The sequence below is a fragment of the Heterocephalus glaber genome, unplaced genomic scaffold (assembly GCF_053883595.1).
Source record: "Heterocephalus glaber isolate CG9 unplaced genomic scaffold, H.glaber_assembly_v1.0 deba00001456, whole genome shotgun sequence".
Lineage (NCBI taxonomy): Eukaryota > Metazoa > Chordata > Mammalia > Rodentia > Bathyergidae > Heterocephalus > Heterocephalus glaber.
In genome coordinates, this window is record NW_028258304.1 from 2200249 (window position 1) to 2488606 (window position 288358).

A 288358-nucleotide genomic window follows, 5' to 3' on the forward strand; every position below is an offset into this window, starting at 1 on the left:
ACACGTGTAAATACCGAATAGTTTCTCTGGTGTGAGAAACTGAAAGTGTAAATAAGGACTAAATGTATAATAGGTAATGTGAAACAGGAAGAAAAGGGGCAAAGGGGAAGGAAGTGGGAGGGCTAGAGGAAAGGATAGAAGGGAATGGGATTAATATGAGAAAATGGAAAAATAGGAACAAAATCTTTGTAAATAGGGAGGACTGGAGGGGTTGAAGGGAGGGCTGGGCAAGGGTGAAAAATAAGAACCAAGAGAGACTATGTAAAGGTGCAAATTTCCAAAGATGAATGTCATTATATTGTATACCTAAAATGTACCATTGATTAGAATGAATAATCGATAATGTAAAATAGGAAGAAAAGGTCCAAAGGGGTAGGGGTAGTGGGAAGGGCAGGGGAAAGGAAAGAAGGGAAGGGAAAAATGATGAGAAATGCAAAAAATGGAAATAAAGTCTTTGTAAATAGGGAAGGGTGGAGGGCATGAAGGGAGGGCTAGGAATGGGGAAAAAATAAGAACCAAGATGCATTATGTAAAGGTACAATTCCCAATGAGAAATGTAATTGTGTTGTATGCCTACAATGTACCAATAAAAGAATTTAATAAAAAATTTTTTTAAAATATGTGTTTACATCTCCTATTATAGGAAGAGGCAAAATGCCAGAAATTTGTGAAGTAGGCCTGGTTTTGGATGGACAGAATGACCTAAATAAATACAGTCCAAGTGTCAAAGAATGCTATTATTTTGTCACTTATAATGGCATACTGACACAGAATTTGTTTTACTCCGTATGTCAGAAGTCATTGCAAGATTTTAGTCCAAAAGGATCCCCCTTTCTTATTTCTTCTCTCGGCAGGTCCCATTTTCTAACCACTGGACACTTTGCTAGTAGCTTTCCCATCAGTTAGAAGCCCCTACAATGAAGCTCTCCACTTATTACTTTCTCTCCAGAAGTAAAACCTCTAGTCTCCTTAGCTGCTATAGTCTCCTTAGTTGGGTGTATTCTCATAAAACCATTTGATTGGGCAGTTAAATTTGGAAAAACACAAGAGAAAGGAATGGTCTGGTAGGACGACAGAGAGATAATGAACACTAGACTAAAGTACCTACACCATAGGAGAGTAAGGTCCACTCCTGCTTAAAACAAAAAGTACCTCTCCTCTTTTTGTTTTCAACAAGCTGTTTTTCAAAATACTGTAACTTTAGACTTGCCACACTGAAATAAATTTCTCAAAAACATGTGAGGCTGTGGTGGTTTTGTGACTTTGGTTTCATAAAAGCTTCCAACAAAAGGAATTTAAATTATTGGGAGATTCAAGAAATTTTTTGAAGATTAATTCACTCATTCAGTGAATGAATATTTATTGAGAATCAGCCACCTTCCAGTCTTTGTACTTAGTATGTAAACTTCTAACAAGGGAAGGTAGACATAAAAGCCAACAATTTTGGAAGTGCATATGTAGTTGTAATTGTGGTACGGGAATAATAGTTATAAATTTAGGTGAAAGAAAAGACTGTATACTTTTCCAAAATCTAATTAAATTTGGCTTGAGAAGCAACTTGGCCCGGTAGATAAAGTTCACTCAGTGATCATTGCTATCCTTGGACTGAAGTCATCCAGGTAATTGGAGTAGGACCTTTTTCCTCAGACTGCATGGCTCCCACTGACCCTCACTGCCTTCAGGACCATCCTCTCCCTCCTTTCAAGTTTGAGCATGGTGACCCTCAACTGAAGGACCCAAATTTGCAGGTTTAGTGTCTGGCCTCCACAGCATTTTGGCAACAGTCTGTTTGCCACCAAAGGGAATTTGGTGCCATGTGGTTGGGCTCACAGAAACAGCAACTTTCTCTAAGCCTAATCTGCATGGTTCCAACACCCATCCTGTCTTCCACTTCCACCTAAGTGCTCCCTGGTCCTTCCCTCATCCTTTCGTGGATCCTTCCACTAAACACTTCAGGATACTTGCAAAGCCAAGGGAAACCAGTGAGAGGTGCTGTGAGATGGAAAGGCATGCATACCTGCCCTTTGGGGTCAGACAAAACACCCTGCAATGGGGTCTAAGGAAATGCTACAAGTACCACACAGCCTGCAGGCTGCTGTCAGAGTTTATAGATAACTCTGACCATGCTAGAGGAATCAAAGGAGGCTACTCAGAGGAAGTGAGGTTTAGCCTGTCTCCTGAAGGGAGAGGAGTTAACTGGGAAAAGTTTAAACTTGGTGACGTAGGGTGTGTGTGTGTGTGTGTGTGTGTGTGTGTGTATGTTTGCTTGGTTTCTGAGAAATTGAAATGTGGTAAAGGTGGGAAGTTAATAGAATTAGAAAGGTTACATTTTGATTATGAGTATAGCTAGGTAAATAAGGCTACCTCAACTGGATCTCATAGTCTAGATATTTCTTACCTTCTCAAGACTTCTAGAGACAACCTCAAGGGAATAAGTTGTAGTTCTTTTTGCCCATCTAAATTCTACAAGAGCCAGGGAATTCAGAAATCTCCCAAATTTTGAATTGTTTAGCATGTTCTCCAGGAGTAAATCATTAAAAGCGTTCCAGATTCTTCTTTGTTCTAACTATGAAGTTTTTATATCATTCACCACTACTTTACATGTGTGAACATGTTTGGTGTTAAAATTCCTGTGTGTGATGCTCAGCACAGGTAGAACCCCTACCAAGGAAGGACATATTCACCATTCCTCATTCTTTTAGTCATTCACTTCTCTACTCAAATCCTTTGTCACTTCTTTTGGCTATCATGTCTTTTCATAGTTTTTAAGATTTATCCCTTCCTTCTCCTCTACCCTCCTCCTCTCCTCTCTTCCTCCTTCTCTATCTCCTCTTCCAAGTTTTAAAACAAGAAATGGCAGAGTCAGATTTCATTCACAATCAAGTGGAAAAGTTATAGTACCTAACCTTCACAAATTTGAGCCTTCACAAATAATGCAAACAAATTCACATTTCCAAGCTTTCTTTATTTTCATTTCTAATTGTGCCAATTCCCTTGTCATTTAAAAAAAAACAGCCATCCCAGCTGTTTCCAGAAACTTCTATTTAGCTTACTCCATCTACTATCTAGCAAACTACAGAGAGGCTGGAGTATAATGTGAGCAGTGTTATCTTATCCAATTCATGAGGACTGCGCTCTGTCCTTTGCATGAATCTGTTTGCTAGTTTTTCTTTTGAATTGCGACACTGACTCCTGATGCTGTTCTCTATAAGAAATGGGGGAAATTCTTTCTTTTTCTTGTAGGTAGTACTTGAAACAGCAATCTCATCAACTGAGCTGCAAAGGGGAATCTGAAAGGAGCAGGAGAACTCTGAGATCTGGAGAGTGAACAGGACCATGTCTTTGATTCTCCTTTGTCCTGGTGGTGATGGTGTCCTCCTCTGGATAGATGGCCCTATAAGACAGAAGTAATGACTTTTGGCTGTTCATGACAGGTGTGATGAGAAAAACAAACATCTACTGAGTTCATTCTGTGCCCAACCTTGGGTCTGGAGTTTGGAAGGTCAGGTTTCAATTCTTCCTCTGACATTTTCTGGCTGTGTGACCCTAAACAACTTATTTAGTCTCTCTGTCTCAGTTCTCACATCTGTAAATGAGAATAACATTAGTAGCATCTCCACCTCACAGAGCTAATGTAAGGATCGCATGAGGTTAAGTATTCAGAAGTTCTTTTAAAGTGGTACCCAGAGAAGAAAATTTGGTTCTCTCATTCAGTGTGATCTAACAGCAATACAGAGGACCTGTCCCATCCAGGGGAATTCCAACATCCTGCCCAACTGAAGAAGCAGGTCACTTGGCTGACTTCTGTCTGGAAGTAAGCAGGAAGCATGTGGTAGCTGGCCACCAGATCTCTGGTGAAATTTTTCATCAGACCTAGGGCACAATTTCAGGATATTGGTGAAGACTGTGTAGTGGGCAGGAATTAAATTGAGCTACTTCTATGAGATTTTCAAACAGACATCATCATGTTTATACAAACACTCACAGGAAAAAAATTGAAAAACTAGAAATCAAATTATCTAAGAGTTAAAATAAAATGACAGAACAAAGTCTCTTTTGAACCAGTGTAAATGCCCAAGGATTATGATTATTGTCAAGTGCGACTGCTATACATATTAAAAGGGAGAAAAAAGCTATGAGAATCACATGAATAACGTTCAACTATATTTAGGGTGTTTTTTATTAAAACAAGATAAAATGTAAATAGTCTCTCAAGATTCGGGGCAACATATAAAACCTTTCTCCCTAAAATTAAATTTAGAAATCTTGTGAATGCCTACTTTCTTTGATTTCTGGTAAGCAGAGAGAGAAGGTGAGAAATGGGCAGAGACTAAAGAAAAGGATGAAAGCAAAAATCCATAGGAGAGGTAGGCACACAGGAGGTGGCAGGGAGAGGGGAATAAAACAGCAAAGGGACAACAGAAACAAGAAGAGGCCAGCATGGAGTTGAAGAAACCACACTTGTTACTTGATGTATGGATCTTCTAATAAGTTATTACAGATTACTTTTCTGGTAATTTCTCAGTTTCTTCCACTCTATGCATTACTTATCTATCTTGTTTGGGAAATAAAGGTTTTTTCCACTGGAACATGGGAACTGTTGTGATATGTGAATGAATGGCTAATGTTTGGGGGATTTCTTTGTGTGATCTTAGTTATATCTTTTTTTTCTTTCAGTGCTGAGGATGGACCCCAAGGGCTTGTGCATACTAGGCAAGCATTCTACCACTGAACTACATCTCCATCCCCCTTTGTTACATCTTACAATCTGTTGGCTTACTTCTTCTCTATGTCTCCAGTGGTTGCCAATAGAAACTTGGGATAAAAAGAAGCAGGGAGGTCCTACTGCGACACACAGCAAGTCCACTGCTTTATGCCAGATCCTCAGAGAGTCAACTGTGAATAGCATTCTTAGAAGGGCTGAGTGAGTGTATGAGTCAGTGTTCTTTAGAGAAACAGAATCATTAGGATATATTGAGATATATAGGAAGAGACTTACAAGGAGTTGGTTCACACCACTGTGGAGCCTGAGAAGTGCCAGATCTGCCACCTGTGAATGGGAGGCAGTGGCATAGTTTCAGTCTAAACCTGAGGGTCTGAGAACCAGGGGAGCCAATGCTATAAATCCCAGTCTGAGTCCAAAGACCCAAATACTTGGGGATCGTGATGTAAACCACTGTTCAAGTTGAAAGGCCCAAGATCCAGGAGCAAAATGTCCACGGCCAACTCAAAAAGAGTTGATGTCTCAACTCAAAAAGAAACAAAGACACCCTTCTTCTACCTTCTTGCTCTACCCAAGCTCTCAGTGTACTGGATGATGCCCACAAACATTGGAAAGAGTGGATCTTTTTTACTCAGTCTTCCAATTCAAATGCTAACCTCTTCTGGAAATACACACACACATACACAGACCCACACACTGAAATAACATTTTACAAGCTATCTAGCCATCCCTTATCCAGTCAAGTTGACACATAAAATTAACCATCACATAGATTTGTCTCTGATGATGTTAGAAACATATTAGTGTTGCCAGAGTAGAGAATGACAAAATGGCTCTAAATTAGTGGCCTTAACTTTCCCCTTCCTATACCATTCATGCGCACACCACACTCCTTCCAATGGGCTCCCTCATCACAGGTAGTCATTTTCAATCTTAGAGTGCTGGAAGGGCATAGAACAGTCTGAGGCCCAGGTCTGATGTGGAGTGCCAGGGCCCCTTCCCAAGACTTCTATTTCCACCTGCTTTGACAGTTGATATTACAGTAATTACTCGAGCACAAACCAACATCAGACAGAAAAATCTCCATCCTGACAAACTGTATTTTGCCAGTCTTATTCATGCACCAGCTTGGCTCCACCTTCCCGAATTGGCCAAGCACTATAATGTTATTCTTTGAGGTAATAACAGTTGCAAGTCACAGCAGTGATGACAGCCATGATGCACTAAGTTTTGTGCTGTGTCATTCTCTGACTTACACTCTTTAACTCACACCATCTTTTAATCTTCATAATGATTTTATGAGCTGGGTATGATAGCCCCTATATTACAGGTGTCATGGTTTGTATATTTAGATGTCTCTCCAAAGCTTTATGCACTCATAGGGGATTTGGGGAGGTGGTTCAATCATGGGCGCATGATACTAATCAGTTGATTGGTCCATTGGTGAGTTTATAGCTGGGTGTGATGTTGAGAGGTGAGACCTTATTGGAGGAAATGGGTCAATGGGGAAGGGTATACTTCCTCCCTTCTCATTTGATTTCTTTGTGCTTCCTGACTGCCATACCATAAACAAGCCTCCTCTGCCATGCCCCTCTGTCTTGTTGCTCAGCCTTGGAGCCAGCCAATTATGGACTGAAACCTCTACAACTACGAGCCAAAATAAACCTTTCCTCTTTTAAATTGTGTGTATCAAGTATTGTGTCTTAGCAATAAAATTGCAACTAAAATAGATTTTGGTGCCAGGAATGGGGTCATTGCTTTGATGCTACCTGACCATGTGATTAGGAAGCCTTGTGAGAAAAGTCTGGAAAGGATTTTGGCAACTCTTAGAGACAGACTAAATATATTTTGCATAGAGATGCACATGAGTCTTTTGGGGGCCAGGGTGGACTATTATGGTTTATATTTAGATGTCTCCCCAAAGCCTCATATGCTCATAGGTGGAAATTGGTGGGAGGTAGTTGGATCATGGGGTCATGGTACTCAGCAGAGGATTGGCCCATTGATAAGTTTATACTTGGGTGTGATGTGAGGAGTTGAGGCCTTGTCAAGTGAGGAGGTGGGTCACTGGAGGCACAGCCTGGAAGGATATATCGCTCACCCTCCTCACTTGATCATTCTATGCTTCCTGACTGCCATACCATAAGCAAGCTTCCTCTGCCATGCCCCTCTGCCATGCTGCTCTGCCTTGGAGTCAGGTGGCTATAGACTGAAACCTCTATATACTGTGAGCCAAAATAAACCTTTCCTCTTTTAAGTTGTGGCTGTCAATGTAACTAGGACAACAGGTAAGAAAACTGAGTCAGGAATATTCAGAAAGTTGTCCTTATTCTGGCTATTTTTGTGAGAGCTATGATTTGAATCCAGACACCAGAAAAGTACACACAGTTTGCCTTATGCTCATTTCTTATAGTCTTAGGCAGTCTTTCGTCATAGTACCACCTTGACTCTTACGATTTATAGACTGCTACACCTAAAAAAAACGGTACCCCTCTGTGGGTCTAGTTTTTGAAGAAGTGGGGATTTGAAAAAGTATTGAAAGGAAAGAAAAATTCCAATGTTTGGGAGGTTAGGTGGAAGGAAAAATAGGGGAAATATGTCCATGATTATGTGGGTGCTTCAGCGTATAATGAAGTTTATTCCAAAAGGCCCAAGGTCACTTGGTCATACTGATCAAGGAACTCGTAATGGCCCCATTTCCTGGGAAATGAATGGACAATTCAGAGGCCTAGTCAGTTGCTGCTACTTCTTAATCTTGAAGCTATAAATCTAGAAAAAAGAACACTAAACAAGGGAAGCTCTTTAAGACTCCTTCAGCAATCTAGTCTGATTGATTTTTATTCACGGAAGATGCCAAAAACATTCCTGACTTACTACAATTTGGTTTTTTGTAAGAAATCAAAAAGAGGAAAAACTCAAATGTTTTTGCTGTCTCTCATTTTAACATTTCTAATCCAAAGTAAACAGGGGACCTCTGTCCTTTGTGTTGGACAGTAGCAGACACAGAGCCCTTGTTCCCAGAGCAAGCAGTATAGGCCCATCACAGTCCCAGTTCACACTGAGGCCCTATGTCCATGCAGTAAATGGGCTTGGATGGCCTCTCATTCTTGCCATGCTGGGGCAGCACAAGCAGTGGATATTCAAGCTTCATCTCGCCTGATCTGTTCTAATCCACACCTCTGCAAAAGAAGAGAAACCCTCTCTACTGTCAGTCCCTGTGACACTAACCTACTTAACTGCTCTCATTACCTTTCTCCTTGAAAGAAAAAGTAGTTTATTATTACAAAAGTGAAATACATTCATTATTGAAAATTTAAATAAGGAAAAGCAAACAGAAGAATAGACAAAGAATAAGTCAATTTTATCGCCCATACATAAATGGAGAAACATTCTAGAATAGCTATAACCTTCTATTTATATCTCTTTGCATATATAGTAACAAATTTACTGGGGGATGGTTTTTAGATCATACAGTATATTCTTGAGGGGTGGATTTTTGAATAATCACCAAAAGTGATTTCAATTGGATTAAAGAATTCAATATAAAAGTTCTAGAATAAATACAGATGAATATATATTTCACATGTTGCATAGACTTCAGAGAGTCTATTAATACCTATAATGATATGCGATTTAATAGAGACATGGATGTAGATAGAGATATCCACAGGAGAAAGGAAGACATAGTTTTCATCAGATTTTCCACCCAAGATGTACATGACCCACACAACTGGTAATTTACATTAATTTGGTTTGAGGAAAAATAGCAATGTTGGAAATAGCCTACCACGTAGCTGGTAGGAATATTAACTGGAAACACTTTTCTATAAGGCAGTTTGGTACTGCGAATGTGTGTGAGTGTGTGTGTTAAAATAGCAATAAAACATAGCATGAAGTTAAAATCATGAAAAATGTGAAGTTAGGGACAGAGATAAACAAGAAAATCATTAATATAGACTGTAAAGGGAGTGAGCGGGATCAAGAATATAAAAGTAATTGCCAGTGTGATAAAAATATTATGTCAAATCAGTGGGGGAAAGAAAGGATAAAGGGAATGAGTATCAAAAACCTTAAAAATTTTTACCACCAAATCAAATTATTTAGAAAACCGTATATAACAGTGCTGAAATTGGCATCCTTGTTTGGTTCCTACCTCTAGTAAGAATGCTTCTAATATTTGAATTTGAGGAATGTTATCAATGTTATCATCAATGAGCTATCTTCTATCTCATTAACTAAGAACTTTTCCAACAGCTCTATAGACAATTTTAAGTTTTATCCTTGATTTTATAATGTAATTTATGTATATTCATAAAGCAATTCATAAAGTCAATTTGGCAATATATTTTCCTAGAAAATTTGTTCATTCAAATAAGATTTCAAATTAAAGAAAAAAGATTTCAAATTCATTAATTTGAGTTATATATACCATTTTCTTATAATTAAAATACATTTTCCACATGAGTTCTATTTTTCTTCTTATTCCCAATGCTGTATATTTTTCATTTTCTCTCCACTCTTCATGATTAGTCTTGCTTTGGTTTTATTGTTCTTTTCAAAGATACCCTTGCATTTATTTTCTAATTTTTGCCTTTTCTACTTCACTCATTTTTGCTTTGTGACCTCGTATTTCTTTCTCCCTTAGGTTTATTTTATTCCTTTTTTCTATTTCAGTTAAATTGTTAACTTCATTTAGTTTTATTGTTACTTAATAATAAAAGAAAAATTGTGTTCATAAAATTTTCTTTACAAATGGTCTTTTATTTTTATTCTCATCATTACTTTGTAGCATAGTTTTAATTTTCTCTTTGATCCAAGAGTTATTTAAGAAATTCTTTTGTAAGTGGTTGTATATCTAAGTTGTTCTTTTGTTATTAAATTCTAATTTAATTGCATTATTATCAATGATTATAGCCAATTTTTTTCTTCTTAGAATTTATTAAGGTTTTATGGGAAGGATGGCATATGATCATTTCTTTAAAATCTTTTAAGAATCCTGGAATGCACTTACATTTATAGAATAGAAAATTTTTATTTATATATATTAAATTATTATATTGATTAAATTGTTTATATTCATCATATCATCACTTGATTTTTAACCTTCTGAGGTGCCACAGAACAAGATGTTCAAGTTTCGCAAAATGTGAAACATTAGCTATTCCTGCAAAATAAATCACTTTTAGTGGTTTTAAATCATATTTTATTATTCCTTATAATCTGGGGGCTGGTAGGGTTCACTCTTACAGCCAAATGTGATGAGGGCAGGGTTGAGGAATGAGGGGTTATCTCTGCTCCAAGAGGGCCCTCATCCTTTAGTAGACTAGATTGGACTGGTACTATCTAGAGTTTATAAATATCTGCATGCATCATTCTGTTTACCAGTGTCCTGTTGGACAAAGCAAGTCACATGGCCAAACCCAGGCTCCACATAAGAGTAACCTACACAAGGGCATGGGTAGTGAGAAGTATGCTTCACTGGGAGCTATTAATGTGACAGTCTACAAATATAAAGAGATTGTCATTTGTCCTCATAGTTCTAACTGTTGACCAAAATAATCCTGTTTAAATATTGTTTCTTTTTTGCTGGACATTTTAATTTTCTTATAATTATATTACCTCTCCAGATTTCTTTTGGTTTGTATTTACTGGGTGACTGCTTTTTGCTTTTTGTATCACTATTAAGCATGTTTCTTGAAAACTCCTGGACAGATTTTGTATTTTTAAAAGGATTTAACCCAGGAGTCCCCAATGCCCAGGCCACGGACCAGTACAGGTCCATTAGGAACCAGGCTGCACAGCAAGAAGTAAGTGGCAAAAGAGTGAGTGAACCTTTGTCTGTATTTACAGCTGTTCCTCATCACTTGCATTACCACCTGGGCTCCACCTCCTGTCAGATCAGCAGCAGCATTGGATTCTCATAAGAGCATGGACCCTACTGTGAACTGTGCATACAAGGAATCTAGCTTACATGATTCTTATGAGAATCTAATGCCTGATGATCTAAAGTAGAGCTAAGGTAGTCTAGTGCTGGGGACCAAATACAGATTCACATTTAGCAGAGAGATTTGACTGCACAGAGACCATAATAAATCAATTGCTTACAAACTTCTATCAAAACCCTATCACTGATTAACAAATGACAATTCAGTTGTTAAGAGTTGATTAAGAATTGATGTACTTCAGTGTACTATTGCACCTAGTGGCAGGCTTTCAGTCAGAATCCAATACTTATTTTAGTCCACTTGTGACCTGCCCATTATTTAATTTATCACTGTTCATACTCACCTCTTCCCTGAAATGCACATTTGTCTCAGTCACAGTTTTTGAAAGCCCACAAGCTAACCCTAGCCAAAGTAAGTAAAAAGTAAACATCACTGGAAAGCTTCTTTGAAAAGGGGAAAGATCCAATAATGAGAAAACAGAAAACCCTAAGACTGCCAACAAAAATACCTAAAGAATCTTAATTAATTATGGATTCATTGCAACAAGTGATTCACATTCTCAAAGCCCACTTTATATAGTATATGGCAAGCAGCTATCCAACAAAACAAATCTTCAAAACTGCTTTGCCACATGGTTACCATATACCCTACCTTTAAAGACAAGCCTTGGGGTTTTTAAAAAGAACATAATGTGAACATGAACAACAGAAGTTGTTATGGCTTGTGTCTAGATGTTCCCCGCAAGCTTCATGTGGTCATAGGTGGGCCTTCTCAAAGATGGCTGGATCTAGAGTATGCGATGCTGGGGATTAAGGGTATGTGATTACTAAACTAGTCCATTCATTTATTTGGCATAGTTCTAGGTAGGGTTAAGGGTGCCCTACTCAGGGTGTGAGTGCTACTCACCCTAAGGAGAAGGATGTAATATAAGCGACAGGGCTGGGGATTTTGCTCAGTGGTGCCACCACCTGCCTCGCAAGCACAAGGTTCTGAGTTCGATCCCTGGTACCAAAAAAAAAGGGACAGTAAGAGGGTCATTGCTTGTGACTTGTCACTTGCTGCTTGCTGTTTTGGTTGCCTTCTGCCTGCTATGAACTATTTCTCCTCTGCAATGCCCCTTTGCTGTGCCACCCTGCCTTGGAGCCAGCTGATTATGGACTGAAACCTCTACAATCTGTGAGCCAAAATAAACATTTCCTCCTTTAACTTTGGGTGTTGAGTATTTTATCTCAGCAATGAGAAAAGTAATTAAGACAGAAGGCCACCACTTCATCAAATGTGTCTGCACTGAGAGCATCATTCTTAATGACTAACCACATTGCTAAAGCTAAGAAGCCCTTCTGACTGCTGCTAAGGATATTTGTTGTAAATGTTTAAAAGAAGCTGCAATTCAAAAAGTGGTACATGCACCGATAATTAACTCACTGAGAAAGAAATTAGAAAAACAATACCATTCACAATGGCACCAAGAAAAATTAAATACTTAGAAATTAAACTATAAAAAACTATAGAACTCTGATAAAGGAGATTGAAGAGGACATAGTATAATGGACAGATAGCCCCTGTTCCTGAATAAGCAGAATGAATATTGTCAAAATAGTCCTACCTCCAAAATTGATATACAGATTTAATGCAATCTCAATCAAAATACCATCAGCATTCCTCACCGAACTAGAGAAAACAATCCTAAAATTTATATGGAATCAAAAGAGAGCCAGAATAGCAAAAGCATTCCTAAGTAACAAAACCAAAGCAGGAGGCATCACAATCCTGGATTTTGAGTTATATTATAGTGATAAAAACAGTATAGGACTGGAACAAAAACATACATGTGGATCAATGGAACAGAAGAGAGGATGCTGAAACAATCCTAGGTACATTCAGCTATCTAGTTTAAAAAAAAAAAAACATAAAAGGGCCAAAAACATACACTGGAGAGAAGATAGCCTCTTTAATAAATGGTGCTGGCAAAACTCACTATCCACATGCAGATTGAATCTAGATCCATATCTAGACCCATATCTCTCACCATGTACTAAAATAAAACAAAAAATGGGTCAAAGATCTAAATGTTAAAACAGAAACAATCTGCTGAAAGATAAGACAAGTATGATTCTTAAAGACACAGGCATAGGCAAGGACTTTCCCAATTACACAGAAATAACATCAACAATCCCAACAAATGGGATTATATCAAATTAAAGTGTTTGCATAGCAAAGGAAACAGCCAACAGAAATCTACAAAATGGGGAAAAAATTTGCCAGATATTTTTCAGACAGAGGACCAATAACCAGGCTATATAAAGAACAAAAAATGTTAGAGCCCCCTCTCAAATAAAAGACCTAATCAAAAAGCGGGCAAGTGAAATAAACAGACATTTCTCAGAAGAAGAAGTTCAAATGGCCAATAAATACATGAAAAAATTCCAACAAGTCTGTCCATTAGAGAACTGTAAAACACCGAGATTCCATCTCACTCCAGAAAGAATGGCTATCATCAAGAAATCAAATAACAAGTGTTGAGGAGGCTGTGGGGAGAAAAAGAACCCTTCTATATTGTTGATGGAAATATAAATTAGTATAACACTATAGAAATCAGTATGGAGATTCTTCAAAAAACTACAACTTGAAATTCCATTGTACCCAGCTATTCTTCCTGAAAGAGTTAAAGACATCATATTACAGTGATACATTGCATACACATGTTTATAGCACAATAATTCATAATGGCTAAATCTTGGAAGTGGCCTATATGTACATTAATAGATGAGTGGATAAAGAAAATGTGGTATTTGTATTCAGTGAAATACTATTCTGCCACAAAGAAGAATAAACTTGAGTCACTTGTAGGAAAATTGATGCACTTTGAGAACATAATGCTAAGTGAAATAAATCAGTCACATAAGCTTAAATATTACATGGTTTCTCTTATATGAAAAACCCAAAATATAAATAAAAAGCAAAATAAAAGAGAGATAATTGGAAATAGGGAGATAGATTTTTTTTTCAGCAGGGAAAAGGACCAAGAGATGGAGGGAAAGGGTATGAAAAAAATTAATATGTGTTACATACATGAACCAACTCCCGATGTGGAATGTAATCATTATGCACTACAAACATGCAATAATAAACACGTAAGAATTAAAACTAAAGAAATTAAAATTTTAAAAGTAGCACATGTTCCTCTTTTGGCTGGCACTGCAACTAAATGAATTAATGAAATAGCAGAGGATATTAAGGCACAATTGTTAAAGAGGATTAATGAGTCATGATGGTACAAAATTGATAACAAGGCAATAATGCTTCTTTCTATATATTTTTCAGGAGGATGCACACAAGGTTACATTATGTGTGCTTTGATAGCCAACCAACACCACAGGTGCAGAAACTTGTCAAGATTTTGAATGATTACGTATCAGGAAAACTTAATTGGCTGTTTTGTGTCGGTATTTGCATGGACAAAGCAACTACCAAGACTGAGTGGCTTTTTGATTTCACTATTTGGGTAAAAGAGACCACCTCTGAGTGTGTTTATGCACTATGTCAGCCATAGAGAAATGCTGAAAAATATCATTGAACTTAACATTTTGCAGGATGTAATTAAAATTATGAATCCAATTAAAGTATATGCCCTTAACTCATGTCTGTTCATGCAGCTCCGTGAGGAGTTGGATGCAGAGCACACAGCTTATCTTATACACAGAAGTGAAATGGCTTTCTAAAGATAGATCACTGGCCACTTTCTGAGTTAGAGAAATCTCTATCCAGAGATTTCTTTTAGAAAAACAGTCACCACTGGCAACACAATTCAGTGACACAGAATGGTTCACAAAACTTGCTTACTTGTGTAACATATTGAACCTGCTCAACGAACTCAATCTGTCACTTTAAAGGAGAGTGACAATTGTGTTCAAGTTGACAGATAAAGTGGCTATTTTGGGGGTGATGAGTGAACATGGGAAATTTGACACGTTTCAAACATTAGCAGAGATTTTGAAAGAAACTGAGCCAGGGCTTTCTTTCTCCCAGCTGAGACATGATTACCAATCTCAACTTTCAAAAGAGTTTGAGCATCACAAAAGACCCCCACGCTGGGAAGGAACAGACTTGTGATCCATTTGTGAATAATCCAGGTGAATTGACTTTGCCCATGCTAGAAGAGGATCAACTGCTTCAGATCACTAGTAATGGTGGGCTTTAAAGTATGTTGGGAACAACTTCAAGTCCCCAAATGCTCTGGACTAAAGTCAAGGTAGAATATCCTGAGATTGCCATGGAAATACCGAAAAGCCTATCTTTGTAAATCAGGGTTTTCTGCAGTGACAGCAACCAAAATGAGATTACAGAGTTGACTAGACATAAGCAACACGTTTCATCTGTCACTGTCTCCTGTCACCCCATAGGGTACTGTCTGGTGGCAGGAAAACAATATCAGGGCTCCCACTGATTCTGTACTACAGTGAGTTGTACAATTATTTCACTATCCATTACAATGTAATAATAATAGAACAAAGCACACAATAAATACAATGTACTTGAATCATCTTGAAACCACACACACACACACACACACACACACATATCTGTGGAAAAAGAAACCAGTCCCTAATGCCAAAAAGATGGAGACTGCTTGTTTAACCTATTCATGTTTAATGGAATACAGACATATTTGTGCTTACTTCTACCATCTGATCATGTAAATGCTTCCTTCCATTTACATTTTAGAATTGTCCTTATTCTGTCTTCCTACTACATCTTGCCCATTCCCCACACACATCTTTTATCATTTAGAAATTTGGATATATTCTACTTTTATATTACTTTTTTACTTTAAATTCATAAGTGAACTTCTGTATCTATCAAATAAAAGAATTTCACAGTAGTTACCAATTCTCCTCACTGAAAGATGAGAAAATACTCATGTTCCCCTTCCCCCATCCCTTGTTGTCCTTCCAGTCCCTATGACAATAATCTGAGTCATTATTACTATTTAACCACAACTCCTAATCCACGTATCTATGTTTTAAGAATTATCCTTGTTATCTTCGACATTAAGGACCTTTCATTATACCACATGAAGAAGAGGGTGAAGGGAAGCAGGGCTAGGGCTGCTTCAGCAGAAGTTCCATGTTAGGGTGCTGGCTGGGTGTCTCTCAGATTCTCCTGATCTTCTCTCTGTGGTTACAAGATGGATGTCAAAACTACACATACTTCATCCTTAGACAACTAATTTCAAGGAAAGAAGAAAAGTAGCCAACTTCACTGATTCTCTTCATCAAGAAGCAAATTCCTACCCAAAAAGCCTAACAAGAGACTATCCATAACATTTCATTGGACAGGCTTAGTCATGTGCCCACCCTAGGCCAATCAACAGCAATGGTCAGGGCAGGGGATTGCTTTGCCTCACCTGTGGACCCAATCAAGTAATACATTCTGATGGCGGGAAGGAAAGGTAAATATCTTACAACAGTAAGTGCTACAACATACTAAGAATCTAGAATTAGCTTCAACACTAATGTTTACTGCTTTCATTGTTGACTGACTTTTAAAATACTATTTCTTTTATCTTCACGAGTTTATTTGTTTGGCTGAGGTATTTTCTGAGGGTTTTATTTAGTTGGGATGGTACATGAATTATTTACATTTTTATCGTTTTTTATTGAAATATTTTTGTAAGAAACAGAATTTTGTGTCAAAATCATTTCTGTCAAAATTTCATGGGTATTTCTTTGTTGCCTTTGGCATTCATGTGGCAAATGTCCATATGATTTTTGGGGGGGTATCCTGATTATCTGACTGAGGGCTCCACAAAGTAGAAGGTGCTTTGTTGAATCTCTGGGACCTAACTCAATGCCTGGAGCAGAAGAGACGTGCAGTGGCCCCATGTGGGTTAAACCAATGAAAGGAAGCAATGAAGAGCCAGTTGTCTGTGAAGACTCCCAAGAGAGCAGTTTCACCTTCATGATGAAAGCTGTGTGGTATGAAAACATAAAGCTGGCTGGGTACTGTGCAGATGCCCTCACCATTGCCTCCTTGGCAATGTTTTCTTGATGCCAAGCACCAAATGTGAGCCTCCCCTCTCTCATGGCACCCCTGTTCTGTGTACACCTCTGTACCTGGCCACTTCTCAGATGCTTTAAGGGAATGGAGATGTGCCACATCTCACTTTTCTGAGGCTTATTTTTGCCTGGGGTCTTTGTCACAACCAGCTCAGGAACATCACCAGGTTTCCGTGGACTCCCTCCCTCCCCACAGAGCCTTTTCTTGTCTATGAGGTGAATTGGGAGCTGTCAAACCTTTCTCTCAGACTGGGCTCGTCTGCATTAAGTCTTTCAGAAATCCCTTGAAATGTCTAATATGTGGGTGGAATCCTTTCTCAGTTTTGAACAATAGCACAGATTTCCCTCTATCATTATTTTCCTTTGGCTCTTCAATGGAAGTTTGGAAGGGAGGCAAGATGGCAAGTTCAGTGAGGGATGCCTGTCCCAGAATGGAAGTCTGTCCTGACACTGGCATGGTCTCTTAGACAAAATCCTAACTTGGGGACATATGGGATGTACACCAATCTCCTCCATCACTAACCCTTCATGTTAGAGATAGACAAACAGCTTCTCACAAAATCCTGACTTTGTCTTTCTCTGTCTCCTATTCATTCTCTCCCTTCCTCCCTCCCCTCTCCCTCCCCTTTGCCCTCACCTTTCTCTCTCTCCACTTCTCTCTTCTCTGAGCTTAAGAAAAATTTCTTGACATTATCACTGAAAACTAAATTATTAAACCCCCTTTACAACGCTGTATAGTTCTTTTATTTCTCTTTCCTTGATTCTATGTTCCTTTTCTGATCTCTTTCGCTTTTGTTGAACATAACTACCCTATTTCTATCAACTTCCTTAGTTTTACTTGCCCAAGGATTTCTGGGTACTTGATATAGGAATTCCCCACAGGAACTCCTAAGAATTCTGGGGGCAGTCTTTGCAGTGTTCAGAAGAGTATAGCAGTGTGCTGGAGGTTGCTAGGGGACAGTTACAAAGACAGTGAAAACGGAATGTAATATGTGGTCTTTCTTCCCCCAAGAATGCTCAATGCAATGGTTTGGCATTGGCTATGCTGAATCCTCTAGGTACCTCTACTGCACCCTGGTCACTAGGAAGTTTATGGGCTATATAAGATAAAATCTTTCACTGGTGCAGCCATTTGGTGACCTGGAGTCCTAGAGATCCTGACAAGGACATGAAATTGCTTGGACTACCACAGAACTGCCAGCCTCCAAGGTTCAAAACCAAGCTCTATAGCCATTGTGATATTGACAACACCAATGTACATTCTCCAGGAGATCTGAGAGCTGGGGATGAAGTTGTGAAACAGAATGTTAGACCAGTCTTTGACAAACACTAGCAACGAAAGCGCCAGATACCTGAGGAAACACAAACATCTCTGTTGCTTCTCACCCTGTCAATTTTGCTGGTGGTGCAAACTGTGTAAAAATGAGCTCAGCATAAGGTTTCCTACTTTTACCTTGACTAGAGATAAGGAATACACTATGGTAATAGTTGAGGCCTCCAAGGGAGTCAATACTTGGACAGTACCTCACTTTGGATTAGATTTCTTTTCCCAAATCCCTTATTATATTAAAATCTCCTCACTCTGCCTAAACACAGTTCTACAGGGTCTTTTATCAAGCTCCCCACCCCACCCCGTCTCTCTTTCTCCCTTTAACATACACAGATGACACCTGACCTTTGCCCTACTACTGTGCCAAGTGTTTCCCCTCTGGCTCAAGAGAAGGTCCTGTGTCACCTGCAGCTGGCTCCAGTGCTGGGTCTGAGGCTCCTCCACAGGAACTGTAATTCCTTCAGTGCTGGGGCCTGTGGCTGTGCTTCCTCCCTAAGCACATGGGCTGTTTACTCACTGATATCTTGGGTAACTGCTGAGCTAAACTGTGAGCCACTCAAGGAGAGCTCTGGGCTTGTGACTCCACGATCCCTTGCACAAGTGAATCAGGAAGGAGGGGGAGGCTGATTACAGTGAAGAAGGGGCCCCTGTAAACATACCCTCTATAATAAGCAGGGAGAAGAAAGGAAAGGGAAAACTGACAAGATTTTCTGGCCTCTGCCTAGGACATAACATGGTTCTCTTGTTTGCACGGGAGGACAGGCTGTGATTAGCCTGTTACAAAAGGGATCACCTGAGCTCCAGGGTGGCTGAAGCCTGTGTGTGCTAAGGCAGTCGAGGTGTTTTCCTACAGAGAAGGCTCCACACGAAGCTTCAGTGGCCTCATGAAACAAGTACTGTGTCTGTAGGAGAAGGAACAGACCTGAGTCTCCACATAGCTTCAAGGGGCTATGCTGAAATTTCACTCAGCTCAGAGAGCAACATAGTTGGTGTTGCTAAAATACAAATATGTCACATTACCCTTTAGGATAACTGATTGCTTTGCTCTAAGTGGTTCTCTGTACTTTTAAATCTCATTCCTCTCACCCTAAGGCTGAGATATGAATTCATAGCTCTTGATTTACCTGTGAAATTCTTTCCCCGTGCACACATATGCATGTGCCTGAGTAAAGAAACATATAAAAATGATAAGGATATAGCAGGAAACTGAAAGGAGGGAAAAGAATGTCCACTGAGGGAGACTTAATAGTTTCCTTGGTTGATATCAAGTGCTGTACTAAGCATACAATAAAATTCTTGGATTTAATTCTCATATCAACCCAATGAGCTATTATACTTATTTAAAATTTGGAAACTGAGGCAGCATACTAGAGAAGGCAACATATGAGTCTTCAAAACAGTTTGTTTTGCTCTCAAAATTAGTCTGTGTCACTTGTTGGCTGAGTAACCGCAGGTAAGTTAACAAATTATTTCTATACTAATTGCCATGTAAAAGGGTGATGAGATCTAGCTTGTAAGGCTGTTGCGGGGATTAAATGAAATACGTAAAATGATTTACGATATTCCTAGTTCTGTGAATAAATGTTCAAAAATTGTTTCTCAAAAAAATTGTTTCTCATCAGTTTACCAAAAACAGATGTGTAAATTTAATTTTTCTTTTAAAAAATCCAATCCAATCTTTGATTGCCTGTTTGACAGTAATGAAACGGAAGGTTATAAAACCGCAGATATGGACCAGCTCCAGAAAATCTTGGAGGGAAATTATTGACTTTCAAGTGTTAGGATGTACTTTGATTCAGGAAGTTTTTAGTTTGCAAGATGGTAAATTATCACTTGATTAAAAAGATTCTTCCTGTCCTTCTGGGGACAAGGTCACTAGCTTGATTCTGCCGCTATTTCCCCCACCTTTGACTGTGCGTGGGCAGAGATGGAGAAGCAGAAACCAGGGGCCCTCCCTCTCATATAGCTGGGAGCTTGACATGCCTCTCCAGGAGGAAGCCAGAAGACAGGTGGGAGATCTCCTAATTCCTTGCCTCCTATAGTCTAGGGAGGAGACAGAGAAGCCACAGGAACAGGGCAAGACCAAGCTGGAGGAAGTGGACCCAGAGGACCAAGAAAAAGATGTGCTCCAGAATTTAGCATGAAACCCTCAGGGCCAACACAGATTAATAAGGGTTGAAGAACAAAAGGATCCTCTGACAAATGTTCGAAGGAAATGCTCCCTCAGTGCAAATGTACACCCTTTCAGAATCCCCTTTCTAGACTGGTACTTCCTACCTAAATGCTGAGACCGCCTGGTACTTCCTTTCAGAATCTAGGACCCTCTGCTCCTATGAAATAAACTGGCAAAAGTCAACCCTGAGACTCTGAGCCTCAGTCAAGGAAGAAGCAAGAGATTTCGCATCTCAACAGCCCCCTTCTCTAATGACTGCAGGTCAACCCGGGAGCCACTAGCCAGGGGAGGCAGAAATAGAGTCAGTCCGTGGGCTCTTTGGTCACTAACTCACTGTCCGCTATGGAAGGTCCGCAAGGCATCATGGGTCGTCCATTCTCCACCCAGAATGTCTTCCTTTAGTTATTCCACCTCCCAAATTCCAGCTCGAAGCCACAAATCCTGCACGAGCCACCTAGGTGGTTTCTGCCACACACCACACTTGACCGCATGCTACCAGGCTCTTGGCCTCAGCTCCCTGCGGCAGGGCGGGGGTGGTGCATAACCCGGTTCACCTACACAGGGACACAACTGCACTATCAGCTCCAGGTCAGAAGTACGAAGTCTCTCTGATCTTCACAAGGTGCCTAATTTGCCTGGGCGGCAGGTGCCCTCAGAATTGATGAGAATGGGGATGCAGGCGGGAAATCTAGTTTAACAAATTCTGCTTTTGATTATGGGGAGCACTTTCCTCGAGCCAAGTGTTGGCAGGAGGCCAGCGAAGCTCACAGGTCCCATTCCGCACCGCGTCTCCAGTCCCCAGCCTGGGAGAGGGCCCAGGAGCGGTTCTCCGCGCAGGTGACAGGGGCCTGGGCGGCTCCGCTCCGCCGCCTAGAGCCTAGAAGCTGCCACTGCTCCCCGGGACGCTCGGGCTGTGCGGCGGGCGGCCACGCGTCTCGCAGGGGCCCGCAGGCGCGAGGGGCTGGCGGCTGGGGGTGGGGTCTGAAGTCCGCCGCTTCCTGCCTTTTCCCGGGCCAGGGTGACTGGCTCCCGCCGCCCGGCTCAGGGACTCCCAAGTCGCCCCGCCCCGCCGCCCGTGCCCTGCTGGGTGCGTGGAGAGTCCCCGCCCCCAGCCCCCAGTCCCCACCCTGTGTGCCCTTAGGGGGCCACCCCCCTGGGGAGGGAGGGTGGTCAGCCGAGCCCTGGCAGCCGGGTGGCGGAGAGGTGAGGGTACCTCCTTCCTATTTCCGCCGGCCGGCAGCGCTGCGGGGTGAGTGCCAGGCGCTCGGCGCTCGGCGCTCGGTCCTGCCTCCCTCCGCCCGCCCGCGCCGGGGGCCGGCCCTGCCTCGCCAGCGCCTTTTTCCCCCGCACCGGGGCGCCGCTTCGCCACTCGGGCGGGCACCTCAGGGAGGGCAGAAGGCTGGAGCGCCTGCTGCCCGCCCGTAAGATGGTCACCTCCGCTGGACAGCTCGCCCTGCTCGCGCTGGGTATGTACGCTACCTGCTGCGCGCCCTGCCCTCCGCGACACCCCGCTTCCCACGTTCCCTCCTTTTCTCTTTTCTGGGGCGTTTCTGAGCCCGCCGAGGAGAGTGGAAGGAGGCTAATGCTTTTAATGGGTTGGAGCCTGAGCGGCAGTGGGGAGCCGCTGAGAATGACAAAGAGGGGAGCCCTAGGCTTTCCCCGGGAAGGGGCCGCCTGGCTGGGCGGCTCGTGAGAACGCCGAGCAGGGAGGGAAGCAGTGTGTGAACAGGCTTGAACTTTAATCCGCCGTGGCAGTGTCTGTTCGCACACATGCCCACACCTACCTGCCTGCCTCCGAGGAGCCGGTCTCCGCCGGCGTCGGTGGTGGGCAGACGCTGAGCTGCCTTGGAGCGGTGGCCGAGGTCAGACTCCCTGGCTGCCCCTTGCCTGCTTCTCCCCTACCCCTGAGCCCCAGACGAATAGAAGTTCAGGATACGCCCAAGCGCCTTCAGTCTTCTAACTTTAAGAGCGCATGAGCTTTGGGGTAGGTTTTGGATTTTTGTGCGGATTAATTGTTCTTTTAATTAACTTCCCTGGGAGAAGTGGTTTCAGTGTCAGCTAAGGGCAGGAGTGAAATCCTAGACAGAGCGTTGGAGTTTCCTTTGAGTTTGTTCTTGGAAATGAACAGGGGTTGGGGGAGGGGAGGTTAAACCCCTGCAGTACCGGGGTCAGGTCTGGGTAGCAGGTGAAGTTTACAGGTCTTTCTGTAAGAGGTCAGGGGCGCAATGCCACGCGCTGCCTGGCCGGCTCGTGCCCCTAGTGATACCGGCTCTCTCTGGAGAGGGCTGATTAACAGCCAGCCCATGGGTCCCGGTTACTGCTGCAGCCTTCAATGAAGTGAATTATTCCGGCCTTTTCCCCCGAGTTTAACACTGTAAAGCAAGTTGCGTTGCTCGCTACAGGGTCGTTAGAGTTTCAGGAACGCTTTAGAATCCCTCCCCGCCCCCCAAATGCCTAGTGCTGCAGCCTCACCCAGTTCCGTGTACAGTTGCACCCGGTTCAAGGACCTGCCTGCAATCCGGCCCTTGCCACGCTGATTAAGAACCTCAGCAGGAGAGGAGGCATCTTCTAGGGGAAATGTAGGGCAATGGAGGAAGGAGATGCTCGTAGCTACACCCTTGCCTGAAACTCACCAGCAGGAGAAATGATTATGGGCAGTTTTCTCTCTTCCTATTAAGAACTGGTGTGTGTGTGTGGTGACTGTTGTTTTCATTTCAAAAAATTTAAGAAACAATGAAACATTACAGATACAGCGAAAGACTCCTGGATACCATTTCCTGACCTAATTTTTCCAAATAATAGTAATAGCAATATTTAACACTATGTGAGCACTCACTCTGTCAGACAGACGTCTTTATTAACTCATTAAGTTTTTATATCCACCTGATAAAGAAGGGTTATCCTTTGCATTTTGTAGAAGGGGAAGTAAAGCTTACAGGGCCCACAGTGGGTAGGTGGACCAGGATTATCAGTGAATGGAAGAAATGTGGATAACCTGTGGTTGGTATAGTCCTGTCTCAGGTTTAGGCCTTTGCTTTAATATGTAGAATACTATGGAACTTGCTGTTAAGTTGGGTTTCCATCGAACCTCTGGATCTCATGATGTTTTTCCGTGAAAATTAGAGACAGAAAATTAGAGACAAGCAACCAAATTTAAGGAAGTCTTTGAAAGTTGTATTCCCCAACCTCCATCATAGCATACTCACTCATCAAGACTGAATCCATTCATCATGAAATTTTCCTTTTTTGCCTGAGTGTTCTCTTCAGCTTGATCTTTGTTTCTTAAGAAAAAGATGTACAAACATAAAAGATTGATCAATATGTAAAAGCTGGCATGTACAGTCCCAAAAATATGAACAGTTGAAAATGTCTATTTTTTTGTTGTTTTGAAAATTTCTATTTTTTTTAAAAGGCAGGAGTAATTTACACCAGTAAGGACTCCTTTTTATTTATATTTCTTTAAAAGAGGCATCAGAGCTGTTAGTTCTGTGCGTTTACTAGAACTGCTGTCTTCCACATGCATCTTTAATTTGCCATGTTTCCTCCAAAGCTGCTTTCCTCTCTAATTTTTCTTAAATTAGTTGAAGGCAGTTCCAGGCAAACCTGCCAGTCTTTCATCACTTAGATCTAGGAGACCTTCCTGGGGATAGTCTGAGAGGGAATTGGCCATTAGGAGTCTGAGTTGCTGCTTAATTACTTGGAATCTGAGTGCTGATTAATGCTTTGAGTGACAGAGTGTGGAGATTGTTGCCCAAATGGCAACATTAGAAACATAACCCAGACTCCTGTGGTGGCTGCTACCATCCCATGCCTGGTTTCCATCACTAGTAGGCAGACCTCACAGGGGCTTGGCACTCGGATTTTACCTCTTCCTCTGTGTCCAGGGAACAAGAGGTGTAGTCTTGGGCAAATTACTTAGCTTTTCAATGTCTTGTTTTTTCTTTTTCATCTTAAAATGATGATAGTAAGGTTATTGAATATATTTAATATATGTAGAATGGTGCCTGGAATATAGTAAAGGCTTAACCTTAATGGCATCATCATTGCTATTGTTACTCGAAGCCCTGTAGAATTCCAGACCCACTGCTGGTTAGGTGAATTCAGTGACTGGGAGAAGTTGTCCATTTTAATATTTTTCACCTTCCTGCTCCTCAACCTTCCTAAGCCAAAAAAATACCACTCAACCAAAAAATCTACCTAAGTGACTTCTGGTGAATATCATTTGGCAAATGACAAACTCAGTTGAGTTTAGGAGTTCTCTTGGATATGGATGTCATGAGTTCTTTAATTTTTTATGCAAAGCATTTATATCTCTTCTTTAAAACTCAATGATCAATTGTTTGTTGAAGTTAGCACTAAGTTCCAGTTTTTCATCTGTAATTGGGAATAATAAAACTGTACCCACCTTACAGGTTGTTAGAAAATCAAATGAGTTGGTAAACATGGAAGCTATGTATAAACCATAAAAATAACAGCTACACACAAAAATGAAATTTATGATACAGAAAGGGTTTTATAAGAAACATTATTCTTGTCAAGTTCCCACAAGTAAGGCCTGAATGTGGACCTGAAAGAAGGATGTCATTAGATGTGAAGGATGGATAGAGGTAGAGTAGGTCACCTTCCTTTGGGGACTGAGGGATCAGTAGGGACTGAAGCAAAATGTGTGATTTTTCCATTCCTTGGAAATGTCATCTTTCAGAGTAGACAGAGGTTTGCCTAGGACTCATGTTTTCCATAATGGGCAGTCATAATTAGGGAGTATTCACCCAGAAGTGGGCTGTAGAGGTGTACTATATGGAAGCCTTTAAGGCTGAGTTTCCCCTATTTGCTTTTCCAAAATTTTGTTTCCCCAGGATCAAGTGTTCTTTCTGTAAATAATGTCCCTTGCAAAGGGGGCTCTTTTTTTAATGAATAAATGATGCTTTGTGTTACTATGGTAACAACAACAAAAAAAAGAGATGGCTTTTCCACTGGACCTGTCTCCAAGGACCTTTTCAAAGTGTGTTTTGAACAAGGTCCTAGTCTGTGCTGCCCACTTAAAAGGACGGGCATCGGGTTAACCAACACTGACTTATACACATTTAATTAGACATTTTGTGCTTGTTCTCATGCTCAAAACTTCTGTAGTATCTTCTACAGCAGTGTCCTTAAGTCAGAATCTCCTGGGGGCTGGTGTACAAAGGTTTCTGGGCCCCCACCCAGAGTTTCTGCTTCAGTAGATGGGAGGGTTTGCTTGCCTAGCAAGTTCCTGGTATGGCACGTGCAACTGGTAGGGAAGAGGCACGAGGAACACTTCAAGAACCACTGCTTTTCAGTCAGCCGCTGTTGGGGAACCTTCTGGCTTATCCAGTTGCCATGTATCTAAAGTACACTCTGACATTTGTAAATGCTGCTGTGGATTTGTGAGCCATTATTAAAGACAACTTGGAAGGCCTGTCTTGATCAGGGCAGAATTAAAACCCTTACTAAGATCTCTTAATTGTAAGTGTTCTTGTGCTTTATCCATGGAAGATACACTGCTCCTGTGTTATTAAGCTTACCAATGCTAATAATGTCACTCTTCCTTCCTTTTCTTTCTTCCTTTCTTTCTTCCTTTCTTTCTTCCTTTCTTTCTTTCTCTTGATTGCTAAAAATTAACTGTTATTTTGCTGCCATTTCAAATTTTTTGACGGCTGAATTTTATAGTATGAACTTAACTCTATGCTAAAGGACTAATATATTTAGGATTGCTTCTAAACAGAGGAGGACTGGGGGCTTTACTATGGCTTTGGGTTTGGGATAGCTTTTCATGTCCTCTATCAAATAGCAAGTACAAAAATCTTTCATAGAATCATGAAAGCCAGAAATCTAGACTACTAGCACCATCTCTTAGTAGGTTCTCAAGAACAAGGCACTTTCCCCTTAGACCAAATCTAAAAATCTGGGTCAATGGGCTGGGGATTTAGTTCAGTGGTTCTGCCGCCTGCCTCATAAGCACAAGGACCCAGGTTCGATCCCGGGCACCAAAACAAAATCTGGATGAATTCTTTTGAAGCATTATGAATTTTTTGGACTATGACTTAAATAGTTGTTACCTGAGCTTTAAAAAAGAGTTGGAAGTTTATCAAAATGGAGTTTTCGCTAGTGGTTTGTTTTAAGTCAAAAGAATCAGAATTTTTTTTTTACGTGGAGTGTCTTCTGTAATCAAGTGCATTCTATGCTCTTTTGTATTTAATGCATTTAATGTTTTGTCGTCTTCTTCAAAAGGCTTTTTGTTTTCTTCACCTGAGTGTTTGCACTCTTCAACTAGTTATAGATGTTTCAGGTTTCCTCAAGAAGGGCTTGGACACAACTCCTTTGTGTACAACTAGCCTGCTATTGCTAGGCCTTTTAAAATTTTGATCCTTGACCGTGTTCACATTTCTGGCTGGGAAGCTTGGGAGCAGAGCCCTGCCTCCTCCATGTTTTGACTTGGAGGATATTGGTTGGTGCTTGACTTCTTTTTTGTGTTAGTCTGAGGGCTCCTTCCTTGGTCTTTGTCTGTGCCTTGGGCACCTCTGAGCATGACCTCATGGACTGTCTAGTGCAGGAGACTCCAACAGACTCCAGGGACAAACACTGGGCTCTGTTGTTAACATTAATCCTGAACAACTCTCTATTATAATCAAGGGTGGTTGCCTACAAATTCTTACATCATCAGTGCAACTAGTCTTCAGAATGCTGTTTTCTTGTTTTAAAAAAATAAATTATAATTTAATATTTTTATGATTGCAAAATCATATTTTTTCTCTAGAACATTTGTATATGTGTGAGAGTGTCTGTGTGTTACTAGGGATTGAACCTAGAGCTACAGCACCTGCCCTTTTTCATTTTTTATGTTGAGACAGGGTCTTACTAAATCACTGTTTCCCAGGCCAAACTCGAACTTGTCATTCTCCTGCCCTAGCTTCCCAAAGTGCTGGGATTATAGATATGAGCCACTATCCTGGTTAAACATTTGGAAATTTAAGGAAAGCATGAATGAGTGTTATAATGACCTATAATTCTACTACTGCAAAACATGATTAACATTTTGTTTTAGAATCTAATAGATAGATGTATAGGTAGATTTTCTTTAAAAGTATATATAAATTCCAGGAGGCTGTTTTTGTAACTTAACAATCTTTTGTAATAAATAACTTTGTATTGTTTATTAACATAATCTATTAGCTGAGAAATATTCCTTTGGCTATATGTACTACAATTGAACCAATTTTGAAGGACTTTAGCCATATAGATTTTTCCCTATGATTACTTTTAGGAATTATCCACACATTGCTGTTTGGAATATTAACTGATATATTTCTTGGAAGTCAGTGTGGTAATTAGCTATGTTTTAAGTAGCCTAACTTCTGAGACATCAGTTTTATTTTTGGTGTATCCTGTGGAAATGTTTGTCATCATATGCATAGGAAAATGTAAAAAATGCTGATTGTTGCCAGAACCACACTGCTGTAATTAATGAAATTCCATAGTTTTTTGTTTATATCAAAGCAATGATTTACTATGCAGCTATTTAAGAAAATAAAGGTTTTCACAGTATATTAAATGTTTAAAAGTAGGTTCCAGCACTGTATGTGTAGTATAGTGCTTTAGTTTGAGCTGGCTATTTTTTTATAATAAGCATATATTACATTTATACTGCCTGAAGTCAAGGAAGATAAATAATAAAGCAGATATTCTTGTACATAAAAGTTGGGCAAATTTATGATTATTTAAGATAAATTCTCAGAAATTGACCTTTTCTCTCACTAGCAGTTAACAAATACCTGCTTTCTTGAATCTTCCATAACATCATAAGTTAAACTTAACATTCACCAGTTGATTAGAGAAAAAGATCACAACCAAAATTTTCATATTTGGTATTTGTTAGACTGAATAAATTTGTTAGCCATTTGTTATATTGTTACTATGCGTTTTAACTTTTCTGAATTGTCTTCTTATTTACTTAGGGCTTTATAACAACGTCTTACATAGAAAGCATCTTAATCTTTTATCAGTCATCTATTACAAGTGTTTCTCCCCATTGTTTGTCTTTTATGTTTTGTTTATGGCATTTTGATATACTTAAGATTTTAATTTTTACTTAGCAGAAAATATAAATCTTTCCCTGAGTTCTTATTTTGCTTAAGTATTTTTAAAAACTTCTTTATCCTAAGACAAAGCAAATATTTCCTTTTTCCCTTCTAGTTATTTAGTGGTCTCCTACATTATGTTGAAATAGTCTATCCATAACTTATGATAGGGTATAGTATAAGGTAGAACTCATATTTTATTTTTCAAAAACAGCCAGTTAGTAGTTTCAATTGTCATGTATAGACTAATCTATACTTCCCCCTGTGGTTTGAAATGTACTTTTACCATAAGCTAAATTATTGCAGGTATCTGAATCTAATTGTGGAACTTTAGTTTCATTCCATTACTTTGTATTCTTACTCTTATTTTCAATCTGTTTATTCATTCTATTTATTTAGCACCTTTTTCCTATCCTGGGACACTTCTGGTACTAGAGAATCAGCCAAGAAGACAAAAATCTTTGCTCCTGTGTTCTAGTGGATAAAACATTTCCTCTACCGTCTATTCTGATTAGTTATTGCTGGTATATAAAAGCTTTTTCTTTTCATATTGATGTTTTAATGGGTTTTGTTAATTCTGAGATTCTCTCAGTTGATTTTCTTAGGTTTTCTTATTAGATGATCATGTAATCTTTGTCTCTCAGTATTCCTAGTTCCTACTAGAACTTTAAGAACAACATTTTTAATTTTTTTAATGGTTTTCTAAGACATAGTCTCACTGTGTACTTCAGGTTGGCCTCAAACTCACAATCCTCCTGCCTCAGCCTCAGTACTGATGTATAGGTACATGCTACCACTCTGATTAGAACAGAATTTTTTAAAAAAGCAATAGCTATTCTGGTGGAGATTTTTTCTCGTGGATTTACTGATAATGTTTGTGCATTTAACAGTTTAGTATGAGGTTGACTTTTTGGGTTTTTGTGTGTATTTACACATATTTTACGGTGCTAGTAAAATATACTTATCTTTGTAATTTATTAACATTTTATTTTGTTAATTTTTTTTAAAGAAGAAGGAAATGATATGATTTTTTTTCCCAAATGTTTTAAGGACATTTATTGACTTAATTATATTAAGGCCATGTTTAAATTCTTGAATAAACCCTTCTTGTTTGTAATGGTATTATTTTCTGTATATATTGCTAGATTTGATCCACCATGAAGTGTTTTGGGGCTTGTTTTCTTTTTTAGGTTTTGATATTAACATTATTCAGCTTTATAAAATAAATCTTAAGGTATTCCATCTTTTCTCTGCTATGGTAATTGAAATATAGAAAACCAACAGTTCTGTGAAGGCTTGAAAGAAATGGCTTATGAAGCTTCTAAGCCTGGTTCTTTTTAAATGGTCAGTTCAAGTTTTCTGTTTCTTAAATATAAGTTTTCCTCACAATCTGTTCACCTCAGATCTCTTAAAATTTTAGCATAGATTTATAAGTCACTTTAATTTAAAATTCTTCTTTTGAGTCTGTAGCCCCAGTTAGTGTGACTTTAACAAAGTAAAACCAAAGTCAGCACCAAGACCCCCAAAATAAATTATACTTAAAGTTCTTCTTGATGGCATTTGGGGAAAGGAAACTTCTTTTAAATCATCACACAAAATTCAAGGAAGAGTTTCATAATTAATATTGTTCCCCTAAGCCCAGAGGAACAACTTTAGCTTGTTTACCTAACGCATTTACTGACATTGTTACAGTAATGCCATTTCTATCGCCAATTTGAAGGGTACGTGGCATTGTGATGTCTAGCAAAGGCTGCTAAATCACATCCTGATGCTTTCTTAAGCTTGAAAAGGCACAGAAACCTCCCCAAACACTATTGTATCCATTGACGCTACTATAACACAGCCAGTGCTTGTGTGAAAGAATTTTTTGTTTGTTCACTTGGCTTTTGTTTATTTCTTTTGTGTTTAAGATCAGGTAAAAATATTATACTTCTAGGTAAAAATATTATATTGTTAACGAGAGACTATCTTCAGCTTGGGTTGGGGGCTTTAATCTGAGTTTGAATAAGGTCAGTAAACAATTATCCTGGGTGTGCGAAGGATAGATGTGTCTTCACTATTCTTTCGTCATCTCTTGCCAGGTCTGAAGTGTTCTCTGTGTAATTACTGTACCTCCAAGAATCACAGGAGATTAACTGGCTAAATGGTACACGTAATGTGGTGACACAAAAACAGCCAGAGCTGATAAATGAGAGGTTTGCAATTATATACTTCGCTCCCTTCTCTCTGCCAGGCCTTGGCAACGAACAAGGAAAACATAAATTTAAGAGACTTTGCTCAGATAAGAAAAAGAGCTTCCGAACTGTGGCTTTTACCATGACAGTGGCCCTGAGAAAATAACATATGAATTATGATGGAATATGACTTGTTCACCTTATTTGTTACTGAGCTCAGTTGGAAAGTCAAGGCTTGAGGCCTCTTTATCTCTCGATGGTTTCTGGATTATAAATTTTGCATTGGAGGAACGCATCAGCAGGCGGGTTTGCATGCTATACATACTCCCCCTGCAGATTTAAACAATGACAGATGTTTTTTGCACATAGCAGATTTGGGTGTTATAATTAGGGTTTCAGGAGATGAATCATAGGTCCCTGAACTGGAATGAAAGCAAGCCTGGGGCCTGAGCATTTTTTAGGGATATGAGGTCAACTCTTGATCACACAAATGGGGAATCCTTCTGGATTTGGACTCTCCCTGAACCTTATCAACCACTCCTATGCCCTGTAACGAAAATCCCCAAAACAAACACACCCTTTGTACGGGTCACAGTGTCAGCCACTTCGTGTCAACAGAACTTGTGCACCCTCTGGTTGCCACCTTCTCAGGGTGGCTGTCCGGGACCCACTCCTTTTCTACCAGCCTTGGGTTAAGTCTTGCTCATTCTTTACCCAGAAGGATAGAAACCAGAATCTACAAATAAGAAAATCTAAAACACCCCCAAATCTAACTCATGAGAGATGCTTTCTTACCAAGTTTAGCTACTAGTATCATACCAGTCTTCTTTCTGAGCATGAATACATATATTTGTATGTTCACTTTTCACTTTTTCTCCTCGAAAAATGACATCAGGTAGATTCTTATTGGGTTCATATCTGCTTTTTACTTACAGTCAGTCATAAGACAATATTTCTGGGGAAAACATATCTATAAACCTATTTTATGGCTCTAATATATTCTATTTTATAGATCATTTAGTTATCCATTCCTTATTGATGGAGATAGAGATTGTTTTAAAATTTAAAAATTCAACCTGAAATTAAAATTCTTGAAGCTAAATCATTACCAGCACATTTTAATTATTTCCTATGAATAAATTCCCAGAAATGGATTAAGGTCAAAAGATTCACACTTTTTCTTCTTAGCGTGTTTTGACAACCAGCCTTCCAGAAAAGCTATACAAATTTATATTTCTATCACTTATGTGTGAATGCCTGTTTATCAGCAAAATTACAGTATTATTTTCTAGACTAGATAAAGTGGTATCAAATTATTTTAATTTGCATTTTATTGGTTTTTAGTAAGATTGATAGCATTTTTATGCTTACGTATTTGAATTTATTATTTTTTAAGTTATCTGTGTCCTTAGACCATGTTTTGGATAGATTAGTTATTATTGATTTGTAAGCAGTTTTTTAAAAATATGCATTAAAATGTTTTGTCTTTTTGCCTAGATTTATACACGTTGTGTTTGAGCTTACAGGAGTGTGTTTGTGGTTTTGTTTTTGACTTTTAAAAGCTTAAAATCTGTTCATAATTCCTTGATGATCTCTACTCTTGTATAATACATCCTTTGGGAGTAGGAAGGGATTTTCTATGGTTCTTTGATCTCTAATTTTCTCTTGTACTTGTATACTGTTACTTTTCAGGCCTATATTTTAATTCTTTGGAAATGTATTTTATTGTAAGATTTTGAGATAAAGATCTAATTTGTCTTCTAGTCAAATAATGATCTGGTTACTCTAATAGCATCTGTTGCATAGTTTCTTCTACATGCACTGATTTCAAATCCCACTTGTCACTTGATGTATTCTTAGTATTTAGGTCTGTTGGTAAAGTTTCTGTTCTATTCCACTGACCCGAGGCTCACAATTGTAACGAACCACTCTTATGGACTAGGACATATCATTCCCCTAGGAAATTGGGGCAGAAAATATTGAGAACCAGGAAGAACTGTGTATTACAGTGGCAACTTATGACTTCTCACTCCATGATGAGATTTTGCTTCTCCTCATCACCACATAGGTAGTATTGGGGGTAGGGATTACTTACTGTGTTTCCCTGGTGAGAAAGGATGATTTACTACATTCCCTAGCTTGGTTGGAGGCTAATGGGCATTGGGTCTCACTGTACTGAAACACCTGGTGAACTGGATTATGTTCCCTCCAAGTCTTTCTGGAACATTGTGCTGTACAGGAATTGGAGGTCATAAGGCAAGCCTGCAGTCCTCCATGTGACATTCTGGTGAAGTGAGACTGTATTTTCATGTCGCCTTCTCCAATGTGGAGCATGGCAAGGCATGCTTGGAACCCCAGACCAAACCTGATACATCTCTTAGAACATGAATTAAGGAGACAATCAAAAAGGAACTTAATTAACTCATCCTAGTATTATTTTCTATATTGAAACAAACTCAGTTGTATTAGTGAATAAAATGTAAGATTGAAATATCAAAATTAATTTTTAGGATAAAGCATAAGATTTCAAATAAATTGTGATCCTCCCCTCATTGTGGGGGAAGAATCCAGAGGAAGAGGTACAAGTTCCCTCTCTTTACCACTTTAGAAGTTTGATGGGAAGTGAAAGTGGGTGCACATCTGTAATCCCAGTACTCAGGAGGCTGAGGCACGAGGATCACCCTGAGTTCGAGGCTAGCCTGAGCTACATAGTGAGTTCAAGGCCAGCCTGAACTACATAGCAAGACCCTGTCTCAAAGAAAAAGAAAAAAGAAAGTTTGATGGGAAAGTTTGAGAAGTACTATTGTATGTAGATGATTAATTTTTAGATACTTAAAATAGAGCAGAACAGTGACTAAATTACTATCATTTTTTATTTATTTAATATTTAAGTTGTTCTTCTCTTTCTTGTTTCCTAAAATGGAAGCTTAGATGATTGAGATTTAGATCTTCTTTTGTGAGATATTCATCAGTGCTATCAATTTCCCTCTAAGCACTGCTTTTGCTGGCACCCCATAATTTTAATAAATCATATTTTCATTTTAATTTAATTCAAACTATTTAACTTTTCCTAAGATTCCTTGTTTGACCCATATGTTGTTGAGAAATATCTTGCTTAATCTCCAGTATTTGAGAATTTTTTCCAGTTACCTTTCTGTAATTGATCTTCTAGTTCAATTCTGTTGTGGTCCATGAGCATATATTTTATGATTTCTATTCCTTTAAATTTGTTAAGGTACATTTTATGGTTTAGAATGTGTTCTAGCTTAATGAATGTTCTACATAAGCTTGAGAAGGTGTATTCTGCTGTTATTGGGTGACGTTGCCTCTAGATGTCCATTATATATATAGTTGATTGATAGTGCTGTTGAGTTCAACTATATCTTTACTGATTTCTGCTTGCCAGATCTGATTATCTCTGATATAAGGGTATTGAAATCTCCACCTATAATAGTGAATTAATCTATTTCCCTTTGCAGTTCTATTAATTTTGTTTCGTGGATTTTGACACTGATGTTAGGCATATATGCACACCATCCACACTAAAGATCATGTAACTCTGTCATTCTTTAATGATTCAAAAGCTGTTTCATGATCTTTCTGTGTCTGAAGGTCATCACTAGTAAACCCTTTATCCACACATGGTACCTCTAGTTGATGTAAAATTGTCATTATTACCTGTGAATCTAAAATTCCAATTGGTCAAGTTTTCTTCCTTTGTTCAACAGAACTCCTCACTATTTTATCTTTACTTGTGGAAACAAAAAGAATAAAAGGCATTACTCCAATTTCCTGGACTAATCGTCTATTAGGATGAAGATAGTGGAACCTTCTATTGAGGCCATGATTTCAAATAAGTTCTTTTTGAACCCTCTACGCATTGTAGAAGGTTTTGGCTAACGGATTGGTTACGCACCAGTGAACCACTTAAAAGTTAAGGGATTTACACTTAGGAAAACAGTATCAGCTCACTATGTAATATGAGCTTATTTTTGTGTGTGAAGGGCTTCTTTCCCATACCATGCAACCAGGGGGAAAATAAACAAAATGGTCCTTTCAACTAAATTGGATTTTTTGGATTTCAGATAAAAGGCAAGGCATTTTTCTTTTAACAGTGAGAATAGGGCATGTGAAAAATCACAGCTATCACCCCACATAGGATATATCTAAGTGATGAAAAAGTAGTGTGATTTCTGTGAACCAAGCCTAATGCAAAGTTTGGTTCTTAATTTATCCAACATAACTACTGTACTTTATTCACTTAATGTTGTATTGTAGAGCCAGTGGGACAAATAACAAAAATTAGATCTATCAGCATGAAGTAAGGGATGCTATGTATTTATTTAGGCTATTTATTTTAGATTGTTTTCTTCAGTAGATGTATACTGTTGATACAGCTACTCTACTGGGTTTGGTGATATTAATGGAAGGAGAACCATGATCTAACCCTTACCCCAAGCCCAAATATCTCACAGATGGTGGCAGAAGTGGACATATACCTTAAGGACATGAGATACACAATGGTCACCTTGGGCTCAAAAAGAGTGCTCTGTAATGAGGAAAAGTAATTTCTTGAGAAGATAATGCTCAACAGTTAAAAGGGTGCTGGCACAAATTCTTTAAGGGCTTTACATGTTCCACAAACTCTTTTAACCTAGCTGTTCTGTGAGATTTGAGTATCTCCATTTAATAGATTAGGAAACTGAAGCACAAAAATGTTAGGTAACTTGCCCAAACTGCCATAGCTAGCAAGTGGCAGAACTGGGATTTCAATCTGAAACCCTTGGCTGCTCACCATTCTGATTCTGTTTTTCAGTCATGGAAGGCTGTGGATGCTGGGGTGCATGGTGCATGGTGTGAGAGCACTATGTGGAGCAGATGTTAGGCCAAATGTAATCAGACTTTCACACAGCCCCTCTCCTGTATGTTTATCATTATTGAGAATAATTTCCATATAGGTCACTGTCATGTTTTCCAAAAAGAAAAACTGTACATTTCTCAATGCTTTGAAATACATAAAGAAACAAGTATGACAGAGGGCTTTTTATCCCCCTTCCTTCAGTCAAGAGTTCAAATGTTCAGATGGCAGGTAATTACATGAGGCATGCTATTTGACATTTTACTGAGGTCAGGGAACTCATAATAAATTTGTTAATGGGAGCCTGTTTGCATTTCTACTGCACATTGTTATAAAAGTGTTTGTTTTAAAGGGTGATCTCTTCTACTGGTTCATCACCCAGTGAGTGATATGCCTAAAAGTCACAGAGCCTGTGACCTGTGGCCAATATGGCCCTTTCTTTGGGAACCTGGCCTCACCTCCTCTTCCTCCCTCTTCTATGTCTCCAGTCAACATTTCCCCTAAATCATAGCAAAAGACTGGAGTCTGTAACACTGTTAGAGTAACATTTTTTGTTCTTCACAGTCCAATTAAAGATAGGCCCTCCAGTAGCATATTTGACATAGCTGTCTTACTTTCAGACCTTTCACCCTCAACTTTACCGATGACGTGCCCACAAAAAGCACAGGCATTTCTATTGACTTGGTAGCACAGCACCTGAGGACAAGAAAGAGCATTAGCTCTTTATAGGAACTTCATTCAGCTGGCAGCATTTTTAACAGGATTGTAACTCTGACTAGGCACTTTGATATCTGGGTGGAGTCTGTATTCCCAAGTGCTAGAGAAGGGCCAGTTTACAGGCATTTTCCAAATGCTTCTTAAAGGCATTCTTTTAGGTAAAGATAAGGTAGTTGTGCACACTGGCAAACTATGTATTACACACGAAACAGCTAATGGGGTGGACCTCTTCACAATGAATGATCATCTGGGGGAAAAATCGGTTTTAAAAATCAGCATCTTATTTAAAGGATCTTACTGACTGATCCTTTTCTAGAATAACTTCCCCTTCATTTATTTGTAACTTCAAATAATTCACATATCTTCTTTGTGTAAAGTGGGTCGCATCCACAGCAGAAGCTAAAAAAAATTTTTTGACTCATTGGTGACTGCACAGAGCTCATTCTGTTGGTTCAGAGGGGAAAATAGATGTTTTCAGGACCCAGACACTCAACTGTCTCCTGAGATTTAAACACCTAGACAGCAGCTCCTTATAAGAAGGCTATTGCTTTCAGAGCAAAGGGCCTCCCTCCTTATAGTATTTTCCATGGGTGTTTTCAACATTGCACTATAGGCTGCCTTGATCATCATTTGGGTCACCTAATCTTTTAGTGACCCACTACCAAGCATTTCTTTCTTGTCTCATTGATATATTTTAGTTTTAACATTCAGTGGGAAGTGGAAAGAATTGTTTAACCTTTGAGAACAAAGCAGTGCCTTTTGATCAAAATTTTTTTCATCTTTTCAACATGTGCCTTTGAACCCAAGGATCCCAAATTGCATGAAGTTGGAGAATGATAACCAGAGGACTTGGGTGAAATAAGCTTTGCTTATTTCAATAAAGAAAATCATCTTGCTTAATCAGAGATGTGCTTCTCCTACAATCAGGAAGCAATGCTTTCTGGCTGTTTTGGTTCCTCTATGGGCAAAACTGCCTGAAATAGGGGGAGAACAGAGCCAGCTGTCTGAGAGAGACAAACAGTTTATCTGAGTTCCAGCCTTGAGAAATGAACCTCAGGCATAGAGGGGGGTGGGTATCCCAGAAAAATAGGATGCAATATACAACTTCTCTCAAACAAGGCAGGCACCAGCTGCCCTGTGAGTGGGGATAGGGTTCAGGCTGGAGGTAGGGGTAAGTGGTCCTCTTCCCCAAGGCCCCTGAGGCAGGTTTTAGCTTAGTGCCTCATGTTTTCTGGGGCTGTGATGACATCCAAGTCCTCTGGAAGCAGAGCAGAAGTGGACAAACAGCCTCCCTGTTTGGCCTTGAAGATAAAGTCATTAACTTTTATGAAAAAGCATGTTTAGGCTCCCAATAAGATAATGAGAAATGTTTTCTCAATTTTAGCTTCTTGAACAAATGGCTCAGCCATTGTTTTCACCTGGGCTGTTTGTCACCTGCTGAGCTATTTTCAGAGGCTTCACAGGAACTTTCTGAAAATCTGGGGCTTTGTTTATATAAAAACGTTTTGCTTTGAGGAGGTGGGTAAGACCATATGAATAGTGACTGATATACATGCTTTCTCCCTTACATTGGGAAAAAAGAATCCACTTTCACTTGGTAGTCATACCAACAGGTGTCCCTGGTGACCTCTGGCTCCATTGGCAGTAATAATTCTGTGTATGTGAGGCGGGTATGTGTGTTCCCTCCAGTCTGGAGGTTTCATTTCCTACTTGGTAGACTATTTCACCTTTCCTCTTGTACCTATTCTCCATTTCTGTGGTAACGGTCATGGCCAAAATGTTTTAATGGATGACAAGTAATTTACCCACAGAATCTCTCTTTCCTTTCTTCTTTTCTTCCTTTCCTTCACCAGTTCTCCCTCCTATCACATTACTGACACATGATTTTTTTGAACAGAAGGGATAAATAGTTCAATCTTCTAGGCCAAATATCACATGGCTGTTGTGAAGGAATTGGTGGCTTCGTCTGAGTTCAGTAGGAAGTAGTGCTGTGATCAATTAGTAATGTCAGCTGTGGATTCAGTATGGAGGTGGAGATATGCTTGTGTACATGCAGTATATTTGTATTCCTGCTTGAGATGATGGGCCATTTTTCTGAAGAATAAGAAAAGGATAGTTTTCCAGAAATTGAATGTGTCCCTACTTACATTGCACATGTTTCATGCCTTTTATTATTATTTTTAAAGAGGACTTGGGTTTCTTTTAATGTGGCCCATAAATCTAATACCACAACCATGTAGAAAAATAGTACTGGGCCCTGTCAGACAGGATGGGCATCCCAGCAAGGCAAGGCGCCTGTGAGAGTGTGTACTGGTATGTCCTGTCATCCTACAAGACATTCTAGGCACATTTGTTTCCCCTCAAAGTAAGAAGCAGAGAAGTCTAGCTAATGGCGGGTCACGTTGGCTGATCTTGGGCCCTTGTTGAGTCATGAGCAGGAGCATTATGGCTGCTGCCTAGTCAGAAAGAACACTGACTTCTACCTGTTTTAGAAGGAAGGAACAGCAGCCATCCCAGCATCATTATACCTGCCTTGGTGGGGGTGACTAGCTGTTAAACTCTATGCTCAGGTGGAAGCACATGAAGGACAGTGGAGACCTGGCCATGCCCTCTTGGGCTCTAGAGGCCACAGCAGAGGGCCAGCACTCAATGCAAGGACTCTTGGAGCCAGTCATCCCTGGTGTATGCATTCTGCTCTGATTAGCAGTCCACACTTAGCCTGTTACATTGACCCTTATAGATCTGTCCTTTCTGAGCCCATGAGGCTGTTGGGCCAGCTGCGGGGGTAGTGCTGGAGTAAATGGTGAGGAGGATGAGATACCAGGTGAGCTTCCTCAATGCTGTGAGCTTGGCCATCTTCATCTGTAGGCTAATGTATCCTGAGGATTTTACATGTGTCTCTTAAGCCTAGAGTTACCTTAGATGGAGATTCCTAGACATGTCTGGGGACAAAACCTGGCAATATTGGCAGCATCCTGACATGTCTCAGGGATAGTGGGAAAACCCTGGAAGGAATTTTTTGTTGTTGTTTTTTGTTTTGTTTTGTTTTGCCACTAGGGATTGAACCCAGTATCTAAGCTTTACCACTAAGCTGCATCCCCAGCCCTTTTAAAAATTTTTTATTTTGAGATAGAATCTCACTCCATTGCCCAAGCTGCCCTTGAACTTGTGATTCTCCTGCCTCGGCTTCCCATGTGTGCCCACCATCCAGCTTGGAGGGGCACTCTTGATAAAAGCTCTTTTGAGATATTGTAAACCTCAGGACCAAGATAAGGTTTATTGTGTAGTTACTCTCATGGAAGTTGAACCTGCTAATGGGCATCACTAAGCCTGTGTTCTTATTCAGTTGTTTCCTTTTTTAATTTTTTGAGAGAGACAGGATCCTCCCTACAAGACAGGAAAGGTTCTGAAGACAGACATTTGAACCAACCTTGAACTTGAACTTGACCAGAAGGGTGAGAAGGCCAGATGCTGCAGGTGGAGGCAGAGGGAAGCATGAGGCCCAGATGCCCCACCCACATCAGTCCTTCAGTGAGTCCTGTCTGCTCTGCTTCTGTTATATTCCACCGGCCACCTCTCATGTCCTGCTGGCTCCCATCCTCATCCTTCGCCTAGATTTCTGCAGTGGTCTCACTCTGTTCTTCAGTTTCCACTCTTTCCCCTTTAAGGCCTGTTCTGTCCCCAGCACCCTGAGTGATTCTTCTAACACCTACACCAGATGCTACCTTTCTTCGGCTCAAAGCCTTCCACGGACTGCCCATTGTGGAATAAAATCTAGACTCGTAGTAGTTCACAGAGGAGGCTTCTGTTCAGGCATCTCCCCAGCCTCGTTACCACCACTATCCTGCCCTGGCCATACCAGTGTCTCCCTCTTTCTTGGAAAGGCTAAATTCACTCCTGTTCCAGCATATTTGCACTTACTGCTTCTTCTGTCTTGGATGCTCTTCCAGCAGATATTTTCAGGACATGCTCTCTAGTTTTATTCAGGCCTCTGTCAGATGTCACTGCTCAGAAAGGACATCCATGATGACTATTTGTGGGCATTCATACACACACATACAAACACACACAATGAAAAAACGTTTCTGTATCATTTCCTCAAGAATTTCTATGATAGAAAAGTTCTAATGGTGTCTTTGTTTTTCCAAACTGAAAGTATCTGGATTTCACAGGGTCCTTTTAAAGTTCTCTGGTTTAAGTAGGAGCTCAAGGGTTGTCCTTGGTTCACACCCCTAGATATCTCTGTAGAACTGCCCAGCAGGTTTGGCTTGAAAACCAGCTGAATTCATTCCAAAAGTATGAGTTGAGAGCTCTGTATGTCAGGTGCTGTTCTGGACACTGAGAATGTAGTGAAGCACAAGACACTCCCCTCTGCCACATACCCTCCACCTTGATTCCCAAGGAGGCAGAAAGTAAACAAAGAAATGCAGACTAGAATGTTGGGTTGTGGCTGTGCTACAGAAAACAAAAACGAAGCAGGGGAGGGGTGAGCCACTTGCTTGTGGGCTTGTCCTAGGTTTTCACACAAGGATGATGCTGGACACTTAAAAGCACCCTTTCCTTTTGCTTTCCTGCCTGAAGTACAAGAAGGTTCACTGGAAGAGGGTGGAAGAGGCCTCTATAGCCACAGCTTTGTTTTACGAGAAAAGCAGTGTCTGACACCTACTCAGGAAGCTTCTCTCAGATGTAGCTGGAGGGTCAAGAAGTTGGATTAACCCCTCTTCTGGTAATTCCTGTGTTCTGCTGCTTCACTCACAGTGTGCTGACAACCAATAGAAAATTGTGTTGATAGCTTCAGCTGAGGAATGGGGCATGCTTAAGATATGCTGGCTGTTTTGTGTGAGAAACCACATGAGAAAGGTCAGTTGCCCTGAAACCAGTGTACAAGATTTTCTTGGTTATGTTCAAGGCCACTCAGATTGCTGACTATGCCTTTCAACCTCTCTACTGGCAGCCTTCTCTGGAAGACCCCTCATGCATGGCTGCGCCCCCACCCACCTTCTCCTTGACCCCTTTCCACAGGGATTGTGGTTTTGCCTCTGCTACCTCTCATCTCATATGCTCTCAGTTTGAGAGTAAAGCTCAGGGTACAAGGTGGCCCAGGGAGATCAGCCGCTGACCAAGACCACCCACTGCTTCTCCCTGAGAGCCATAGACACCTGTTGAGCACAGCCCTCCTATACAGCCCACAATAGAGGAGGAATGACAGTGCTCTTGCCCCACAAAATGTCCAGCAAGGTAGAATTTAGAGCGATGGCAAAAGCTAGCTTGTGTGGCATCTTCACACTCAGCCCAGCCAATGGGGCAGTGAGTGGATATGCTGAGAGCCATTGTGCTCTCTGAGAGGCTTTCATTCGGCAGCTGCACAATGCCACCTCTACATTTCCAGAAAAGCACAACCCAGCTGAGTGGATAATTCAGAATGTGGACAAAAATAATTCACTTCACATGTTGTAGTTGTCATCAGCTGTTATTACTTGGTTTTTTAAAATAAGCTATCTTTTACAGCAATTTCAGGTTAAAGAAAAACTAAGCAAAAGCCACAGTGTACCCAAAGACTCCTTTATTCCACTCCCACAGTTTCACTATCTTGCATTGGTTGGTATGTGTACTACAATTCACGAGTGAATATTGATATATCATTAACTAAATTTAATATTATTTAAATAAAATTAAATATAAACAAAATCCCCTAGTTTACATGAGGGTTCACTTTTGGAAGTATACATCACCTGGGTCTGGACAGATGTATAATGACCATTATAATCCACCATACAGAGTAGATTCACTGCCCTGAAAATCCTCTGGGTTCCTCCTATATGTCCCACCCTTTTCCCCCTCCTAAATGCCAATCACTGATCTTTTTTAGTGATCTTTTTGATTGCTTCCAAATTTTGGCAGTTCTGGATAAAGCTGCTAAAAATATTCATGTGCAGTTTGGGCAGGTTTTGTGAGGTTTTTTGTTTTATGTGGATGTTACCTTTCAACTCTTTTGAATAAATACCAAGGAGCCCAATTGCCTGATCATGTGGTAAGAATGTGTTTAGTTTCATAAGAAACTGCCAAACTGTCTTTTAAAATGGCTGTAACACTTCATCAGCTGGTTTTGAGTCCTAATCCATCTTCACTGAGATAGGACTGGATTTAAGGTAATACTTCAGAATGCTCTGAATATGGATAATCCACCACTCTTTTTTTCTCTACACTCTTATCTGAAGCTTTGACACAGAGCACTGCCCTCTTCATTCTTCCTGTGGTCCTGTTCTCACTAGAACTGACTTGTCCTGGCAGAAGTGTCCTCTTTTCCAGCTCCTTCTTTCTTTTGCTTCTCATCTCTGCCCTTTCCCAACAAAAGCCAAAATGATAAACAGGGAAAATGTCAAGAGCAAAGTTGATGGGGAGCTCCCACCGCATCTTCCCATAGTGGAGATATTGCATCTGCCTGTACGTACTGTATGATTCCAACTACAGTTTTGTTTTCTTTTAAAATTTCTTAAACTGATAGCACCAAAGACATATGACACTCTCCACCTCAGAACTGTGTGGACCACATACCTTGCTCCTTACTGGTTTGTCTTCAGAGCCAACAAATGAGACTCTTCCCACATGTCCAAGTACATTTGCAGTATCCACAATTTTGCTACATGTGCCCACAAACCTATGGCCCAGGAGAATAGGTCAGGGCCCTAAAGTCAGGCTGTGGACCAGGAGAAAGTCAGATGCCTCACCCTATGTGCACTCTCTTAGGCTCCTGCATCTCCTCAGATCCCTGACTCCAAAACTCTGGGGATGGACTTTGTGGCTTATCAGTCTTGTTACTTTATAGGTAGACTTTCATGCTAAACTCAGATGCTTTGAGTTAATGTAAAAAGACAGGCAGGCACAGATGAATGAAATAAAGATAGAAGGAGGAACTTGGTGGGGGGTGGATATCCCAGGTAGTGAGACAGGGTGGATCACTGGTCTCACTGCAAGCTTCTCAGACCATTGCAAGGCTCTGATGAGTGGCCCTGGCAGCCCCTGTCACGGCCAGCTGGTTCCTTTTCCTCTGAGCTTTGGGTACTTCTCTGTGGCAGTTGGAGGCTGACTGGCCTGTACTGAAGGGTGTTTCCCTGTTGGGACCCAGAATATCTTAAAAGGGAGCACTGTTATCATTTTAAGCAGGACAAAGTCCTGTGCATTACAGAAATGTAGCCTCCCTGACCCCACCAGTTAAATACCAGGAGTAACCCCCATTATTGTGACAATCAAAACACGACCTGCACGGGTTTCCAGATGTCTTCTTCCCTTTTGGGCCTTTCAGTAGCTGGCATTTGCACTTGTCACCCAGGCCTTTATCACCTATCTCTCCTCTTTACTCTCCCACCCACTTCTGCCCCTCACTTCAGGGACCCAGGAAGAAGACTGAAACTTTCGACCAGTCTGCAGTGTAATGTAGGGTGAAATGTATGGGGCTGTAGGAACTTAAAGGTGTTTCCCTGCTTAACTGGTAAAAACCTGTAGTCTGATATTGTTTCCTCCTCTGTTTGACCTTGTTTCTCAACCAGCCACCCTCATCTAATCAAACGATGGTGGAGAGTGGTGACAAGCCTTGATGCAGTGCTGTCCCCTCCCCCAGTTGCCCTATTCCCGGGGCTGATGCTGCATTGATCAGAGATTCTGCCAAGTCACCTGGTATTTATATTGGCCCAAACCCCAAGCTTTGCAATGCCTTCTGCAGGGTAGTTCTGGGGTGTCCTGAGTGTTATGGAGCAGTGGGAAGGATGAGTTCGTCATTCACACCAGGAAATGGGGCAGAGTTCAAGGATTGCTTGCTTGTAGCTCCTCCCTGCTCATACCCTAATTCCAAGGCACTGCCTATGAGCGATGTCTGTCTAGCCTGGCTTGACTGGGGCTATCAAGAGGCTAACTCTGCTGCTCTGAGGTTCACACCAGCAGAAACACTGCTCCCCTGAGCCTGAGAATGGCAACTCTGGAGCCATCGCAAGGCAGCAAAGCTGAAACAGGGCTAGTGGGTCCACACTTACGGCATGGGGGGCTTGTAAGATCCCCCTAGACTGGCAAAAAGCTGGTACTCAGTTCCTCTCCTTCCTGGCAGCCAGATGTTCTCTGTTTAGCCCATTCATGTTCCCAGGGGCCTGGATCCTGGTGATGGAGCTTATAGCCCCTGCCACTCCATTCACAGCCTGGTCTCTTGCCTGTTCCCCTACCTCAGCTCAGCCCAGCATCTTTGCAATCTCAGAGCTCACCTGGTAGAGCCTGTTTGTGATTCAGTAGCTGAAGAACTCCAGCCAGCCTGAGAAGGCTCCCCCAAACCTGACCTGTTGCTTTCCAGTTCCAGGAAGCTGGATAGGGAGCCAGCATAGGAGCAGGCCCTGAGGAAAAGGAAGTTTGACTCAGCACCCAGCCCTGGCCCAGTTCTTTGATAAACCTTAACTCTGCAGAAGAGATCGTTTCTCTCCTGGTGAAAAAAAAAAAAACTGGTGTGGTGTAGATCTGTGCCCTCACCCCAAAAAAGTGTGGAAAGAAAAGTTCCAGTGTAGGTCTGTGCAGATGAGCATGAGCACAGGGCCCTTCTTATCTCCAAGAGATGTGTGGTGCCTCCCATCCTGGTAACTGATTGGTAGCCAAAGACAAGTTGCCCTGGATACTGTTTGCTCTGTTTTATGGGAGGGGGCCCCTCCACCAACAGATCCCTGGAGGGTGGTGTTTTGTCAGGCATTGAAGTAGGTGTCGGTGGTGGGGCAGGTAGAAGATGTCTGTGACAAGGTAAGGTGCTGCATCGTACTTGCTGGGGCTTAGGGGCAGAGCTGTCTCAATAGGGCAGGCCAGTCTACTGTGAGGGTCTCTGTAGATTCCTTATTAGTCATTTATTTTTGTGGCTACCCTTCTGTACATCAGGAAGAGCATATGTCACCTCCTTTTGTAGTCAGGTCACTTCTCTACTGGCCCTGCATATGTCAGTCTTGGGCATTCACTAGGGCCTCGACTCTTAAACAGCACAAAGTGTCTTGCAGATATTCTCATTTGGCCCTTGAAGTGGGGACAGAAAGACAGTCATCAGTTCTCCTAAATCAGAGATGGTGGGAAATGTGGTCTGGGTCGAGAGACAGAGGAACAGGGAATCCTGAGTAGACCATGTGGGTGATCCAGGTAGGATCTACTCTTAAGTCTCCATGCTGATGAATATTAGGGGATTGACAGGTGAGCCTCCCTGATGGAATGGGGGAGACATCATGGAGAAGATGGGGTGTAGCTGGGGAAGGCTGAGTAGAATGAGGTTTGGCAGGAGAGAATGAGATCGTGTATTTAGGAGACCTAGAACAGACACATTTGGTTGGAAGAAAGGGCTTATTGGAGAGCCTCACAGGAGCACCTTTCCATGTGTTTGCTTCAGTTGCATCTCCTCATCTAGAGAGTGAACTCTTTTTGGCATGTCCTGACTCTGCTTTAAGAGGCCCTGGGCACAGAACACCCCCTGAGCTGAGTGAGCTGCCCCTGCAAAGCCACTGAATGAGCTCTGCACCCCTTTCCCTCCCTCTGTCTTCTTCTTCTTGGGATATGGTCTGGCTTTGGGGCTACCCAGTGCAGGGCTTTTGGGTCTCTCATTAAAATTTCAGGAGCTGCCAACCAACAAAATGGCCAAGAATAGGAAGATAATATGTTTCATGGGTTATCTCATTGGTTGACCACACAACTCAGGATCACCTGAGCAGACCAGTTCAGCAGACCTAACTTCAGACAAGGACCGCACTTCCTTCAATCCTCCATGGAATTTCTGCATTCTAATGAGACTAGTTAGCATTAGTCAAATAGAAGACATATTTTAACTTGCCACCAAACTGAATAATGAAGTAGCCAAGATATTCATAATAGAGTTCAATGTAATGGCTTTTAAGAATTAGAAAGATGGGCCAGAGATTTAGCTCAGTGATTCCCCACCTGCCTCGCAAGCTAAGGACCCGAGTTCAATCCCCGGTACCAAAAAAAAAAAAAAAAAAAAAAAAACGAATTAGAAAGATTATTTTTCATAGGAAGAGTACACTCTATAGCCGTGGTGGCAAACCTATGACATTCGTGCTGCAGGCAGCTGTTATCATTGAAAGCTCTAAAAGGTTTGCCATCACCACTCTATTGGCTGTGAGAGAAGGGACTTTTGGTTCCTCTGCAGTACCTGGAACAGTGTCTTCCACATAGTAGGAACTCAGAAATGAATAAATGAATGAATGTCAGGGTTCAAGTGTGCTCCATTTCCACTGAAGTCAGAAGGACTAAGAGAGCTGAAGGAAGAGAGGAACTGCTGAGGATTCATTGTTTCCCTTTTATCACTCAGCCCTCCAACTCTTTTTCCAAGCTGCTGACCTCTTAGAGAAATTTAGTTTCATCTAACTGGAAGCCTAACAAGGTACTGGGCATTGTGCCAGGTATGAGGATAGAGAATGAGGGGCGGTTCCTGGCCACACTAAAGGGAGAGACTGATAAGACGAGAAAACTTCCAAAGCACAATGCAGAATAAAATGAGGGCTGCTCAGAAAAAGGAATATGACTTTTTTCCATTTTGTTTTGTTTTGTTTTGTTTGGGGGGGGGGTGTATTTGTGTGTTGTATTACTAAGAATTGAACTCAGGGCCATTGAACTGAGCTATATCCCCAGCCCTTTTTCTATTTTGAAACAGTCTTATGAGTCACTAAGTTGCCCAGACTGGGCTAGAACTTGCGATCTTCCTGTCTCAACCTCCCAGAGTCCTGGGATTACAGGCATGCACCACAACACCCAGTTTGTTTCTAATATTTGGGTGAGACTTTGAGAGACAAGTTTAATTCCTATGGGTAGAGAAGGGGGTGTGCCAACTTGAGGGATAAACATTTTAAAAACAGTTTTTTTGATACATAATTACACATATTTATGGGGTACAATGTGATATTTTGGTATATATATACATTGTGTAATGATCATATCAGAGTAATTAGCATTAACTATTACCTTATGCATTTGAGAGCAGCATAACATTAATAGCTATCAATAACAGCTGCCATTTGTTGCATGTTTATTATGTGCCACTCAATACAACACATTTCTCATGTGTCTCCTTGTTTATTCTATATAACAATCTTGTACAGGGGATGGATACTTCTTTATGTCCTTTTACCATGAAAGTAACCTAGGGCTGGGCAGCTAAATGAAGGTCACCAGCCTCAAGGTCTTGGGTCGGGATCTGAGTGGCAGGAGCCCAAGGCTGGGAGCCCAGTGACAACAGGCAGTGGGAGTTCCAGTGCCTGGCAGGAAGGGGCCAGAGTTTAGATGGAAAAAGGTCTGGGACCAGGTTATGCACTTGAAATCTCTGCCCAGGACTCTGGACTGGGTGCTGACTCTGGACTGGGTGCTGTCTCTGGACTGGCTTGTGAGCAGTGTGGAGGGCATGAACAGTTTGGCGGGAAAGAGTGATATGGCCCAGAAAGCTTACTCTGGCAGCGGGAGCAAAGGTTTAAAAAAAAAAGTAGACGTGGAGGGTATTGGCAGAACCAGTTTGGCAACTATTGCGCTAGCCCAGGAAGAGATGGTGAGGCCAGGCTTGGGGCAGGGCTGTAGGGATTCGGGATTCAGGGGATGGACACGTTCAGGCTGGGTATGTGGGAAGGTTTGACTGGGATTGGGGTAAAAGACTGGGGCTGATAAGGGTGACAATAGTTATCAGGTCTTCAGCCCTGCCCAGAACGCAGAGCGCAGTGGGAGGAGATGAGTTTATTTTTGAAACTGGGACTAGAGGTACAGGCCTTGGGAGCATAATGAGGATGAAGATGGTGTTTGAGATGTGGGATCAGTGTGATGCCTTTGATGAGTAGCACTGGTAGCTTCAGCAATGCACAACTTTGTCTGCCTGTGCTATTGTATGAAAACTCCACTTTTCTTTAATAGTGTGGATATTGATGCTGTCCCGTGTGGCTTGCCCATTTTGAGGGCAAGTCACAGATCTCAGATTTATTTCTTTTTTTAAAATTTGTTCACGGTAGGTAGGTGCTCAATAAATATAATTTCAAGGTCAGTACCCTGCAACATCAGTGGCCTAAAAATCAAGTGACCCTGGGATCTCAATTGAAGCCCTTTGGTTGAAGTCCTATTGGTGAGACCCAGAGGAAAGGCAGGGATGGGACACCATGATCACTTTTTCCTCATCATCAGCTTCCTGGAAGTTACAAGATGAAGCACCATCAATTGCCATGGTTCATTTCCTTTCATCTAACCTTTACCATAATTTTGTGAGGAGCTGTTGTCCTTATTTTACAGATGGGCACCAAGCTTCACCAAGGTTAGATCACGTAGATCACATCAGACTTCACTGCTTATGGCCCTCAAGGATCATTAGGAAGGACAACTGAGGATTCCAAGCTCATTGACCCTTGGGATAGATTAGTAAGGCAATATTATGACTGTAGTGAAAATATAGAAATAGAAAGTACTCTGGTTAAGGATCTTATTCACTTTCTGGTAATTGATATGAATGCCATGCTAAATTGGAAGACACAATTGTCATAAACCAAGAACACTGTCATTGAGACAGTGCACATGACAACCATCATTTTGTCTGATCCTCAGTTGAAGGCAGGGGATCCATTAATACAAAGGGTTGAAATGAGGCCAGGATATACCCAGGTAGACAACTAAGGAAGATGGACAGCGCTGTGTCTTCATAGATGCCTAGAATTTAGGGACTTGGCAGACCTTCTGGCCTAACTCTGCCATGTAAAGATAAAGGACCTGAGATTGAAAGAGGTGAGATGAGTTGCTAAAGGTAACAGCAATTACAGATGACTCTAGATTCTGGGCTCCCCCGACAGCCTGCATCCCCCACACTGCTGTGTGTATCTGGCTATATCTAAGTAAGAAAGGGAGGAGGTGGTCTTTTCTGGCACACTGTGTTCTTTGGCTGTACTTCGCAGGAGTGCACACAAGCAAAAGGGAACCAACTGGCCCTGTAACATGAGCTATACTGTCTATTGCTTATAAATTGGGTGACCCTGGGTAGGTTACTTAATACCCTGTGCCTCCACTTTCTTTCCTTGAAAATGGGAGCATAATACAGATTGAGCTGTGCCTAATCCAAAATTCTGAAGTCCAATATGCTCCAAAATCTGAGACTTCTTGAGCACCAACATGAGGCCACAAGTGGAAAATTCTACACCTCATATGGCATGGTATAGTCATAATGCAGGCACACTAAAACTGTGTAACATTACCTTCCACTTGCATAATAAGTACACATGAAACATAAATGAATTTCATGTTTAGATGTGAATCCCATTCCCAAGATGTCTCATTATGTGTATGCAAATATTCCACAATGCAAAAAAACCAAATCAGACACTTCTGTTCCTGGACATTTTAGATAGGGGATACTCAATCTGTAGTACCTACTTTGTACTTTGAGTGTTAAGAGAGATCATCCAGGACACATAGTAAGCACTCACACAAATGTTGCAGCTACTATTATTAATCATGACATCAGTCACAAGAATAATCCCATAACTCACCCATATGAGGTGGAACTCAGGAGACCCAGCAGGCTCCCTCCATTGCCCTTCCCCAGGCACAAAAATCCCTTCCTGTTAGCTTGTGTGCTGGCTTGTAAATGGCTGTGTTTGAGTGTAGGCATCAGTCCCTCACTGATTGGGGGGTTTTGTAACTAACAGTGGCTCCCACCCTGCATCGTTGGTATCTTTGCTCTGTGTGTCGGTATCTGCCATCCAAAACACCACGCTAGCCTTTCACTGTAATTTCTCCATCAGACTCTCTTCTTGGATTGCAGAAACCAATCTGGGAGGCTGAGATGGTGACAGAGGCTTTGGTCCCATGGGTCCATCTGCCCAAGGTGATTCATTTCCATGTCACATATTTCTAAACTCTCTTTACCATCCTGAGTTCTCCTAAGCCATCTAGCAAGTTCTTCCACAAATTCCTCTGCAGGTTCACCTGCTGTCCTCTGGAGTGTACTGGCATTGCTGGGAGCAGTGAACTGGTACCTCTTCCCAGGAGAGAAAGCACAGCTTTCCGATGGGAATGCCACATTGCTGCTTCTGCTATGTATGGATAGACTCTGATGCCCTGTCCCACCAGTTCCCCTCCTAGTCCATGTCTGAACTGCCTTTCCCTTTTCTTCGTGTTTAATTCTCACCCTAAAGATACCTTCACCTAGCTATCAACCTCTTAGATTTAAAAATATTAATTGTACAACGGCAATTTTTGCTAGGGAGGGAAAATTCTGCAATGTTCAGATAATTTAAGTGTAGGAATATATTTTCTAAGGGAAGATACCATGATCCTATGCTGCCGGCCCCTGTGTTCTCTGTGACCCATTTACACATATTTTTGTGCCTATCTGGGTCCCCCTGCACACCTTGTGCTAGGGTGTAAGATCCTATCCTCTAGGTACCACCCACTGCTTCCCAAGCTCCTGGCTCTGTTCCTTTTGAACTCCAGCATGGTAGGACAGGGAAAGAAAACCTGGCATCTGCTGAATACTCCCTTCTGCCTTACTCTCTGGCCCAACTCCTCCACCACCTGTGGCACATCAGTCTTCACCCAAAGACTTTCCTCACCACCTCCTGGGAACCCAGAGCTTCCTGCATCTCCCTCCAACTTCCCCACATCTCCCCAGCACCAGAACCTCACTCTTCATCCTGGAATCCTGGCTTAAGGGTGCAAACACAGATAAGACATGAAGTTGGATGGTCTAGAGAGTGATGGTAAACCTGTTAGAGCATTCAGGGCTAACAGACAGACAGCTGTGGCACATGTGCGATAGGTTCACCACCACTAGTCTAGAGGGAACCACTGACTCATCCATTGGGATAGGCAAGAGTCTGGGAGCAAATACTGGCTGTAGCAGAGGCCAGAGCAAGACACAGTCACCTCTGGGTTGGCCCTGGGCCTGAGGGCGATCCTCCCAGGTCTCAGTACTGCAACTGAGTGCCCACAGAAGAAGAATTTGCCAAGTGTTGGATAATTGAGGACAGAGTGTCCCACACTGAAGGCACAGCCTGAGTCCCTGTGCAGAATTGTTTCATGCAGGAGAAAGGCTGAAATGCCCTGGTCTGAAGGATAGAGGTGCCCAGTAGCTCTCAGCAGCACTCCCCACTGGCATGTCCGTTTATGGATTCAAAGTGATTCTACTTCTGTGAACTCCCAGGTGAATAGGCTGCCCTCTCTTTTTGCATTGTTTCTGTTGGGAACTTTTGTCTGAGCTGCAAACAGCTAAATTAAAATCATGGCAACCCTTGTCTTGCCTTAAAGGCAGGCCTCAATTCTGACTGTTTAGGGGGTGGGGATTGGGTTTCATAAGGTTTTTCTTCCGTTATGTGTAGTTTTCTCCATAACACTACACCTTTTCTTTTTTCCTTTTGAAGTCCACAGTCTTGGAATTTCCCTTTTTGGAGCTATCTGACAAAATGGGATGTTGGCAGGAGCAGCCTAAAAGGGATTCCTGTCCCAGAGGGTGACTCTCCAGCTGTGTGGCCCTTGAGCCTGCCTTCCCGCCTCCAGGACCCATGGAGGGCAGCTTTGAAACTCAGATAGGAGGAACTTGTGGCTGTGTCTACCAAGCCTGTCCCTGAGCCACCTCTGCATGCGGCAGCTGGCCTGGGGCTGGGCTCTTGCATTCTTTCCTTTGTTTCTCAGGAGCTTCAGAGCCTGCCAGGGCCATGTGTTCCTGGAGGGCACCACACACGAAAACTTTCCAAGCATGGCCATGGCAGAGATCTGAGCACCAGGGCTTAATGGGCAGCCCCTAGAAGTCCTTGCTCATATGGGACATAGGAGGCAGTGAGAAAATCCCAAAAGATAATGGTTGTGGCCTGTGGAAGAGAAGGCTGAACCTCAACCACTGGGTCTGCTGAGTCTGTTGTTGGAGCTCCTTTGGGGGATCCTAACTACCACTGCTTCCTGATGGGCTATGGTATGGGATTAAACACTGAAACACCCTCTTAGGCACAGCATTTGCACAGGCTTTGATCTGAGTTTGCCTGCAGGAGAATGGACAAATTTCCTAATCTCTCTAAATCTCAATTTCCTCATCTGCACAATTGAGTATTCCCACCAGCTGGACAGAAAGGCAGGGAGGTGCCTGTGTTGTTATGAGGACAAAGTAAGGTAACACATACAGAACCTAGTGCTAGGCCTGAACTAATATGTGCCCACCTGAGAATAGAGAAGACCTTCCACCCCCTTCCCAGCCCCTTCCTGATCCAGGGCTCCTGTAGGGAGCTCACTCTGTAGTAAAGAGAAAACAGAGGCCTCATGTCCCATCACAGGGCCCCCCTCAGCTGAAGTTGTGCACAAATCAGGATTGCAGAGAGAGGCTAGGGCATCAAGAAGCTGTTTTCCATGGCAGTGTGAGGGTATGGAAAGGAATTACTCTTTTGTGCTACTCAAATCATGAATAAAAATGCAGCATCTTTCATCTGTGGAACACAGTGATTTTGCAAACTTTACTTCCTGAAACACCTTTGTGAGCTTGGCAGCTTGTAGCTTACAGGTGAGGAACAGAAGGGACAAAGCAACTTGCCCAAGACAGAGGGAAGTGTCTCAAGCACATGCCCTTGACTTCCTGGAGAGTTGTTGTTTGTGCTCCAGAGGCCGTGTGGGGCCCAGGAATTGTGATGTGTTGACTTGACTGATGGGGTGTAGGGCAGGAAGGAGGTGTGAAGATCATTCATTAATTTAGGCACAGTTTATAACAGGCCAGTCACGCTCCCCCTTACAGGTATGCAAAGCATCTCCCATATCACCCATTGACATGATTGGAGGACACTGGTTGGCTTGAATCCAGAGTGGTTTGTGGCAGTGCCAGCAAAGTCAGAATGTGACTATTCCCCAGCTTCAACTGTATGACCACTGAGATTTTTCCTGGCTGCAGCAGGAATGTCTCACTTGAACACTTAGTGTGTACATTAGACTCACCCTTTGAAATGTGCCCGAGCAATCGTAAGAGGCTTGCTCCCAAAATTAGCATCTGTGGGGCCGCAAATGGCACAGAGAAGATGTATGTGATTTTATATACACTTTCCAATCTCCTTGCCCTGACCCCAACTGTAGCCCAAGTATCTTGTGCAGGATTCTGAAGGCGTATCAGGGAATCCATGCTAGGCCCCAGTTAGAGGGGTCAGAGGTTCTTGTGATGCTTCTCATGTCAAAGGCCAGAAGCAAAATTGTGAGTGCTTTATCTGTGATTGCTTTATCTGTTCTAAATGTGTTTGCCTCCCACCCTCAGTGAAAGGGGGGAAAAAGCTCTGTAGCCTGCCTGGCAGGCGTTGCATGGGTCCTGTACAGTGAGAAGCAGCCAACAGGACTTCTGTTTTCTGTGCTGACTTGATGCATCTGCCTTTGGGGCTAACCTGCCTGAGGCCCATCCCTTCTGCATGGCCACTGTGCCATTTCCCTGCATTTCACTTTTGAGAAGTTAATTTGTGCTGATTGCAGAACTCAAGAAAGCTTCCTTCTTCATTGGAATTTTGCTGTTCTGTTTCCAAAAACTTCTGGTTCTATACCATGAGGGCACACAAGGTTATCTGTTGGCCAGAGTGGTTTTGTGGGTCACACACAGCCCCAGAGGCCACACTTATCCTGAACATGAGGTTTAATGCCCTGTGGTTGCAGTCTTGAAATTCTTATGGTTTTATCTTAGGATCTGTGTCTTGTAAGTCCAATGAGACAGTGAATGTGCACTGGAGGCTTAGAGCCTTGGTTCCCAAAGTGCTGCCTACCAAAGCTCCTGTTTCCCTGGTGGGTCGTTGTCCCTGCCATGCTCTGCATCTGGTAGAACCTGGACACTAAAAATGTTGGGATTAGGAACATCTACCCTATGCCATCTCAGGTTAAAACATGGTTGACAGCTGTCACCACCCTAGCCAGGCAGCTCCACAGCATGTCAGTGGGCAATCAGAGAGGGACAGGCCTCCCCACTTCCCCTGACCCAGGTACCTACTATATCCTGGCAAGGAAAGTTCTGTCCCCTTGGTGGTTACACATCCACCTTGGCTAGGGGAAGCCAATCCCTGGAAAGAAGAGACAGCTGGGCCACAGCACATCAGACCAGCTGCTGCTGGAGAGAAAGCCTGGCAGCCAGTGTGTCCCTTGTTCATTTTGTCACTGGGGCCCTGTGTGCCTATGAGGGGCTGCACTCACCTTGCTTTCCTGCAAGGAGTGTAGTGACATACTCAGCACACAAAATCACCTTGACGTGGATCACAGTGTGAATGAACTTAATGTCACTACAGTGTACACTGAAAAGTGGTTAAAATGGCAAATATGTTAGGCATGTTTTCCCACTATAAAAACAAATTTTTGAAACTATAAAGCACCATGATAGGTGGAAAGACTGGCAGGAAGGAAAACATTGATATTTTAGTGTCTTCTGTGAGCATTTTTTTCCTGCAAAGGAGTCCTATGTTTTTATTTTGCCTTGAGCCCCATAAATGAGGTACCCAGGCCTATCTTTTGACCACTTTGTAAAACTACCAAGTCTTTGCCTTTCAGAGGCCCTGCCCTTCAATCCTCTGAGGATGCCATTTGCTGAGTCGATGCTTAATTTTTCCCTCTGCTTCCCCCCACAGGTATTGTGTTGGCTGTGTGCCAAGCCCTGGAAAACAGCACATCGCCCCTGAGCGGTGAGTACAGCTGGGGATGTGAATGGGGAGTGGTGTGTGGATCTTGGCTGCTGTAAGGCCTGAGCTCTCTCCTGAAGAGCTCTCTCCATGGGCCTCCTGCCCACATGCACCTGCCTGTGCCTGAGAGGAAGCCCTCTCCTCTCCATTCTCTCTTCACAGGCAGGTGGGCGCTCATGGAGAGGTCTTAACTGTAGGCCTGAGAGCAGCTGTGCTCACTCCCTAGCATGGGCAGGTGTGCTGCAGAACAGGGCTTGCGGGACCTGAAAGCTCAGAACCATCTACACTTTTCCTGCTCACAGAATGATCAGATTACTGAATGCCCTTCTCTGCTTCTGCCTGGTGATCTCTGCTTAGTGATGTTCTGGTTCATGTTTGGATATTTGTGATAACAGTTTCCTTTTTTATTTAAAAAAATTCTAGATCAGCAGTTTGGAGACACGGGAAAGTGTAGGAAGCAAACCCCTCAGCATCATAGCACTGCAGGGAAGTGATCACTGTTACACTTGCACCTAATTTGTTGCCTTTGTTCATGTACATTCATGTTTTAATATGATTAATCCTGGTGAAGAAACTCTTTTAAAATTGAGGTTGTACATTTTCCCATGTTGCTGGAAAGTCCTGAAATCAATCCTTTTAAACTGTCGCAGTGTTCTGTTAAAATGGGTGTTTGGGATTTAAATAACCGTTCCTCAGGGGATATTTATGGTGTCCCCAGTTTCTAAAGTTATGATGCCACCTCTTCCTGCCTGGAAGATTTTCCTTCCTTTGGTTTCTTTCTCAGGATATATATCAAAGAGCAGGAATAATCCATTTATGACCCTTGTACACACTGCCCAATAACTTTCTAGAGAGACTGTGTTGGTTTATCTCAGCCATGTGTGAGTAGGCCAGTCTCTACTCCCTTGTTGATATAAAGTGTGTTTCACTGGCTTCTGTTCCCATCTGCTGCTGCTATTTCTCCCTAGCAACTTCACTGAAGTCCCCATGGAAAGGGGCAGGTTTCCATGTGTTCATAAATTCTCTCACCAACCACACAGTTTCCCTGGTACTTTGCTCTTCACTCTTTCCTACCTTTCCCTCCAAAGTCAGCAGAGGTGATACTACCACTGCTGATGGGTACACCTGCTGCTGTACCCCCAAGGTCCTCCCTTGATCTGTCATCCTTGATGCATTTGAACCCTAAAGGTGCCCAAGCCACTTGGTGATCCATGATGACCCGGAAGAAAACATCTCTCTTCTCTGTGCCATGTTTTGTTGAGGCTAGATGTGGAGGGGGGAGGATCCTAGAATCAGTCCCACAGGGATACCAAGTAATGACTGTACTGTATTCTCTTGGAACTAGATTCTATTTTGTATTTATATTCTAACACTTTAGGTGCTAGGATCATACAGAGAAACAGGCCTTCTCTTCTTTGCCCTCCAGGAGCCCGTTTCACAGATGCACAGACAGCATGAGAACCCATGAGTGTCATAATGATATGGACAACCTTGACTAACTATTAAGTGTGGGATTTAGAAAATAATTGCTACAGGAGGGAAACCAGTAGTCTGGAGCTTGGGACAGAACATTTTTTTATCTGCTTGGTTGTCAATCTGTAAAGCACAAAGAGAAACATTAGCTGGAGGCAGGAGGAAAGTGGCAGCATCCAAAGCCTAGAATATCTGTCACACCCTCCCAAGGAAGAAGTTATGACCTGGCTTCAAAAGGCACCTTTTTAATGCCCCTTACAAGGGACAGAATGCACTCTGGCTACGTTGTTGGGTGGCTGCTTGCTTAACCCTCAGAAATGTTGCACAGTTCCCAGGCCGCCCATCTGGTTCTCATATTTTCATGAGACTCACTCTAATGACCAAAGGGGTGTGGTGAGGACCTTGGTCAGGTGCCTGGGAGCCAGGATTTAGGCCTTCCTCCACTATCTGTCTGGCATGATCTGCAAACTCAGGGTAGCTCCTTAGACTCCTGAACTTCTGCCTCTTCTTGCTCATATCTAATGATGTCCACCTGGAATTCGGGTGTTTGGGGGGCTTGCTTAATTTAGTATCTGGAAACTTTTCAGAGTGATGAAAGAACATGGAAAATTCAGTTGGGTTATTCATGAAGACTGTTACCATCACTAGCTTGTTTGGGGAGATAGGCAGATCTCAGTGGGAACTCTGGGCTTAAAGATGTTGAGAGGGTAAGTTTGGTCTGGGATACACAGACAGAGGACAGATCAGATTATAGGAAAGTCTTTGAGGATTTTACTTGTTTTGAAACATTTAGAACATGGATCAGCCAGAAAGAAAACGATCTGCTTATTGCTCGCTTCATCTTAACAAAAGCTTTGCAGAACTACAAACTCCTTCTCCATTTTATTGTCTAGAGCTTACCCATGTGGAACTGCAGTCATTCTAAAATTAGAAAGCTCACATGTTTGACCCAGGTATGTGGTTTACCTGCTCCAAATATGTGTCTATAGCACAAGAGACTTGGAATGTATTAGTTTGGGATAAACCACATACACCTGTGTATATTTGCCTTCGAACTGCTTGGAGAAGCATCAGGACAGAATGAGAAATTCTTCCTTGCCTCTGCAGGTGTATCCTTGTCATCTACTTCCTCATTCCACCTTCTACTTTTTGAAAAAGAAATTGTGCTGGGTCAGTTGCTTTTTTAGCAAGGATTGCTCAGGGTAGACCAGTAGGCAGAACACAGATTATGGGAAGAAGGATTGTAATTCTGACTCACTGGCTGAGAGACCTTAAAAGGGCCCTTAAATCTTCCTGAATCTCAGTTCCTCCTCAACAAAATGAAGGAAGGGGATTAAGTCAGTGTCTTTTCAAGCTGAGTTACAAAATCACATTAGTGGGGCGTGACCAACAAAAAACAATTGAATTGCCTAGGAGAGAGATTGATATTCAGAGTGCATTATGTAGAAGAAGGGCAGATACTATTTCATGACATTCCTATTTCAGTTATTAATAGATTTCAGTTATTAATAGATTCATATACTATAATTCTGCATCACATTATTTGCTTGAATGATAGCCATGTTGGATACTCCTTAATTTCTAGATTCAATTTCTTTGTAAGAATTTATACACTCACAAAGTAAGTTATATAAATCTTTATGACCTGTATGTTTTCCACCCACACAACTACAGTCATCTATAGTTGTTCACCCGATTTGACAGTAGCTCTTTTAATGTACTCATCTTCATCAAGTCTTTCCAAAAACACTTATAGAAACAGAAGCTCTTTCCTTATGCATAGATATTTCATTAATTTATGTAATAAGTAATTAGATTACATAACTACAAGAATGAACACAACTGACATAAACAGGTTTGGAAACAAACACAGATGACCTCTTAGTAAATATACAACCTAACTGGTAAGAACAGAAACAGGCTGGTAAACTAGAGTACTCATCTAACTGAACTTTTACATGCCGAGGGCATTGATCTGGACATTTTAGCAAAGGAATGAAGAGTATGGGATTAGGTGAATTAAGGGCTTGGATTAAGTAGAGCTCAGTTAAGAGAGCATCAACCATCTTTGAAAGAAGCAAAGCAAAACTTAGGGATTTTGAAAACTGTAGGCCTATAGAAACTTTGCTACTCTCCCACTTTTTAGTTTTCAACATTTATTTTGCACTCATTTATTGAGTACTGCCTCAGGCCAGGCATTGTGTTTGGCCATGGAGATATTCAGGAGAATTAAATATGAGCCCTGCCACCAGAGAGCATTTAGTTAGGCAGATAATGTTGATAACTTTGACATCTTGCGGATAAATCATAAATGCAGACAAAACTGCCATTTACCATGATAGAGTTCTTTGAAGAAAACAGCACTTGTTCCATATTCAGACTTATTATTTTTAATCTAAGTTCCAAACTGTACATGTTTATTCTCCTTGTTAAATTGCATCTTGCTTAGCGTGTGCTGTGCTAGTTTCCCATCTCATTGGTCCCTCTTGCAGGCTGTGACTATTGTCTGAAAAGATGACAAAGGGAACATCTCTACCAGGCATCTGTGTTCCAAGAACAAGAACCTGAGCACACATCCACCTAGCTAAAAGGGGGCTGCTTGAAAGGAGCCAGCCCTCAAAGAGTCCAGACCAGACTGAGCACCCAGCCCTGTGGAGTATAGGAGCCAGGGTGACTGTGGGGGCCTCCAGCTGCTATGGCTTGTAGCCACTCTCTGCATCTTCCAAGATCATTCTAATACCAACACATTCCATTTCTGTGTCTCTTTGCTCGGTCTTAAGGGAAAGAATCTAATTGGTTTGTCATCCTTGGCCAAGTTCCAGCAGCTGCAGCAGGGACAGAGGAGAAGGCTGCAAGGAGATGAGGAGCCAGAGAGCAGCTTAGGCCTTGGATATGACAGAGTTTCTCATTAGACCAGGAGGGGGCAATGATCAGCATCCTCAGTCCTGACTGATCTTTTGGAATCATTCATGTTGGCTAACAAATATTTAGTGAGCATTTACTATGTGCCAGGCCCTCATCAAAACAACAGCCTTGTTCTCAAGGACCTTATAGTCCCCTCGGACCTTACAGTCCCCTGGCATTTTTGAATGGCAATCCTGAATGCCAGTGTAACATGAGATGGCTACATGTTTTGCTAATGGGTGTGGTTACTGGCATAACCTCTCTGAAAAAATAGCTCAGCATTAATGGTGAATTTAATTGCTTGGTATTAGTAAGCAAGAACTTAAGCATAGTGGGTGCTCTATTACCCAACAATTGCATTTTTAGGGATCTATTTTTTTAAATAAGAGGTGTTAGATTATTATCCATTATAATGAAAAGGAGACTATTTAAATGTCAACAAGAAGGAATTAGTTATGAACAGGCAGACAGCCCTTTAATGCTGATAAAGAATGTTTAATGAGGTGGGAAAATGCACGTGATGTACACATAGAAAAAGTATATAAAGCTGAATGATAACTCAGATTCATATATATACACACAGGTACAAAAATGAAGAATAAATACTGTTAAAATTAATTATCTCTAGTTAATGAGAATACGGGTAATTTTCATGTCTTTTGTGCTTTCCTGTTTTTTCTCATTGTCTAAAGAGAAAGAAAAAGTAGTGGCTGCTTTGCTGCCCTGCAGGTCTGCAGGCTGGCAAGCACTGAGTGCAGGCTGCCTCAGCCTTGTTGCCCGGCAGCTGCAGCTGTCCACAAGACTCCCACCTATGCTTCGGTTTCCAAGCAGGGGACCTGCCATGCTGGTCTTGCACAAGGGCCACCCTATTCTCTGCAGCTTGACACCCAGGCCTCATTCCCCAGCACCGCAGCACTCCCAGAGGCCTCATTGCCTGGCTAGACTGACTCCAACAATTGACAGTTTCCCTTATAGTTCTGGGGATGCTCATCTGATCTCTTCTTTAGTAGCTCTGTGGTTCCTAAATCTTGGTCCACTGTACGAAAATTTTAAACAGAGATAATTTCCAACTTAGGATGGTTCAGATCACAATTTTCCAACTTTATGATGATGTAAAAGTACACTCATAGCATCTTGTTTTTTACTTTCAGTGTTCAATCAATCATATGAGACATTCAGCACTTTATTATAAAGGAGACTTTGTGTGAGATGGTTTTGTTCAGGTGTAGGCTAATGTAGCACATTTAAAGCAGGTTAGGCTAAGCTATGATGTTCAGTGAGCTAGTGTATTAAATGTATTTTCAGTTTTCAGTGTCTTCAGTTTATGATTTATTGAGAGGTAACCCCATTGTAAGTGAAGGAGCATCTGTACTTGATAACCCTGGATTTTAGCAGAGAGGTTAGGCCTTTCTGAGCTCCTAGCCCCTAAGGTCAGTTTCTCGACTGTGAGGATTCTGAACTAGTCTGTTTGCTGCTGCTCCTGCCATTACTACTCTTTTCATTGACACCAGTGATGCACATGTTATAAAGCAAGACTATATCTTTATGGTGTTTTTATCAACTGGAGTTGAGCCCTAAGGCAGTGGTTCTAGCACTTCACTGTGCATGAAAGTCATCCTACTAACTGATAAAAAGCAGATTTCTGGACTACATGCTGATAGGGCCCAGGAATCTGCATTTTTAGCCCTAACCACATTTTGCTACAGCTTGGGAAAAAGGCTGAGCAGTATATGTCCTGGTAGGCTGGGATGCTGTCACCTTCAGGTGACACTTTTTTCCCCATCCTTTGGGCTCCTCTCAGCTGGCTCATGGGATGTTTCAGGACTGACTTTCTCACACTCAGTAAGGAGCTTGGTAGAGAGAAATTCAGCACCTTGGAACTTAGCCAGCATCTTTCTCATTGGCCTTGCTGAGATGACATGAAAAGCACAGAGGCTCTGGGGAAAGGCATTGCTTTGTTTTCTGGGAGCCCCAGCTTCTGAGATTGGGATTAGTCTGGAGCATCCGGTTGGGTGCTAACAGAGACTCCAGCTATTACAGACCAGCAGGGCTGAGATGTCCTCCTAGCAGCTCTGCAACTGTGGGTGCATGGATTCATCCTTTCTTGCATAGATCTCCCTTCTTAGTGCCGTTTTAAAAGTCATGGCCAAATTCCCTCATCAGAATGTATAATGGAAGGTGGTTTGAAACTTCTTACCATTTTATACCCAGGTTGCATTGACTATAATATCTCGAATATACAAACATAGGAAAGGGGTAAGATGAAATAGGATGGAGAGCCTCAGTTCTACATACACACAGGTACCGTGTATCCTACAGCTCAGGAGCATCTTTTCCTTTCCATTTGTCACTTAGCATTTGTGGGAAATCCCTTTTTATTGGCTTTTTCTCATCTCAACTATGGGTGGTGTGGAATTTAATGAACATCTTTCCCTTCCTTGCATGGTAGATCTTCTCAAAAATGGAAAATTAAAGCTGGGTGTTGTGGCACAAACTTGTAATCCCAGCACTTAGAAGCTTGTAGCAGGAGGATGTTCGCAAGTTTGGGACCAACTTGGGCTATATAGTGAGGTCAAATCCAGCCTGAACTACAAAGGGAGACTCTGTCTCAAACAAATAAATAAGTTAAAAAAGACAACCCTTCAAAAGTGGAAGATTCAGATTTTGCTATGAAATCTGCCACATATATATCTTGCTGATGCTCTATAAAAAGCTATAGCATGCCTCTGTAAAATTTTGGTGGGCTGGGATATAGCTAGCTCAGTGGCACTGCGCCAGCCTGGCAAGCACAAGGTCCTAAGTTCGGTCCCTGGTACTAAAAAGAAATAAAAATAAAATAATAAAATAAAATTTTGGCATCTTCTTGTATTTTATCACAATAGAATTCATTTAACATGAACTAAGCACTTACTATGTGCTGGAAACTGTTTTACATATAGTAATTTTAAGTCCTACAACTACTCAAGAAGGTACATACTGATATTAGTCCTTTTTACCATGCAAAACTAAGGCCCAGAGAAGTTAAGTAACTTGCCCAAGATGACATAATTAGAATGGCAGAGATGGGATTGAACCCCAGGTAACTGGCTGCAGAGTTCTAAGCACTTCATTACTATGCTTTAAAAAGGCATAGACAGAGACACATACATATCGCTGCATACCACAGACTGTATTTAAGGGGAGATTTACAACACTTTACATTAAATAATCATGTGATTCCTTTTCTACCCCTTCTCCAAGTCAGATGGAAACAACTTCCATGGATTTTTAATCTCCCATTTCATTAAAAATTAGATATACATCTTAAAGCAAAGTGTATGTGTATAATTACATGTGTGTGCGTGCACCTGTGTGCATGTGTGAAATGCCTGTGTGTACATGTGTGTTTATAAGCTCTTTTAAATTTTCATTTTCTGTCACAAAATGATGGAATCTTCCTTTTTGTGTTTATCCTTTCATTCAACAAAAACTCAGTTTCCATGATGACTTCATTCTGAGGCATCAGGATTCCTCCTCCTCTAAGTGTTTTGCACAGATCTAACTACAGACCGGCGGTTAGCACTAACAGTCTCCTCATTGAAACACGGGGGCAAACTTACAGGACTCCAAGTCACAGAGTGAGTAGGGCCTCAAACACAGTCCCCCTCTTTAGCTTTAATGTGCACAGTATCCTCATGGGCCAGGTGCCTCCAGTGGACATGTAATAGAGGTGGTTTCTAGGTCAGAGCTTATGCTTCTCTGCATTCCCACTTCTCATTAGCAAATGAGTGAATTACACCTTTTTCACTGTTTAACTTTGGCTTGATGAAAACATGCCCGAACATGAAAATCACAAGTATTTAAAAACATGGTGGTAGACTCTGAAACTGGACAGCATGGGTTCAAATTTTAATCATGCCCCTGGGGAAGTGTGACCTTTGGCAAATTACTAAACAACCATGTCCCTCTGTTTTCCCATCTATAAAATGGAGAGAATAGAACCTACCTCATCATGTCTTGAGAATTAAATGTCAAGAGCTTAGAGGGCCAGGCATGTAGTAAGTCCTATGTAAGTATTTGTTTATAAATATTTTGATTTAGATTTATGAAAATAAAGAGTGAGACAGCAATAACATACATGTAAGAGATAGTATGTGAAAAACCAAGACATCCTAAACCAGTTGGTAGGGACAATATTAGAGTTTCAAGTCATAAAAGACCTTGACCCAGTAAATCACACAGGTCAAGGCTGAGAACATCTCCTTGCCACTAAAGAGGGATCAAAAGCAGCCCCACTCTGCATGTTGGCAAGTGGCTATTCTGGTAGAGGCCAAAAATTGAGCTTTATTATGAGAATTACAGTACTCAACAAAAAAGGATCACAGTCTGCCTCTTTGGTGGCAGTCCCACAAGATGTGGGATGTTAGCTCCTAATCTGACCAATAAGATTTGGGAGGAACATAGAAGATTGGAAAGGAGCCCCTAGGATGCTGGGTGGAAAGGCTGGAGGCCAGAGAAGCCAGGCAAAGGAAGTGGAAGAAAAAGACAGAAGTAGGGTTTTCAGCTTCCTACAAAGGTGCTGGGCACATGTCACCTGTGCCCTGAGACCAAAAATAACAGAACTGCCTGGTTTAGCAAGTCACATTCCCAAGCCCTCTCCACTACCATTTGAAATACAAACAGGTCTCTCTCATTTGTGTGAAGGCTCAGAAAGAGGTTGAGGATCATGGTGGAGACTATTAGTAGCAATTTATGTGGGAAATTTCAAACTTATTTCCCTCTCCATGCTAATGCTGTAAGACTCCAAGTGGGAGTGCAAGGTAGAAAGGAAGAAAGAAAAACACTTAGATCACTAAATGGAGAGAGTATATGTAATTGAGGAACTAGAGCTACTGGGATTGAATTTTTAACCATCCAGGGGACAATTATATCTTTTCAAAAAAGAAAGTACTTTGGTACCTTAGGGAAGAAGGATATTATTATACCAAAGCACTTTTTGGCCCAATTTGACTTTTTTAAAAGTATTTTTAAAACCAAATGTGAGGCTTACTGCAGAGGGCTATGCTGCACAACAGAGATTTATTCGGGACAGTCCTTGCCCTCAGTATCTTTTAAGTGGCAGGCCTGAGTGGAACTGTAAACCACTACCTGAATTAAATGACTGCATCTAGAGTTATGAGCAAATCAGTGGTAGGAGGGGCTAGGTGCGGGCTGTCCTGTGCCTGAGGACAGTACTATTTCTTTTGGTCCAGGGAAGATGCCCAGATATTTTTGTTGTTGTTGTTTGGGGGTTTTATTGTTATTGTTGTTGTTGTTTTTATTTGAGACAAGGCCTTGCTACATAATCCAGGCTGGTTTTGAACTATGTAGCCCTGGCTGGCCTCAAACTTGCAATCCAGCCAGGGATTTAGCTCAGTGGTTCCACCGCCTGCCTCAAAAGCTCAAGGTCCCAAGTTCAATCCCCAGTACCAAAAAAAAAAAAGAAACTTGCAATCCTCCTGCCTTAGCCTCCCAAATGCCAGGATTAAAGGAGTGTGCCACCACACCTGATGCGTGTTATGTTTTTAACTGAAATAGTTCCTGACGCTTGGGCCACTTCCGTGTGTATTCTGCTTGAAAAGAGTAAGTCTCTAGATGCCTTCAGTAGTTTGTATAGAAGTGCAAGGCCCAATAAGGCAGTCACATGTGGTTGTGGCACTTGGCAAGTGATTAATCCAAAGTAAGATGTGTTAACAATATACAATATGTACCAAATTTTAAAGCTTTAAGATGTTAAAAATTAATTTCCTATGAATAAATGTTTATGTTGGTCATTTATTGAAGTGACACTATTTTGACCATATTTGGTTGAATAAGATGTATTATTCAAATCAACTTCACCCCAGAATTCTAATTCACAGGATGTGGGGTTGAGGTCCAGGCATCAGTGTGTTTTAAATCACCCCAAGGGTTCCACTGTGCAGCCAGAGTTGAAAATCACAGGTGCAGGGAGAAAGAGTGAAGACTTGGCTGACCCTGACACAGGACAGACTGAATCTCAGTTTGCCTGTCAAGGCCAGCAAAGATTCAATAAATGTGTAAGGACCTGCTAATTACAGTATTGAAAAAAATATCAGCCTCGAGACCCTGGAAGGTGTGCACTTTTGTACAGAATGGATTGGTGCAAGCTCATCTACATACACCAGGATTTCCCTGCCCTCCACAAAGTCAGAAGGAAGGGCAGCATCCTAGACACTGTTGCACCTGCCACCTCTTTGTATAGTAAGTGAGTGGCCCTTTCTCTCCTGCCCTCCACTTATCTTTTGATAAAGGGGGGAAGCCCTCTATCCTTGTCTTGATTTTCTTCTCCCTAACCTGTTCCAAACCCTTAGGGTAAGGCTCATGTTCTGCCATCCTGTTCCCATTCCCTTTTGAGCCTGACAGCTATGCCTCATACCTCTGGTCACCTGCAACCCATCCTCCAAATGTTACTCTAGTCCCATGCCAGGACAGGCAATGAGAACCCCAGCCCTATGGAGCCCCATGCCTACTTGCTGATAGCTCTACATGCATATGGAATCTGTATTTTCAGGAAATTTGTGGCCAGGTCAGGTGTGCAGTAGATAAGATCAGTTCACAGAAGCTGTACTAGCACTCTTGCTTCTTCTCTATAATAATCTGTGACCTGTGAATTCTGATATCTAACCAACTGATTTGTGAACAAGCTCTTGGAATGCTACTGTTTTGTATGCTGGAAATTGCCCCCAAAAGTCAGTTTTCTGTGCTTATAAAAATACCGTATCAGCTTTCTTCCATTGACATAGCTAAGAGTTAATTTTGGAATGAGCTATTTTTAATTATTTTTCTTCTCATGTCTTAACAACTTTCAATGCAGAACAACACTCAAGTACTGACAGTAAATAAATGCAGCACCATATATGAAAATACAATTTGTACATTTGATACGAAAATGTTGGAAAGAGTCCCTGTGCCTGCACAGCTGTAATACAGATCCTTCAAAATGATTCTTACTGGCCAGGGTGATAGGGCCAAGGTTCTTAGCAGTGGAGGTCTTATGTCAAGCTTCAGATTAGAGGCCACCACAGCCCTTCCAAAAGCTAGTGGCTACTCTCTCTCATCCTGCCCATCTGCCTCCTTTCCACCACTGGTTCTTATTAAAAAGCTTGCAGGGCTTGAATGCCATGTACCCAAAGGAGAACATACCCAAGGAGCTCAGCCTCTTGTAGACAGGGACCAAGGAGGGCAGCTTTTCCTACTTTCAGTGCTTCGCACATAACAGATGCAGTAAGTGCTTTTCAATGTTTTGAGCATAGTGTTAGGTCTAGTTTAAACATTCCAGTGCATTGAATTGAACAGAATTACTTCTTATTTTTTAAATGAGCATCCTAAAGTAAGATCTCTGCTTTGTTGCAACTGAGATAGGATCATTGATCATGCATGCAAGCTTCTGGTTTAGGTAGCAAACTCACAGCAATTTGTCTCTTATCAAAATCAACTACAAAACCAATTGCAATAGGAACACACTATGAAAGGAAAACCCAAGCTATCTTTTGCTCTGCCAGATCTTCCCATGCAGCCCCCACTTCCCTCTCCAGCTGTAGCTCACACCTCTCTCCTCCCTAGTCTCTGCTCCTGACAACACTGATGATGGTCTGGTCCCAACACTTTCCTCTAGTTGCAGGAACTTCAAGGTCCACCCATGTAGGTGTATTGACAGCTTTGTAGCATTGCTTAGACCACACAAACCAGAATGCCTTTTAGAAATATTAAGAGTGTCCAATAGGATGCAAGTAAGAAAATGATCAGTACTTCTCCTATAAATCATGAATAACCAATTAATATACCAGATGTGTGGGAAATGGGGAATTACTGTTCCAGTTATGCAAGAGGAAAAGGTCCTAGTCTGCTGCTGCACAGAATTGTGCTTATAGTTAACAATACTACATTATACACTTAAAAAATTTAAATGTCAAGAAATCCTCAAAATAATAAGAGTAGTAACAATGAAAAATATATTGGAGATAGCCTTAAAATAGTTTTAAAATATAGACTGCATAGACTACATATGAATAATTTTTAAAAGATGTGTTCAGAATCTATTTGAAGAAGACCATGGATCTTTCCTTATAAGGTAATTTTTTTTACTACTAAAAAGACCTATCCCTCCATCAGAAAGCTCAATGTTCCAAAATTGTTCTTCCCATTATTACTTTGAAATCTAATCCAGTTCTAGTTTTTCTTTCTACAGGACAGAGATGAATAAGGGGGAACTTAACTAAATGATTCTAAAGTTCACTTTTAAGAATAAAATACAAGAAAATGTTGACTAAACACGTGGAAGGATGTGTACTATCAATTTTATAGACACTATAAAGCTGAAATAAGTAAAACACTGTGACACTGGCACAAGAAAGGATACATGCAGGAGCCAATTCAAAAAGAAACCAAATTGCATATAACAAGTTGACATTTCATGTCCATAGACAAAGAATGGATTTTGTCACAAGTAATTCTGAGATGTTAGGCTAAGACTTTAAGAAGAAACAAATTTTGATCTAAAGTAAGTTCTAGCTGATTGAAATATTTTAAAATAGAAGCACAAAGTTCTCTAAGAAAATATAAATGAGCTCTCTTGTTGCCTTTGCCACCTTGTGCGCGCCATGTTGTTTCTCCTGTGTGAGCCCTGTTTGTCATGGCTGTCTTAGAGCCAGCTGATTGTGGACTGAAGCCTCTATGAACTAGATATGCTTCACTGGTGTGAAATTAAAGAAACTTCAGTTTCTGTGGCTTGTGACATTTGCTGGTGATTTTAAAAAAGAGCCAGGGTCGCACTGGTGAAGACCAGAGCTGCCAGGAGCCATCCGCGCTATACCACCCCCTTCCGGCCTCCCAGCCAGGGATGCACTGGTGATGAGTGGAGCCACGTGGCACCTGAAGCAGCACTCTCCCATACCACCCCCCCCACTGCCTCTGGCCTGCTGGTTGCGACTGTACCTGGATCCACACCCCAGAAGCACAGGGGGTCATAAAGGCCATTGTCCTGAGCTCCAGGAGAAAGAGCAGAAGTGAACAACAGAAAGAGGACTTCTCTCATACTCCTTGATGAAAATTGAAGCACACTGGAAAAGTGAAGAGGATCTCTGCAATAAAGACACACCACACCACTGTATTTGATATCTTCTGCTATGATGTGAATGTTTTTCCCTCAAGAAAAGGTGTTTAGAGTGCCAAGGAGGAGCCTTTCATGCCATTGTACCAGTGCTGAGGAGGTAAGCCCCCCCCCCACTGCCAAGGAGGAGCAGTCTGGGCCGCCATACCATGGCCCCCAGTGCCGAGGAAGTGAGCCCCACCACCACCACCACCACCACCACAGAGGAAGTGAGCCACAGGGGCACCAGCAGCACAACCCTCCCCCAAGGAAATGAGAAGACACATAAACAAGTCTCAAAACCAGACTTTCAGATCACCTAAATCAACCACAAAGGAAAACAAGATGGAACAATCTGATACTCAATTCCCTGAACTGGCAATGAAAGAAGATCTGGAAAAACTGAAATCAGAAATAATTTCTCAGATAAAAGCAGAGATCATGCCAATAGTGCAAGACATGATTAATAAATCTAGAGAGGACACAGATAAAAAAAAATAGAGGACCTGAGACAAATGATGGAATCCCAACATAGGAAACAAATGGAATCCATAAAAGAGATGCAAACATATTTGAAGGAGATTAAAAACTCCACTGAAAGTTTACACAGCAGAATGAGCCAATGTGAGGACAGAATTTCAGATATAGAAGGTAAGATTGCAATTAGTGACCAGGAAAAGAAAAATTTCTTTAAAATACTAAGGGACCATGAGAAATCAATCCAGCAGCTGCTAGACAATGAAGAAAAGAATAACATAAGACTGATCAGAGTAAATGAAGAAACAGGAGACATTGCAGATGACATAAAAAAAAATCTGTTCACAGAAGTGACAACAGAAAACCTCCCAAGCAGGGGAAAAGAACTGGACATACAGATAAGTGAGGCATATAGGACTACAATTAGCCTTGATCAAAAAAAATCTACACATAGGCATATAATTGTTAAGATTCCAGAAAGCCAACAGAAGAACAAAATTCTACAAGCAGTTAGAGAAAAGAAACAAATCACATACAAAGGAAAGCCCATCAGAATCACAGCAGACTTCTCAACACAAACCCTCAAGGCAAGAAGAGCAGGGAGTGATATATTTCAAGCCCTAAAAAAAAACAGCCTCCCACCCAGATTGATGTACCCTGCAAAACTATCTTTCAAAACTGATGGAGAAATAAGATACTTTCATGACAAAGAGCACCTGAGGAACTTAATGAATACCAAACCAGTATTCCAAAAAATTTTAAACAATATCCTAGGAAAAGACAATGAGGATCACAACCCAGGAATCCCAGCAGAATGAATCCATCAGGCACGACAGGAAATTAAACATAAAGAGGGAGACTCCAACAAAAAGAAAAAGTCATGACAAGGATAAGTCAATACATATGAGTTATAACTATCAATGTTAATGGTCTTAATTCACCAATTGAAAGAAATAGACTGACAGAATCAAAAAGAAACTCATAGACTGAAAGTTAAAGGGTGGAAAACAATACTCCATGCAACAGGAACCCAAAAAAGCAGGAGTGGCTATCCTCTTTGCAGATCAAGTGGATTTCAAACCAACACTGATTAAGAGAGACAAAGAAGGACACCACATCCTTGTAAAGGGAACAATCCAAGAGGAAGAGATGACAATCATAAACATATATGCACCAAACACTAGTGTGCCCAACTATATAAAACAAATACTAACAGACATAAAAAATCATATAAGCACTTATACAATAGCAGTGGGGGACCTGAATACCCCACTGTCACAAATAGTTAGATCAACTACACAAAAAATAAGCAACAAAATACTAGAACTCAAACACTTGAACAAATGAACTTAACAGATGTTTACAGAGTGGTCCACCCACAAAATCAGAATACACATTCTTTTCAGCTTCACACGGGTCATTCTCCAAAACAGACCCCATGCTCACTCATACAACATGTTTAAGTAAGGGAAAAGGAATTGAAGTTATCCCCTGTAAATTATCAGACCAGAGTGTGATGAAATTGGAGATCAATAGCAAAAGAAACCGCAAGAATTTCATAAACACATGGAAATAGAACAACACATTTCTGAATAACCAATGGGTCACAGAGGAAATTAAAGAAGAAATCAGACAGTCCCTACAATTAAATGACAATGTCAGTACAACATATCAGAATCTATGGGACACAATGAAAGCAGTCTTACGATGGAAATTCATAGCAGTGAATACTCATATTAGGAAAAGAGAGGGAGCCGAATTAAACAACCTGATGCTGAACCTCAAGCTTCTAGAAAAAGAACAGGACAAACCCAAAGCTCATGCAAAGGAGGAAATTGTAAAGATCAGAGAAGAAATTAATCCAGTGGAGAATAAGAGAACAATACAAAAAATCAACGAATCGAACAGTTGGTTCTTCGAAAGAATAAACAAAATTGACAAACCCTTAGGCAACCTTACCAGAAAAAGGAAAGAAAAGGCCCAAATCTATGCAATTAGGAAAGAAAAGGGTGAAATTACAATGGACCCAACAGAAATCCAGAGGATCATCAATATCTACTTCGAGAACCTATATGCCAATAAGATGGAAAACAGAAGAAATAAGATGGGAAACAGAAGAAATGGACAGATTCCTAGATACGTATAAATTACCAAAGTTGAATGAAGAAAACCTAAATATTCTGAACAACCCAATATCAATCAATGAAATTGAAAATGTAATTAAAAACTTACCAACAAGAAAAGCCCAGGTCCTGATGGCTTCACTGCTGAATTCTACAAGACATTTAGAGAGGAACTACTGCCACTACTGTTTAAACTCTTCAATGAAATTGAAAGGGAAGCAATGCTCCTGAATTCATTTCTGGAAGCAAGCATCACCTTGATCTCCAAAGCAGAGAAAGACCCAACCAAAAAAGAGAACTATAGGCCAATCTCACTAATGAACATAGATGCAAAAATCCTTAATAAGATACTGGCAAATAGAATGCAGAAGATCATCAAGAAGATCATACACCCTGACCAAGTGGGATTCATCCCAGCGATGTAGGGATGGTTCAACATACACAAATCAATCAGTGTAATACACTATATCAATAGAGCCCAGGACAAAAACCACATTATCATCTCAATAGATGCAGAAAAATCATTTGACAAAATCCAACACACATTTATGATAAAAACTCTCCAACAAATTGGAATAGATGGTCTCTACCTCAATCTCTTAAAAGCTACCTATGAAAAACGAACAGCCAATAGCATACTAAATGGTCAAAAACTGAAATCCTTCACACTAAAACCAGGAACAAGACAAGGATGTTCACTATCATGACTCCTGTTCAGTATAGTTTTGGAAACATTAGCTACAGCAATTAGACAAGAGAAAGAAATAAAAGGAATAAAGATAGGAAATGAAGTCAAATTGTCATTATTTGCAGGTGACATGATACTCTATATAGAAGACCCAAGAACTCCATCAAAAATCGTCTAGACTTAATAACCAAATTCAGTACAGTAGCTGGATACAAGTTCAACACACAAAAATCAGTACACTGAGACAGAAATAGGGCAAACAATTCCTTTCACAATAGCATCCAAAACACTGAAATACCTAGGAATCAACCTAACAGAAGAAATCAAAGACCTCTTCTCTGAAAACTACAGTATTCTGACCAGAGAGATTGAAGATATCAGAAAATGGAAAGACATCCCTTGCTCCTGGGTAGGAAGAAACAACATAGTTAAAATGGCCATACTTCCAAAACTGCTGTATAGATTCCGTACAATCCCAATTGAAATTCCAACAGCATACTTCATGGACCTTGAGAAAACAATCCAAAAATTCATTTGGAACAAGAAGAGACCTAGAATATTAAAAGCAATTCTAGGCAACACAGACATGACAGAGGATATCACAATCCCCAAGTTGAAACTTGAAGCTACTGTGATAAAAACAGCATGGGCTCAGTGATTTCGCCACCTGCTGCACCAGCGCAAGGACCCCAGTTCAATCCCCAGTACCAAAAACAAAACAAAACAGCATGGTACTGGCAAAGAAACAGACCTGAGGACCAGTGGAACAGATTAGAAGATGCAAAAACAACTCCAGATGTACTCAGCCACCTCATCTTCGACAAAGGAGCCAAACACCCTCAATGGAGGAAAGAGAGCCTCTTTAATAAATGGTGCTAGAAAAATTGGGTTTCAATTTGCCAAAGATTAAAACTAGACCTGTATCTCTCACCATGCACTAAACTAAAGTTAAAAAGGATTAAAGATCTAAATATTAAAACAGAAATGCTGGTTGGCTGGAACAGAGGTTAGGTAGAACTCCTGAAGATATTGGTGTAGGAAAAGATTTTATGAACAAAACCTCAGTTGTCTTGTGAACTAGCACAAACAACCAACAAGTGGAATCTCTTCTTGTTAAAAAGCTTCTGCACAGCAAGAGAAACCACTAACAGTGTGAAGAGACAACCTATAATGTGGGAAAAATTTTTCACCTGCTGTTCCTCAGACAAAGGCTTACTATCTAAAATCTATAGAGAACTTTTAAAAATCAGACCTCCCAAATTTAAAGACCCAATCCAAAAATGGGCATCTGAAATGAACAGACATTTCTCACACAAAGAAGTAGAAATAGCAAATAAACATATGAAAAAATGTTCAAGATCACTGGTCATTCAAGAGATGCAAATGAAAACAACGATGAGATTCTACCTCACCCCAGAAAGAATGGCTGCTATCATGAAATCAACCAATAACAAATGCTGGCAGGGCTGTGGGGAAAGAGGAACCCTGCTCCACTGCTGGTGGGAGTGCAGACTGATGCAACCACTGTGGAAATCAGTATGGAGACACCTCAAAGAACTAGGACTGGAAGTCCCATTTGACCCCGCTATTCCACTGCTGGGGATCTTCCCCAAAGAATTAAAAGAATCATACCACAGTGATATATGTGCAGCCATGTTCATAGCAGCACAGTTTGTAATAGCTAAAACTTGGAAACAGCCCAAATGCCCATCAACTGGAGACTGGATAAAGAAAATGTGGTTTTTTTATAAAATGGAGTACTACTCAGCCATAAAAAATGAGAAATTAGAGACATTTATAGGTAAATGGAGGCACATTGAGGCCATACTCTTAAGTGAAATAAATAGGACACACATGTATAAATACCAAATAGTTTCTCTGGTGTGAGAAACTGAAAGTGTAAATAAGGACTAAAAGTTATAATAAATAATGTGAAATAGGAAGAAAAGGGGCAAAGAGGAAGGGGGGAAGTGGGAGGGATAGGGGAAAGGAAAAAAGGGAATGGAATTAATATGAGAAAATGAAAAAATGGAAACAAAGTCCTTGTAAATAGGGAGGGGTGGGTGGAGGGGTTGAAGTGAGGGCAGGGGAATGGGGAAAAAAATAAGAACCAAGATATATTATGTAAAGGCACACATTTCCAATGATGAATGTCATTATATTGTATACCTAAATTGTACCAATAAAATTAATTTTTAAAAAAAGAAAATATAAGTGAATATTTACATAACTCACAAAAAAGGAAAACTCATCAGAACATTGAAGAATAAACCCATAAAAAAAATAGATACAGTAAGACTGTAAATTTTTGAACATCATCAAAATACTATGGAAACCACTACAGAAAACAAATCCATGAGCAATATTTGTCATATCTGAATCCTAAAGAAGATTCTTATCTTTAATATATAAAATACTCTTAGAAATCAGTGACCAGATTTTAACACATCAGTGACAGAATGAATAAATTTCTTAATAAGCAACTCATAAAAGTATAACAATACATTGTCAATAAATATAGAAGAGATGTCCAGCCTTGCTAATCATCCAAGAAATGCAAATTAATATGAGGTCATTTTTACTAATCAAATTAACAAAGATAAAAATAAGAGTTGATGTACAAAGCAGATGTTGCTGGATGTATAAATTCTTACTTTTATGAGAGCTGGCTGGTAATGTCCGTTGTAAGTCTTTAAAAGAGTCCCTGCTTACTTACTGACCGGAAATTCCACTTCTTAAGACTATATCCTAAAGAAGTAAGCATGGGTGTATTTGTGTCAAGCATTAGCTGTGATAATGTTCATCACAGCAAGATACTTATCAAGAAAAAGTGCTAAGATGAGAAGAGATGCTGGGGAGGCTTGAGAATTGCCTTGGAATGGATGAGCAGGGCCTATGTGGAGTTATTGGACCACAGGGAATGTTTTGTGCTCAAGTCCCTGGCTAAGGGGTGAATGAGGCATGCATATAAAGAGGGAATGTTGATTTATTTTGGGGGAATTTTTGTTCTATTTTAATGAAAGTTCTTCAGATTTGGATCTTTCAAGTTACTTTGAATTTAGGGCCAGATTTCTCATTTATAGTTTTGCCATTGCACACCTACTTAGATTTGTGTAGTACTAGTGGACTTAGTCACGTGCTTAAGTTTCTGACTTCTGTTGGCCTATGGATTATGATCATCCAAGCAAAAGTATAATTTTTCTATTCCTACTTACATTGTTTTGCATTTTAGAAGGGCCATCAAAGTGGATAATGTTTTTTGTAGACAGCAGAGAAAATTCTTTTTATTGTATTTGGTGTGGTAGGCTGAATAATGGTCCCCCAAAGATATCCACCTCCTATACTCCAGAAACTGTGAATGTGTTACCTTACATGGCAAAAGGGGCTTTGCAGATGTGATTAAGGACTTTGGAAATGAGATTACCCTGGATGCCTGGGTCCTTTGTAATCACAAAGACCCTTACAAGAGGAAAGATGGGGTCAAAATCCAAATTGGAGATGTGATGACCATCGCAGAGATGCTGCCCAAGCAAAAAAACTCAGGCTAGAAAAATGAGAAGCAGATTCTCCTCTCCAGGCTCCAGAAAGAACTATACCTGATAGCAATAATACCTTGATTCCAGCCCCTTGAGTCTCATTTCAGACTTCTGATCTCCAGAACTGTAAGGCAATACATTTGTATGGTTTTAAGTCATTAAATTTGTTGTAATTTGTTACCTCAGCAATAGGAAACTAATACATTTGGGAAAGGAGGAAAAATCAAATTTGCGCTTGACCCATGATTACACATCGGTTGGTCAAATGAGTTCAGAGACCTGGATTCTAGTCCCAACCCTAAGAAGCCACCTTTCTGGATCTTATTTTCTTCATCCCTGAGGTTTGTTCCTTGCTCTGAAGTTCTGTTCCTCCTTAAGTATTTGTTTACCATCATTAGATACATCATTGCTAGGACACTGATAAGTATGGGTGAGGCCAGTGAGTAGATTTTCATTTATTTGTTTTGGAACCTGGCTGTGCTATTGTTAGCATTTTCCTTTTTGGGCTGTGTGCTGTTTGCGTAGGTGAATGGTGTGTTCTCATATGGAGGATCCTAAAATATTTCAGTGAGTCCTGCAAATGAAGGTGTATACGGAGTTCAGAAGCCATCAGAACCATGATGAATGGATACCAGAATGCACTTGAAACTAGGCATGTAAGCCTCAGTTTCCCATGGTGGTCTTAGGTCTTTCTAGAAATATTTCCCAGAAGATCCCTCCTACTCATATCCATCCTACTCAGACTCATACTCCAAATCCATGAGAAGTTTACACATACAGAATGAGAAGTTTGAGGTTCTAACATCATGCCAAGTCCATGCAGAGGAATGGCCCAGGTCTCTGCAGGCACTTCCACAGAAGGGAGAGTGGGCCTTCGTCTTTTCTCTGGCCCACAGAAAGCCACAATAAATGTTGCCAAAGGAAACTGAAACATTAATAGTAAGAGTTATCACTAGACAAGAGTATATGGCAGGTTTAATAACTTGGTACATAGACATTCTGGAGTTTTATCATATACCTTCTTTCCTCTAAATATATATATAAATTACAATCAATATTCATTACTATTTGAGTTTGCATATATTAAAGATAAATATATGTTGTTTTCAATTTTGTGTTTGTGCTTGGAAGGAATCAGGGATATATTTAAAAATAAAAATGAATCAATCTCATAACCTTTGAGAACAAGTTGCTCAAGTTTAGCGTTCATACCCAAAACAAAGTCACTTTTTTATCAGTTGTTTTACCATGAAAGACGCCTTTGTTTTTCAGAGCCCATCTGAAACACAATTGGTGATTGAGAAACATGCAAAGGGGGTCATAGTTATAACTTGTTATCCCAACGTGTGAAAAGGTTGTGAAATGGGACCTAGGTTTTGAAGTTAAATTGGTAATATGGAAAACCCCTAATTTACACCTATTCAGTTCAATAATCAAAAGGGATATAAAGCAACATCAAGGTGACGTGGCCTATTATAGTAAGAGGGAGGGGTTAAAAGGGTCTGGGCTCAAGAAACAGACAACCCTGGATTCCTGACCTAGTTCTGTCAACCAGCTGAGCAACCTTAGACAAGGCATTTAACCTCTCTGATTCTGTTTCCCTAACTGTGAAATGGGAAAATAATACTTGTTTGTCTGGTGATGGTGAGAAATAGACTGACAACTGACACCTGCAACCACTCATCTTGTCTACACCCGACCTCACAGGATCCACAATCCAGCTGAGAAGATGCCAGGGCCATCCTCAACTGATCAAGAACCAAGACAGAGCCCATTAATCCCTGCTGTAGAATCCTGTCCCCTCAGCTCCACCTTGGCCAGGCATGAAGAAAGAAATGCCATATTCAAGTACTTGTTAAGATGTAATTGTAGGCCAATGGAGAGGCACAAATCAGTATGGGACAAGCTTGCTCTCTATTCTTTCCCTGGCCAATCCCCAAAGGTTTTGTCTATAGTCCTGCCTTCCCTTCCTCTTCCTCACTTGATCCCTTCATGTTCCTCTGCTTATACCACCAACTGGAGTGGGAATACCAACTTCACTCAGGTGTAAGATCATGTGAAAGGAAAGCATAATTTGCTCATGGTTTCCTCTTTTGTAGCATCTAACAAATTTGTCAACACAGAAAAAATAGTTCAGTTAATATTTTGTGGGGGAACTATTGTAGAATTGAAAGTTCCATCTATAAAATGCTGGAGATATGCAGTCATTTTGGGAGTTTTATGCATTCCTTCTCCATGTTGAATGGTACCCTGGGACTTCCCAAGTAATGAGGGCAGGAAATAAAGCTGTATGTGAGCCTTTCCATAGGGGCCCAGAAGCTGGACATTTCACTCATCAGAGAAGAACCTTCCCAACAAGGAAGGCATTGTCAATAGTCACATATTTAGACCTTTTATGCCGCTGTCTCTAGGGAGGGAGCTTGGCTGGCTAGGGACAGAGTGAAAGGGAAACTTCCACCATGTACATTTTTGCCCTTTTTGAATCTTCAAGAAAAGGAATGAGCAAGTTTTTTATAGGCCACTTCACAATCCAAGGAGATTTGAGCTCTGCTGGGGCATCTTGAGTGAAATGGGTTTCCTTTGCACATGGATGGTGGGGGTGACTTCTGGATCCTGCCAAACTGGAAAGTTTGGTTTGGATCAAGAGGGCTGTTGGGCCCCTGCCCTCTACTAAACTGAAAGCCACTGGTCCTAGCCGGCCTCCCAAGACCTCAATGTTGCCCTGTCTCAACATGGGTTTGTCCCAGGGACTCCATTCCAACCCATTCCTGACACTACATACCTGGCTGCTGAATGACCTGGGAGAAGCACCATCCAGAGTCTCTGGTCATTGTCCTCACCCCATTCTCACCAAACTTGCTGGCTGGCTGCTGGGGTCATGGGAGCTCTAGTATCTTATGTAGGAATTAAAGGTAGGTGGGTGGGGTGTGAACTCCGGCTGCCTCTGGGCTTGGAATAGTGAATACCAACAGGTTTTCTGCTGTCAAGTCTTACCACATATGGTCATATCATATGTAAAACCTGATACGATTGGAAAATGCGAACCTGGAGTCATTGTATATTTTCCTGAGTCAATTTTATGAATGGCTCAAATTCACAGGAAAGTTGTTAACTGGTCCACAAATATGTGTACATGTTGTTTTTTGTTGGCAAACTCCAGAAGCAAATAAACATGCAAAGCACGGGAAACACCAAAAGCCAAGACTTGTCTTTAGGGCTGACGTCCTGCCTAGGTGGCTAGAACGTTAGCGCACATGACCTTTCATAGCTCACCTATGAGTTGAAAGCAAAATAAGGCAGGAAGTTAGAGAGAGACCAATTCATAGACCCTTGATTATTTACTCAACATGATGCTGAAAGACATTTGTGTTTTTTGGAAGTTCTATTCCCTGGCAGTGAAATAAAACCTCCTTTCTAAGCTAGAAAGATTGATGTCCAACTACATTAAAGGAGTGAGTAAAAGGAAACTCTGTGTTCTACAAGCAAACATAAGCACTTCTACTATATTTATGTAAGCCTAGTGCAAAGCACATTATCAGTTGAAAATGTGCAGTGCAAAATAAATTATGCTGAGAGAACCAAAGCACAAAACTATTCCCATTTGCCATGGTCTAAAATTGTTATATGAGGAAAATTACTAGTCTCAAGGCAAGAAGAGAATGAGAGAGAAGAAGTGTAATCTTTTAATTCTACAAAAGAGCATGATTCAATGTTTTTAATTTTCTTTTTGTAAGTGTGTCACTTACTGACATTGTATGATAAAGACATCAAATCAGTGGTTCATTGCTGGCAAAAACATGCTGCAGTGGGCTGTTTGTATCTTTGAAAGTTCTAAAAGGTTCGCCATCACTGTAACCATTCAGTTTGTTCTTAGTGAATTTTGTAATAGTTACAAAGCTTTCCGTGATTCTGTACAATCAGGGGAGGAATTCTCAGGTTTTTTCTTTTAATCCATTTATATGGACCAGTGGTTCTCAAATTTTACTGCATGTTAGACTCATCTAGGGAGGTTTTAAAAAATCCTATTGTCTTGGCTGCACCCCAGAACAATTAAATCATTATCTCTAGGTGTGAAGGTAGACCCAGGCACTGGTACTTTCCCAAGGTGATTCCAGTGTGCAGCCCATATTGAGAGCAACATGTCTCAAACTATAGTAATGTGCCTAACACTGCTGTCCTGGAGCTGTTAAATCATAGATTCAGATCCAGCAGCTATGGGGCGGGGCCTGGAATTCTGCATTGCTAATGAGCTCCTGAGCAGTGCCAAGTCTGCTTGTCCATGGTCCACATTTTGAACAGCAAGATCCTAGACTCCAGAAGAAAACATGCAGCTAGACACTAGATAGTAGACACAGTGATTATAAAATGCCATACAGGTTCTCACTTGTCCCTTTACTGCTGTCCTTTGCTTTGTAAACAAACAGCAAAGCCACATGAGCTTTTATCTTCCTTCTCCTGTAAGGTGTTTTTTTTTTCATTTTAAGCCCAAAGCAAAAGCTTCTCTTTCTCAGATGTGACTTGATGGTTTTCTTGTCCTTGAGAACATCTATGACCCCTAAGTGCAGGATGGTGTCCTTCTACCTTGAGTAGATGGTACAGGGTGGCCACCCAGTGGTTCTCTGCCCAGTGGCTCACTGGATGTGGGAACATTCCCATGCAGCCCAGGAGTCCAGGTCTCGTGCTTCATCTGGTGGGGAGGAGAGATTTTCATAAACATTGTGTGGGAAGAGGAATGAAATAGGCAGAGAATGAGGTTAAGGAATAGGTGTGTGAAATGCCAGGTTGAGTGAGGCCAGGGTGCCTCGGAGCAGCATTCCAACACCCACCTCTCTCGAACAGCTGGTGGGAGAAGGTGCTCACCTGCGGAGCCTGCCTCTGCCCTTGGCTGTGGAGCCAGGCTCTTTCTCCAAGGGATCATCTGAAACATCTTCTTCCCTAGCCTAGCTCTGCATGCCTGGCCTATCCAAGCCTCTCTCTAGGACCTGGAGTGAAGGGATCACTTCTGCCCATTCCTCCCATTCCTGGCCTTTCACAGTCTCATGTCCTGGTTCATCTCCTGGGCCAATATTGTATTTCTCTGTACTTCCTGTGCCCTCTCAACTCCTAGAAAATCCAAGACCCCTGAGTTAACTTACTTGGGTTCTTTAGTTATCCTTCGGATCAAGAAATCTTAAGACTAGACTAAACTTTCTTAACTAGGCCTTCACTGTTTTGAGTGGGTAGATTCTGCAGAATTTCTACCCAAGAAACAAGACTGTGAAAACTTGCTCCAATCCATTGTCCTGCATTGCTACCCTCAGGTCCATGACCCATGCTCTCCATTCCTCTCAGATCTAATCTGCCTCCCCCAGCCTTGCTTCTCAGTTCTGTGTACATGGTCTGCTTGGGAAGACTCTTTCCACATGTGTGTTTGCCTTTTAAGATCCCACATGCAAGCTCACTGTCTCTAGGTTTTCTCAGACTAAACTAACCACATTTATTCTTTATTCTTTCAGTCCTTCAGCATCCCATTATTAATAGCTGCACTGTTTTGGTTTCTGTTGGATCCCTTCCTCCTCAAAGAACTGTCCCAGTGGCCATCTTTTATTTTTAATGGAATCAGAATTTTAATCTGAAAAGAACCTTGGCTGTGTAGACCAAACCCCTCATTTTACAGAGGAGTAAACAGACCCAGAAAAGGGAGTGACTTGGCCAAAGCCACCAATAGTGGGTGTGATGGAGCCACAACTTGGACCACGTCTTTGTGCTGTCATTCTTCCAGTCCTGCCACACCCTTCCAGCCTCCCATGTACAATACTGCAGCAGACCATGGTGGCTGGAGGCCTCTTCAGATTCTATCAGGAAGACTAAGGAGAAGCCAAGGGCATTATAAAAATAATAAATCCAACAGTGGTGATTGCGTGCAGGATTTCCATAGACCTTTACTGTATGTGCAAGTAGAAATGTGATTAAGTGGAGAAGCTCTACACAGTTGTGACTAGGAAAACTATATATAGTGTAGATGGGCCAGTTATATCTATGATTTTATTATCAGTCCCTGAACATTTGAAAATGGGGAGAGAACTTATATGTGATTCTAAGGTTCATCTGGGAAAAAACAAGTGAGAATATTGAAACTTTTCAAAAAAATCAGGGGAGAGTTGAAGGAGTTCCACAAATGTGGAATGTCAGATATTAAGGTATACTACAAGATTACAATAAATAAAGGGTTTGCTATTGGTGCATATAACAGAATCTCAGTTGAACTAAATAAACCAGAAAGTAAGTACTTAATGTCTGATGAAGATAGCACTTCAAATCAGTTAGGAAATGATGAACTATTCAATAAAAGATGTGGAGATAGCTGGTTGGCTGTTTAGGAAGTAATAAAGTGCACACTGTACACTAAAATAATTATAGATGGTTTAGAATTAAATATAAATCAAATACTGAAAGGAAACATAGGTAAATGTTTATATAATCTTAAGGAAGAGAATGCCTATAATTATAAGGTCAAGGTAACCTCTACGTAAACAAAATGAAAACACAAGCCACAAATTTTTGCAGTATATATAACAGGATGCAGTTATTATTCTTAGTATTTAAGAGTATTTACAAATAAACAACAAACTTACCCATAGAAAAATAGGTAAAAGGTATAAACAGCTAATTTAGCCCGAAGTTGAAATGCAGATGCTAATAATCATATAAAAAAATTCTGCATCACAAGTAATCATGCAAATGTTATTAAGATATTCCCATATATCTCCATGAAATTGGCAAAGAGGGAAATGAAAGATAATTTCCAGTGTTGGGAGGGATATGGAGAAACACATGTCCTCCTTAGGGGAGGGTAAACTATTGCAGATGTCCTGGAATGCAACTTGACAATATGTCTCAGAAGTCTTAGAAATGAATATCTATTTGTCACACAAATTCTACTCCCAGGAAAATAATCATACATGTGCATCAACAAAGACCTATATAGATGGATGTTCAGTTCCATATCTTATAATAGACACTGGGAAGCTTTCACAATGCCTAACAAGAAGAGATTGACAACATATGTCAGTGGAAAGCCAGCCATTGAAGATTACCTGGTATTATAATACTTATCAAATTGGGCAAATGTTCATGATAGTATCATTTCATTCTCTTTGGGGCACAATAAAGACAAAAGTTATATTCCAAAGTGTTAACAGTGGCCATCTGTGAATGATGGGCTTTCAGGTGATTTAGATTCTTCCTCTTTTGTGCTTTTCTGTTCTCTCAAGCTTTCTAACTTGAACTTATGTTGCTTCTGCAATTTCAAAAGTCATCAAAAACAAGAAATAAATAAATCCAGAGAGTGCAACTATAAGAATACAGATAGAATTTGCTTAGATTTTTTTGAGAGGCAACTTAGATAGTTGGAGTTGTATCACCAAGAAAAGTAGGGTACATCTGTCTGAAAGTATCCAGATAAGGATCAAAGGAGGCAAAATACCCTGCCTTTGTTCCAAGAGCCTTCCTTCTCTTACAGGGCATCTATTCTGAATGGATCAGAATGTACATTGTTTCACAATTTAGGTCTACAGACAGCATTTTTTTGGCTGCATTTCTCCATGTGCAGGAAGTACCTCACAAAGGGTATGTGTAGAAAAGATCCACTCTGATGGGTAATAGAAAACAATGACTTCCTGACTTGGAAGGCTAGTAAGAACATATTTAAAGCACATTTAAATATGTGGAAACAATGTACCAATAAACTTAATGGAAAAAAAGATATGTGGGATTTTGCTCTTCAAGTACCATCACATTGACACCTCTGAATGTAGACCATGTAGACCATCCTAAGAGTCTTTAATTCGAGTAGTGACTAGAATCGTGACTTCCTGAGAAGAGCACAGTGTTGCCTGTGAGGTAACTAATCACTAGGTATCTGGTCTTTCTTGACTGTTCTCCTGAGACATGATGAAGAATGGCCAACACAGAACTACCAAAATGGAGTTGTTGTCTATATAAACATATATATATTATATATGTATGACCATGGCCTATAAGGATTCCAGCAGGTGATGAACTGTAGCATACAAAGATAATGAAATATGAGAAATACAGCACTCTGAAAAAAGAGATCAAAGATGATATAAGAAAATGGAAAGACATCCCCTGTTCCTGGGTATTAAGAACCAATATAGTGAAAATGGCCATACTTCCAAAACTGCTATACAGATTCAATGCAATCCCGATTGAAATCCCAACAGTATATTTCACAGAACTAGAGAAAACAATCCAAAAATTCATTTGGAACCAGAAGAGACCTAGAATAGCAAAAGCAATTCTAGGCAACAGAGACATGGCAGGGGGTATCACAATCCCCAACTTGAAACTATACTACAAAGCTACTGTGATAAAAACAGCATGGTACTGGCAAAGAAACAGACCTGAGGATCAGTGGACTAGATTAGAAGATGCAGAAACAACTCCAGACATACTCAGCTACCTCATCTTTGACAAAGGAGACAACCATCCTCACTGGAGGAAAGATAGCCTCTTTAATAAATGCTGTTGGAAAAACTGGATTTCAACTTGCCAAAGATTAAAACTAGACCCCTATCTTTCAACATGCACTAAACTAAAATCAAAGTGGACTAAATATTAAAACAGAAACACTAAAGTTACTGGAAGATAAGTTAGGTAGAACTCTTGAAAACATTGGTGTAGAAAAAGACTTTATGAACAAATCCTCAGTAGCATGGGAGCTAGCACAAAGAATCAACAACTGGGCTCTCATCTTATTAAAAAGCTTCTGCACTGCAAGAGAAACCACCAACAGAGCTGAGAGACAACCTACAATGTGGGAAAAAAAATTTTACCAGCTGTTCCTCAGACAAAGGTCTACTATCTAGAATATATAAAGAACTCAAAATCAGACCCCCAAATATAAAGATCCAATTCAAAAATGGGCATCTGAAATGAAGAGACATTTCTCAGACAGAGAAGTAAAAACAGCAAATAAATATGTGAAAAAATGTTCAACATCACTGGTCATTTGAGAGATGCAGATGAAAATAACACTGAGATTCCACCTCACCCCAGAAAGAATGGCTGCTATCAAGAAATCAACCAATAACAAATGCTGGCAGGGTTGTGGGGAGAAAGGAACCCTTCTTCATTGTTGGTGGGAGGCAGACTGGTGCAACCACTGTGGAAATCAATATGGAGATACCTCAAAAAACTAGGATTAGAAGTCCCATTTGAGCCAGCTATTCCTCTGCTGGGTATCTTCCCCAAAGAATTAAAAGAATCATACCACAGTGATATATGCTCACCCATGTTTATAGTGACACAGTTTGTAACAGCTAAAACTTGGAAACAGCCCAATTGACCATCAACTGGAGACTGGATATAAAGAAGATAAAGGTTTTTTTATGAAATGGAGTACTACTCAGCCATAAAGAACAAATCTAGAGACATTTATGGCTAAGTGTGTGCACATTGAGTCCATACTCTTAAGTGAAATAAATAGGACACACATGTGTAAATACCAAATAGTTTCTCTGGTATGAAAAACTAAAAGTGTAAATAAGGATCAAAATGTATAATTGATAATGTGAAATAGGAAGAAAAGGTCTAAAGGAGTAGGGGAAGTGGGAGGGGTAGGGGAAAGAAAAGAAGGAAAAATATGAGAAAAGGAAAAAAATGGAAACAAAGTCTTTGTAAATAGGGAAGGGTGGAGGGGGTGAAGGGGGTCAGGGGAATGGGGAAAAAATAAGAACAAGATACATCATGTAAATGTACAAGATCCCAATGGTGAATGTAACTGTATTGTATACCTAAAATAAACAATAAACAATGGGGAAAAAAGATAAGGAAATATATATACATTTGGCAAAAGAGCCTGATGGATAGTTTTTTAAACAGCAATTTGAGGGAGAGAAGATAAAGACTCAAAACTGTAAGGCCAGATGACATGGGGAGTGTGGCGGGTATAGGTTAAAAACTAAGCAGTATTTAGTCCCTTTGGATTGATTCTTAGTCCTCAGTTATGATATTGAATATCCTTTTTTAATTTTACAAAACATTAAAGAGGTCTTGAGGTTGTTTATCATCTTGGGAAGCTTGAGTTAGGGAAGACCAGTAACAATGCAGGACACAGCATTGCTATAAACTGTTTGTGAGGCCACTGATAACTCTAGACTTTGGGTTCACGCTGGATACAGTGAGATCAAACTTGACATTTTAGTCCAGCTTCTGCATCATGGCCTTTTTAGGGAAATACGTTTGAAACAAGTGGAAGTAAAGGGATGGTTCCAGTGAACTGAACCAGTGATTCCACAGTCCTTGTGGGCACTGGAAATTTTGTGAGAAGAAACAGTGTTGTAATACATCATGGGAAGAATATATCTTGTTCTGAGTAGGTCAGTGTAGATTCTTTGGTGGCAGTGTTCAGTGCTGACTTGAACAACAGCAGCTTTGTTGGAAGGCTGTTGGGAACCCAAAGAATCAATGGGAAAGCTGGAAACTTGCACTTGAAAATGAATGGTAACCCAAGTAGTTTCAGGGAACAAGTAATCAGAAATTACAGATTCTGTCTCAGAATAAAAACTGTAACATGACACATGTAATTCATGGACTCAATCTGCATTATCTTTCTGTCTTTCATCCTAATATTCATCTTCCAGGGAGATAGAACATAAGGGAAGTGTGGGACATCTGATTGTGCTGGTATGTCAGTATAACCCCATAAGGGAAGAGGCAATCCCCTAAAAGAAAAGGTGCAGCTAGGAGTAAAAATGTTTGTTTGGCAGCGCAGACTGACAAATGTGCTCAACAGAGACATGAACATTTGATAAGATGAAAAAGGAATATCAAAAAATAAAATCATCATTGATCAAGTGTATGGGTAGATGGTTTATCCAGGTAATTAATACTCTCTGGATCCTATTACAAAGTAGACCTACAGATACAAGGTGGTTATTAACAAATTTCAGATTGGTACATGTTCTGGAAATCTCATCCTGCCACAAATTGAATACCTGGAAAATTCTTTACATATCTGTTAGTTGTAATATTACTTAGAGTTAGAGAAGACAATAGGGACATCTCTTTTTTGGAGGGTGTCTTCATCAGAAAGCCTAGCACACTGGTATCCCACAGGTACTGTTAGCAAGTTTATAGCAGTGAAAGGAGAAAACATTAGGTATAGTTCAACTTTAGGAAACCAGAGTTTCTAAAAATTCATAGGAAAGTCAGAGATGACTTCATAAGGGAACATGACCTGGAGAGGTTGGCAGATTTGTAATGGGTCTGAGTTTCTAGTAAAGAGAGCATACGAGAAGTTGAAAGGGGAAGGGACACTTAAAGATCCCAAGAACATCTGCAGAAGGAATTCTCTGCTACACTACCTAATAAGTTCTGCAGAGCAGTGAAAAGAATGACACATCCCAAGAAGTGACAAAGAACAGTGTAGAAGGCCACTTTGTTGAGCAAGCCAGCATGCCAGTGCCTCCTGGGTGTCAGGTATCCCTTTGTGTCCTGGCAGCTATTGATGGAAACTGAGGCTTTCCCATCTTGCCTTTGGCCACACACGCACAAAAAAAGGTTTTCTAAACTATATTTGGGAACTGATTAAAAAGGAAGGAATAAGTCCATACTTTGGGGCAAGTAGAATAAGGTTAGTACAGGCAGAAACTGCTGCTGATTATAATATTGCTTTCATATTTTCCACCAAGACAAATCATAAAACATAGTAAATAAGAAATAAAAGACTGGGTAAGAATTACAGTACAGGCCCACCTAATGCCATAAATGAATTTACTTGACAAGAGTGTAGATAAATTATACCTCAGTATACTGAGGAAACTTACAGGAATAATTATTCCATCCTTGCCAGAGATTTTTAAGAAATAATAGCAAATGTAAAAATTCTTCAGACAGTATAAAAACACAAATATGTTTCTAACTTTAAATATGTAAAAAATCCTGAAGATTCTTTAGAATACTATACCTATTATAAAACTTGAGCACTCGGGAGGTAGGAGGATCACCACAAGTTCAAGGTCAGCCTGGGCTACGTAGTGAGTTCATGGCCAGCCTGAACTACATAGCAAGACCCTGTCTCAAAAAAAAAAAAAAAGCCTTGATACTCCCAGGAAAATGCTAGACTAAATTATTACAACAAAAAAATGAAAACCTGGGGTCTTGAAAGAATGCACCAATAAGGGGTCACAGCAGACTTAACTTCTTTTACCAGTAGAGGGGTGATTGGGAAATGCTGTCATTATAATGCTGTCAAACTAATATAATTTAATGCTAGCAAGGAATATAACAAAATGAAAGTATTCAGTTGAACAAAGTGGAGGAATACACTTTAAAAGAGTTCACAGTTGGCTAACCAGCGAGATAGAACAATAATAATGACCTCCTTAAATGAATGGATCCCCAGCATACCCAATGCAGGTTCACTGATGAGCTCTTGGGAAAGGCAGTAAGTTTTTAACCAGGGCATTCTCAAAAAACATCTGATGAAGTATATATTGACCTGGAAGTGTCCTCAAGGGGTTGCCAGTAGAATTTACCCTCCTTTCCTGTTGAGAATTTTATGAGTAAATTAAAGGAAGATATGGAAGGCAAATTGATTAAATTTAAAAGTGACACAATGCCAAATGATAGCTAGTGTTGGGTATAAAGACTCAAAGGAGAAGAAAAAGATTATATTAGAATGTTGGATCAAAGCCAAACAGGTTAAGCTGAACAGTGACATATTTAACAGTCAGTATTTAGGTTAAGAATAATGATTTAATTAGGAAGGATATGAGTGCAAGTTTGATGGCAGGTTAAATGGAGAAAAAAGAGGTTTTAGTTGACCAGGACTCCTAGCAAAGTTGCCAGAGATTTAAGTTGTGCTGGTATAGAAATGAGGTTGTGGGAGATAGAGTAGTCTTCCTAGTATACTCACTTCCCAGATCCTACAGCTTTAGGGCTTTAGACCAAGGGCTCTGGGATCACACTGCCCATTTCTGAGTCCCCCATATTACTTCTAGCTCTATGCCCTTGAGCAAGGCTCTAAATCTCTCTACACTTGTACAACTCATCTGTAAAATGGGTAGAATAATAGACCTATATAACAAAGTTTTTATAAGAATTAACTTAGATGGTATGTGTAAAACTCAGCACAGAGGCCAATGCCCCAGGCATGTGGGAAATGTGTTTGTTGTTGCTGCTGCTGCTGCCACTGTGGTCACTGTTTTCTGTAGAGTACTGTTTTAAGAATATCACATAAGAAAAATGTCAACTTGTCCTGAAGTAAAATGTTTACAGACTTTCTCACTTAAATAACATTTTGGGGAATTCAGTGTATTATTTAATGCTGTTTAACAGATTACCCCCAAATTTTTTTTTTTTTTTTGGTTTTTTGAGACAGGGTCTCACTTTGTAGTTCAGGCTGGCCCTGAACTCACAGTGATCCTCCTGCCTCAGTGTCCAGAATGCTGGGATTATAGGTGTGCACCAGGCTATACCCCAAAATTTAACTGCTTAAATCAATAAACATTTATAGATTCAAAGAAGAATTCAGAAGTAGTTTAACCCCGAGGTTCTGGCTCAAGGTTTGTCATTGAAGTTCCTGTCATGAATTTAGCTGGGGCTGCATCATTCTCTGACAGCCAGCCAGGCTGGAGAATGATGTTCTCACATGGCTGTTGGCTGGAGCTCCTGGTTTTACCACATGGACCTTTCCATCGAGCATCCTGCTGACCTGATGACTAGATTCCCCCAGAGTGAATGATCCTAGATAATGAGAAGGAAGAGAGGGGAAAAGAAGAAAGAAAGAGAAGGAGGAAGGAGTGTGCAGGAACTACACAGAAGTTACAGTGGACTTCACAAGGCTGTGAGTTCCAGGAGGTAGGGATTGTTGGGAGCCATCTTGTATTCTGGCTCTCACAGGGAGTTTAGGGCCACACAGACTCAGAGGAGACTTGGTGACTGAGTCCAGATGCATTAAAGGATGACTACATACAAGAGGAAGACTTATTCTGTATGGCTTCCAAGGACAGTATGCAAACCAAGAGCCAAAGGCTTCAAGAAAACAGTTATCAACCTAGTTTAAGGAATGACCTCCCCCAAAAAACTGCCCCAAATAGAGTGAGCTCCCTTGAGGGTAGCAGCCCCTGAATACTAGAAGAGTCTTTTTCAGGGACACCATATTCAAAGCTCTGTACTAGCTAGATATGAGCACCTCCAACTCGAATATTTCATTTGTGAATTAAGGAAGAATTTTGTGAAATGGGATTCTTCAGAGCTTCACTTCTTTTACTTTGAAAGAAAAAGAAAATGTTTTATTGAAATAGGAGGTCTTTCTGAGACAATATGATTTGGAGAAACTATTAAGAGGTAGAATGTGTTGCTAGAATCCCCTAACATTTCTCCTTTTAAGAACAAAGTTCCATGGTGATTTGTTTATACTTGGCCTGAGGGAGAGGATGGGAGTCTGTTAAATCAGGAATTCCCAAATTTTATATGAGCCTTAGATCATGGAAGGGCAGGAATATTGGCTCTGAATGTTTCTTACTGGGAATCCTGGCACTCTGTGGGGTTGAAGCTCTGGGGAATACAGGGCCAATAAGGCTCAGACAGCTACTGTGGAAACCAGACTACTCTCTGAACTTTTAAGAGTCCATGCTGACACTTTGCTGGGGATTCCCATTGGGAGAACTGAGAGTGCTCTCATTTTTCAAATAGCCTTATGGAGAAACTTTGCTGGTGATCAAAGTGAGTGGTGAGACACTGTCATTTTGGTCACCTGTGTGCACATAATATAGAAAATGTCTACAAGAATATGATGGGCTTCAAGGAAAATGAAGGAAGTCTAGAACATACCCTGTTTCTCCTTTCCCCAAACTGCCATTGGACACCCACTGAAATTAATGATCAGTGGACTATGAAACTATTTCTAAATTTTTATCGGTACCAGAAATTACAGAATATCTGCCGATGACTATGAAGGTCAGACCCATCCTACCCCCATCCAGCAACTACCCCCTCAGGAGACAAGGGGTTTGTCATGAGCAGAATCACACCAACAGCCCAACCTCCAAAGGTCAAGGTATGGGCATGTAGACAGCCCATCTGTATCCTAGAAACACCTCAAGAAAGGACACAGAGCCACAGTAAGTGTTGAACTCAATTGGATTGGCTGTCATCCCTAGCATGGTGTGGGTGCCCAGCAAACAGAAAAGACAAAATACTTCTGACCCAAAGGTAAAACTTTGCTGTACATATTGTCTCCTGCTTTTACCAAAAAGATCACATCTATTTGAAAGCACTAAAATTAAACTTCCCCTTTCCTACCTTTATCTGGGCCCACAATATTGAATAGGGCCAATGGTCTCTATGGAACTTACCTTAACTCTCAGTAACACTAGACAAAATAGATCTTTCTCTGTAAATATGATGATGCAGGAAATTGCTTGCCACATGAACAGACGCATTATACAAGAACATTTGTGAGAAATTTCAATGAGCGCCTCTACTTCTAGGAAGCAGACAAAGATGTGGATAATCTTTGATTGGTGTCTTCAAGACTAAAACTGACATTGCATCTGTGAAACAGCTGGAAGACAATGAAAAAATATGGGGATCAGTTTTGAATCTACAATGTACCAATGAGCAGTAGATTGGATAGTATAGTAAATCAAATGAGTCAAAATTTTTTTAGTGATCTGGGAAATTTCACCAGAACTCAGAAAAAGATAGAAACAAAAATAAAGAAAAAAAATCTGGAAAACAGAAGTAAAGGACCCAATATACAGGTAATTCCAAAAGAAGAAAAGAAGGTAAATGAAGGTTAGCATAATTGTCAAAGAAATAACTAAATAAAACTTTTAAGCTGAAAAATACTTGTCCTTAAGATTGAAAATATTAACTTCAGTGTAATTTAACTAGTGTTTATTACAAAGAAAAGGTCTTATAAACATCAGGTGAAAATAAAAACAGGTTATTTACAAGGGAATATAATAAATCTAGCTTCATGTTTCACTAAAGGTAGAAGTCAGTGATTGGAGACTTATGGGATCTACAGTTTGTGACCCAAGTTGTTGTTCATATGCAAAACCATGAACATGGATGAGAATGCAGATATTCTCAGACATATAATGTTTTATTTTGTAGTCATATCTCTGACATGCCTTTCTTGGAAAAGATGGTCAAAGATCCTCTTCTACTAGATAACAACTACATCAAGATAAAAATCCAAAAATGTGGGAAAGATGTGGTGTAGGAAAAGCAGTGATAATGTGTCCAAGTGATAATGTGCCAATTAAATTCTATTAGTTACAGGTGCCAAAAATAATAAAATATAAATTATATCTAAAAACAATATAATGGGGATATAAAATCAGATTATAGTCATAAAAACTGATAACTAGGAACAAGAGAAAGGAGAAAGTAAAAATCTGCTAAATATCTAATTGAATGTCAGATTTCATTCTTAACAGTGATAATTAGAGAAAAATGTTTTAAATTTAAAGATAATATCAATAAATAAAACAAAGTACATATATTTTAAATCACTACAAGGGAAAAGCGGTCAAAGAAACATGATTCCTTATGCAAAGGACAAAAATGGAAAACTACAAGAAAAATAAGCATTTGTAGAATGTTCTATAAAAGCAGTGTTTACTTCTCAGTGATTAGATGGGAAGCAATTTTCTTAGAATTTGTATATTTTCTATAATGACTACAATGAATATATGTTAGTTTTAAAATAACCAATTGTAGGGCCAGGGATTTAGCTCAGTGGTTTCACCGCCTGCTGTGCAAACGCAAGGACCCAAGTTCGATCCCTGGTACCAAAAATAAATTAATATAAGCCACTTTAATAAATAAATAAATAAAATAAAATAACAAATTGTAAAACCCTTTGTGGGGCCTGTTATAAAAGTTGTGTATAAAAGGTGGATGAATGAGATATTCTCAAGATATTCTGGACCAGAGTGGTCATATATTTTTTCCCAGTGGTATTGATTTGCAACTGATGAAATACAAGCTCCTAGCAATTCAGAGAAACCTGAGAGCACCTGTCTCTTGTAGCAAGAAGCCTGAAGTTCTAGTTGTTCCAGTGCTGGCCTACCTTGATTTCTGTTCAAAGGGTTTTGAGAACCCAGTAAATTCAATCGGTTCTATCGCTTCAATCAAAACAATTGTGCCCTGTCTGCTTTATTTTTTATCCTGTTCTGAGACAGTTGAAATAGCAACTTTTGCTTCATCATGCTTTGCTAGGTTATAAAGCTGATCTCATACACATTCAGAGCAAGGACAGGTCACTCCTTGTCCCAAAAGACCGTCCTCTGGAGAGGACTGACCTGACAAACCCCAGGATGGAGAATGAACAGAATTTACCTTAGGCTAAGGAGCTTCCAGTTAGGCCAGAGTGACTTCAAATTATAAGTGGAAGACATGTTGACTTTGGGTAAGGCTCCCAGAAGAGATAACAGAGAAGGGTAGAAAATGATACAATTTATTGCAAAGATTTCTCCCATTTCAGAAAACCAATACCCAAACACTGCTTAGACTTCAGGCTTGGCATTAGAGGAACACTCCCTGCTGTATCAGTAAGCCTTGAATTTTTTACTTCCTGCTCATGCCCCTGCAGACCCCTTTCCAGGGGTTTTTTCAGGGATCTAGGCTCCTTCCATCCTGTTGTTCCTTGGAGGAGTTCTGTCTATTTGTCCAGCAGCTTGGGAAAGACAAAGGGAGATGTACAGGAGAGATTTTTATGGACGAAACCTGGAAGTGGAAATGTCACTTCTGCTCAAACCTTTTGGCCATAACCTGGTCACATGGCCATACCTAACTGCAAGGGGTACTGGGAAATGTACTCCCTTTACCCAAGAGGGAAAAGAACCCAGGTTTAAGGGAAACTGTGGGAGTCTGTAGCCTAGACTTTATCCTTCTCCTATTCCTTGCCTTTTCCAGATAGCAGTTTCTGGGCTGAGCTCCTTCAATAAGAAATGACATAAACATAGTGATTAGGAATGAAGTGGATCAAATAAGCTGTTTTCTTTCTGGAGGTTGTTATTTATAGTGGGAGTGCATGAGGTTTCTGTCCCTAGAGACAAAGCTTGAGGTTAGCTCTTACCAGATATCTTTCACCTAAGCATCTTCTGTCTTTTCTAAGTAATTTGTTTGCACTCCATATCTGTGGGTTCTACATCCTTGGATTCAAACAATCTCAGGTGGAAAATACTTGGAAAAAAATTGCATTTGTTCTGAACATGATGAACTTTTTTTCTTGTCATTATTCTTTATATGATATAGTATGCAACTATTTACATGGCAGTTGCATTATATTAGGTATTATAAGTAATATAAAGATGGTTTAAGTATACAAGAGGATGGACATAGTTTCCACACAAACATTGCAACATTTTACATCAGGGATTTGAGCATCCAAGAATTTAGGTATCCATGGGGCTCCTGGAACCAATTCCTAGTGGATACCAAGAGACAACTGTATTTTGTGTCTCCCTCCTCCTTTTAACAATAGAACATAAGATGATGACATGATTTTTCCTGTGTAGATTCATATCCAGATTCCTAAAGTCCAGCCTTCTATTATGTTACACTTCTGTAAGTAAAACATCAAAAATAAAAATTATTTAAGCTCTGTTTATAATCTCATGGAGTTTGAAGTTTAAATATTGTTTTCTTAATTTTAAAAAATACTGTTTTCAGGGCCGGGGATTTAGCTCAGTGGTTCCACCGCCTGCCTCGCAAGCACAAGATCCCGAGTTTGATCCCCAGTACCAAAAAAAACCAAAACTGTTCTGAAATTCTCAAATGCACATTTTATGAAACTTAGAAAATTATAAAATAGAAAATAATTATCCATAATCTTACCACTCTTTTAATATCTCAGTGTGTTTTCTCTGGAATATAATCTTGCTGGAAAGGCTTTTGTCTAAAAGCAACCCCAAATCATCAATATGAAACTCAAATGGACGAAGAAAGGCTCACATTTTTGTTGTAGGACAAAGACCCACCTACCCCTATGTTTTTAAATTTGCCGAACTTTGTCTTAAGTTTTTCTCTGTAAGCCTCAGTTTCTTTACCTAGAATGAAGATTATCCTCCATCCAGTGAGGAGATTCAGTCTGCAAAATGCTAATGAAAAAGGCATCTGTCAAAAGTTCTCAGGACAGAAAATGATCTAGAAAAACATCCCTATAGTGTTTACATGTCTTGGTTGTGGAAGGTTTGAAGGGATTATGCTTCAAAGACTCAACAAGAGGAAACAGATTTTTTCCTTAAGGGTAAATTGCAGATTTCCTGCCAACCATTTTGCCTAACAATTTTGATATTTATTAAGAGAATAGATACCCACAGAGACAGCAAAGACAGGCAGCCCTGGGCTCCAACGGGGCTGTTCCTTCAACAAAGCCAAAACAGAACTCCCTGACCCACAGTACTCATCTCTAGTTCCCACAGCCCTGCTCGTTCTGATTCAAAGCTTTACTGATGAGAGCCAAGCACAGGTACATCCTTGTTGACTCTGTGAATGGAAATTGGAAGTGAAATATTTTCAAAATGCTGGTTGACACCCAAGAGGACGTAATTAGAATAAGGGGCTTTCTGGTTTGAAGATATAAAAGAAATGCTCTGTCTCTTTGAAATCAAATTATTACAGTATTAAAAGAGGGGGGGTTGGCTCCAGGCTTCAAAGCAAAATCATGACCTGCAATTTTATTCTTTTTTTTTTGCTTAAAATTATTAAGGCCAAGGTAGGAATAGAAAGAGTAGCCTGTGGGCTGAGGAATAGGATTGTGTGGAGCCAAAGCTCAGGGGGGAGGAAGCAATCTGTCCAGGGCATGTACTTCTGTCTCCATCTCATTTTAACTCATAATAAGTCTAGAATAGAGAGAGGTTGGCAAATGATTTGGGGTGTCTCATCTTTCTTTCCCTCCTATGTCCTGTGGGGTAGGAGGTGGTGTTCCCAGAAGGAGTTGGGATGTAGGTAATAGGCTAAGTTGAAATATATATATAGTAGGTCTCTAGATGGATACATACAGACTGATTTCAGTCCATACTTCACATGATTTTATGGAGGTTTTTAGATTCTGAAAGCCTCTTTGCTAATTAGAGCCATATGCCTTGAGACTATTTAGTCCTTTTAATTCTAAAATACTCCCTTAGGATTTCATGGTAATCCCTAATTTGTTTATTCTCCAAAGGAAAGAGTTGTCTGAACTATGGAAGGTCCCCGTTAAGGATGTCTTACTCCTCTACTCTCAAACACACAAACTCTGAAGTGACATTATGGTGGTTAGAAAAGGCAAGAGACCTTTAGAGGAACCAACCATGAGTTTAGGTTTCAGCTCTGCAATATACTGAAGAAGCAACCTTCAGCAAACAAGTACCCTCATCCGTAAGACAGGAGAGTAATGAGCCCTCACAGGATTAAGCAGCATCCACTCTATAAATGCTGAGCATGGTGCTTGCAGTTAGTAAAACAATCTATGGACAGTTACTGCTATTAGTAATAATTATCGTCATTACAGTCCAACCTCAGAAAATCTACATGGGGTTAAAACTCTAAGCCCAGGCTACTTTAAATGGAATAAGAACTTGGCAAAGTATTGCTGTGTTCAAATTATCTCATTTTCTTCTTGTTGGAATAGAAAAAAAAGCATGAAATGTGATCCAAACTCTGGTTTTGCTTTCAAAATACGCGTAAGCAGGATGAACCCAACTGGGGTCCAGTACCACTGGTGACTCTCTGAATATCACACACACACACACACACACACACACACACACACACACACACCCCCTATTATCAATAACTAATATCTTTGTAGGAAAGGAGAAACATGGGTTGTCTTTTTTTTTCCTAATACTTTTCTTTGAATTTGGTTCTGTCATATCCTAAAGAGGGAACTGATCAGGTGAAATTAAACTGTCTCAGATGTTTCCTTAGGTTCCCCTAGCATCTTATTTAAAGCTGTAAAAGCAATTCAGCAGCACTGCCCCAAACTAGAAGCTCTTGTTCTCTTGGGCTTGAGTGTGACTCGGCCCAGAGTTTCAGACTCTGGTGGTGGCGTACTTAGGGAAGGCATGGTGACATGTCATGAACCAGCCCCCAACTCACTTCCACTTACTTCTTAGTTAACCATCATCCGTGAACATATAGAAATTTCTTTTACATCTGTTTATATTTTTTGCCTCCACTCCCTTGTGGGAATAATAAGTTCCATATGTATAGTTCCCCACTCCTCCCCCAAATAAAATAATACTTCCTCTTTTTCCTCCTAAAAGTGTTCCTTTCTGATTACTAGAAGCTGTTTAACAAGTTAAGTGTTTCCCTTCCTCCCTGCAGCATGATTTGTAGATTTTGATCATGCACCTTCTCAACATTTGTCTTCCTGGACTTGAATAGCATCCTAATTTTCTACAGCTTTTCAATTTCTTAAACAAGGTATCTCTTAAATTAAGATTTTAATTTATTATCTTCTAATCATGTGGCATTGGCTAGGTTATCTAAACTGTTTCCTTATCTAAAAATAGTTTAATAATGCTTGCTATCTATGGAAATTTTGATGTTTAAAAAGATAATTCAGTGGCCCTGCCCTTACCGAGGAGCACAGTTTAAAATTAGGGAAAAGGGTCAAATAGGGTCACAATTAGCTAGTTTTGGGAAAGATTGCTGAAGAATTAGTAAATCTATGTTCAAGGATTGTGTATACGGAAAATATGTGTAGAAGTTCTCTTAGCAAATTGAGCATCTTGGGGCTGGGGACGGTTGTGACAAAAATGGTCCTTTTCAGGCCAGGGATTTAGCTCAGTGGTGCTGTCACCTGCCTCACAAGCGCAAGGTCCCGAGTTCGATCCCCGGTACCAAAAAAAAAAAGGCCCTTCTCTTCCCCCACCCAATTCATCAAGTGGAATAGTAAGAGAAATTCAGCATTGTAGCATTGTGTCAATTATAGTGTAAATTAAGTGCAGAATTATGTACTTTTCTCTTTCACCACCTAATTAAAATAATGCTCCTTCTCTCTTAAATAATGGTACTGTTTCATATCTATTATTATTATATTTATTATTTAAAAGATATTCTCTGTTCTTGATTGTAGTAGTGAATGAGTTGCATGGTTATATTTATCTTATCTTCAGCACACACTCGCACTCCCCAAAAATAGCAAACTGATTTCCCCTCATTAGTCGGTGGCACTCAGATGAATTTCCTACTCCACCTCAGAGGTAGCTGGGATCGCTTTTCTGTACTCTGCTGACTTCTGCAGCTCATTTGCAAACCACCCCCCTAGTTCTTCTGGAGGAGTTGCCCTTATATATTTTCTTCCTCAAAGGGCCTTTCCTCTCTCTGGCAAAGGTCATTGGCATTGCCACACTAGATGCGCTGATAGTGCCCTTCCTCTTCAGGATCATTTATAAAAATTTTAAAAATAGTCCAAAGATTATTCTCACCAGCCCCCAAACACTGACAGGGCACAGCCCTGTTCACCAGTATCTGCTGGACAGGTGTCTGACTCCTGGACCATTTGCTGTCTACTCCCCAGCATGGCACTTATGCCTCCCTAGGGGAGGCCTCTGCCGAAGCCTTTCCTTCACACATGGCTAAGGTTGCAGGGTCACTCGTTGCCTCCTACCCTGGAATTCCATCCCTATAAACTGGACCTGATGCGGCCTCTCCTTCCCAGAACTGAGCCCAGCCCTGCAGGTAACTCTAGCTGACCTGCAAATAAAATGCAGGCATCGGCACCTCTGCGTACCAAGGGTACCCCTCAGACTTCCACTCTTCCCCTCACTTCACTGGAGGCTGCCATGGGTGCCTGTCTTCATTGAATGAATCTACTGCCTTTTCTTCCTGACACCCAAGAGACATTAGTCGGCTTTGCCATCGTAGTGTCTGAAAATATTTGGGCTCAGATTGCAAACCTTGGCTGAACGTTCCTATTGAAAAGCCAGACATGATGAAATGTCACAAAGTTAGCCATGATGCTTGAGGAAATAATGAAATGACTATAAATGATGTAAGCTTTGCAATGGTCAAACATGTTCACAACTTTTGACATCTGGGGAACAGAGTAAAGAGCTATGGCCTCAGCTGGCTCCCACCAACCAGCTTGGCAGAAAGTCCAATTAGGGCTGCTTTTCAGGGGTGATTGTGCTCAGTGGTATGGCTGCTACTCCCCCAGGAGCAGGGCTGTCAAAAGGCTCTATCCAGATGGTGTCTATCTGGGATTTCCTTGCCCCTCGATTGTTATTCCAGACCCTCTTCCTGTGGGTGGGGCTGGGCTCCAGATCCTATTAGTGATTCTGTGGTCTCTGAGCAAAGTTTCCACAGCTCCCCAGGCAGCAGTGGTGTGTGCAAGATATGCATTTGGTTCCCTCGGAGAGGCTCTCATAAATTTCATGACATCAGGAATTGAGAGCAGCTATGAAACTCCAGCTGCTGGCGAGTATGCAGTAGGAGGCCTGTTCTGAAAACCAGAACATTTGCTTTTCCTATCAGCTTGAGCTAATCAGATGTGGTGCCTGGAGGAGTCAGCCCAGAGTCCCCAGGGTGGGGGTCAGCCAGGCCCTGCCCTGCCCTGCCCAGCCCCACCCTGCCTTCACTTGCAACTGAAGGGACCTTCTTTGGAAGGCCTTTCTGGCCTTCACTGCCCACCTTGCCTTTCCAGCATGGTTGTATTATCACTTTCCACATCTAGGCCCTTTCCTTCCATCACTTGTTAGTTTCTTAAGTTTCCATAAAGAAGAAAAAGAAAAAATAGAGGAAGGGAGAGGGAAAGAATGAAAAGTAGGAAGAAAAGAAATGGAGAAAGTCTAAGAGACTGAATCATTGTTGGAGATTTTGGGAATTTGGGAGTTTCTTTGTAACTTTTATTTTGTAAAGTAACTAGAGGCAATTTTATTCCCAATGAGGAAACAGTACCCAAAGTTACTAGGCAAATCCTTCCTTTAGCCCTGCCCTGCCTCGATGCATAAAATGAGGTAAGGAAGGTACCTGGCACACAACAAGTGCTCAATACTAAGTGGTAGCCACCATCCCCTACCCTCCACAGCCTTCCCCAAGTTGCTTGCCTCCTGTGTCAATAAGAAGAGTCATTTATTGGGGCTGACTATGCAGTAGTGGTGGAGATTTTCTTTGGGTCCTAGTGGTACCTAAGACAAACACCTTTATAGGCTCCCAAAGAAGAGCAACAGATTTCTCCCCCATCACTTGTGGCATGCTTTGCACTTTGTATTAGTCCATTTTCTGTTGCTATAACAAAATACCTAAGACTAGGTACTTTATAAAGAAAAGCGATCTGTTTAGCTCATAGTTCTGGAGGTTCAAGAGCTTAGTGCCAGTATCTGCTCACCTCTAGAGAGGGTCTTTTGGCTATATCACAACGTGGTCCATGGCATCCTCTAGCAGTAAGACATATGAGAAGAAGAGATCACATGATGAAACAGGAACCCAGAGAGATCTAGGGGCTAGGGTTTCTCTTTTTATTATAACCCACTCTTGTGGAAAATAATTTGAGTCCAACAACAATTGTATTAATCCTTTCTGAGGGCAGTGCCCTCAATGACCTTAGTACCTTCCACTAGGTCCCACCTCTTAAAGGTTCTGCCATCTCCCAACACAGCCATGGGCCTAGGTCTCCAGCATATGACCCTTTTAGAGACACACTCAAGCCACATCCAAGCCATAGCAACAGGGCATTAAGAGAGTGCATTAGGACATAAGCTTGCACAGCACCTTGGCACTACAGTCCCTGATCCCTCCCCTCCATCTGTGGCTGGCTCACGCTGAGGGGTTCCAGTGAGAGCAGAGCAACTGCAGTGTGGCTCTCCCTTGGCAGTGTTGTGCAGCCTGCTCCTCTCTGACCACTTAAGTGCAGACCACATCCCCTGTATGAAAGCCTGTAACAAGCTCCATACCTGCCAATATGCCTATGAGAACAGGACACATCCCATGCATTGACTGTTGAATTTATCTGGATGGGAAGCCAGGACAGTACTCTGTGCAAAGTGTTTGAATTAAATGCTCCTTTGCAAGATGTTTGTAATCTACAGGAAACACATGCAACAAAATAGAAACAGTAAGCTTATATGTGTTTGTATGCAGTATGTACTTATATAGTCCTTGCTAAATGGTGGATTGAGGATAGGTTTTATTCTTCGAAATGGTTATTATGATACATTACTATTTTCAAAAAATTTCAAAAATTGTGTTTTATAATTAGGAAAAAGGTTTTTAATATATTAACAATTGTGATAATCAACTGGCATTGAGCTCCCTTTGTCTTCTCTGTGCCCTTTGAGTTGAGGTAGACTAGTGGAATCATGGAGGATTAAAAATGTGTGTTATAGGGCCGGGGCTTTAGCTCAGTGGTGCTGCCATCTGCCTTGCAAGCAAAAGCTCCTGAGTTCAATCCTCGGTAACAAAAAAAATAAAAATTAAAAATAAAAACATCTGTTGTAAGCATCAGGCTCCACACTTTCATCCTGGTTTCTGACTGCACAGAACAAACCTGTCATGTATTATCCACCATCTTTCTGACTGCTGCTTGGACTCTTCCAGATTTTTAGAGCTGTGTGAAGGACAGACAGTCAAGGTCAGACTGGTGGGTGCTTCTATGTGTGTCTCTGGGATCTGTTGAGGATGCTGTCCACCATACCACATGAAATTTCCTTCAAAAGCACTCACAGAAGAAAAATTCTCACTGACAACAGAATTGGGGAAAGCCAAGCCTGCCCTATGTGTGCATGAGGGGTATAATATCTATCTAATGAACCATGCATACTTGCTTAGACTTCAGGGAGGCACAGAACTATATTTACCACTCAGCTATAGCATGTGCACATGATTTTCTGATGTGTGCTTTGCAGATTAACCTGTTACCTGACTTCTTTGCTTTTTGCTACTCCTACCATTACTTTCCTATGCCCCAGCTCTCCTCTCTCATTGCCTAGCTCTATTTCTGTTTCTCCCTGTCCCCCTCTTTCCATCTCTCCCTCTTTCCCTTCCTTCTCTGTCTCACACCTTTTTCTCATTTGCACTTCCTATTTGTAGTGCCTATTCCTATAAAGCCCCTCAAGTCATTTATGATAAAATGCAAAGTACCCACCAATAGAATAATTTTGGCAGAGTCTACTCCTCACCAGACAATTTTGGAGAAAGGTAAGCACAGGAGACAGAGCCAGGATTTTCTTTAGTATGTTACCATTGACCGACACTGCCACAAAGAATCTCAGCAGATTCAAGGTGTTACTACCACACTAACACTTTAGTGTTTGAGGAACTGGATGAGGACCGGCTCCCAAAAAGATCCCTTGCAGGACCCCCACTGTTTTATGTTTCTGAGAGGCTGTTTGTCTTTCTCCTTGGTTGCTGGTGTGTTCCAAACATTAGTGTGCATCAGAACCATCTATAAGGCAAATGTTACTGTATAGCAATTCTGTCTCAATAAAACTGACTTTAAAAAAAATCACTGGGACCAGTGTGAGGGGAGAGGCATGAGGAGGAGACAGCCGGCGCAGCTGCAGGCTCCTTTGTTCTTCTGACCATGCCTGGGCCTTGCTGCTGGGAAGCTTCAGCCCCGTGACTCCACATAGTGCCAGCCCAGATTTCTATACTTCCAGAAAGAAAAAAAAAATCAACACCTTGCATCCTGGAAGTTCATTTAGGAGTCAGAAATTAGGGACTAATTTCAAATTTGGACATGGCTAATCGAGGAGCAACAAGACCTAATGGGCCAAATACTGGAAATAAAATATGCCAGTTAAAACTAGTACTTCTGGTGCTCGCTTCAGCAGCACATGTACAAACTAGTACTTCTGGAAGAGTCTGCTGTTGGCAAATCAAGCCTAGTACTTCATTTTGTGAAAGGCCAATTTCATGAATTTCAAGAGAGTACCATTGGGGCTGCTTTTTTCTAACCCAGACTGTGTGTCTTGATGACACAACAGTAAAGTTTGAAATACGGGATACAGCTGCTCAAGAACGATGCCATAGCCAAGCACCAATGTACTACAGAGGAGCACAAGCAGCCATAGTTGTATATGATATCACAAATGAATCTTTTGCAAGAGCAAAAACTGGGTTAAAGAACTTCAGAGGCAACCAAGTCCTAACATTGTAATAACTTTATCGGGAAACAAGGCTGATCTAGCAAATAAAAGAGCTGTAGATTTCCAGGAAGCACAGTCCTATACATATGACAAGAGTTTATTATTCATGGAAATATCAGCTAAAACAACAAATGTAAATGAAATATTCATGACAATAGGTAAAAAATTGCCAAAGAATGAACCACAGAATCCAGAAGCAAATTCTCCTAGAGGAAGAGGAGTAGACCTCACTGAACCTACACAACCAACCAGAAGTCAGTGTTGTAGTAATTAACCTCCAGTTTGAACTAGCTGGAATATTCTGCTTCCTAAATGTTAAATAACAGTGGAATTGGAGCATTTAACCAGCCCAGTATGACTCTCAAAAACAAGAGACTTATGATAGAGTCAAGTTTCTAATACAGAGTTATTTTAAGTGTTTTGAACTTATTTTTAATAACATGCATGTGTCCCTCTGACGAATGTTTCAGCAATAGAAAGAGAAAATGAGATCTGTGTATACTTGTTTCACTGGAAAGTTGGAGGGAATCGTTTCTCATCATTAGGGATAAAGACAAATGACTATCTGGACCCACAGTTAACCATTCAGTTTTTCAAAACTGGGACAGTAATCATCTGTGAAAAAATTAGAAATTATTAATTTGAACTTTCTGAAAAACATTTTTAGAAAGAGATTGTAAAGATATTTATGCTTAGTTACAGTATTCAGGTAAAGTTTCTTCTGTTATCTAAGGTACACATTCCACATTTTAGTAAGTTAACCACAAGAAAGCAGTTCCACAACTCCAGGAAGAAAATGAATACTAGTAGCATCTAAGTTATACCCGGTTCTTTTATTTTTCTAAATGGGATGAAGTCAAATGTTAACTCCACCTTGTTTAGGAATATGAAAACTAATAAATGCATTTTAATGCATAGTGTTCCTTTATGTGAGCTCTTCAACAGAAATGAAGCAAAACAGGTATCTGATTTTTTTTTAATCACTGCTGACCATTACATAGGTCTTGTTTGGGAGCAGGGAAGAGGCTTTTGTTCCCTTTGGATGTAATACAGTCAGTGCACTTACAATTATGTACATTCAAACTTGATTGCTTTTAATAAATGGTGATGGAAAAACTGGATTTCAAACTGCCAGAGATTAAAACTAGACCCATAACTATCACCATGCACTAAACTAAGATCAAAGTGGATTAAAGATCTAAATATTAAGACAGAAACACTAAACTTGCTGGAAGATAAGTTAGGTAGAACTCTTGAAGATATTGGCATAGGAAAAGACTTTATGAACAAAACCTCAATAGCATGGGAAGTAGCAGAAAGAATCCGCAACTGGGATCTAATCTTATTAAAAGGCTTCTGCACTGCAAGAGAAACCACCGACAGAGCTAACAGACAACCTATAATGTGGGAAAAAAATTTTAGCAGCTGTACCTCAGACAAAGGTCTACTGTCTAGAATATATAAAGAACTGAAAAAAATCAGACCCCCCCAAATTCAAAGACCCAATTCAAAAATGGGCAAAAATGGGCACACAAAGAAGTAAAAGCAGCAAATAAATATATGAAAAAATGTTCAACACCACTGGTCATTCAAGAGATGCAGATGAAAACAACACTGAGATTCCACCTCATCCCAGAAAGAGTGGCTGCTATCAAAAAATCAACTAATAACAAGTGCTGGCGGGGTGTGGAGAGAAAGGAATCCTTCTCCATTGTTGGTGGGTGTGCAGACTGGTGCGACCACTATGGAAATCAGTGTGGAGATACCACAAAGAACTAGGACTAGAGGTCCCATTTGACTCAGCTGTTCCCCTGCTGGGTATTTTCCCAAAAGAATTAAAAGAATCATACCACAGCAATATATGTGCACCCATGTTTATAGAAGCACAGTTTGTAATAGCTAAAGCTTGGAAACAGCCCAATTGCCCATCAACTGGAAACTGAATAAAGAAGATGTGGTTTTTTTATAAAATGGAGTACTACTCAGCCATCAAGAATGAGAAACTAGAGTCATTTATAGCTAAATGGATGCATATTGAGGCCATACTCTTAAGTGAAATAAATAGGACTCACATGTAAATACCAAATAGTTTCTCTGGTGTGAGAAACTGAGGGTGTAAATAAGGATTAAAAGGATTAATAATGAATAATTGATAATTTGAAATAGGAAGAAAAGGTCCAAAGGGGTAGGGGTGGTGGGAGGGGAAGGGGAAAGGAAAGAAGGGAAAGGAAAAATTATGAGAAAAGAAAAAAAAATGGAAACAAAGTCTATGTAAATAAGGAAGGGTGGAGGGGGTGAGGGGCGCACAGGTAATGGGGAAAAAAATGAAAACCAAAATACAAGCACCCAATGATAAATGTAAACGTATTGTATACCTAAAATGTACCAATAAAAGAATTTAAGGGAAAAAAACTTGATTGTTTTAAATTTTATCTTCAGCTGTACTCTAGAGTGCTGCATTGTAGCCTTCATGTATGTTTATTATTTTTCTGTAATATTTAAGAGTTGCTTAAAAGTATACAAAATGTACAGTTACTAACACAGCTAATTCTTTCTCTTACCCTTTGAAAAAAAGGGGCTTCAGTTCCTACATGGCTAGAACCATAATAAGCAATGTACCTGTAATTTGTAACATAAATATTGCAATGTTAGTAACAATCTTGCAGCCTTGTTTTTCAAAGTCCATTTTATTTATTTATTTTTTCCCATTAAGTTTATTGGTACATTTTAGGTATAAAATACAGTTACATTCATCTTTGGGATCTTGTACCTTTACATGAGTATCTTGGTTCTTGTTTTTCCCACTTTCTTTGCCCTCTACCCCCTCCACCCTTCCCTATTTGCAAAGACCTTGTTTCCATTTTTTTCCTTTTCTCATATTTTTTCTTTTCCCTTTTTTCCTTTCCCCTACCCCTCCCACGTCCCCTGCACCTTAGACCTTTTCTTCCTGTTACACAATATCGATTACACATTTTTTAAATTACAATATCAAGATCTAGGAGACATTACCACAGATTATACAGAATTTAAAAGGATATAGAAAGCATATTACAAAAATCTGTTTTGAAATAAATTTGATAACTTCTAAGAAGTACCTTGGAAGACAAATTAATGAAACTAACTCTGGAAGAAATATGAAATTTGAATAGCACCTATTAAAGAAAGTATATGCCTAGCTTGAAAACCTACCTATATGACAACAGCAGGCTCATAAACATTTTAACTGATAAATTATATCAAACAATTAAAGCAGAAAAAAGAAGGAACACTTCTCCCTTCATTTTAGGAACTCAACATTGTGCTAATCCTAAAACTGGATAAAGATAATAGAAGAAAAAAGTATGAACATAGATAGAAATTTGTTTAACAAAACAAACTATTAGAAGTCAGATCTGGCAGTATGTAGAAAGTGGTTTTGTTATAAGGATGACAGTGTTGGTTCAGCATTGGAAGATCCACCCCCAAAAGTCATCATTTTAACAAAGGAAAGGAAAAAGTCATATGGTTCTGTCACTAGTTAGAGAAAGAGTATTGGACTAAATTCTACAGCTGTTCATGGTAAAAGCTATCAGGAGACTAGAAGTAGAACAGAACCTTCTCAACAGATTAAAGACATGTACTCCATACTTCCAGCGAGAATGCCTTATATGAATGGAGAAGATACAATGCTTTCTCCTTAAAGGGGGGAACAAGGGCAGATATGCTTACTCTTTATCTGTCCATTAAACTTTGAAACCTAGGCCCCACCAAAATAGTCTGGCAATAAAATGACACAATTAGGATAGGATTGGCAAGGTAGAAGCAAAATCTTTATATGTAGATGAAATGATCATCTACAGAGAAAATACTAAGAAATCTCTAGGAGCCCCTAGAACTTGTACTTGAATTTAGCAGGATTAGAAAACACAAGGTATATATAAAAATTCAGGTCTGCGTATACTTGCTATAAATTAAGAATTGGATATTGAAATTTAGAAGTTATGTAGGAGTACAAAGGACCTAGAAAAGTTAAAAAAAAAAAAACAGTGTTGGAACACATTTACTACCGAATTTTAAAACTTCTTCTAAAGCTACAGTAATCAAGACAGTGTTGGTGTAAGGAAAGATATATAGATCATTTGAATAAAACAGAATCTAGAAATAGAACCACACATATATGGTTCCCTAAGTTTTGAAAGATTATTTAACATTAGCATTTTATAGAATATAAACTCGATTCAAGAGCCGAGGAAGAGATAGTGTTTTCAGCAAATGGCACTAGAACACCTGGTATCCGTGTATAAAAAATTAACCTCAACCCTTTATTTCCATACATGAAAATAACTTGAAGGGATCTATGAACCTAAATATGAAAGCCTAAAAGTATAAAACTTTAAGAAGAAATTATAAGGGAAAATGTTTATGAATTCAGGGTAGGCAAGAACTACCTAGTATACAAAAGACATGATGTATAAAAGAAAAAAATTGATAAATGAGATTCCATCAAAATTTAGAACTTTAAATGACATCATTAAAATGAAAAGCCCTTAAACAGACCATATTTCCAATGCATATAACCTTGACCAGAATATATAAAGAATTCTTAGAGCTCATTAATAGAAAACCCAATTAAAAAGTAGACATAAGAAGATGATAAATAGCCAGTATAGCACAAGGAAAGGTGTGCAACTCGAGAATCAGAAAAATACTAATCAGTACAATAATAAGATTGAATTATACACTCATTAGGGAGATGAAGTTAAAAGTTTTCAAAGCCTTGTCATGACTTTTTCTTTTTGTTGGATTCTCCCCCTTTGCGTTTAATTTGTCACACCCAATGGATTCATTCTGCTGGACTTCCTGGGGTTGTGATCCTCATTGTTTTTTTCCTAGGGTATTGGCTAAAATTTTTTGGAGTGCCAGTTTGATATTCATGAAGTTCCTGAGGTGCTCTTTATCATGAAAGTATCTTATTTCTCCATCAATTTTGAAAGATAGTTTTGCAGGGTACATCAATCTGGGTTGGAGGCTGTTTTCCTTTAGGGCTTGAAATACATCACTTCAAGCTCTTCTTGCCTTAAGGGTTTGCATGGAGAAGTCTGCTGTGATTCTGATGGGCTTTCCTTTGTATGTGATTTGTTTCTTTTCTCTCACTGCTTGTAGAACTTTATTCTTCTGTTGGATTTCTGGAATCCTAACTATTATATGCCTATGTGTACATGTTTTTTGATCAAGGCTAGCTGGAGTCCTATATGCCTCACTTATCTGTATGTCAAGTTCTTTTCCTCTCCTTGGGAAGTTTTCTGCCGTCACTTCTGTGAAGAGTTTTTTTATGTCATCTGCACTGTCTCCTCTTTCTTCATTGACTCCAATCAGTCTTATGTTATTCTTCTTTGCATCGTCTAGCAGCTGCTGGATTGATTTCTCAGGTTCCTTTACAGTTTTAAAGCAATTTTTCTTTTCCTGGTCACTAATTGCAATCTTTTCTTCTATATCTGAAATTCTATCCTCACACTGGTTCATTCTGCTGTGCAGACTTTTGATGGAGTTTTTAATCTCCTGGAAATCTGTTTGCATCTGTTTTATGGATTCCATTTGTTTCCTATGTTGGGATTCCATTGTGTTCCTCAGATCCTCTATTTTTTTTATCTGTGTCCTCTCTAGATTTATTAATCATGTCTTGCACCATGAGCAAAGTCTTTTCTGTTATCTGAGTAATTATTTCTGATTTCATTTTTCCCAGATCCTCTTTTGTTGCCAGTTCAGAGAGTCCAGGTACTTGAGTATCAGATTGTTCCATCTCGTTTCCCTTTGGGGTTGCTGTAGGTGATCCAGAAGTCTGTTTTAGAGGCTTGTTTACATGTCTTCTCATTTCCACAGGGGGGGGGGTTGCTTCTGGCGCCCACTTGGCTCACCTTCTCTGCCCTAGGAGCTTGGGATGGTGGCGGGGGAGCTTCCCTCCAGGTGCTGGGACCAGCTCACCTTCTCTGCCCTAGGAGCCAAAGTCCATTTTATTTTGATAAGTTCCATATATTGCACTAATTTTTAGGTATTTTCATTATATGAAATCTACCATGTGTTGGATGATTTACTCTATTTAAGTGTCAAACTCCTAGAAGACCTCTTGTACATTTTACAGTAATTCAGAATTAGCAAGGAAAACAGTTCACCAGTGTTTAGTTTTATATTGAGGTGCTCAGGTTGGAATAAAGTGGTATAAAAAGCAAAAAAAAAAATCACAGGGAGAGCTTGTCTTACAGATTCCCGAGCTCCCTCCATAGATCCTAAATCAGTAGGTATGAGGTGGGGCCCATGACATTGGTTTCTTTCTTTTTTTTTTTTTTTTTTTTTTGGTACCAGGAATCAAACTCAGGTCCTTGTGCTTGTGAGGCAGGCGGCAGAACCACTGAGTTAAATCCCCAGCCCGACATTGGCTTTCTAACATGCTCTAGGATGTGAAGCAACTGGTCAGTCCACAGACTGCACTTGGAGGAGCTGGGCTCAGAGCCTTGACGAGTGTTCTCCTCATGCTTGGTGGTTGTTCAGCACATTCATGATGGGGCTGTAATTCATGTCTTGCTGCTGGGTGACGTACATACATGACTGTCCCATAGAGCAGTTTTTTAATTGATTTTATTAGTAAAAAGACTGATTAAAGTGATTAGACCTGTTTGCACCACCAATGGTATAGCCACCCAATGGGACAGTCATGAATACACTACTGGTGGTTCAAGCCAGCAGGAACATATTAAATAGCCTTTCACAGAGTTTATCAAAAGATTTTTTCAACATGTACATCAAATTAGATCTGATTGTCTCTGGCTCCTTCACCTCCCAATGTTTGCCCCTTGACAACCTCCATGAGCACAGAGAAGCCAATGATGCGAACCAAAGCAACCCTTCTTGCCTCTATTTAGCATCCCCAGCATCTACTGCTGGGAGAGAATAGGGCTGTTCATCTGCCCCTGACCCAATCCTTGAGGTGACCGTAGTCAGCCAAGGGCACTGAATCACAGAAGTTCAGAAACTGCTGCTCCACAAGAGCTTGCACCCAGGACCCTGGGGCTAACAATGCCAGCTGGCTCCAGGCTTCTCTGCTTGTTCTCACGTGAAGAGAAACTGTCACTAAGGGGTGAAGGGGACATTTTGACTATTAGTTACACTTCACTGAACCTGGAGGGGGAAAGAGTGTCACACTATAGGGCTTTTACATAGGGGAGGGGGATTCATTAACATTTTAGGATTAAAAGTGAGGATACTAGGAGCCAACAGCTGAATGGTTTCTACCTGTTTTGTAGAGTGTAGAACTTAAGCATGACACCCACTAAACCTCAGAGCCACCCAGGAGGTAGGTAGACACTCCCTCCTATCTTGTAGATGCAGAAACCAGTAGAAGCCAAGCATTTCATATCCAGGTGGCAGAGACAGGATTCAAATCCAGGCCCCTCTGACTCCAAAGCATGTGTTTTTCACCACTACACACAGTCTTGCCTTCCATATCAAGGGCTCTGTTGTATTTTCAGCCTCTGCTTTTTCCACTAGAATGACAAGATTTCTAAAAGTATGATACTCCTAGAAGGAACTCATGAATAGAAAGCAACATGAGTTATACCTTCAATGATGGTCTAAAACTTCACAATAGGAAATGATCTGCCCTTTCTCAGTGTGCAAGAACTCCACGAACATATTTTTTTCCAAAAACTAAGTAGGAAAGATTCATTCTCCATATTCCCAGAATACAAGCATGAGTAGATCTGAGCAGAGAAGCAATGGAATCCACATCTGCTGTGCCATGGTACAGGAGCTACCAACTGCACCTTAGGGGGTTACTTAGAATGAGGCCGTGGGACAGAATAAGATAAGCCAAAGTGATGCCTTTGGTACTGGTCAATGAGCCTGGCAGGATGGTATGTGACAGGGCCCCTCTACTAGCTGGTTATTTTTATTCCTGTCTGAAAGCAGGAAAGGAAGCCCCTAAGAGGTTCAGTGCCCCCCCCCACCAGCCTATGAGCATTGTGGTGCCAGATCTTTGAATAGGACCTAACTCTGCCCCTTTCTGGCTTCCCCAATAGGACTGTGCTGCTCTCACATGGATTCCTTTCCCTTAAGTAAACTTTGTAGCCTCAGTCCTGGATCTACTACCAAGAGAAGCCCTGCTACCAATTTAGTGTGTTCCCTTCCCAGATTTCTTCAGCTCTAGATTTCATTTGCATTTTTCTACTTGAATTGTACTCTGCAGACCACATTAGAAACCCACTAATTTCACCTACAGTGTATTGTGAACATCCTTTGCATCATTAACTATTCTGCCTCTCCATCAATTTACTGACTGACTACAGGCTCCCTTGTACCATTCTGGTGTTTTGCTTTGAAAACAGATTTTTATGAAATCTATCTTTAAGAAAAGAAAAAGATCCCTGTCACTTTGCAAAAGTGAAATCAGGTAGCTCTTGGATTGAAACAATAAAATTGCTCTGGTATCTTTTGGATTACACAAAATCTTTTGAGGGAATTGCTTTATTTTCAAAAGAAAAAGCGAGAAAGCACATGTTGGGAGTGCAGTGTCCTGCATTGAGATTGGTTAGGAAGTGAGAGCTTCAGAGGGGTTGCCCAGTGGAGACAGGAAGTCCAGCCATCAGGGATCTACCATCCATAATAAGTAGGGAAAGGGTCATGGGGACACATGGGGCAGCTATGCCCATATCTGAACCCAGTGTTTCTTCTCTCCCCAGCAGAACCACCCGTGGCCGCGGCAGTGGTATCACATTTTAACGACTGTCCAGATTCCCATACTCAGTTCTGCTTCCATGGAACCTGCAGGTTTTTGGTGCAGGAGGACAAGCCAGCATGTGTGTAAGTGTTCCTTAGTGTACTGGGTTTCTGGGCTGGGATTGTTCAACATCTAATTAAAAGAGCATTTGCTTCCACAAGGCTTGCTGGAGGCTCCCAAGAGCACTGAAATTCAGCAAGTTGGACGATCAGAGCAATGGGCCAAGGGCATCTGCTTCAAACCCAGATTCCAGGGCCTAGAGACTGTCACCTGCTCAGGGAAGCTTTCCTTGAGCACCTTTCTTCCCCAGTCTGGCTGACCATGGTAATCACTGGTGGCTCTTAACTAACATGGGGAGACTGGAGCCTGGGCTCTGCATATTACCAAGCAGCTGGGGGGATTCCTGGATTCAGCCAAATAGGAAAATTTCTGCATTAAAATTAAATTCACTAGTTAGAGTTCTTAGAGGGCAAGGCACTGAGCTGGGTATCTTTGAATGACCAAGTATCCTATATGAGGTCTTTCCACTCCAGCAACTTTTCATGGAAGTACATGCATTCACATATGTAAGTGATCACAGAGCAAGGAGCAATATATAAATGTATAAATAAGCACAACGCCTTCCTGGCCTGCGGAGCACTGGTCTTGTGTGGGCTTCTTAAAATACTACTGACTTTCATCCCTGACTTACTGAGTCAGAATCTCTAGGAGTAGGACTGGAAATCGTGTTGGTTAAAAGCCACCAGTGATAGCCATGGTCAGCCAAGCTGGGGGAAAAGACACTTAAGGAAAGCTTCCCTGAGCAGGTAACAGGTTTGGTAAGTGTGGCAAGCAGAGAACTTGTTCCAGACTTGGAGTGCTGGGGTGGGGAGGGGTGGCCATTACAGGTCTGGTGGCTACAACAGAGAGACAGAAGGAGATGAGGTTGGAGGCCAGAGCCTGTCGGAAGTAAGCTTTTATCCTCCCAGCAGTGGGAGCCACATATGTTTCAGAAAGGGATGTTTTAAGATCATCTATGCATAGCTGAATGCGAGATCCATCCTCAGCCTTGGCACTGTGGATATTTGGAGCTAGAGGGCTCTTTGTTTGGGGGCTGATCTTTGCAGTGAAGGATGGTAGCTGTCTTCTACCCACTAGATGCCAGTATCACCATCTCTTCAGTTGTAACAATTAAAACTATCACTCCCCAGTTAAGAAGCAGTGATTATGTGAAATTGCCATTTTATAGGTCAAAAGTCAGCAATTTTGTATGGCCTAACCTAGTAATACCACAAATAATACTAACTGTTAATAAAAACTAATATTTATGGAACTTTTGCTTCCTGCCAGGCACTATTTGATGCACAATTTGTGTGTTAACTCATTTAATCCTCATAATGACCTCAAGAGTTAGGCACAGAGAGGTTGTGTTGTGACCAGGTCACATAGCAGAGCTTAGACTCTCTGGCTCCTGAAGCTGAGTTCTTAGGCATGAGGCCTAAGGGTGTTAGATGCACTAGCCCAGGAGGGACCAGGACAGCCTGCTGTGGTCAGCAATGGTGGGATGGCTTTCCTGCTCCTGAGAGGCAACTTGGTGCCTTTGAGCCTAGCTGGCCACCTTCCTCATGGGAATGTCTGCAGCACTAAGAACTTCCCCAAATGAGAGCCCTCTCGGCCCAGTAACACAAAGCACAATATTGTCATTATCCATGATTTTCATTCTTATTAAAATGCACATTAGAGGCCTCTGGGGGACTAATGGAATTGTTTTTATTAGTACGCAGGTCATTGTGGAAAAACACTAGCCCTGAAGGGGAGTTTGGCCTCTCAGCCCACATAGCTGAAAGCCTCTCTGGACAGCAGACAGAAGGCCCTCTCCCTGCCAGCAGGGAGCTGAGAGTCCGGCATGGGCCTCCCTGTGCACTAGGCTATGTGTTGGAAGATCTCCCTTGGGTTTTCTTCCCACCAGATCAGGTGCTAGTGTAAACGTCCAGAGGGCCCGAAGCCTGGAGTCTTGGCCAACAGACAGCCAGGCAATGACTGTACCTGTGGCTGAAACCCCACTGGCCACCAGAAGCTTCTGAGGCTGGGAGTGGGTGATGCTCTTCTATTCTCCCAAGTCTGGGTCCTAAGCCCTGCTTATAGCCCAAGGAAGATAATTGTCCATCAAAGTCACGTACCATGACATCCTAGGAATCAGGATGATCAGCCATCTCTCTCCCCAGTCACATGATAACTATTCCTGTTAGTAACAATAGTAAACTCTCAATAAAAGCCATAGCTTATGCCAGACATGGTACTCAGCACTCCGCATACAGTCTCTCATGAAATCCTTATTACTTCCCTTTCCACTAGGGACTATCGCCCTCATTGTAGTAGTGAGAAAATTGAAGCTCAAAGAAAGTAAGCAGCTTGCTCAGAGTCCCAGAACTAGAAGATGGCAGAGGTGAGATTTGGTCCAATCATTCTAGCCCCAAAACCCACACTCTCAGCTACTGTCCAGAGGGTACCCTGCCTCAGTTCTCAAAATTCACCTCAGATCACTAAGCTCATTTTTCCTGAGAAAGATGTTGGCATCTTCCCCCCACAGATAAACCTTCCTGCAGAGAAAGATCAGGGTTATTCCCAAGCTAAGTCCCCTGACCACAGGCTTATAACAAGTCCTTCATGTGGGCCAAGTGCATAGAACGAGAAACAGGCAAGACATCCTGGCTACCTGGAAAAGCTGACCATCTGAAGAACCTGTGCCAATGAAAATAATTAGCATCTCTTTACCTCAGTTCCCCCGCTGAATCTTGGTAGCCCAGTGACAGTGTTTAGCCCACAGACATGTTTTATGTAGCAGTAAGTGATGCTCCATATTGTACTTTGGTGGCTTTAATTAGTGGTCAGCATCTTAGAAGTCAGGTCCTACATGTCCCTGCAGAATAAGCAGAAGAATGGCAGCACTGGCTGGGACCCAGGTGTGCCCACCACCACCACAGACAGGCTTGTCCCTTCCAGTTCTCTGGTCCCCATCTCTCCCCAGTCCAATATCACTCCAATATCATAGCAGAATGCTGGTCCCCAGCACCTGCTGCCACTGCTGCCCTCCCTAGCCTAGCCCACTTGGCTCCCTTCAGATGCCCAATGAGAGAATACTTTCCCCTAAGAGGAGCAAGTATTCAGCCCCAAGACAGGATGATCTGAAGGCCCCTTCAGCTCTAAACATGGGGTGGAGGGGACAGATAATGACATGCCATCCCACCTGCTTAGCACTCTAAGACTACACAATCCAACAAGTCAAGCCCTTAGCCCTGGTCCAGGGCTCCATCCACCCCACTCCCTTGCTGGCTCATAAGCTCAGGAAGATAGAACCACACCTATACCTTCTTGTATTTACAGTAACTAGAAGAATGTTCTAATTAATTCCCACTAGACCAGAAACTCTGAGTCTGCAGGGGAAGCCAGAACATTCTGTCCCTGCTCTTAAGAACCACCCAAGCTTTGGGAAGCTGACACACACAACATTCTGGTCAATAAAAATGACATACCTTGAGGTACAGCCCCATCTGTCATGACCTGATAAAGAACCTATAGTGAGCCCAAGATCACAGCCTTGAAAGAGAGCGCTCTTTCTAAAATACTACCATCCTTAGAATCTCTTCCAGGAGAATAATCTTTAGGTTCCCAGAAAACCTAAAATGGCACTGTGTGGGGGAACAACAATTTAGCTCAGTGGTGCCACACCTGCCTCGCAAGCACAAGGTCCTGAGTTCAATCCCCGATACAAAAAAAAAAAAAAAGTTGAAACAAATAACAAATACATGGCCAAAGATAGTGAAAAACATTTATGCTTCAGATGAGCCCTGGATTGTCCATCTGCACATTTTTGTCTCCCTTTACTAAGTCTCCACTTGGTCCCAGCCATATCAGAAAACAGATGGGAGGAGAATGTGCCAAGACAGTAAGGCTATAGAAGTGTGATGAGGCTGGGGCACCAATTCTCCCTGAGGCAGATTCCTCATACTGTTTGTCTACTGCCTGTAGAAGTCGTCAAACAAAGGAAAACAGTCAGAGGAAGCCACCCAGGTGACAAGTTGTAAGAGTTCTCATGTCGGCAACCAGAGGCAACTAGTTTGAAGTTTCTCACCTGTCCAAATCACTCCTCAGGGACTGAGCTCCCTGACAGCTTTCCCATAGCAAAGTGTGAAAACACACTGTCATCAGCCAAGGAAGACATTCCACATAGCCCTGGCCACAGTACATTCTAGTGGAATCTGAACAAACAGAGAGATGCGGCCACCATCAGTTATAAGCAGGCTGCCCTGTGACCAAGACTCGGTTGGTGGGTTTGGGGAGGGGGAATTCCTGTGGGTACATGAGCCACTGTATATGGATCTACTGTCATCCCAACAACCAGCCAGTGGGGAAGGAAGAGCTAATTGATATGGCATCACTCACAACCACAGGTCTGGAGAAAGTGTGTGTCCCTGTTCTGGCCCTGCCTCTATCTAAAGCAGATGGGGTCACCAGGCAGGATAATGCAGTTAAAGGCATGGATTTGGAGGCCAGACAGACCTGGGCTAAAATCCAGCTGAGTCTTTTCATACAAATGACTTAGCCCCATTAAGCCTCAATTTCTTTGTGTACAAAATGGGAGTGCTAGCACTTTATTGGCTTGTAATGAGGACTCAGGGACAATATGCATAGAAAGTAATTGCTGTCCAAGACAAGATCCATTAGACATGTGGGACTATTTATATTAATTGATTTAATTAATTAAGATTTAGCTTCTTAGTTGCACTAGCCACATTTTAAGTGCCCAGCGCCTCGAGGTGGCTGATGGCTCAGATATAGACCGTTTCTGTCATTATCACTGAAAACTGTAGGAGATGGCCTTAGAGAACCTCCAAGGCCAGTTCCTATGAGAGTATAAGAGCAGGTGTTTGCTGTTGCAGCTGCTGTGAGCACGATCACCAGTACATCAGCACCACTATCACCATCACCATGGCTCAGGGACAGCATTAGGTCCCGCTGAGGGTAGGCATGCCATGCGATTCTCGGCCCAGAGCTGCAAAGGAAGGCCTGCCTCCAGCCACAGCCTGGAGAAATGATCACACTGAGTGAATCCAGCTCTTGAGAGGCCAAGAACTGGTCAGCCCAACACACGTGCCCTTGCATCTCGTGTACCCACTCCCATCCTGGCTCTCTGGGATTGTGCTGTGTTAAAGGCAAGTTAGTGTAAATCATATTTTTTAAATAGATAATAAATTTTTGTGCTCACTTCAGCAGCACATATACTAAAATATAATAATAGATAATAGATTTTTATTATCTCTAAATTTAAACTTATTTGTAAAACATTTCTAAAGTTATTTCAAATGCTGGACCGTCATATTGAAGACTTTAGCTTGGAACCTATGCCAAAAGACTTAGCTAATAATTGGGGTACTATTCTCCAGCCTAACAGTACATCAGTGCAAATAAAGATAACATTTCAAGAGCACTAAAAATATTCCCATCCTTTTCTCTACATTTTTAGCACTTACAAAGCCCTTCTTTGTGTCAGGTGCTGCTTATTGCCCTGTGTAAGATACTAACTCATTTAATGCTCATTTAATACTTTATGAGGTAGGCCTTATTATTATTGCATTTTAAAGATGCAGACTCTGTGGCACAGAGAAGTTAAGTAACATGCTCAAAGGCCATACAGGCAGAAAGTAGAGAAAGGGCTAGGAACCCATGACATTCTGGCTACAGAGTCTGTGCCATGTTGTCCCTACCTTTGAGAGTCTGTCCTTGGGACATAATCTCAAATACAAATAAAGATATGTGCACAAAGTTAATACTTGGCATTCCTTGAGAGCTTGTTTGGAGGTTCTAGCAGGGGAGCGCAGCTACTCGTATACCCTTGACCGAGGAAACGGTCCTCCTCTATCGGGGGTGGTCGTCCTCTTCGACCGAGCGCGCAGCTTCGGGAGGGACGTACATGGAGTGGTGAGGGAGGAAGGGGACACCTGCCTGGCCAGCCAGATCAGCCGAATCCACCCTGGCGATCAGTGGGGTGACAGATGTCGCAGCCAGATCGCCCTCACATCCTACTTGACATTACTTATACCTCAACTGGTTATGATCTAAATGGTAAGAATTTGGTAAAGCAACTGTAGTACATAAATTATTGTGCAACTGCTTAAAATGACTTTTGCAGAGTTTTTAATGTGATAATAAAATAGTGAAGAGATCTTATATGAGAAGTTGGTATAAAATTGTAAAAATAATTATGTTTAAAACTAAATAGAAATGGTATGGAAGGGAAAGTGTTTGGACTGCCACTTGGGGTTGGTGTACAATGATATGAGCTTTCTTCGTTTTTCTTTTTCTTTCTCACATACATACTTTCTAATTTGCTTAGAAACATTCATTTTCTAGTTGGAGAAAATTTGTCTTAAAAATAAAAGTTCAGAATACAGCTCTACATGCATTACTATATTTCTCAATATTTGAAAAGGGTACCATGAGCCAAGTGAAGTGGGGGCTGAGGGAAGACCTGAAACCTCTCAAGAGAAGAGAAAGCATCTCACAGGCAGTTGAATTTTTAATGTTAAAATAGGCCCACAGCCACAATGTTTGCTCCTAAGAACAGCACCAAAGCAACCTTCAGACTTAATCAGCAACAAAAATGAAAAACGCCTCAGGGACCCAATGGCTGAAGCACTTGCCCTTTATCCCAAGCCTCCATGGGTCCTTTTGCAACTCCTGATCCTTCTTTGGCTGTGTTCTTTCTTTTCTTCCTCTTGTACTTGTTTCTTATCATTCTTATTGTGGGGCATCAACCCGAATGTGGTTCGGAAGCCTCAGTTTCAGAATTATAAAGACAAGACAGCATTGCAGACCCTTGTGTTAGACCAACAGCTGTCACTGGCTCTCAAATCCACTCTAGACATGAAATGGAATGGTCAAGTGATATATGAAAATGTTCAGTAACATAGCTCCCATTCCCCTTTGTGATGGAGTGACTGCTATTTGCTCAGATTCCTTTCTTAAATTGAGGGAGAGCAACATCTCCCATTTCTCTAGCATCTGATATGTAGGACCTATTTTATAACCACCACCATGGGAAAATATTGAGGTGGGGAAGGAGAAAGAGGAACCAGCAGATTTGTGACTTGTTGGCTCTTGGTTCTGCGCATTTGGATAATAGTTCTACGCCCATGGCTCTCAGGCCCAGCTGCCTGCTACAAGCACCTGGTGCCCAGACCAATTAGATGAGCATGTCCAGGGGTGTAGTCGTGGGCCTGGCTGTTTCCAGAGCTTCCCGAATGATTCTAATGTGCAGCTGGGTAGAAACTAGTGCCTGACTGAGGGAAAGGACAGCACCTGAGTCATATGTGACTCATTTATAACCAGGCAAAGTGGCTCTTCTTCCTCTTTGGGTGACTTGTGCCTAAAATAATCATTAAATCTAATATTAGTGGAAGCTTGGGAAGTTTTTTAAAGAAAGGCTTCACCGAACACTTTTTCTTTCCTCCCAGTAAAGAGTAACTGAGAAGGAGGATATTTTATAGAACCAGGCCTTGCCCTGCAGGAAGGAGCAAAGAGGGTGGGAAGAGAGGGGACGAACATGGTCATGTGGAGGTTCAAAGGAGGACAGGGGAAAGCCATTGAAGGAGCTATGGAAAAATGGATGGATGGGTAACTGGATAAATAAATGAGTGTGTAAAGTACACATTTTTAGAGAATATGGTCTTTGAAGTGGAATCTGAGGGCAGTAAGTCAGAGAAGAAAATAGGAGCTAAGAGTGGACACATGGCAGGCAGCTCCTCATTCATTCCGTCCTGAGTACCTACATGCTGGGCACTGTACTCGTTTACAATACTGGGGTTTAATACTGGACTTGTGGGGCATGAGTGACATAACTTGGACCACTGGAAATGTAAGTGGTCGGGGATAAAGCAGAGAGGGTAGATTAGGACCCTGAAGGGAGGGTATGTCAAACATCATGCAGAGGAAGCCCACAACTCAGGCACCCCTTTGGAAGGTAGAGTGTAGTCAGTGTAGGGTAAAACCTTGGGGATGGGCTGGAGGAGGGACGCTTTGCCCAGTGTTCTTTAGACATTGACAGCTTAGATGTCTGCATGCCTGGGCCAACTGGTGATCATCTCCCTGCCTTGAGTCGGGTCTGCTGTCACTTTCCCCTGAGAGGGAAAGGGCCAGTGCCACCTAGGTGAGCTGTTTCTCCACTTCTGCCTTTGAGTAATTTTATTAAAATTAAACCAGACAAAACAACACAAATGGGGCACACACTTGTAATCCTAGCCACTTAGGAGGCTGCAGTAGGAAGATTACAAGTTTGAGGCCAGCTTGGGCAACTTAGACCCTGTATCAGTATTTTAAAAGTTTTTAAAAAGGACTGGAAAGCAGCTCAGCACTCCCTGGGTACAATCCCCAGAACTGTGGGGTAAATAAAAACAAATGCACACCTGCCCCTGTCTCATTGTCCTTAGCTGTGAGTCAGTGTTCTTATTCAGATGTCAGTGATCCAAATTCTTCTTCAGGAGAGGCCTTCTACTAGAGATCTCCCCTCCACTTTCCACTTTGGCCCTTCATAGTCCAGGGCCCACTCTCCATGTCCCCATTCTGTAGAGAGCCATACAGGGCATTTTTCCATCCCAGTTGGGCCCTCTCAACTTCCTTACTTACCAAAGACTATATACCCTTTGTACCTTGCTCAATTAAAACTCTCAAATGTCTTTACCCTTTCAAGATTAGAGGCTAAACCAAAAGCCAGATTCGATAAAGAGTTTGCTTTTTAAGCTCCCAGCCCAGGCTTGATCTACCATGTAGCCACAGCAGTCTGGTAAGTGGGAGCCAGTCCAGACTCAGCAAACCTGGTACAAACCCTTTGGAGTCCCTAGAAGGACAGGTGCAAGACAGACAGTGACTTGATTTTTTCATGTAATGACTAAATGAGAAAACATATGTTAAATATAAAACCCTTAACCAAAGAACAAATACCTGAATTTAAAATAACAATTAAATTTAAATAAGGTAGGAAAAGCTTGTACACCTTATATCCTAGTCTGTGACCTTCAGCGTCAGCTTTTTCAGCCTCTCCTGTTTGCCATAAACCTTAAATCTGTAAGTATCTAATCCTTCAACATTAAAATACTTAAATTTTTGTTGACATTGGACAAAATCTGTGCTCCAAGAAAATAGACCATGTTTATCAAGTGGCTTCAAGCACTTTTCTTACCTCCATGCCCAGTGATCCAGGAGGACAGGTCTAGTAGTAACACAAGTATAATGGTCCTGGGGCCAGCCTGGCACAATGGCAGGTGCCTCAGGACTATTCATTCCCTTTTAGTTTTAGTTTTCCTTGTTGTTCAGAGGCCTTTTAATCTATAAGTGAAAGTTATAGTTGGCTAATCAAAAGGTAGAATCTTTAAAGAAAAAAGTTTAGCTATCATTACCAATTTGGAGGAGAGACCAAACTTCAAATCCAGCCTAAAATGTGGGGCTGCCCCTCAAGGAAGTCTCCAAAAGTGGCAATCAAATATTTTCATTCACAATAAGAAGGAACCAGTGGGTAAGCCAACTATCTTCTACTGAGAAAAATCATGTGCCTGAGGGGAAGATGCCTGTAGAAGGAGATGCCCAACATTTCAGTGTGGCTGGGGCACATCCTGGAGAATCAGCAGGTGAAAACTCACTGTGCATGGCAGCAGGCTGTATTATCATGATTGAAACCATAGAAACTCAGAGTAGCAGCGTTGGTGATGCATGTTGGTGATGACCTTGCTTGTGCCCTTACTAACCTGTAGTGGAGGTATCGTTGAATGTGAGGACACCAAGATTCCATTCCTATAGTGACAAGGTAGTGGTACTGGGCTCCCTACCCATTACCCCCTACCTAGGATATTCCCTGCATACTTGGATACTTGGAGGACTAATTAAACTTGATGAAGAAGATAAAAAAGCATATCCTATGTCTTGAACTAATTTAGCATGTTTACTTTCTCTCATCAGAAATTCTCAATATACTACATTTGGCTTTAAAAATAACCTGGATCTTTATGAAGTTCTTGTCACAAACACCTTTGCTGCATTTATTCTTCCCCCTCCAAGATTTAGCAGAGTAACAATAATCACAAAGTACTTCACAGCACCGTTTATCCCCAGGGAATGAAGAGAATTGGTTTCCCTCTTCTTAGCAAGCAGTGCCTGTGGCAAGGGAGATGATCATTTTACTCACTTTTGTCTCCCATAGCAAAGGCTGGAGGGCTCCTTTGGGCTTTTCCCGGGAGTTCTGGCTCCCTATGGCCTAGCCCTCCCTGAACAGAGAAAAGACTTTGTGTTGGGAGCACACTGACATTCCTTTCTCCCCTAGCTGCCATTCTGGGTACGTCGGTGCACGATGTGAGCACGCAGATCTCCTGGCAGTGGTGGCCGCCAGTCAGAAGAAGCAGGCCATCACTGCCTTGGTGGTGGTCTCCATTGTGGCCCTGGCTGTCCTCATCATCACTTGTGTGCTGATACAGTGAGTATTTACTGGACCTCAGGTCAAATGCTCTGCCTGCCTGCCCCAGCAGGGACAACTGCAGCTTGGCCACATACCAGAGCCCCCCTCAGCAAGGCTGATTGCTGTGAAGTCTGAGTGGTGTCAGCAAAGCTAAGAGAAATTTGATGACTTTTGGCATAGTGTGGCAGCCAAGCTGGGTCAATATCTAGAACACCCTGGACAGGTTGCCAGCAATGGTCTGTGTGCTACTGAAAACCAGTGTCAAACCAAAGGCATCCTCCCTCTCCACAGTTAGGCTTAGAGGCTTCAAAGTAGTGATGAATGGACTGCTGCTCCCAAGGGAACTGGAAACAGCTCCCAGCCTCTTTTGGACAGCATCAGAATCACTTTTTTTTGCAGGAGGAACTTTGTAAATTCTAAAGCCACATCAAAGACTACTGCTGATGTTATTACAGGCTGACAAGCACCACTCTGCATGGACTTTCTTCTTTCTCTCCCACTCTGCCCCTCTTCATCCTCCAAAATCCAGCTCCTGCGTTGTATCCTCCAGGAAGCTGTTCTGAGCCTTAAACCAAGAGAGACCTTCTCAAGAATGTCTTAGCCCCATTTCCATCTTAACCTATATATCAATGCTCTGCAGTGTCAGAGTTTCTCAAATCCATGTTGTGTTCCTAGCACCTGGCACTAGACCGGATTTACTACCTGGAAATATCTACGGCCCAAGTCACAGAACAAATTCTCAGAGGATTTATACCTAATTGGACAGGCACAAGGAATCCATAGGTCAGTTCAAGGCCACCGGTCAGCTCAGTGCAGATTGACTCACAGTAGAGACAATACGTGGATGGCTACAGTAAGCAGTTATATGCTAACACAGGAATCCAGGCTTTAGCCCTCTAGGGTTGTCTAGGTTCACACAGACAAATAAGAGACTCTATCCTGTTGGTTTGGTGGTCCACTGTTATTGGGACATCTAAAGCACGTGTCCCTGGTTCTGACAAAAAATGAAGTGCCCCTGAGAGCCCTAGCTTGTAGCAGTAGCCACAGCCTTCTCAACTTCTTCTCCTGGACCAAGCTAGCACTAAGTGGAAAGGAATGAACTCTAAACTGGGCAAACCTTTCCTTCCTCCCTAATTGGGTTCCACTCCACTTGCAGGTACCTTGGGAAAGCATGTTTTCAGGAAATGGAAAAGCAGTTTTGGCTCAGGATGGGACACAGTCCAGGCCCTGCCCCTCACAGAGACCTTCCCTGGGAGAGGAGAAGCCACCTAGCAGCCCACTGGCCTCACTTATTTTACCATGGCCAGCTAACTGAATGTACTCACCTGGCACTTCTATAGCACTGTTTCCACAGCCAAGAGGGTCCCAGACACTTGGGGACAAGGCTAGACGCCCAGTTAGACCTCCTCAAAGGGACTTGAAAGCTAATTTGGCAGGGACAATCTAGATGCCTGGACACCATCTCCCATTCCCAGGGAGGCAGGCAGTCTCACCTCTCCTTTTTCCCTTCCCAGCCTGCCCCTGCCAGAGACTAAGTCTCTTTAGGCTGCTGGTTGCTGGGCATGGGGCCCAGCTGAGTTGCACAGTCAAGGATGGCACCAGCACCTCCCATGCTAGAGAGATCTAGAGGCGTTGATTCCAATGTCCTGAGACACTCCTGGCTGGGAAGTGACCAGGGGATGCCTATCTGGCTAGCTGGCTACAAGAAAATGTTATTGATGGGTCTGGAATTAAGATCTTTAGATTCTTCTGGTATGCAATGAGCTGATCCCAGCCCAGACTCTGTGACTTAGGAGGACCCCAAGTCCTAGCAGACTGACTTTTCTAGCCTCTCATTTCCCACCTGTGACTGAGCAAGTTAGGCCAGAAGATTTCAGGGCCCCTCCTCAGCACTGCTGCCCAAAGATTCAAAGGCTTAGTAACTTTGCAGGCTTCATATGCCAGTGCAGGGCAGAAAAGGAGAGGCTAGGGTAGAGACCGTGAAATACTAACTAGCACTAAGAGAGGCTCAGCCCCTGGCTTGTTTCCTTATCTGTCTTTGGCCTCGTGTCAGCTACAAAACTTCTTCCAGCCCCAGTTCATGGATGCATAGATTGTATATATGTTAAGGTTTAAATGAATGGGAATGAGCTCTTTTCTGATATCAGCTGCTGTTGTCTCTAGGTGGTTAATGTCTCTCTTCTTCTTTTGGATTCAGTGGTTGTTTTTCCTAACTGAAAACTCCTCACTGCTGCCTACAGAGCAAGTCAGGAGTCCTCTTAACCCTGTTGCTGCCCAACTCCAAGCAACAGGATTACAAAGAGGTTGGATTTCCAAAACTACAATTTAGTCCTCAAAGCAGGATTCAAAGCCTTTGTAATCTATGACTCATTCTTGTGTGAATCAACTCAGCACATCCAAGTTTCCTGCTCTGCAGCAGCCAGTACCTGATGAATGAACTCCTGAATTCTTACAGCCCCACCAACCAGAGGGGGCTGCTTAGCCCCAGTCCTCATGGTTGTTATGAGGCTATTCCTGCATTTATGGAGTTTCTTAACTGGTTCTTTTTGGAGAAAGCAGGTGGGTGAGTGACCAGTCCCGTCTGAGAGCCAGGGAAACGGGAACCAGGTGACCCTTTGACTCCAGAGCAGAAATAATGCTGGTACTTAGGGGCACCCAACATGTGCTATTGTTGGTGGCCAGAATGTGCCCCAGAGGGCCACCATTCTGCAAGGCCCTCATCCCCAAACCTTAGAGGTCCCTATGGAAAGGCTGCTTGGGAGACCAAAGCTGCTCAGCCAGGACCTACTGCAAGACACTCCTGCCCCACTCCAGCTCAGACGGTCTTCTCTGGATCTTTGCAGCTGCTGCCAGGTCCGAAAGCACTGTGAGTGGTGCCGTGCTCTCGTCTGCAGGCATGAGAAGCCCAGCGCCCTCCTGAAGGGAAGAACCTCCTGCTGCCACTCAGAAACAGGTAAAGGGTGGCTTCAAGTTGGAAGGAGCCTTTTCTTCTTTGGGAGGCACTACTAAGAGAAAGTGACCCCTCTCCTCCAAGACAGGGCCCAAATTCCAGGAGAGTGAGGCCAGAAGGAGAAAAGGAGAGGTTGTTTTTTTCTACCAAGTCAAGTTTGGTTCATTCTAAGGTGTGTTTGTCTTAGAAAGGAGCTCTTTTATCCTTGCTGGTGACTATGTGACCTTTGACAAGTCACTTAACATCATACTGCCTCAGTTTTCTTTTTAAAAGACTGTGTTCAAACTAGATGAGTACTGACATAAAACACATAGCATAGTGCAGTGATGGCAAACATTTTAGAGCTTTCAATGATAACATACAGCCCTTTGCAGCACATCGCGTGCCATAGGTTTGCCACCACTGGTGTAGTGTATACCAAATTGTAGACACATAACAGATATTCACTATCTTCCTCTGAAGAAAGACATGTTCCCCTTTCCATTGGTCAGTGGAGGAGTTTGGTCTACAAAAGGTCTCTAAGAACCCTCCAAACTTTTAGATCCAGTGATTTTCATTAAGTTTAACATTGGTTTATGAATTTCACCAACATCCATGAAGAAGGTGGACATCTGGATGTGGGCCCAAACTGGCATCATTGGCTCTTGGCCCCTGGAGTTGAATAATTCCTGTATCTAAACAGATCCTGAAAAATTTCACCCATATCAACAAGTTACCCTGGGATATACTTTTGTCCAAGAGAGCCCATCATAACTTAAATTTCCTTTTGAGGAAGTACAGGATCAGGAGACAATCTCCAAAGGCTAATCTACCTCGATTGTCCTTCTCTAGGAAGTAGCTGGCATTCCAGAAACTCCAGGTTGCATGGACAGGGTGGGGAGACATGTGACTGGGGGGCCAGACACCCCTATTCATTAATTATCATAGCAGTCTGGCTTGGAAGGAGCTGGAGGTCTAACAGCACCATTTGCTTATTCGTTTCAATTCAGTAATTGTACAAGAGCACTACTTAGATTTAGGAGCCCCACAGCTCTTAGGACATGCATCCATTAATCCTTATATAGGGCTTAAGAGGAGGCTAATTCATGAGTGGTGTGGGTAAACAGTTTCCTGAAGGCTTGCTCAGATCCCACTACGAGTTGATAGGAAAATGAGGGTAAGAAACAGGATCTCAGAAGGCCCCACTCACATTTCCCTTTTGCTACTTTGAAGGAGCCTCTGTAGAGCTAACAGAGGAAAGTATTTTTATTTTTTTATCACCAATAGAAAAGTGTTTAAATCTTTTAACAAAATGTGAGCAGGATTTTTAGCATTTATCTGAATCTCAGCAGAATCACTTGGGTAGAGTTTTTTGTTAATGTCACTTCTAGCCCCATTCTGAGAAGTTAACTTTGAGCTGGGAATGGGTCTGACCTTGCCGAGATGACCACCAAGGCTGAACCCCTCTCCCTGAGATGATGCATACCACTATAGCCTCATGGACTACCAGGCAGGCCTGCTGGGCCTAATGGATGGGTGAACTGGGGATGCTCACTCATGAGTCCTACTAGAGATGTGATTCACCCCTGGGCCACTCTCCCCTCCTCACCTCTAGAAGAACTACAGGAAGTATCAGGGCAGGCAGATGTCCAGGCTGAGCTGGACTCAGGAGCTGAGGACTGTCTATGCTGCCTTACCATGCAAGCCACAGAGGAGCCCCTCAGGGCTCACCTACTGAAAAATAATGGGTCCATTCTTGTAACAGCCTTAGGGGAAGCCATGTTAGTACAAGGCCCTGGACCAGCTCCTGAGCTGCCCACCAAGCTACCCTTTGCAGGGGACTCAGCTACAAGCTAGTTTGACACCTGGCTACAGCAGGGTGCAACCACTATCCCTATCCCCTTCTCTGCTACAACCCATTTCACTTTTCATCAGCCCTCTGATGTCTTCTGGCACTGAAGTACAATTTCGGAAGTTTCTGCCCCTGAGGTTGAACCTGCAGAATTGGAACTTGGGTGTAACTGTCCAAGAGAACCTGGTGACATTGACTGATGCCATCTCCAACTCTTTTGTCTCAAGCTCTTTTTCCCAGTATGGCAGGAGTCTAACCCACAATGCCTAACTTGTTTTTCTTTCCTGCCAGTGGTCTGAAGAGCCAGAATCAGAATTTGGCCAAGTAGACTGTGGCAACCAATGAAGAAAGGCCTTCCCTAGGACAGCACCACCAGGGATGCCCAGGATGGGCCAGCAGACCTTTCCTCGGTTGCCCATCCTCACCTCACAAAATCGCCAGCATTTTGTTTTGAGTGGGCTTTCACAACTTTGTCAGAACTCTGTCCACTTGGGGTTATTTGGTGTGTTATACAGAAGACGTCAGTGGACCACAATTTAAAGACTCGTGGAACAAGAATTGCAAAGGGGTGGCCTTCTTGTTTACCTACGTCAGTTGTGTGTGTCAGGTGGTATCTGAGTCCGGGTGTGTGCCATTGTTTCCTGCCAGCCATAGATCCAGGCTGTATTTCTTCTTGATGGGCCACCTCCCCACAACAGAATCCTGCCTAACACCAGAGATTCTATATTTGTTGCTGTTTTGTCTCATCTGTTTATTGGTGTCAGAAGCAAAGGAGAAATGGCTTATTGTTACATGAAGTCATTGAGTCTTATGTCTTCTGACCACCAGACTCTCAACCTCCATGAACACATGATACTGAAGACCTTCCTAAGTTGTTGCCACCCTCAAAAACAATTTCTTATTTATGAGATGGATAATGGTTTTATTTCTAATCTTTTAAGTCAGTGTAAAAAGCACACACCCTTTCAGACTTATACATTAATGATGTATGTGTTGCTGGCTGAAAAGTTAACTGATTAGAAACAACAGGCCTCTGAGACAGGTAAGACCAGGGGCTGTGGAAATGGAACCAAAGGATTATTCTGATAGGAGCCAAGATCAGAGCTCAGAGGTCATGCCATCAAAAACACAAAGCAGGTAAATGCCCTGATGCATTCTGCTAGAAAATTTAGCAACTCCAGCAGCAGGGATCTGGCCCCACTGCTGGGGAGAGAGGACAAGAGGCATGTGTGACATAAGTAAACACAAAACATATTCTACTGCTTGGTAACTAAATGGATTAACTTCCTCGTGAGCCCAGCTTGGGCATTAGCAGCCACCCATGGGCATTTCAGGCCAAATCCATGAAAGGGGACCAATCCTTTATTTTCCATTTTGTTGCTTGGTTGGTTTGTTGCTTTATTTTTAAAGAAGAAATTTAACTTTCCTATTTATTTTTAAGCATTAAGAGAAATCTTCCAGTGGGATTTTTTTCCTTTCTATTCAGAATGCCAGTTTTGTGAACAAAAACACTAACAAGCCTTTCACTTTCCCCTCCAGAGAAGTAGAAATTGTTCTCCTGAGCACTTGAGAACATTCTGACCTGCTGGGCTAGCCTGTGGAAAGCAGTGGGTCCTTTCAAATGAACAGCTTGGAGTTCATCCTTCAGAACTTTCATTAAAAGTTGGAAACAGAATGACAATGAAATATATAAAATACTCATGTGAAGAAACTGCTCTCTAATATTTGAGAAGTGAAAGATTTCCACCTTTTAGCCCTTCACTGCATTTAACTTATCATGCCTTGAAAGAATCTTAGACATATCATGTTAACTTTCACTGGAAAATTCTGTCATACCCCTAATTCTTCTTCCCTAGTCTATTTCTATGAATTTCTGATTTTTACAGTCAAGGCCATGACCTCACCTGAGGCTTAACTTTGGCACTTATTTAATGATGCCACACCAGAAGCATTACATGCAAAAATTGGGTCTGTTTAGAGCCAGCCCCTAACAATGCAGCTGACATGGCTCCAGTTTTTTAAACTATTAAAGAAAATAGGTCCACATTTAGATACCTTGGGTCAATCCTGTAGTGACAGATACATGAGCCAAGGCTTGGCTAAAGCCTCCTACTAAGACACCAATCAATTGGGCCAGGGATTTAGCTCAGTGGTTTCGCAGCCTGCTATGCAAGCTCAAGGATCTGAGTTCAATCCCTGGTAAAAAAAAAAAAAAAAAGACACCAATCAATTGACCCATGTTTTAACCTAGTATGCACTCAACTTTCTTATCAGAGCCCCCTAAAGTCTCAGATTCTGGCTCAGAGAGACCAGTAAAAGTGGATGAGCATCACTTGTTTTTAACTTGAGTTCACTTTTTTTTCTTTAAAACAGTCTTTTTTGTAGTTTGAGACTCCTAGAGGTCTGATTGCTATTAAAGAGTATGAATTGATGTGAAAATGTGTTGCAGGGCTTTCTTCACCTCATGGATGGAAGATCAGGGGCCACCTAAAAATGTTATCTGTAATTGGTATCCAAGAGACTTTGCAGAGGTACAAGAAAATGGAGATGGACAGATGGTAGAAGCAAAGGTTCCCTATGAGGATCTCAGATTTATTGTCTGTTAATTCTCTGGTTCTAGGATCCAGCTGGTTATAGCCACTGGTGCCCCCTTCCTTGTGTCTGTACATCCACTGAACTCAAGTGTGTGCCCCTCAGAAGTACCTTCCAGATCAGCCCTTTGTAAACCAACAGCTCTGACTTTGGGTTGTGGTGAGCTTGGTTGGACCATTATCCATGCCCAAGGATATAATAGCCTTACTTTTTTGGTAATTTCTCTTTTTGGAAATCATATGAAGATAAGCACTAGATCCCTGTCCCATTTATTGACAGGGGTTGGTCTTTGAATAGCTATTTTAAAAATGCTCTTTTTAGGCTTAAAGTGCATCTTATAAGTCATCTCTGCAAAATCCCTGTGTTTCCTTGACCTTCAGATAGCCAGATGTTTCCTATGATTAGGGAGGCCTGACCTGCTAAGCAGCCACACATCTGGCAGTGGGGAACATAATTATTTCCAGAATATAAGTGTCTCAGAAAAGACCCCATTTTAAAAATGACTTTTTATAAAGACCTCCAAACCCTTTATGGGGCCTGAATTTCCCCCATTGCCCTACAGGCTGTGACACTAAACACACTGGCAAGAAACTTTCTACATAGATTGATATACAGCACCCAAATCCAAACTGGAAGATAAGACCCATCTAGATACATGTGAACCAAGCAAGGGGTGAGTTGATCATGTGTCTCAGCAGAAGTGGTAGGCACGGTGACCCTAATATCCTTTCTGCTGAGTAAGGAGGAGTGAGGAATGATTGACAGTCACCCATGTACATTGATGAAGGAAGAGGATTTGTGGTTCTAGAACTTCTTGGGAAGAAATGTTCTTTACAGGTATAGAAAACTGCCTGGTGTCTCCAAGCCAGTTTCCCGAGGCATATGAGCTACTCTTGTTTTTCCAGGAAATTTGGCAAGAGTAGACCAATGATGCTCTAACACTACACAGGAGGCCCCAACTCCTTAGTAGGTTCTGGGCTTTCAGCTCTCCCAGCATACCCAGACAAGAGAAGGATGATTCAAAATCCCAGGACCAGGGTACTTCACAAAATCAACACAAGTTTGGTTTTTCAGTGTTTTAACATAAGACTTCTCTCTAGCCATTGATCTCACCTGACATTTTGAAAGACTTAGTGGTATACATGTGCTCCCACGTGTGCATGCACACGCACACACACACACAGAGTACTGAAAAGTAGCCCCTCTTCCTACTGTAATAACTTACCAAAGTGTTCAACTATTCATTACCTTTATTAGAACAAACCTGATGCTTTTTTTCAGAACTCATTATTCTGACTTCTGTATATGTTGCACTGAGAAGGTTAATATTTAATGTCTTAATTTATTTTGTATGGTAAGTTAATTTTGATTTCTGTAATGTGTTAATGTGATTAGCAGCTATTTTCCTTAATATCTGAATTATACTTAAAGAATAGTGAGCAATATAAGATGCAGTTGTGTTTTTCAGGAATACGAATTGCTGTTCAGTTGTACTGTACCTTGTTTGGAAGGATGAAGGAATTCTTTTTTTTTCCTAAATCAAGACTGGAGTTTTCTTTTTTTTTAATTTATTAGTACATTTTAGGTATACAATATAATGACATTCATCATTGGAAATTTGCACCTTTACATAATCTCTCTTGGTTCTTATTTTTCCCCATTCCCCTGCCCTCCCTTCAACCCCTCCATCCCTTCCTATTTACAAAGACTTTGTTTCCATTTTTTATTTTCTCATATTCCATTCCTTTCTTTCCTTTCCCCTACCCCTCCCCCTTCCCCTCTGCCCCTTTTCTTCCTATATCACATTATCTATTATACCTTTTAGTCCTTATTTACACTTTCAGTTTCTCACACTAGAGAAACTATTCGGTATTTACACATGTGTGTCTTGTTTATTTCACTTAAGAGTATGGCCTCAATGTGCATCCTGGAGTTTGTCTTTAATGTAATTAGGTTATTGGTGAAGCAAATGAATTTTTTCTGTGAATGTGAATTTCAGAGAAAAGTAGACGATCTTTTGCAAAATGTGAGAATCCTAAACTTAACCATAGTTGGCCCCTGTCTGCTTGAAAAAATCAAGTTCTCTGAAGTTCTTCCCACTATATAAGTATTTAATCTACTGTGTATTCAGCAATCCTAATTGAGAAGTAAGAAAATAGATAACATACAATCCCTGCCCCAAAGGAATTGAGATCTGGCTGGAAAGATAGACTGACATGCAGAAAATAATTCTGAAATATTTCTCAGCAAAATTGAAATCATAAAATTTTAAAGTAGAGAGTATGTGTTAGTAGCTGTGGTTCTCAAAAGCGTGCCCAAACTGGCAGCATTAGTGTGACCTAGGAATTTGTTAGGAATGCAAACCTTCAGGTCCCAGCCCAGACCTACTAAATTCTAAGGGTAGCACTCCAGATGATTCTGATACATGCTCAGATTTGAGATCCCCAGCACCATAGAACTCAATGAAGGGATGATTTTTGGTGTAGGGCTATGATTTTAGGAAAAGTTTTGTGGAGTCTGCAGAGAAAGTGAAACAGTTTATGCCTTGGGGTTCAAATGTAATAGCCATCAAAGAGTGATGGCTTCATTTATTTGGATCTTCTCTACACCACCTAGGAGAAGAAATAGATAGGCCTACCCATCTCCTGTCATATCCCTACCCACCCCTGATCCCCACTGCCCAGTCTGTAACTCTAACTGCAGGGAATTGCTCTAAACCTGTCAGCCCATGGGTGTAAGCCCATGGTAAATCCTCTGCAGTCCCAGGGGTGGGCCTCACATATGCAACAGATGAGCAGCTCAGGGAAAAACAGAGGGTGAAACAGTTGCTAGATGGTGTGAAATCATGGTCCCCAAAGAAGAGTCAAGCTCTTTATAATGAGATATGAGCATGTAGAGCCTATTGTACAGACTCTAGGGGACTTAGAATCAGCCTAACCTGCAGAAAGATATGAGAGACCACGCAACTCTTTGTCCCAAGTTCTCTGGTCTGCTTCTGTCCCTCAGCAAAACCTTGACTCACTTTTTGAGAGAGAAAGAAAGAAACCTGCTAACTTTGTTTAATCTTCTCCCTCATGTTCCTACTCAATCTTCAAGGACACTGCAGAGCTTCTTTCTGACCTGTGGCATTGTTCATTAGTCCCCACCCCACTCCCATTTGCTCCAGGACCCTGATTTCTAGGCCCTTCTTCTGCTGACTGCCTGCCTCCCAGAACCTATGTCCAGTGCCTGTCCTGGTTCTAGGTGGTGCACTGGACTGTTTGAGGTGGAGAGGACCCATTCCAGGAAAAAGCACCTATAATCATTGAGCACCTTTGATCTTTGAACATTGAGGAAAGCCAGACTTTTCCTCCATAATCAGATGGCTTGCAGTAGACACCTTGAAGTCTGTGTCCTAGACTGTTTGAGTCTAGCTTTTTTTGGCCCAAGCTTCAGGTCCCTATTTTTCCTGATCTCTATGCCCTGACTCCTGCCTGGTGCAGTGTTGGAACATATGGGTCTGACTATAGTCTTGCCCCCTCTCTAGCACAGGGCACCTTGCCCTGCAGCCACCTGGGATTCCAGCACCAGCACCCTTCCCCCTGTCTCCTGAAACCCACATTTCTCCTAAAAACCTCTCTTTTGCATTTGCTGTCTGAAGGACTTGCTACTTACAGTGGGCCCTGAGGTCTCTATCACAGTCTTTCACCTCCAAAAATAGAGTAACTTGTATCGCTTGTTCATAGTCACAGACACTGGGTCTAGTGATGCCTGTTCTACTAGCATAGTCTCACTTCTCAAGATCAATGAGGAATTCAAATTCATGGGGGTGGACCTTGGGCATCTTTTAAAATCTCTCCAAGTGATTCTAACCCAATCCCTGTTTCCCTGTAGCACACCAAGCCCAAGGGAGCAGGTGGCATGAGAGAGATGTGATGCTTGGAGTTCAGAGGGCCTAGTACCCACCTTAGCCATCCCACCCTGGTCCAACCTTAGCATATTCTTTAATATCCACCAGACATTATCCTCTGGGGAAACACAGAGGTCTTGACCTGCTTTCAAGTGGGTTGTCTAAGGTAGAGAAGTGAGAAAACTCACAGGGTCCTGTAAGGAGTGCCACGTGGCTGGTGCTTGAGTCACACACAAGTGAACTATTGCTTTGCACTTGGGCATTAAAAATAATCTGAATGTTTACAATGAAAAGGAAAGAGTTGGGGACCGGGGATTTAGCTCAGTGGTTCCAGCGCCTGCCTCACAAGCCAAGGATCCAAGTTCGATCCCCGGTACCAAAAAAAAAGAAAAGGAAAGAGTTGAGGGTGCTCTTTTTAGGGACATTGGATGCTTCAGGCCTGATTTGCAACTTCAGGGCTGCCCTGGAACTAGAGGAACTCCTACTGCCACAAGACCCTCCATCCCAAGACCCTCTCAGAGGGAGGGGAAATTGAGAGTCACACAGGGACCATTCCACTGACCTGGAGCTGGGCCTTCAGCTACTGGTCTGCCCTGCACACTGCAGGGAGGGTTTCTGGGAATGTGGCATCCCAGGACAGTGCTGTGAGAGGCCAGCATCACTGAAAGCCTGTCCTACCAGAGCAGAACAGGCAGCTGTGCCCCTTCCTCCACTTGTCTCTGTCACCAGCTTCACAATAAAGCTCCCAGCCAGAGTGCAAGCCTTCTGGGTGTGGAAGAAGGAGGGATTTGCAAGTCCTAGGGTGTAGATGCCACCATGCTTCTTGCCAGCTCTGGTGTGATACTGTTCTGAGCCTCCAGCACAAGTCTGTTTAGTTCCCTATTTAGCCGAGGGAGCTCTTGAGATACAACATAAACTCCCACATGCACAGTCTGATTTGGGGATTAAAAAGATAGAGTGTAATCCCAAGTGCCATTAATTTGTTGTCCAACTCAAGGGAGGCTCCATTCCCCCTGTCCTCCAATGACCCTTAATTCAAGATTGTTTTTTTAAGGCATGGGGAAGGGGTAATATTTCCATAGAGCCTGTAGCAAGTGGGGTCATATCCAGAGGGTGATTGTCCCAGGATGTCATCTTTAAAAGCCATTAAGGACCCAGAAGAGGCAAACTGTCCTCCAGTGTAGGGAGGTGTCTAGTCTGCCCTCATGGTACAGGGTCAGGAGTCAGGCTGATTTTAGTTCAACAGAAACTGCCTGCCTTTCTTTAACAGAGCCACCCCCCTGATCCCAGCTAAGTGATCAAGCAGAGGTAGGTGCCACCAGGGAGGGCACAGGGGTTCCCTGAGGAACTGGAGCACGAATCAGAAGACTCCTGGGGGCTAGTCCACTCCAGGATCTCACCATTATCTCTTGCCCTTGAGTCCATGGGTTACTCCCAGAGCACCAGTCCTCCATCCCTCCTCCCCACAATGTCCTTCTGAAATGTCTTTGTTAGCACAGACTTGAGCCTCTGTCCTCACCTTGTTTTGCTTTGGGTCCTGTGGCTTCCCAGAGCTTCCTGGTGATGGTGTGGGGGATCCTCAAGCCCTGTCCACCCCCCTACACGTCCCTTCTCCTGACATCTGAGCCTGTACTTTAATCATCCTCAAGAGGGTCCCTGTACAGAAAAAGGCAAGGTAACATGAGGCCCCCAAAGTAACACAATAACCCTCTATCAACAGATCCCAAAGTAAAGGAAAGGGGCAAATGACTGAAAAAATTCAAAATAATGATTCTAAGGAAAGTCAATGAAATGCAAGAAAATACAAACAATTCAATGAAACAGAAAAACAATTCATTATCCCAATGAGAGATTCAGCAAAGAAATAGAGATTATATTTTTTAAAAACACACACAAACAGAAATCTTGGAGGTAAAAAGCTCAATGTTTATTTCAAGTGAAATAAACAGTCAAAAGCCTAGATCAAACATAAGAATGAATTTCTGAACTTGAAGACAGGTATTTTGAAATATCCCAGTCAAAGAAAAAAATTTTAATGGAAAAGGAAGAAAGACTATTAGACTTACAGGTCATCATTAAGTGTAAAATATTTGTATTATGAGTTTTCTTAAGGGAGAAAAGGAAAAAAAATAGAAAACCTACTTTAAAAAATAATCCATGCACCAGGTATGGTGGTGCAGCCCTGTAATCCCAGCACTCAGGAGGCTGAGGCAGGAGGACCACTGCAAGTTTGAGGCCAGCTTCAGCTACATAATGAGTTCAAGGTCAGCCTGAACTGCATAGCAAGACCTTGTCTCAAAAACAAAATAAAATAATCCATGATAATTTCCCAAATGGGAAAGATACAGACATACAAATCCAAGAGATTCCTAATACAACAGATTTGACACAAATAGATTGTCTCTGAGGCATAGTCTAGTCCCACTATCAGAAATCCAAGATAAAGAAAATTCTAAAAACAAGACAAAAGTATCAAATTACATACAAATCACATCTAAGGATACCTCTATTAGACCAGATTTCTCAGGAGAAAGCTTACAGGCCAAGACAAATTGGGGGGCAGAGAAAAAAGAAAAGGAAAGTGGGTGGAAGGAAAGGGGGTGGAAGGGAAGGGAGTAAGGGAAGAAGGAAGGGAGGAAGGAAGGAAGGCCAAAGATGAATATTGTACCCAGCAAACCTATCCTTAAAAAATGAAAGAGAGGGCCAGGGATTTAGCTCAGTGGTGCTGTGCCTGTCTCACAAGCACAAGGTCCTGAGTTCAATCCCCAGTGCCAGAAAAAAAAAAATGAAAGAGAAAAATCTTTGCAAAACAAACAAAACTGAAAGAATTCATCACTGTCAGTCTGGCCTTATAAGAAATACTTAAGAGAATCTTAGATCTAGAACAGAAAGGATAACTGCCACCATGAAAATAGAAGTATAAAACCCAGTAGAACAGATATACAAAAGAGGAAGACAAAAGACACAAATTTTGTCAATACAGAAAATCACGCAAACTCAAAGAGAAATAAAAGAGAAATAAAGGAACACAGAATATAAAAGACAGAAAAATGTTACTACAGCAATATATGCACACCAATGTTTATAGTAGCACAAGTCGTAATAGTTAAATCCTGGAAATAGCCTGTATACCCATCAACAGATGATTGAATAAGAAATGTGGTATCTACATCTATAAAGAATGACAGATTTGAGACATTTATAGGAAAATGGATGCCCTTGGAAAATATAATGCTGAGTGAAATAAATCAGGCACACAAGCTTAAATACTGTATGGTATCTCTCATTTGAGTGAGGCAAAGTGCAAACAAAGAGAATAATAAAGAATGGATAGAAGGGGAAAAGGAGATAGCTTTCCTGCAATAGGAAAGTAGTCCAAGGGAAAAAGCACCAAGGGTGAAGAGGAGGGGAAGGGTAAATAAATAGAATAAAGATATGCCATGGGACCTGGGATTTAGCTCAGGGTGCCGCTGCCTGCCTCACAAGTGCAAGGGCCTGGGTTCGATCCCCAGTACCAAAAGAAAAAAAAGATATGCCATGTAACTTCAACTAATGTAAACATTATATGCCATAACATGACCTAAGATTATTAATATCAACAAGAATGAAAATGGGATAGGGGAATTAGAGGAAGGGAGGATGAAGGGAAAGGGGATTTTCTAAAATCTTGAGATTCAACATTAGGTTGTTTATTGGAGCTTGCTTTCTTTTTCTGATATGGGAATTCACCACTATAAATTTCCCTCATATGACTGATTTCATTGTGTCCCATAAGTTCTGGTATGGTATACTGGCATTATCATTTAATTGTAGAAACTGTCTAATTTCTTCTTTAATTTCATCTGTGATCCATTGGTTGTTCAGAAGGGTGTTATTTAATTGCCATGTGTTTATAAAGTTTTTGTGGTTTCTTTTGCCATTTATTTCCAGTTTCATTGCAGTGTGGTCTGATAATATGCATGGGATAATTTCAATTCTTTGCATTTACTTAAGCATGTTCTATGAACTAGTATTTGGTCTGTTTTGGAGAACGTTTCATGTGCAGGTGAGAAGAATGTGTATTTTGATGTTGTACGGTAGAACACTCTGTAGACATCTACTAGATCCATCTGTTCAAAAGTTTGGTTCAGTTCTGATATTGTTGTGTTTATTTTTTGTCTTTTTGATCTGTCTCTTTGTGACAGTGGGATATTGAGTGCCCCCCCATAACTGTATTAATGCGTATTTGATTTTTCATGTCTATTGATATTTGATTTATATAGTTGGGTGTGCTGGTATTTGGTGGTTATATAGTTATGATTGGTATCTCTTCCTCTTGGACTGTTCCCTTTACAAGGATGTAATGACTTTCTTTGTCTCAGTCTTGGCTTGAAATCCACTTTGTCTTCAAATGGGATAGCTACCCTTGTTTTTTTCTGGGTTCCTGTTACATGTACTATTCTTTTCCATCCTTTGGCTTTCAGCCTATGAATTTCTTTTTTAATTAAATGTGTTTCTTGTATGCAGCATATTGTTGGATCTTACTTCTTGATCCATTCTGCCAGTCTGTTTCTTTTGATTGGTGAATTGAGACATTTACATTGATGGTTATAACTGATACGTATTCACTTATTCTTGTCATGTTATTTTCCTGTTGCTGGTTCCCTTTTTTCCCCTCTGATTAATTACTTGCCTTGTCTGGTGGATTCATTCTGTTGGGGTTCATGAAGTTGTAGTCCTCATTATCCTTTTTTTTTTTTTTTGGTACCAGGGATCAAACTTGGGACCTTGTGTTTGCAAGGCAGGCAGCGGAACCACTGAGCTAAATCCCCAACCCTCATTATCTCTTTCTAGAATGCCTTTCAAAACGTTTTTGGAGTGCTGGTTTGCTGGTCATGAATTTCTTAAGGTGTCCTTTGCCATAGAAGTATCTTATTTCTCCATCAATTTTGAAAGATAGTTTTGTGGATACATCAATCTGGGTTGGACATTGTTTTCTTTTAGGGCTTGAAATACTTTAAGTTCTCCTTGACTTCAGGGCTTGTGTTGAGAAGTCTGCTGTGATTCTGATGGGCTTTCTTTTATAGGTGATTTGTTTCTTTTCTCTAATAGCTTTTAATTTCTATTCTTGTGTTGAATTTCTGAAATCCTGACTTTATATGTGTTGGTGTAGGGTTTTTTTTTATCATGGCTAATTACAGTCTATATGCCTCACTTATCTGTATGTCAAATTCTTTTTCCCTGCTTGGGAAGTTTTCTGCTATTACTTCTGTGAACAGATTTTGTTACATTGTTTGTACTGTTTTCTGCTTTTTCCTTGACCCTGATCAATCTTATCTTATTCTTTGCATCATCTAGCAGCTGTTGGATTTTATTAGTAGTTCCTTTCCATTTTTAAAAATCTTTCTTTTCATGATCACTAACCACAATCCTGTGTTCTATATCTGATATTCTGTCCTCACATTGCTGCATATACTTTCAATGGAATTTTTAATCTCCTGGATATCTGTTTGAATCTGTTTCATAGATTACATTTCTTTCCTATGTTGGGCATTCGTGGTTTCCATCATTTTCCTAAACTCCTCTTTTTTTTTTTTTAAATCTGTATCTGCTCTAGAGTCACTAACCATGTCTTTTGTTATGGTCACCTTCTCTGTAGTTATCTGAGAAATTATTTCTGGTTTGATTTTTTTTTCTGGAATCTCATTCATCTGCTTTGTTACTTCCACTGTTACCACTTCAGATAGTCCAGGAGGGTGGCTCTCGAATTGTTCCACCTCATTGGCCCCTGGGTTTGTCTTTGGTGAACTGGAAATCTGGGGTTGCATCTTGCTTAAGTGCCTTCTCATATTCTCTTTTTTTAAGTTTAATTCCTGGGTTGATGCTTGTAAATTGCTTGTGGCCGGTAGGTTCATTGCTAGTATTTAGAACCCTAAGGAAACTATTACTCCTCAGAGATGTCTTCCAGGTGTAATTGGCTTTTGGATTTTGAGTCTGTTACAAGTACCTATCTCTTCAATTTATAGAAGATGAGAAGTTGCTGCCTATTTGGCCTAGCCCCTGGTTCTCTGGAACTGGCCAATAGTATTGTTTATCACTCTTAGGCAATCTCAGTCTTGGCATACCAGGAAGAACAACTGATTAGAACAATTATGTCACCTTGGCTAAAGTAAAGTAGTACAATCAGCGACAACAAAAGCATCAAACATAGCCTAGAAAATGACAAACTGTGATACAATTAATTTGCCACCTTTAATCATATGAACTATATTTGTGGTTATATAACAAAATCTAAAACAAACCAGAAAATTGTATATGGTGATTTTACCCTCAGGGCAGGAAATTTAAAAGGGGTTTGGAGGACTAAATAGAGAAGCAGAAGGAGAGAAAGAGATTAGAAGCAAGAATGCAGGACAAAGGAAGAGTATGGAAAACTGGTGAAGAAGACAGGAGGAAAAGAGAGCAGAAAGAAATAAAAACCAAAAAGAATGGAACAACAACAAAAAAAATTGGAAACAATGTTCACACTCATATAAAAATTAGAACAAACAATCAAGAAAAAGTAAAACAAAACATATACAAAAACAAAAAAAGAAGCAAAAAATTTCCACTTCAGGGCATGTCTCTGCTGTCTCTGGCAGACAAAGTAGGCAGACAGAGCCCAGATGTGCTGATTAATGTCAGCAACCCAGCTGTAGATTTACAATGGGGTAGTGAATAATACCAGTGACCCTGTACCTTTAATTCCACTGAAGTTCAAGCTGATTTTTGGCTGTGAAGCTGGAACCTGATTTGTTCAGCCTGCAACATTGTGTGCTTCCTGCCAGCTTGAACTCAGCTCCCTGCCAGCTTGTACTCAGCTCCATGACTTCCGGCCAACTTGAATTCAGTTGTGCTTCACCCTGACACTTGGAGCCATTACATGGAGCCAACCTGCAGCTGCTCTGAGTTTCAAGCTCAGCTGGCCCCTCTCCAAGATGGTGACTGGCCAATCATCCTCTCCTGGGGAACATCTGATCCCAAATAACTCAACAGCCACTGCAGTCTGCTGCATTCACTGCTCCATTCCAGTGGTGCATTTCTCTATGGAGGCCTCTGGGGTAACAGTAGTCACTGTGCATCTGCAGATTCAAGCTTCTCTTCCCACACAGTGAGTCAGTGCTCAGGGAGAAAATGCTACTTGCCACCTCCTTCTTCTGTGTTGAGATCTCTCTTTTCACTCTCCCTATGTGCTTAAATTCTCACTTCAGATCTTTGCTAGGTCTTGGAGATCCATTTCCCTCCTTCTTCTCTTCTTCACATTGTTATATTCCAACATTGGACATCAAATCTTGCAGAGGCTGTTTCTCTGCTGTTCACCACTCCACCATCTTTCCAGAAGTCCCCAACTGTTAGAACTTGTCATGGCTTCTATTTAGATGGCCCCCCAAAGCCTCATGCAGTCATAGGTAGGACTTTTTCAGAGGTGACTGGCTCTAGAGTGTTTGATGCTGGGATTGATTCAGGGTGCAATGATAGGATTAAGAGTACTAGGATTAAGGATGTGAGTGCTATCTTCCCCAAGGGCTGGTAGCCTAGATACAATCTAAGGGATAGAAAGAGGCTACTCACTTGTCACTTCCTTACTTTGCTACCTTCTGCCTAACATGAACTGTTTCTCCTCTGTGATGCCTGTCTGCCATCCCACATTGCCTTGGAGCCAGTTGATTATAAACTGAAACTTCTACAAACTGTGAGATAAATAAACTTTTCTCCATTAACTTGTGGCTGTTGGGTATTTTGTCTCAGTAATGAAAAAAGTAACTAAGACAGAACTCAAATTCAAAGAAGCTGTAGGATACAAAAATCACCATATAAAAATCAGTGACCTTTTTTTTGAGACAAGGTCTCATTATTGTAATTCAGGCTGGCCTTGAGCTTACAATGTAGTCCATGCTGGCCTCAAACTCATGGTGATCCTTCTGTCCCAGCCTCCTAAGTGCTGGAATTACAGGTATGCACCACCATGCCCAGATAGCAGTGATATTTTTATCACCAATAATGAACATACTAAAAAAGGAATCAAGAGAGCAGTCTCATTCACAATGTAAAAATAAAACACCTAGAAATAAATTTAACCAAGAAGTAAATGATCTTCACCAATGAAGATTAAAATACCCTGATGAAAGAAATTGAAGAGGGCATGAAAAGTGGAAGAAATTCATGCTCATGGGTTGAAAGAATTAATATTGCTAAAATGTCCATACTACCCAAAATGATTTGCAGATTCAATGAAATTCCCATCAAAATATCAATGGCATTCTTCACAGAAATAGGAAAAAAATCCTAAAATTCTTGTGGAACCTCAAAGAAACAAAGTATTACTGAACAAAAGGAACAAATCTGGTGCCATCACAATACTTAAAATATCCTACACAAATCTATGGTAATCAAAACATCCTGGTATTGGTATAAAAACTGATAGACTAATGAAGCAGACTAGAAACCCTGAAATAGATGCATGCATGTACAACCAGTTGATCTCTGACATGGATGACAAAAACATACATTAAAGAAAGGACAGAATTATCAGTAAATAGTTCTGGGAAAACTGGAGAAGAATAAAATTACATCCCTATCTCACTGTGTTTATAAGCTTTCCGTGACTATGACAAAATACCCAAGATAGTGAACTTATAAGGAAGAAAGGTTTATTTTGGCTCACAGTTTCAGAGGTTTCAGTTGATGCCCACTTGGTCCTTTGCCTTTAGGCCTATGGCAGCATAGTATATCATGACAGGAGCACATGGTGGAGATGCTGTTTATCTCATCACAGGAAACAAATAAAGAGATATGGGCTGGGAACCCAATATCACCTTCAAGGACACACCCACAATGACCTAACATCCTAGGCTTCACCTCCTAAAGGTTTCACTACTTTTCAAAGGTTCCACAGGTTGGTTACCAAATATTCAACACATAGGCCTTTGGGGGACATTTCAGATCCAAACTATAGCATTCACCATGTATAAAAATCAACTCAAAATGAATAAAAACCTTAATGTAAGTCATAGAACTATAAACCTACTACAAGGAAACATAAGGGAAATACTTTGGTACAGGCAATGACTTTTTAATAAGATCCCAAAGCCCTAGGCCTCAAAAGCAAAAATAGAAAAAAGGATTATATCAAACTATGAAGCTTCTGTAGAAGTAAAGGAAACAATCAAATATAATGGAACAGCCTGCACAATAGAAGAAGATATTTCCCAACTATTCAACAGACAAGGGATTAATATCCAGAATTTATAGAAGGCAAAAAACTAAAAAACAAAAAAAATTTTAAACTAGGTAAAGACACATTTCTCAGGTAAAGTTGTATATAAAAAATGCTGAACCTCACTCTTGAGGAAATTCAAATCAAAACCACAATGAGATATAATCTCACCCCAGTTAGAATAACTCTTATACACTATTGATAGAAATGTAAATTAATAGAGCCACTATGGATAAAATTATGAAAATTCCTCCAAAATCTAAAAGTAGAACTACCACATGATCCAGCTATCCCACTACTGGATATATACCCCCAAAAATGAAATCAATATGTAAAAAAGACATCAGTACTCACATGCTTACTGCAGGACTATTCACAATAGCCAAGGTTTAGAATCAACCAAGGTATCCATCAATGAATGAATAAGAAAAAATGGAATATTACTCAGCCATAATAAAGACTGAAATCTTGTCATGTTCAGCAACAGGATGGAATTGGAGGAAATTAAGTGAAATAAGCCAGTCCTAGAAAGACAAACACTACATGTTCTTATCATATGAGAATGTCACAAATGTTGAATTCACAGAAAAAAGTAGAATAGTGCTCACCACAGGTTAGAAAGAGTAAGAGGGAAGAGCGATTGAGGGACATTGGATTATAGGTACCAAAATACAGTTTCATAGAAGGAATAAATTCTAATACTCTATAGCACAGTAGGGTGACTATAGTTTACAATAATTTATTATACATTTTATAAAGAACTAGGAGAGGAATTGGAAGATTACCAACACAAAGAAATGATGAATGTTTAAGGAGATGAAAATGAAAATTATTCTGAGGTGATCATTATACATTTTATACATGTGTTGAATTATCACATTGTGCCCCATAAATATGTATAGTTACTATACATCAATAAAAGTTTATAATTTTTTTAATTTAAGAATAAAATACTTAGTAATAAATGTAACAAAAGGAAGGTAAAATGTATACTCAGGAAAGTACAAAAACTTTTGAAATAAGTAAAGAAGATCTAATAAATGGAAAAATCATCCTAAGTTCATAATTGGAAGACTTAAATTGTTAAGATGACAATATTCTTCAAACTGATGTACAGACTGAAAGCAATCCCTATCTGAATCCCTGATGACTTCTTTGTAAAACTTAACAAGCTGATTCTAAAATTTATTTGGAACTTCCAGGGATCCAGAATAACCAAAACAATCTTGAAAAAGAACCAAGTGGGAAGACGTAATTTTTTATTTCAAAACTTATTATAAAGAAATGTTAATCGAGGCAGTGTGGCATTAGCACAATGATAGAAAAAAATGACCTAAATAATAGATCAATAGGACAGAATTTAAAGTCCACAAATAAAGCCATACATCTATGGCTAAATGATCTGTTTTGCTAAGACAACCCAATTGAGAAAGAAAATTCTTTTTCAACAAATGGGGGTGGGATAACTGATTAGTCACCTGCAAAAGAATGAAGTTAGACCCCTATCTAATACCATATGTAACTCAAGATCATAGGCCTATGCGTCTTGCAGCCCACCCCCATCCAACGCTCTCTAAGCTGCGAGGGCCAGGAGAGTCAAGCAGCTTGAAGCTCCGCGGTCGTCCCGGGCCACGCCTACGGAACGGTGAGTTCCGCTTAGCCGCCAGGGCGCCTCCAACGCCCAGCCCTCCTCACCCCCACGCCCACCCCCAACCCCCACGCACCTCCTACATTCCGGCTTTTCTGCTACCTGGTCCCACATTACAGAGGCACAGGAGATTATAAAGACCCTTGTCCTGAGCGCCACAAGATAGAGCAGAAGTTAGTAACAAAGAGGGCCTCTCAGGCTCCTCGATGAAAACTGAAGATTAGCAGAAAAGTAAAGAGAATCTCTACAATAAAGGCACACCAGACCACTGTAGTTGGTCTGCTGCTGGCTTGCTGAGACTCATTGACGCGTACATGCACAGGGATTCCTACGTTGCCTACTGTGACAGCAGAGACATACCCTGAAAGAGGCCCATAATTTCTATTGCTATTTGCAAAAAAGAAAAAAAATTTTTTTCTCTTCTTTTTAATTCTTAGTATTTACTTTTTATCTACTCTTCAAAGTTTTTCTTTTCTTTTCTTTCTCTCTCTCTCTCACACACATTCTCTCACTGTCCCACATTGCTCCTCATCTCCCCATTTGTTCCTTTCTGCACTGAATTCGGATTTCTCCCTTATTGTTCTTTTCTTCTCTTTTTCCTTCTCTTGATTATCATTAGGTTTAAAGGAAAGTAAATTAGGTATCTAGCCTCCCTGCTGCTGTTAGATGATTCTATTCACATCTTTGTTCTTTCATTCTACCTTTTTCTCTTGCCTTTAACAACTTCTTAGAGTTTGTGTGATCTTTCTGTGTCTTCTGGCCTCACTGCTAATCTTACCTGTTCTTTCTACCTGTCCCTCCCTCCCCAACCCCTTTTAACTCCCCACCCCAAAGGGAAAAGATGCTATATTGAAGAGTTTATTCATTATAAACTTATGTTGGGTTGGTCCTCGGTTATAATTTAACTCACATAGTTAAAAGTGATAGATTAATAACTACCACAAATTGTCATTTTCTAAGCTGTGCTTGATGCTATGGTATTGCTGATTATGTCATTTGTGGTAACATGTTGTGATTGATCTAATTAGTATTCCTTCCTGGTATAAGAAAAATAAAATACCTTCAGAGTCATTAGAGTCTCAAAACCCAAACACAAGCTATATCTGGAAGACACCTCTGAAAAGCAATCATTCCACAAGGGTTTTAAACACGAGCAACAAAGATACCTACATTAAGCAATTTTGAAATATCAACCCAGGAATTAAACCAAGGACAGTACCAAAAACAAAAATGAGAAGACACTTAAGCAAGGCACAAACGCAGGCTTCCACACCACAAAAAGGAAATTCTGGGGGAAATGAGGTGGAAAAGTTTGATAAGCAACCACTTGGACACCCTGAACTGATAGCACAGGAAGTAACAAGGCAGATGCATGAGGCTCTAGAAAATTTCAAAACAGAAATAATCTCCCAGATAAATACAGACAAGGTGAGCAGAGTGAAAGACATGATTAGAAGCTCTAGAGCAGAAACAGATAAGAAAATAGATAAGATCAAAAACATGTTGGAAGCCATGAATGCCCAGCATAAGAAAGAAATGGAATCCATGAAATAGATTCAAACAGATATTCAGGAGATTAAAAACTCCATTGACAGCATGCAGAGCAGACAGAGAATCTGAAGACAGAATATCAGATATAGAAGACAGGATTGCAGTAAAGGACCCTGAAAACAGAGATTTCTTAAAGATAGTAAGGGACCATGAGAAACCAATCCAACAGCTGCTAGATGATGCAAAGAAGAATAACATAAGACTCACAAGAGTCAATGAAAAAACAGGAGAAAGCACAATTGACATAAAAAAAAAAAAACTGTTCACAGAAGTAATAGTAGAAAACTTCCCAGACAGAGGTAGAGAATTGGGTGTACAGATAAGTGAGGCATATAGAACTCCAACTAGCCATGACCAAAAAAAAAATCTACACCTAGACATATAATAGTCAAGATCCCAGAAACCCAACAGAAGAACAAAATTCTACAGGCAGTTAGAGAAAATAAACAAATCACCTACAAAGGAAAGCCCATCAGAATCATGGCAGACTTCTCAACACAAACCCCCAAATCAAGGAGAGCCTGGAGTGAAGTATTTCAAGCCCTAAAAGAAAATAACTTCCAACCTAGACTGTTGTATCCAGCAAAATTATCTTTCTAAATTGATGGGGAAATTAGATACTTCCATGACAAAGAACACCTGAGAAATTTCATGAACACCAAACCAGCACTCCAAACAATTTTAAGCAATATCCTACAAAACAACAATGAAGGTCACAAGTCCATAAGGCCCAGCAGAGAGAAGGCACCATGCAAGGTAAGACACTAAAGCAAAAGGGGGGAAAATAAGAAATAAAAGAGCCAACAACAGTAAAACATCATGACAAAAATGAATCAATATCTGTCAATTATAACTATCAATGTTAATGGCCTCAATTCACCAATCAAAAGAAATAGACTGACAGAATGGATTAAGGAGCAAACTCCAGCAATATGCCGTATACAAGAAACACAACTAACTTAAAAGGAAATCCATACACTGAAAGTAAAAGGATGGAAAACAATTCTCCACATGACAGGAACCCAGAAAAAAGCAGGCATAGCAATCTTATTTGCAGACAAAGTAGATTTCAAACCAAAACTAATTAAGAGAGACAAAGATGGTCACTACATCCTTGTGAAAGGAACAATCCAAGAGAAAGAGATGACAATCCTAAATATATATGCATCAAATACGAATGCCCCCAACTATACAAAACAAATATTAATGGACATGAAAAACCAAATAAGCACTAATACAATTGTACTGGGGGACCTCAACACCCCTCTATCACAAATAGACAGATCATCTAGAAAAAAAATTAACAATGAAATTCTAGAACTGAACCAAGCTATTGAACAAATGGACTTAATAGATGTTTTCAGAGTGTTCCACCCCACAAAATCAGAATACACATTCTTTTCAGCTGCACACAGGTCATTCTCAAAAACAGATCACATGCTAGCTCATAGGACATATCTAAGTAAATGTAAAAGAATCGAAGTTATCCCCTGTATATTATAAGACCATAGTGCAATACAACTGGAGATCAATAACATAAGAAACTGCAAATCTCCCACAAACACATGGAAATTGAACAACACCCTCCTGAACAACCAATGGGTGACAGAGGAAATTAAAGAAGAAATTAGACAGTTTCTACAAGTAAATGATAATGCCAGTACAACATACAGGAACCTGTAGGACACAAAGAGAGCAGTTCTATGCGGGAAATTCATAGCAGTGAATGCCCATATTAGGACAACAGAGAGAACTCAGTTAAATAACCTAATGCAGAACCTCAAGCTCCTAGAAAAAGAAGAGTATAACAAACCCAAAGCTCATACAAGAAAGGAAATAATAAAGATCCGAGCACAAATCAATGAAATGGAGACTAAGAGAACAATACAAAAAATCAATGAATCAAAGAGTTGGTTTTTTGAAAGAATAAATAAAATCAATAAACCTTTAACCAATCTTATCAAAAAAAGGGAAGAAAAGGCTCAAACCCACGCAATTAAGAATGAAAAAGGGGAAGCCACAACAAATCCAGCAGAACTCCAGAGAATCATCAATACATACTTTGAGAACCTGTACTCTAATAAAATAGAAAACACAGAAGAAATGGACAGATTCCTAGATACATACGAATTGCCAAAATTAAATGAAGAAGATATAGAAATTCTAAACACCCCAATAACAATGAGTGAAATTCAAAATGTAATAAAAAAAAGTTACCAACAAAGAAAAGCCCAAGTCCTGATAGCTTCAATGCTGAATTCTACAAGACATTTAGAGAAGAACTATTGCCATTACTCTTTAAACTCATCAAGGAAATTGAAAGGGAAGCAAGGCTTCCAAACTCATTCCTGGAAGCAAGTGTTACTTTGATTCCAAAACCAGGGAAAGACCCAACCCAAAAAGACAACTACAGACCAATCTCCCTAATGAACATAGATGCAAAAATCCTCAACAAGATACTGGAAAACAGAATACAGAGGGTCATCAAGAAGATCATACACCCTGACCAAGTTGGATTTATCCCAGGGATTCAAGGATGGTTCAACATTCATAAATCAATAAATGTAATACACTATATTAACAAAGTCAAGGACAAAATCCACATGATCATCTCAATAGATGCAGAAAAAGCATTTGACAAAATCCAACACCCATTCATGATAAAAACGCTACAGAAAATTGGAATAGAAGGTCTTTATCTCAACATGATTAAGGCTATCCATGAAAAACCAACAGCCAACATCATACTAAATGGTCAAAAACTGAAACCTTCCACACTAAAGTCAGGAACAAGACAAGGATGCCCACTATCACCACTCCTGTTCAATATAGTTCTGGAAACATTAGCCATAGCAATTAGAAAAGAGAAAGAAATAAAAGGAATATAGATAGGAAAGGAAGAAGTTAAACTGTCATTATTTGCTAATGATATGATACTTTACATAACCCAAAAAACTCAGTCAAAAGTCTTCTAGACCTAATTGACAGATTCAGTAGAGTAGCTGGATACAAGGTCAACACTCAAAAAACAATAGCCTTCTTATACGCAAATAGCAGACCCATTGAGAGAGAAATTTGAGAAATAACTCCTTTTACAATAGCATCCCAAAAAATGAAATATCTAGGAATCAACCTAACAAAGGAAGCAAAAGACCTCTACACTGAAAACTACAGCACTCTGAAGGAGATTGAAGAGGATATAAGAAAATGGAAAGATATCCCTTGTTCCTGGGCAGGAAGAACCAATATAGTGAAAATGCCCATACTTCCAAAACTACTATATAGATTCAATGCAATGCCAATTGAAATTCCAACAATATACTTCATAGAACTAGAAAAAACAATCCAAAAATTCATTTGGAAGCTGAAGAAACCTAGAATAGCAAAAGCAATTCTGAGCAACAGAGACATGGCTGGGGGTATCACAATCCCCAACCTGAAACTGTACTACAAAGCTACTGTGATAAAAACAGCATGGTACTGGCAAAGAAACAGACCTGAAGATCAGTGGAATAGATTAGAAGACGGATGGAGAAACAACTCCAGACATGCTCAGCCACGTCACCTTTCACACAGGAGCCAACCACCCTCATTGGTGGAAAGATAGCCTATTTAATAAATGGTGTTGGAAAAACTGGATTTCAACCTGTCAGAGATTAAAACTAGATCCATACCTATGACCACGAACTAAACTAAGATCGAAGTGGATTAAAGATCTAAATATTAAGACAGAAACACTAAACTTTCTGGAAGATAAGTTAGGTAGAACTCTTGATGATATTGGCATAGGAAAAGACTTTACGAATAAATCTTCAGTAGCACGGGAACTAGCAGAAAGAATCAACAACTGGGATCTCAATTAAAAAGCTTTTGCACTACAAGAGAAACTACCAACAGAGCTAAGACACAACCTACAATGTGGGAAGAAATATTTAGCAGCTGTAGCTCAGACAAAGGCCTACTATCAAGAATATATAAAGAACTGAAAAAAATCAGACTCCCCAAATTCAAACACCCAATTCAAAAATGGGCATCTGAAATGAACAGACATTTCTCAGACAAAGAAGTAAAAACAGCAAATAAATATATGAAAAAATGTTCAACATCACTGGTCATTCAAGAGATGCAGATGAAAACAACACTGAGATTCCACTTCACTCCACAAAGAATGGCTGCTATCAAGAAATAAACCAATAACAAATGCTGGTGGGAGGTTGGGGAGAAAGGAATCCTTCTCCATTGTTGGTGGAAATGTAGATTGGTGCAACCACTGTGGAAATCAGTATGGAGATACCTCAAAGAACTAGGACTACAGGTCCCATTTGACCCAGCTATTCCCCTACTGGGAATCTGGCCCCCAAAATTAAAAGAATCATACCACAGCGATATATGTGTACCTATGTTTATAGCGGCATGCTTTGTAACAGCTAAAGCTTGGAAACAGCCCAAGTGCCCATCGACTGGAAACTGGATCAAGAAGATGTGGTTTTTTTATACAATGGAGTACTGGAGTCACACGGAAGACGCCGAATCAGCCCGCTGCAGACAGGCAGGTCTGCGCACGCCCTACCGAGGTCCCGAGTCACGCAGAACACCCCGAATCAGCCTGCTGCAGACAGGCAGGTTTGCGCATGCCCTACCGAGGTCACAAGTCACACAGAAGATGCCGAATCAGTCTGCACCCTGGAAACAATCCACAGGACTGCCACTGCCACTCCTCTCTACAGCCACCTGGTTCAACACTACAAAGACGCAGAGGACACCAGACCACCAGACCACGGTACTGAGTCCCGCTGCTCCCAGCCCAGAGGTAGGGGCTTCTGATTCACCTTCCCACTGCTCCTGGTCCACAGGAAGGGGCTTCCCAGTCACCATCCCTCCCACTGGCCCAGCCTGGAGGATAGGGCTTTTGGGCCACCTTATGTCCCACCACTCCTAGCCCAGAGGAAGGGGATTCCAGGCCACCATCCCTCCCACCACTCCCAGCCCAGAGGTAGGGGCTGCTGAGCCGCCATCCCACTGCTCCTGGTCCAGAGGAAGGGACTTCCTGGCCACCATCCTTCCCACTGTTCCCAGCCTGCAGGAAAGGGCTTTTGGGCCACCATCCCTACTGCTGCTCCTGGTCCCTGTCCCACCTCTCCCAGCTCAGAGGAGGTAATCCAGGCAGGCACCAACAGCCCCCACCCCAGTTGAAATAAGAAAACATGTAAATGAGTCTCAAAACCAGACTTCCAGTTCACCTACAGCAACCCAAAAGGAAAATGAAATGAAACACTCTGATACTCAACCACCTGGACCCACTGAACTGGCAACAAAAGGGGATCTGGAAAAAAATGAAATCAGAAATAATTTCTCACATAAGAGGAGAAATTGTGCCCCTAGTGCAAGACATGATTAATAAATCTAGAGAGGAGCTCAGGAACATGATGGAATCCCAACATAAGAAACAAATGGAATCCATAAAACAGATGGAAATAGATTTCCAGGACATGAAAAACTCCACTGAAAGTCTACACAGCAGAAGAAGCGAGTGTGAGGACAGAATTTCAGATATAGAAGATAAGATTGCAATTAGTAACCAGGAAAAGAAAAATTGCTTCAAAATTATAAGGGAACATGAGAAATCAATCCAGCAGCTGCTAGATGATGCAAAAAAGAATAACATAAGACTGATTGGGCTCAATGAAGAAACAGGAGAGAGTGGAGATGACATAAAAAACCTCTTCACAGAAATAATGGCAGAAAACTTCCCAAGCAGGGGAAAAGAGCTTGACATACAGAGAAGTGAGGCATATAGGACTCCAAATAGCCTTGATCAAAAAAAAAATCTACACATAGGCATATAATTGTTAAGATTCCAGAAACACAACAGAAGAACAAAGTTCTCCAAGCAGTCAGAGAAAAGAAATAAATCACATACAAAGGAAAGCCCATCAGAATCACAGAAGACTTCTCAATACAAACCATCAAGGCAAGAAGAGCTTGGAGTGACATATTCCAAGCCCTAAAAGAAAACAGCCTCCAACCCAGATTGATGTACCCTGCAAAACTATCTTTCAAAATGGATGGAGAAATAAGATACTTTCATGACAAAGAGCACCTCAGGAACTTCGTGAATACCAAACCAGCACTCCAAAGAATTTTACACAAGAGCCTAGGAACAGACATTGAGGATCACAACCCCAGGAAGCAAAGCAGAATGAACCCATCTGGCATGACAAGAAATTAAATGTAAAGGAGGAGAACCCAACAAAAAGAAAAAGTCATGGCAATGACAAATCAATACGTTTCACTTATAACCATCAACGTTAATGGTCTCAATTCACCAATCAAAAGAAATAGACTGGCAGAATGGCTCAAGAAGCAAAATCCAACAATATGCTGCAACAAGAAACACACTTCATTCAAAACGAAACTCATAGACTGAAAGTTAAAGGGTGGAAAACAATACTCCATGCGACAGGAACACACAAAAAAGCAGGACTAGCTATCCTCTTGGCAGATCAAGTAGATTTCAAACCAACACTAATTAAGAGAGATGAAGAAGGACACTACATCCTTGTGAAGGGAACAATCCAAGAGGAAGAGATGACAATCATAAATATCTATGCACCAAACACTAGTGCACCCAACTATATAAAACAAATACTAACGGACATGAAAAGTCATATCTGCACTAGTACAATTGTAGTGGGGGACCTCAACACCCCACTGTCATAAATAGATAGATCAACTAGACTAAAAATAAGTAATGAAATACTAGAACTCAATCAAACTCTTGAACAAATGAACTTAACAGATGTTTACAGAGTCTTCCACCCCACAAAATCAGAATACACATTCTTCTCAGCTGCACATGGGTCATTCTCAAAAATAGACCACATACTCACACATAGAACATGTTTAAGTAAGTGCAAAGGAATTGAAGTTATCCCCTGTACATTATCAGACCATAATGCAATGAAATTGGAGATCCATAGCAAAAGAAACTCAAAAAATTTCATAAACACATGGATATTGAACAACACACTTCTGAATAACCAATGGGTCACAGAGGAAATTAAAGAAGAAATCAGACAGTTCCTTCAATTAAATGACAATGACAATACAACATTTCGGAATCTATGGGACACAATGAAAGCAGTCTTACGAGGGAAATTCATAGCAGTGAATATGCATATTAGGAAAACAGAACGAGCCCAATTAAACAACCTGATGCTACACCTCAAGCTTCTAGAAAAAGAAGAGCAGGACAACCCTAAAGCTCATACAAGGGAAGAAATTATAAAGATCAGAGGAGAAATCAATGCAATGGAGACTAAGAGAATGATACAAAAAATCAATGAAGCCAAGACTTGGTTCTTCGAAAGAATCAACAAAATTGACAAACCCTTAGCCAACCTTGCCAGAAAAAGGAAAGAAAAGGCCCAAATCCATGCAATTAGGAATGAAAAGGGTGAAATTACAACAGACCCAGCAGAAATCCAGAGGATCATCAATACCTACTTCCAGAACCTATGCGCCAATAAGATGGACAACACAGAAGAAATGGACAGATTCCTAGATACATATGAATTACCAAAGTTGAACGAAGAAGACCTAAAAATTCTGAACAACCCAATATCAACCAATGAAATTGAAAATGTAATTAAAAACTTATCAACTAAGAAAAGCCCAGGCCCTGATGGCTTCACTGCTGAATTCTACAAGACATTTAGAGAGGAACTGCTGCCACTACTGTTTAAACTCTTCAATGAAATTGAAAGGGAAGCAATACTCCCAAATTCATTCCTGGAAGCAAGCATCACCTTGATCCCCAAAGCAGAGAAAGACCCAACTGAAAAAGAGAACTATAGGCCAATCTCACTAATGAACATAGATGCAAAAATCCTTAATAAGATACTGGCAAACAGAATGCAGAAGATCAACAAGAAGATCATACACCCTGATCAAGTGGGATTCATCCCAGGGATGCAGGGATGGTTCAATATACGAAAATCAATCAATGTAATACACTATATCAATAGAGCCAAGGACAAAAACCATATGATTATCTCCATAGATGCAGAAAAAGCATTTGACAAAATCCAACATGCATTTATGATAAAAACCCTACAAAACATTGGACTAGATGGTCTCTACCTCAAACTGATAGAAGCCATCTATGAAAACCCAACAGCCAATATCATACTAAATGCTCAAAAACTGAAATCCTTCCCACTAAAATCAGGAACAAGACAAGGATGTCCACTATCACCACTCTTGTTCAACATAGTTCTGGAAACGTTAGCCATGGCAATTAGACAAGAGAAAGAAATAAAAGGAATAAAGATAGGAAATGAAGAAGTCAAATTGTCATTATTTGCAGATGACATGATACTCTATATAGAAGACCCCAAGAACTCCACCAAAAGTCTTCTAGACTTAATAACCAAATTCAGTCAAGTAGCTGGTTACAAGGTCAACACACAAAAATCAATAGCTCTCCTCTACACCAATGACAGACTCACTGAGAGAGAAATAGGGCAAAAAATTCCTTTCACAATAGCATCCAAAAAACTGAAATACCTAGGAATCATCCTAATGAAAGAAATCAAATACCTCTTCTCTGAAAACTATGGCACTCTGAAAAGTGAGATTGAAGATGATATCAGAAAATGGACAGACATCCCCTGCTCCTGGGTAGGAAGGATTAATATAGTGAAAATGGCCATACTTCCAAAACTGCTATATAGATTTAATGCAATTCCAATTGAGATCCCAGCAGCATACTTCATAGACCTCGAGAAAACAATCCAAAAATTCATTTGGAGCAAGAAGAGACCCAGAATAGCAAAAGCAATTCTAGGTAACAGAGACATGGCAGGGGGTATCACAATCCCCAACCTGCAACTCTACTACAAAGCTACTGTGATAAAAACAGCATGGTACTGGCAAAGAAACAGACCTGAGGACCTGTGGAACAGATTAGAAGATGCAGGAACAACGCCAGACACACTCACACATCTCATCTTCGACAAAGGAGCCAAACACCTTCACTGGAGGAAAGATAGCCTCTTTAATAAAAGATGCTGGAAAAATTGGGCTTCAACTTGCCAAAGATTAAAACTAGACCTGTATCTCTCACCATCCACTAAACTTAAATCAAAATGGATTAAAGATCTAAATATTAAAATAGAAACTCTGAACCAGTTGGAACAGAGGTTAGGTAGAACCCTTGAAGACATCGGTGTAGGAAAAGATTTTATGAACAAAACCTCAGTTGCCCGTGAACTAGCACAAACAATCAACAAATGGGATCTCTTCTTATTAAAAAGCTTCTGCACAGCAAGAGAAACCACCAGCAGTGTGAAGAGACAATCCACAATGTGGGAAAAAATCTTCACCTGCTCTTCCTCAGACAAAGGTCTACTATCTCGAATCTATAAAGAACTTAAAAAGATCAGACCTCCCAAATTTAAAGACCCAATCCAAAAATAGGCATCTGAAATGAACAGACATTTCTCACACAAAGAAGTAGAAATAGCAAAGAAATACATGAAAAAATGTTCGACATCACTGGTCATTCGAGAATGCAAATGAAAACAACACTGAGATTCCACTTCACTCCACAAAGAATGGCTGCTATCATGAAATCAACCAATAACAAATGCTGGTGGGGCTGTGGGGAAAGAGGAACCCTGCTCCACTGCTGGTGGGAGTGTAGACTGGTGCAAGCACTGTGGAAATCAGTATGGAGATACCTCAAAGAACTAGGACTGGAAGTCCCATTTGACCCTGCTATTCCACTGCTGGGGATCTTCCCCAAAGAATTAAAAGAATCATACCACAGTGATGTATGTGTTCTCATGTTCATAGCAGCACAGTTTGTAATAGCTAAAACTTAGAAACAGCCCAAATGCCCATCAACTGGAGACTGGATAAAGAAGATGTGGTTTTTTAATAAAATGGACTACTACTCAGCCATAAAAAATGAGAAATTAGAGACATTTATAGCTAAGTGGATGCACATTGAGGTGATACTCTTAAGTGAAATCAATAGGACACACATGTATAAATACTGAGTAGTTTCTCTGGTGTGAGAAACTGAAAGTGTAAATAAGGACTAAATGTATAATAGGTAATGTGAAATAGGAAGAAAAGGGGCAAAGGGGAAGGCAGTGGGAGGGCTAGAGGAAAAGATAGAAGGGAATGGGATTGATATGAGAAAATGGAAAAATAGGAACAAAATCTTTGTAAATAGGGAGGACTGGAGGGGCTGAAGGGAGGGCTGGGCAAGGGTGAAAAATAAGAACCAAGAGAGACTATGTAAAGGTGCAAAGTTCCAATGATGAATGTCATTATATTGTATACCTAAAATGTACCAATGATTAGAATGAATATTTGATAATGCAAAATAGGAAGAAAAGGTCCAAAGGGGTAGGGGTAGTGGGAGGGGCAGGGGAAAGGAAAGAAGGGAAAGGAAAAATGCTGAGAAATGGAAAAAATGGAAATAAAGTCTTTGTAAATAGGGAAGGGTGGAGGGGGTTAAGGGAGGACTAGGAATGGGGAAAAAATAAGAACCAAGATGCATCATGTAAAGGTACAATTCCCAATGAGAAATGTAATTGTGTTGTATACCTACAATGTACCAATAAAAGAATTTAATAAAAAAAAATAAAATAAAATGGAGTACTACTCAGCCATAAAGAATGAGAAACTAAGGACATTTATAGCTAAATGGATACATATCGAGGCCATACTCTTAAGTGAAATAAATATGACACACGTGTAAATGACGAATAGTTTCTCTAGTGTGAGAAATTGAAAGTGTAAATAAGGATGAAAATGATTCAAATGAATAATTGATAATTTGAAATAAGAAAAGGTCCAAGGGTTTGAGGATGGCAGGAGGGGAAGGGGAAAGGGAAGAAGGGGAAGGAAAAATTATGAGAAAAAAATGGAATCAAACTCTGTGTAAATCGGGAATGGTGGAGGGGGTGAAGGGTGCACAGGTAGTGGGAGAAAAAATAAGAACTAAGATACATCATGTTCTGGTACAAACACTCAATGATAAATTTAAATGTATTTTATACCTAAAATGTACCAATAAATATATATATAAATTTTCAAAAAAGATCACAGGCCTATGTATAAGAGTGAAAATTATAAAATTCTTAAAATATAGAAGTAAATTTCTGTTTCCTTGGGTTAAGCTATACTTTTTAAATACAAGGCAAAATGAAAAAATAGATACATTGGATTTCGTAAAAATTAAAGTACTGTGTGCTTCAAAGGAAACCATTAAAAAAGTGCAGAATTAGAGAAAATACTTTTAAATCTTCTAATCAATAAAAGACAGGTATCTAAAATAAAAGAACTTCTAATGCAACAGTAAAAGAACAAGTAATCCAATTTAAAAATGGGAAAAGGATTTGAACAGACACTCAAAGATACTCTTTGTATAAAGAGTCAGCAAGCATATGAGAAGAGGTTCATTATCATAGTTATAAGAGAAATCCAAATCAAAATCACAATAAGATACCATTTTGTACTCACTGGGATGGTTAAAATTTAAAAATCATATAATAAGAGTTGACAAAGATGTGGAAGAATTAGAACCCTCATACACTGCTGGTGGGAACATAAAATGATTCAGCCACTTTGGAAACAGTTTGTCACTTCCTCAAATGATTAAACATAGGGTTACTATATGATTCAGAAATTCTACTCCTGTCTACGGCCATACCACCCAGAATGCATCTAATCCTGTCTGATCTCAGAAGCTAAGCAGGGTCGGGACTGGTTAGTACTTGGATGGGAGAAATTCTACTCCTAGGCATATATGCAAGCAAAATAAAAATGTATGTCCACACCAAAACTTGCACACAAGTGTCCCTAGCAACATTATTTCTAGAAGCTATTAGAAGAAACAAGCAAAATGTCTATCAATGAGTGAAAGGATTTTTTTAATGTGGTAAACTATTGAATGTTGAATATTTGGCAAGAAAAAAATAAAAAAAGATGAGGAAAAGAGTGAAGTATTGTTGCAAACTATCACATTGATAAATTTTGAAAACATACTATGTAACAGAAGCCAGTCACAACAGACCTCGTCTTGTATGATCCTATTGGATAAATTACCCAGAATGGGCAAATTCATAGATTATTGTCAGGGGCTGCAGGTAAGGCAGAGAAGGTATCTGCTAATGGCTACAGGTTGTCTTTGGGTAGCTGTTGAAAATATCCTAAAATTACATAGTGGTGGGCTGGGGATTTAGCTCAGTGGCACCATACCTGTCTCGCAAGTGCAAGGTCCTGAGTTCGATCCCGGTACCAAAAAATAAAAATAAAATTAAGTAGTGGTGATGGTTACATGTATTTGTCAGCTTTCCTGTTGTTGAAACAAAATGTTTGATATACACAATTTAAAGGAGGAAATGGTTTATTTGGCTCATATTTTACAGGGTTTCAGTCCATGGAGGCTGGTTTCACAGAAGAAATATCAGGGCAGGAAGCAGAGCGTGGGAAGAGTGCCAGCAAGAGATATACCCTTCAAAGTCATGCCCCCAGTGACCCACTTCCTCCAACGAGGCCCTACCTCCAAACAGCACATTAAGCTATGAACATCAGTGGATTAATCCACTAATCAGTATAGCACCTCATGATTAATCACCTCTCCAGGAGTCTCTCAATCCAATCAAGTTGACAAGATTAACTGGCCCATTGCACAACTTGGTGAGTGTACCAAAAAATGCTAAACTGTATACATAATATATATCTCAATAAAGACATATGGTATCTTTGTTATGTAAAATATATCTGGTATGTAAAATATATCTCAATAAAGCTATTTCAAGAACAAACAAAAAAGGCAACTAAAAACTCCATTATAGAAAAAACTAAGAACAAATCAAAAAATTAATGAAGTACAGAAATCAACTGAGCTAGGTGTGGGGATGCTAGTAGTCTCACACCTGTAATCTCAGCACTCAGGAGGCTGGGGCAGGAGGATTGCCTCAAGTTCAAGGTCAGCCTGGGCTACATAATGAGTTCAAGGCCAACCTGAGTTGAACTACATACCAAGAGCTCGTCTCAAATTTTAAAAAAGTGGGGGGAGGCTGGGTATTTATCTCAGTGGTTCCACTGCCTGCCTCACAAGCACAAGGCCCCTGGTTCAATCCCCAGTACCAAAAAAATGACTGAAATTTCAATTGTTTTTGGCTCAACACAAATATGCATTTGTTGGAAATACTGTTAAACAGCTTGAAGATAAGTTTCAAAACATACAGAAAAAGTTAGGTAGAAACAGATAATTTGTGATCTTTCCTTGTAACTAAGAGCATAGATATAAATAATATCACAAAGCTAGCTATTCATGGAACTCAAAAGGTATTGCTGGGTTTTTTTAATATGAACAAGAAGTTTGTGGACATAACCCTGTGGTCAGAGACAATATCAGGGAATAAATTATTTTGCATTGAAACCTAAAGTAGACAGGTCAAAATTAGTTAGGGTAAATGCAAACAGTGCTGTTGTGATGTTGGTATTAACATGGAACTTTTTATGAAACAGTTTCATGCTGGCATCATTCAGCAAAGGAACAGAATTTAAATTCATTGTGTCATTCACCAAGAGTCTCTTTGTTGCTAAAACGCTAAAAAGAGAACACATGATGAATGTAGTAATTAACTCTGTGTGCTCAATTCCCACTGTAGCTTGACCCAAACAGTTCCATGCACAGTGAATCGCCTGCATGTTAGGGCCATCTCCTGCCCTACACAGAGGGTATGTGGCCTTCTCATTGATCAGAACTGAGTTACATGACCACTAAAAATTACAACAGGGTAAAGGAAATTGAGTAACTAAATAAGAGCATAATTGTTGTAATGGCCTAAATCTACTACGATCTATAATCTTGCTTCCATTTAAAAAATTAGGATTCTATTATCAAAGAATATGAAAGATATGGATATTGATATGTAACTAAGAGTCTCTATCATAGTGTACAGTTAATTTTTTTCTTTTCTTTTTAATTAATTTTATTGGTACATTTTAGATATACAGTATAATGACATTCATCACTGGAAATTTGTACCTTTACGAAATCTTTGTTCTTTTTTTTTCCCCCATTCCCCTGCCCTCCCTTTAATCCCTCCTCCCCTCCCTATTTACAAAGACTTTGTTTCCATTTTTTCATTTTCTCATACTAATTCCACTCCCTTCCTTCCTTTCCCCTACCCCTCCTGCATTTAATTGTAATAGAAATCATAGATCAGTTTTCAAGTAAATTACATTTCACGCTTATACCACACAGACTGGCCACTTTCTGCCTCCTTGTCTATCCTAGCTATAATAAGCCCTTTTTTTATTTTCACTGATCTGATGAATGAAAAAGTAAATCAATAACAGATTAATTTATGTTTTCCTGACAACTAACAAAGTTGAGAATCTTGTAATATGATATTTAGTCATTTGGATTTCCTCTTCTCTGAATTGCTATTCATATTCTTTGTTTTTAATTGGTTTGTTTTACCTTTCCATATAACTTGTACAATATTTTTATGAGCTATTAACTATTTGTCATTAGTATCGTAAATACTTCCCGAATCTCTTGTCATCTTTGACTTCATTTGTGATTTTTCTGCCATGTTAAAAAAATGTTATGTATGTTATCAATTTTGTATAACTTTTTCTTAATTGATTCTGGGCTTTGTTTTGTTTAAGAAATTCTTGCCCGTCTCCCTCAGTGAATTCTGAATCATTCTACAGCTCAAAAAATCTACTCATTTCAAGTTTGAAGCAAATACAACTAGGTGTTCAACATCACAGGGGGAGCAGAAGGACTATAGTTCAATCTCATTTATAAATAAAAGTTTTAAGGTCCTAAATTAAATTTTATATCTTTATTTTGAATCATAAGTAAAAGTATCATAAAAAATTGGGCTGATTCTAGAACTTCAAAGATGAAGGACAGCTAAAAACACAGTGCAACAAGTCATGGTCACATGTATGAACTTGTGACTAAGTCCCAGCTCTACCACTGTGGATCTTGGGTAGGTGACTTAACTTCTGTGGGCCTCAATTTTTCATGGGAAAATGGGGACATTAATTATATCTAACTCAGGGAAGTTTTGTAAGACTTAAAATCTCTTAGCCCAAGAGGGGCACAAAGTAAATGCTCAATAAATAGCTATTGCATTAACTATTATTAGTATCACAAACAATCTGCATTATACATCTACTTGTTAGTTTCAAACTCGCTGATTCCTGGGAATTGTCATATATATATATATATATATATATATATATATATATATATATATGTATAAACCAAGATCTTACTCAACACATATTGTGGGTGATATTTGAAACTGGTTCCCACTATTATGTCCTTGATGTTGAGGAGAGATGAGGGGAGCCAAGTATTACAGGGGAGCTGGGCCAGCCAGGTGCCATCATGCCATCTGCCTGGGAAACACATTGAGATCTATGCCAAGCAACTCAGCAGACATTGCACAAGGCATAGGAACACACCCTCAGGGAGACTCACGTAGTCACAAAGCAGGTATAGTATGACTGGCAGGGCCCCCACCCCAACCAGAGGGCAATGAGAGGTGACAGACAGAAAGATGAGGCTCAGAGACAGTGTGAAAACCTCTTTCCTGAGGTATTCCCGAAGGCCCTCCTCACTGTATCCCTTCCAGATGCCCTCCAGGTGCCTGCCCTACAGGGCACAGCAAGAAGGCTCAAGAAGGCTGGCTGTTAATTGCCAACAATGGATGCTCAGTGCGCATTGTGGGTAGTTCTGACAGGACCCGGCATGAGTTTTCCTGGATCTTTCTTGAATCTCTGCCAAGGCCACCTGAGAGTGAAGTTAGCAAGAGACAAATATAGAAGTTTCCAATTCACACCCAGAGCCCATAAGGAGCCCAGAAGTATGCATGGCTTATACCCAAAAAGGGCTCAATAGTTATTGAATTAAACTCTCCTAAATACAAACACAATCAGGGCATTGCAGGCTTGACAATTTAATCTGATTTCCACTGAAAGTTCTAGCCTTGTTCTTCTTCCTGGATTTCTCTCTCTGTAGGGTCTTTCACACCCCCATGGTGTCTGCAGGCATGAAATGAAGACAGTGCACTGCTATAATGTGACAGGTGACACTTTAGCTGAACATACATAAAGCAAACAGCAGCAAACTGATATGTAGGAGAGGGTTTTATTCCAATAATATTAGAATGTTTGTGGTAACATGACATAAAGCCCTCAGACTAGACTTAGAGTAAAAGTAGAGCAAAAGTAAGTTTTGAGAGAGTGTTTAAGAACAAGGGGGAGGCACAGGAGGTGAGCCACTCCCACCACTGAGAAGGAGGCTTCCGGGTGGCCATACCACCCCCTCCCCCAGTGCACAGGAGGTGAGCCACATGGATGCCAGCAACACCCCCCCACCCCCCCCCACCCCATCAAAATGAGAAGACATGTAAACAAGTCTCAAAACCAGACTTCCAGATCACCTAAAGAAACCCCAAAGGGAAACGAGATGGAACACTGATACGCAACCACCTAGACACCCTGAACTGGCAACAAAAGAGGATCTGGAAAAAATAAAATCAGAAATAATTTCTCAGATAACAGCAGAGATTGTGCCCATAGTGCAAGACATGCTTAGTAAATCTAGAGAAGACACAGATAAAAAAAATTAGAGGAACTGAGGAACATGATAGAATCCCAACATAGCAAACAAATGGAATTCATAAAACAGAGGCAAACAGATTTTCAGATTAAAACCTCCATTGAGGTACCAAGGTCCCGAGTCACACAGAACACACCGAATCAGCCCACTGCAGACAGGCAGGTCTGTGGATGCCGTACCAAGGTCCCAAGTTGTGTGGAACGCACCGAATCAGCCCACTGCAGATAGGCAGGTCTACAGATGCCATACCAAGGTCACGAGTATGTGGAATACACCAAATCAGGCTGCACCCTGGCAGCAATCCACTGGACACACACACCCCCTCGGCTCCTCTGGCTTCTTCTCTGTACAGCCACCTGGTTCCACACTACAAAGACAAGGAGGACACCGGACCACCAGACCACTGTACTAGGTAAGTTGGAGTCATCTTCACCTCCCATCAGGATTGGGACTATCTTCAGGGGAAGGGCAGATAGAACCTGTAATACAACTCTGCAGGTCAACCCTACAGGAGGACAGGGAGCTCAACTTGGGACTTGCAGCCAGAAATCTGCCTGAATCTCACGGGTCTGTGACTAGCTTGCTGAGACTCATTGACTTATATCTGCACACTGCTACCCACATTGCCTATTGTGACAGCAGAGACATACCCTGAAAGAGGCCCTTCATCTTCACTGTTATTTTTTATTCCCAAAATTAGTATTCTTAGTGGGGGTTTTTCTCTTTTCTTTTCTTTTGCTCCTCTTATCTTTAATTTTTTTTCCTACTCTTCACAAATATTTATTTTTCTCTCCTTTATTTCTTTTCTTTTCTTCTTTCTTTTCTCTTTCCTTTTGCTCTCTCTTACACTCACTCTCTTGCTCTCCCACATTGTTCATCTTCCCTTTTGGTCCCTGTTTTGGTCCTCAGTCGGAGTTCTTCTTTATTTTCCTATTATTCTTTTTTTCCTTCTCACCTGTGTCCTCTGGCCACACTGCTAACCTTCCCCTATCCTTCTTCCCATCTGTTCCTCCCTCCCCAACCCCTTCTAACTCCCCATCCCAAAGGGTAAAGTTGTTATATTGAAGAGTTTATTCACCATATGTTGGGTTGGTCCTCGATCTTGATTTAATTCACACAGCTAAAGGTGATAGATCAATAACTACCTCAAAATGTCATTTTCGAAGATGTACTTGATGCAATGGTGTTGCTGAGTGTGTCACTTGGGCTAAGGTGTTGTTATTGATCTAGTCAATGAACCTTCCTAGTATAAGGAAAATGAGATAGCCTTAGAGTCGTTAGGGACTCAAAACTTAAAGACCAGCTATATCTGGAAGACACCTCTGAGAAGCAATCATTCCATAAGGGTTCTAATTACAAGCAACAAAGATACCTACAATAAGCAATTTCAAACTCTCAAACCAGGAGTTAAACCAAGGACAGTACCAAAAACAAAAATGAGAAGACATTTAAGCAAGGCACAAACTCAGACTTCCACCCCACCAAGGGTAAATCCTGGGGGAGATGAGATGGAAAAGTCCCATAACCAACCACCTGGATACCCTGAACTGATAGCACAGGAAGTAACGAAACAGATGAATGAGGCTCTAGAAAAATTCAAAGCAGAAATAATCTCACAGATATCCACAGAGATGGTGAGCAGAATGAAAGACATGATTATAGGATCTAGAACAGAAACAGATAAAAAAAATAAATGAGCTCAGAAACATGCTGGAAGCCAGGAATACCCAACATAAGAAAGAAATGGAATCCATGAAACAGATTCAAACAGATATTCGGGAGATCAAAAACTCCACTGAAGGTATCCACAGCAGATTAAGGGAATCTGAAGATAGAATATCAGATATAGAAGACGGGATCACAGTTAGAGACCATGAAAATAGAGATTTCTTAAAAATAGTAAGGGACCATGAGAAATCAATCCAACAACTGCTAGACGATGCAAAGAAGAATAACATAAGACTGATAGGAGTCCACAAAAAAACAGGAGAAAGCACAACTGACATAAAAAAAAAACTGTTCACAGAAGTAGTAGTGGAAAACTTCCCAGACAGAGGAATTCTGATTTCCTAAAATGAGGGGAAAAGTGTGCCTTCTTTCTTCTGCTTTAAATATTTGATATAGTATATCAGTTAAAACGTATATGAACCTGTTGTCATATAGGTAAGTTTTCAAGCTAGAAATATACTTTCTTTAATAGGTGCTATTCAAATTTTATATTTCCCCCAGAGTCAGTTTCAATAATTTGTCTTCCAAGGTACTTATTAGAAGTTGTCAGATTTATTTCAAAACAGATTTTTGTAATATACTTTCTATATCCTTTTAAATTCTGTATAAGGACAGAGCCCAGCTCTGTCCAGCTGGCTACGCCTACTTGCAACCAAGAGCTGTTAAGGACCCCCCGGGCCCGCCCACCAGCCACCCATGGAGCTGCATGGGCACCTACAACAACAGACTCCCCCTCCCCCCCGCTGCCTCTGGCCTCTTGACTGTGCAGCTACCTGGTTCCACACTACATAGTGGCACAGGGGGACATAAAGGCCATTGTCCTGAGCTGCAAATGTGAACAAGAGAGGGCCTCTCTCAGCCTCCCTGATGATAACTGAAACCCACTGGAAAAGTGAAGAGAATCTCTGCAATAAAGGCACACCAGACCACAATACTTGGTAAGTTAGAGGGATCATCACCTGCCATCAGAACCTGGACTATCTTCATGGGAAAGGCAGCTAGAATCTGCACTAGAACCTTGCACAGTTAAACCCTGTAGGAGGACAGGGAGCTCAACTTGGGACTTGCAGCCAGAGATCTGCCTGAATCTCACAGGTCTGTGACTAGCTTACTGAGACAAATTGAGTTATAACTACACACTGTTACCCATGTTGTCTATTGTGACAGAAGAGACATACCATGAAGGAGTCCCTTCATTTTTATCTTTTATTTATTATTTTCAAAATTACCACTATTTTCTTACTCTTATTTTTAATTTTTTTGCTTCTTTTTCTCTTAAAATTGTTTTCTTCTTTTCTTTCTTCTCTCTCTCTCTCTCTCTCTCTCTCTCTCTCTCTCTCTCCCTCCCTCCCTCCCTCCCTCCCTCCCTCCCTCCCTCCCTCTCCCTCACTCCCTCGCTGTCCCACATTCTCTATTCGTGTTCCTCTTCTGGCCCTAATTCATATTTCTTTCTCTTTTCTTCTCTTTCCTTCTCTCATCTGTGTTCTCTGTCCTCACTGCTAACCTTTCCCTATCCTTCTACCTACCTATCCCTCCCTCCCTAACTCCTTCTAACTCTCCATTCTGAAGGGTAAAGTTGATATATTGAAGAGTTTATTCACTATAAACATATGTTGGGTTGGTTGATTCTGATTTAATTCACACAGTTAAAGGTGAAATAACTAGCACAAATTGTCATTTTCTAAGAGGTACTTGCTGGTATTGTGTTGCTAATTTTATCACTTGGGCTAAGATGTTGTGATTTATCTAATCAGTTCTCCTTCCTGGTATAATGAAAATGAGATCACCTCAGAGCCATTAGAGACTCAAAACCTAAAGACCAGCTATATGTAGAAGACACCTCTGAGAATCATTCCATAAGTGTTCTAAATACTTCAACAAAGATACTTACAATAAACAACTTCAAAGTATCAACCCAGGAACTAAATCAAGGACAATACCAAAAACAAAAATGAGAAGACATTTAAGCAAGTCACAAACCCAGACTTCCACCCCACAAAAGGCAAGTTCTGCGGGAAATGGGGTACAAAATTCTGATAATCAACCACCTGGACACCCTGAACTGATAGCACAGAAAGTAACAAAACAGATGAATGAGGCTCTAGAAAAATTCAAAGCAGAAATAATGTCCCAGATAACTACAGAGATGGTGAGCAGAGTGAAACACATGATTAGAGGCTCTAGAACAGAAACAGATAAAAAAAAAAAATAGATGTGGTCAGAAACATGCTGGAAGCCAGGAATGCCCAGCATAAGAAATGGAAACCATGATTGCCCAACATAAGAAAAAAATGGAATCCATGAAACAGATTCAAACACACATTCAGGAGATTAAAAACTCCATTAAAGCCCACACCCTACTGAGGTCCCCAGTCGCGTGGAACACATCGAATCAGCCCGCTGCAGAACCCAGTTGCGCGGAACACACGGTGAATCAGTCCGGTGCAGACAGGCAGGTCTGTGCATGCCCTACCGAGGTCGTGAGTCACACGGAAGACCCCGAATCACCTCGCTGCAGACAGGCAGCCACCTGATTCCACACTACAAAGATGCAGAGGACACCAGACCACCAGACCAAGGTACTGAGTCCCACTGTTCCCAGCCCAGAGGTAGGGGCTTCTGAGCCATCATCCCACTGCTCCTGGTCCAGAGGAAAGGGCTTCCCAGTCACCATTCCTCCCGCTGCTCCCAGCCCAGAGGAAAGGGCTTTTGGGCCACCTTCTGTCCCACTGCTCCTGGCCCAGAGGAAGGGGCTTCTGAGCCACCATCCCACTGCTCCTGGTCCAGAGGAAGGGGTTTCCCAGCCACCATCCCTCTGGCTGCTCCCAGCCCATGGAAAGTGCTTTTGGGTCACCATCCCTACCACTGCTTGCAGTCCCTGTCCCACCTCACCCAGCTCAGAGGAGGTACTCCGTGCAGACGCTAACAGCCCCCCGCCCCAGTCAAAATGAGAAAACACATAAATAAGTCTCAAAACCAGACTTCCAGATCACCTACAGCAACCCAAAAGGGAAATGAGATGGAACACTCTGATACTCAACCACCTGGACCCACTGAACTGGCAACAAAAGGGGATCTGGAAAAAATGAAATCAGAAATAATTTCTCACATAACAGGAGAAATTGTACCCCTAGTGCAAGACATGATTAATAAAACTAGAGAGGAGCTCAGGAACATGATGGAATCCCAACATAAGAAACAAATGGAATCCATAAAACAGATGGAAATAGATTTCCAGGACATGAAAAACTCCATTGAAAGTCTACACAGCAGAATGAGCCAATGTGAGGACAGAATTTCAGATATAGAAGATAAGATTGCAATTAGTAACCAGGAAAAGAAAAATTGCTTCAAAATTATAAGGGAACATGAGAAATCAATCCAGCAGCTGCTAGATGATGCAAAAAAGAATAACATAAGACTGATTGGGCTCAATGAAGAAACAGGAGAGAGTGGAGATGACATAAAAAACCTCTTCACAGAAATAATGGCAGAAAACTTCCCAAGCAGGGGAAAAGAGCTTGACATACAGAGAAGTGAGGCATATAGGACTCCAAATAGCCTTGATCAAAAAAATCTACACATAGGCATATAATTGTTAAGATTCCAGAAACACAACAGAAGAACAAAGTTCTCCAAGCAGTCAGAGAAAAGAAATAAATCACATACAAAGGAAAGCCCATCAGAATCACAGAAGACTTCTCAACACAAACCATCAAGGCAAGAAGAGCTTGGAGTGACATATTCCAAGCCCTAAAAGAAAACAGCCTCCAACCCAGATTGATGTACCCTGCAAAACTATCTTTCAAAATGGATGGAGAAATAAGATACTTTCATGACAAAGAGCACCTCAGGAACTTCGTGAATACCAAACCAGCACTCCAAAGAATTTTACACAAGAGCCTAGGAACAGACATTGAGGATCACAACCCCAGGAAGCAAAGCAGAACGAACCCATTTGGCATGACAAGAAATTAAATGTAAAGGGGGAGAACCCAACAAAAAGAAAAAGTCATGGCAATGACAAGTCAATACGTTTCACTTATAACCATCAATGTTAATGGTCTCAATTCACCAATCAAAAGAAATAGACTGGCAGAATGGCTCAAGAAGCAAAATCCAACAATATGCTGCATACAAGAAACACACTTCATTCAAAATGAAACACATAGACTGAAAGTTAAAGGGTGGAAAACAATACTCCATGCGACAGGAACACACAAAAAAGCAGGACTAGCTATCCTCTTGGCAGATCAAGTAAATTTCAAACCAACACTAATTAAGAGAGATGAAGAAGGACACTACATCCTTGTGAAGGGAACAATCCAAGAGGAAGAGATGACAATCATAAATATCTATGCACCAAACACTAGTGCACCCAACTATATAAAACAAATACTAACGGACATGAAAAGTCATATCTGCACTAGTACAATTGTAGTGGGGGACCTCAACACCCCACTGTCACAAATAGATAGATCAACTAGACTAAAAATAAGTAATGAAATACTAGAACTCAATCGAACACTTGAACAAATGAACTTAACAGATGTTTACAGAGTCTTCCACCCCACAAAATCAGAATACACATTCTTCTCAGCTGCACATGGGTCATTCTCAAAAATAGACCACATACTCACACATAGAACATGTTTAGTAAGTGCAAAGGAATTGAAGTTGTCCCCTGTATATTATCAGACCATAGTGCAATGAAATTGGAGATCCATAGCAAAAGAAACTCAAAAAATTTCATAAACACATGGAAACTGAACAACACACTTCTGAATAACCAATGGGTCACAGAGGAAATTAAAGAAGAAATCAGACAGTTCCTTCAATTAAATGACAATGACAATACAACATATCGGAATCTATGGGACACAATGAAAGCAGTCTTACGAGGGAAATTCATAGCAGTGAATACGCATATTAGGAAAACAGAACGAGCCCAATTAAACAACCTGATGCTACACCTCAAGCTTCTAGAAAAAGAAGAGCAGGACAACCCCAAAGCTCATACAAGGGAGGAAATTATAAAGATCAGAGGAGAAATCAATGCAATGGAGACTAAGAGAATGATACAAAAAATCAATGAAGCCAAGAGTTGGTTCTTCGAAAGAATCAACAAAATTGACAAACCCTTAGCCAACCTTGTCAGAAAAAGGAAAGAAAAGGTCCAAATCCATGCAATGAGGAATGAAAAGGGTGAAATTACAACAGACCCAGCAGAAATCCAGAGGATCATCAATACCTACTTCCAGAACCTATGCGCCAATAAGATGGACAACACAGAAGAAATGGACAGATTCCTAGATACATATGAATTACCAAAGTTGAACGAAGAAGACCTAAAAATTCTGAACAACCCAATATCAACCAATGAAATTGAAAATGTAATTAAAAACTTATCAACTAAGAAAAGCCCGGGCCCTGATGGCTTCACTGCTGAATTCTACAAGACATTTAGAGAGGAACTGCTGCCACTACTGTTTAAACTCTTCAATGAAATTGAAAGGGAAGCAATACTCCCAAATTCATTCCTGGAAGCAAGCATCACCTTGATCCCCAAAGCAGAGAAAGACCCAACTGAAAAAGAGAACTATAGGCCAATCTCACTAATGAACATAGATGCAAAAATCCTTAATAAGATACTGGCAAACAGAATGCAGAAGATCAACAAGAAGATCATACACCCTGATCAAGTGGGATTCATCCCAGGGATGCAGGGATGGTTCAATATACGAAAATCAATCAATGTAATACACTATATCAATAGAGCCAAGGACAAAAACCATATGATTATCTCCATAGATGCAGAAAAAGCATTTGACAAAATCCAACATGCATTTATGATAAAAACCCTACAAAACATTGGACTAGATGGTCTCTACCTCAAACTGATAGAAGCCATCCATGAAAAACCAACAGCCAATATCATACTAAATGCTCAAAAACTGAAATCCTTCCCACTAAAATCAGGAACAAGACAAGGATGTCCACTATCGCCACTCTTGTTCAACATAGTTCTGGAAACGTTAGCCATGGCAATTAGACAAGAGAAAGAAATAAAAGGAATAAAGATAGGAAATGAAGAAGTCAAATTGTCATTATTTGCAGATGACATGATACTCTATATAGAAGACCCCAAGAACTCCACCAAAAGTCTTCTAGACTTAATAACCAAATTCAGTCAAGTAGCTGGTTACAAGGTCAACACACAAAAATCAATAGCTCTCCTCTACAGCAATGACAGGCTCACTGAGAGAGAAATAGGGCAAAAAATTCCTTTCACAATAGCATCCAAAAAACTGAAATATCTAGGAATCATCCTAATGAAAGAAATCAAAGACCTCTTCTCTGAAAACTATGGCACTCTGAAAAGAGAGATTGAAGATGATATCAGAAAATGGACAGACATCCCCTGCTCCTGGGTAGGAAGGATTAATATAGTGAAAATGGCCATACTTCCAAAACTGCTATATAGATTTAATGCAATTCCAATTGAGATCCCAGCAGCATACTTCATAGACCTCGAGAAAACAATCCAAAAATTCATTTGGAACAAGAAGAGACCCAGAATAGCAAAAGCAATTCTAGGTAACAGAGACATGGCAGGGGGTATCACAATCCCCAACCTGCAACTCTACTACAAAGCTACTGTGATAAAAACAGCATGGTACTGGCAAAGAAACAGACCTGAGGACCAGTGGAACAGATTAGAAGATGCAGAAACAACTCCAGACACACTCACACATCTCATCTTCGACAAAGGAGCCAAACACCTTCACTGGAGGAAAGATAGCCTCTTTAATAAATGGTGCTGGAAAAATTGGGCTTCAACTTGCCAAAGATTAAAACTAGACCTGTATCTCTCACCATCCACTAAACTTAAATCAAAATGGATTAAAGATCTAAATATTAAAATAGAAACTCTGAACCAGTTGGAACAGAGGTTAGGTAGAACCCTTGAAGACATTGGTGTAGGAAAAGATTTTATGAACAAAACCTCAGTTGCCCGTGAACTAGCACAAACAATCAACAAATGGGATCTCTTCTTATTAAAAGGCTTCTGCACAGCAAGAGAACCCACCAGCAGTGTGAAGAGACAACCCACAATGTGGGAAAAAATCTTCACCTGCTCTTCCTCAGACAAAGGTCTACTATCTTGAATCTATAAAGAACTTGAAAAGATCAGACCTCCCAAATTTAAAGACCCAATCCAAAAATGGGCATCTGAAATGAACAGACATTTCTCACACAAAGAAGTAGAAATAGCAAATAAATACATGAAAAAATGTTCAACATCACTGGTCATTCGAGAGATGCAAATGAAAACAATGCTGAGACTCTACTTCACTCCAGAAAGGATGGCTGCTATCATGACATCAACCAATAACAAATGCTGGTGGGGCTGTGGGGAAAAAGGAACCCTGCTCCACTGCTGGTGGGAGTGTAGACTGGTGCAAGCACTGTAGAAATCAGTATGGAGATACCTCAAAAAACTGGGACTGGAAGTCCCATTTGACCCCGCTATTCCACTGCTGGGGATCTTCCCCAAAGAATTAAAAGAATCATACCACAGTGATATATGTGCACCCATGTTCATAGCAGCACAGTTTGTAATAGCTAAATCTTGGAAATAGCCCAAATGCCCATCAGCTGGAGACTGGATAAAGAAAATGTGGTTTTTTTATAAAATGGAGTACTACTCAGCCATAAAAAATGAGAAATTAGAGACATTTATAGCTAAGTGGATGCACATTGAGGGAATACTCTTAAGTGAAATCAATAGGACACACATGTGTAAATACCAAATAGTTTCTCTGGTGTGAGAAACTGAAAGTGTAAATAAGGACTAAATGTATAATAGGTAATGTGAAATAGGAAGAAAAGGGGCAAAGGGGAAGGAAGTGGGAGGGCTAGGGGAAAGGATAGAAGGGAATGGGATTGATATGAGAAAATGGAAAAATAGGAACAAAATCTTTGTAAATAGGGAGGACTGGAGGGGTTGAAGGGAGGGCTGGGCAAGGGTGAAAAATAAGAACCAAGAGAGACTATGTAAAGGTGCAAAGTTCCAATGATGAATGTCATTATGTTGTATACCTAAAATGTACCAATGATTAAAATGAATAATTGATAATGTAAAATAGGAAGAAAAGGTCCAAAGGGGTAGGGGTAGTGGGAAGGGCAGGGGAAAGGAAAGAAGGGAAAGGAAAAATGATGAGAAATGGAAAAAACGGAAATAAAGTCTTTATAAATAGGGAAGGGTGGAGGGCGTGAAGGGAGGGCTAGGAATGGGGAAAAAATAAGAACCAAGATGCATTATGTAAAGGTACAATTCCCAATGAGAAATGTAATTGTGTTGTATACCTACAATGTACCAATAAAAGAATTTAATACAAAAAAAAATTATGGATGTCTCTACTTTAAGATATGATGTAGGATATTAGTGTAGGAATTATACCTAGGATTTTTTTGTTTTGTTTTGTTTTTTCAAACAGGGTCTCATTACATGGCTCAAGCTGGCCTTGAATTCACTATGTATTCTAGGCTAGCCACAAACTCATGATGATTCTCCTGCCTCAGCCTCCTGAGTGCTAGGATTACAGGCATGTGCCACCATGCCCAGCCTCCTAGGATATTTTTAAATGAAAGCAAATTTCAAAATTATTAGTAACACATGGATCCATTTTTATTCATCTGTTGTGCATATATGTAGGGATATAAAGATAGACACAATTAGAGCATACATAGGGAAAAAAAACTATTGTATTACTGTGGTTCTCAAAGTGAGGTCCATGAACCAGCAGCAGCCACACCACTACAGGATTGATCAGAATACAATTCTCTGGCTCCACCCAGGCCTGTTGAGTCAGAACCCCTAAGAATGGGATCCAGCAATCTGTTTCAACACACTCTCCGGGTGAGTCTGAAACTCAAAAAAATGTGTAAATCACTGTCCTAGAAAGTATCTGTACATATACCAACTACCCACAATGAATATAGTAATCATTAAGTACTAGGAACATGCAGTAATAAAAATAATTTTTTTTAAAAAAAGAACATTTATCTGGAAGTAGGGAAAGAAAACAGCGTCGGAGGAAATTTCTGGTTGTTTAGTCTCTTTTATGCTGTAGAAAAATATTAATTCTTTTAATTAGATCCCTCAAGGTCATATACTCATCATATTAGGTTGTGGCAACTTAGCTGACTCAGCTTTGGGCTCCCCTTGAATAAAGTCCAACATGGAAAACTTCAGGTTTGTGAAGCCAATAATATAATATAGGCAGAGACTTACTTTACTGAACAATTTTGTACAAGGAACACACACATCAGGAATTGACCCTGACTCAAGTGGAGGGAAGAACTCATTCTCTAAGCTGTGGCTGCCTGCCTGTAATTGAGCATGACAATAGCCACCTTGCCCCAGATAGGTTACAAGGAGAGCAGGTGACACACAGGAAAGCATGCTGCTGATTGTCTCAGTAGTGTTACCAAGGTTTCTTAAAATATCAAAGTCCCCTCAACAACCTGACCAAGTCACTCCAATTTTCAGAAACATTAGTGCATAAAACTGCCCCCAAAAAGATCCTTCTCACAAAAATGGAGCTACCAGGCATGACATATGCCTTGCCAAGATCACTTTCATACAGAAACATGTGGGACCTTCTCTGAGCCAGTGATTAAGAGCAAGTGATTTCTTTCCACCTATTCCCAGGCCCTCTCGCCCGTCGCCTCCAGCCTGCTTTGTGCCCTGTGTCTCTTTTATGGCCTGTAAAAGGCCTTCTCCTTGCAACCCCACCTCCCTGTCCTCAGACAACAAAGCAGGCTTTTCTATTTGTACAAAGTGCTTGTTGCTTTCTTGATCCATGAGAAGACATGAAGCAGAAGAACAATAATGTGCCACTTCTTTCTGCTCCAATAAAAAGAGTTATGAAACAGAAGCCTGGGGCAAAACCAGGCTCCTTGTCGTGTATTTTGACAAAGAAATCATTTCTGTAAGGACAGTACCCAAGCAGATGGCAGTAAACAAACCCATGCACCTCACATCGTGTATGAGGAGGCTCTTCCTCTTCCCAAGTGATCCTGGTCTCAGAACCCAGGTAGGTGTCCAGAGTAGCAAGCAGAACTCCAAATCCACCCTAGGGTATAGGGGTACAGAGGCATCTCCTGGAGCTGGCCCCCACTCTATCCCACCAGCCTTCCAAGAGTCTCCACCTGGGTCCAGGGAAGCTGTTGGGAAAATACAGGTGAATTCTGTTTTCCCCACTGCAATACTAATTTGACAGGTCTGCAGCAGAGCCTAGGACTTGGCCTTGTTTTTAGACCTTTTTGGGTGATGCTAATGGCAGCCAAATTTAAGAACCTGTTTTAGACACATCTTAAACATTTCTCCTTCTTTGAAACCCTGATCCTCCCAGGAAAAGATGATCTTACCAACCACTTTGGCCTTTCCTTTGTTTTTCGCAGACACCCTAAGGGAGCCCATACCAATATGAAACAGATTACAGCAGTCCCCCCATCTTATTCATGGAGGATATTTTCTAAAACCCCCAGTGGGCATCCAAAACCATAAGCAGTACCAAACTGTATATATACTATATTTTTTCCTATACATACATACCTAAGATAAAGTTTAACTTATAAATTAGAGATGGTAAGAGATTAACAACAGTAATAAAATAGAACAATCATAATGTACTGCAATAAAAGTTATGCTAATGTAGATTTCTCTCAATATACCTTACTGTACTGTCTGTACTCACCCTTCTTGTGAAGATGTGATGCCTACCTGATGAGATGAAATGAGGTGAATGATGCAGACAATGTGTCATCACCTTTGTCAGAAGGAGGATTGTGGAGCCAGGTTGGCCAAGGGTTACTGAAAGCATGGAAAGTGAAACCACAAATAAGGGGGTTGTAGGAGCAATCACTGTGCTCCCTTAACACATCTCTGCCTGTTCCTCAAAGACTCATATTGAGGGCTTGATCCTCAATAGAGCAAAGTTCAGAGGTGGGGTCCAGAGAAGTGATTAGATCATGAGGGTGCTGACCTCATCAATGGACCGATCCATTGATGAGTTCATAGCTGAATGGCCCATTATTAGGTGGGGCCCAGCTGGAGGAAGTGGGCCACTGGAGCCATGCCCTTGAAGGGTATATGCTGTCCCCAGCCTCTTCCTTCCTCTCTGGCTCTTGCTCTCTCTGCTTCCTGAGTGCCACTAAGTAAGCAGCTTCCCTCCATCACACCCTTCTGCCATGATATTTCTGCCTTGAAGCCAGCTGACGAGGTACTGAAACCTCTGAAACTGTAGGTTAAAGTAAGTCTTTCCTCCTTTAAATTGTGTATGTCAGGTATTCTGTCACAATGTAAAGCTAACACAACCCCCCAAACAGGGGAGGGGGTTAGATCAACTGGTCCAGCTCTGGAACAGTTGATGGTCTAACTCTGGACCACATTCCTAGGAAACCAATTTGAGCATTTGAGCCTCAGTTTCCCCAACTGTAAAATGTAAATAGTAATTACTGCATAAGCTAACTGAGTGGCTAGAGACCAGGTGTGCAAAAGCACAAGGCATGTGCAAAGCATCAACAGGGGCTACAACAGCTATTATGAGGCCTTTGTTCAGAGTACTTTCCCAAGTGTCCTCAGCTGGCTATTGACCTGTTAGGGACCCCTCAGGGACCAGCAGCCTTAGTTCATATACAGCCATTCCTCTGCATGTAAGAGAGGGAAGGGAGCATGAAGCCCAGCAGGGAGGGCCGTGGGTGTGGGTGTGCCTGCTTGGATGGAGAGACCAGTGACTCTCTTGTGACCAGAGTCTACACCCCAAAAGAGTTCCTTCAGGGAAACTACGCCAATGCCAAAATAAAACCAGGCTGCAGTAGAGGTAGGAGGGTGCCGTGTGTGGAAGAATTCATAAAGTACCACAGTTCCAGTAACTGACCCATATCTGTAAAATAATTTTGTTTTACTTATTAAACTATTTAAAGGTTCTTTCAGCTTTCACTAAAAAGTTCTATTACTATTTTCAATGAGAGAAATGTCCTCAGACACGTTTTGTTACATTTTTTAAATCTTGCTTAATTTGCTTTGATACAATATTTCCAAGATCTGTTCTAAATTGAGCTTCTGTTAATACTCAGGTTGATTGGATCACATTACTGGAAAAGGTGCGGCCCAAAGATGGGTGAATCTACATAGGAGAACCAGGTTCTGATATACAGTTTACAAACTGATGGGCCAGTTGCACAAAGGGTTTTGTTTAAAATGCAGCTGGTGCCAGGTGTGGTGGTTCATGCCTGTAATCCCAGCTCTTGGGAGGCTGAGGCAGGAGGATTCCCACAAGTTCAAGACTGGTGTGGTCTACACAGTGAGTTCAAGGCCAGCCTGAACTACATAGCAAGATCCTGTCTTAAAAAAAAAACAAACTAAAAATGCAGCTGGGAAATTTATTCCTGGTGCAAACTGTTTCAATAATCTAGTTGGAAGGTGTTAATTTTAAGCTATTTGCTAATGAGTTTGAAACACTTCAAGATTTTGAAACTGAAGTATGATTTTCTAGAGCAAGATTTTCTTACTAAAGTATGTTCCTAGTGGTCAGATCTGGGCTTTGTTTTATTTTTTTAATTTCTTGCAGTAATTCCAAGGCCACAACCTGAAAGGAACAAAATACACATGTTTTTTGTTTTTAAAATGTCTTTTAGAGAACACACACTTCTGAAGGACCACTTGTCATCACCTATAAACATCCAACATATTCAGAGTCCTCCTATTTATAAAAGGAAATTGCCTAACTTGTTCTTAAGTATCTGACACAAGATAATCAACCAATTTCTGTGTGGTATAAAGAATATTTGTAGTCTCTACCCACCTCTTTTAGTGTGCTGTTAAGTTTCTACTATATATTTATAACCCTGTTTTTATTTTTAAAATTGTCAAATTGGTAGTATCTTATAGCCCCTGGGGTATTTCTGGCATCAATAGTGTGGATGAATAGTTTGTCTTTTAATAATTTAGTGAACTAATTTTATCCATGTCACTATCTCTATAACCCTAACTCTGAATCCACTTTTGTGTATTATTCGAAGATACACAATGCTATATACTAGTCCATTAGTGATTACACTTACACAACTTTTTCTAAAATCATTGAGTTTATTTAGCAGCTACTCACTGTTGAAAATATATCTGGTTTGTGTGGTCTTCCTTTAGTAACCAAAAATTCTTAAAATATTTTTATTTGAAGTATACAACTATAATTTTGTATTTGTTTGATCTTATTTTTCATTCTACTAGTATTTGCTTTATGTATTTTGAATCCCTTTTATTAGGTACATATATACTTTGGCTTGTTATGTCCACTTAAGGAGGTGATGTCTTTGCACTACCCAAAGGGTGAGTAGCCTGGATGTAAAGTACAGAAAGCCACCACCCCACCCCACCCCCAGAAGCATATGGTTTGTGATTCATATAAAAGAATCTGGGAAGCAAGTAATGTCCATGTCTGTGCACCACAGAGGAGAACGCTCTCTCAGGTCTCCTACTTCACCTTCAGTCTTTTTCCTGAGCACCTGGTTGAGGGTGACACAAAAAGAGCTGAGTAGTATGAGCTCCCCTTGGGTATGCAGTTTCCAGAGATTCCAAATTGCCATATTAGAGCCACACTTTTCCCTTAACTCATTAAAATTTCAAATGTTTCCTCTACCTGCTTCAGGTATTTGTTGGTCAGTTGGTTGATTGGTTGGCTGGCTGGTTGGCTGGTTAGTTGGTTTTGGTAAAGGAGGTAACTCCCTCTTTTTCCCCATACACTACCAAAGCTGAGACAGTTCATAAGTCCCCTCTGTACTTAGAGGAGCTTTTTGTCCCTAGAACTTAGTTAACTTGGCTGATTTGAGGCCTCCGCTCTCTAATGGACTCAGAAGGATTTTCAGCCTTCGGCCAGCTTTTCTGCATTACCTAGGGTGGGAGCAATAAGTTCATGAGGCTTTCTGTACTCTAAAAAGAAGGAAAATTCTCATGGTATTTGTTTATTGAAATAGACTTTAGGAATTACTCTGGGCTGAAACATATTAAATACATCCAACCATTTAAAACTTCATAAAACACTTTCCACACTGAGCAATTCATACTAATAGTCCTTGTTTCAAATTTTAACCAATATTTTCTAAGCATCATTGAATAATTTTCAATAATAATTTTTTCAATAATTTTCCAACAAATAAATGCATCTTAGCTTTTGCCACACTGTTTTCTATGTATGTCAGCCAGAGAACCAGGAAGCATGTTCCAGCGTCAGTACGTTTCTCCAATAGTCTATGGCTTTTTTTCTTTTGCTATTGCATGAGAACCCTCAAAATATGTATTATTATTAAGTTTACTAAAATTTCCTAACAAACAGGACTTATTGTTTCATGACTTTAAACACAGCTGGAAAACTATGAGATCTGTCTTCCTGTCTGGGAGCTGAGCTTTCACATACATTGCTACATGAGATGGCTTTATATCACCATTAGCTAATCTCTCACAGCATGATATAAATGTAAAGTGGTTCACCTTAAAGATTGTACAGATAAATACATATTTCAGATACTCTTCTGTACCAATTTTTTAAATTAACTTTTCAGATCTGATTGGATTTTCATTGGTTTTTACTTTGTAATATGGCTACCTGATACAGTTCATTCTGGGAGTGGAACCTATTTTGTGGGGGTGGGTTGCTTATATTTATATTTCAGAATTATTTTCAATTTATGACTTCTCTTTAAACCACTTGTTCACTTTGTATGGATTGTTTTATAATCCATAAATCTACTAAATTTATTGGTTTGTTTCAATATGCTAAAAGTGAACTGTTAGCCTTCTGTGTGGTTGGAATTCCCATTCTACCCCCAGTACACCTCATGTGCCAGGCATGAAGTGCTAGTTTCTATCCAGTCTACTGCAAGTAAATTAAATCTGTTTTGTATTTCTTGGATTGGAAAATAAACATAAATACAGGACTTAGGACATTCTTCCTGCCCCCAATGGGTCATCCTTAGGAAATCTCATCCCATTCTGGAGAATATTAGTGTTAAGACATATAGTAGGTGCTTCACATGAGGTCCATTATTAATGCAAATTCTCTTCCTTAGAGGAAACATGTTTGTAAAAGATAAATAAAAACACTTGGGATCTCATCAAGTCCTCAGCTCTCAGGTGAATTATGGAAGTTTATCTCCACAGGTGTGAGACTTATGGGATGACAAAGAAGGGACCAAGTCAGAGAGACACTGAGAACTCCTGAGGCTGGACAGGCCTGTGCTAGAATAGGCCTGAAGACCAGAAGATGGATAACTAAGGCATTGCATTGGGTTCTTCACAAGGCCATAAGCCAGGGTTAACTGTCATAGAGACAGCTCACTCAGACATCCTGAAAGCAGACTCTCCTGAAAGGAGTGCAGAAGACTGGCAAGAGAACCCAGCTCTGCCCTGAACAGCTGCTGTCTTATTCCAGCAATATACATTGTCTATCAGATTCCCAACAATATACATTGTCCTTCACCCAGATATATAGTTCTCCTCTTATCTAAGCATTCTTTAAAAACAAAGATGGAGACACTGCAGTCAAAGCCACTGGCCTGGGACTTCTGCACCCCTATAGATGACAGTGAATTTTTTTGTCTTGCCCACTAGTACCTCTGAGAGCTGGACAAACCCCACAGATTGCCTCCTCCTCCATCCTCCTTGCTACCAAAAGCATGGAGACCAGCCTGTGTTCCTCAGAGGGGCAGTCTGACAGAGAGTCTCTGTGCCCACACAGGAGAGCTCTGTGTGTCCACCTGCCAGCCTGCAGCCTCTGATAAAGCCACACAGGGAAAAACCTCTTTCAGGCAACAAGCATTCCTCATCTAGCGTTCATCAGCTGATAGCAGTCCTGTGACAGTAACTCACTGCTGCCTTCCTCCAGCCCACTTCAGAAGCCCAATTTAAATAACAGCTTTCATGTTAGGCTCTGAAGTGAGCCAAGGTTTGGGAAGCAACTGGCTTTTGAGATGTGGCTTTCCTCCTGTCTTCAATGGTCTCCTTTGACTAACCCTCAACCAAGCTATCAATCAACAAAATAATTTTTTGAGCACTTATTATTTGACTTCATTGCAAAAGGTTTTTTTTAAAAAAACATGCTTACTTATACCCAGATACCAGCAAAGCTTCAAATAAAGAGAGACAACCTAGAAGACAGATGCATAGGACTCAGAGCTAAATGAGTCTGTAATTTAACTTCTGTTTTAAGATGACAAAATTGAGGCCCAAAAGATTTAACTACATTTCCAAAGGGCTTCCAGCTAGATCCAGTTAGTCAAAGCATCCAAAATTGAATGATTGCTGGGCATGGCGGTGCACACCTATAATACCAGCACTCAGGAGGCTGAGGCAGAAGGATTGCCATGTGTTCAAGGCCAGCCTGAATTACAGCGAGACTTTGTCTCAAAAAAGCCAAAAAAAAAATTGAATCATAGACACTGAGAATGGGGGTGAACTTCAGAGAATATTTTATCTATCCAGACATCAACTTAAATTTGCTGATAACTAAGTCTTTCCCCTGGTCTATGCTGACTCAGAGGTCTTGGGAAGGTTAAGAGATCTGCCTCCACCTGACCCCTACCTCCTGCACTGTGGGACGATTCCGATGCAAGCGGCACATTTTTCAAGAAACACTGGTCTGGTGCAAATTACCAGATGCTAATTTTCCAGTAATCCTTGCTATATGAGCTGCAGCAAACACTGTGACAGAACAAGGTCCAGTAAGCATTCTCCAGGACCAAATGAGCTGTCTACCCTCAAAAGTACCTATTTATTCTTCCCAAGAAAGCAAATCTGGTTAAGCCAATCTGTCATCATACTAGAGTCCTCTATTCAGTCAGCCTATAGCAGCCATGGAAGTGCTTCTCCTAGCCCTTCCTACTGCAAGGATGTAGTCAGTGGGCTACCTCCAGCCGCTGAGCCTTGAAGATCCCCTGAACCATTCACAAGTCTCATGTTAGGAAGTCCCAGTCAGTGACTGAGAACACCAAGGAAACTAGAGCTGGGCCATTCTTGCCAGACAGCAGATTCTTGGCAGGAAATCTTGTTTGAAGACTCCTCATCCATCCTGCTCAGATTTTCCCAGAGATGTACTGCAATCTGAGGCTCTTCCTCCACAGTTCCTCTCCCCACTCTCTTTTCACTGATGTCAGACCAGCTTCATGGTCTGAAGGGTCTTCCTAGCTACTCCCACTTCCCCTCCCTGTATCCTTCAATATCATTTCCTCAAATACATCTATTACACTCCTAATTTCATCTTGGCATCTGCCTTCCAAATGGCCCAACTTACACACCACCTGATGTGCATGCCCTCCTTGAGGTTTGTCTTCTGTATCCATGGTTGCTTTGGCATAGGAATCAACCTTGGTCTAGTCTAGTAGTAAAGGTCACACAATCCTAAACATAACTTTGTGAAAAAAATTATTTCCTGGAGCTATCCCTTAGACAAAGATACAGACACAACAGGCACTTAGAGCTTCATGGGCCATCCAGTAAGACCATAATCAGCCTCCCTACACTTTCCCCTACTAACTAGGGCTAGTTGTGGCCCCAAAATCATGGACTCCATTCAGGGAGTGCTCACTCCAGGGGCAACACAAGATACCCTTCAGAATCTGAAAGAAAACACTAGAGCAGTTTATTTCTATCTTATAAACAAGAAAGAACTTCAACTTTTCTAATGATTAGTGTGCATATATTATTAATAGGTATGCTCTTACTGGAAAAGGTATTGAAACATTTTAGTGATATTGATGAACAATTTGGAGAGTAGAGTTTTAGAAAATAATAAAGGAAACTAATTCCTCTTTCACATACTTCTTAACATGTAAAAAGAGCTGTCTGTTGTTCCTACAACATCTTTTTTTCTGGAGAAATACCTCAGGCACTTCAGTACACACTCAACTGGGTTTCAAGACCTTTCATTAGCCCCGGCCATGCTTGTTGGTTGTCATGGAAGTGTATTTGGCTAGGACTCAGGGCCTCTCACCTCCATCACACATTCCTCTCTATGTGTGGCAAAACCTAGTGAACTGGGCTGGACTGTGTATGACTATCAGCCTTCCTTTGGCCTAAGGCTCAGTTTTCAAACCAAACACAGCTGTCTCCTGGGCCCTTTTCCCCAAGCCTACATTTTCAGTCCTTTGATTCTTACCTCTTATGGCCTTGAAGAAACACCAGCCCAAATGGAAAGAGAAAGCTGTTTTTTAAATCAAAATGGAACTGACTCCCTCTGGCCTTCACATATTCCCAGGCTGGTGGCAGCTGTGAAGCATCTTACAACACAGAATCCATAGGAGAAGACCAAGTCTCATCCAAAGAGAGACCCAGATGCCAGCAGGAAATCCCAGGAAATGTTCTTGCACAAGACCCCATATTAGCAGATATGTCTAAGGAAGGGAATCTTGAACACCTCCTAGAGGGTGAAACAGTTCTGTAGGCTTGCATACCTAAAATCCAGGTCCTTGGAACAAAATACAGCCCAGTCCGGGGGAGTGGCTTACATCACAGCTGCTTACTGTGTCAGTTCAGCCTTAGATTCTAAGAGCTGTAGGTATCTCAGTAGTGAAACTCAAATATGCAAGAAATACCCCTTTCTTTGTTTTTCATAGCTCAGTTTCTGACTCTAGGCCACCTTCTCAACAGAATGGCAGAAAGTGTAACTTGATTAACTTTGGTGCTTCCTTCCCCCAAGGTTATGTAAGAGTTTCAGGATTCTATGCAGTGTCAGGTGCTCTCTGGGGTGGAGTTTGAGTGGAGGGATCCACTAGGTACCAGCTATCTGTCCCCACAGGTTTTCCCTGGTTATTCGGAGTCAAAGACTCCCTGCTGGGACTGTGCTGTGCATAGGGCAGAGTTTTTGTTGTGTTTGTTTGTTTGTTTGTTTTTGCAACCACCAAGAGGCTCATGTGCCTGGAGTTCATGCACAGTCATTTTCTATAGTCTGGTCATCTCCTAGTTACACTACCATGAGGCAGAACCCCAGATCCAACTGCTCTCTCCTGCTTCTGTTCCCCTATTAGTTTAAACAAATCTCTAATGTGAAGGAGGATCCCAGTCTTCCCTGACTCTGCCCTGAATTCTTCTTTTCTCTTCCTATACCTTCACAGACTGATTTCTCCTAAATAATTCAGCTTTCTGAAAACTATTTTCCTAAATGTAGGATCGAGAAAGGGAAATATCCAGGGTGGAAAAAAATTAATATTTGCAAATATTATCCAGCTATCAGCTTCACTATAGAGCTCACATTGAACTTAATAACATCTAAAGTCCTCAGACCTTTTTCAAGTGTATTGCTGGTAAGATTTATCCCCCACATCTTCCTGATTCTTTAATGAAATAAATGATTTAGCATTCTACCCTCTTAAATTGCATTCTGTTAGTTTCAGTAAATTGCTACCAGAATGGATTGTAGGCTTGATTCCATATCCAACATAGTATATAACCCACGATTATATCCTACTTTCTTTATCATAAGATGCAGCATTTTCATATTTTTATGCTATGGAAAAAAGATATACATATCTTACTATCAATGTAAAAAGAAACATAACCAGCCACCAGGCAGAGAAATAAATTAAAATTCCATTGTTGCTAATCATGCATGTGGGAAATTATCCATGCAAAAACTATTTGTTCATCTGACTCTTGTTTCAGTTGACTACTTATATGCACTCTTTTAAGTTAAGTCTATATCTTTAATTACCAATTAAAATACCTTTTAAAAATATATTATGATAGAGCACTAAAACAGAAAGCTTTGTCACACAGAACTTCTGTCACATACAAAGCAGCTTGGTTAAATAATCCCCCAGAATACATTCTAGGATCTTCAAAGCTAGGAGGAATTGGTGTGACTAATTCATGCCTATTGTGAAAAAATTACCTGTAAGGTATTGAACATCTATATATCAAAAGCTCCAAGCTGACTTTTAAAAGACATTTTCAATTTTAAATAACACTAACTTAACAAAACTGAGAGCTTAATTAGCCAATTTAACTAATAGGCAAGTATTATTTGCTGTGCCTCTCACATTTATCTTCTTAGTTTTTAAGGTTGAACATCTCCAATTATGAAGAACAACCACCACCATATGAAATAACATTCTGTTTGGCTTTAAACAATTATGGTGCCCCCCATCCCAGGACAGAGATTGGCTTCTAAGTGGGTTAGTGACCTATTTATCCACTGAGTTTCTACAAGGGTCTCTCCTTCCTAAGAAAGACTGAAAAATGGCCCCTTTTGATCTCTAGACATTACTGCTTCTAGATACAATCCCAGAACTGCTCCATCCACCTGCCAGAAGCCTGGACTGAAAAGCAAAGAGAGATACACAAGCTGGGACTTTGATGACATTGTTGAGGAGCTAAATCAACCAGTCTTGAAACCTGTCTGACTTCAGAACTTCTAAATATGTTAGATAACAGTCCTCCTGATTGCTTAAGCCTGGGGGAGTGATGGGTGAACCTGCCATGTGATTACTGTCAATGGCTAAAAGTGATTTAGAAGAATCATTAAATTTTAAATGTAATGTCCTGGCTTGATTTTCACAAATCTATTATGAAATCAATGACATAATTCATATTTGGTGTTGGAGTCAAGGAAATACAACATACTAGAGGTACTGCTCAGAGGGAGAAGATGGACTATGGAAAGATGTAAATTCTTTCAAAAATTCATCAGTTTGTTTTAATATCATTTGAAATACAAATGGAATTTTCTTGAACCTAATGTCATAATTTGGAAGTTCGGGGAAAAATAACAGATAAAATAGCGAAGAAATACTCAAAAATGAGACTCATCTAGTATTTACCCTATCATATTAAAATAAACTATACTAGTAAAAAACTAAAAACAATGTGGGCTAACCAAGAAATAGACCTAGACCAACAAATCAGTAGAATAGTATAGAAAATCCAAAAAGAGATCCAAATATGTATTAAAAACTTGATACGGATGAGGGAAGGGTGGAGGGGGTGAAGGGCGCACAGGTAATGGGGAAAAAAATAAGAACTAATATACATCATGTACAGGTACAAGCACCCAATGATAAATGTAAACTTATTGTATACCTAAAATGTATCAATAAAAGAATTAAAAAAATAATAATTTTTTTTAAAAAACTTGATACTAGATGCTAAATTATCTCAAGTAAATGGTATGAGATACCCAGATAACATGCCAAGAGAAAGGTGAGGAAGAAAAACACCCATTTCTTTTATCATGTTTCAACATAAATTAAAAAGATTTAAATGCATAAAATGAAATTACAAGATAAAAAGTAGAAACAAATTTATATAACCTTGAAAGGAAAATTTTGATTAACATGATACCAAAGCAGAAACCAAAAAAGGGGAAAGGATTGATATATTTGACTACATTAACATTTTTTTGCTTAAGTTCTTTTATTGGTACATTTTAGGTATACAATACATTTACATTTATCATTGGGTCCTTGTACCTGTACATGATGTATCTTGGTTCTTATTTTTTCCTATTACCTGTGCATTAACATTTAAAATATTTGAAATTTCTTCACAGGAGAAAAATATCTCAACTAAAGTTGAAAGTTACATAACAAACCAAATAAAATATTTTCTTAATATGGTAATCAAGATACAAAGTGTTACATTCAAGAAGAAAAAAATAAAGACAAAATGAACATGAGACTGACAAAAGAAAAATATGCAAATAGTCATGCAATGACAATCATTCCACATTATAAATAATGACAGATGTATTTTAGAGCCACTACCAGGACTAATATGCAGCAATGATGCTGGAAAAGCCACACTCTCTATGGCAGTGCTAATACAGCCACATGACTAATACAGAACTGCTGCCCAAAGTCCTCTGAGGCCCTCACCCACCAGCTGCCCTGACACCCTGATGCACATCTACATTTGTTTAGAGCACCCCCAAATCCAGTAACTAAAGGGTTTTTGCCTGACCAGCAGAGGAGGAAACCCCCCAGACCAAAAACTTCATTCCTGTTAGGGCTGGTATCTGTTCCTGGATTTTCTGAACACTACCAAAGAAAGTGTCACTTGGTGCAATTCTCCTGGAGGACAATTTGGTGCTATAATAAAACCATAAAATTGGTATTTTCTTTGAATCAGCAATTTCACTTCTAGGAATTAATTCTGAGGAAATAGTATAAGATGTACATGAAGATATAAATGCAAGGTCAGGATGGTCCAAAGTGAATATCAGCCTCTCCAAAAACTGAAGAAATATTTATTGACATGACAGAGAGACACTAGTTTTCCACCATCACATTGGAAATTCCAGGCAGAAGGCTAGTCATGGTGCAAGGGTAAGGAAGACTAGAGTTTTTCATGAACTGCTAAGAGAAATACAAATGGATACAACTTCCTGAAGACCATAAGACACTTAAAAAGTGCAGTTTCAACTATTTGAACTAGAATCCTGAAGAAATCAAGAATGTGGAGAAAATTTTACCTACAAGGTTATTCATCAAAAAAGTTCATAGTAGAAAAAAAAACTGGAAAACACATTTATGTCCATCAATAGGGAACTGGTTGAATAAATTATGACATGTCAATATCATGGTATTCCATGATATCATTAAAAATCATCAGAGATAAAGAGTAGTGCCACAAACAAGCTTTCCTAGTTATTAAATTAAAAAGCAGATTATAAAATAGAATATACTATACAATTCTACTTTCATAAAATAAATATTTATACACACATATATAAAGATATTTTAAATGAGACCATCTATGTAAAACACTTAGAATAATAACAGCTATATGGTAAGGATTCAATAAATGTAGCCATTATTTAAACCTAATATCCTCCAGAAGGAAGGTGTCATTATTGCCCCCATTTTCAGATGTGGAATCTGAGACACAACGAGATGAAATAACATGCCCAAGGTCACATACCTTATAAGTAATAGAAAGTTAACTTGTGTGAAGCACTGAGAAAAATGACCAGAAGATAGTAAGCACTCCTTTACTTTATAAATTTTCCTTGGGTCCTATAAAACAAATTTACAGATTTAACTGGGTAATACCTTTTCCTGGGAACTTATGAAAACATTTTAAAAAATTAAGAAGAGGCAGCATCCCTATGCTTGACCATGAAGAAACCTACTGGCAGTTCCTTTGTTGATTCTGATCTCTGCATCCTATCTCTCTACCTTTCCCCAGTGTCACAGTGACCTTTATTTTCACAGCCTTTAAGACTGAATCTCTGAGGAACCATCCTTGGGCATCCAGAACCTGGCAGTGTCTAATACCAGCAGAGGGGGAATCACATCCAAGTGTACTTGGCACCTGGCCCAGAACCCAAGGCTGCTTTTTAGAGACAGTTTACTTTTCCCACTGGATCCAAACTCAATGAAAACCCACCCACTGGTGTTTCTTTACACTCACTGATGCAGTCTCTAGAGTATTGTGTGGGAATAGAATTTTAGAAGTTTCTCAGCCATCACAAAGTGAATGTGGATAGTTTAAATAGAAAGGCAATTAGAAATACTCACATGAAAAAAACCAGATTAGAATATATAAGGGGGCAGACTTTTTCAACCCTAATCAGTTGTTAATTCCATAGTGGAGGTCTTAAACGTTGAAAATCTGGGAGAAACACTTGAAAAACTGGGATTTTCCACATGGAGACTGAATTTCTTCAATCAGGACCTTACTTATCAAAAACCTGAAACATTCTATTTATTGGGTTATCCAGGACAAGGAGCCAGCCTCCGCAGCTCACCTGCCTCCTCTTCCTCTCTGCAGCTAAACCAGAGAGTCTTGCTTGCACAGTGTTGCTCAGGAAACAGGCTGGGGATGCAGCTCAGTGTTAAAGTTACTGTTTAATGTGCCTGAGACCCTGGGTTCCATAACCAGCACTCCCCACAAAAAAGAAAGGAAATTATATAGAATTATGCATATATGTAACTATATCTGCATTTATAGAAAAAAACTTATTTTAATGTATTTTAATCTAGTTTAAGCCATTCCAGGGATTTTTTCATTAAGTTTATTGGTACATTTTAGGTATACAATACAGTTACATTCATCATTGGGAAATTGTACCATTACATGATGCATCTTGGTTCTTATTTTTTCCCCATTCCTCTGCCCTCCCTTCACCCCCTCCACCCCTCCCTATTTACTTAGACTTTGTTTCCATTTTTTCCTTTCTCATATTTTTTCCTTTCCCTGCTTTTCTTTCCCCTACCTCTCCCACTTCCCCTACCCCATTTAGACCTTTTCTTCCTATTTCACATTATCAGTTACACATTTTAGTTTCTCGCACCAGGAAAACTATTTGGTATTTGCACATGTGTGTCCTATTTATTTCACTTAAGAGTATAGCCTCAATGTGCATCCATTTAACTACAAATATCTCTAGTTTCTCATTCTTTATGGCTGAGTAGTATTCCATTTTATTTTTTAAAACATACATATTCTTTATCCAGTCTCTTGATGGGCAAATGGGCTGTTTCCAAGCTTTAGCTAATACAAACTGTGCCACTATAAACATGGGTGAGCATATATCGCTGTGGTATGATTCTTTTAATTCTTTTGGGAAGATACCCAGCTGGCTCAAATGGGGCCTCTAATACTAGTTTTTTGAGGTATCTCTACATTGATTTCCACAGTCGTTGCACCAGTCTGCACACCCACCAATAATGGGAGACGGGTTCCTTTCTTCCCACAACCCTGCCAACATTTGTCGCTGGTTGATTTCCTCACAGCAGCCATTCTTTCTCGGGGGTGGGGTGGGGGGTGGAATATCAGTGTTGTTTTCATCTGCATCTCTCAAATGACCAGTGATGTGAACATCCTTTCATATATTTATTTGCTGCCTTTACTTCTTTGTCTGAGAAATGTCTGTTCATTTCAGATGCCCATTTTTGAATTGGATCTTTATATTTGGGGGGTCTGATTTCTTTCAGTTCTTTATATATTCTAGATAGTAGTCCTTTGTCTGAGAAACAGCTGATAAAAATTTTTTCCCACATTGTAGGTTGTCTCTTAGTGTAGGTCGTCTGTTGGTGGTTTCTCTTGCAGTGCAGAAGCTTTTTATTTTTTTATTTATATATTAATTGGTACATTTCAGATAAACAATACATTTACATTTGTCATTGGGTGTTTGTACCTGAAAATGATGTATCTTAGTTCTTATTTTTCCCCCATTACCTATGCGCCCTTCACCCTCATCACCCTTCCCTATTTACATAGACTTTCTTTCCTCTTTTTTTTCTTTCTCATAATTTTTCCTTTCCTTTCTTCACTTTCCCCATCCCCTCCTGCCACCCCTACCTGTTTGGACCTTTTCCTATTTCAAATTATCAATTATTCATTTTAATCATTTTTATTCTTATTTACACTTTCAGTTTCTCATACTAGAGAAACTATTCTGTATTTACACATGTATGTCCTATTTATTTCACTTAAGAGTATGGCCTCAATATGCATCCATTTAGCTATAAATGACTCTAGTTTCTCATTCTTGATAGCTGAGTAGTACTCCATTTTATTAAAAAACCACATCTTCTTTATCCAGTTTCCAGTTGACGGGCACTTGGGCTGTTTCCAAGTTTTAGCTATTACAAACTGTGCTGCTATAAACATAGGTGCACATATATCACTGTGATATGATTCTTTTAATTCTTTGGGGAAGATACCCAGCAGGGGAATAGTGGGGTCAAATGGGACCTCTAGTCCTAGTTCTTTGAGGTATCTCCATACGGATTTCCACAGTGGTTCCAACAGTCTGCACTCCCACCAACAATGGAGAAGGGTTCCTTTCTCTCCACACCCCGACCAGCACTTGTTATTGGTTGATTTCTTGATAGCAGCCATTCTTTCTGGGGTGAGGTGGAATCTCAGTGTTGTTTTCAACTGCATCTCTCAAATGACCAGTGATGTGAACATTTTTTCATATATTTATTTGCTGTTTTTACTTCTTTGTCTGAGAAATATCTGTTCATTTTGGATGCCCATTTTTGAATTGGGTCTTTGAATTTGGGGGGTCTGATTTTTTTCAGTTCTTTATATATTCTAGATAGTAAACCTTTGTCTGAGGCACAGCTGCAAAATTTTTTTTCCCACATTGTAGGTTGTCTGTTAGCTCTGTTGGTGGTTTCTCTTGCAGTGCAGAAACTTTTTAATAAGATGAGATCCCAGTTGTTGATTCTTTGTGTTAGCTCCTGTGCTACTGAAGTTTTGTTCATAAAGTCTTTTCCTATTCCAAGGTCATTGAGAGTTCTACCTAACTTATCTTCCAGGTAGTTTACTGTTTCTGCCTTGATACTTAGATCTTTAATCCACTTCAATCTTAGTTTAGTGCACAGTGACAGGTATGGGTCCAGTTTTAATCTTTGGCAGGTTGAGATCCAGTTTTTCCAACACCATTTATTGAACAGGCTATCTTTTCTCCAATGAGGGTGATTGGCTCCCTTGTCAAAGATGAGGTGGCTGAGTATGTCTGGAGTTGTTTCTGCATCTTCAAATCTATTCCACTGATCTCTGGGTCTGTTTCTTTGCCAGTATCATGCTGTTTTATCACAGTAGCTTTGTAGTATAGTTTCAAGTTGGGGATTGTGATACTCCCAGCCATGTCTCTGTTGTCCAGAATTACTTTTGCTATTCTAGGTTTCTTCTGCTTCCAAATGAATTTTTAGATTGTTTTCTCTAGTTCTGTGAAGTATGAAGTATATTGGAATTTCCTGTGGTATTGCATTAAATCTATATAGTAGCTTTGGCAGTATGGCCATTTTCACTATATTGATTCTTACTACCCAGGAACAAGGGATATCTTTCCATCTTCTTTTTTTTTTTCCATTTTCTTATATCCTTTTGATCTCCTTCTTCAGAGTGCTGTAGTTTTCAATGTAGAGGTCTTTTGCTTCCTTTGTTAGGTTGATTCCTAGATATTTCATTTTTTAGATGCTATTGTAAAAGGAATTATTTCCCAAATTTCTCTCTCAATGGGTCTGCTATTTGCATATAAGAAGGTTATTGTTTTTTGAGTGTTGACCTTGTATCCAGCTACTCTACTGAATCTGTCAATTAGGTCTAGAAGACTTTTGACCCAGTTTTTTGGGTTTTCTATGCAAAGTATCATATCATCAGCAAATAATGACAGTTTCACTTCTTCCTCTCCTATCTTTATTCCTTTTATTTCTTTCTCTTTTCTAATTGCTGTGGCTAATGTTTCCAGAACTATATTGAACAGGAGTGGTGATAGTGGGCATCCTTGCCTTGTTCCTGATTTTACCGTGAAAGTTTTCAGTTTTTGACCATTTAGTATGATGTTGGCTGTTGGGTTTTCATAAATAGCCTTAATCAGGTTGAGACAAAGACCTTCTATTCCAATTTTCTGTAGCGTTTTTATCATGAATGGGTGCTGGATTTTGTCAAATGCCTTTTCTGCATCTATTGAGATGATCATATGGTTTTTGTCTTTGACTCTGTTAATATAGTGTATTACATTTATTGATTTATGGATGTTGAACCATCCTTGAATCCCTGGGATAAACTCGACTTGGTCAGGGTGTATGATCTTCTTGATGACACTCTGTATTCTGTTTTCCAGTATCTTGTTGAGGATTTTTGCATCTATGTTCATTAGGGATATTGATCTGTAGTTGTCTTTTTGGGTTGGGTCTTTCCCTGGTTTTGGAATCAAAGTAACACTTGCTTCCAGGAAAGAATTTGGAAGCCTTCAGAAGCTTTTTAATAAGATGAGATCCCAGTTGTTGATTCTTTGTGCTAGTTCCCATGCTACTGAGGTTTTATGCATGAAGTCTTTTCCTATGCCAATTTCTTCAAGAGTTCTACCTAACTTATCTTCCAGCAAGTTTAGTGTTTCTGTTTTAATATTTAGATCTTTAATCCACTTCGATTTTAGTTTAGTGCATGGTGAAAGACAGAGGTCTAATTTTAATCTTAAGACATTCCAGATTTTGCGCTTAGATGACAATAATAGGATGTTTTACCTAGACAATCACTTAATCTTTATTAGTTCATTTTCTGGTTCAGGCCCTCTATGAAGTGTTTCATGTGTCCCCTCAAACAACACTTTCGCTCCTGGGAAACAATCTGTGGTTACTTACCTGTGACTGACTCCTTCCCATCCCTGAAGGAACATCAGTTCTGTTCTCCTGAATAGGACTAGACTGCTCTAGGCTCTAAACCTAGATAGGGAAGGTAGGGCTAACTGATGAGATAACTAGACACTAGTTATTAGAGAATGATTTCTTGCTATAGGTAAAATTTCTCTTGCTGTTTTCTCCTTTCTCATTCTGAGGATGTCATAGGTATAATGTCTGATTACAGTTCTTGCTCCAGTGTCCTCAGCTCTTTGGAGAAAATAAATGACTAGAGGACTATTAAACTAAGGCTTTTCTCTTCTTTATTAGTGTGTGCTTGCAATTCAGAATAGTGTTGTTCACTTTAGGAAATAGATACATTCATATAACCTATCTTGATCATTTTCAATCTCTTTAACCTCCCTCTCTCTACCTCCCACTCCCCTGAACCCCGTCCCAATCTCAAAGAGCCTGCCATTTAGTTTCCTATCATCTCTCCATTGTTTTATTCATTTAGTTATTTATTTATTTTAGGTTTCTCATATAACAGAAACCATGTGAAATTTAACTTTTTGTGTCTGACTTATTTCACTTAGCATAAGACTTATCTTTTGTAACAATCACTTATCCACATGCACTTGAGCACTTTTCATTAAGGATAAAGTTGATAGATAAATAAATCGCATTCCTGTCTTGATTTACACTTCTGTGGGTAAGAGCTGGTTTGCAGCCATTGCCAGTAGAGAAAGGGGAGGATCCAGATAGGGGCAAGAGTAATCCAGCCTACCACATTTTTTTTTTACAATGTAGAAGCTAAGATTGAGTTTAGCAATTTTTTTGTTTGTTTGGAACCAGGGATCGAACTCAGGACCTTATGCTTGCGAGGCAGGCAGCAGAACCACTGAGCTAAATCCCCGGCCCTTGTTAGCAATTTTTAATGGCTGAAAAAACTCAAAAGAAGATTTCATTTTAAAAGATTCCATTACATGTAAAAATCATATGAAGTTCAAACTTCATTGTCTATAAGTTTTTTTAATTTCTTGTTTTATTAGTACATGTTTCCAATAAATAATGTTGCATTCATCACAGGAGCTGGTACATGTACATAAAACATCTTAATTCTTTCTACTTCTCCTTCCCATCTTCTCCCTCCATCCTTCTCCATCTCTTGGTCCCCTTCAGTTTTGCAAAAGATCTTCCTGTTTCCTATTATCTATCTTTTATTTTGCACTTTAATTTATTTATACTTTGTGTTTTTCGTGTAAGAGAAACTATGTGATATTTAAACTTGTTTGTCTATTTCATTTAACATTATGGTCTTAAGGTGCATCCATTTTCCTACAAATGATTCTGGTTTATTCTTCTTTATGCCAGAGTACTATTTCATTATGTATAAATGTCACGTTTTCTTTATCCATATACTTATTGATGGGCATATAGGCTGCTTCCAAGATTTAGCCATCATAAGTTGTGTTGCTATAAATATAGATATGTATGTGTCACAATAGCATGATGTCTTTAACTCTTTCAGGAAAATATCTAGAAGGGAAATAGCTGGGTCAAATGGAATTTCTAGTTTTAGCTTTTTGAGGAATTACCAGAGTGATTTCAATAGTGGTTGTACCAGTTTATATTCTTACTAACAATGTAAAAGGATTCCATTTTTCCTGCAGCCTTGCCAGCATTTGTTTGTGTTGGCAAACACTCTGATTAGGACACTTTTGTTTGTTTGGTTGGTTGGTTGGTTGTTTTTTGGTACCAGAGATCAAACTCAGGAACTCAGGACCTTGTGCTTGCAAGGCAGGTGGTGGAATCACAGAGCTAAATCCCCAGCCAGCATTTGTTATTATTTGATTTCTTAATGATAGCCATTCTTTCTGGAGTAAGATGGAATCTCAGTGTTGTTTTAATTTGCATTTCTCTAATAGCCAGAGATGCTGAACATTTTTTATGCATTTATTGGTCATTTGTACTTCTTCTGAGAAGTATCTATTCATTTCAGTTGCCAACTTTTTGATTGGGTATTTTATTGTAGAAGGGGGCTAATTTTTTTTTAGCTCTTTATGTATTCTAGAGATTAGACCTTTGTCCTAGAATAGCAAGCAAAAACTTTTTCCCACTCTATAGGTTCTATCTTCACTCTGTTGGTTGTTTCCTTTGATGTGCAGAAGCTTTTTTTTTTTTTTCCAGAAGCTTTTTGATACCAGGGATTGAGCTTGGGTCCTTGCACTTGCAAGGCAGGCAGCAGAACCACTGAGCTAAATCCCCGCTTGATTTTCTGATTCTTGATGGTATTTCTCATGCAGTTGAGATTCTGTTCAAAAAGTTCTTGCCAATGTCTAGCTTCAAGAGTTTTACCTCTTCTGTCTTCTAGCAGATAGTGTTTCTTTCAGCAGATTGTTTCTGTTTTATATTTAAGTCTTTGATTCATTTTGATTTTAGTATATGGTGAGAGATATGGGTCTAGACTCAATCTTCTGCCCGTTGATAGTCAGTTTTCCCAGCACTATTTGTTAAAGAGGTATTTTTTCTCCAGCATATATTTTTGGTTCCTTTGTCAAAGATCAAATTGTTGAATGTGCCTATGGTTGTTTCTGCATCCTCCATTCTGTTCCATTGACCCAAATGTTTTTGTGCCAATACCAGGTTGTTTTTATCACTGTGGCTTTATAATATAACTTGAAATCAAGGGTTGTAATGCTTCCTGCTTTCCTCTTATTGCCCAAGGTTGCTTTTGCTATTCTAGGCCCCTTCTGGTTCTATATAAATTTTTGGATTGGTTTTTCTAATTCTGTGAGGAGTGGTCTTGGAATTTGATTGGAGTTGCATTAAATCTAAATATCACTTTTATAAGTATGGCCATTTTGACAATACTGGTTCTATCTATCCAGAAACAAGGGATATCTTTCCATTTTATGATGTCTTCTTCAATCTCTTTTTCAGACCCTGTAGTTTTTGTTACAGAGATCTTTCCTTTGTTAGGTTAATTCCTAAGTATTTAATTTCTCATAATGCCACTGCAAATGATATTGTTTTCTTAATTTCTTTCTCCATGGTGTACAGGAATGCAAATTGATTTTTGTGTATTTATTTCTTATCATACTACCTTACTGAATTTGTCTATTCTAGGAGTCTTTTGGTGGAATTTTTTTTCTGAAACAGGGTCTCATTATATAGTTCAGGCTGGTCTCGAACTTACTATGTAGCCCAAGCTGGCCTCAAACTCGCAGTGATTCTCCTCCCTCAGCCTCTCAAGTGCAGGGATTATGGACATGGGCCACCATGCCTGGTGTGGTGGAATTTTTGGGGTCTTCTATATAAAGGATCCTGTTGTCTCTGAATAATAATACTTTAACTTATTTCTTTCCTATATGTATCCCTTTTATTTTTTTCTCTTACCTGAAAAAAGTTTTGAGTATGATATTGAACAAGAGTGATAATAGTGAACATTCTTGTCTTTTTCCTGATTTTAGAGGGAAAAGTTTCAGTTTTTCTCCATTTAATATGTGTTTGGTAGTAAGTTTCTTATAAATGGCTCTTATTAGAGTGAATTAAAGTTCTTTTACAAATATTTCTTCAGAGTTTTTGTCATGAATGGATGTAAGATTTGTCAAAGACTTTTTTGTATCTATAGAAATGATGACGTGATTTTAGTCTTTGCTTCTATTTATGTGACATATTACATGTATTGATTTGCATATGTCGAACCATCCTTGTATCTCTGTGATGAAGCCTAGTTGGTCATGAAATATGATCTTTTTAATGATTCATTGCTTTCTGTTTGCCAGTATCTTGTTTAGGATTTTTGCATCTATGTTCATTACAGAGGTTGGCCTACAGTTGTGTTTTTTAGTTGAATCCTTGTCTAGTTTTGGAATAAAAAAAAAAGACAAACTTTCTGAAGAGCCTTAACACACATCACCTGGAGTCCAACACCCAGTGCACTTCTTCCCAACAGAAACCTACTGAACCTGGTCTTTACCAGCATAATTTCTGTCAGCATTCTGGTCTTCTGAGATCTGACCAGAATCTCCCATTAAGTACAGCCCAAGGCATTCCAACTCTACTTTTTCAGCCAGCATCTTTGAACCTTTCTTAGCTCTTCCCCTTCCCACAAGCCAGCTCCAAAGTCTCCAAAACTACTTGGTCAGGTATAGTCACAGTGACAAACCCACTCCTGGTACCAAATTCTGTCTTAGTTCCTTTTCTCATTCCTGAGACAAAATACCTGGCACCCAAAGTTAAAGGAGGAAAGGTCTATTTAGCTCAGTTTGTAGAGGTTTCAGTCCATAATTGGCTGGCTCCAAAGCAGGGTGGCATTGCAGAGGAAAATGGTGGGCAGAAGGTAGCAAAAGCAACAAGGGACCTTAATAGCATCTCTCTGTCCCTTTTGTCTTATTCAGACTACTTAGGGTGGGTAGCACTTCCACCTTTAATCCTAGTGCCCTTGAGCCTAGCATTGCACCACAAATTAATTCCAGCATCACATACTCTAAATCCAGCCACCTCTACAAAAGCCCCACCTCTGACCACATGAGGCTTTGGGGGCACATCTAAACACAACCCATAACAGTCAGATTCCATTACAGAACAAAATACCTGTAATAATAAATTTTTTAGAAAGGAAAAGTTGCCAAGTGTGTTGGCGCACATCTGTAATTCCAGCACCTGGGAGGCTGAGGCAGGAGGATTACTGCAAGATCAAGCCCAGCCTGAACTACACAGTGAGACCCTGTCTCAAAAAAAAAAAAAAGAAAAGAAAAGTTCTGGAGGTTTCAGTTCATGATTGGTTGGCTCCATTACTTTTGAGCCTGTGACATGGCAGCACAAAAACACATGGTAGAGGAAACTGCTCATCTCATGGCAGCTTGGAAGCAGAGAGGAGGGCCGGGGATTTAGCTCAGTGGTTCCACCGCATGCCTCAGAAGCAGAGAGGAAAAGTAGGCTCTGGGATCCCAATAGCCCCTTCAAAGAAATGTCCCCAATGACCTAAGTTTCTTCCACTAGGCCCGGCCTCCTAAAGGTTCTACCACCATAGGCTCACAACAAATCAAGCCTTCAAAAGATAGGCCTCTGGGAAGTATTCAAGATCTAAACTGCAGCAAACCCCCAGGCACTGGGTGGGGCCATGTGTGGACCATCAGAGGAGCCAACCTTCACCCCACCTGCAGACCAGCCTCTTCCTTCTGAGTGGGATAGGAACACATTTAGTACGAACACTGATTCTTAGACCTGACTTGACATCAGAACAACGTGGGGAGCTTTTTAAATAAAACACCAGCTTAGTCCCTACCCAGACCAATTAAATCAAAATCTCTGAGGATGGTTTAGGCATCTCTGGCATTCAGAAGTTCCCAAATGATCACAAGCCAAGTTTGAGAGTCACTGCTGGAAGTTTATTGCCAGTGTCAGGCCTGGTTTCTGGAATTTTTCCAATCAAACACTATCACCCACCTTCAGGCAAGTGTTTTGGGAGTAGCCCATCAGCACCATGCTCAGATGGAACTGAGCAAGAAGAGGTAGAGAAACAAGCTGTGGTTAACTCCATCTTTCATTTTTACAGGTGCACAGCCAAATGACCTCATCTGTGTGCAGGCAAGTTCCTGAGGTTTCCCAGGCTGGGGAGTCCTTGCCACAGGGACTCTCCTTATATCTCAGGCCAATTCTCAGCATAGAAAACACAGTGTCTCACCTTAACTGCCCCTTGCTGCTTTATTTTCCTTCATCCAACAGGAGGCAAAAGCTATAACTGGACTCATCCAGAAACAGTTTAGATGTGTATCTTTCTCAGTGACCCCAGAGACCTCCCTTCTCCTTGGCCTGTCGTTAGGGAAGATGAGCCACAGATAGCTTCTTCCCCTCATTCACTCACTCAACAGATATTTACTGAGAACCAACTTCTTGCCAAGCATTATGGGCTTTAAGAATACAGTTATGGGGGCCAGGAATTTAGCTCAGTGGTTCCGCTGCCTGCCGTGCAAGCACAAGGTTCCGAGTTCGATCCTGGTACCAAAAAAAAAAGAATACAGTTATGAATAAGAGTCCCAAAAGAACTCATCGACTAGGGGAGGCTATAGGCACATTGTCCTCAAGAGATATCAACAAGAGGCCACCAGGCTCTGAGAAAGAAAATGGCCAAGGCTCCAAGGAGATGTGTATGGACTGGGCTTGAAGAATTCTTTATCAAGCAAAGGTGTGAACTTCACCCAGAGGATAGAGCATTTATAAAAGCATGATATCAGGAAGGACTATGACAGGGATATGACCGGAGCCAAGGCAGAGAGCTGTTAAGGGTGGGCACGAGTTGAGACTGAAGAAGAAAGTTGGAGGCAGCTTGGGACTGATGGGTCAGCCTGAACAAAGAGGAAAACAGTAGAGCTTTCCAGGAATGGAAGGACTTCAAAGGAAGCCCTGGCTGAATACTGGACTACAGATGACAATGGAAGAGTGAGCCTGCCTACTGCTCAGGCTGAAATATGCTAAGTTCTTGAACTACTGCCATGGTGGTGGATACACAGAGAAGGGGCTGATTTAGGATATATTTCAGAAATGTATCCAATAGGTCCTAGGGATCAATTTATGAGCAGTGACAGAGTCCTTGCCACATCCACCCAACTACTCTGACTTCTACCTCTGGCCCTGCTTCTGTCCCCAATCAGGGCTAGTGGTAGAGAACATGAAGTAGAAAAATATTGCTGTTGGGAAAAAAAATAATGCTGTTGGAGATTTTTATTTTGGTTTTGTTTCTTTGTGTTCTTTAATACGTGTTATTATTATCAAGCCCACTGAAAATTCTCCCAGTTGCTCTTTAAAATAGATTCTCTGACAATAGCTCTGTAATCTTCACTTATAGGCCATAATTACATTGCTAAAGCTCAGTGGTACCACTGAGGGACAGAACTGCTTAATGGTTATCACTGAGCATCAAAAAGATCTGGATTTGAACTGAAGCTCCACCACTTACCAGATGATAAATCTGGTCAAGTCATACAACCTTTATAATCCTCAGTCTGCTCATTTTTCAGATCCATATAGTACCCACCTGCTGAGGTTGTACTGATGATTAAATGAAATAGGAAAAGAAAGCATCTACACAGAGCCTTGTACATAAACCTTTTTTCTTAGATTTGAGCTGATGTTATTATCTACCCCTAGGCCGCAAAGCGCATTCATTCACTCATTCAGATAAATCTCAGGGAGTGTTTATTGAGGACCTCTGCATTGTCCGGTGATATCCTGAACACTGGAATATAGAAATGAGTGAGAAAATAAAGATCCCTGTCCACTTGTAGTGTATATATTTAAAGGAGTGAAATAAGCAGTAAACAAAGCAATAAATAAAATAAGATAAAGGTGGGAAAAAATGTCAGCCAGAAGACATCAGCATTGTAATAAGCGAAGACAGAGACCCTGATGTAGTAACAGAGAGAATGAGAAGTTCAAAATACTAAATGAAGAAAACAGCAATATAGGGACTAGGGATTTAGCTCAGTGGTTCTGCTGCCTGCCTCACAAGTGCAAGATCCCAAGTTCGATCCCCGGTACCAAACAAAAAAAAAAAGAAAAGAAAACAACAATGTAGAACTTTCATGAAGAAGATATAAGATAAAGTTCACTTGATAGATGAAGACCTATGGACACTGTGTGGACTTTGGCTTTTATCATTAGTCAATTGGAAGCCATTAAAAGATTTCAGGCAGTGTAATGACATGATCTGATTTACCTTTTGAGGAGGAAAACACCCTGTAAAAAGACTGAAGGAACATAAGAACGAAATTGAGAAATCTATAGCAGATCCATGAGAGAGATGATGACTAGAAAAGAAGAATTCAGTAGAGATGGAGTAGAGTGCCATTCTTGGCATACACCTCACAGGTAATACCAACAGATCTCAGTGATAAGGATTTTCTGTCCAAATCTTTCAATTCTCTTTGAATTACAAGATGAGGTTCACCAGCTGAGAGAGAGAGCTGAGATATATAGGAGGCTTTTTTTTTTAAGTATAAAATAGCCAAGTTGGGGAGTTGAAAAACAAATTTACTAGGGAAACAGTAGGCTATCTAGGCAGTGGTGAATGCCTGTTTAAGAAAGGGGTCATATCCTGCTATTCCACTGCTGGGGATCTTCCCCAAAGAATTAAAAGAATCATACCACAGTGATATATATGCACCCATGTTCATAGCAGTGCAGTTTGTAATAGCTAAAGCTTGGAGACAGCCCAAATGCCCATCAACTGGAGACTGGATCAAGAAAATGTGGTTTTTTTATAAAATGGAGTACTACTCAGCCATAAAAAATGAGAAATTAGAGACATTTATAGCTAAGTGGATGCACATTGAGGTGATACTCTTAAGTGAAATCAATAGGACACACATGTGTAAATATCAAATAGTTTCTCTGGTGTGAGAAACTGAAAGTGTAAATAAGGACTAAATGTATAATAGGTAATGTGAAATAGGAAGAAAAGGGGCAAAGGGGAAGGAAGTGGGAGGGCTAGGGGAAAGGATAGAAGGGAATGAGATTAATATGAGAAAATGGAAAAATAGGAACAAAATCTTTGTAAATAGGGAGGACTGGAGGGGTTGAAGGGAGGGCTGGGCAAGGGTGAAAAATAAGAACCAAGAGAGACTATGTAAAGGTGCAAATTTCCAATGATGAATGTCATTACATTGTATACCTAAAATGTACCAATTATTAGAATGAATAATCGATAATGTAAAATAGGAAGAAAAGGTCCAAAGGGGTAGGGGTAGTGGGAGGGGCAGGGGAAAGGAAAGAAGGGAAAGGAAAAAATGATGAGAAATGGAAAAAATGGAAATAAAGTCTTTGTAAATAGGGAAGGGTGGAGGGCGTGAAGGGAGGGCTAGGAATGGGGAAAAAATAAGAACCAAGATGCATTATGTAAAGGTACAATTCCCAATGAGAAATGTAATTGTGTTGTATACCTACAATGTACCAATAAAAGAATTTAATACAAAAAATAAAAATAAAAACTAAAAAATTTTAAAAATTAAAAAAAAGAGAAAGGGGTCATGATATTAAAAAGATGAAATCACAACAGACCCAGCAGAAATCCAGAGGATCATCAATACCCACTTTGAGAACCTGTACTCTAATAAAATAGAAAACACAGAAGAAATGGACAGATTTCTAGATACATATGAATTGCCAAAGTTAAGTGAAGAAGATATAGAAATTCTAAACACCCCAATTACAATGAGTGAAGTTGAAAATGTAATAAAAAAAATTTAACAACAAAGAAAAGCCCAGGTCCGAATGGCTTCACTGCTGAATTCTACAAGACATTTAAAGAAGAACTAACACCATTACTCTTTAAACTCATCAAGGAAATTGAAAGGGAAGCAAGCCTTCCAAACTCATTCCTGGAAGCAAGTGTTACTTTGATTCCAAAACCAGGGAAAGACCCAACCCAAAAAGACAACTACAGACCCATCTCCCTAATGAACATAGATCCAAAAATCCTCAGCAAGATACTGGCAAATAGAATACAGAGGGTCATCAAGAAGATCATACACCCTGACCAAGTCAGATTTATCCCAGGGATGCAAGGGTGGTTCAACATTCGTAAATCAATAAATGTAATACACTGTATTAACAGAGTCAAGGACAAAAACCATATGATCATCTCAATAGATGCAGAAAAAGCATTCAACAAAATCCAACATTCATTCATGATAAAAACGCTACAGGAAATTGGAATAGAAGGTCTTTATCTCAACATGATTAAGGCTATTTATGAAAAACCAACAGCCAACATCATACTAAATGGTCAGAAACTGAAAACTTTCATGGTAAAATCAGGAACAAGACAAGGATGCCCACTATCACCACTCCTGTTCAATATTGTTCTGGAAACATTAGCCATAGCAATTAGAAAAGTGAAAGAAATAAAAGGAATAAAGATAGGAAAGGAAGAAATTAAACTGTCATTATTTGCTGATGATATGATACTTTACATAGAAGACCCAAAAAATTCAGCCAAAAGACTTCTAGACTTAATTGACAGATTCAGTAGAGTAGCTGGATACAAGGTCAACACTCAAAAAACAACAACCTTTTTATATACAAATAACAGTCTCACCGAGAGAGAAATTCAGGAAACAATTCTTTTTATAATGGCATCCAAAAAAATGAAATATCTAGGAATCAATATAACAAAGGAAGCAAAAGACCTCTACACTGAAAACTACAGCACTCTGAAAAAGAGATTGAAGAGGATATAAGAAAATGGAAAGACATCCCTTACTCCTGGGTAGGAAGAACCAATATAGTGAAACTGGCCATACTTCCAAAACTACTACATAGATTCAATGCAATGCCGATTGAAATTCTAACAATATGCTTCACAGAACTAGAGAAAACAATCCAAAAATTCATTTGGAACCAGAAGAGATCTAGAATAGCAAAAGCAATTCTAAGCAACAGAGACATGGCAAGAGGTATCACAATCCCCAACTTGAAACTATACTACAAAGCTGCTGTGATAAAAAAGAAAAACAGCATAGTACTGGCAAAAGAACACACCTGAGGATCAGCAGAATAGATTATAAGATGCAGAAACAACCACAGACATACTCAGCCACCTCATTTTGACAAGGGAGCCAACCACCATCATTGGAGGAGAGAGCCTATTTAATAAACGGTATTGGAAAAACTGGATCTCAACCTGCCAGAGATTAAAACTAGACCCATACCTATCACCATGCACTAAACTAAGATCGAAGTGGATTGAAGATCTAAATATTAAAACAGAAACATTAAACTTGTTGGAAGATAAATTAGGCAGAACTCTTGAAGACATTGGCATAGGAAAAGATTTTATGAACAAAACCTCAGTAGCACGGGAACTAGCACAAAGAATCAACAACTAGGATCTTATCTTATTAAAAAGCATCTGCACTGCAAGAGAAACCACCAACAGAGCTAACAGACAACCTACAATGTGGGAAAAAATTTTTAGCAGCTGTAACTCAGACAAAGGGCTACTATCTAGAATATATAAAGAACTGAAAAAAATCAGACCCCCCAAATTCAAAGACCCAATTCAAAAATGGGCATCTGAAATGAACAGACATTTCTCAGACAAAGTAAAAGCAGCAAATAAATATATGAAAAAATGTTCACATCACTGGTCATTTGTGAGATACAGATGAAAACAACACTGAGATTCCACCTCACCCCAGAAAGAATGGCTGCTACCAAGAAATCAACCAATAGCAAATGCTGGCAGGGGTGTGGAGAGAAAGGAACCCTTCTCCATTGTTGGTGGGAGTGCAGACTGGTGCAACCACCATGGAAATCCGTATGGAGATACCTCAAAGAACTAGGACTACAGGTCCCATTTGACCCAGCTATTCCCCTACTGGGTATCTTCCCCAAAGAATTAAAAGAATCATACCACAGTGATATATGTGCACCCATGTTTATAGTGGCACAATTTGTAATAGCTAAAGCTTGGAAACAGCCCAAGTGCCCATCAACTGGAAACTGGATAAAGAAGATGTGGTTTTTTCATAAAATGGAGTACTGCTCAGCCATACAGAACAAGAAACTAGAGACATTTATAGCTAAATGGATGCATATTGAGGCCACACTCCTAAGTGAGATAAATAGGACACACATGTGTAAATACCAAATAGTTTATCTAGTGTGAGAAACTGAAAGTGTAAATAACAGTTAAAATGATTAAAATGAATAATTGATAATCTGAAATAGGAAGAAAAGGTTCAAAGGGGTAGGGTTGGTGAGAGGGGAAGGGGAAAGGAAAGAAAGGAAAGGAAAAATAATGAGAAAAAAAATGGAAATGAAGTCTATGCAAATAGGGAAGGGTGCACAGGTAATGGGGAAAAAATAAGAAACAAGATACATCATGTACAGGTACAAACACCCAATGATAAATGTAAACATATTGTATATCTAAAATGTACCAATAAAAGAATTTAAGGAAAAAAAAGAATAAAGGGAATTAGTGAAAAATTAGAAGACAACATAAATGGCATAAAAAAACAGTTTACTGAAATATTAGTAGAAAACTCTCTGAATAAAGGAATTTAACATACACATAATTTAGGTAAATAGAAGCCCAAATAGCCACAGTTAAAAAAGAATCTCTCCATAATACATCCATAGCCAAAACTCTGGAAGTTCAATACAAGAACAGAATCTTAAAAGGGGTTAGAGAAAACCAATGAATCACTTACAGAGGTGATTTACACATACCCATCTTATTTTTCCTGTCCCAGCTCTCTGCCCTCCCCCTGCCCCATTCCCAAAGGTAAGCACTACTATTAAATTTTAACATATATATTATATTACATAAATATAAGACATATTCAATCACCTGACTGATGCATTGTTTGTCTTGTTCTTTCTTCCTTTTTATACTATACTTCATAGATGAAAGTCACTGGGCATAGCCCATACTTAAATGAGTAGAGAATGTGATAGACTGAACACTGGTCCCTGAATATGTCCTTGTCCTAATCCCAGAACCTGTGAATATTAATTTATACATCAAAAGTGACTTTGCAGTTGTGATCAAATTAGGAATCCTGACCCATGGAAATTATTTTCGATTATCTAAATGGGCCCTAATTTTGATAAGTGTCTTTGTAAGAGGGAGGCAGAAGGAGGTTGATACAGAAGAGCAGATACCAGAGTGATCTCAGAAACAAATATTGGAGTGATGCATCCAGTGGTGACTAGAAGCTGAAAGTGACAAGAAGCATATCCTTTAGAGCCTCCAAAGGAACCACAGACCAGCTGATGCCTTGACTTTAGGTCAGAGATATTGATTTTAGACTTCTGGTCTCCACAACTGTAAAAGAATAGATCTTCTTATTTCAAGTCACCATATTTGTGGCGATTTGTTACGACAGCCACAGAAAACTTGCACAGAGTTATGTACTACCTCTTTGAGTGTGAGGTAGCTACATAATTATTTGTACTCCTTCTGCATAGAATTTTCTCCTTGCTCCACTTTATTTGATTATTCAACCATTTATTTATGTCAATGTGGACTCAAAAGTATGTATTTTATACTTGACATTATGATCCAATAGTACTTTATTTATTTTGTTCTCCACATTTTTTCAAAGACAGATGTTGAGAGGAGCAGAGGCCCCAGCCCAAGCAGCTGAGCCTTTCAGTCTGCCATACCACCACACCCAGCACAGAGGAGCAGAGCCCTGCCCAGTGCCAAGGAGGTGACCCAAGTAGGCGCCAGCAGCATACCACCACTACCATCACCACTCCCATCCCCACCCCCGCTGAAATGAGAAGACATGTAAACAAGTATCAAAAACAGACTTCCAGTCGCGCTGAAAGCCCCGAATCAGCCTGCTGCCCACAGGCAGGTCTGCGGACACCATAACAACCTTGCGAGTCACGCGGAACACAACGAATCAACCCGCTGCAGACAGGCAGGTCTGCAGATGCTGTAGCAACCTTGCAAGTTGCGCGGAATGCACTGAATCAGCCCAATGCAGACAGGCAGATCTGTGGACGCCATAGCAACCTCAAGAGTCATGGGAACCTAGCCGAATCAGCCCGTGCCCCGGCAGCAATCCACTGGACACCCCCATCCGCCCACTCCTCTGTACAGCCACTTGGTTCCACACTACAAAGACAAGGAGGACACTGGACCACCAGACCACTGTACTGGGTAAGTTGGAGTCATCTTCACCTCACATCAGGACCGGAACTATCTTCAGGGGAAGGGCAGCTGGAACCTACAATACAACTCTGCAGAGTTCAAGCCTACGGGAGGACAGGGAGCTCAACTTGGGACTTGCAGCCAGAAATCTGCCTGAATCTCATGGGTCTGCGACTTAGCTTGCTGAGACTCATTGACTTATATCTGCACACTGCAACCCATGTTGCCTATTGTGACAGCAGAGACATACCCTGAAAGAGGCCCTTCATCTTCACTGTTATTTTTTATTCCCAAAATTAGTATTCTTAGTGGGGTTTTTTCTCTTTTCTTTTCTTTTGCTCCTCTTATCTTTAATTTTTTTTCCTACTCTTCACAAATATTTATTTTTCTCTCCTTTATTTCTTTTCTTTTCTTCTTTCTTTTCTCTTTCCTTTTGCTCTCTCTTACACTCACTCTCTTGCTCTCCCACATTGTTCATCTTCCCTTTTGGTCCCTGTTTTGGTCCTCAGTCGGAGTTCTTCTTTATTTTCCTATTATTCTTTTTTTCCTTCTCACCTGTGTCCTCTGGCCACACTGCTAACCTTCCCCTATCCTTCTTCCCATCTGTTCCTCCCTCCCCAACCCCTTCTAACTCCCCATCCCAAAGGGTAAAGTTGTTATATTGAAGAGTTTATTCACCATATGTTGGGTTGGTCCTCGATCTTGATTTAATTCACACAGCTAAAGGTGATAGATCAATAACTACCTCAAAATGTCATTTTCGAAGATGTACTTGATGCAATGGTGTTGCTGAGTGTGTCACTTGGGCTAAGGTGTTGTTATTGATCTAGTCAATGAACCTTCCTAGTATAAGGAAAATAAGATAGCCTTAGAGTCCTTAGGGACTCAAAACTTAAAGACCAGCTATATCTGGAAGACACCTCTGAGAAGCAATCATTCCATAAGGGTTCTAATTACAAGCAACAAAGATACCTACAATAAGCAATTTCAAACTCTCAAACCAGGAGTTAAACCAAGGACAGTACCAAAAACAAAAATGAGAAGACATTTAAGCAAGTCACAAACTCAGACTTCCACCCCACCAAGGGTAAATCCTGGGGGAGATGAGATGGAAAAGTCCCATAACCAACCACCTGGATAACCTGAACTGATAGCACAGGAAGTAACAAAACAGATGAATGCAAAGCAGAAATAATCTCCCAGATAACTAAAGAGATGGTGAGCAGAGTGAAAGACATGATTAGAGGCTCTAGAACAGAAACAGATAAAAAAAAAATAGATGAGCTCAGAAACATTTTAGAAGCAAGGAATACCCAACATAAGAAAGAAATGGAATCCATGAAACAGATTCAAACAGATATTCAGGAGATCAAAAACTCCACTGAAGGTATCCACAGCAGATTAAGGGAATCTGAAGATAGAATATCAGATATAGAAGACGGGATTGCAGTAAGAGACCATGAAAATAGAAATTTCTTAAAAATAGTAAGGGACCATGAGAAATCAATCCAACAACTGCTAGATGATGCAAAGAATAACCTAAGACTGATAGGAGTTCACGAAAAAACAGGAGAAAGGACAACTGACATAAAAAAAACTGTTCACAGAAGTAATAGTGGAAAACTTCCTGGACCGAGGTAGAGAATTGGACATACAGATAAGTGAGGCATATAAAACTCCAACTAGCTATGATCAAAAAAATCTACATCTAGACATATAACAGTCAAGATCCCAGAAACCCAACAGAAAAACAAAATCCTACAAACAGTTAGAGAAAAGAAACAAATCTCCTATGGAGGAAAGCCCATCAGAATCATGGCAGACTTCTCAACACAAACCCTCAAATCAAGGAGAGCCTGGAGTGAAGTATTTCAAGCCCTAAAAGAAAATAACTTCCAACCTAGACTGTTGTATCCTGCAAAATTATCTTTCAAATCGACGGGGAAATTAGATACTTCCACGACAAAGAACACCTGAGAAATTTCATGAACACCAAACCAGCACTACAAGCAATTCTAAACAATATCCTAAAAAAAAGCAATGAAGGTCACAACTGCATGAGGGCCAACAGAGGGAAGCCACCAGGCAACATAAAACACTAAAGGGAAAGGGGGAAAAATAAGAAATAAAAGAGCCAACAACAGTAAAACATCATGACAAAGATAAATCAATATCTATCAATTATAACCATCAATGTTAATGGCCTCAATTCACCAATGAAAAGAAATAGACTGGCAGAATGGATTAAAAAGGAAAATGCAACAATATGCTGTATACAAGAAACACACCTAACTCAAAAAGAAACTCATAGACTGAAAGTAAAAGGATGGAAAGAAGTTCTTCACACCACAAGAACCCAGAAGAAAGCAGGGGTAGCAATCTTATTTGCAGACAAAGTAGATTTCAAACCAAAACTAAGATGACAAAGAGAGACAAAGATGGTCACTACATCCTTGTGAAGGGAACAATCCAAGACCAAGAGATGACAATCCTAAATATATATGCACAAAATATGAATGCCCCCAACTATACAAAACAAATAATAATAGACATGAAAAACCAAATAAACACTAACACAATTGTAGTGGGAGACCTCAATACCCCACTACCACAAATAAACAGATCATCTAGACAAAAAGTTTAAAAGGAAATTCTAGAACTGAACCAGCTATTGAACAAATGGACTTAATAAATGTTTACACAGTGTTCCACCCCACAAAATCGGAATACACATTCTTTTCGGCTGCACACAGGTCATTCTCCAGAATAGACCACATGCTAGCTCATAGGACATATCTAAGTAAATGTAAAAGAACTGAAGTTACCCCCTGTATATTATCAGACCATAGTGAAATAAAATTGGAGATCAATAGCATAAGAAACAGCAGAACCCCAACAAACACATGGAAACTGAATAACACCCTCTTGAACAACCAATGGGTCACAGAAGTAATTAAAGAAGAAATTAAACAGTTTCTACAAATAAATGAAAATGCCAGTACAACATACAGGAATCTATGGGACACAATGAAAGCAATTCTATGTGGGAAATTCATAGCAGTGAATGCCCATATTAGGAAAACAGAGAAAACTCAGATAAATAACCTAATGCAGAACCTCAAGCTCCTGGAAAAAGAAGAGCATAATGAATCAAAAGCTCGAACAAGAGAGGAAATTATAAAGACTAGGGCAGAAATCAATGCAATGGAGACTAAGAGAAGAATACAAAAAAAAATCAATGAATCAAAGAGTTGGTTTTTTGAAAGAATAAATAAAATCAATAAACCTTTAGCCAACCTTATCAAAAAAAGGAAAGAAAAGGCACAAATCCGTGCAATTAAGAATGAAAAAGGGGAAGCCACAACAGATCCAACAGACATACAGAGGATCATCAATACCCACTTTGAGAACCTCTACTCCAATAAAATGGAAAACACAGAAGAAATGGACAGATTCCTAGGTATATATGAATTGCCAAAGTTAAATGAAAAAGATATAGAAATTCTAAACACCCCAATTACAATGAGTGAAATTGAAAATGTAATAAAATATTTACCAACAAAGAAAAGCCCAGGTCTGAATGGTTTCACTGCTGAATTTTACAAGACATTTAAAGAAGAACTAACACCATTACTCTTTAAACTCATCAAGGAAATTGAAAGGAAAGCAAGCCTTCCAAACTCATTCCTGGAAGCAAGTGTTACTTTGATTCCAAAACCAGGGAAAGACCCAACCCAAAAAGACAACTACAGACCCATCTCCCTAATGAACATAGATCCAAAAATCCTCAGCAAGATACTGGCAAATAGAATACAGAGGGTCATCAAGAAGATCATACACCCTGACCAAGTCAGATTTATCCCAGGGATGCAAGGGTGGTTCAACATTCGTAAATCAATAAATGTAATACACCATATGAACAGAGTCAAGGACAAAAACCATATGATCATCTCAATAGATGCAGAAAAGGCATTCAACAAAATTCAGCACCCATTCATGATAAAAACCCTACAGAAAATTGGAAGAGAAGGTCTTTATCTCAACATGATTAAGGCTATTTATGAAAAACCAACAGCCAACATCATACTAAATGATCAAAAACTGAAAACTTTCATGCTAAAATCAGGAAAAAGACAAGGATGCCCACTATCACCACTCCTGTTCAATACAGTTCTGGAAACAGTAGCCACAGCAATTAGAAAAGAGAAAAAAATAAAAGGAATAAAGATAGGAAAAGAAGAAATTAAACTGTCATTTTTTGCTGATGATATGATACTTTACAAAGAAGATCCAAAAAACTCTACCAAAAGACTTCTAGACTTAATTGACACATTCAGTAGGGTAGCTGGATACAAGGACAACAGTCAAAAAACAATAGCCTTCTTGTACATAAACAACAGACTCACTGAGAGAGAAATTAGGGAAACAATTCCTTTAACAATAGCATCCAAAAAAATGAAATATCTAGGAATCAGTCTAACAAAGGAAGCAAAAGGCCTCTACACAGAAAACTACAGCACTCTGAAAAGAGAGATCGAAGAGGATACAAGAAAATGGAAAGGCATCCCTTGCTCCTGGATAGGAAGAACCAATATAGTGAAAATGGCCATACTTCCAAAACTACTATATAGATTCAATGCAATGCCAATTGAAATTCCAAAAAATACTTCACAGAACTAGAGAAAACAATCCAAAAATTCATTTGGAACCAGAAGAGATCTAGAATAGCAAAAGCAATTCTAAGCAACAGACACATGGCTGGGGGTATCACAATCCCCAATTTGAAACTATACTACAAAGCTACTGTGATAAAATCAGCATGGTACGGGCAAAGGAACAGACCTGAGGATCAGTGGAATAGATTAAAAGATGCAGAAACAACTCCAGACATGCTCAGCCACCTCATCTTTGACAAAGGAGCCAACCACCATCAATGGAGGAAAGATAACCTATTTAATAAATGGTGTTGGGGAAACTGGATTTCAACCTGCCAGAGATTAAAACTAGACCCATGCCTATCACCATGCACTAAACTAAGATTGAAGTGGATTAAAGATATAAATATTAAAACAGAAACACTAAACTTGCTGGAAGATAAGTTAGGTAGAACTCTTGAAGATATTGGCATAGGACAAGATTTCATGAACAAAACCTCAGCAGCATAGGAACTAGCAGAAAGAATCAACAACTGGGATCTCATCTTATTAAAAAGCTTCTGCACTGCAAAAGAAACCACCAGCAGAGCTCACAGACAACCTACAATACGGGAAAAAAATTTTAGCAGCTGTAACTCAGACAAAGGACTACTATCTAGAATATATAAAGAACTGAAAAAAATCAGACCCCCCAAATTCAAAGACCCAATTCAAAAATGGGCATCTGAAGTGAACAGACATTTCTCAGACAAGGAAGTAAAAGCAGCAAACAAATATATGAAAAAATGTTTAACATCACTGGTCATTCAAGAGATGCAGATGAAAACAGCACTGAGATACCACCTCACCTCACAAAGAATGGCTGCTATCAAGAAATCAACTAATAACAATTGCTGATGGGGTTGTGGGGAGAAAGGAACCCTTCTCCATTGCTGGTGGGAGTGCAGACTGGTGCAACCACTGTGAAAGTCAGTATGGAGATACCTCAAAGAACTAGAACTAGAGGTCCCATTTGACCCAGCTATTCCCCTGCTGGGTATCTTCCCCAAAGAATTAAAAGAATCATACCACAGTGATATATGTGCACCCACGTTCATAGCAGCACAGTTTGTAATAGCTAAAGCTTGGAAGAAGCCCAAGTGCCCATCAACTGAAAACTGGATAAAGAAAATGTGATTTTTTTATAAAATGGAGTACTACTCAGCCATAAAGAATGAAAAACTAGAGTCATTTATAGGTAAATGGATGCATATTGAGGCCATACTCTTAAGTGAAATAAATTGGACACACATGTGTAAATACCAAAGTTTCACTAGTGTGAGAAACTGATAGTGTAAACAAGGGTTAAAATGATTTAAATGAATAATTGATAATTTGAAATAGGAAAAAAGGTCCAAAGATGAAGGAGTGAAAGGAGGGGAAAGGGAAAGGAAAAGAGGGAAAGGAAAAACTATGAGAAAAGAAAAAAAATGGAAATGAAATCTATGTAAATAGGGAAGGGTGGAGGGGGTGAAGGGTGCACAGGTAATGGGGGAGAAAAAATAAGAACCAAGATATATCATGTACAGGTCCAAACACCCAATGATAAATGTAAATGAATTGTATACCTAAAATGTACCAATAAAAGAACTAAAAAAAAAAAAACAGACTTCCAGATCACCTAAAGCAACCCAAAAGGGAAACGAGATGGAACAATCTGATACTCAACCCCCTGGAAACCCTGAACTGGCAACAAAAGAGGATCTGGAAAAAATGAAATCAGAAGTAATCTCTCAGATAACAGCAGAGATTGTGCCCATAGTGCAAGACATGATTAATAAATCTAGAGAGTAAACAGATAAAAAAAATAGAGGACCTGAGACACATGACAGAATCCCAACATAGGAAGCAAATGGAATCCATAAAACAGATGCAAATAGATTTCCAGGAGATTAAAAACTCCACTGAAAGTTTACACAGCAGAATGAGCCAATGTGAGGACAGAATTTCAGATATAGAAGGTAAGATTACAACTAGTGACCAGGAAAAGAAAAATTTCTTTAAAATACTAGGGGACCATGACAAATCAATCCAGCAGATGCTAGACAATGCAAAAAAGAATAACATAAGACTGATCAGAGTCAATGAAGAAACAGGAGACACTGCAGATGACATAAAAAAAAAACTGTTCACAGAAGTGATGGCAGAAAACCTCGCAAGCAGGGGAAAAGAACTTGACATACAGATAAGTGAAGCATATAGGATTCCAACTAGCCTTGATAAAAAAAAATCTACACATAGGCATATAATTGTTAAGATTTCAGAAACCCAACAGAAGAACAAAATTTTACAAGCAGTTAGACAGAAGAAAGAAATCACATACAAAGGAAAGCCCCATCAGAATCACAGCAGACTTCTCAATGCAAACCATCAAGGCAAGAAGAGCTTGGGGTGACATGTTTCATGCTCTAAAGGAAAACAATCTCCAACCCAGACTGATGTATCCTGCAAAACTATCTTTCAAAATTGATGGAGAAATAAGATACTTTCATGACAAAGAGCACCTTAGGAACTTCATGAATACCAAACCAGCACTCCAAAAAATTTTAGATAATACCCTAGGAAAAGACAAAGAGGATCACAACCCCAGAAAGCCCAGCAGAATGAATCCAGTGGGCATGACAAGAAATTAAACACAAAGGGGGAGAATCCAACAAAAAAAAAGTAATGACAATGGTATAAACTTTTTTTTTTTTTGGTACTGGGGATCAAACTTGGGACCTTGCACTTGCGAGGGAGGCGGCAGCACCACTGAGCTAAATCCCCAGCCCATAAAGAAATGACAATGATAACTCATTACGTATCAGTTATAACCATCAATCTTAATGGTCTCAATTCACCAGTCAAAACAAATAGACTGGCAGAATGGGTCAAGAAGCAAGATCCAACAATATGCTGAATACAAGAAACACACTTAATTCAAAAAGAAACTCATAGACTGAAAGTTAAAGGGTGGAAAACAATACTCCATGCTACACGAACCCAAAAAAAAAAGCAGGAGTGGCTATCCTCTGCAGATCAAGTGGACTTCAAACCAACACTGATTAAGAGAGACAAAGAAGGACATTACATCCTTTCAAAGGGAACAATCCAAGAGGAAGAGGTGATAATCATATATATGCACCAAACACTAGTGTGCCCAACTATATAAAACAAATATTAATGGACTTGAAAAATCAAATAAGCACAAATACAATAGTAGTGGTGGACCTGAATGCCCCACTGTCACAAATAGATAGATCAATAGATCAACTAGACAAAAAATAAGCAATGAAATACAAGAACTCAGTCAAACTCTTGAACAAATGAACTTAACAGATGTTTACAGAGTGGTCCACCCACAAAATCAGAATACACATTCTTTTCAGCTGCACACAGGCCAGTCTCCAAAACAGACCCCATACTTGCTCATAGAACATGTTTAAGTAAGAGCAAAGGAACTGAAGTTATCCCCTGTATATTATCAGACCAGACTGTGATGAACTTGGAAATCAATAGCAAAAGAAACTGCAAAAATTTCATAAATACATGGAAATTGAACAACACACTTCTGAATAACCAATGGGTCACAGAGGAAATTAAAGAAAAAATCAGACAGTTCCTACAATTAATGACAATGCCAGTACAACATATCAGAATCTATGGGACACAATGAAAGCAGTCTTACAAGGGAAATTCATAACAGTGAATACTCATATTAGGAAAAGAGAGGGAGCTGAATTAAACAACATGATACAGAACCTCAAGCTTCTAGAAAAAGAAGAACAGGACAAACCCAAAGTTCATGCAAGGGAGGGAATTATAAAGATCAGAGAAGAAATCAATCCAGTGGAGACTAAGAGAACAATACAAAAAATCAATGAATCGAACAGTTGGTTCTTCGAAAGAATAAACAAAATTGACAAACCCTTAGCCAATCTTACCAGAAAAAGGAAAGAAAAGGCCCAAATCTATGCAATTAGGAAAGAAAAGGGTGAAATTACAATGGACCCAACAGAAATCCAAAGGACCATCAATACCTACTTCAGGAACTTATACACCAGTAAGATGGAAAATAGAAGAAATAAGATGGGAAATTGAAGAAATGGACAGATTCTTAGATACATATAAATTATCAACGTTGAATGAAGAACTAAATATTCTAAACAACCCAATATCAATCAATGAAATTGAAAACATAATTAAAAACTTACCAGCAAAGAAAAGCCCAGGTCCTGATGGCTTCACTGCTGAATTCTACAAGACATTTAGAGAGGAACTACTGCCACTACTGCTTAAACTCTTCAATGAAATTGAAAGGGAAGCAATATTCCCAAATTCATTTCTGGAAGCAACCATCACCTTGATCCCCAAACCAGAGAAAGACCCAACAAAAAAGAGAACTACAGGCCAATCTCACTAAAGAACATAGATGCAAAAATCCTCAATAAGATATTGGCAAATAGAATGCAGAAGATCATCAAGAAGATCATACACCCTGACAAAATGGGATTCATCCCAGAGCAGGGATGGTTCAACATACGCAAATCAATCAATGTAATACACTATATCAATAGAGCCAAGGACAAAAACCACATGATCATCTCAATAGATGCAGAAAAAGAATGTGACAAAATCCAACATGCATTTATGATAAAAACTCTCCAAAAAAAATTGGAATAGATTGTCTCTACCTCAATCTCATAAAAGCTGTCTATGAAAAACCAACAGCCAATATCATACTAAATGGTCAAAAACTGAAATCCTTCACACTAAAATCAGGAACAAGACCAGGATGTTCACTATCACCACTCCTGTTCGATACAGTTTTGGAAACATTAGCTAAAGCAATTAGACAAGAGAAAGAAGTAAAAGGAATAAAGATAGGAAATTAAGAAGTCAAATTGTCATTATTTGCAGATGACATGATACTCTATATAGAAGACCCAAGAACTCCATCAAAAGTCTTCTAGACTTAATAACCAAATTCAGTCAAGTAGCTGGATACAAGGTCAACACACAAAAATCAATAGCTTTCCTCTACACGAACAACAGACTCACTGAGACAGAAATAGGGCAAACAATTCCTTTCACAATAGCATCCAAAAAACTGAAATACCTAGGAATCAACTGAACAAAAGAAATCAAAGACAAAAAAAAAGAAATCAAAGACCTCTTCTCTGAAAACTATAGCACTCTGAAAAGAGAGATTGAAGATGATATCAAAAAATAGAAAGTCATCCCTTGCTCCTGGGTAGGAAGAATCAACATAGTGAAAATGGCCATACTTCCAAAACTGCTCTATAGATTCAATGCAATCCCAATTGGAATCCCAGCAGCATGCTTCATGGACCTTGAGAAAACAATCCAAAAATTCATTTGGAACAAGAGGAAACCTAGAATAGTAAAAGCAACTCTAGGCAACAGAGACATGGCAGAGGGTATCACAATCCTCAACTTGAAACTATACTACAAAGCTACTGTGATAAAAACAGCATGGTACCAGCAAAGAAACAGACCTGAGGACGAGTGGAACAAATCAGAAGATGCAGAAACAACTCCAGACACACTCAGCCACCTCATCTTCAACAAAGGAGCCAAACACCCTCACTGAAGGAAAGATAGCCTCTTTAATAAATGGTGCTGGAGAAATTGGGTTTCAACTTGCCAAAGACTAAAACTAGACCTATATCTCTCACCACGTATTAAACTAAAATTGAAATAGATTAGAGATGTAAATATTAAAACAGAAACACTGAACCAGCTGGAACAGAGGTTAGGTAGAGTTCTTGAAGACATTGGTGTAGGAAAAGATTTTATGAACAAAACCTCAATTGCCCATGAACTAGCACAAATAATCAACAAGTGGGATCTCTTCTTACTAAAAAGCTTCTTCATACCAAGAGAAACCACCAACAGTGAGAAGAGACAACCTACAATGTGGGAAAAAATTTTCACCAGCTGTCCCTCAGACAAAGGTCTACTATCTCGAATCTATAAAAGAACTTTAAAACATTAGGGTGCCGAGCGGTTGCAGGCTGATCAAGACCTGCTTGCTCCAGCTTGCTCCACCAGATTGCCACCAGGACAGGGTGAGGAGGACACCACCCCCCCCCGGGCAGGGCCCACCAGCTGATAGCTTGGCCATGCGGATGCCTCCAACAACACCGCCCCCCCAGCCTCTGGCCTTTTGGCTGTGCAGCTACTTGGTTACACACTGCAGAGGCACAGAGGGACATAAAAGCCATTGTCCTGAGCAGCAGAAGTGAACAACAGACAGAGTGCCTGTCTCAGGCTCCCTGATGAAAACAAGCCCACTGGAAAAGTGAAGGGAGTCTCTGCAATAAAGGCACACCAGACCACCGTGATTGGTAAGTTGGAGGGTTCATCAGCTCCCATTGGAAACTGGACTTTCTTCAGGGGAAAAGCAGCTGAAACCTGCAGTAGAAACTTGCAGAGTACAACCCTGCAGGAGGACAGGGAGCTCAGCTTGGGACTTGCAATCAGAAATCTGCCTGAATCTCACAGGTCTGGGACTAGCTTACTGAGACCCATTGACTTATAACTGCACACTGCTGCCCACGTTGTCTATTGTGACAGCAGAGACATACCCTGAAGGAGGCCCTTTATTTTTTTAAAGGTGATAGATTAATAACTACCACAAATTGTCATTCTCTAAGAGGTATTTGATGCTATGGTGTTGCTGATTGTATGACTTGGGCTAAGGTGTTGGGATTGATCTAAACAGTTTTCCTTCCTGGTATAATGAAAATGAGATAGCCTCAGAGTCATTAGAGACTCAAAACCTAAAGACCAGCTATATCTGAAAGACAACTCTGAAAAGCAATCATTCCATAAGGGGTTTTTTTTTATTATTATTACAAAAGAAAAAGCAAGAGTACCAGAAAGCTAACCTTTGTGAACACACCATGCTTGCCTGGCTTATCTCTTTGATCCATAAGAAAAATCTATGATAGATATTTATACCCTAAATTACTTGTGATGTGTAACTGACAGTGGCTCTAATGAACCATATTGTAACCTACATATTTAGAAAAATTTAAATATGCTTCATAGTAATTAGCTTATATAGATAGGTTTATTTTCAGTTTCTTATTATATGATAGAATCTATGTGCTGCCTAATTAGCATACTTTGCTTCCCCCTTCCTTATAGAATCTAAACTGCTTATATTCAAGAGGAAGCTGAAGATCCACTCATGCTCATATCAGGCCTAAGGATCAGTCCATTTATTTGTCAGGGATTATTTCAGAAATGGGCATACTAGATCCTGCCCTGTGAATGTGAAGGGGGATTTGATTAATTTTTCATAAAGGTATAACTTTATTTCTTGCTCTAAAGATGCTTAATCCTTATTTTGCTTAAACAACTTTTCTTACTGCCAGCCTGAGGGTGAAGCTGACACAGGGGTCATAGAGATTTGGAATAAAAGCAAAGCCAGGCTGAGCAGGAACCCCTCCAGTGGACCTCCATAAGGGTTTTAAATGCATCAACAAAGATACTTACAATAAACAACTTCAAAATATCAACCCAGGAACTAAAAAAAGGACAATACCAAAAACAAAAATGAGAAGACATTTAAGCAAGTCACAAACCCAGGCTTCCACCCCACAAAAGGGAAGTTCTGGGGGAAATGAGGTGCAAAAGTCTGATAATCAACCACCTGGACACCCTGAACTGATAGCACAGGAAGTAACAAAACAGATGAATGAGTCTCTAGAAAAATTCAAAGCAGAAATAATCTCCCAGATAACTACAGAGATGGTGAGCAGAGTGAAAGACATGATTAGAGGCTCTAGAACAGAAACAGATAAAAAAAAAATAGATGAGCTCAGAAACATGCTGGAAGCCAGGAATGCCCAGCATAAGAAAGAAATGGAAACCATGATCGCCCAACATAAGAAAGAAATGGAATCCATGAAACAGATTCAAACAGATATTCAGGAGATTAAAAACTCCATTGAAAGCATGCAGAGCAGATTAAGAGAATCTGAAGATAGAATATCAGATATAGAAGACAGGATTGGTCCGGGGATTTAGCTCAGTGGTTCCGGCGCCTGCCTCGCAAGCACAAGGTCCTGAGTTCAATCCTCGGTTCCAAAAAAAAAGGAAGACAGGCTTGTGGTGAAGGACCATTTCTTAAAAATACTAAGGGACCATGAGAAATCAATCCAGCAACTGCTAGATGATGCAAAGAAAAACAACATAAGACTGCTAGGAGTCCACGAAAAAACTGGAGAAAGCACAATTGACATTAAAAAAAAACGTTCACAGAAGTAATAGTAGAAAACTTCCCAGACCAAGGTAGAGAATTGGACATACAGATAAGCGAGGCATATAGAACTCCACCCAGCCATGATCAAAAAACATCTACACCTAGACATATAATAGTCAAGATCCCAGAAACCCAACAGAAAAACAAAATCCTATAGGCAGTTAGAGAAAAGAAACAAATCACCTACGAAGGAAAGCCCATCAGAATCATGGCAGACTTCTCAACTCAAACCCTCAAATCAAGGAGAGCCTGGAGTGAAGTATTTCAAGCCCTAAAAGAAAATAACTTCCAACCTAGACTGTTGTATCCTGCAAAATTATCTTTCAAATCGATGGGGAAGTTAGATACTTCCACGACAAAGAACACCTGAGAAATTTCATGAACACCAAACCAGCACTCCAAACAATTCTAAGCAATATCCTAGAAAAAGGCAACGCAGGTCACAACTCCATGAGGCTCAACAGAGGGAAGCCACCAGACAAGGTAAGAAACTGAAGGAAATGAGGGAAAAAGAAATAAGAGCCAACAACAGTAAAACATCATGACAAGGATGAGTCAATACCTAACAATTGTAACTATCAATGTTAATGGCCTCAATTCACCAATCAAAAGAAATAGACTGACAGAATGGATTTAGAAGCAAAATCCAGCAATATGCTGTATACAAGAAACACACCTAACTCAAAAAGAAATTCATAGACTGAAAGTAAAAGGATGGAAAACAGCTCTCCATATGACAGGAACCCAGAAAAAAAAAACAGGGGTAGCAATCTTATTTGCAGACAAAGTAGATTTCAAACCAAAACTAATTAAGAGAGACAAAGATGGTCACTACATACTTGTGAAGGGAACAATCCAAAAGGAAGAGATGACAATCCTAAATATATATGCACCAAATATGAATGCCCCCAACTATACAAAACAAATATTAATGGACATGAAAAACCAAATAATCACTAATACAATTGTATTAGTGGGGGATGTCAATACCCCACTATCACAAATAGATCATCTAGATTAAAAATTAACAAGGAAATTCTAGAACTGAACCAAGCTACTGAACAAATGGACTTAATAGATATTTACAGAGTGTTCCACCCCACAAAATCAGAATACACATTCTTTTCAGCTGCACACACGTCATCCTCCAAAATAGACCACATGCTAGCTCACAGGACATGTCTAAGTCAATGTAAAACAACAGAAATTACCTCCTGTATATTGTCAAACCATAGTGCAATAAAATTGGAGATCAATACCATGAGAAACTGCAAAACTCCCACAAACACCTGGAAATTGAATAACACCCTCCTGAACAACCAATGGGTCACAGAGGAAATTAAAGAAGAAACTAGACAGTTTCTACAAGTAAATGATAATGCCAGTACAACATACAAGAATCTATGGGACACAGTGAAAGCAGTTCTACGTGGGAAATTCATATCAGTGAATGCCCATATTAGGAAAACAGAGACAACTCAGATAAATAACCTAAAGCAGAACCTCAAACTCCTAGAAAAAGAAGAGAATAACAAACTCAAAGCCCACACAAGAGAGGAAATTATAAAGATCAGAGCAGAAATCAATGCAATGGAAACTAACAGAACAATACAAAAAATTAATGAATCAAAGAGTTGGTTTTTTGAAAGAATAAATAAAATCAATAAACCTTTAGCAAACCTTATCAAAAAAAGGAAAGAAAAGACTCAAATCCATGCAATTAAGAACAAAAAAGGGGAAGTTACGACAGAACAAGCAGAAATCCAGAGGATCATCAATACCTACTTCAAGAACCTGTACTCTAATAAAATGGAAAACACAGAAGAAATGGACAGATTCCTATATACATATGAATTGCCCAAGTTAAATGAAAAAGATATAGAAGTTCTAAATGCCCCAATAACAATGAGTGAAATTGAAAACGTAATAAAATATTTACCAACAAAGAAAAGTCCAGGTCCTGATGGCTTCACTGCTGAATTCTACAAAACATTTAAAGAAGAACTAACACCATTACTCTTTAAACTCATCAAGGAAATTGAAAGGAAAGCAAGCCTTCCAAACTCATTCCTGGAAGCAAGTGTTACTTTGATCCCAAAATCAGAGAAAGACCAACCCAAAAAGACAACTACAGACCAATCTCCCTAATGAACATAGATCCAAAAATCCTCAACAAGATACTGGCAAATAGAATACAGAGGGTCATCAAGAAGATCATACACCCTGACCAAGTCAGATTTATCCCAGGGATGCAAGGGTGGTTCAACATTCGTAAATCAATAAATGTAATACACTGTATTAACAGAGTCAAGGACAAAAACCATATGATCATCTCAATAGATGCAGAAAAGGCATTCAACAAAATTCAGCACCCATTCATGATAAAAACCCTACAGAAAATTGGAAGAGAAGGTCTTTATCTCAACATGATTAAGGCTATTTATGAAAAACCAACAGCCAACATCATACTAAATGATCAAAAACTGAAAACTTTCATGCTAAAATCAGGAACAAGACAAGGATGCCCACTATCACCACTCCTGTTCAATACAGTTCTAGAAACAGTAGCCACAGCAATTAGAAAAGAGAAAGAAATAAAAGGAATAAAGATAGGAAAGGAAGAAGTTAAACTGTCATTATTTGCTGGTGATATGATACTTTACATAGAAGACCCAAAAAACTCTACCAAAAGACTTCTAGACTTAATTGACAGATTCAGTAGAGTAGCTGGATATAAGGTCAACACTCAAAAAACAACAACCTTCTTATACACAAATAGCAGACTCACTGAGAGAGAAATTAGGGAAACAATTCCTTTAACAATAGCATCCAAAAAAATGAAATATCTAGCAATCAATCAAACAAAGGAAGCAAAAGACCTCTACACTGAAAACTACAGCACTCTGAAAAAGGAGATCAAGAAAGATATAATAAAATGGAAAGACATCCCTTATATCTGGGTAGGAAGAATCAATATAATGAAAATAGCCATACTTCCAAAACTGCTATATAGATTTACTGCAATGCCTATTGAAATTCCAACAATATACTTCACAGAGCTAGAGAAAACAATCTAAAAATTCATTTGGAGCCAGAAGAGACCTAGAATAGCAAAAGCAATTCTGGACAACAGAGACATAGCTGGGGGTATCACAATACCCAACTTGAAGCTATACTACAAAGTTACTGTGATAAAAACAGCATAGTACTGGCAAAAGAACACACCTGAGGATTAACAGAATAGATTATAAGATGCAGAAACAACTACAGACATACTCAGCCACCTCACCTTTGACAAAGGAGCCAAGCACCCTCACTGGAGGAAAGATAGCCTCTTTAATAAATGGTGTTGGAAAAACTGTATTTCAACCTGCCAGAGATTAAAACTAGACCCATAACTATCACCATGCATTAAACTAAGATCAAAGTGGATTAAAAATCTAAATATTAAGACAGAAACACTAAACTTGCTGAAAGATAAGTTAGGTAGAACTCTTGAAGATATTGGCATAGGACAAGACTTTATGAAGAAAACCTCAGTAGCACGGGAACTAGCAGAAAGAATCAACAACTGGGATTTCATCTTATTAAAAAGCTTCTGCACTGCAAAAGAAACCACCAGCAGAGCTAACAGACAACCTGCAACGTGGGGAAAAAAATTTAGCAGCTATAACTCAGACAAAGGGCTACTATCTAGAATATATAAAGAACTGAAAAAAATCAGACCCCCCAAATTCAAAGACCCAATTCAAAAATGGGCATCTGAAATGAACAGACATTTCTCAGACAAACAAGTAAAAACAGCAAATAAACATATGAAAAAATGTTCAACATCACCAGTCATTGGAGAGATGCAGATGAAAACAACACTGAGATTCCACCTCACCCCAGAAAGAATGGCTGCTATCAAGAAATCAACCAATAACAAATGCTGGTGGGGCTCTGGAGAGAAAGGAATCCTTCTCCATTGTTGGTTGGAGTGCAGACTGGTGCAACCACTGTGGAAATCAGTGTGGAGATACCTCAAAGAACTAGGGCTGGAGGTCCCATTTGACCCAGCTATTCCCCTGCTGGGTATTTTCCCAAAAGAATTAAAAGAATCATACCACAAAGATATATGTGTACCCATGTTTATTGCAGCACAGTTTGTAATAGCTAAAGCTTGGAAACAGCCCAAGTGCCCATCAACTGCAAAATGGATAAAGAAGATGTGGGTTTTTTATAAAATGGAGTACTACTCAGCCATAGAATGAGAAACTAGAGTCATTTATAGCTAAATGGATGCATATTGAGGCCACACTCATAAGTGAAATAAATAAGACACACGTGTAAATATCAAATAGTTTTTCTAGTGTGTGAAACTGAGAGTGTAAATAAGGATTAAAAGGATTAATAACTAATAATTGATACTTTGAAATAGGAAGAGGTCCAAAGGGGTAGGGGTGGTGGGAGGAGATGGGGAAAGGAAAGAATGGAAAGGAAAAATTATGAGAAAAGAAAAAAAATGGAAATGATGTATATAAATAGGGAAGGGTGGAGGGGTGAAGGGCGCACAGGTAATGGGGAAAAAATAAGAACCAAGATACATCATGTACAGATACAAGCACCCAATGATAAATGTAAATGTATTGTATACCTAAAATGTACCAATAAAAGAATTTAAGCAAAAAAAAAACAACACTCAGACCTCCCAAATTTAAAGACCCGATCCAAATATGGGCATCTGAAATGAACAGACATTTCTTACACAAAGAAGTAGAAATGGCAAATAAACATATGAAAAAATGTTCAACATCACTGGTCATTCAAGAGATGCAAATGAAAACAATGCTGAGATTCCACCTCACCCCAGAAAGGATGGCTGCTATCAAGAAATCAACCAATAACAAATGCTGGTGGGGCTGTGGGGAAAGAGGAACCCTGCTCCACTGCTGGTGGGAGTGCAGACTGGTGCAACCACTGTGGAAATCAGTATGGAGAAAGCTCAAAGAACTAGAAGTGGAAGTTCCATTTGACCCAGCTATTCCCCTGCTGGGTATCTTCCCCAAAGAATTAAAAGAATCATACCACAGCAATATATGTGCATCCATGTTCATAGCAGCACAGTTTATAATAGCTAAAACTTAGAAACAGGCCAAATGGCCATCAACTGGAGACTGGATAAAGAAAATGTGGGGTTTTTTATAAAATGGAGTACTACTCAGCCATAAAATACGAGAAATTAGAGACATTTATTGCTAAATGGATGCACATTGAGGCGATACTCTTAAGTGAAATAAATAGGACACACATGGGTAAATACTGAATAGTTTCTCTTGTGTGAGAAACTGAAAGTGTAAATAAGGACTAAAAGATATAACAGATAATGTCAAATAGGAAGAAAAGGGGTAAAGGGGAAGGGGAAGTGGGAGGGGTAGGGGAAAGGAAAGAAGGGAATGGAATTAATATGAGAAAATGAAAAAAGGAAACAAAGTCTTTGTAAATAGGGAGGGATGGAGGGGTTGAAGGTAGGGCAGGTGAAGAGGGAAAAAATAAGAGCAAGAGACATTTTGTAAAGGTGCAAATTTCCAATGATGAATATATTATATTGTATACCTAAAATGTACCAATAAAATTAATTTTTTAAAAAGAGACAGATGTCTTTCCCTGTGCAGGGAATCCATCACATCTATAGAGACTTGAAAGGTAAATTTGTCCACTCTGTGACTGTGCCCTAAAGACTGAATGTGTAAACTTTGAAACAGATAGAATAATAAACTTCCCCTTAAAGCAATATTTTTCACACCAACATACAAACTACAATCCTCACTCAGTATCCATGCAGGATTGGTTCCCTGACTACCCAATAATATCTATATCTTCAAGTACCTTATCTACAGTGGCACAGAGAGCTGGGTGTGGTAGTGCACACCTGTAATCCCAGCACTCAAGAGGTTGAGGCATGAGTTTGAGGCCAGCCTGGGGTACATAGCGAGTTGAAGACCAGCCTGAACTACATAGCAAGACCCTGTCTTTAAAAACCTAAATAGTTCCACCGCCTGCCTTGAGAGCACAAGGTCCGGCGTTCAATCCCCAGTACCCAGAACAAAACAAAACAAAACAAAACAAAAAAACTAAATAAATAAATAACAAAGTGGTACAGTGTTTGCATATAAGCTGTGCATATCCTCTTACATACTTTAAATCATCTCTAGATTACTTATAATGTTTAATATGATGGAAATGCTAAGAAGATAGTTGTTATACACTGTATGATTAAGAAGATAATAATCAGATAAAGTCTGCACATGTTCAGTACAGATGCAATTTTTTTTTTTTGGTACCGGGGATCGAACTCAGGTCCTTTTGCGCAGCAGGCAGCGAAACCACTGAGCTAAATCCCCGGCCCTCAGATGCAATTTTTAAAGACATTTTTTATCTGCAGTTGGTTTAATCAGAGTATGCAGAACTCACAGCCATGGAAGACTGACTGTAGATTTTGCATCTAAATGAATAGATAAATGATATCTGTAAAATCTTTATCAATTTTTTTTTCTTTTTCGTACCAGGGATCAAACTCAGGACCTTGTGAGGCAGAGGCAATGCCACTGAACTAAATCTCTGGCCCTCTTTATCAATTCTTAATGTAAATTAGCAATTATCTTACTCTGTTCAAGCTGCTATGAGAAAATATCTTAGATTGGGAAATTTTTAAACAATAGAAATTTATTGCTCACAGTTCTGGAAGCTGAGGAGTCCAACATGAAGCACCAGCAGATTCGGTGTCTTTTTAAGGACCATTCCTCATAGATGGTGACTGCTAAGTGCATTCACACAGCCAAGGGACAATCTAGCTCCCTGAAGCCTGCTTCATAAGAGCAATAATCCCATTCGTGAGAGCAGAGCCCCCATGACCTAGTCACATCCTGAAGGCCCCACTTCATAAAACTATTGCACTGGAGATTAGGTTTCAAAGTATGAATTTTACTTATTTTTTGTTTTTGTTTTTTAAGACAGTCTCACTCTGTAATTCAGGCTGGCTTTGAACTCGCAGCAATCCTCTTGCCTCAGCCTCCTGAGTGCCGGGATTACAGGTATGTGCCACCACACCCGACACAAAGTATGAATTTTAGGGGGATCCAAGAATTCAGACCATAGCAAAAGGGATTTATATTTAATGATAAAAAGCTATTCTGAATCTCAGTTGATGTCACTGACGGACTTTGGTCCCTGCCCCTGGACCAAGCAAGCACAGAAGCTATTTTCTTCACAAATACCTCAAAGGAAAGCAACTCCCTACTCTTCTGTAGTTCTCACTCAAAAGAATTTTATACACATTACAGACAAAGATTTCCTTGGTTGCAGCTTTAATTTCAATTTTTCTACTTTAATTTCAATTTTCAGCCTTCCAGAGATAGAGAGACTATATGTGTTTTCAAACAGTTTTAATGTGCAAATTGGGCTGTGGACAAGGAGAGTTTTGATGGCGGTGGTACTTCAGGGAAGGGTGAAAGGGAATAGGGCCTTGTCTAATTACTGGACACATGGGCCTTGATTTATTCCAGTGCCATTCATTTGCTGTGAACAAGCTTGTCCAGTCAAGGATATATTTCTCAAAGAATGTGGGGATCACAACCCAGTCTGCAGGGGCTAAGAATGCAGCTTTTGATAAGGAATTGACCTGGGTTTTTCTTTTTGCTGTACCTCTCATCACCAACTGTGAGACCTTGGGCAACTTACCCCTGGTCTCACTTTCCTCATCTGTGCAGTGGACCATATCCACGCCATAGGCTGCATGAAGAGAAGACGGAACATGGAAAGCTAGAACCATGACATCTGCCTCCATTATCAGTGCTACAGTGTTATTTTTACTGTTATTTAGTAAAACAATAATACCATAAACTCTAGAGTCAGAGAAAGTTGGTTTCAAATCCCAGCTCCATCACTGTACCTCTGTGCCGCAATCTCCCCATCTGTAAAATGGGGAGAAATCTCATTGATTATGAAGATTTAAATTAAGTTAGGAGATATATACAAAGCACTTATAAAGTGCTGAGAATACTAAATGAAATCAATAATGTGAACTCTTACTATCACATTATTCTTCTACTCTACATCGTACCTATTAATATGCATGAGTCCATATTAGCCACAATTCTAATAAGCACCTTAGCAGACCAGGAAGTATGTTAGAGGCCCAATCCCAACTCTCTTCCTCCCTGCCTCACTGCCCAAATGGGATCCTGAATTGTGCTTTCTGCCTTAAGTTATTATAGCCCAAAAATGCAATCCGCAATCTTTTTTCTAACCCCAAACAGGAGCCCTCAGGCCACTAACTCACCACTAATTTTTCGGGTTTCTGTGTTCATTGATGAAGCTAAAACGGAGCCCCAGCCACACACCACCACCCCACCACACACACACACACACACACACACACACACACACACACACACCACCTACCATGCACTGACCCCAATTCTTGCAGAGCACACACTATGCGCTGGCTACAACCCTGCCTCACCTCCCACACATCTGCTAGAACCAGGGTCTTGCTCAGACCCCATACTGCTCACCTCAGCCACCAGGTTGTATGAGCCCATGGATGCTGGCACAGGCTGGCTCAGACTGGAGGTCTCTGTGTCCACTAAGAGTCTTGCATTCAAATGCCACTCACCTCTCAGTCCCCCTACCCCTGGCCCACACCCTCTAGCTGACTCCTGCTCTGCTGATGGGCTGCTTGCTTCAAAACTGAAGACCTGAATGATTGCCATTTCCTTGTTTTACCTCCGCAACAGCTTTCAAATTGTCCCACTTCACAGATGAAGAAACTGAAATGATTTGCCCACAGTCATACAACTAGTAATTTCAAGAGAACTTGGGCTCGCCTGACCTCTAATTCAGGTTCCACTTAACTTCCTCTATCACAGATCCAAAGTCCAAGAGAGCCAGCTCCCTAATTTTCACTTTGACTGGCAGTGAATCAAACGTTAAAGCTTTGGCAAGTAGTACCTTTCTGACTCCTGGGCATTTGGCATTGACTGCTGTATATTTCCAGAGATCCTTTTCTTCATGGAGGGAAAAAAGAGGTGGCACATTTCTGTTTGACTAATAAACATGTTATCCCAAGAGCTCTACAAATGTTTTATGCCATCAAACAGTACAGAGACCTGTCCAACCTGGAGAGACAGGGAAGTATTGAGTTGAGCAGAAACATCTGAATTTTATTGCAAGGGGGCCTTTTAGGATATAAGTGCTATAAGCATGATCCCAGGAGGAGGGAAATAAAATTTTATAAGGCTCTCCCACATTCAGTGGTCCAGTGAATCTCAGAGAGCCTGGGAGCCTTGCTGTCTGACCAGCCAGAAGCATGGCCCAGAGTTCTGTGTGTGTGTAGGTTTCCAGGGTAGAATCTGCCCTAGTGGGCTTGAAAGCTACAGCCAGCATCATAAGGAGGTAAATACTTTAACACATGAGCCTGGAGAAAAAGGCATCTCCATAGCCCTCATCACCATCAGAAATGACCTTATTAATTTAATTGTCTTCCTGTAGGTATTTCTATGTAATGTTGCAAGGGGTCAAGGACATTGCCTGCTCACTGCTGGGTCCCCAGCTTCTATATCAGTGTTTAGCATACAGCAGGAGGTCATTAAATATTGTTTGACTACATACGTTCATTTCCAACTCAGACCTTCTGTGTTAGCCACCAGAAAGACAAAGGGGTCTGTGCTCTCATGGTCCTAGGGTGGGGAAAGCAACGTAGCCAGCTTATATCCACAGTTCTACAGTCAGAGATTATTGCCAGCATAGGGGAGGTTAATGTCTCTACCCAGCATTTTGATGTGTTAGAATGAATTTCTTTGTCAAAAGGATCATCTCATTAAATTCATCAACAATTACTATTGGCTATCAATTACTGATCACTATGTGCAATGGGTATATTATTTCATGAAGTTCTTAAAACAACTCTTAGATTTGTATTATTATCCCCACATTACTGTTAAAGAAGTTGTGGCTTAGAAAAGGTAAGAAACTTGGTTTGGGCCATACACCTGTTAGGCAAGGGACACAGATGTGAATCAAATTTATCTAAAGTCCTTGCTCTTTAACCACTATGCTACACTGCCTCCTACAATTGCAAAATAAGTGAATTTCTCCACCACCACCATCACCCTCTCATGTTAAAATTCCACAAGGAAAGTCATCCAGCCCAAATTCTCTTAACAGACCTGGGTTACTCAGTTTTTTGCTGTTAAGCATCAAAACTGCCTATCTGAGTTAACAGGGTCACTGAGATACTATCAGAGGTGGATCAGAACAATCAAAGAGGAGATCAGCTATGATAACCCTTAACTGCCCATAAGTAAGAAGAAAGTAGCCACATAATAAAAAAAGATTGTGTTTTCAACCAGTTTGTGGTTTTCCCTTAAAGAATCTTCCCTCCTCTCGTTTCACCAGTCTTGGGAAGAGATGGCCTAGGTCGATGATAGTGAACCTTTTAGAGACCAAGTGCCAAATTGCAATCCAAAATCCACTTATTTATCTGAAAATGCCAACACTGCAATTAAACCTGAATACTGAGATGTTAGTTTAGAAAAAAACAACTGTACATTAACATCTTTTATCTTAAAAGAAAAACATACACGCCAATAGGTTCACCACCACTGGCATAGGTAAATTAATTTACAGAAATGTTGCAGAGCTCTGGGCACAAGGTGCCACTTCCAAGGACTCAGCCAATCTTAATGAAACCATCATTAGCCACGTGTCTGACCCTTCACTAGGAAAGATCAAGACCCACCCAGAACTCATTCTGGTAATATTTTAAGTAATGTAGGTACCATGGGCTCTGCTATGATTTGGATATGTTTTTAGTGTGTCCCTCCAATCTTGAAGTATTAGAAACTTAGTCCTCAGCTTGGCAATGTTAAGAAGCAGAGAATCAGGGCCAGGGATTTAGCTCAGTGGTTCCGGCGCCTGCCTTGCAAGAGCAAGGTCCCGAGTTCGATCTCCAGTACCAAAAAAAAAAAAAGAAGAAGAAGTAGAGAATCTTCAAGAGGTGGGACCTAGTACTAGGACTAAGTCTGGACCTCCTCCACATTTTCTGGCTTCCATGTTATCTCTCTTACACACAGGTGTGCTCACCATGATGCCATGAAGTGAGGCAGCCAAGGGAATCCTTGCCAGATTCTGAACAAATGAGGCCCAATCTGGGACTTTAAGCCTACAAAACTATAAGCTAAACTTCTTTTCTTTATATAGTGTCCAGCCTCAGGTATTTTGTTATAACAATAAAAATAGGCTAATATAGGCTCCTAGGATTTTCCAAGGAGATGGTTCTCCTAATGGGGTTTTAAAAAAAGAAAATTTGTTCTTGTCTATTAGATTTGTGTTTCCTATACTAACTTGACATAGTCACGGCCACATCCAGCACCCCTCTCTTCCTTTGAATCCTTAGACCTCACCAGCTCAACCCTCACATTAACTCCAAAGACAATGCCATTTCTGTTCTCTTGAAAGGAATGAGACCAGGGACTCCCTCTAAGCAGGGAAGTAGTCTGACTAATTCAAGGAGAATAGAGGTCTACCAGAGTCTGTTTTCTAGAAAAGGGCTTTTTAGGCAACCCAAATTCCACTCTCTCTGACAACAGCCACCCCACATCTTTCCTAGTGACCTGGGAAGACCATGCAACAGCAGCGGGGCTGACCTCCAAAATCAATCTCTCCTCTGCTCCATTGGCAGTGCATTCCATTCTGGGTGCCAAGAAAGTGGTACTTAAGCTGGGGGGTCAAGCGGAAAAGAAAAAACACATAGCTGCACTGTGTCATGATGTCAGGGCCTGGAAAGTGAAGAAGGCATGGGATAGAAAAAGAGGAGGGATGTTTGTTTGGAAACCATCTCACAGTCCAAATTAAACAGCCTCCTTGCTCAGGACTAGTTTCCACCTCTGATTCTCTCTACCAATGCTTACCTCTCCTAAGAACTTTCCCCCTCTATTCAATTTCCCACTTCTACAAGAGTCTAAGAAAATCTTCCAAGTCCTCTATGGACTGAATTGCCCACAAAAACTTAGTATCACTTGTGCTGTTTTCAAATGCCAAGAACCACATCTCCCCTTTATCTTTCCTGAAACTTGCAGCCACTTCTGGTCTCTGTCTCCTCACTAATCTTGGAATTTACTGATGGCATCATCCATTTGAGCTCTTGGGCCTCTGATCCATCCAGGGGAGACCATAACTTTTTCATCATTACTATTCTCTGCATGCTTTGTCTTCCAGGAAATATCTTGTCTTCCAGGAAAGCTTTAAAGTCCCTCGATTCTAGGAATGGGTCATGAATTTTATGGCCCTGAGTATATAGGAAGTGTTTAAATTTCTGGAGCTGCATTAGGCTGAAGAGAATTAAACAGAAGCTATAGCAAAATATGAAGCCATTGGCCACTCATTGGGAAAACAGCTAATGCCCTCCAATTTCAGGTGAGTAATGCTTAAGGATGGTCTCAAGGTATGTGCCAGAATGATACATGGCCCAGACCTGTTACAACAAGTAGGCTGACCTCGAACTGCAGGCTCTGGATTAAGCAGTCCAAATGTGCATAGCAGAAAAAGGAGAAGCATCCATGCATTATTTCATCCAAGACTCAACACCAAACCACAGGCTAAGCTACACTTTTCTAGATCAGGAGCCAGGTTCACATGATTTGCTGCTTACTAGTCTATTTTTACACTATTTTACATCTTCATGATCATTCGATTTTCATTGGACACCTGATTTTTCCTCTTGTACTGCATTTGTTAACGCAAAAAGAAACTCACTGCCTTGCGTAATGGAATAAAACCAGTCAGAGGAAGCAATGGGAACTGAACTGACCGCTCTAGAATGTCAGATGTGCTCTCTGGAATTGCAATTAGGCTTCCTTATTCTCTCACAAGCACATCTGAACTCTAAGAGGACCTTTTTTCTGATGGTCTCCCTGCAGATGTTAACAAGAAGGAATTTTCTAGCCAGTTAGAATGGGAGAAGTCAGCAACCTGAGGAAAAATCGAGCTTACCAGAATGTACAGCATGAAGTTAATAGTGGTGTGTCCCATGTGGTGTCACATATAGGGACTTCAGAGGGCATCTGCTCAATTGTTGTTGTGACAGGCCAGAATCTCAAGGCCCCGGGAGGCTGCATGACCTCCCCAAGATCACACAGGCTGATGGTATTTCAGTCTCCTAGCTCTCAGTCCAAGTTTCCACAGTACCCAAGAAAAGGATGCAGAGAAAACAAGAAATGGTAACATACCCTATAATCCCAGCACTCTGAAAGTCTGAGGCAGGAGGATCACAAGTTTAAGCCCAGCCTAGGAGAACTGATGGCTTAGTGAAACTCTATTGCAAAATTTTTAAAAATGTAATAGCCAGGCATGGTGGCGCACATCTGTGATCCCAGCACTGAGGTAAAAGGATCGCCACAAGTTCCAGGCAGCCTGGGCGACATAGTGAGTTCAAGGCCAGCCTGAGCTACATAGCAAGACCTTGTCTCAAAAAACAAAAACAAAAACAAATTTTTTAAAGGGTTGAGGATATAGCTCAGTGCAAAGGGCCTGGGTTCAATCCCCAATACCACAAAATAGAAAAGAAAAGAATACAGAGAATAAAAAAAAAAGTGAAGTATGAAGTCTATAGTAAAAGTTGATGGGGGGCAGGGCAACATCCTTAGAGAGCTCACTGCAAACTTCAGGAGAAACACTCCACAAACAAACAGAGTTTATTGAGGACTTCAGAGCTGCCAGAGGTAGTTGTAGTGCTCACCAGACCACATACATCTGTTTCCCAAGGCTGCCATAACCACCATCCAGGGGGCTTGAACAACAAAAGCTCATGTTCTCACAGGTCTGCAGGCTGAAGGCAGCAGGACTGGTTTCTCCTAAGGTCTCTCCACGGCTTGTAGGTGACAGACTTCCCCGTATCTTCACACACTCTCCTCTGGGTGCATCTGTGTCCTAATCTCTTACAAGAATATCAGTCCACTGGATTAGCACACATACTAATGACATTATTTTATTTAATTACCTCTTTAAGGCTACATCTCCAAATAAATTCTGAGGTACAGTACTAGGGGTTAAGACTTCAACATATGAATTTGGAGGGGCCAAGAATTTAGCTCAGTGGTTCTGCCATCTGCCTTGCAAGCACAAGATCCTGAGTTCAAGCCCCAGTACCAAAAAATATATATATATGAATTTAGAAAGGACTCAGTTCAGCCTATGGCACTCAAGAACATTTGAGTATACTAACGAGGACTTGTTCAAATTCTTTTCCTTCTTCAAAAGGGAATTTGAGATAGTGTGGTGGGACATTAGCCTAAAAGCTACAGTAAGGTTGGGGTCCCTCTGTGCAACAACCAGAGTGGGATACAAGGCCCCCTAAAGAGTCACAGTCAACCTTTTAGGAGCCACTGTTCTGGATCCCTCTGTACATTCGTGTCAGACTTTCTCACCATTCCCCATCAATCTCCAAATACAAGTATAGAATGAAACAGAACCTCCTAGAAGAAATTAGGTTTCACCTCTACTCCATTAATATGGAACAGAACTCCTGGACTAAAGAGTAAGAGCCACAATCCAGCACTCTGTGAGGCTGAGACAGAAGAATCAAAAATTCAAACCCAGACTAGGCAACTTAGTGATTTAATGAGACCTTGTCTCAAAATTTAAAAAAAAAAAAATTTTAAGGACTGGATTAAAAAAAAAAGTAAAAGGTAATTATGAACTGGATGAAGATTCCACACCACACCTGTCCTGGTCTCAAATGAGCAGAGCCCTCAGGTCCCAAGGGTACCAACCGAGGTGCTGACCTACACTGAGGGGCAAACCTGGGACAGGGCAGCACCAGCCCCTGGCTTCACACTCTCTTTAGATTCTTCACACGGCTGCAGTAGCTTCCTGAAGACAGAAATCTGGTTGATGCCTGAGTATGTTTGGAAACCCACCAAAGCTTTTGCTTTTGGTCTTCACAGCATCCACATTGGTAGGAAAGCTGTTTCAAGTTTGGAAAATACCCCTGTTTAAAAATGTATGTGTAGCACAGAAAAGGGAAACGTGTTATTTTTTTTTAAATGCAAAGAGTAGGAACTGTGTTATGAATTATATTCCACAACTGGGAGAAGGACTGAAGAGTAAGGCAAGCTGAACAAAAACAAAACAAATAAAAACCAGTCGGCCCTCTTGTCAAGGGATGTGCAACATGAACAGGTTTGCCTGCCTCCTACTGAGACAACAAACATCAAGGTAACATCAAAAATGCTTCTCTAACCTTGCCTAACTCTCTTGACCATTTACAAATGAGCTCTATCTATCTACAAATGTGCAGCTCTCTATGAATAAGATGAGACTGGTTATTTGCTGAATCTAAGGTCAAATAGCTTCTTGGTGCCTGTTTGTCAGAGGAACGACTAGAGGGGACAGTATTAGACACAAAGCAAAAAGCAAAATCTACCCACATCTGTTATTGAAGGCATGATATTGAAGGTGGGCTTTCAGCCCAAGCTTGAGAGCTCCTTTGCTTCCTGTTACCTATTCAGCAGTAACCAGTCCCAGGGCCATTTGTGGGCCTGTCACCAAGCACTATCCTTACAGAGGGCAAGGCATACTCAGCATAGGAAATAGCTTCCTGTGGCTGGCCCTAAGGAGTACTTTACTTTAAGTTTCCTCTGGATGTCCTATTACACATGAACTCAAAATAGGTCCAGTTAATCAACCATATGCTATTACAGAAAATCTGAAGTTCATATGTGGAAAACAGAGTATTACCTGAATATACAGACAAAAATGCTGTGCTCTTATTCGTAAGGACTTAGCAGATGCAATATAAAAAAGTAAATGAATAAATGGTCCTGGTGAGTGTATTCCATGCTGGTCCCCAACCCTGGGAACTAGGAATGCCCATGGCCCATCATCCCCTTGAAGCTGGCTTCCCAGAGGCTGTTCCACATGATATCCAGGAGTGCAAGTGTCCACCCTATTTCTTCACCACCACACCCCACCCCACCCCCATACTGGGAATAGAACCAACATCCTTCACACTGAGCCCTTTTATTATTTTTTATTTTGAAACAAGGTCTCGCTAAGTCACTAACTGCACAGGCTGGACTCAAACTTGTGAACTTCCTGCCTCAGCTTCCCGGTGCTACCCTATTTCTTGAATGTGAGAGTTCCCTTCTAGAATGTTAATGACAATAATTAATATCTGCATTGGTTTAATAAAGAGTTCATTTTCCCCCATATGACCAAAATGAAGCTAGAAGCCTTATTAAAGAAAATCAAAAGGAGCCGGGGATTTAGTTCAGTGGTTCTGCCGCCTGCCTCACAAGCACAAGGTCCTGAGTTCAATCCCCAGTACCAAAAAAATAAAATCAAAAGAGCTCCAGTAATATGCTGCAATTACACATCCCCATCTCACAACTGGCTTTCATAACTGCTAATTGTTCTGCAGAAAGAGAGCATGGTAGATAAACACTCATTTGCAATAACTTCAAGTGCATTTTTCATTCATTAAAGAAAGGCTGCCCAGTGGCCAAACTCAAGATGTTATCCTAATCAGGATAAAGGCCCAGACATGACACACAATAGCCTTAAGGAATGAGCAGGGTAGGATGAGTCAACCCAACCTGCTAGGATATCAAAGAAGAGACCTGGATGTTGGAGAGATTTAAATCTAACTCCACTACCTGGTGAGGACAGGAAGTCCCACCCCTCTATGGGAACAGATGAGAATGTTCTACCAGAGCCACACTTCCTGCTGCACCCAGTGCCCAGCCCAGCCCCCAGGGCATGAAGATAAATTAGGCAGCTCAGCCCTTGCCCTGACCAGTGGAAATGACAGGGCTGGGAAGAGCAGATTTTCTGATAGCAATCCAGAGAGCAAGTGAGGAAGTGCTGAGAAGGCTGTGACCACACAGGCCAGAAATGTGGAAAAGGCAGTGATGGGACAAACTGGGGTAACTAGGGGCTCATGAAATGTAGTGGGGTGCTTAGGAAATGGTTGACGACTTCCTGCAACAAAGAACAACATCCAGAAGAGGGGAAAGAAAAAAGGAAGAAAAAGATTTATTTATAAAATGGAGTACCCCTAAAGAGTCATCTAAACTGGGCATGGTGGCACACTCCAGCACTTGGGAGGCTGAGGTGGATGGATCATGAGTTTGAGGCCAGCCAAAACTACATAGCTAGTTCGATGCCAGCCTGGGCTACATAGTGAGACCCTGACAAAAAAAAAATGTTGGTGGGAGTTTTCTATGTCAGGAGTTACTGATTACAGAACCCTCATGAGAAACTGATGCATCTTCTCTCTCTCTCTCTCTCTCTCTCTCTCTCATTGTTTCTCTTTCTCTCCCTCCCTCCCTCTCTCCTTTCTACTGTTAATTTGTATTTTATCCAGCTATGAAACCAAAAAGCATCATTATGTAAATTAGCACATTCGGGAAACTAAAGGCAAATTTTTGGGGTGCCCCAGGGTCATTTAAAGATTATCACTGGCAAAGAGGGTGACTCATCATAACCTCCCTAAGCAGGAAGACTGGGTCATGACCAGAGTCATGATTCATTCTTCCTCACACTAGAAACCAGGCTACCTTGCATGGCAGGACACAGCTCCTGACTACAAGGGCAGATGACCAGGGACTTCTGGTGGGTTTGATGAACTTGCTGAACCTGCCCACTCCTGAGACCTGGGATTTACTGTAAAGACCCAGTTCAGGAGGAGAGTGCCTCATTAACTCTGGGGAATTTAAGAATGAGGCATTAGAGACAGAATTCATCACACTCTTCACCTACCTCCCAAATGTCTCATAGGTTCAAAATGTTTCAGAAAGTTGACTACATGGACTGGCCTTATAAATCACTTATTTGTTTCACAGACAAACACATAATTCCTAAAAACCTGAATGATTGATCTACTCAAGGTCATACAGCTAGTTCTTATCAGACCATATATCTGTGAGTTTGGAGTCTAGGTTTCCTGGATCTGAATCAGAGTTCCTTCAATCATGCCTGGAAATATTAAACAAGAGCAGGAGTGGGCAAGCTATTTCTATAAAGGGCCAAAATATAAATATTTTAGACTTTGCAGGCTGTACATTCTTTATAACACCTACTCAACTAGACCTTTGTATCTTGAAATCAGCCACAGACAATATGTAAAGAAATGGGTGTGGCTGCATACCATTAAAACTTTATTTACAATACTAAAAGACTGGTAGTGATATAGGAGATAGGGCATGGCAAAGCTGGCAGGGGAAATGAGCAGGACATCAAATTACAAGATCCCAGGACAGCACCAAATAATTCTCAGGACCGCATAACGTGGAACTTCTTGAAGGCTCCCACGAGACATGGCAGTATAAAAGAAGACTGGATGTCTTGGGGAGCTCACTATCGTGTCTTCCCATGATATCCATTCCCACACTGTATCTCCCAGACACAGCTTGTACTTTTATTTTTTCGTTTATCTTCTTTTTCTCTTATTCTTCCCAAGTTCACTCTACAGAGCTGGTTTCTCTCATACACATTCACCACTCACTTTTCAAATAAACTTTTTGGCACCATTTTTGCTTGTCCCATCCAATTCTTTGTTCAAGGCAAGAAGGATCTGGAATACTTTTGCTTGGCAAGCCATTTCTAAAGGAACTACCCAATAACAGCATGCCTTAGTCTGCCAGCTGTAGTTTGCCAACCTCTGAACAAGAGTATTGATCATTTGTTGGTCACTTATAATGACCTAGAGCCAGTGCTGTCCACTTGGCAGGCATTTCCTCATTTGATTCTAAACAATCTTATGAGACTGTTATTAATCCCACAGACCCAAAGATGTGAAAAACTGAAGCTCAGAATGATCTATAACTAGCCCAATCTGGAAGCTGATAACTGGCAGGGATGTAAGTCCAACCTAGGTCTTAATAAACATCAACTTGAGTCTTCACTGGTCAACAATAGACCATAGTATCTCCCACACCCTCCAAAACCATTCGTTTTGGTTTTGGGTGTTCAACAATCCCCTTTGAAGGCTGAAAGTAATCAAGAATCCAAATTTTCCTGGGACTAAGGAGTTTCCCAGGACTTTCAGTGATAAAACCTGGACAGTCCGAGGCAAACCAGAAGGGTTGGTCACCTTCTTATCACACATTGTGATGAGATACTTGGGCCTGTTGATCTGAACAAAGTATACATCATTGACTGCCTAAGACAGAACTTTAATTGAGGCCCCTTCCCTGAGTAGACCAGACCCCCACACAGCAAAGCCATATAATAGGATAAACCCAAAGGAGAGGATACCTTGAAAGAGAGGGATGGGTATCTTGTCCTAAGAAGCCAAGAGGAAGTTATAATATGCTTCCTGGTTGACCTCATCTATATTTGCTCTGTTTCTCCTCTCTTAGCCTCACTCAATCCTATAGAGTCCTGTGAGTCCTGTAGAGCCCTACTGGGGTCTACACACTCCTATTTGCAAACTAGCCAATTCTCTGGAAAACCAGTCATGGTAGAGGGCTAGCTAGCTGGGCTTTTGGTGTGTCCCTGAAATGTATTTGAGCCCCCTGCCAACTTTCAAGATGTCTCAATCCTACTTCCTCTGGAAATTCTTTTCCTCTTTTTCTCCACCTTCCTCTCCTCTGCCCCGATATGGATATCACTTCCATAGACTGTGTTGTTCTCATTAGCATATAATTGTCACTTTGGCTTGTCTATCTCCCTGACTAGACCTTAAGATCTGTCTTGGCCACCTTGTTCCCCACCATGTTCCTGGTGCCTAGAAAAGATCAATTCAAAAAGATGCTCAGTAAATGTTCCTCAATAAATGTTCACTGAAAAAGTAGTGTGTTAGTCCAAAAGGAAGAGAATGGTATTTTTTTGTTTTTGTTTTGGTACTGGGGATCGAACTCAGGTCCTTGCACTTGCACAGCAGGCAGCGAAATCACTGAACTAAATCCCCGACTGAGAATGGTATTTTTTAGACACACTGAATTTCCCATTTATGCTTTTGGATAAGTGGATAAATGTGTGCACAATCAACATCTAGTAGGATGGTGAGCACACAGTAGATACATTTTGGGGGTTATCTCTAGAGGTTGGTCTAGTATATCATGTACTTCCCAGTCTTGTAAAACTCCATTTCTCAAGACGATTGTGCAAGGAAAATAAATAAAACACAATTAGATCAAAAAGAAAAAAATAAAATAAACTACCATTATTCACAGATGACATGATCTTGTAAGTAGAAAATCCAAAGAATTTCAAGGACGGTGGCACATTCCTATAATCCCAGCACCCTGGGAGGCTGAGGCAGTAGGATCGAAAGTTCAAGCCCAGTCTGAGCAACTTAGCAGCTCAGCAAGATCCTATTTCAAAATAAAAAAATTTTTAAAGGGCCTGGGAATATAGCTCAGTGCAAAGGCCCTGGGTTCAATCCCCAGTACCACAAGAAAAAGAAAAAGAAAATAACAAATAAATCCAACAAAAACTATTACAATTAATACATAACTTCAGCAAAGTTGTGAGATACAAGATCAATATATGGATATCAATTATATTTCTACATATTTGTGATGAATAATCTGAAAATTAAACTAAGAAAAAATTTCATTCACAATGACATCAAAAATAATAAAATATTTAGGAATAAAATTAGCAAAAGAAAAGCAATTTTTTTTCTATTCTGAAAGCTATAAAACTGCGAAATTAAAGGAGAGCTAAATCAAAGGTAAAACATTCTCCATTCATGAATCAGTAAGCAATGCTGGTAAGATGGTAAAATTCCTCAAAATGATCTACAGATTCAACAAAAAGCCCTATCAGAATCCCCCTTACTTCTTCATGACAAGATAATTGTAAAATTCATATGAAGTTTCAAGGTGTCCAAGATAACCAAAACAATCCTGAAAAAGCCCAAAATACAAGGACTTCCAACTCCTTATTTCAAAACTTACTACAAAATAACAGTCATAAAGATAGCATGATATTAGCACAAGGACAGACATATAGATTGATGGAATAAAATTAAAATTAAATGTCCATACATCAACCCATACCTCTGTGGTCAACTAATTTCCCCCCCCCATTAAGTTTATTGGTACATTTTAGGTATAAAATACAGTCACATTCATCACTAGGATCTTGTACCATTACATGAGTATCTTGGTTCTTTTTTTTTTCCCTTTCCCCTGACCTCCCTTCACCCCCTCCACCCTTCCCTATTTGCAAAGGCTTTGTTTCCATTTTTTTCTTTTCTCATATTTTTTCTTTTCCCTTCTTTCCTTTCCCCTACCCCTCCCACTTCCCCTGCTCCTTTAGACCTTTACTTCCTATTACACAATATCAATTATACATTTTTAAAATTACAATATCAAGATCTAGGAGACATTATGTGGTCAACTAACTTTTGATAGAAGTTTCAAGATTTTAGATGGGGAAAGGATAGTTTTTTCAACAAATGATATTGGATAAACACAGGCAAAAGAATGAACTTGGATCCTTTCCTCATACCATATGCAAAAATTAACTCAATTGGCCATTAAGGAAATACAAATCAAAATGACATTGAGGTACTACTTAATGGAAATGTAAAATGGTTCAGCTGTAATGTAAAACAGTTGAAAATTCCTCAAAAAGTTACACTCAGGGGCTGAGGATGTACCTCAGCAACAGACTACTTGCCTGCCATGCACAAGGCCTAGATCCAATCCCTGAAACTACAGAAGAAGAGAGTCAGGGACAGAGACAGACACAGAGACACAAAGAAAGACAGAGATGGAGTGAGACAGAGAAAGAAATTACCAAATGATCCACCAATTTCCCTCTTGAATATATAAGTATATAAGAGAAATGAAACATATGCCCACATTAGACCTTGGTAAAAGAATTTTTATAGCAGCATTACTCATAGTAGCCCCAAATAACCCAAAAATCTATCAGTAGATGCATGTATAAACAAATTGTGTTGTATACATATACTATAGTTTGAATAAGAGTCCCCCAAAGTCCCATGTATTACAGGTTTGGTCACAAGCCTGTGGTGCCATTTGGAGGTGGAGAACCTTTGGGAGGTGAAGCACAGTAGAACAGAGGTCATTGAGGTACACCCTTGAAGGGGATATCCTGGATATGTGAACAGATTTATCCTATCATGTTCTCCCCGAATGATGTATAACCTTGCCACAAACCCAAAGGCAACAGAACTAACCACCTAAGGACTGAAACCTCTGATACCATGAACCAAAATAAACTTTTCCTCCTTATAATTTGATTAGCTCAGGAATTTTGTCACAGTGACAAAAGAATAATTAATACAACATATAATGGAATATAATTCAGCCATAAAAATAAAATGAAATACTGACATATGCTATGACTTGAATGAATCTCTAAAACAGTCTGCTAACTGAAATAAACTAGATGCAAAAGATAACATTTATTATTAAATTCCTTTTATAGGAAATATCTGGAATAGAAAAATCTTTTTTATTTATTTATTTTTATTAGTACATATTTGACATACAAAATGATAACATTCACAGGGAATTTGCACTTGTACATAATATGCCCTAGTTCCTCTTTTTTCCCACTCCCTTCTCCTCCCTTCAACCCTTCTTCCCCTCCCCATTTACCAAAGCTTTGTTTCCATTTTTTCCTTTCCATTCTCCTTTTTTGGTAAATCCTTTTCCCTCCCTTCCCTCCCACCTCCCATCCCCCTATCATTTGAACATGTTTTTCCTACTCCCAGTATCTATCCTCCATTATGTTCCTTATTTACCCTTTGGGTTTCTCACATAAGAGAATAATACAATATTTAAACTTGTGTGCCTGATTTATTTTACATAACATTATGGTCTTGAGGTGCATCCATTTACCTTAAAATGACTCAAGTTTATCCTTCTTTATGGCAGAATAGTACTCTACTGTGTATGAATACCATATTTTCTTTATCCATTCATCAGTTCATAAACATATAGGGTGTTTCCGAGATTTAGCTATTATAAATTGTGCTGTTATAAACATGATTATGCATATATCACCGCAATATGATGCTTTTAACTCTTTCAGGAAGATACCTAGAAGTACACCTGGGTCAAATGGAACCTCTAGTTTTAGTTTTTTGAGGAATCCCCATACTGATTTCCATAGTGTTTGTACCAGTTTACACTCCCACCAGCAATGGGGAAAGGTTCTTTTTTTCCCCACAGTCTCACTAGCATTTGTTATTGGTTGATTGCTTGATAACAGCCATTCTTTCTGAAGTGAGATAGAATTTCAGTGTTCTTTTAATTTGCATTTCTCAAAGGACCAGCAATATTGAACTTTTTTCATATATTTATTTTCTGTTTGTAATTCTTCATCTAAGTGTCTATTCATTTCAGATATCCATTTTTGGATTGAGTCTTTAAATTTGGGCCTGATTTTAAGATCTTTATATATTCTAGATATTAATCCTTTGAGGAGTACCTGGTTAAAAAAAAAAAATTTCCCATTCTGTGAGTGGTCACTTTACTCTATTAGTAGTTTCTTTTTTTGGTATCAGGGATCAAACTCAGGACCTTGCACTTGCGAGGCAGGTGGCAGAACCACTGAGCTAAATCCCCAGCCCTATTAGTAGTTTCTTTCACTGGGCAAAAACTTTTAAGTTAGATATGATCCCAGTTGTTGATTCTTTATAGTATTTCCTGTGCAATCAGGTTTTTGTTCATAAAGTCTCTGCCTGCACCTATGTCCTTGAGAGTTTTGCCTATTCTATCTTCCAGCAGATTAAATGTTTCTGTTTTTATATTTAGATCTTTGATCCATTTCAATTTTAGTTTAGTGTATGGTGAAAGCTAGTTTTCCCAGCACCATTTATGAAAGTGGCTATATTTCTTCCAGTGAAGGTGTTTGGCCCCTTTGTCAAAGATAAGGTAGCTGCCCCGCCAGCACATAGGAGGTGAGCTGCTCCCAGCACACAAGAGGAGGCTTCAGGGCTGCTATACCACCCCCGGAAGCACAGAGGAGGTGAGACAGGCGGCCACCAGCAGCTCTCCCCACCCCCCATCAGAATGAGAAGAGACATAAACAAGTCTCAAAACCACACTTCCAGATCACCTACAGCAACTCCAAAGTGAAACAAGATGGAACACTCTGATACTCAACCACCTGGACTCCCTGAACTGGCAACAAAAGAGGATCTGGAAAAAATGAAATCAGAAATAATTACTCAGATAACAGCAGAGATTGTGCTCATAGTGCAAGACATGATTAACAAATCTAGGGAGGAGCTCAGGAACACAATGGAATCCCAACATAGGAAACAAATGGAATCCATAAAACAGATGCAAACAGATTTCCAAGAGATTAAAAACTCCATTGAAAGTTTACGCAGCAGAATAAGCCAATGTGAGGACAGAATGTCAAATATAGAAGATAAGATTGCAATTAATGACCAGAAAAAGAAAAATTTCTTTAAAATAATAGGGGACCAAAAGAAATCAATCCAGCAGCTGCTAGACGATGCAAAGAAGAATAACATAAGACTGATTGGAGTCAATGAAGAAAGAGGAGACAGTGCGGATGACATAAAAAAACTCTTTACAGAAGTGATGGCAGAAAACTTCCCAAGGAGGGGAAAAGAACTTGACATACAGATAAGTGAAGCATATAGGACTCCAACTAGCTTGATCAAAAAAATACACATATAATTCATATAATTGTTAAGATTTCAGAAACCCAACAGAAGAGCAAAGTTCTACAAGCAGTTAGAGAAAAGAAAGAGATCCACATACAAAGGAACGCCCATCAGAATCACAGCAGACTTCTCAACACAAACCCTCAAGGCAAGAAGAGCTTGGAGTGATGTATTTCAAGCCCTAAAAGAAAACAGCCTCCAATCCAGATTGATGTACCCTGCAAAATTATCTTTCAAAATTGATGGAGAAATAAGATACTTTTATGACAAACAGCACCTTAGGAACTTCATGAATACCAAACCAGCACTCCAAACACTTTTAGACAATACCCTAGGAAAAGACAACAAGGATCACAACCCCAGGAAACACAGCAGAATGAATCCGTCGGGTGCAACAAGAAATTAAATGCAAAGAGGGAGAATCCAACAAACAGAAAAAGTCATGACAATGATGTCAATATGTATGAGTTATAACCATCAATGTTAATGGTCTCAATTCACCAATCAAAAGAAATAGACTGGCAGAATGGGTCAAGAACCAAGATTCAACAATATGCTGCATACACGAAACACATTTAATTCAAAAAGAAATTCATAGACTGAAATTTAAAGGGTGGGAAACAATACTCCATGTGACAGGAACCAAAAAAAAAAGCAGGAGTAGCTATCCTCTTTGCAAATCAAATGGATTTCAAGCAAAAATCTCAAACACTCTGGTCCCAAGAATTTCAGATAAGGGATACTCAACTTGTATATACAACTCTATTGTGAACATGTGTTTTCATTCCTCTCAAGTAAAAACTTAAGAACAGGACTGTTGGTTCTTAACAGTAATACAAGAAATTTCTATATTGTTTTCCAAAATGGTTTTATCATTTTGCAGTCACATTAGCAGTATTAGAAAGTTCTAACTGGTTCACACCTAATCTGACATTTGTTCTTTTAAAACTTTTAACTTCATCTCCCTAATGAGTGTATAATTCAATCTTGTTATTGTACTGATTAGTATTTTTCTGATTCTAGTGTTACACACCTTTCCTTGTGCTGTACTGGCTATTTATCATCTTCTTGTGTCTACTTTTTAATTGGGTTGTCTATTAATGAGCTGTAAGAGTTCTTTATATATTCTGGTCATAGTTTATATGCATTATAAATATGGTCTGCTTAAGGACTACTTTTAATTTTCTTGATGTCATATAAAGTTCTAACTTTTGATGGAATCTCATTTATCAATTTTTTTCTTTTATACATCATGTTTTTTGTATCCTAGGAAATTCTTGCCTACCCTAAATTCATAAACATTTTCCCTTATAATTTCTTCTCAAAGTTTTATAGTTTTACTCTTTCATATTTAGGTTCATAGATCCTTCAAGTTATTTTTAATGTATGGAAATAAAGGATTGAGGTTAATTTTTTACATATGGATACCAGGTGTTCTAGTGCCATTTCCTGAAAACACTATCTTTTCCTCGGCTCTTGAATTGAGTTTATGTTCTATAAAATGCGATGTTAAATAATCTTCCAAAACTCGGTGGACTATATATGTGTGGTTCTATTTCTAGATTCTCTGTTTTATTCCAATCATCTATATGTCTTTCCTTACACCAACACTGTCTTGATTACTGTAGCTTTAGAAGAAGTCTTAAAATTAGGTACTAAACATCTTCCAACACTGTTTTTTGTTTGTTTACTTTTCTAAGTCCTTTGTACTCCTACATAACTTTTGAATTTCAATATCCAATTCTTCATTTATAGCAAGTATACATAGACCTGAATTTTTATATATACCTTCTGTTTTCTAACCCTGCTACATTCAAATACAATTCAAAGTTCTAGGGGCTCCTAGAGATTTCTTAGTATTTTCTCTGTAGATGATCATTTCATCTACATATAGATTTTACTTCTACCTTGCCAATCGTATGCTATTTGTTTATTTTTATTGCAAGACTATTTTAGTTTGGGCCTATGTTTCAAAGTTTAATGGACAGATGAAGAGTAGGCATATAAGCCCTTGTTCCCCACTTTAGAGAGAAAACATTGTATCTTCTCCATGCATATAAGGCATTTTTGCTGGAAGTATGGAGTACATGGCTTTTCTGTTGAGAAGGTTCTGTTCTACTTCTAGTCTCCTGATAGCTTTTACCATGAACAGCTGTAGAATTTAGTCCAATACTCTTTCTCCAACCAGTGATAGGATCATATGGCTTTTTCCTTTCCTCTGTTAAAATGATGACTTTTGGGGTGGATCTTCCAATGCTGAACCAACACTGCCATCCCTATAATAAAACCATTTTCTACATACTGCCAGATCTGACTTCTAAGAGTTTGTTTTGTTAAACAAATTTCTATCTATGTTCATACTTTTTTCTTCTATTATCTTTATCCAGTTTTGGTATTAGCACAATGTTGATTTCCTAAAATGAGGGGAGAAGTGTTCCTTCTTTTTTCTGCTCTAAATGTTTGAAATAATTTATCAGTTAAAATGTATATGAGCCTATTGTTGTCATATAAGTAGGTTCTCAAGCTAGGAATATACTTTCTTTAATAGGTGCTATTCAAATTTTATATTTCCCCCAGAGTTAGTTTCATTAATTTGTCTTCCAAGGTACTTCTTAGAAGTTGTCAAATTTATTTCAAAAAAGATTTCTGTAATATGCTTTCTATATCCTTTTAAATTCTGTAAAATCTGTGGTAATGTCTCCTAGATCTTGATATTGTAATTTTAAAAATGTATAATTGATATTGTGTAATAGCAGAAAAGGTCTAAAGGAGCAGGGGAAGTGGGAAGGGTAGGGGAAAGGAAAGAAGGGCAAAGAAAAAATATCAGAAAAGGAAAAAAATGGAAACAAAGTCTTCGCAAATAGGGAAAGGTGGAGAGGGTGAAGGGAGTGCAGAGGAAGGGGGAAAAAAAGAACCAAGATACTCATGTAATGGTACAAGATCCCAATGATGAATGTGACTGTATTTTACACCTAAAATGTACCAATAAACTTAATGGGAAAAAAAAGATAAGGTAGCTATGTGTGCTTAGAGTTGTTTCTGCATCTTCTATTTTGCTCCACTGATCCTTGGGTCTGTTTCTTTGCCAGTACCATGCTGTTTTTATCACAGCAGCTTTGTAGTATAACTTCAAATCTAGGATTGTGATGCCCCCTGCCTTGCTCCTGTTGCCTATAATTGCTTTTGCTATTCTAGGTCTCTTCTGGTTCCAAATGAATTTTAGGACTGTTTTCTCTAGTTCTGTGAGGTATGCTATTGGTATTTTGATTGGGATTGCATTAAGTTTATATAACAGTTCTGGAAGTACAGACATTTTCACTATATTGGCTCTCCCTATCCAAGAATAGGGGATGTCTTTTCAATCCTCTTCAATCTCCTTTTTCAGAGTACTGCAGTTTTCAATGTAAATGTCTTTCACTTCCTTCATTAGATTGATTCCTAAGTGTTTCATTTTTCTTGATGCTATTGTGAAAGTTGTTCTTTCCCTGATTTCTCTCTCAGTGAGTTTGTTATTCATGTACAGGGATGTAATTGATTTTTCAGTGTTGACTTTGTACCCTGCTATGCTACAAAACTTGGTTATTAATTCTAAGAGTCTTTTGCTGGAGTTTTGGGGGTCTTCTATGTAGAGTGTCATGTTGTCAGTAAATAATGAAAATTTAACTTCTGCCTTTCCTATCCTTTTCTTTTTATTTCTTTCTCTTGTCTAATTGCTCTGGCTAATGTTTCCAGAACTATATTGAACAAGAGTGGTGATAGTGGGCATTCTTGTCTTATTCTTGATTTTAGATTGAAAGCTTTCCATTTTTGACCATTTAGTATGATGTTAGCAGTTGGTTTGTCATAGATGGTTGTTGTCAGATTGAGATAAAGACCTATTCCAATTTTTCTTAGGGTTTTTTTTTTGGGGGGGGGGTTGGTCATGAGTGGGTGTTGGACTTTGTCAAATGCCTTTTCTGCATCTATTGAGATGATCATATAGTTTTGGCCCTTGGTTCTGTTAATGTGTATTACATTTATTGATTTGCATATGTTGAACCATCCCTATATCCCTAGAATGAATACTATTTGGTCATAGTGTATTATCTTTTGATAATTTGCTGCATTCTGTTTTCCAGTACAGTGGTACCTTGGTTCATGAACTTAATTCTTTCCATGATTCTGGTCACAGAATTCATTCCATGTACATATATGCTTGCAATTCAGTTGCAATCAGAATCATGGAAAGAATTAAGTTCATGTACTGAGGTACCATTGTATCTTACTGAGCAATTTTGCATCTATGTTCATTAAAGAGATTGGCCTGTAGTTCTCTTATTTGGTTGGATTTTTGTCTGGTTTGGGTATAACAGTAATGCTTGATCCCAGGAACGACTTTGGAAATACTGTTTCCCCTTTCAATTTCATTAAAGAGCTTGAGGAATAGTGGCACTAGATCTCTAAAATTCTTGTAGAATTTAGCAGTGAAACCATAAGAGCCTGGGCATTTCTTTGTTGGTAGTTTTTTAAAATTATTTCTTTGATTTCACTGACTGATACTGGCTTATGTAGAATTTTTATATCTTCTTGATTCAGCTTTAGTAATTCATACTAGGAATCTGTCCACTTATTCTGAGTTTTCCATCTTATTAGAGTACAGGTGCTCAAAGTAGGTACTGATGATCTTCTGGATTTCTGCAGGATTCACTGTGATTTCATCCTTTTCATTCCTCATTGCATGGATTTGGGTCTTTCCTTTTTTTTGATAATGTTGGCTAGGGGGTTATCTATTTTATTTAAACTTTCAAAGAACCAACTCTTTGATTCAATGATTCTTTGTATTGTTTTCTTAATCTCAACTGTATTAATTTCTGCTCTGATCTTTTCAATTTCTTTCCTTGTATGAGTTTTGGGTTTAACTTGTTCTTCTTTTTCTAGAAACTTGAGATTCAACATTAGTTTATTTATTTGAGCTTGCTCTGTTTTTCTGATGTGGGAGTTCACTGCTATAAATTTCTTCATAAGACTGCTTTCATTGCATCCAATAAGTTTTAGTATGTTGTATCAGCATTATTTAATTGTAGAAATTATCTAATTTTTTCTTTAATTTTATCTGTGATTCACTGATTGTTCAGAAGGATATTATTTAATTTCCATATGTGTAGTTTTTGTGGTTTCTTTTCCCATTTATTTCCAGTTTCATTGCATTGTGATCTGATAATATGCATGGAATAATTTTACTCCCTTTGCATTTACTGAATAATGTTCTATGAACTAGTATGTGGCCTATTTTGAAAAACGTTCCGTGTTCTTCTGAAGAAAATGTGCATTCTGTTTTTGTTGGATGGAACACTCTGTAGATATCTATTAAGTCCATTTGTTCAAAGGTTTGGTTCAGCTCTGATATTTCTTTGTTGATTTTTTTGCCTAGTTGATCTGTCTATTTTTGACAGTGGGGTATCAAGGTCCCCCATCACAATTATATCATATCTGATTTTTCATACCTATTAGTGTTTGTTTTATATAGTTGGGTGCACTGGTATTTTGTGCATATATATTTATGATTGTTATATCTTCCTCTTGGATTATTCTTTTAACCCAAGTGACCATCTTTGTTTTCTTCACTATGTAGTTCAGGCTGGTCTTGAACTCAGTATGTAGCACCAGATGGCCTCAAACTCACAGTGGTCCTCCTGCCTCAGCCTCCCAAGTACTGGTATCACAAGCATGTGCCACCACACCTGGCCAGACTTTCAAATCCACAGAAATTCAGGTTGAACACTGCCTCTAGGGTGAGGCCTGAGTTATTTAGCTTATAGAACTCTGGGGTCTCTTGCTGGCCTGACCATGGTACCCTGACCATGGACTTCTTCTGTGGCTGTTCCTCACCCAGTCACTGTGGGAGTTCAACACTGGGAGCCCTGAGATGAAGCCAACCCATGGCTGCTCTGAGTCCCAGGTTCAGTTGGCCCCTCCCTAGAATGGCATCTAACCAGGCACTCTCTCCAAGGGACACTGCCGTTGCTCACACTGAAGTCACTCACCAACTGTTGTAGTGCATGGCATCCATTACTCCATTCCACTGGTGTGTTTCTCCCTGAAGCCCTCTGGGGTCACCCACTTTCACTGTGTCTCTTCAAGCTAGGAGCCAGGGAGAAAGTGCCAATTGCCCCTTCCTTTTTTTTTTTTTTTTTGGTACTGGGGATCGAACTTGGGTCCTTGCGCTTGAGCAGCATGCGGAGAAACCACTGAGCTAAATCCCCGGCCCGCCCCTTCCTTGTTCTATGTTGTAGGTAAATCTTTAGAGACAGAAATCAGACTAGTAATTGACAGGGGACTTGAAGACAAGGATAATAGAGTGTGGTTATTTAATGAGCATAGAGTTATTATGGGGTGATGTGAAAGTTTTGAAACTAGAGACAGGCAGTGCTTTCACAACATTATAAATGTACTAAACACCACTGAATTGTGGTGGTAAAACATAAATTTTATCTCAGTTTAAACAAAGTTCATTCAATGGGCTGGGGATTTAGCTCAGTAGTCCTTTACCTGCCTTACAAGTGCAAGGTCCTGAGTTTGATCCCCGGTACCAAAAAAAAAAAAAAAAAAAGTTCATTCAAAATGGATCAAAGACCTAAATGTAAGAGCTAAAATTATAAAACTCTTAGGAAAAAAAGTATAAGTATAAATCTTTATGACATTGGATTTGGAAAAATATTCCTAGACATGACACCAAAAGCATGAGCAATATGACAAACACATAATTGGACTTCATCAAAATTAACACCTTCTGTGCTTCAAAGTATAACATCAAGAAAATAAAAAGCCAAGTACAGTAGTACATAGCTGTTAACCCCAGCATTTTGGGAAGATAAGGCAAAAGAATAACAACTTCATGTCTCACCTAGGGAATTCAGCAAGACCCTATCTCAAAATTAAATAATAAAAAGGGCTGGGGATGTGACTCAGTGTGAAGGCCCTGGGTTCAATCATCAGTATTGTCAAAAAAAAAAAAGGAGGAAGGAGAAAGGAAGGAGGGAGGAGGCAAAGGAAAAGAAAAAGGCAACTCACAAAATGCAAAAATAGGGCTGGGGATGTAGCTCAGTGGTGCCACGCCTGCCTAGCAAGTGCAAGATCCTGAGTTCGATTGACGGTACTGAAAAAAAAATGCAAAAATATTTGTGAATCACATATCTGATAAAAGGGCTAGTATCTAGACTACGTAAAGAACTGTTAAAACTCAAATTTAAAAGCCAATTATCGTCCAGGGATTTAGCTTAGTATTGCCAGTGCCTGCCTGGCAAACGCAAGGTCCTGAGTTCAATACCCTACCAAAAAAAAAAGCTAATTATCTAATTTGATAAATTGGCAAAGGATCTGAATAGATATTTCTCCAAAGAAGATATACAACTTGCCAAGTATTTTACTATACATTAGTAGTTGTTAGGAAAATGCAAACCAAAACCACAAGGTACACTTCACACCCATTAGGATGGCTATACTCAAAAAAAAAAGAAATGAACAAGTGCTGTCTAGGATGTGGAGAAACAGAAAACCCAACACATTGCTAGTGAGAATATAAAATAGTGTGTGTGCCATGGAAAAGTCTGGCACTTCCTCAAAGAATTAAACATCAAGTTACTATATGACCCAGCAATTCCACTAGGTATATATACTCAAGAGAAATGAAACCATTGCTCCTCCTAAAAACTTGCAAACAAATATTTACAGCAACATTATTCATAATAGCCAAAAGATAGAAACAACATGAATGTCCAACTGATAAATGGATTGAAAACATCGTGGCATATATACACAATGGAATAATATTTCACCACTAAAAAGAATAGAGAACTAATACATACTGCAATACAAATGAACCTTAAAAACATTACTGGTGTGGGGCCGGGGATTCAGCTCAGTGGTTCTGCTGCCTGCTTCGCAAGCGCAAGGACCCAAGTTCAATTCCTGGCACCAAAAAAAAAAAACATTACTGGTGTGATGGGGCACCTATAATCTCAGCATTTGGGGAAGCTGAGTGGGAGGATTGCAAGTTTGAGTTCCCCTGAGCAACTTGTGAGAAACTTGTCTCAAAATTAAAATAATAAAAATGGCTGGGGATGCCTGGGTTCAATCCTCAATAGCAGAAAAAAAAATACACTAAATGAAAAAAGTCAGGCACAAAAGCCACATATTATATAATTCCATCCGTATGAATGTCCAGAATAGGGAAATCTATAGAGACAGAAAGAACATCAGTGGTTGTTTAGTGCTGGGGTAGGGGTGAGGAGACAAGGCAATAACTAAAGGGTATGGGGTTTCTTTATGTAGTGACAAAATGTTCTAAAATTGACTATGATAGTTGCACAATTCTGTGTTTATACTAAAGGCCAGTGAATTGTACACTTTAAGTGGGTAAATTGTATGGTATGTAAATTATATCTCAATAAAGCTGTTTGTTAAAAAAGACTTCATTCCTCCCCCACACTTCCATACACCCACACAAAGCTTTGCTCTCTTCAGAACTACACCTAAAATTGCTTAAAACTGGATCAGCCCATTCCCTGATTTGGGGGGAACTGATCCTTATTTGAGACTTCTTGGCCTTTTTGAAAGTTTGAAGTAATTGGCCATGTGTACAAGGGCAAAGTAGTACTTTAGTAATTGCTAAAGCCACAGTCCTGAATCACAGGAGTTGGGAGTTTAGAAAAACGTATCAACCACCCCGCAGTCAGGTTGCTATGAAAGGAGTCCTAAACTTCTGATCATCTCAAGCACATTCCTAGTGCGCTACATCTCTCCAGCTTCTGTTTTCCTATTCTGGCAAAGTTCCTTCCCTCCCTCCCTCCCTGGGCCCCACCCCAACGGACTCTCTCCTGAGGAAAAGCCAACCCGTGCCCCCTTCCAACCCAGCCCAACTGCCAGCAGCCTGGCGGGCTCACACATAAAGAGCTGAACCCTCTGATCTGAGTTAAAAGCAGGGGCGGGGTTGGGGAAGGTTTTGCCCTTTCTACCAGTTCAGAATACCTGGCTTCCAAGTGGACCAGCTCAGGGAGAAACCCTTCCAATCAATGCCTTCAGTTGAGATGTAAATGTCCATGCCTCTTCCTAAGGCCTTCCTAAGGACTAAGAAACAAACCAGAGAAAACATGTTGCAACACAGTTATTACACTAATTCTTTATAACCAAGGTCTCCAGCCTGGGGGTGTAGTGGGGGATGAAAGGTTTCCATATTTAATGAATAAATGCCTTGTAGTCCTCTTTGGTATTTCTTTATAGAACTCCAATCATGCTCTGGGTCTTCTGTGTGGCTCCCCTTCCTGTAAAGTCATTTCACAGATCCAGAAATGGAGGTAGCAAGGAACCTGATAACCTTCCAACTCTCAAACAAGCTCTTAGGCTACAATTCTCACCGTCGAGTTTACTTCCACCTTTCTTAAAATGTTTCTCCTAGACTCCCACTATAGTGCTTGCTTTTCCAGGCCAAACTTCTATTACAACCCTCTTTCTCCATGATGTGGCCACCAAAACACAGCCTATCCTGATCCTCCTTTTTTGGGAACACACAAAATTAAGTCACTAATTATACTGTATCATATTCTCTTGTAGTTTTCACATAGATGGAGTGCTCTGTCAGATTATTAAATTTGTGGATTTTTATTCATTTCTTTTCCATAGAGGAAGATTACCAGCACCCTCAAGACATTGACCATGACATGAGTTAAAGTACCCCAGATTGATACAGCCATTACAGAAAACAGTATGGAGATTCTTCAAAAGATTAAAAGCAGCTCGGCATGGTGGTATACACTTGGGATCTGAGCACTCAGAAAGCTGAGGCAGGGGGATCCTGAGTTCAAGACCAACCTGATGTCAGCCTGAGGAGTGGGAGGTGACATAAAGGACAGTTGCCACTGAACTCTCCGGCACTGTGTCCTTTCACAGCAGTCCACTCTCATGCTGGAGAACACACTTTTTTTCCTACTTTTACTTCACCCAAAGTCACTCTGCAGAGCATGTTTCTTTCTTTTTACCTTTAATAAATGTGCTGCCAAGAGAAAGAAAGGAAGGGAGGGAGGGAGGGAGAGAGAGGGAAAAGAAAGAAGTAAAGAAAGAGAAAATGAGTTTGAAACCAGCCTGGACTACATTGCAAATTCCAGGCTACTGTGGGCTACAAAGCGAAACCCTCCCTCAAAAGTAAAAATAAAAGTAGGACCACTATAAGACCCAGCAATCCCACTCCTGTGTATATATCCAAAGGAAATTAAATCCCTATGCCAAAGAGACATCTGTACCCCCATGTTAACTATAGTGACTCATAATAGCCAAGATATAGAATCAACCTAAATGCCCATCAACAGGCCAGACGTGGAGGTGCATGCCTGTAATCCCAGCACTCAGGAGGCAGAGGCAGAAGGCAGTGAATTCAAGGCCAGCCTGGGCTACATAGTGAGTTCAAAGCCAACCTGAACTACATAGCAACACTGTCTGGGGATAGGAGGAGCTCTTTTGTGGCATAATGAGAAGCTGACAGGAAAGGGTCCTCCTCTGACTGGTAGCTTCAGAGCCATTTCATCTCCAGCCCAACAAGCTTACAGAGGAGAGGATTCATCTCTCAAGACAACTGTCCCCACAGACACAACTGGCCTTCACAGGAAGAAACACCTTAAATATTCCTGTTTAAGAAGAGAAACGGCATCAAAATGGCTCACCTTCTTAGGATAAAGCCTTTCTACAGTCTGAATCTTCAGCCCACTTCTCACCCCTAAGGCCCTCACAGCCTCCAACATGAGCCAGGATGAAATCTGTTCAGCTCCTCTCACACACTCCTGCCTCCTGGCCTTCATCCAGCTGTTCCCTGACTCCAGGTCATCTCTCCATCCCCAGTCCCTCCTTGTTCCAAACTGTCTACAAGCAAAGGTGAAATGCTGCTTCTGTGGCACAGCATATAGAAGGTTTAAGAAAATAATGGCTCTTAGGAAACAGAAATTTACATATCTAACTTCTACATACCTTTCAGGTGTTGGCCAGTGAACAGCTTTGTCTGACCTCCCTCTTGCCCCACAATGGTTTCTCCTATCAGCTTCTCATCAGCCAGGAGAGGAGCTCTTCACATGTCCCCTGAAGCTTCACAAAGAAAGCTGTACAGACTCCTGTCTTTCTGAATCACAAGTATCTATGTGGTACCTTGGAAGACAGGAAGAGGGGTCAGAGTGACTCCTCAGGCCAGGGAGATGGAGTGAGCCGTGTCAGAGACTTCTGGCAGCTGCATCAGAAACATTCATAAGAGCCCTAAGAGACCAACTGCCCTCTCTCAATTCTAGTGGATCCACTAAAGCAGTTCAATGGATGGGAGTGGCCCTTGAGTTCAGTGAGACAAAAAGCAAAGCTAGTGAGTGACATCTGCCAACCACTAAGGAACTGAACATTATTGCTAATACTATTCTTTCTTTCTTTTTTTAAAATAGGAATTTTAAAATTTTTTCCAACATGTATTACTTGGATAATTTATTTATTGTGGTCAAATACACATAGCATAAAATTTATATCATACAATTCATTTTATATCATACAATTCAGTGGGATTTTGACATTTCAAATGTTGTACATCCATCACCACTCTAGTTCTAAAACATTTCCATCACTCAAAAGAAAACCTCATAGTTATTAAGCTCATTTCTCATGCACACACACACCCATACACACACACAGATTCTGGAAAGCACTGATTTGTTTTCTTTCTCAATAAATTTACCTATTCTGGATTTAAATTTCATATGAATAGAATATACAATATGTGGCATTTTGTGTCTGGCTTCTTTCATGTAAAATAATGTTCTCAAGATATATCCTATTGTGGCATGTACTAGTACTTCATTGCTTTTTGTGGATGAATAATATTCCACTTTATGGATCTATCATATTTTGTTTATTCTGTCATCAGTTCATAGACATTTGGGTTGCTTCCAGCAGTACTCCTTTTGGAATCAGAAAAAAAAGTGCTGTTTTTTCTGAATTACCAAATCCTTTCTATACATCAGACAGGAAGAAATTCATGACCTAGTTCTTTCTTCACCTACTGAATATGCAAATATGCTTTCTCAATTCTAAGACTTGGTTTTTCATTCAGAATTTTTTTAAGTATTTCTGAAATATGAATACTGTATATATTGTAATCTGTTTACTTTTACACTGGTGTTTCTTTTTCTTTCCCATAAAGTTATTATTTTGTTTCATCAAGTAAAAGACATCATCCAAGCTAAACACACTATTGTATTATTTCCCACTGTATTAGCCACTTTATGATTGCTAGATAAAAATACCCAACACCCACATCTTAAAGGAGGAGAGGTTATTTGGCTGACAGTTTCCAGTGGTCTCAGTCCATGGTTTGCTAGCTCCAAGTGAGAAACAGCACAGTGGAAGGGTATGACAGAAGAAAGCAGCTCAACCTATGGCAGCCAGGGCACAGAGAGAGAAGGGTGTAGATGAGGACAAAAATACACCCTTTCAGGGTTGCAGCCCCCACCTGCTAAAAGAACATTTAGCTATAAAATCATCAATGAATTAATCCACTAATGAGTGTATTGCCCCAGTGAGCCAATCATCTTTTATAGGCTTCACTTCTGAACACAAGATATTTGGGGAGACATTTTAGATCTAAACCATAACAGCCACTAAGAAAACAAAAACCATGGCAATTAAACTATAGCATATGCTTCCTTTTCTATTCTTTTTTTTGGTACCAGAGATCGAATTCAGGTCCTTGTGCTTGCGAGGCAGGCAGCGGCACCACTGTGCTAAATCCCCGGCCTCTTTTCTACCCTTATAATTCTCTGTCTAAACTTCTTAAAAGATGGCTGGGGATATAGCTCAGTAGTAGAACATTTGCCTAGCATGAGTGATGCCCTGGATTTTATCCCCAGCATGTACACACACACACACACACACACAAAATTTGAAGACTAATTTAATCATAGCTTTTTATCTTATATCACTCTTGTGCTTATAGTCAAGTAGGGCACTAATTGCTTACCTGTATAATCTTGCTGAAAGGAAGGATATGAAAGACAAACAAAACAGTGATGTTTCCCAAGTAGACCTTTGCAGGAGGTAACTAGGGGACTAGGTGGGTTAGACCTTCAGAAAGGCTTTTTGAGAGCCAGGCATGATTGTGCATGCCTATAATTCCAGCACATTGGGAGGCTGAGGTGGGAGGCTGAGGCAGGATGATGGCAAGTTCAAGCCTACCCTAGGCAACTTTGGAACTTATGGAGATCCTGTCTCAAAATTTAAAACAAAACAAAACAAAATATATATATATATATAGAGAGAGAGAGAGAGAGAGGGAAAGAGAGAGCTGGGGATAAAGCTCACTGTGAAGGGTCTGGGTTTGATCCCTAGTAGTGCAAAAGAAAGAGAGGAGGAGGCTTTTTGAGACTATCCAGCCTGTTCTCACTCTACAGGTGAGGTTCTGCGAGTCCTGTGAGGTTCGCCAATTTCCTTCATGTCACTCAGAAAGGAGGAAAGCCAGCCTTTCTGCAGGGAGGGACACTGCACAAATGATGCTAATAGGTGAGTAAATCGTATAAGATTTTGTCAAGAAAAACTGTAAAAGACTTTCAAATGACCAAAAAGATAAGTGGATTATAATTTTCTTTCACTGTCTTTGAGCTATTTTACAACTATGCAAATTGTAGAAAACTAATAATAATGCAAATTTCCTTTATGCACAGAAATTCCAATCAGAGTGAGAGATGTCACTGATTGTTGCCCTCTGAGTTTTGCACTGACTTGTAAATTCATCTCAACATTTCTTATCATTTTTCTATATGTAGTTCTTTAAATTCCCCATTTGAACTGGCTGTGTCATCTTACCGGTTCCTTCATTAATTAATGACCTAAATAAAACCTTTGATATACTCATTTATATTTGTATGACAGTCATAATCTTACTTTTGAAAAATTATCCTTTAAGTAATCTGCATGATAGAATGTCAGTCAGCCATTAAAAATGATCATTACAGGAGCCAGGATTTAGCTCAGTGGTTCCAGTGCCTCACAAGCACAAGGTCCTGAGTTTGATCCCCAGGACCAAAAAAAAAAAAAAATGATCATTACAGTTTTTTGCTTGAATAACAAAATTTCTTAACAAAGTATGTCAGGAGGAGAAAACAAGATACAATACTACAAAATACAGTGTGGTTTTGGGGCCAGGGATTTAGCTCAGTGGTTTTGCTGCCTGCCCTGCAAGCGCAAGGAACCGAGTTTGATCCCCAGTACCAAAAAAAATAATACAGTGTGGTTTAGCAATGTCAAAAATACAAAGAAAATCTAACAGAAAGAAATAAAACAAAATACAAATAGGGATTTCCAATAAGTACTAAGTTTGGGAGTGTTTTCTATCTTCTTTATACCATTCCGGACTTGGCACGTTTTACAATAAGTATGAATGGTTTTTACAGCCACAGGAACATAGCCTTTGAAGAGGAAAGAATTTACATATTCTTTACTAAAAGCAAGAACTAAAACACTGAGAAACAGGTAGAACAGGGGTTAGGAAACAAACAGCACCAGCAAGATAATAAATGATGAAAAGCCTCCACAGGAGACAAGGACCTGGCAATGTACCAGAAACCTGAAGGACCCCTTATAGTTCCTGGATGTTTTATTTTCCTCTTTATAATGAAAATATGCATAGCTCAGTGTTTATTCCTTAGAAAACAACCTCTAGACTAATTAGTGTGAAATAAATAAAGATTAAATTTAAATTACATGTATAGTCTGGAAAAATAGCTAGCTTCTCTATAAGATGCTCATTAGGAGAGAAGGTGAGCCAGTCCCAGCACCCGGAAGGAAGCTTCCCCACCACCATTCCACGCTCCTAGGGCAGAGAAGGTGAGCCGCACGGGTGCCAGAAGCGCGCGCGCACACACACACACACCCACGGTTATGAGAAGACACGTAAACGAGCCTCAAAAATAGACTTCTGGATCACCTACAGCAAACCCAAAGGGAAACGAGATGGAACACTCTGATACTCAACCACCTGGACTCTCTGAACTGGCAACAAAAGAGGATCTAGGAAAAAATGAAATCAGAAATAATTACTCAGATAACAGCAAAGATTGTGCTCATAGTGCAAGACATGATTAATAAATCTAGAGAGGACACAGATAAAAAAATAGAGGATCTGAGGAACATGACGGAATCCCAACATAGGAAATGAAATCCATAAAACAGATGCAAACAGATTTCCAAGAGATTAAAAACTCCATCAAAAGTCTGCACAGCAGAATGAACCAATGTGAGGATAGAATTTCACATATAGAAGATAAGATTGCAATTAGTGACCAGGAAAAGAAAAATTGCTTTAAAATTGTAAGGGAACACGAGAAATCAATCCAGCAGCTGCTAGACAATGCAAAGCAGAATAACATAAGACTGATTGGAGTCAATGAAGAAAGAGGAGAGAGTGCAGATGACATAAAAAAAACTCTTCACAGAATTAATGGCAGAAAATTTCCCAAGGAGGGGAAAAGAACTTGACATACAGATAAGTGAAGCATATAGGACTCCAGCAGGCCTTGATCAAAAAAAATCTACTCATAGGCATATAATAGTTAGGATTCCAGAAATCCAACAGAAGAACAAAATTCTACAAGCAGTGAGAGAAAAGAAACAAATCACATACAAAGGAAATCCCATCAGAATCACAGCAGACTTCTCAATGCAAACCATCAAGGCAAGAAGAGCTTGGAGTGATGTATTTCAAGCCCTAAAGGAAAACAGCCTCCAACCCAGATTGATGTACCCTGCAAAACTATCTTTCAAAATTGATGGAGATATAAGATACTTTCATGATAAAGAGGACCTCAGGAACTTCATGAATACCAAACCAGCACTCTAAAAAATTTTAGACAATACCCTAGGAAAAGACAATGAGGATCACAACCCCAGGAAACCCAGCAGAATGAATCCATTGGGCATGACAAATTAAACACAAAGGGGGAGAATCCAACAAAAGGAAAAAATCATGACAAGGTTTTTAAAACTTTTAACTTCATCTCCCTAATGAGTGTATAATTCAATCTTGTTATTGTACTGATCAGTATTTTTCTGATTCTAGAGTTACATACCTTTCCTTGTGCTATACTGGCTATTTATCATCTTCTTATGTTTACTCGTTAATTGGGTTGTCTATTAATGAGCTGTAAGAGTTCTTTATATACTCTGGTCATAGGTTATATGCATTGTAAATATGGTCTGCTTAAGGACTACTTTTCATTTTAATGATGTCATTTAAAGTTCTAAATTTTGATGGAATCTCATTTATCAATTTTTTTCTTTTATACATCATGTTTTTTATATCCTAGGTAGTTCTTGCCTACCCTAAATTCATAAACATTTTCCCTTATAATTTCTTCTTAAAGTTTTATACTTTTAGGCTTTCATATTTAGGTTCATAGATCCCTTCAAGTTATTTTTATGTATGGCAATAAAGGGTTGAGGTTAATTTTTTATATATGGATACCAGGTGTTCTAGTGCTGTTTGCTGAAAACACTATCTTTTCCTCGGCTCTTGAATTGAGTTTATGTTCTATAAAATGCAATGTTAAATAATCTTCCAAAACACAGTGGACCATATATGTGTGGTTCTATTTCTAGATTCTCTGTTTTATTCAAATGATCTATATGTCTTTCCTTACACCAACACTGTCTTGATTACTGTAGCTTTAGAAGAAGTCTTAAAATTAGGTACTAAACATCTTCCAACACTGTTTTTTGTTTGTTTGTTTACTTTTCTAAGTCCTTTGTACTCCTACATAACTTTTGAATTTTAATATCCAATTCTTCATTTATAGCAAGTATACATAGACCTGAATTTTTATATATACCTTGTGTTTTCTAATCCTGCTAAATTCAAGTACAAGTTCTAGGGGCTCCTAGAGATTTCTTAGTATTTTCTCTGTAGATGATCATTTCATCTACGTGTAAAGATTTTGCCTCTACCTTGCCAATCCTATCCTAAATGTGTCATTTTATTGCCAGACTATTTTGGTTTAGACCTATGTTTCAAAGTCTAATGGACAGATGAAGAGTAGGCATATAAGCCCTTGTTCCCCACTTTAGGGAGAAAGCATTGTATCGTCTCCATTCATAGAAGGAGTTTTTGTTGGAAGTATGGAGTACAGGTCTTTGATCTGTTGAAAAGGTTCTGTTCTACTTCTAGTCTCCTGATAGCTTTTACCATGAACAGCTGTAGAATTTAGTCCAATACTCTTTCTCCAACTAGTGACAGGATCATATGGCTTTCTCCTTTCCTCTGTTAAAATGATTACCTTTGGGGGTGGATCTTCCAATGCTGAACCAACACTGCCATCCCTATAACAAAACCACTTTCTACCTACTGCCAGATCTGACTTCTAAGAGTTTGTTTTGTTAAACAAATTTCTATCTATGTTCATACTTTTTTCTTCTATTATCTTTATCCAGTTTTAGGATTAGCACAATGTTGATTTCCAAAATGAGGGGAGATGTGTTCCTTTTTTTTTTCTGCTTTAAATGTTTGATATAATTTATCAGTTAAAATGTATACGAGCCTGTTGTTGTCATATAGGTAGGTTTTCAAGCTAGGAATATACTTTCTTTAATAGGTGCTATTCAAATTTTATATTTCTTCCAGAGTTAGTTTCATTAATTTGTCTTCCAAGGTACTTCTTAGAAGTTGTCAAATTTATTGAGCCACTGAGCTAAATCCCCACCCCAATTTCAAAACAGATTTTTGAAATATGCATTCTATATCCTTTTAAATTCTGTAAAATCTGTGGTAATGTCTCCTAGGTCTTGATATTTTAATTTTTAAAATGTATAATTGATATTGTGTAATAGGAAGTAAAGGTCTAAAGGAGCAGGGGAAGTGGGAGAGGTAGGGGAAAGGAAAGAAGGGAAAAAAATATGAGAAAAGGAAAAAAATGGACACAAAATCTTTGCAAATAGGGAAGGGTGGAGGGGGTGAAGGGAGGGCAAGGGAAGGGGAAAAAAAATAAGAACCAATATACTCACGTAATGGTACAAGATCCCAATGTTGTATGTAAATGTATTTTATACCTAATATGTATCAATAAACTTAATGGGGGGAAGAAAAAAAAAGATGCTCATTAGGCAATTTAGTGAATGCTTATTAACTGTCCCTGTTAGAAATAGAACCAATGCCTTTTTTTGTAATATATCAGGAAATCTATCAATACATTCCAGAACCTTCCAAAATTACATAAACCTGGGCCAGGGATTTAGCTCAATGGTGCCTCCACCTGCCTCACAAGTGCAAGGTCCTGTGTTCGATCCTCAATTCCAAAAAAAAAAAAATACAAAATTACATAAACCAGAATTCCAAAACATTCCAAAACCTTGTGTAATACAGATGTTAGGGGCCGGGGATTTAGCTCAGTGGCACTGTGTCTGCCTCACAAGCACAAGGTCCTGAGTTCGATCCCCAGTACCAAAAAAAAAAACAGATGTTAGTCACTGATACAAACAGACATGTACACGTATCATACAAAGATGAAGCTTAATGCTCAAACCAAATAATAATATAAGTTTTTTCATATTCATTTTTACATCTTTCTTCATAATAAAAATATATATGTGAGTTTGTCAAATGCTTTTCTTGGGCCAAAGCTCAGCTTCCTCCCATTTTCTCCAAGTCTGATGCAAGGTGGCTTTCTTCCAGTTGTCATTACAATATGAAGGGAGAATGAGAAAGGGAGTAAGGTGACCCTGCAGAGCTAAATGATCACTCAAATGCTCCATTCACCCCAAGTTCTCCTACCTCTGGGTGGGGGAGAGAAGAGCAGGCAATTGAATCAACCATGATCCATTTGTGGGCAATTGAAGGAATCTCTTCCTTACTAAGAAAAGTTAATTTACAGAAAGATGGAGAAGATTCAAAGTACACAATAATGATAAAGAACGAGAAACTAGAGACATTTATTGCTAAATAGATGCACATTGAGCCAATACTCTTAAGTGAAATAAATAGGACACACATGTAAATACTGAATAGTTTCTCTAGTGCGAGAAACTGAAAGTGTAAATAAGGACTAAACGGTATAATAGATAATGTGAAATAGGAAGAAGAGGTGCAAAGGGGAAGGGGAAGTGGGAGGGGTAGAGAAAAGAAAGAAGGGAATAGAATTAATATGAGAAAATGAAAAAATGGAAACTAAGTCTTTGTAGATAGGGAGGGACAGAAGGGTTGAAGGGAGGGCAGGAGAATGGGGAAAAAATAAGAACCAAGAGAGATTATGTAAAGGTGCAAATTTCCAGTGATGAATGTCATTATATTGTATACCTAAAATGTACCAATAAAATTAATTTTAAAAAAAGAACAAGTAGACAATAGTGAAGATTAGGAAGATATTTGGGAGAATTGGTAGCATGGAGCAGAGCCCCAGGCTTCTGAGACGTAAGACTCAGCCTGAATTTCTCATTTAGAAATACACTTAAGATACTCATATTTATCATTTACATCACTTGCTAAGGGCTGAATTTTGTCCACCTCCCTCCAAAAATATATGCTGAAGGCCGGGGATTTAGCTCAGTGGTTTCGCCACCTGCTGTGCAAGTGCAAGGACCCAAGTTCGATCTCCGGTTCCAAAAAATATATAGATATATATACTGAAGCTCTAAACCTTGATGTGGCTGTATTTGGAGATAGGGTCTTGGGAAATAATTAAGGTTCAATGAGGTCAGGAAGGTGGAGTCCTAATTTAATAGCATTGGTAGTCTTACAAGAAGACCCAACAAGGCACAGAGGTGCCTGCCTGTAATCCCAGTACTCTGGAAGGCTGAGGCAGGAGGATCACAAGTTCAAGCTCAACTTGTACAACTTAATGAGACCTTGTCTCAAAATAAAAAATAAAAAGGAGCTGGGGATATAGCTCAGTGCAAAGGCCCTAGGATCAATCCCTAGTACGGAGCGGGGAAAAAGCTACCAAAGAGCTCTTTGTCTCTCTCCACATGTACAGACATACACCAAGGAAAGACCATGTGAGCATGCAGTGAGAAAGGAAGTCAGAATCTCCATGCCAGGAAGAGTCTTCACCAAAACCTGAACTCTGCCAGAGCCTTGATCTTGGACTTTCCAGCTTTCAGAACTCTGAGAAAATAACTTTCTGTTGTTTAAGCCATGCAGCCAATTGCATTTTGTTACAGCTGCTTGAGCTGAGACACCACACCTCATATTCTTAAAGAACTTGTAAGGCAAAGCAAGAACATTCTAGAGAGCTGTTGTGCAGCCATTGGTGCCTGTATTGGGGAACCATGAATATGAACAAGAAGTTTACTGCCTCAATGATGAAATTTTTTTCATGTCAGAGACTGAGAACTCTTGCAGTCATTTATGTCATCCTTTTTCCTCCAGACAGAAGATGCCCAAAAATTCCAATCAAAGATCTCTTCATTTTATTAATAAAGACACTAATAAGCCAAATAATCAACCACAGAGTTTCAGACCTGTTGCATCACTACAAGATGCTCTGTCTGACTGCCAAGGTTGATGGCAAAGGAAATGCAATCAAGACAGTTATAGTCAACATGGTTGATGTTGCAAAGGCACTTAAATGGCCTCCAACATATCCCACTCTGGCTGGGAGCTGAGAGCACAGATACAAGTGTGATGTAAAGAATGATCATTACATTGTCAATGGATCTCACGATTGGACAGATTCATTAAAAAAAAAATCATTCTCTGTAGGGGTGGTGGGAAGGGAAGGGGAAAGGAAAAAAGGGAAAGGAAAAATTATGAGGAAGGAAAAAAAATGGAAACAAAATCTATGCAAATAGGGAAGGGTGGAGGGGTGAAGGGCACACAGGTAATGGGGAAAAAAATAAGAATCAAGATACATCATGTACAGGTACAAGTACCCACTGATAAATGTAAATGTATTGTATACCTAAAATGTACCAATAAAAGAATTTAAGGGAAAAAAATCATTCTCTGTTCTGAGTGTGAGAATCTTGAAACAAATCTGCATGTCTATTCAAAGAAGAAAAGAACAAATAATTCTTACAAAGCCTGTGGCTATCAAGGCATGCCTGACACACATCATAAACTCTGCACTTTCATTCTCAAAAACCCACCTGGGAATAGTGGCAGTGGTACCGGAAAGAAAAATAAAAAAGAAAACTAGAAAGGACAAAACAAGGAAAATGGCTCCATGTCCAAGAGTGAAATACCGCCGCTGCTGCCAAATGAAATCAGCCCTCCTCCACATGCTGAGAAAGAGAGGAGGAGGATGACTAGGGGGAGGATGACTAGGGGGAGGATGCAACTGAGGAAGCTCAGAGGCCCGGAATGGGTGAAACCAGTGACCATGCAAAAGTCCTGACCCTCAGTAATGATTTGGAAAAAACACAGAAGAGTGTGGAGATTCTGTTTGATTTTGTAAAGAAAAAGAAAGGAGGGGGTATTACTGACTCATCTGACAAAGAAATTGTTACTAAAGCAAAAGACTTAAGTGTAAGCTATGGGCCTTCTTGTCCTGACTGAAGTTCTTTTTAATGAAGTTAGAGAACAAATTTAAAAATACAGGTGCCATTTCCTAAGATTCTGTCACAATAGAAAAGTTCAGTGGTACCTTTTTCATAGCTTAAAGTATGCATTAACAATGCATCAAGCTCATCTCATCTCCAAGATTCCTCATATCTGGAAGAAGTATGATGCAGACCTTTTAGAAGAGTAAGCCATCAGCAGCTAGTCAGAAAAGGCCTTTAAGAAGTACTTTTCAAAAGAATGTGTCAAAGAGATTCATGTCAAAGTACAGCCATTTATGAAATGGTCAAAGGAGGCAGACGGAGAATCTTCTGGTGGTGAAGAAGAAGATGAGAACACTGAGGTGGTGTATTAGAAGACTGCCAGTCTACTGACAGTTGAAACTGTGAAGGCTGACAAGGGTGATGACATTGATACTGATGCCATTTAAAAGGATCGATGCAACCTAGCTTAATAGTAAAACGCTGCAAATTTTTCTTCATTATTAGCCAAAAGTGCAACATGTATGTGCAAAAGCTAAAATGGTTTAACATCATGCTACACTTTATACTAAAAATATTTTACTGAGAGTGGTCTGTAATTAAGCCCAGTGAGACATTAAGGAAGTCCATATACATATCAATAAGCAGATGTAATTTGTTTATTTACAGCATGTTTCTTTTGAAAAAACTAATGGTGCATATATTTGGATCGCATTTATATAATTATAAAAATAAATGTTTAATTTATTTTGGCCTCTGAATGAAGTAACTGGCTCCTTTTCAAAATCCTTTTCATTTACCCTGATACAGTCCTTGGAGCCTTGTAGACACTGTTAGGTGCTGAGACTATACAGAGATAATCAGCAGAATCTAAACACAAACTAACTTGTAATTACTTTATTTAGCCATTAAGAAATACAGTATTTTGGGCCAGGGATTTAACTTAGTGGTGCCGCCGCCTGCCTTGCAAGTGCAAGGTCCGGAGTTCGATCCCAGGTACCAAAAAGAAAGAAAGAAATACAGTATTTTATGCGCCTGCCTCACAAGCACAAGGTCCTGAGTTCGATCCTTAGTGTCAATAAATAAATAAATAAATACAGTATTTTTAAAGTTTTGGGGCCGGGGATTTAGCTCAGTGTTCCGGCGTCTGCCTCACAGGTTCCAGCACCTGCCTCAAAAGCACAAGGTCCTGAGTTCGATCCCCAGTATCAAAAGAAAAAAGAAAGTCAAATTTTGGGCCAGGGATTTAGCTCAGTGGTTCCGGTGCCTGCCTCGCAAGCGCAAGGTCCCGAGTTCGATCCCCGGTACAAAAAAAAAAAAGTTTTATCTCTAGTTCCTCATTGGCATATGGTAATTCTTTTGCTGAGGTAGTCTGATAATCAGTTGACAATACAACATTTTACTGAGAAGTAAAAATGATCTGAGTGTCCTATAAGTATTTTTTAAGAGCAAGTTTTGAAACTTGGAATTGTGATTTTTCAGTTCATGTCCACTTGTCCTAATTGTAGTCTTCAGAGTTATGTACCCTGTATGTTGGATGAGCCAGGTAAGTTGTATATTAATGAGTAAGTGTTTTATCTGTATGTAGTGGTTTCTTTGTCCTGAGAGAAAATTCAAACTTTGAGGTGTGATTAAATAAACTTATGAGGGTAATGAGGGAGGGGGGAAGGAAGAAGTAAAAAAGGAACAAGAAAAAAAAGAATGGAAGAAAAAAATGGAAACAAGGCTTTTGTAGATAAAGAGAGGAGGGAAATTGAAGGGAGGGGAGGGGAATGGGAAAAAAAGAAGCAAGATATATCATTACAGGTATAAATGCCCTATGATGAATGTTATCACTATGTATATCTAAAATGTACCAATAAAATCACTTATGCATGCCACCAAAAAATCTTATTAGACCCTGAGAACTCTGACCAGAGTTTCTCTCAAGATAAATAATTTTACAGAAACAAAGTATAGTATCCAGTCAGCTCCCCTTGCTCTTCTGCTCTGGGACTGTGTCCCCATGACCTGGGCTCCCAGGCTCTGCTGGGGAGAATCACACAATCATTGTGTCAATAAGAATACCAGGACTCTGTCCCAGCTGCACACTGGGTATCATCTTGCATCTTAACATTGTATAGTTTTTTTTTTTCCCCAATCATCTCCTCTTCCCTCAGCCCCCCTCACACTATCTTACTCTCTCCAGGACTCCTTAATCCCAAATTAGAGAATTAAGGCTGACAGGCTAGCCAGTCTGCCCCACCTTCTGCGGCCATTCCCTCCTGTGAAGGAGCCTTCTAAATACCAGCTTCTTCTGACCTTGACCAGACCTTATCCACCAGCTATCTTCACTCCTGGCCCATTCACTGAGATTTCCAGCCTCTCCCTTCACCCATTCATCCTTCATTCTGTTGCAAGGAGACACCTAGGCTGTTGGCACTGTGGCTGCCCCTCCTGAAGGAATAGCCTAAATTGGTATTGCAGTGAGACTGTGTGAGTAGAAACCACAGTAAGAACCTGGACAGGCCTTGAACTAAAGCTGGAAGGAGTAATTTTCTCAAATAGGGTCTGACAACTGAGCTGGCTCCTGGGATGATACAGTGAAAGCTAAGAACTAGACCTCAGCAGACTGAGTACAGATTTAGAAAAGTTTGGATATTCTATTCCTGAAGATTCTGCTCCAAGAAATATCAGAGCAGGGCCGGGGATTTAACTCAATGGCACCGCACCTGCCTTGCAGGCGCACGGTCCTGAGTTCAATCCCTGATACCAAAAAAAAGAAAAAGAAATATCAGAGCAGCCCTATGAGCCTCAACTGAGACATCTGGGAGATATGGAGCCTTGTAGTAGAAGAGAAGACCATCATTACCCAGCAAAGATTTAGAAACCCTTTCTGCTTCTTGTTCATTCCTTCTCCCTGCCCCGAAGCACCCTCAGGGGCCCAGCCACACCTGACCCACACCCTTCTCACCCACCCAGTGTGTTGGCATTCAGCTTATCTCAGAAAACTAGCTGTGCCCAGAAGCACATTCTCTGGGATTCCGAAATCCAGTGTATAGTGCAAGAGAAAGTTGAGTTGCCCTAAGTGATTTACTTTTACTTACCTCTTCCACTGGCTGTGCCAAACTACTAGAACCACCCCTATCCCCACACCCACTCCCACAGACAATGAACCTCCTTTCTTTGAAACAGGAAATGCCTTTTGGCCCAGCCTAAAAAAGTCACTTGAACCTCTGGAGGAGTACCACCCAGGACTGGCTCTGGCACCTTTCTCTGCCCCTCCTTTGAGCAGAGGGGGCTATAGGGTGGGATTAGGAATCAGGGGATGGGGCCAGAGGAGTAGTCTGTTTTAAAGCTTCTCTGTAGCTACAGTTTGGCAGAACTGGGCCACCTTTGCTGGGGAAAGACCAGGACCTTTAATGTAAAATAGATTAAGTGACCTCTGCAGGGAAGACTGAACACATGGCATGGACTTACTGTGACTACTGTTAGGATGACAGAAGCAAGATTTGCAGAGGGACAGTCCCTTCCCTTTGCCTTGGTGACCACAAGCATTTATAATTCATATTAGCAGCAGCTGGCTGGAACTCCTGACATCCTGCAATCTCCACGTTCCCAGGCACTGCCCATTTGTCCAAACCACAGTGTTGATTGGGGAAAGCTCTGCCCACTTCCCTCCAACTAATGTGAGGCAGACAAGTGATATTCTGTGAAATTTCAGGCTTCTCTTTGGCTCTCATGTATCCAAACCTACTCTCCCATCCTCTGGCTCCACCAGACCTTCATCCAAAAAACCTGAATTCCCTGCTACAGGATAATGAGCTCAGAACTTACCCTAACAATGGCAGACTTTCTGGTGGGAAGAGCAGACAGAATTTGGAGGCTAGAAGGCTTCCTCTCCTTCCTTCCAGTCCTACCAGGATGAGTGCTGCCTACTGTGAAGAGGACATACCTTGTCTATGGGGTTTGAACTGTTCCTGGGTTCTAAATTGGGCCAAAGGGCCACTGTGTGTGAAAAGGGCCCATGAGGCTGGAATGCAATGAGGTTAGGCCTGCCACCCTGGGGCAGGCCCACAAGAAGCACCACAGGCCATGGGGAATTGTCAGTCCTCTCATACTGGTCCTCTGCTTCTCACATCACCAGGGCCAGCCTTGAGGTAGGAAATCTAGATTTTAAGCAGGCAAACTTGCTCCAGTCCACAAAGACTAATAAAGGATTCAGCTTTCAGACCAGAGGCTCCATTTTCTGAACACAGGGACCCAATGGAGCTTCTTGGGTCTCTGTAGAAAATTTTTATATTAAAAACCCAGTCCTCTTTTACAACATATTGCCTCTCCTCTCATCAAAAGGTAGACTCTTCGCCGCCTGCCGCGCAAGCGCAAGGATCCAAGTTCAATCCCTGGTACCAAAAAACAAAAAAAGGTAGAATCTATGTCTCCACCTTCTTGAGTCTCATGACCTACTTTGACTAAAAGAATGTGAAGGAAATGCTCCATATGAGATCCTAAGCTTCTATAGCCTGAGCCTTAGAAGGTCTTACAGATTCTGCCTTCATTCACATGCCCTCCCATCAGCGGTTTACTATTGCATAAGAGGCTACCTGGAGAACCAAGGCATCCAACCAACAGCCAGAAACTACTACCAGATGTGAATGACACCAGCTTGACCCTTCCAGATATTGCAACCCTCTGTCTGTTACAGTGAGTCCAGTCAAGATCACAGAAGAACTGCATGACAACTCATAAAATCCTGAAAATGATAAATTACTATTGTCTTAAGATTCTCAGACTTGAATGGTTTATTGTACAGCACTAAACAATTGAAATAATTCCTATGTTGTCACCTGGAGCCAACATGTTAAGCTCAATTGCTCATCTCTGGTCTCCTACCTTGCTCCAATAAACCCCCAGTAAACCCCACTTTCTAGACCTGAACTGCTATCTCCATTCTGGTGACCCTGCCATGATTTCATGAACCTATCTTCAAAGCCTGGAACCAGACCCATTAACTTCTCCTTTGGCAAGTCTGCTACCATTCATTAGTTATCAGGAGGGGTAAGATCACCTATTCCAGACTCCCTGCTGTGAGTTCTGCCTGCTTCCTACCCTGACAAATCCATCTAGTAGGCAATTTCTTCCTGAATTTACACATCAGCCCAATGGGCTAGCCTCCAGCATCTCCCCACACCCCACTAGACCCTATTCAGGCCACATTCCCAACTTCTTTTAGTTCCATTCTAGATGTCTAGATGGCTTTTGGTTAGATCCTGCAGATAAAATAATTGTAATTTAATTATACATTCATTGTCTTCACAGATATGAGTTTCTCAAGGGTAGGAAATGGGTCTTATTTATCTTTGAATCTCCACCTTTCTTAGTGGAAGATTCTGGGAAAATGAATGTAGAAAAGGAAAGTTTCAGTAGAACAACAGCTTTCTATTATCTCTACCCCCTGACATTTCCCTAAATTTTTTTTTTTTTTTGGTACCAGGGATCGAACTCGGGTCCTTGCTCTTGCACAGCAGGCGATGAAACCACTGAGCTAAATCCCTGGCCCTTCCCTAAATATTTTTGAATGGTAGATTAAAATTTTAATCATCTTTGTATCTAATCCTGGCCTCACAATACCCAAAGACACATAGGCAAAGTTGAATGCAAAGTAACTTGGCCAAATTACAGAATATTGGCATTATTTCCCTAGGTGTACCTATGATGAAGCTCAGTGTGGGGCAGAACTGAGATAGGGAAATTCGGAGAGATACTCCAAAGCTGTCAGTCCCCATCACTGTTAGCTTGCTCCTGAGAATCTGTTTCATAGGAAAAGATCAGTGAAATTGTCTTTTCTTTTCTTGGTGCTGGGAATTGAATCCAGGGCCTTATGCATGCTACTCTCTCTACAACTGAGCTACATCCTCAGTCAGATAAAATTGTCTTTGTTTAATCAAATAGCTGTCCAGTAAAAAGTGACTTTCACAAAATGTAGTTTAAATTTTTAATGACATTTCTAAGACATGTTCAAACAGCCTAATTTGCCTACTCTCTTGGCAAAGATATATATGAAAATAATTTTGTTTGATTGTAATGCTCTACAAAAAATGTTAGCTAATTAACTTTTCTTTCATGCCTTAGGCAAAACTTGAGTCCATACACAATATACAATAGTTTTATATAATTGTCTTTGAAGTCACACAGATCTTGGATTCAAATCTAGACTCTACCTTAGGTGGTCATGTGATCCTAAGCTACTTAGTTTCTGTGAGCTTTAATTTCTTCATCTGTGAAATAACCTCAGTCTGGTACTACACATCAACAATAATATATGTGAAGTTCCCAGCAGAGCACCCAGACCAGAGTAATTGCTTAAAAACTACTTCTATTAATAATAAAAACATAATAGATATTAGCTATTACTAATCACAGTGTTACATACAAAAAAGTTAAACTCTTTTTTTTTTTTTTTTTTTTTGGTACTGGGGATCAAACTCGGGATCTTGTACCTGCAAGACAGGCACGGTGCCACCGAGATAAATCTCCAGCCCAGAAGTTAAACTCTCAAGGAAGATAAACTTCCCAGTCCTTTCTTGTAGACAAGCCAGAGACTTGGGTGTATTACAAAGTTGTAGCCCTGGTCCAGGGAATGCACTGCCAGGTAGCCTTTCCAAGAGACTCAGCAGCCAGAAGGCCATGGGTGGCAGTGGGTGACACTGTGAACCAGATGAAAGTGAGAGGAGACTACAGAAATTCAAGAAGCCAGAAAGAAGTCTGCAGCTTTGTTTTATTGGGTGCTAGAGGGCTCATGTTTCCTGTGGCCAAGAATCCATAAAGACATCATCAAGGCCGAGCGCTCTTCCCCAGCTTTCTCCAGCCCAGTGTTATGCTGGTAAATGTTTTAACAACCTGTATGGGCAGGATAGCATATTCACATATAAATTTTACTGATATAAAGGCTATGTTGTACAAAAGTTATAAATAATAACACACAATATTCTTGATTATAAATTCCATAGAGTCAATTAATTAATAGGCCCAAGAAATGCTCTCCACTGGTGGGAGAGCAACAGGCCTTATAATGCTCTCTCATGGTGGGCCTATCACTTTTAGGGAAAAGACAAATGTCCATCACACAATGAACAAATGGGACTGAGCCAAAGAGGTCTCCTGACTGTTAGACTGGAAACACTGAGAGACCAGTCCTCTGAATTGCTAGTTAAGAGACTGGAGTCCAGGGCCGGGGATTTAGCTCAGTGGTTCTGCTGCCTGCCCTGCAAGTGCAAGGACACAAGTTCGATCCCCAGTACCAAAAAAAAAGCAACTGGAGTCCCACAGAATAGTGGCCATGAACATTGTCTCTCCTCTCAATCACATCCAGCTTAAGGATTCACACATTATTCTTTCAGCAAATATTTACTCAGTGTCTAAGGCACTCAGGCACTGGGCCACACTGTAATACTGTAGTGAAATAAAGAATGTTCCTTGTTCTCCTAGAACTCAAAGTCTAGTGGAGATAGTTTTGGGACATTACTAAGAAGAGCCATCAGTCACATAGCCCAGAGTTCATGAGGCCCAAACTATCTTCATTTAAAATTTTTTCATTAGGTCTTTTTCTTTACAAAAACAGTGCATGTTTATTATATTTAAAAATATATAAATGTAGAGAGAAAATCCATGGTCAAACTGCCACATCATATGCATGTGCTTTATATATATAATTCTGACCTTTTTTTATTTATAGAGCTGTGACTATCCCACATATACAAAAATAGTCTTTTTTCACTTATTATTATTATGCTTTATAATGTGCATTTCCGTATGTGTGTGTGTGTGTGTGTGTGTGTGTGTGCGTGTGTGTGTGTATGTGTAGCTAAGGACTAAACCCAGGGTCTTCACACTGAGCTATATCCCCAGACCTTTTTATGTTTTACTTTGAGACAGTGTCTTGCTAATTTGCTAAGTTGCTCGGGCTAGGCTCCAACTTGTGATTTTTTGCTCCTAGCGTATCAGAGTGCTAGGATTACAGGCATGCACCATCACAGCTGATCCTTAATTTAAATTTTTAAGAGTATCACGTTAATGATACACAATATGCCTAGAATGGACATACTTTATTTCTCCATTCTTTGAGGATAAGATAATTTACATATAGTACTTATAGAATGCCTTTGTACATAAAATTTAGCTCTAAGGTTGTGAGTATAACTCAGTGGTAGAGCTCTTGGGCCCCTGGGTTTGATCACCAGCACTGCAAAAACACTTAGCTCTCCAAATTTGGTTGTGGGGGTCAAAGGAGACAGAAAAGGGAACATTTTGGGGAAAACCCATGTTATTCATGTGTCATCATACCTTATAATATAACATAACTCCTGTAATTTAAGATAACCACAACTTTATAGTAGACACAGGGGTTTCTGGAAGTGCTGCCAACCCACTGACTGTGGAAGTGACAGTCCTCTGGCTGATAGTCTGTCCTTCACCTCAGATGGGCAAGTTGATTGGATCCCAAATCAGCCAATTGCTTGGATAATTAGAAACCAATCATAGGATTATCTTTTCAAAAACTGAACTAGAATGGACCAGGAATTTAGTTCAGTGATGCCACCACCTGCCTCACAAGCACAAGATCCTGAGTTCGATACCTGGTACCAAAAAACCCCCCTGAGAGGCCACAGGAAATAAATAGTGAGTACTTAAGGAGAAAAAATACTAAATCCAAGTTAAGATGGTCATCCTAGGCCACACTTAAGATACATGAGCAGGACTGGGGATATAGCTCAGTGGTAAAGTGCTTGCCTAGCATGTTCAAGGTGCTGGGTTCAATCCCCAGTTCTTTAAAAAAAAAAAAAAACAAAAGATTTGAGCAGAACATGTTGATCAGGAGGAAATGAGAAAAGGAGACATAAAGCAGAAAAGGAGAGAGGAAGAGGGGGAAAGAGAGAGAGGCCTTTGTTTCTATCAGCATTCCAGCTCCTATACCAGCCCAGCTCTATTTTATGCCTTGTGTTCTGGGAGATATCCCTGCTTTCCTTTGCCCAGGCAAACCCTACTTAACATTTGATTTAGCTTAAGTAGATGTCTGTTCTTTTCAATCAAAAAAATCTCTGAATAAACAGAGTCTCCCTATTTTTTAAAGTCAAGAACATAAGAACTAAAAAGAGTCATAGCACAATGAGCACTACCCTCCCCTGCCAATCAGGGGAATCCACTCATCTCTTGGCAGTAAGGCTCTAGCTCCTTGCCCTGATAAGTTTAGAAATAAGCATTTAACCTAAAGTGGTGCAACCAAAACAAATAATCCTCATCTGTATGCTTTTAACAGTGACAACAAGGAGAAAGAAGAGAACTTTTTTCTCATTATGAAAGGAGTACATGTCTCCTGAAGAAAAAATTTAAATGCAAGAAAGGATGAAGAAATAAATTAAAATAGCCTCCCTAGTAAGCAAGGAAATGCCACAGTAAATCAATAAACTACCACTTTTCATTTATCAGATTGGCAATTTTTCCCCTTAAACAAATGTTGGTAAAGTTGTAGGAAATAGATACATTAATAATGCAATTGGGATTATCAATTATTACAACCCCTATGAAAGGCAAGTTGATGGTACCTATTGAAAATTTAAATCTTAGGACCCAGTGGTTCCTCCATATCTGCCTTGGGAGAACTCTTGTACTTGTGCCAGAGGAGTTGTCTTCAAGGCTGGTCACTGAAGCATCAAAGGATTGCAATGGGAAACAACCTATCTGTCCCTAAGAAAAGGAATATAGTATAAATATGTGTATAACTGTATATGCAATGTTATATCATACATAGTTATAGTAAAGTGAAAGAAATATATAGTTATATATTATAATGTTTATTATAATTTTTAAACTTATTATAATTTTATTATAAATATTACATGCATAGATAGTAAGGCCCACTATAGAGTATAATGCTGTATTTTAAACAAAAATAAAATGGCACCAAGTATCATAACATCCAACAGGACATGTTGAATAAAAAATTCAAGTTGCAAAAAGAAATGAATGGTCTAAATGTCATTTACTCATGTCTTTTAAAAAGTCACTCACACAGGGCAGGGGATTTAGCTCAGTGGTTCCACCACCTGCCTCGAAAATGCAAGTTCGATCCCCAGGACCAAAAAAAAACCCCAAAAAACAAAAAGTCACTCAGACAAAACAATTATTCTCATGTGTGTATATATACACATGGACATTAATGCTTAGAAAAACCCCAATAGTCAAAGGGAATATAATTTATTCTTTCCATAAAATAGTAATTTTGCATAAAAGGAATGCAACAATGTATTAATTATGTAATTTTGCATCAATAAAATATACATACATACACATAAAAGAAAACTTGGAAAATACAGAAAGAAGTAAGTAAAATAACTTCCAATTCCACCTCAACATCTAGCTGTCTGGAGCTCCTCCTTCCGGTGTTTGTGGAAAGGGTCCAGGGTCTGCTCTGAGCCACTCAAAGCATGCCCAGCAGGCCATCAACTGCCCTTCTGCCCACATGGAGCCAGGCACCATTCAGCCCAGTAGAACTCCTAATCCAAATAGCACCTTGACTCTGCAAAGGTCATGCAGCCCACCCATACATTTGTGATTCAAACTACAAAACACTAAGCAAAGTTCTGAATTTTTCCATGGTAACTTCAATGTTTCTTTTTAAGCGGTGAATATCAAAATCTTTCCAAACAAGTAAGTTCCACTTCCCTTTGTTTGGGTATTTATTTTGTTTTGCTTTCTTTGCTGGCATTTTTGTGTCCCTGTTTCTTGGTGCCCTAAACCCACACAAGGTCTGCCTCTTAACTAATCCTACATTGCTCCTTTCCCCACATCCAAAAAACCATTTGCAAAGACAACCAAGCTTGCTGCTCGCACCCCACCCCACCCCACATCTATTCCTCCTGTCTCAGTCTTACCATTGTGTCCAGGGAAAGCTGCAGAACAGTGAATTCTTAGCAGATGACGGTGTTGCCCTGTCTCCCCATTCTGAGCCAGCCCCAGTTATGTGTGGCATCCGGAGTCAGCATTTTGTAGGCTTCTGTGACATTTGAGAACCCACATCCCACTTCTTCCAGTATTGGAGAAGAGAAGGAAGGACAGAGGGCTGCTCTTGTCACCACCACCAATGAGCTCGTCCTCCTCTAAGAAGCAATAAGAAAAACAAATTTCACCCCATGAATCAGGAAGACTAAACTCATGATAAAGCACACATTCTCCAGCTGCCTGATCTGCCAGCTGACCTCTCCAATAAAAGGAAAAGTAGACTGAAGCTCCCTCCCTAGAATGAAATAACTGATTAAACAAAAAAGACATTCTTCACTGAAACAAGCCTTTCATGCCATCCACCTAAAGGCTTTGATTTCTACATCCCTTCCAACATCACATTTTCTTATCAGCCCCCTTGGGTCTGAAGTCACACATTTCTGGAAGCTTTTCCAACTCCAACACTTGGTGCAAGGGAGCCATGAGCAAGTCACTTAACCACCCTGAGTTTCAATTTCTCAATCTGTAAATTGAAACACTAATTCCTATCTTTTTGTGCTGTTGAAAGGGTTCACTTTGTAATCCTAGCCCAAATGCCCCTCAGTATTACTAACTCAAAATAGGGCTGCCCACCTGGTAGATAAATAGTACTGGGGGATTGTTTTTGACCCTCTCTTTGGCTGAGCTATTCTTGAGAGACCAAGTCAAGGAAGGAGGTGATATAAGGTAACAGCACAGGTTTCAGAGAGTTAGGTAGCCTAGGTTTAAACCTTCTCTCCACCACTTACTTGTGGTAGAACCATGGAGAATTTCTTAAGTTCTCCAAAACTCAGTGCCTTCCAATTAAAAGTGGGGAATTGAAACTACCAATGTGGTGTAGGGCTGTCAGGAGGAAATAAAGAAGATGGTGCTTATAGTTCACTTAGTACAGAGATTCTGATAAAACTTTGATAAGATGTTGGCTATTCTTACGCTGGTGGATATTCCATTAATACCATGTGAGTACACTGCCTGAAAACAAAATCATTAGAGCCATCCACAGTAAAAACCTGGAAAAGAATCAGGATAGAGAAGACTGTTAAAGTTGGTATAGCAGACAGTGGATTAATCAAGGAATCCTTAAATTACAAGTGACATATTCAACTCAATTTTCATTAATTAGCAAGAAACAAGATTTATTAGCTCTTGTGACAGGGTTGAAGTTGGCCTTGAATATGACTGGCTCCAAAGATTCCCAGTTATTATAGCTCTCTAACCCCTTCTCTCAGTCTGCTTCTCTGTGGATCAGTCTCCTTCTTACTTTCTACAGATGGTTTCTTCTGTGCAGCAAGAAACATTATCTACATGTAAAAACCATGAACAGATTCTAATTAGTCATGTTAAGATCTCATGCCCATCTCTAGACCAATCATTGATGGAGTATCCTGATTGGTCAAACCTAAGCTGTTCCATTCCTTTGACCAGAATGCTTTTTCTGCCAAAACAACACAAAATGGGGGTTGTTCAGTTCCACAAGGAGAAAGGGTGGTGAGGTGCAGTTACCAAAGAGGAAAGGGTTAATAGATACTATACACATCATCAAATGCTTCTTCTAGATAATATCCAAGGGCATCATATAACCTTTCTTTTCCCCGTGTTCAAGGTTCAGCTTTATTAATGAATACATTTCTAATCCTGGGAACACTAACTGCTCCAAATTTAATTAATTAAAAATGCACTAATATGTAATATTCTCAGGAGAAATATCTCCAAGTTAAGAATTAAAAAGTGGGTTATACGTTGTACATTATTAAATATCAGTTACTTTTTAATTCCATCAGGTCTATAGTCAGCAATCAATAAAACCATTCTTTTTTATGTTCTTCAAATTCTTCTGTTAAATCTACTAAGCTGTTTTCTATAATGGGGAAGGAATGGAAATCCCCATTGTCTTTCCACCTCCATATATGCTTGTGATATATGCTGAAGTTACTGATGCAAATTCTTTGAGGTTACAGATCACTTGTTCATCAAGATGCATCTGGGGGCCAGGGATTTAGCTCAGTGGTTCTGCCCACCACCTGCCTCACAAGCGCAAGGACCCAAGTCTGATCCCTGGTACCCCCCCCTCAAAAAAATCCATCTGTCTGCCAGAGGATTAAAGGAGACAATCATGGGAGGAGGCCTGGGGCTCAGATGTTTATTCTGGGTTCCTGGATTATTTTTCTGGAACTCTTCAGAGTAAAACACTTCCACCATAGTCCCAAAATGTGTTACCATTTTTAGTACTGTGAGCCTTTCCTTGTTACTGACTGCAATTGGTCTGCTGTATCTCTGCAGCTTCTATGTGTTTTGTCTTATTCTGACCTTCTTCTCTGGATGAGAGCATTTTCAACTTTTGCGGGATTCTAGAAGGCCCTCCTCCCATTAGAATACCTGTTAAATGACCTGCCATAATATATATGTACTTGTGTTTGTCAGCTTTCTTTCATCACAAAATATCTGAGAAAATCAATTTAAAGGAAGGAAGACTTTGGCTCATGGTTTCAGTCCACAGTCACTTGGCTCTGTTATTTCTGGCTCTGTGGTGAGGCAGAACATCACAGTGGGTAGCCTGAGGTGGAGCAAAGCTGCTCACCTTTATGGCAGCTGTGAAGGGAAGGGGGGAAGGAAAAAGAGGGAGGGAGAGGGAAAGGAAGGAGGGAGAAGAAGTAGAAGGAGAGAGGGAAAGGGAAAGGGCACAGTTTTGTAACAAAGCTCCTACCCCAGTCCACTAAGCCATGAACCCATAAAAGGATTAATCTATTCATGGCATCAGACCCTTCCCTCCCAGAGGCCCCACTTCTGGATATTGCTGCATTGGGGACCCAACTTTGGGGGGACATTAAAACACAAATCATAGAGGTAATCTTTTTTGTACCAGGGATTGAACTCAGGACCTTGTGCCTGCTAGGCAGGCTCGGTGCCACTGAGCTAAATCCCCAGCCCCCATAGCAGTAATCTTGACATGACACAAAACAGAAACTAACAAAACCTGGGTGCTGAAAGTCCTAGGAAACTCAGAGTCCTCCCCCATAAGTTCAATTAGTTAAATCCGAATCATCTTTGTGGATAGTTGTAAATGCAGTCATCACACACTGTAAAACTGTGGGGGCCCATCATTCAAATATCACACTGGAGTAAAGGATTACATTGATCTTCTTAGAACCTCTACAAGATATTCACTCCACACTGAAGCTATTGAGTTGTTGTCCACAGTCTTACAGAACAGTGACCTGGTTCTCCCATCACAGGATCCCCATAAAGAAGCCTCAATGTTGCTGGCCATCTGGCTTTCTTCTTCAAACTACAGTGAGCATACATCCCTGCTGGTCAGCCTTCCTCCAGATCCCATAAATACAGGGCCAGTCTGCTCCTGTCCTCCATAAATTATTGCTTTCTGTTTACCTTAGAGCATATTGTATCTCTGACTTCTTTTTTATTGTCCTCAGTGGGAATTTTGAAGATTTGCCATCGGTATCTACAGGGTCTTCTTTCTGGAGGTCAGAGGCCTCCAGAATTGAGTTAGAATTTCCCAAAGACCCCACCTCTTAAGACTAGGTTCCAAATATAAGTGAGATTTTACAGTTTTTGTCCTTCTTACAGCTATGGTTCTCCTATCTCTGCAAAGTGTCTAATTTTTCTTTCTGCTCTCCAGTCTTTGATGAGTCTTTTGATGCTACAAAATCTGATTCAGGCTCTGAGTTTGGTCCAGATGGAGTTTGCACACCTTGGTGCAGTAGTCTCTGCAACATTATAGAAAGTAGTCTGGGTTGGTTGTCAAGCACAGAGTTAGTACACTTTTCTTTGAAATTATCCTTAGACCAAGAGATGGAGAAGTGGCATAAAAAGAATTAAGATGTGTAATGTAAACAGACCAACTCCCCACAATGAATTTAATCATTATATACTGCAAAAATGTACTAATAAAAATTTGAAAAATTTTTAAAGAAATTATCCCTTAGTCCTTCTGTAGACTGGGATTCAATATTCAAGTACTAAGACCACAAATGTTTAATAATTACAAAGTAGTCAGGAGTCACACAAAAACTCTTGGACACTTTTTTTGTAATTGCCTCATTTGTTGATTCAAAACTCTGGAAGGAATGTCTATCTCCCACACCCCAAAGTAGAAGTCAACAGGGCTTGACTGCGGTGATATTGCACAACTCTGAATTGTACACTTTAAGTGGGTGCACCATATAATATGGAATTGTAGCTCATTAAAGTTGTTTTTTTTAATTTCATCCAGCTGGACATGGTGCCACACATCATAATGCCAACTACTTGGGAGGCTGAGGCAAGAAGATTGCAAGTTCAAGGCCAAACTGAACAACTTAGTGAGACCATGACTCAAAATAAAAGATAAAAAGGGCTGAGAATGTAGCTCAATGGTAAAGTGCTCCTGGGTTTGAGCCCCAGTACTAAAAGAAAAAAACTGTGCCCTGACTTGCCAGTGGCCTCATTGCCTCCCACCTTCATGACAAGCATCAGAGGTTTCTCAGAGGTGTTTGTCCTTCTCCTGCTTCTTGGGCTTCTTGTCCACATTGGTCCCAGTGCTAGACCCTGCCCACCATCCCGACAGCCCTTCCAGACCCAGGGCCAGGGGAGCAGGGAGACAGAGAGAATTTAGGGAGTTGGCCACATGGTTGGGGGCCTGGCAATTTCAAAATCTGTAGTCCATGTGAAGTTGCTTATGTTGCCATGATGTAAACTCCTCCTCTGCCCCAAGAACTCAGTGAAATCCGCTACATAGGCAAATCACCTTGTCAGGCAGAGACTGCATTGCACACTTGGAATAAGGCAGCCCGATGGAAACCATCCTTACACTGAACAAGCAGATGCTGAAAGCTGTTGGGAACCAGAGCCCTTTGCTTCTGTTTCCCATTCCCACCCTAGCCCACAGCCACAAGAATCCACAGACATTTTAAGGAGACCTCTCAAAGCAATAGATAGTCAAAGGAATCTTATTTAGTTTATTGTTGGTGGAGCTTTTGGGGAGATAGCTGGTTTTGGTTTGGGTTTTTTGTGATACTAGAGATTGAATCCAGGGCCTTTGCACTGAGCTGTATCTGTAGCCCTTTACTATTTTTTACTTTAAGGTGGGCTCTCACTAAGTTGCCCAAGCTGAGCTCAAACTTGCAATCCTCCTGCCTCAGCCTTCTAGTGTGCTGGGATAACACCCAGCTCAGAATCTTATCTACTTTTTAAGGAATTTGGTGGACTGATACTTGAGCAACAGTTCACTAGACTCAACAGGCTGAGGCAAGGCTTTTCCCTTCCTTCCGTTCTGTTACTCAGTTATTAGTCACTCATTCACTCAGCCAGGCACTGACTCACTCTTTACAGAGAAGTAGCCACATGTAAGGCACTGAGCAATAAGCACTGGGGCTTCAACAGAACAGGGAATGAGTTACCCCTCCCTCCCCTCAAGGCATTCCTGACTGATGAAGTGAGCACAGAGGGAAAAGCAGGCACAGGACCCAGCCATCAGGGCATTTGTTCAGGGACCGTGCAGATGACACGTCCCAGGGACACAGCAAGGAAACCTTCCCTTCGGATGTGACTTGGCTGTGGCTGGCATCACCTGGGACTCCTTTTAGCTGGGCTCCAAGACCCCTCCTGGCTACTTACAGTTCCCTCTCCTCCAGGCAACAAGCTCCTCTCGATCACTGCTGCAGCCTCTATGACTCTGGATTCTCCTCTCCATCTCTTCCCACACGAGTTCAAGCAGTGGAGTAAGACACAATCTCCCCAGCAACCTTTTTGTATTACTTCCCTAAATTAAAGTGCCCAGGAATCTTGGTTTAAATGATTTGCCTGATATTTGCTACAGGATAATAAGAATATAAGAAAAATGATAAAAATGGGTCTGTATGAGTTACAAATATTCGAAAATCTTAACATATTCCTACAGTCCTGGTCTTGAGTCAGGAATTTCTGGTTTTCTCTGGGAGTAAGTGAAATAATGATAATATTGCAGATATTAGGTGCATAGAATTTTTCAGGTACCTTGCATTTCTCAAATACACAAGTTCAGTAAAATTACCCACATTTTACAAATGAAGAACCAAAGGCTCTCAGTATTAAGTGGCTTGTTCAAGGGTGCAAAGTCAGTAAAAACTGAAGGCCAAGGCCATGCTATTCGCACTGTACCATCCTCCCCCCGTGAACCTCCTCCCTGCATGTGCACCCCTGAAGCCAGATCTCACTAGCTCCCCTCCCTCTTGGACTAGACCTAGGGAAAAGGACATAAGGACACCTTCCTTCACACCAGCCCTTCCTTCCAAACTCAACAGAGATCACGGCTGCCCTTTCTTGTCTCCAGTAGAGAGCCGCCTTATTGAGGATCCTTGGGCTCTGAGCTTCATGACTGACATGAAAGGCCATGACTCCCTCTCCCTTGCAAACATATTCTATTCTGTAAATAGACATACTTTCTATTTCTCATACTGTTGTGAGGATAAAATAATTTTTGTGAAAACACTTAACACAGAACAGGTAATAGACATATTTGAGTTGATTATGCTCGTGCTTCTTACTCACCTCTAACTGACTGATAAACTCTCCTCAAGTATCTATGCCCTCCTCACTGTTCTTTCTGGAAACAGAGACCTCTTGACCAAGTCCATCAGGCCCCTTCTCCCCAGTCTCAGTCTCTTCTCCATCTTATTGGTTCTTACTCTCCCAAGGCTCTCCCCTCCATTGGATGGCAGGCTCCACTTTTTTCCCAGACCATATCAAGTATTCTGATTTAGCCCAGTATCTAGTCCTCTGGCTCCTCTTCCATGCCTATGCATCGCCTTAGTCTTACTCGAGGTTTTAACCATCTCAGATTGTTACACTTACTCCCCTCCCCTCACTACTAAGCTCCCATAATGTCCTGTCCACCTGGCTTCCTGTAAATGTCATCAGAAAAGTCACCAATGCCCTCATCATCAAATTCAATGGTCTCTTTTTAGTTTTGACTTTGCTGCTGCACTTGACTCTGAGGACGTTCTGTGTTCCTGGAAACTGTCCTAGTATTCCCTACCATTCTCAATGGATTCTCCTCCCACATCTCAGACTTAGTTTTCTTTGCCAACTTTCTCTTCAAATGTTGAAGGTCCCTTTTCTTCTGACTTTATACACTCTCTCTGGACAATCTCATCTGCTAACACATCTTTAACAGTCTTGCAAATCATTATTTCCAGTGCCTAAACCCTGAAAAGTGTAGAGCCAGCCATACTTTATAGCAAAGTGTGGGTTCTAGAAGCAGCTTGAATTTCTGCCTGGTAACCCACAGACACTTTATTCCTAGCTGTCAAAAGAGGTCCAAGCACAGAATCTTCTGCTGGGCACTGGTGGCAATGCACAAAGACTTAAAACCCTGCAAGCTGGTCACAATCTCTGGTCCTTCTTTGCTAGGTTCCCTTCCTTGAAGGCATCCGCATGGCCACATACTCCACCACTGAAATCACAAGTTCTCTGAGACAGAAAGAAGGAACAATTCCAAAAGATGAGCGGTTCCACCTCTCCCAAAATCCAAATTCCTTTTTTTTCCACTTCCCAACACACACTCATCCTTCCTCCCCATTCTCATCAAATGTATCTAATGTCTCATGACAACAGTGCCCTCTAGGGAAACTTTTCAAATTGCACCGTTCTGGCTGATGGTATTTTCCAATGACTGCTTCAGTCAGTACCATTAATCCTACCTGCTCTTCTTACAATAGGACTGTGACACTCCATCCATCAAGGGTAGAAGCTATGTTCCTTTCTTTGGGTTGGAATGGGATTGTGACTATTGAGTGATGCTATGTGACTTTCAAGCCTAGGCTCTCCTTTGCCTGTTTCTTACCTTTGGAGTCCTGAGGCATAATAATCAATTCAATGGCCCTGAGGTTGCCATGTTTCCAGGAGGCCCAGACCACAGGGACAGACTATGTGAAGAGAGACAGCTGATTCAACCTGCTACTCTTCCACTCCAGCTACTAACTGACTATGATCATCTGAGACAACTAAGTCAGAACATCCCTAACTAAGCCCTCTTCAAATTACTGCTCCACAGAAAACATGAAAGATAATAAAATGATGACTGTTACTTTTGTGATTTTTTTATGCAGCACCATATGGCTAGAACAATGGGCCATTAAATCAATATAGGGATGTATAGGGCCAGGGATGTAGCTCAGTGGCACCGTGCCTGCCTGGCAAATGCAAGGTCCTGAGTTTGATCCCTGGTAAAAAAAATATATATATATACATATATATATATGTATATATATGTATATATATGTGTATATATGTGTATATATAGTATATCATGACCAGCATATGTGTTTTTTAAAATAAAGAATAAAACAGAATGGAATGAAAAATGTAATAATAAAGTATGGCTGAGAAAATTGTTCGATAGATGTATGTGTTTGTATATGTGTATCCTGGATCAAGAAGTGAAATATAGAAGGGAGGAGGGAGAGGAGGGGAATGGGGAAAAAAAGAAGAACCAAGATTATATTATGTATAGGTACAAATTCCCTATGATTAATGTGACCAATATGTATGACAAACATGTACTAATAAAAATATAAAGTTAAAAAATTAAAAAGAAGTGAAATGTATTCATTTCTATGCGTAACTTAAAGTTCTGAGAAGCTAAACTACAAAAACGAACCACACTGAGGGCAATATCTTAGTCAAGGAGGCTGAGAACCCTAAGGCCCTGTTAGCAAGTTATATTTAGCTTTTTCATCTGGACAAGAGAGAAAAGCAGAAATACCACCCCCTTGCTTGTGAGAGCAAGAACAAAGGCAACTCCTAGAACATGGGTGATTCTTGTATATTTTTACTATAATACTTAATGACTTGATTCTTTCAGTAAATACCCTGTTGCATTAATGAAATTTCTGAGACAATTTGATGGTATGTTTTCTCCTTGAAACTCCTACATCGGAACTACTTGAGGGCTTGAAAAATGAAGATCCCTGGGCCACTTTTCAAACCTACAGGATCAGAAAGGCCTGTGGTTCAAGACTGCATTTTAGCCTAGCTCCACAGGGGATCATAGACACAACTAAAGTCTGAAATCCATGGAGTCACAGAGAAGTCTGTCAAAGTATTTGAAATTCAAATTCACCTAGAAAATGAAGGTTAACTCTGTCATGCAAAGACCTTCCACCAAATCAGACTGCTGAGAGGGCTCCAGTGTGCCACAATGCAACTGGAAAGAACTGATTATAGGGAAAGCTCTTCCAGGTGCCTATAAAATAAGAATCAAAGCTGGAAATGCTTTCATTTTTTAAAAAGAAGATTGCATTTCTGAGGGATGTGTGGAAGACTGTGTGTATGTATGTATGTGTGTGTCTGTCCATGTATGTATCTGAGTATATCTGTGTGGGTGTATGTATATCTGCATGTGAGTGAGTATATGTCTGTGCCTGGGTATGTCTCTGTATGTGTGAATATTTCTGACTGTGTATGTCTTTTTGTGATTGTCTCAGTGTGTCTGAATGTGCCTGGTGTGTTGGTACATATGCCTGGGCATGTTTGTGGCCATGGCCAGAGTTCTAGGAAGACAATGTGTTGGACAATGTGTTTCCTGATCAGCTCCAGGAACCATCTTATCTGTTCAGATGGCTTTGAGCCTTGGACTCTAGTGTTTCCTCACTCACCACTGCACACACAGATACATACATATACACACAGGAAAATCCTTAAGATCCTACTGGATTGGGGCCTCCTCTCCTTTTTTCTTCTTTCTTTCTCTAAATTATATCCATATTAGTATAGATTTACTGGTCCAAAAGGGCCTTTAGCTATTCTAGACTACAGTACTCTCTTAAGAAGGTTGATGATAAACAACATTTTTTATAAGTCATTATGCCTTGACAGTACCAGTAAGTCATTAGATTCTACTAAGCAACCTAAAATGGTCCTACAGGGAAGTTAAATGCTACACAAAATGATTCAAAGTTTAATCATGTTATTGTTTGCATTAAGAATAAAAAGCACATGGGGGGGCCAAGGATTTAGCTCAGTGGTTCTGCTGCCTGCTTCAAAATCAAAAGGCCCCGAGTTCCATCCCCGGTACCAAAAAAAAAAAAAAAAAAAGAATAAAAACCACAATATGTGACAGACACATAATAATCACAAGATAAAAGACCAAACATAGAGCAATATCATCATATCAGTGATGGGATTCAACTCCACCATCAGTTAGTAGTTACTGCCTACCCATGAAGTATATTCTCAACCTCCCTTTCTCACGCCAGGGTCACTATCCCTTAAAGGTAATTTTTTTTTGAGACAGGGTCTTGCTATGTAGTTCAGGCCAGCCTTGAACTCACACCAATCCTCCTGCCTCAGCTTCCTGAGTGCTGGGATTAAAGGCCTGTGTCAGTATGCCCAGCAAAGATAATTTATTACATAATCACAACATAACGTGTTTCTATTTTATTACATGTTCTTAAATATATTTAAAAATAGCATTGTCTGCATTATGCTGAGAGTTTGGTTTGGGTTGGTTTTAAGATGTTTAGATCACCTCACAAAAGAGAGATTTAGAAACACCGATTTAACCTCATTTTAGTTTGGGAAACTGATTCCAAGAGGGAAAATGACCTGCTCAGATGATAGGTTATTCTTTACTTCAAATTTTCAGGAGGTAAAAAGAATTGGAGAAGAGTCACGAGCATGCCAAGCACCCCCTGATCTTGGGTCCCTGATCTTGAGAGGATTCTTGGGCCCAGTGGGGACAATGGGCTGCTGGGACTCAAGGGCAGAGTCAGAAGAACCAGAGCTACTGCTGGAATTTTCAGGATGTTAAGTATTTAAAATAGATTTTCTGGTCCTTGGGCCTTACTTAATGATGCGATTGTTTTCTTAATATTCACAACTGTCTAGAAAGTTTACAAATAACTTTTAATCTAATTGGTTTTGGGTTTTTATCTGGGGGGAAGGGGAGTACCAGAGATCGAACTCAGGACCTTGCACTTTCAAGACAGGTGCAGTGCCACTGAGCTAAATCTCTGGCAACTTCTAATCTCTTTCTTTCTTTCTTTCTTTTGTACCAGGGATCAAACTTGGGTCCCTGCACTTGCAAGGCAGGCAGCGTAACTACTGAGCTAAATCCCCGGCCCCGGCAGCTTCTAATCTAATTGGAAGTCTCATTTGTCTGTGTGTGTCCTTAGTACTAGCAATAGACTTAGGGAGTATACACAGTCCCATTTGCTGTGACAATGCTGGCAGAAGCCATAGAGAGAGGTCATATCCATTCAGCTCCATGGTGCACTTTGGCACAGTTATACAGGCCACATAGGATGAACAGCTGGCTCCAAGCCACCTTGGTTTCCCTTGAGCTAATGCTAGGAAGCAGGTGAGAAGCTGGTACGCTGGAAATGACCTTATGTAGAGTGACCCCTGCTGCTGGGACCTGGAGACACAGGTTAAAATCATGGTGCTACCTCGGGAGAGGATCTGGCCCCGCCTTTCTCCCTATGCCAAAAGGACTTGCCTGAGGCCCTCATTCACCTACCAGCAAAGCCCATGGATTGGCATCAGTTTGTTTGTGTAGATTCCAATGGCGGATTAGAAAGTGGCACTGTAGAGAAGCTAAGGAAAGAAGGGATAGCTGGAAAAACAATAAAATGGCCACAAATACTGAAGGGAACTCGCTGGCAACAGTAGTCATTTTAGAGCAATCTAGAGCAGTTATATTCAAACATGAGGAGCCAGGAGTGGTGATACACACCTGTAATCCCAAAACTCCAGAGGCAGAGATTGGAGGATAGTCGAAAGTTCAAGGCCATCCTGGGCTACATAGTGAAATCAAGGTCAGCCTGAACTACATAGCAAGAACTTCTCTCAAAAAAAAAAAAAAATGCATAGACTGCTTTTACAGAAAGGAAAATTCTAGACTTAAGGCCACAAATGGAGAAAGTTTTAAAATACCACTCAGATGGGACTGCAGAGGTTAGTTCAGTGGTAGAGTTTTTGCCTAGCATGCACAACACCCTGGGTTAGACTATCCAACACTGTGCATACACACACACACACACACACACACACATCCCACTTTGAGGCATCATTTGATGCCAATGTAGTAATTAATTCGAATGTGAATATGGTCCTTGAAGTCAAATGGGAGAATCTAATCCCAGTTTGGCCATCTGGATAATCTAAGAAATGCTTATATTAAATTTTTTTTACAATGGGGATACTTTCAAAGAAATGCATTACCAGGCAATTTGGTCACTGTGCCAACATCATAATGTTCTTACACAAACCTAGATGGTATAGCCTACTACATACCCAGGCCATATTGTACAGCCACCATCTCAAATGTAGCCCATCATTGACAAAACATTATACAGTACATGACTATACAACTTAAAATACTTACATAGCATACACAAACTATAAGAACACACTTGTGGCCCATCAGTTGTTCATGAACCCCCACTTGAGAAGCATGAGATGGAGAGTTCAGACCTGTACAGATGGTTGCAATTTTGAAAATCAAGGTGGATATGCAAGGCTCAGAGAAAAGTTTGACCTTGTTAGGGAAAAAAGTATCTCCCCCTATCCTCCCCATATCCTAAGTAAAAGCAGTTTTGGATGGATGAATGAAATAAAAGTTTCTAGACCCCTTCTCTGGACCACTGGGCCTTGTAAGTTTTTTGGGAGGAGGGGCCTTGTAAGTTAATCAGGCTTCGAAGCCTGCTTCATCAGCCAGGAGGAGGTGGACCAGAGCCCCAAGGGGAAGGGTGCTCAAGGCCCAAAGAGGAGAGGCCACGGGGCAGAAGTATGGCTGCCCATCCTTGGAAGGACCAAGGAAGAGTGTGACCAAAGCTGGGCCACCCCTGGGAGAATTAGGACGGGATTTTTGGTGTCAGAAAACAAGCTAAAGCCAGGCATGGTAGCACACACCTATA

The 288358-nt window shown here is 40.2% G+C and overlaps 1 protein-coding gene, 1 long non-coding RNA gene and 2 pseudogenes across 2 annotated transcripts; 3 read left to right on the forward strand and 1 right to left on the reverse strand.

Moving 5' to 3' along the window:
• Nucleotides 1–21456: 21456 nt before the first annotated feature.
• On the forward strand, nt 21457–126728 carry Tgfa (transforming growth factor alpha). Its single transcript, XM_021262491.2, has 6 exons — nt 21457–21696; nt 54681–54734; nt 110875–110992; nt 121258–121407; nt 124233–124342; nt 126462–126728. The coding sequence occupies exons 1-6, from the start codon at nt 21657–21659 to the stop codon at nt 126467–126469; spliced, it is 480 nt and encodes a 159-aa protein (XP_021118150.1). The 5' UTR covers nt 21457–21656; the 3' UTR covers nt 126470–126728.
• On the forward strand, nt 101608–102560 carry LOC101723957 (ras-related protein Rab-5A-like; annotated as a pseudogene).
• Nucleotides 126729–172077: 45349 nt separating the features above from the next.
• Nucleotides 172078–275581, reverse strand: LOC147827107 (uncharacterized). The gene is made up of 4 exons (XR_015452930.1): nt 275360–275581; nt 274031–274172; nt 174281–174370; nt 172078–173721 (listed from the first exon to the last, which is right to left on the reverse strand). It is a non-coding gene; the product is annotated as an uncharacterized LOC147827107 (long non-coding RNA).
• On the forward strand, nt 263448–264898 carry LOC101724073 (eukaryotic translation initiation factor 5 pseudogene; annotated as a pseudogene).
• Nucleotides 275582–288358: the final 12777 nt, after the last annotated feature.

What these genes read in the sequence shown, in the direction of transcription:
- Tgfa (XM_021262491.2), top strand. Translation starts at nt 21,657, where the DNA reads ATGGTCACCTCCGCTGGACAGCTCGCCCTGCTCGCGCTGG. An exon ending in GCTCGCCCTGCTCGCGCTGG is followed by an intron (nt 21,697 to 54,680) that starts GTATGTACGCTA and finishes TTCCCCCCACAG; the next exon opens with GTATTGTGTTGGCTGTGTGC. An exon ending in ATCACTTGTGTGCTGATACA is followed by an intron (nt 121,408 to 124,232) that starts GTGAGTATTTAC and finishes GGATCTTTGCAG; the next exon opens with CTGCTGCCAGGTCCGAAAGC.